Source organism: Lampris incognitus, chromosome 11, assembly GCF_029633865.1.
Source record: "Lampris incognitus isolate fLamInc1 chromosome 11, fLamInc1.hap2, whole genome shotgun sequence".
Taxonomy (NCBI): Eukaryota; Metazoa; Chordata; class Actinopteri; order Lampriformes; family Lampridae; genus Lampris; species Lampris incognitus.
Window position 1 is genome coordinate 5,487,700 of NC_079221.1, and position 217,500 is coordinate 5,705,199.

Consider the following 217,500-nt stretch of genomic DNA (forward strand, 5'->3'; position numbering starts at 1 on the left):
CAGACCCACAGACACACCATATTGCCTCTACAACGGATAGCCCTAACCTGTGTATATGTATTTGTATAGCTGTATACATCTGCATATCGTCACCTTCTTAAAATAATGGCCTCGGTCATATTTCCAAATTTTTCAAAAAACAATAAACAAACAAATATAGAATATATATTTCTTAAGCATTTCTCTCAAAAAGGTTATGACAATATATAACTATTGACAACCTGTTTGAGTGAAATGATTAAGAAACATCATATATTCTATATTTGTTTCAGTTTATTGTTTTTTGAAAAATTTGAAAATATGACTGAGGCCATTATTTTAAGAAGGTGAGGATATGGATGTATGTGTACCAATATACATCTAGTACAACAGTTCCATTTTATATATATATATATATATATATATATATATACACCCCCCCCCTCTCCAATTGTACTTGGGCCAATTATCCCACCCTTCCGAGCCGTCCCGGTCGCTGCTCCACCCCCTCTGCCGATCCAGGGAGGGCTGCAGACTACCACATGCCTCCTCCCATACATGTGGAGTCACCAGCCGCTTCTTTTCACCTGACAGTGAGGAGTTTCACCAGGGGGACGTAGCGCGTGGGAGGATCACGCTATTCCCCCCGGTTCGCCCTCCCCCCTGAACAGGCGCCTTGACCGAACAGAGGAGGCGCTAGTGCGGCGACCAGGACACACACCCACATCCGGTTTCCCACCCGCAATTGTGTCTGTAGGGACGCCCGACCAAGCCGGAGGGAACACGGGGGATTCGAACCGGCGATCCCCGTGTCGGTGTGTAACGGAATAGACCGCCACGCCACCCGGGCGCCCGAAAACCAAAGCCTTGAACGGAAAATCGGACGGTAATGGGAATATCCTGCAGATCTGACTGCTTGTGTGCGAAAGGCCGGCGCCGCGTATTAGCCATTTTGAAACAACCACTTCTTCCTGGGTTTTTTTAGGTTGCAGTTCCAGTTGCCCTCTTTCTGCAGCAGCAGCCGCCACTGTCAGCCGTGTCTTTTAACTCTCTAATCAGTGGCCGGCAGGACTGCTATCAGCATCCCCATGCAGTGGCCCACTCAATACAGACATCCCACGACACAGCCAGCCTGGTTTTGTCAAATGTTTTATTGAGTGTCGACATCTGGGCTACTGTAAAACATGCATTATCTGCAGCAGGGGGAGAGGAGCAGGTGGCATTGTCCCCGCTGTCAGCTGTGTCAGGCCTGGCACCGCTGATGGAGATTAATGAAGTATCAGGAGAGTAATACGCTTCTTCAGATGCTGCTACAATTTGGAGTGGTGGCGGTGGTGGGTGGGGGTGGGGGGGCAATCCTTGTCTTAAATAGAAAAGCTGTCAGGGTTTAGTGAACCTTTGCTTTGGCAAGGGGACGAGGTGTGGGGGAAAAGCAAACAGGAAGGACGTGGAGGTGGGCGGCGGAGGCCGAGCGGGGCCCGGAAGGCGGCCGTCTGGATTCAGAACCAGGCAAGAAGAAGAGGGTCCGTTGGTAAACAAAGCAGTCCGCCAACAGCCGCCCGCAGACCGCAGAGCGGCGTCACTTCTTCTTCGGCGCGTTGGGTGCGTTGAACTTGAAGAAGATGACGTCACCGTCCTCCACCACGTAGTTCCGCCCCTGCTGTCTGTACTTCCCTGCTGCCTGCAAGACGAGACGGCAAAACACGTCACACGGACACGAACCGGTGTGTCTTCCCGTTTCCTACACGCGTGTCGGAAAACGCACACAGGTTTGAACGTCACACCACAACAACACGACCGGATGTGCGGAAAGTAAACGGTGCAGAACGAGAAGGTAAACAACAGCAACAACAACAACAAGATCGTCCCTCTTGTCTTCCCTCCAAACGCGGAGCGAATTTTCGCCTCGCTTTACGTGCGCGAGCTCGATCGCGGGGTCGTCTGTTCTTATTCGCGCGCGCGAGTTCAGCCGCAGGATCGAGCCCGCCACGAGCAGCGCGTCCTCCGTTTGCCGACTCAACGGGGACGTCGGTGACGTCAGGAGAAGCTCGACGCTGATAGGCTTTGGCGACACGGCGTCACGCGGATTTCTCGCCCGAGCGGAATATTTTCAACTCGAGCGCCCGGGTGGCGTGGCGGTCTATTCCGTTGCCTAGCAACACGGGGATCGCCGGTTCGAATCCCCGGGTTGCCTCCGGCTTGGTCGGGCGTCCCCTACAGACACGATTGGCCGTGCCTGCGGGTGGGAAGCCGGATGTGGGTATGTGTCCTGGTCGCTGCACTAGCGCCTCCTCTGGTCGGTCTCGGGGCGCCCCCGGATCGGCAGAGAGGAGGTGGAGCAGCGAACGGGACGGCTCAAAATGAGCGGGGTAATTAGCCAGATACAAATTGGGGAGGAAAGGGGGAAGAAAAGGGGGGAGATGGGGGGGGGATTCACATCTATTTGAATCTTTGCATTGACTTCGTGTGTAATCGCATCGCGCGAAGAAACTGCTTCGCGTTTGGTGTGAACACAACACACACACACACACAGAACACACACACACACACACACACAGAACACAAACACACACACACACACACACATACACACACACACACCCACACACACACACAGAACACACACACACAACACACAGAACACACACACACAAACACACACACACACACACAAAAACACACACACAGAACACACACTCACACACGGAACACACACAGAACACACACACAAACACCCACACACACAGAACACACACACACACACACACAAACACACACACAGAACACACACTCACACACGGAACACACACAGAACACACACACAAACACCCACACACACAGAACACACACACACACACACACACACACAAACACACACACAGAACACACACTCACACACGGAACACACACAGAACACACACACAAACACCCACACACACAGAACACACACACACACACACACAAACACACACACAGAACACACACTCACACACGGAACACACACAGAACACACACACACACACAAACACACAGAACACACACACAAACACACAGAACACACACACACACACACACACACACACAGAACACACACTCACACACGGAACACACACAGAACACACACACAAACACCCACACACACAGAACACACACACACAAACACACACACAGAACACACACTCACACACGGAACACACACAGAACACACACACACACACACACACAGACACAGAACACACACACAAACACCCACACACACAGAACACACACACACACACACACACACACACACAAACACACACACAGAACACACACTCACACACGGAACACACACAGAACACACACACAAACACCCACACACACAGAACACACACACACACACACACACACACACACACAAACACACACACAGAACACACACTCACACACGGAACACACACAGAACACACACACACACACCCACACAAACACACAGAACACACACACAAACCCACACACACAACACACACACACACGACCACATACACACACAGAACACACACAGAACACACACACAAACACACAGAACACACACACAAACACACACCCACACACAAACACACACACAGAACACACACAACACACAAACACACACACACACACACACACACGAACACACACACACACAGAACACACACACAGAAGACACACACACAAACACACAGAACACACACACACACAGAACACACACAAACACACACACAGAACACACACACAAACACAGAACACACACACACACACACACACCGAACACACACACAAACACAGAACACACACACACACACACACACACACAGAACACACACAAACACACACACAGAACACACACACACACAAACAAACACACACACACACACGATGGTATTTTGTTCAGGAGGAGTCTAAATCCCCATTGAGTGAATAATCATTCTCTCTGGCCGCTTCAATTTTATATGTGAAATTTTTTGGAATAATTCTTTCATTACAGCTTCATTGCCCCCCCCCCACCTCCACCCCCCCCACCCAGAGAAAACAAAAATAAGTTCTGAGATTTCTTTTGTGTACCAGATCTGTTTGGTCTCCTTCTCGGCAAACTTGAAATAATTGACTTGAAGTGCTAATACGGACAGGTTTATGTATTCTGCTTCTCCACGGCGCGCGATTAATTAGAGGAATCAATGTCCCTGTAAAGGCTCAGGAGACCATTTAATCCCAGCTCAATGCCACCAGAAACACTGGTTGGAGAGGGACACAGGGAAGAAGAAGAAGAAGGAAAAAAATCAATGGCTATTTGTGATTCCCGAGTACGTATTAAACCAGACACGTCTAACTGGTTCATTTGCACTTGAAAGCAGCCATCTGGAGAAGCAAGCTTGGCTTAAGCAGATATGATTACTAATAACGTGATATCCCCGTACACCGGCCCCCATTCAGGCGGCCCATTCCCACAATTGGCATTAAATGGTGTGAGCCGCAATGCCGCCGTCAGAAACGCTCCTCCGTGTTCTTATGAGGTCCAGAAAAGGGATTAGGAAGAGAGCGAGCAGCAAGGACCTGACACTCTCCACCTCAGATCTGGGCCTCGGATAACAATGGTGAAAGCCCCCCCGAGACCCACGCATTTCACCCTCTGAGGGGAGGGGAGGGGAGGGGGACAATGCATTGCTGGTGAATCGTATATTAAATGCGTCTTTAAAAAATGACTGGGATGATGAACCGGGTTGAATGTTTTTTTTTTTTTTTTTAACAAAGCCTCCAGCCCACAGCCGCCTCGTCCGCGACGTATTGTCCACCTCTGTGAAGCAGCGCCGGCCAGTGAGCCGGGGGGGGAAGTCTGACGGGGGCGATAATAGGACGCTTGTATGACAGGACCGAGGGGCTCGTCGCTGCTGATCCCGCGTGTCGACCGCGTCGGCGTTCAATTCCTTCAATGGGGGAGCTAAATTTTCAGTTCTGCCAAGCAAGGCCCGGATTTTGAGTATAACAACAACAACAACAACAACAACACTCGTTAAATCCTTTGGCATTAAAAGACATCGCTCGTGCACATTCCAAATACCGATTATTAGCTCCCTTTCTTCGATTACCAAATTACCGTTTGCTGATCTGAGGCCGAATTCATGTCAGACCCGAAGCGTTACCTCTTGCGGAGCGGCGATGGTGATGGGGGGGTGGGTGGGTGGGGTGGGGGGGGGTCTGGGCCATTCGGCAATACGACCTGCTGCATTCAGTGCACAGCTATTGTCTTCACAAATTCCCCATGAAATCGGTTATTATATTTGACAGGGCTGTGCGCACGTTGAAGCCGCAGCCCAGTAAAAAAAGGTCAAAACAAACACCGGCAGCGGTATAAAGGAGCTATGCAAGTCACATTTCTGCGCCGTTCATCCATGAAACGGGGCCTGATTTGAGGAATTTCACACTTTATTTCACTTGCCTCTTTATATCACTGTCACACGCCTACGGAGGCTTATTGGGGGACTTGGCAACGGAGGGCGCTAAGCTAACGGCGCACTCTGTAGATCTCATAAACGCCTGGCGAGGTGGAGAGCTGCTACCTGTGTGAAGCCGGGCTGAGCTCGGAGCGAGACCGACCACGAGCCAGTTAAGGCACATTGTGATAAAGATATGCACAGCTGGAGCGGAGTGGCCGTGTTTAGAGCCAGAATCGGCTGGCTTGTCAGGAGCGGTTGCCGGAGTGTGTGCAGTAATTTCTCCCCCCGAGGAAAAGGTGAAGAGCGGTTTGCGGTGGGAGCTGTTTGGCGACTGTCGGCTCCACTGATCACAGGAGACTTCCCCCTCATCTCCGCCGGCACCCTGACTGCTCACCTTGACAGCGTTCTCACTGCCTTCCTCTTTAAAATCCTGGAATTTCATTACTTCCGCCATAATGAAGCCCTTCTCGAAGTCCGTATGGATCTTCCCTGCAGCCTGCGGAGCCTTCGTGCCTTTCTGTCATGGGGAGGGAGAAAGAGAGAAAGAGAGAGAGAGAGAGAGAGGACACATGAAGGCAAATGCATTGTTTTGGAGAAGATGGATTACAACCCGTGGACAGCATGGTGTTTGATAGGGGGGATAGCGATGTGAGCATCACTAGGGGGTGTGTTCGGTCGTGGGTATTCTTGCTTCAGTACTGATTTCTGGACAGCTCTCCACTCGGCTGTGCCCTGCCAGGGCAGCCTGGGGCCCGATAAGGACCCGGTGCCGCTATCAATGCCTTCTGATTCCCATCCCGTGGTGGTATTGATTTCTGTCTAAGCAATCTTGACTTATTGTGGCTCTCTGCTCTGCTCCCTGGTCATAACAGCAAAAGCCAGTGTTGCAGTGGATGCCTTATCTCACTGGATCATGCCTCGGTATTTCGAAATACCAGAAGTTTGGCAATTCTCAAATATGTACTCGGTCCCGACAAGAAAGTCCTGCGGAATGTTTATTGAATGCTAAAGAGCCCGAATCTGCTCCCCCCCCCCCTTAAACTGACTCGTAATAAAGCTGCAAATTCATTTTTCAAAGACAAGTGTCGAATTTACCCGGTGGTTTTCGGAGATTACGTACGGGAGAAGTCATTTTGGACGCCGGTTCAAACGGAGCGGCCTCATGAATTGCTCATACGTTTGCATCTAATACATTTAGCGGGCCAACGTCACAACTGGTCACAGATAAAATGTGCAATTTATATGCGCCGGAATAACGCTCGGCGGAAATGACAAATGACCCAAATAAGTGACGTGGGCGCTCTGTATCATTATGACTGCCGCCTGTCGACCTGCTCCCTCTCTCTCTCTGCTCTGCGGCGCCGTGCTCAGGAACTGTTGAGCGGTTTTAATTATGTATATAATCAGGTTGGGGTCAACATATTTCATGCCAAAAGAGTGATGCGTATTTAATGACTCCAATACATTACCATCCCCGCGCAATCTCACTGACGGAGTGCTTGTGAGTTTAACTACCATTAATCAGCATCAAGGTTTGTCTATCTGGAGAAAAATAGATTAGGGGAGGGATTTTTTTTCTCATATGGCGCACTACAAGAGATCCACATTGTCCTAGTTAAGAGCTACGCGGAGCAGGCTGATAGATAATAGTCACCTCGAGGCTGCCTAATAAAGCATGCTAAAGAACTTAGGAACACGACATTACTGAGTGCAGTTTTTACAATGCAAGATATATTGGCTTAATACAGTTAGTCAGTGATGCTTACCTGACTGAATGCCTCCCGTACACAAGCAAGGCTGGCTATAATCAGTTATGTCAAGCGGGCAAGCCGTGTTGTTCGAGGATGCCTTTGAAGTGTTCTTGCACTTCCTTGCAAAATAGCGAGGACATCGCTCAAGCCGGGGGTGAGCGTACACCTAACCACAATGATGTCACCCGAACAAAACCTGATGTGTCCTGTAAAACGAAAGAGTGATCTCATCGTCTTCTTCCAGTCCGCCTGCGCTCCTTTTAAAGGCGGAGGCCGCAACATGCCCCCCCCCACCACCACCTCCCGCAGCCCACCTGTGTGCAAACGTGCACAGATGGGTCACCGCATCCGCGGGTGATTCCGCAGTAACCAAATGTACTGCATAAATTCAATATAAGAGCGGATGCGTATCTCTTCTGCTGGGTACTTATTCCTCTTTTAAACCCTCCACGCTTCTGCTCAGAGGAGCGTGTGGTGTTTTTAGAATACGGTTTAATGCTGAAAGCATCGGGGTCGCACGTTTGATTTTGGCTTCTTTGCTTTTCGTGCTCATGAAATCTGCGCCTGCGTGCAAAACTGCGTACTGGTTAAAAGACGACACTAAATTAGCGATTCGCTCTGACTGTTTACTATCCTACGCACTGGAAAAAGAAGAATCAGTCCTTATCTCCCGTTCCTTTGTATAGCAGAGTATACATGTTGCAGCAAATGATGAATGGCAGTTTCAAAAAAGTCATTGGGGGTCAGAATTTGGTCACATTGGGGGCATCTGGGTAGTGCAGCGGTCTATTCCGTTGCCTACCAACGTGGGGATCCCGGTTCGAATCCCCGTGTTACCTCTGGCTTGGTCGGGCGTCCCTACAGACACAATTGGCCGTGTCTGCGGGTGGGAAGGGAAGCCAGATGTGGGTATGTGTCCTGGTTGCTGCACTAGCGCCTCCTCTGGTCGTTTGGGGTGCCTGTTCAGGGGTGGGGTGGGGAATAGCGTGATCCTCCCGCGCGCTACGTCCCCCTGATGAAACTCCTCACTCTCAGGTGAAAAGAAGCGGCTGGCGACTCCACATGAATGGGAGGAGGCATGTGGTAGTCTGCAGCCCTCCCCGGATCGGCAGAGGGGGTGGAGCAGCGACCGGGACGGCTCAGAAGAATGGGGTAATTAGCCAAGTACAATTGGGAAGAAAAATGGGGGAACCCCCCCCCCAAAAAAGAGAAGAATTTGGTCATATCCTTCACTATTCTCTACGTTTTGGCCCACCAGCATCACCAAACTGTTAATGACGAGGTAGCGCCACATGCTATAAAGCAGCATATCACATCTTAACCGGATGAATAGCATACACAGTTTGTTTCTTTCAGCGTGCAGCTCAGGTATGCATGCGTTCATGGTCAATGTTCAGACCCCTCACCAGTAAATAACCTCCCGTCAGCTACACAGGGTCATTTGGCTTGAGGATTTCCTGAAGAACCTGTTTCCATCAGTCGAGAGAAATTAGCCATCAGGAGGAGGTGACCCAGTATGACTTGGGTTTCGGTGGTGGGTGGTAAATGGTTTTTGGCCGGTGCAAAAGCCCAGGGCCTGGAGACTCACGTTGAGTCATTTCAAGATGCGCACATCCAGAAAACATTTTAACGCACGACAAAAAAAGCAAAAAACCAGAACAGAGGAGTAAGGTCTGCACGCAGGAACGCTCCCCAGAACTCATTCGTCTGGCAACGTTTCAATAAGTCAGCTCATCCTCGGGCATTTCAGTCACATATTTACTTCATGACTGCTAACTTCCTGTAGGGAATCCCCATGAAGGGTCGTTAAGTGAGACGTGAGTCTCCTGAAAGTTTTCGGTAGATAACACCATGCCGCCATGTTTACTTTAAAATATTTTAGCGACGCTTAAATTCAGCTGGGATTTGTCAAACTGACCACAGAACTGGTTTTTCTCGACCGTTTTCTTCTCTTTTTGCATCAGCAAACTGACGTCGGTACACTGAACCGCATTAGCTAAGTGCTAATCTGAAATACAGTTTCTTTACTTGCCAGTGAACAGCTGCTATTTCTACCATGGATTCTCATCTTCAGGTAGTGTTAGAAATCATGCAGACTGTCTGAAACATACTGCTGCGCCAAACAACCTCGTATAAACCAGAGGTTTGGAGGTTGAGGATGTTGACTGCATAAACAGTGCTGCACATCTTTTAGCCTTTTGAAGAAAATACCTGCATAACTACCGCCCCTTTTCCACTGCATGGTACCGGCTCGGCTCAACTCCACTCTACTCGCTTTGGTTTTCCGTTGGGCTCAAGTTAGGGATCGTACCTGGTACCAGGTACTTTTTTTTTGTTTTTTGGTACCACCTCCGTTGAGGTTCCAAGTGAGCTGAGCGATACTAAAAGGTGACATGAAAATACCACTATAAATAAATACATAAAATAAAATTTTATTTATTTATTTAAATATGAATAAAATCAATAAAATATTTACATTTAAATATAAAAATATAAATAAATACGAACAAAAATATAAATAACTTTTTATTTAAATATAAATAAAATTTGACCACTGATAAGTATAAATAAAATGCATATTTATTTAAACATAAATAAAATCTTTAAAAAAAAACACACCCACAAATGACCAGCGGGGCTTCGCCGTGAGGGGATACTATCTGCCGTGGAACAGTAAAGCGAGTAGAGTCGAATAGAGGAGAGTCGAGTTGAGCCGGTACCATGCAGTGGAAAAGGGGTTTTACAGAAACCTAGATGTGAACCTATGTTTTCCATACTTGGAAAAAAATATTTTCACATGTCAACGGAAAATATGCCAGCACGTAATATTGCTTTAGGAGACCAGGCAATAATGAATAGTGTTTCCATAGTCAATAGTAGTGATGTTAATACGTGTAATCAATTTGCAATAACAAATCTAAGGAGAGGATCACAAAACCTGTAAATATGCAAAAATGCATGTATAGAAATCTGACCATAGAAAAGCCTGCGGTTATTGGGACCAAAGATATTGATCTTGCACCTCAACCAACAACGTGCAAGGAAAGATGGGGTGTTTTTCTGTGTTTATTTCCCGTTAACCTGGAAAGACTGGTAAGAGTCGTGACCCGAGGAGCAAAGTCAAAACGCTTGGCTTTTGAGCGCTGTGGCTGGACTCTGTAATGGTTAAATTGCACCGTTACTTTTAAGCCATTTATGCCCCTTTTCCACTACATGGTACCGGCTCAACTCGACTCAACTCGCAGAGTCACCGTAACAGCACCCCTCAGTGTAGCTGGTCTGCATTGATTTTGGTACCCGGTCCAGTTTTTTTGGATCCTTGACAAAGGTGGTACCAGAAAAGTGGTAACAGTTACCAAAATGCCAGTACTTTCCAGTAATGGAAAACGAAAAAGTTAAGTCGAGTGGAGCCGGTAGCGTGTAGTGGAAAAGGGGCATTAGAGTGGTTTACACTGTAAAGGTCTGGTGGTGTATCCAAGGTGAAACTTCTTACAACATTTAGCAGGAAATTGACAATAAAAAAAAAAATTAAACGGTGGGAAAAAATAAAAAATTCCTGGACATACTAAAATTCTGGATATATTAAAAAAAAAATACGATAACTCAAGTCCTCCTTGGTTTCATTTTTTTCCTAAAAGTTTCAGCTGGCGCTTTCATACCCCCCCCCCCATATGATCCATTTCCATAGTATTTGGTTACAATGCAAATACATTCCCTGAGCCGCACTTGATCCTAAAGAAAATGTTTTTTTTTTCCCACAATAACACTGCACCAACACAACATCTGTATCGATGTAAATCCTGCAATACTGTTGCACAAAGCTCTCAGCGGGCCGAGCTCAGTAAACTGAGACACACGGGGAGGAGGAGCCCCTAGCAAGGCCCACAAACGGTCGAATGAAAAGCGACATCAATTTTGGCACAGACAACCCCCCGTCACACAGATTAGGCAGGCACAATGCGCCGGCTCCTTATCTCCAGCGGCAGGAGGAGGGAAGGCAGATCCGGCGCGGGATGGAAACATTCTCATGGACGTAATGGGCAAAATCAATTGTTGCCCTCCTCAATCAATGCAGCCCCCACTTTCACTGTTCAGCAGCTCACCAGTAATTGAAGTTATCCTTGGCCTGTAATGACTAGCTAAAGCACAACCATGACAAAGTTGAAAGTGTGTGATATCAGCGAGGGTGCCAGCAGGGTGGAACACCATGTGTGTGTGTGTGTGTGTGTGTGTGTGTGTGTGTATGCGTGTGTGTGTGTGCGTGTGCGCCTGTGTACATGTGCACAACCGACAACTGGCTCTTACCCGAATGGTCCAGGCACGGACCTCATCTGGTCCAGCAGTGAAGAAATACTCGAGCTGCAGGGCTGAGTAGCCCGTCTTGATGATTTTGGTCAGGACACTAGTAGAAAATAGGGGAGAGAGAGAGGGGGGGGGGGGATTTCAGTCGGTGTGGCGAGACCTAAACCGAAGCAACCACAAGGAAAACATTGTTGAAGGGTTCTTTATTGACCCTGATTCCTAGCCAAAGTTCACTTCCGAGGTGAGGCCCCATTCATTCCAATATAAGCTCATTACGCGAGTAAGATGGGTCACTTCCTTTTACATAGGACGTTCAACTCTCCAGTGACTTCCTTGATGAATCGGAAAGCTCGGAGAATCATTTAGCACTTTTAAAAATTCCACCCAACACCTCGCTCTGTACCCCGAGAGTGTGTGTGTGTGGGGGGGGGGGAGAAAAAATGTTCTGTCACAATTTCTCTTTTCTCCGTAGACGTCTTCACATGAGAACAATAAACCCAAAATGCCCAACTTATAATTATACCTGCAGATGACAGATGACAGTTAAAAACTTAATTTAGAGGAAAACCCTTTGACTGAGTTGCTCCGTAAAGAGAGGGATCCTCTGCTTTATAATGGTAATTACGCCGCCATTTATTATTCTATCAGCACATGCAATTAAAGGAGTGCGTGGAGGACACAGTTGATAATAAAGTGTGGGGAGACTGAATGCTAATTAACCTCTGTGTCTTGTGCTCCGTGCAGTACTTCTGTCTCTCTTCTTCGCTCATATCCTGCAGCTTGCTCTCCACGCCGCCGCTGAAGGGGATGACCAAGGCTCCGGGGTCATGAGCGTCCACCCACTCCTTGATTTTCGCCAACCTGGTAAAAGAGCAGCCGCAGAACCGCTCGTGAGTCTTGACTGACACGCGCGTATTCGTTATCTGCGCATGCATATTCATTAACGCAGCTGCCAAACATGCGCATGTTTACTGCTGCGTGCCTGGAGGTTGCTCTCCGGAGGCTGCGTACCGTCAGTTTCACTTCGGCTACGTGAAACTTTCCAGCCGGGAATTGATTCGTTTAAAATTTTTTTATTCATTTTATTTTATTTGTATTTTTTGGGATTTTTTTTCCCCTCCCTTTCTTCTCCCAATTGTATCCGGCCAATCACCCCACTCTTCCCGAGCCGCCCCGGTCGCTGCTCCGCCCCCTCTGCTGATCCGGGGAGGGCTGCAGACTACCACATGCCTCCTCTGATACATGTGGAGTCGCCAGCCGCTTCTTTTCACCTGACGGTGAGGAGTTTCGCCAGGGGGACGTAGCGCGTGGGAGGATCACGCTATTTCCCCCAGTCCCCCCCCCCCGAACAGGCGCCCCTGACCGACCAGAGGAGGCGCTAGTGCAGCGACCAGGACACATTCCCACATCCGGCTTCCCACCCGCAGACACGGCCGATTGCGTCTGTAGGGATGCTCGACCAAGCCGGAAGTCACACGGGGATTCAAACTGGCGATCCCCGTGTTGGTAGGCAACGGAATAGACCGCCACTCTACCCGGACGCCCAGCTAGGAATGTATCGACTGATGTGTGTTTGTGTGACAGGTGTCGTACGTCATATGTGCACTTTAGGATTTAAAATGAAATAAGATGTACTTTGTTAATCCCCTTTATTTGTTAGTGATAGTAGAGCGAGAGAGAGAGAGAGAGACAGGAGAGGCAGGGGAGAGAGAGAGAGAGGGGAGGACGTGCAGCAAAGGGCCCGGGCCGGATTCGAACCCAGGCTTCTGCGGTAAGGACTCACGTGGTACGCATTCTACCAGGCAAACCACCGGGGCGCCCCAACATGCATGTTTTTGATGGTGGGAGGAAACCGGCGCAGACACGGGGAGAACGTGCAAACTCCACACAGCAAGGACTTGCGACGACCTGGGGTTCGAACCCAGGACCTTCTTGCCGTGAGACAACAGTGCTGACCACCGGGCCACCGTGCTGCCCAAATGCACACGCCACGGACGTGTACACAGTCGTGAGGTCTTGTCCTGCGTTGAGCAAAGCGCCGCATCTTTACTCTAAATGAGCAACTTCTTTCCGCCAGTTAGTGTCTAGTCAAACCATTAGCGGGGGGGGGGCAGGAGGCGGCCGAATAAAACTACCCGCGAAGGGCAGTTTTCCCCACTTGTAAATGTCTTTGTCATTCTGCAAGCTGAGAGGTTGTTTTTTTTTCTCACCTTCCCATTCAACGGGACACCTGACATTGCAGGACAAAGATATCCTCACAGTTAATGGCAGCCCTCAGTCAGAACAATATGAGGGGGTTAGGGCAATTATGAGATTAGCCCCACATGCTTTTACGCTTTGATTGGACAGGTCTCACAGAACAGCACCACACAAATCCATTTTCACACGGCAGGCCTGACAGAGCTCCCGCCTGCATCGATTCTAAAGGGCCCCTGTCATTATCTGTAATCCAAGTTTCCTGTTTAAAGCCTGTGTGAATCAAAAACGGGGAGGGGCCCCCGAGCGCCACCACATATCACGTCTATCCCAATAACGACGTCACTGTTTTAGCACCACCGCTCCTGCCGAATGATTATCAATAACGCCGTCTCCGGCTGGGAAGGCCGCGGCGGGGGCCACGCGCCCAGGTTTTCATTTCGCGCTTTTTCCTGAAAAAAAAAAGAAAAAAAAAGAAGGAGCTTGGAACAACGCTTTTTAAAGCGTCTCATAAGCTAGCCTACCCGTCCGCTCGGTAAACATCTATGGAGAGGCATAACCTAAAACTTCCCGTTCCGCCAGCTCCGCGTATTCGGAGCTGCGGCGTGACAGCGGCTGCAATGAGGTGGTCACCGTATCGCATAAAGGACGGGGGAGGGGGGGGGATCACATTTAGTCAAAATCGAAAAACTTGAAAGTAAAGGAGATGGCGGGCTCTCCGAGAGGGGGGGAAAAAAATCCAATCTGAGATAATAACAGCTGTAGTTTGTCACTTTTGGGAGCACAGCTGTCTGACGGCGGCATGTTATTTGCATTCCTCAGGTATCGCGTTCTCTCCAGGCAGCTGAATAATGATTCACAAATCACTCTCCCCACACCAGTCAAGGGCTGTGATCCTGTGAATAGACCATTGTACCTGAGACTGTAATTGGTGAAGACTTGACAGAGCCGAGCCGAGCCGGCCCGGTAACAAAGAGGCTCTTGGTGGAGGGCTGAGGGATGATTTTAATAATGCGGGGCTGAGATGGAGAACGTGAGCGGCAAATGAGCGCGGGGGTCTCCGGGTCCTTGCACTGAGTGACATAAGACCAGACAAACACCTTGCCACAGGAACATGATACACCCCCTTCCCTCAACTCGGGGAAACAAAGCACTGTCAATTAAGAGCTTTTGATCCTCCGTCAACACGACTCCCAAAACCAATTCTGTCAACCCCCCCCCAACCCCCCCCCCCCGTCTAGTCACGCCACTGTGTGACTTGCTTTTGTACATTTTCCAATTATTTGGATGAAATCTGTGTGGAGGGGGGGTAAGCTGGACGAAGGTTCATGTAAGACATTAGAGCAGCGTTTTTTGTGTTTTGCTTTGCCTTTGTTTGGGCTTTCGGTCACGCGTGCGTTTCTAAACAACGACCTCAGAACAAGTTGTGCCACGCAAATGCTCGGGACCCGCAGAAGTTGCACCGAGAGTCGTGTCGCCGACGCCCGGCGTCTAGAAGTAAATTTGTTTTTTTTTATTGTTTTCCTTTTTTTTTATTTTTTCCACTTCCTTTGTTAAATCATCTGTAAACCGTACAGGTACAGCTGAAAAAATGAAAAGGAAAAAAAAAAAAACCCGCAGGCAAAATTGTGAATTTGGTTGTATAAGTTGTTGAAATTGAAATAAAAACTAAGTTAAAAAAAAAAAACGCCGGTCTCGTCTCACCTCACCTCATATCGTCTCATCGGCACGAGAAATAAGCTCGGTTTAATTTTTAAGGTGGATTTTATTGAACGACTTGCATTGCGCTTTGCATCTGGCGACTATTCACATTTTGGGCTGATGAGATAGCGTAAAATTATAATGTGCAGATTCTTTTTCTCCGCAATTGTACCCTGCCAATTAACCCCACTCTTCCGAGTCGTCCTGGTCACTGCTCCGCCCCCCTCTGCTGATCCTGGGAGGGCTGCAGACTACCACATGTCTCCTCCGATACATGTGGAGGTCACCAGCCGCTTCTTTTCACCTGACAGTCAGGAGTTTCACCAGGGGGGCGTAGCACGTGGGAGGATCATGCGATTCCCCCCAAGTTCCCCCTCCCCCTCGAACAGGCGCCCTGACCGACCAGAGGAGGCGCTAGTGCAGCAACCAGGACACATTCCCACATCCGGCTTCCCACCCGGAGACACTGCCAAATGTGTCTGTAGGGACGCCCGACCAAGCCGGGAAGTAGCACGGGGATTCGAACCAGCAATCCCTGTGTTGGTAGGCAATGGAATAGACCGCTATGCTACCCGGATGCCACGAGCTTGGTCTAATTTTTAAGGTAGATTTTATTGAATGACTTGCAGTCCATTTTGCATTGCATTGCATGTTCCATTTTGCATCTGGCGACTATTGATGAGGTGACGTGCCACATATAATGTGCCACATTATAATGTGCCACATTATAATGTGCCACATTATAATGTGCAGATATTTCATTTTAACAATAAAAAATAAATGCATTGTTTGCAGATGTCTCAATATATTTTTCCCAAAATGTTTGCCAAGTTCACAAAAAACCAAGAGGAAGTGTTTATTTTCATGCGTGTGCGTGCATGGGTGCACGGCATGTGTGTTTTTTGTGCACGCTCTTGTGTGTCTTGTCACTCTCCCATTAAGCAGCAGCGTTGAGTGTCATCTCTCACTGCCCGCCTAATAGAAAGATTCAGCACTTTCTAGTCTCGATATCCTTCTCTGAACAAATGACGCCTGAAATTTTTATTCTCCTTATAATGGAATTCCAATGGCCTCTGCTGCAAATCTAGTGGAAATTTTTGCATATCAAGTGGGAAAAATTAAATGTTAACCACGTTTTAATGTGATTAAGGGTGACAGGGACATTATTTCTGCTAATCATTCACCGGCCTCAAAAGGTTCAGACATATTTTCACAGGCAAATATAAGCGGCATTTTTGTGCCGCATTTCGTCCTGCTTTTCGCGACGGCTTTGCAAATGTAAAGCGCTACACATCCGCTTCGTTTTACCGATTGATTAGCTGGTTTCCTATAACACGCCGGATGTTGGGCCTATTCAAGCGCGGGGCTGCCAATCACGCCCGAATTCGTCGATTTTACCGTGAGGAAAAACACTTCTGCAGGCGACTTGTTGTAATCTTTAAATTTCACGCCTGCAGCACTTACTATATAAGTCTAATTAAAGTCACAATATGCGGTGAAATACTGAGACCCCCCCCGCATCCCACCCCTCCCCAAATAAAAAAAAAAGAGATAAATAAGTGAAAATAAAACAAAGGCGGCTCCCACAACAGACTGGGTCTGAATAGAGACGTCCCACAGGGGGGCCACCCTCTGGTGTTACTCCCATTTGTCTTTTTTGTGTGGGAATCCTGACGGGGGAATTATTCCCGTGTTTCCGCATGCCTGGGGCGACCCCCGGGCTTTGTCGGAGCTTTGATCTGCTTAAACGACTCAGGAGAGGGGGACAAAAAAATAACAATGGGGGGGGACTCCTTAACGTACAGGTGCGGCTACCTGAGCCAATGACCTGAGCCGACGTCCGACATGCATTGGTACGGACCGGCTTTATCATCGGCGCTTAGCCAGGTAAGCCTGTAAAAAGCTGGGGAGGGGAGGGGGGGGGGATAAATGACCCGCCACCCCCACCCCGAGCGCCTCCTTTCAGATGCAATTGGATGCTGACGGCCCGAGGAGTAATCCACTGCACCGCCTCGACCGCTACTGCAGCCTCGCCGCTTAAAACACGCCCACAGGTGGACGAACAGCCGAAGCAGACTCGCCCAGTCGGCGCCCGAGCCGGGTTAGCATCCGCGGTCCACCTATCTCCACCGCGCATCTGCCTGGCGTGGCACCGACCCATCGAGGAGTAAAACCTGCGGCCCCCCTTCTGTTCCCCCCCCCCCCCCACAAAGTCACCCGGCTGGAGAAGACGCCGTGGCACACAGCGTCCTAACACACTCCTCCTCCTCCTCCTCCTCCTCCCTCCCTCTCTCCCCGACGAAGGGAGACAGAAATGAGAGGTATGAGCTCATGATGGCTTTTGAGGCCGGGAAGTCGGGGGCTCTGTGGGGCTCTTTTCATCCTCCCAGTGGTGAGCTCCTGAGAGGACGTGAGTGCCGACGCTCTCCGCTCCCTGTGGCCATGGCCGGATGGAGAGGCATTACACACATCGGGCCCCGAGAAGGAGATTTCTCCCCCCCTCTCTGTTTCTCACACACACACACACACACACACACACACACCCCCCGTTTCCAATATTGCCAACTTCTTGTGACTCTTCAAAGCAATCAGGGGCTGGGTGGAAGCAGAACACAGCGCCGACACAATGAGAACGGCTTTAATTAAGAGCATCATCTCACATCCTGTCTCAAACGAACCTCAAGGGCACGGCGGTAAGAGGATTCTTGGACAACTCTGTTTTCTCGCCTTTGATAACTACATCCTAGATTTTTCCTTTTTGTCAAAGGCAAATCCTCGACTCAAAGTGAAACCGGTGTTGACTTTTACCCACGGTAGACCCACGTAAACCGGCGAAACGATCTTTCTTGCGGTTTCGTCCTTACAATTAACAGCTGCGAGGCCATTATCGTCACCGCTGCGGTCACGTGTGGGCGAAGAGAGATGCGATTAAACTGAGAAAACGACGACGACAACAGCAGCAGCAACGACGACAACAAACGGAGTGAAAACCAAAACATTACAAATGAGTTCTGCGTGACCCAGAATACTTCCCCGTGTGGGGCAGCCATGCCGTCATTCATTCCAACTGACGGGCAGCGGGAACGGAAGGGGAGCACGGGGTGGGGTGGCGGCGGCGGGAGGGTGGGTGGGTGGGTTGTGTGTGGTTGTGGGGGGGAGGGAGGGAGTGTGGGGGGGGGGTGCGCGCCATCAAGATGTGACAATTGTGACAAGAGCCGGCAAAGTGTAGTGCGGCAGAATGCCGCGCGGATTTCTCCGTCTCTCCTCTTCCCCGGGATGACAGCTTAATGTCTCCCACATGCAATATTTATTCTCCTCGTGTGTCAGAGTGTCGAGCTGTCCGAGGGAGTACAAAGAATGTCACTTATTAGAATAAAAGCAGAGGGAAGGTAATCAAGGACACATGTAACATCAGCCAATCATGCGCCCCCCCCCCCACCCCACAACCTTCCCCAACCCACCCACCCACCCACCCACCCCGATCCCGCATCCTTTCCCCTCGTTCACAACAACTCGACCATCGCCCCGATAACAAGCTTTCGCGGGGGGCCTGTATGCGGCAACTCTAAATTCATTTATTTATCTCATTAGCGCCGGCAGGCCGCTGGACACTCCACAAAGCCCCGGCCATCAGAATGTATCATTAGCCAGACTTGAAACACGCGGAGATTTCTTTTTTTCTGCCCGCGTCGTCTACGGGGTGGGGGTGGGGGGGGGGGGGGGAGACACCGTTCCTAGGGCTTCGTTTGCGCTCCGCTTATGAACGCCGTGAGAAGAACCGTACTCCTACAGAAATATGTAAATCGTCGCCCCTTAATTAAAACGATTGTCTGTAAAGTACGCCGAACTGGACAAACCACGTTGCAGGGATGACGAAGGGATCTCGCAGGACGCCGTCTGGACACGGGCGCCGGTGGACTAGGGCCCGGTGAAAGGTCGCCGTCCGCGTCACCCCTTCGGAAATGCGTTTTTGGGGCTCAAACTGATGTCTTGCGGGGGTTATTATGTAGCGAGTAAGAGTCTGCTCTGCGAGTAAAAAAAAAAAAAAAAAAGAAAGTCTGTCACACTCTATTTAGGATCTCATTAGTTAAAGCAGCCCTGTCCCGGTGCCAGTATAGGACACCGCATAGACACGCCGCTGTAACGCGGGTAAGATGTCGACAGTGACCTTTCATTACCTGGACTAAGGGCGGTCAGTCAGGCTAAGTGATCCAACAGGACCTTATTAGCACCATCTGGTTCAGTTTTACTATACAGCCTCTCCTGTTGTTTGCGCTCATTGAAAAGCTCGCTTAAAGACCTCCATTAGAACTGGCTGCGGACAGCAGGGTACATGTCTTACGTACCATGGGAAATGGTTTTTTCAGGATCCCACAGCACACAAGGAGGGAATGGACAACAACAAATATCACAAAAACAACAACAAGAGAGAAAAGGCGAGCGTATATCTCTCGCTCGGCCTTTGAAGGGACTCCGACTCCCCAGACAGCAGTCCCTAAAAAACCCGGATGGAGCCGGTGGTTTTGCACTCAATAAAGTTTGAGTTGTGTTAATGGGAATTATGGTTTGGAGTAGCAAAACTTGGGTCTGCAGCGGCTGCTTTCATGGAACGGTTCACAGGGAATCATAATCGCCCTTTTCCTCGACTCAGAGGGTACACAGCCATGGCCGTCCGTCCGGCTGTTTGGCTCTTTATCAAAACAATCAGACGCAAAACAAAAGGCATGCATCGCTTATTGCACTTCTCCAAAAGCAATACTTCAACAAGCGGGGGAAAAAAGATTAAAAAAAAGAAAAGCTAAACGCGTTAAAAATGAATAGATACAGGTCAAAAGTCAACAGTGAGCTCAGGCAAACGAAGGACCTGGTCAACACGTGGACAACCTCAGGAAACTTGACACTATTCTGAAAACTGTGTGTGTGTGTGTGTGTGTGTGTGTGTGTGTGCACCAACCAGCCCTTCAGACAACCTGTCCACAACTGACACGCATGAGCTCCCCAGAATTACCTTGACTTTAACTGTGCAAGCTCCCCCTACAGGCCAACCGGGGTATAACACCCAGCTAAACAAACCCCTGTACACTCACTCAACCAACCAACCAACCAATCAATCAATCAATCAATCAATCAATCAATCAGTCAATCAAGTTGAATTTTTTACAGAGCGTTTCTAGCTGCAACAGCCACTCAATGTGCTTTACAATTAATTAATCACACACACACACACTATAATAATAATAATACACTACCATAATAATAATAATAATAATAATAACCCTAAGAGAAATCAACAGGATGTGGGGTATGAAGACCGAAACAACACCAGTGGTCATCGGAGCTCTAGGACTCATGAAGAAGGGAATGGAAAAGTTCACCGACCGTATCCCAGGCAACGTCAACATCCACGCAGTCCAGAAGATCGCCCTACTCGGAGCAGCCCACATATTACGACGAGTACTGTCAGTCGAGTGACATCTGCCCTACAGTGCCTCAGGTCCATAGTTTGGACCCGGCTCTACAGGATGTAAAACAGGAAACATGAGAGAAATAATGATAATGATAAAAGTTAATAGTAAGTAACATGACTGTGTTGTCAACAACAAATAGCCAATTTTTCAACTTGACATCATTTTACAGTTGTATTGATGTTAACTGAGGTCACATTTGTTAAGTTTGTGTCTCATCTAACGTGTTGTCCAGCGCCGATGTGGCAGCACAACTGACCGTCAGCTAAGGTAACTAAGGCCCTGTTCACACATGCATCATGGGTAAACCCATCACAAGTGTTAACAAACTAACTAGCTAGTTAGTCAAGCTAACTTAACTTTGAGCAACTTCACTTAACCTTGAGCAAGGCAGGTTGCGCCTCACAGATCACCTTAAACCAAGGCAGCAAAGCTCTGAGAAGGTCTGCGAGAACAACGAGGGCAGGAGACTTTTCACATTAAAGCCACCCTAGACGGGTTTAATGGGATTAATTGTGGGTAAAAACTGAACTACATGTAGCGCAAACAAAATATTTTCCCAAAAAGAAAAAGAAAAAAGGACAAGGTTAAGTGAGCAACTGTGGCACTTAATTGCTCCAAGACGCTGCGTTGTACACAGATGCGGCTCCTGTAACACATCTCAGGAGAGCAGCCGCTCCAGAGGGGAGAGGAGGAAGTAAACAATCCGAAAACTAAGTGACAAACATGCGCTTGCATGCACAGAGACACGCACAGACATGCGCAGAAGACAGACAAGAGTGACACATAGGAATGCACGCATGCACTCCTACACACACGCACACACACACACACACATGCACACAGAGTTAATAAAATCTCCGTGCAAGGAGCTATGGTGTCCTGCTGTTCCTATACTCACTTGGAGAACCCACATGCTGGAGGCACTCAGGGATGGGTCACGCTTACTGGTTTCCTTAAAGGTCAACACACCTACTTAAGAGGCTCCAATTTATTTTAACGCACATTATCAAAAGAAAGAAAAAACAACTTCCCGGCAAGTCGGGAGCAGTCTCGAGTGTGTCTTTTGCCTTTTTTTTTTACAGAACTGCAGCCGCTCTTAGTTCTCTGACAAGGAGGACGAGGACGGGATATCTGATATCACACCGAATAAAAATATTAAAAGGTTGATGAAGACAAGTGAGGACCACGGGGCTTGTAAAAAAATGATCCGTTTTGCCCCTCAACAAGTGAAAGCATGTTAACACCGGGGCAAGGCTGCAGCCACTGGCTTCATCAACGCTGCTGTAATGACCCTCTCTGGCGCACAAACTATCCGGCATAGACAAACGTCTTTCTAGGCACAGCCTACTGACGCCGGGGGAAAAAGAAGAGGAAGGCTCTTGATAGACTCTTGTAGATGCCATTCCCTATCACGCAATGCCTCTCAGTCATAAACACATGACAAATGCGGCCTTAATCATTTTTTACGAGCGGGGATGTGCAGGGGGCAGCGCATGGCTGGAGGGGAGAAGGGAGCGGTGAGCAGCAGGCGGCCCCCTCTGCACAGAGGAGAGGGCCGTGTGGTAAAGTCTCCTCTGGAACATCACTCGACCGGCGAGCCTTTGATCTCCGCACCGCAATTATGCCAGCGTCCAAATGAGCATGGAGTCGCCTCCGAAACAGACTTCAAACATGCACATGTACGCATTCTCATACACATACGCATGCAGCGTACTGTATAGGATTGGAGCCATGTGCTCCTCTCGACAGTAAATGATGTACTGTCTCCAGCAGAGAACCTGGGGATGAAAGGAGGCCCTGCTCCTCCTCTGATCCCACCGTTAATGATGGCTTTGCTAAAGCTAATACTGTTTATTCTTGTCCAAACAAGGGCAGCTCGGCATGTAGTGGTTTCTGTACTACAAGCTGGAAGATGGTGGTTCACACAATGGACTTTTCTTTTTCTTTTTCTTTTTTTTTGGAACCTCAATAAGTCTGATATGGCTGCCAGTATCTACCATGTCTGATGAGGCTACTGTGCACTATAATATGGCGCTCCAGTGTTGTTCTTCGCCGCGGCACACAGCTGAGTTTTCCTGTCGATTCATTTGCTTTTTTCCCCCAAGTTCCCGTTTACGTCTCAACTCAGATTTGCTGTGTTTGTGACAGCGTCGGCAGCGACGACCTTAATCCCCAAAGACAAAAATGTGATGCGAAAGATGTTACGAATAAATAAACGGGAAAGAAGACGTTTGGTGAGCCTACAAAACGGCTGGGGCGGGTAACCCAAGTGACATTGATGAAATTGGATTATTTCCCCCCGTTCTAAGATTCTGTTTCTTCTCCGCGCACATTAAAGCTGAGATTGCAATTTGTCTTGCTGTTTGCTTTGAATAGTCCTTAACCGTATCATCATCGCAACTGTGCTGGAGGAAAAACACGGGTGCATGGCGACAGCAAAATGGTAGTCTGGCGTCTCCGCTGCAGACTAGCTGCCATTAGGGGCTGAGAGCAGCATTTATTGTACAATTAGGGGCAGCGAGATCTACCTGTAATCATCTCCATACAGGTGTGAGCTCCTCTCTGGACAGGGGAAGTGACTCATCACTTGTCAAACGTCAGCGCTTTGATGTCGGCCTTGTTCGCGCCGGAGCCCCTGGGACACCTATTGCATTTTGCACAGTTCAGAAAAGAAAATACACACGCCACTTGGAAGAATAATAATAATAAAAAAAACCCCAAAAAAAAAACAACAACAAAAAAGAAGCAAAAAAAACCCCCAGCATCTTCCTGCAAGATGACTGATGTTCCACACGTCGTGAATCATCTGATTTATGTGTTTTCTCGCAATGTTTCTCCTCCCCCTCCGTCCGCCAGTCATACTTTCGTGTCAGGAACATTCTAAGAAACAAGTCGTAGGTAAATAACTTCCCGCTTTAATACGACGCTGCCATGTTGAGCGCTGAAAGAAGCGCTTGACACCACGGACCCCGGAGGGCAATTGGAAAAGTGCGATAACAATCCCCAAGTTGGCTGCTATTGACAAAATGGCTGCAGTGTAGATAAGTAGGCCTCTCACATGTAAAGGATGTCGCGCTCCTATCTCCCACATCTGCTCTCGCTGTGGTCGGGCCACAGCATCGGCGACAGCAAAAGGGACCTCACGGAGAAACATCTGGTACAGGGCAGACTGTCAGGTACACGGCGGAGGAGTCACGGTTCACACATGCAAAGAAATGTTCGTTTAGTCAGCGTAGATGATGAAGACGTGTCCAGATAAGGACAAAACCACACAGTCCTGTACACACGCAGTAAAGACACTGCGATCAACGGGAATTCTATGTGTAATTTCCAGTGTGCGCCTGTACAGCAAACTAATGCCCCTTTTCCACCTCATGGTACCTGCTCGACTCGACTTAACACTCCTCACCTTTTTTGGTTTTCCATTGGGGCAAAAGTTAGGGATAGTACCTGGTGCCAGGTACTTTTTTCGGTACCACCTCCGTCGAGGTCCCAAGTGAGCTGAGCCGATACTAAAAGGTGACACGAAAATACCACTATAAATAAATAAATAAAATATAAATAAATATACATCTATGTATATTTATTTATATTCATATAATATGAATAAAATCTTTAAAAAAAACCAAAACAAACTAGTCAACATGCCCACAAATGCCTGGCGGGGCTTGGCCATGAGGAGATTCTATCTGCAGTGGAAAACGAAATCCCAAAAAGTAAAGCGAGTAGAGTCGAATAGAGTAGAGTCAAGTTGAGCCGGTACCATGTGGTGGAAAAGGGGCATAATATTCCCAATCTTGAGCAACAGCATCTGAGGACAGTATGCTCTTCAGACAAAACACAACTTCATGAAAAAAAAAACAAAAAAAAAACACACAACTGTAGACATCACAACATTTAGAGTGCTAGCCTAATGATTTATTGGGCCGCCACAGATGACACTGATTACTTTTTTGGCTTCAGATATATGAATGTTTGTTTATTTATTTATTTATTTTTGTCATTTAAAGCCTCTGCCCTCTTTGATATTGTATGGAAATGAGAAATTTTTTGACGGAAAATTAGGACCATATGCTGGTAAGTGCTTAATGAAGTGCAGAGTTTGGGGGCTGGTCGGGGTTTGCAGAGTTGGATGTTGTGTTAGATCATGTGCCTTTTCTGCCAGCAGGATACAGGAGTCAGTGAACCGGTGTAGGTAATGCTGACACACACACACACACATGCATGCACGCACGCACACTCACACACACACACACACACACACACACACACAACTCACACAGCGATGCATGCATGCAAGAACACAGTCAAACACACTCCTTTGATGTTTTTTTTTTTAAGTGGATGAAATGTTAAGAAACGTTCAAAATAAGTCTGGGGCATCCGGGTGGCGTGGCGGTCTATTCCGTTGCCTACCAACACGGAGCTCGCTGGTTCGAATCCCCATGTTAACTCCGGCTTGGTCGGGCATCCCTACAGACACAACTGACTGTGTCTGCGGGAGGGAAGCCAGATGTGGGTATGTGTCCTGGTTGCAGCACTAGCACCTCCTCTGGTCAGTTTGGGTGCCTGTTCGGGGGGGGGGGACTGGGGGTAACAGTGTGATCCTCCCACGTGCTAAGTCCCCCCTGGCGAAACTTCTCACTGTCAGGTGAAAAGAAGCAGCTGGTGACTCCCCATGTATCGGAGGAGGCATGTGGTAGTCTGCAGCCCTCCCCGGATCGGCAGAGTGGGTGGAGCAGCGACCGGGACTGCTTGGAAGAGTGGAGTAATTGGGCGGATACGATTGGGGAGAAAAAAAAAAAGGGGGGGGAATTCCCCCCCCCAAAAAAAAGAAAAAGAAAAAAGAAGAAAAATAAGTCAGTAATTAAACTAACATGAAACTAACTGCACAGAGAGAAAAAAAAAACCTCAGTGGCAATTAATGTGACATGAATTAGGGGGATCTGATATGCTTCCCCCCCCCCCGCTATATTTTAATTCACTTACCACTTGTTCTTTCTCCTGATGTAATCTTTCTCCGAGAGGTTGACGAGGTAAATCATCGGTTTGGATGTCAAAAACAAGTATTTGTTCAACACTTCGATCTGCGACAGAACAGAGAGAGAAGGCGAGTACTGAGGAGTCGAAACTTTTCCCAGAGCGGCCTTTGAGGGCCATACAGAGAAAGATAAGCCGAGCCGAATCAAAATAGGGGCCTGCTTTAGGCACGGTGGGGAGCATCTATAAAGCCTGGAGATCTGGATCGGCGTGGACAGATGTCATTAGTTTGTTAAAAAAAGTCATGTCAAAACACCACCAAAGAAGACTGCATGAATAATAACTCGAATCGCTCTGAAGACCCTTTTGAAAAAAATAAAAGACAGTAGTTGGACTTTCAGAACAGATGAAAAGATTAAAAAAGATAAATCACGTTAATAAATTTGAGTGCAACATCAAAGGCTTACCTCCTTGTCATTCCAATCGTGATAGTAACGAACATGCTTCTTTTCATCCACGACCCAGCTCTTGATTTTGCACATTATGTCCTGTTTGGGATTAAAAGAGAATGAACAAGAAGCCATTAGAGGAGATGAAAAAGAATATAAACCCAGCAGGCTCTGGGGTAATTATTTCCTAAATGCAAGGCATCCTGATGCCAAATTGAACAATGACTGCGCTTGTATTCAAACAGGAGAGGCCTGGCTTTGACAAGGATGGCATGCACAAGGCCCCCTTCCCCTCCTTTATAAATCACGACAGAAATGCCTTCTGGGGAGTCTTACTTAGATTCTCACTCGGTTACTGTTATGTGTCCCGATATTCCGCGGGGAGAGTCGGCTGCAAAGGGTAGGGGGAGGACGAGATTGGAAAAGCGCGGGGAACTTAATTGCAAGTTGCTATGTGTAAATTATTAGCCCTTCCACAGCCACTCTGCAGCACGCAGCCGTGCTATGTGCAAGCGAGGCACTAATTATGCACTGTTCCTTCTGGGAAAAATATTGGGCATTTCCAGCTATGTTTGCCATATTCATTACTGAGGTAGCTGTGAGCCGAGACCACAGACAGGAATAGGTCTTGACAGGATCTGAAAGCGGAAATGGGTGGGAAAATGGGAGGGAGGCAGTTATAAAATTTGTAATAAAGAAATTGAGCCTATTATTGTTGATCCAGCCCCACAGAAATTAGCGGAACACATTCTTTTTGTTCCTGTCAACTTAACCTCCCCCTTCATATAAAAACTACCCCACCCTCTGCAACACTCCCCCTACCTCTTCTTTCCTCCCCAAACCCTTGCAGCACTTCACAATCACACTCCCTTTTAAAAGAACTGAGGGGAAAAAAAGCCTGCCAGAGCCTCAATTACACAATGGCAGAAAAAGCTCCACACACTGACCCCCAGCCAGCTGCATTCACTCTCGGCACATCTCTCTCCACAGGAATTCTAAAGGCCTTTTAGTCAGGCAGCCAGAGTGCAGCCAGCGGGAGAGAGCGCAGGAAGAGCGGCACACACTCCGCCCGCGCCGGCCCAAGTCTTCACAGAGAGATTAATCATCTGTGAAATGGAAACAGCAAACGGCCAGTGACACAGGCTGAACCCGCTCCAGGTTTCCCTCATCAGCTCGCAGCCGCCGTACAGCGCTCCTCTAACAGGCAGGTGTTAATAAAAGGCATATAGGTCCCACAGGGGTCAAACACATACGCCTGCCACCATGAAACGCCACTGGTGGGCCGGCTTCTTATTATTGTTTTGTAAGGAAAGGGGAATATGCGGATTCAAAGAGACAAAGCCAGTGAAACACTGTCCTTGTACATGCAGCACCCGCAAAATGGATTTAAATCATTAAAACAGTACTGATGGCTGTACTGCGTGTACACTGATGGGAGCTGCAAGTTAGTTGCACATAGGATGAGCCTTCACTTCAGGATTGTTCACACTGGCCTACTTGGTTGTGGATGGATGGACTCCATATGTATCTGGATCCAGGAAGCCAGTCCTTCTTTGGCTGTAATAATTACCAATAGTGAATTCTAAGGAACATCCATCCATCCATGACCCAAACCGCTTATCCTGCTGTCAGGGTCGCGGGGATGCTGAAGCCTGTCTCAGCAGTCAATGGGTGGCACGTGGGGAGACACCCTGGACAGGCCGCCAGGCCATCACAGGGACAACACACACACACACACACACACACACACACACACACACACACACACACACACACACACACACACACACACACACACACACACACACACACCTGGGACAATGTAGTACGGCCGATTCACCTGACATACATGACTTTGGGCTGTGGGAGGAAACCGGAGCACCACACAGACATTAATGCCCCTTTTCCACTGCATGGTACTGGCTCAGCTCGACTCTACTCGCTTTACTTTTTGGGATTTCGTTTTCCATTGCAGATAGTATCCCCTCACGGCGAAGCCCCGCTGGTCATTTGTGGGCGTGTTGACAAGTTTTTTTTTTTAGATTTTATTTATATTTAAATAAATAAATATACATATATTTATATTTAATTTTATTTATTCTATTTTATTTATTTATTTATTTATAGTGGCATTTTCATGTCACCTTTTAGTATCGGCTCAGCTCACTTGGAACCTCGACGAAGGTGGTACCAAAAAAGGTACCTGGTACCAGGTACTATCCCTAACTTTTTCCCCATGGAAAAACAAAAAAAAGCGAGTAGAGTTGAGTTGAGTTGAGTCGAGCCGGTACCATGCAGTGGAAAAGGGGCAAGTCACAGACTGTTCTAAGGAACACATGCATTCACAAATTATAATATTAAGAGACTGCCCAGCAACCACATTTGAATTTGAAATATGATAATTTATGAAATATTGATGTGAATCATCTCTAAAAATGACATACGAGGGACGTATGGGTTGCTTTGTCCTCAGTAATAGCAACTCACAGGTAACAGTACTTCACTGTTGTCTGGCTGGAAATATCTCTGGAAGTCTACCAGGAACAATTTGCCAGAGACGTCTTCCAGCCTCGACAGTCTGGTCGTCGTAGACTGATATAAATGTATTTATTTTTAATTACACTTGTCCCATTAAAGGCTTGAGTGAGTGATCAGATGTATATCTTAAGGCAGTGTAATCATATCGGAGAGGTGATTTCAAGATAGTGAGCTTGTTAGAAGGAAAATTAACGCTACGATGACGTGAAGAAGACGCTCGTCACACCAAGACCAGGGCCTCTAGGGTTGAATAGTGTATTATAACAGGTTATAACATATGGTTTCCAACTTTGAAGAAGATATTATGATTATATCGTGCCAGATTGGATTGAATGTGGTGCGATCATGGTCAGCGAATCAAACAATCCCCATTCCGCTGAGATAATTCCTTAAATTTTATGAGATTTTGAGAATAATTTATGGAGATTTTCTTGCCAGATTATTTCTCGCGCAGGAAAATTTCAGATGCCATCAGCAACGAATGCAGACTGAGGGGAACTGTGGGGTGTGAGGTGATGCTGCGGAAATCAGAATCTGATTCAAAGTTCTTGCTAATTAGTCAGTAAGTGCAAAATCTCGGGATGTAATTGCCATTTACATCGTTACATGGTATTTACCTTGTTATTTCACGGTAAGTTGTAGCTCTATAAAAGAAAATACAAGCCCTATTTATTTTAAATTGTAAATTTATATTGGCAAAGGCGATGCACCACGTTCTGCATATTAATGTTGGCAGTGACGTGGCTCAAAAATACGAACAGAAACAGACGTTCTCTCTCTCGCTCTCTCTCTCCTCAAATCAAACTTAGCTCAACGTGTAAAATGCTAGATTTGGCCGGTGAGACAACTGCTCAATTTGCCCCGTCTGAAGCTCAGTGCAGCCTTTGATAAGCACCATGTCTGAAGAGGTCTTCTATAGATTTCACTTGGCGACGCGTACACAACCTTTGACAAGTAATGTAGATCATTTTTATTCATTGCCTAAAATTGTCGGCAATTATGTGCGTAAGCGGCCACCTGCCTGGCCTGAATGGGCCCCGTCTGTGGGTCTGCAGAGGGGGATTACTCCGAGGGGAACCAACCAGGCGCTGGGCCTCGGCAGCAGGTGAAATGGTCCACTCGTTAGCGTAATGAGCGGTCAGAGCCGCCGCATGTCAGGGCCTGAAATTGGGCATGCCGCTCCAAGTGAAAGGCCAGATTACCTCTCTTACTGGTACACCCTGTCTCTGCCCTGAACACTGATGCTGCAGCTCACATCATCATGCTGCCTACAACCGGCCTCGCCGCAGCGATGGCGCTGCGTCGTGACACAGATACGAGGCGAGCATAGCAAACGTCGGCTCGCCGTGCCTCATTACCTTGACCACGTGAGTACGTTTGCATCCACATGCATCTGAGCCGGTACATGCAGGATCTGGATCTTCTCTAATCTTGTTGTCTGGTTCCCTCCCCCACGTGCCTCGCTACATGTAACCCGGGGAGCGCTCTGTCAAAGCACATTCCAAACATTTACAGTATTCATATCCAGATGTAGGCTTGTGGGTCACCCATTGTATGGCCTCACTGAATTTCCCAGGGCTGCCGTGGGTGTGCAAGCACGAGCAAGAGCTGAGCGGCGATTTGAGTATTAATTTAGATGAGAAGCGCCTTGTGGAAACACTTTCATTAGCCCAACACTGTGACCCGGGGTTAGCAGCTGAATAAGTAACTCTCTATTAATGATTTCTGCAGCAGAAAACCTCTGACCCCTGATCACTTTTAATCTCAGAAAAGAGAAAAGATGGAGCAGGGGGAGGGGGCGAGACCTATTGGAGGGAGATTAAAAAAAAAACATTCTTTTTTTTCCCCTCATTGGCCATGTGTGTGGGAGGGTTATCATTTGTGCTCAGCTGCGAGGGGGAGCGATGGGCATGCTGAGACATTGACTCACATATTCAGGTTTGAGTTTCTTGTCGCCACCTCTAATGGCCGTCTTCTCCAGCTTGTCAATAATAGGCCCGATCATCTCCTCGTCCTTCAGCCTGAGCTCCTCGTGGATGATCTCCATGTCCCTCACCGGGTCCACCGTCCCCTCCACATGGATGATATCCTCATCCTCAAACGCACCTAGAACAAGAGGACGCACGCACACAAAACACAAACATCAGCTGCATCAAGGCGATGCCGTCATAAGCGCACACACTCACCATGGTGAAATCGATGACATTGACTTTTTCCGAGGACACATGTGGAACATGATTAGAGGTAGCCAACAACAATTACTTTTCAGAGAGGATATTGGGGGGAAAAATGAACATTCCCATTGAAAAGCACAGCATGGCTCGCAAGAAAAAAAAATCACAAATACGAAAAATATATTCATGAATACGTTTAGCTTTTCGGTTCAATGTGCAAGCGTCAGCTCTGCACGGCGTCAGCTCACAGCATCACGGCAAATTCCTCAAACAAACACGGACATTAATTTCCTTAAATGCAAATCTTCAGGTCTTTGCCAAATGTTTTGCATGGCTCGTGGCGTATGTCCTTTTTGAACATTTTTATGACATTTTTTTGAGCCCTTTCTTAAAATTAAGTCATAAAAACATGAAATTCATGAAAAATTACGGATAAAATGAAACTATCAACATGGAAATATGAGAGGATAAGGCCAATGCTCTTCTAATCAATTGCTTCATAGCGATGGCTGTACTAGTGATTAGATAATGAGGCACTAAAGCGGACCATTTAGCCAGCAGCAGCTCTTGGCCCCCTTCTGATTCTCCAACAGGGCTTCGGGTTCGGGAGGGGGGGCGGGGGCATGCATCTGTCACATCAGAGTGACAGCCTTTAACATTACTGGCGGTGACTGCAGTGGACCACTCAAGGGTGTTTCAGCCCACTTACGACCCACAGGATTTGTCTATCATCAATCTTGTGGCAAAGGTGGCCGAACTAGAAGCAGGACTCGCATGCTAATATAAACGCTCAAAAACAGACTGATTCAAAAAAAAACAAACCCTTAAATCTCATATAGAGCATTTAATCTAGTGTGCAAGTCCTATTTCTCTGATCCACGTTTGATTTCTTATTTTGGGGGGGTTCCCCCCCCTTTTCTCCCCAATTCTATCCAGCCAATTACCCCACTCCTCCCTCTGCCGATCCGGGGAGGGCTGCAGACTACCACATGCCTCCTCCTCCTCCTCCTCACCTGACAGTGAGGAGTTTCGCCAGGGGGACGTAGCATGTGGGAGGATCATGCTATTCCCCCCAGTTCCCCGCCCTCCCCCGAACAGGCGCCCCGACTGACCAGAGGAGGCGCTAGTGCAGCGACCAGGACACATACCCACATCTGGCTTCCCAACCGCAAACACAGCCAATTGTGTCTGTAGGGACGCCCGACCAAGCCGGAGGTAACACGGGGATTCAAACCGGCGATCCCAGCCGGCGATCCCCATGTTGGTAGGCAATGGAGTAGACTGCCCCGCCACCGGGACGCCCCCCTCACGTTTGATTTCTTTGACTCTCCACCTGAAGTTTTAATTTACATGCATGTGGATGAACTGCCGTAACAACAATGACGCACAGTTTAACGTGTAGCAACACACCTTTGTCTCCTCACATGCTTTCCTGCCCTATGACTTTCATCAAACATAAACGATTCATGTAAACAGCAAACTGCCGTGGCATGTGAAGTCTCTCCTATGCTTTACAAGCTTACATAAGAACTCCATGTCATCCGCCTGGCAAGTGGATGATCGGGTAAATGACGACTCAGCCTTAAGTATTGCCGCGGTGATGGATGCTATGTTCGGTATCTGCAGGTTAGAGCTAATGTTATCAACGATCCACCTCTGCAGTGTTGGGACATCGCTCTGGAAAGGCTTGTTGACAGTTGATGCCCTGTGAGAAAATACGTCACCGCACCAGTGTAAGCCACTTATCATGGCTGTCACATCTCCATCCCTCAACAAGTTCTGACAGTGACTCATCTTGAAAATAGCGATGATTCATGGCCGTGCGGGGTTGACCTAATGTGTGTCGAAGGTACCTTAGTTTCACGGAAAAATGTTGCTAATCTGAATCCCACATGGGACTGTCAGATCACAACAAGTAAAACCACTGAATTTTGCAAAGTGAGCCAAAAAGCCAAGCCCAGCTAATTTTTTCATTATACAGTTACAATGAAAGTTGTCTTCTGCATGTAACCCATCCTGGTTGTGTAGGAGCAGTGGGCAGCTGCAGCACCCGGGGACCAACTCCAGTTTCTCTTTCCATTGCCTTGCTCAGGGGCACAGACAGGAGTATTAACCCAAACATGCATGTCTTTTTGATGGTGGGAGGAAACCGGAGCATGGGGAGGAGACCCACATATGCCCCTTTTGCTCAATTTGACTCTACTCTACTCGTTTTACTTTTTGGGATTTGGTTGCGCACTGCAGATAGGATCCCCTCACGGTGAAGTCCCGCTGGTCATTTGTGGGCGTGTTGACTAGCTTTTCCTCCCTTGTCTACCAGCGCCCCACACGAGTGTTTTATTTTCAAAAAAATCAACAAGACCAACTCTAAATGTGTGCTTCACATGAACAATATTAGTGTAACTAAGAGATTCGCTGACAACAAATAACTTTTTATGATAGATTATCAACTATAATACAAGTTTCATAAGACTGGCTTTGGCATTTCCTGTTATAAACAGAGCTGTTCCACTTCTCTCTGACCAATCAGCAGTTAGATTTTATTTATATCTAAATAAATATAATTTTTTATTTATTTATATTCTATTTATTTTTTGTTTGCATGTATTTTTTATTTTATACATTTTTTATGTTTAAATAGATATAAATAAACATTTATATTTTATTTATTTGTTTATTTCTAATGGTCTTTTCATGTCGCCTTTTAGTATCGGCTCAGCTCACTTGGAACCTCGATGGAGGTGGTACCAAAAAAAGTACCTGGTACCAGGTAGTATCCCTAACTTTTGCCCAATGAAAAACCAAAAAAAAAGCGAGTAGAGTCGAGCCGGTACCACACAGTGGAAAAGGGCAATAGACACGGGAGAACATGCAAACTCCACACAGAAAGGACCTGGGATGGCCTGGGGTTCGAGCCCAGGACCTTCTCGCTGTGAGGCGACAATGCTAACCACTGGGCCACCATGCCGCCCAAGTCACTCATCAAATCATTCATCAAATCACTGCACAGTGGCACTATATGTGTGTGTTAAGTCTACATTGTCAGAGATATTAAACAGGAAACTGAAAACAGGGGTAAAATCCTTAATTATGACCCACAGACGCTCACATAATCACATTTCACACAAGTCATTGAGAAAACAAAGAGTTTCCGGGTTTTACAACGCGCCAGCTCGCGTCACCAATTCATCACATCACAACACCAGGGCGTCGTATCAACAGCGAAATTAAAGAACGCGATACCAAAAGTCAATCGAACCGATCCGTCCTTGCACTACCGGCCTCTCGCTCATGCCAATAAAGTCAACAGAAGCCGTAGACTTTGGTGCAAGCTGTCATCCCGTTGTCCTCATGGTGAAATGAACTTATCCAATTACTCTTTGCCTAATCAGGCTGTTTTGGTTCCTCTCCTCTTCCAGAGGTACTCCACAGTATAAACAGTTCACTTACGCCACACAGAAAGGGGCTAATCAGTGGAATTATTGTTTTGCTGCTCCAATTTACCAGCTCCCCATTCAACACTGATTGGAATGAAAATTTGCTATTGTGCTAGCATGCACGGGGAGACTATAATGCAATGTAAATCATTTTGGGAGCTGCAAGAATATACATACATTACAAATGGCAGTGACGTACCGTTTTTGCATGTTCAGGTTTATCTATTTGTCAGTTCCTCCGTGCAGCTGAGCAGATATTAGATAGTACCGAGAAGGTTCTGAGCAGATTCACATCAATAACAAAAATGTTTTGGAAAGCACTTGTAAGTTGCCTAATGCCCCTTTTCCACTACATGGTACCGGCTCGACCCGCTTCTGTGTCGTTTTCCATTATCGTAACGGTAACCCCTCAGTGTACCCGCTCCAGTTTTTTTTTTTGGAACCTCAACAAAGGTGGTACCAGAAAAGTGGTAACAGTTACCAAAATGCTGGTACTTTCCAGTAATGGAAAATGAAAAAAGGGCGAGTCGAGTTGAGCCGGCACATGTAGTGGAAAAGGGGCAATAGTTAGTTGATTTCAGGCAAAATTCATGCAGATCGGATTTGAAAGGTACTAGACATGTCCAAAGACAACTGACAGGTCACACGATAAGTGCGTCACACATTTCTCACCACAATTAAGTAATCGGCATTCTACAGCTCCTACCCAACATCCTATGTAAAAAAAAAGAAAAGAAAAAAAGGCGTACAAACATAAACATCAAAAGCTCTTCCCTGTGGCTCCAGAGCTGGAGCAGCTGATCTCTGCTCCTTTAAAACATCCACCGACACTCTCCTCCACCAGCTACTATATATTCCAAAGTAATTTGCTTTAATTAATTTCGCCTAATTTAACATTCACATCTACTTCACCACGGTCCCATTCAGGCTTTAGAGCCGGGGTACAGATGCATGAGGAGAAAAAGAGGAGAAGAAGAAAAAAAAAATCGGAGGGGGGAAATCTCTGCAATTAGTCCTCTAAGGCCTTTAACGACTGGGTCTGGGTAGGCCTCTGTGAAGACAGCTCTTATGAGGCTACGGCGCCACACAAAGCCACAAGCAAGACAGTAAAAAAAAAAAAAAAAAAAGGAAAAAAGAAAAGGTTTCAGTGAGTGGGGGTGGGTCGGGTCGGTTGTGGATTCAGGAGTCAAGTCTATCTCACAATTAAAAAATTCAAATGGTGTGTGTTTTGGAGGTGGCCATTAACAGGTGTGCCTTTGTTGGCAGAACAATGGGGTTTATCTTAAGGGGCCTATAGGCTTTCTTTGGCCTCACTAGAGGTCTGGCCGGACTCTACTTCAACTGTCTGCACACATAATCACTGGGACACCAGCAAGAGGAAGAAAATCCCGACAACGAGCCTGTGGTTTCTACATTTCCCCTTTTTCTCTGACAATATAACACTGACTTGAATGCACGAGAAATGAACATAACACAACAGGATGATAATACGATATGACATCATATAATACGATATAATATCTTTATCATTTTTTTTTACATTTCGTGCAATTTGTATTCATATTTTGATTATATCACGTCCCCTTTCAGCGGTCATCATTATACTCCGTTTATGCAGAGCGAGATACATCAGCCGAGATGACACGATGAATAAAAAAGCCTCTGATGAAACGGACCGACTTTGATCGGCTGTATTGAGTCGGAGTCGATTTAACACTCGAAAACACCTGCTATTACTTTCCCGTCAGGTACAAAGATAAGCTGGAGACGTTTAACCCAACCCGAGATCAATACTGATCAAGCTGCCTTCTCCGACGCCACTACCTGGGAGGATATGTGGCCAAAATAATTTAGGCAAATTGCAGCATTCATTGGCATCCAACTTCCTGCGCATGTTTTCACATGCAAGATGGGTAAGAGCACATCTAAGGCACTTGCATTCCTTGCACTGCTTTTTAAAACGTCCATGCAAACTTAGTACCGCAATCCCCCTGGTATTCAAAGCAGTAAAAGCTATTTTATGAGTCTGTCAGGAAAAGCACATTATGGATGGCTTCCCGGCACAAAAAAAACACTGGCAATGCAGACAAGAGTATTTATGTTTATTCAGGAAATATCCCTTTTCTACACTCACCTTAAGATGCATGTGCATGAATCTGACAGTGATTTGCAGCAGGCCGGCCGCTTGTAACAGAGTTTGCAGAGTATTCAGCCTTGTTTTCCTGCATATTTCAATTACCGGGAGTACGGTCGATGCTAAGAAAGCAGTCTGACACAAGAAAATGGTGGGTTTTTTTGTCCTTTGGAGATAAACTCATGTTTTCCCACACGATGCAATCTTCCCAAATGGGTTATGGTGAAATGACAGTGTTATGAATATCAGTACCTCACAAGGTGTCTCCAATTCCCGTGTAATCTACTGTCAGCTGCAATACCCCAGTACAAACCCTGCATTAAATGTGTTTTCCACCAACGCCTTGATATCATGGACAAACTAACGCAGACGACGCCTCGCAGAGGATGATCATTCAAACTAGTCGGCTCTATATATGTATAGTTGAGAAGTGAGCATGCAGGGGAGGCTCCGGTTTTCATTAACCCCCGATCGTCAATAATGGAGTTCATTCCTTTATTGTTAAGTTACCCACTGTCGTTTCGTTTATTTTGTCAAACCAGAAGAGTGTAAGACTGCTTTGATCGAAAGGAACCATCATATGCACACCACTGTTGTCCCACATCATTCAGAGAACAAACCTTTTTAGATCCTTAACTACCATAGTGCTGCTGATTGCACAGGCACCGGCAATTTCCTAACCAACTGCCACCTGAACAATGATGTGTTCAGCTTTCAGGCCCTCCAGCCTTTCTAAAGGTGAATCATTTCACAGTTTGGAACGAGATCTCCATAGCAACTCCTCTTTGAGGGGTTTAGAATCACCATCCAATAATTCTATGAACATCAGGCCTTGCCATTTCCAATGCTTCTTTTCACAGCGGACAGGGAGAAGGGGGGTGGGTGGGAGGACTCGGGTGGGGGCGGAGGGGTTTTGCGAAGAAGGGGGGGGGGGTTTCGGGGGCAAGAGGAGGAAGCAAGAGAGATTCTCCATTCTATTTCAAGCAATTCATCTCGCAGCCCCCATTAGAATTCAAAATATTTCGACCTTCAATCACCGGGCATGTTATCCCGAGCCGCGGCGATCTCCAGTCAAGATGGGCAGACGTTTTACTCTAATCACCCACAATGAGTGGAGGCTGACAAAAACTCTTCATTCTCGCTAAATCAAAATGCTCATTGAAACACTGTCACAGCACCTTGACGCGGCCCACAAACATACGAGAGGAGGACTCAGCCTCCCACGAGCCGAGCCTCATGATTTGGATTCGTGTGGTGTCTCAAGAGAATTGCGCCGCTGGTTAAAACTGGCTCTACAGGAGCCGCTATACTGGCTGCATGTCTGATGTGACCGCATCCCTGAATTTCTGACCCCTCATCTGTCCTTCAAATACAAATCTGAGGGGGGTTCAGTTGAGCAGACAATATTTTAAGGTCTCTTAATTAAGGTCTCACTGAAGTCGGAGAAACGAAAGGGCATCGATAAACTAAACTGAATCTAATCAATGTCTTGGTGCATGCTCAAAAATCCCGGTAAGGAAATCCCAGAAAGTTGAATCAGTTCATCAGGACACAAAATGTTGCATCCAAACTACAAAATGATTACCCAACTTAAATAATTGGTTGGGTCTCGACAGACACAGTTGGCCGTGTCTGCGGGTGGGAAGCCAGATGTGAAGAGTAGGGTAATTGGCCAGGTACAATTGGAGAGAAAAGGGGGAGGGGAATCAAAAAAAATTGGTTGGGGTTACTGGAACCACAGCCCTCACACAAACAAATGGCTTTCATGTCTGGGTGGCGTGGCGGTCTATTCTGTTGCCTACCAACATGGGGATCGCCAGTTCGAATCCCCGTGTTGCCTCCAGCTTGGTCGGGCGTCCCTACAGATACAATTGGCCGTGTCTGCGGGTGGGAAGCCGGATGTATGTGTCCTGGTCACTGCACTAGCGCCCCCTCTGGTCGGTTGGGGCGCCTGTTCGGGGGGAGGGAGAACTGGGGGGAACAGCATGATCCTCCCACGCACTACGCCCCCATTGGCAAAACCCCTCACTGCCAGGTGAAAAGAAGCGACTGGTGACTCCACATGAATAGGGAGGAGGCATGTGGTAGTCTGCTGCCCTCCCCAGATCAGCAGAGGGGGTGGAGCAGAGATCGGGACGGCTCGGAATAGTTGGGTAATTGGCCAAGTACAATTGGGGGAAAAAAGGGGGGGGGGATCCAACCCCCCCCCCCCAAAAAAAACCAAACGGCTTTCACCAAAATACATTTGGACTCAGTTTACAACTACTGAGCCTCCGTGGAGCCCCAACGTAAGATCTGCAACCAGCGGCGGATCGTTTTGGTTGGTCATCGGACACACCAGAGCTCCAGCGCCATTCCCTAAGCGCCACACATATGGAAGTCACCGAGTGGGATTGAATATAGTATCTATTTATGGAAGAGTTTGAGGATTTGTAAGTTAGCGAGTGATAAGCGCCATTTCCTCAAAAAACAGACAGCACTGGTGTCACTGCCAAGCCAGGGAAGCCATAAATTATCTTCGTCTCTCCCAGCCGACGCCTTGTCCTCAGTGCCCCTGGCTATAAGCAATTCACTGGATTCATTCCATGTGACACTGTCATATCTGACTCAGCGATGAGTTAGCCAACTTATGTTCACACTAACCCATCTGGGCGGTCATAATTCATATTACTGGTATTCTCGGTAGTGAAAAGTTGATACGTTTTGAGACGCGAGTGATGAACAGTAACTTGTACTGAGGCCTGTGCAGCCTTAGAGCAGACAGAAAACCTATCCCGACTGCTTGTTTTTTTTCTTGGAACCCCCCCCCCCTTTTTTTTTCCTCCAGTTGTAGCCGGCCAATCACCCCACTCTTCCGACCAGTCCCGGTCGCTGCTCCACCCCCTCTGGCGGTCCGGGGAGGGCTGCGGACTACCACATGCCTCCTCTGATACATGTGGAGTCGCCAGCCGCTTCTTTTCACCTGACAGTGAGGAGTTTCACCAGGGGGACGTAGCGCATGGGAGGGTCACGCTATTCCCCCCAGTTCCCCCTCCCCCCCCGAACAGGTACCCCAACCGACCAGAGGAGGCGCTAGTGCAGTAACCAGGATACATACCCACATCTGGTTTCCCAACCGCAGACATGGCCAATTGTGTATGTAGGGGCGCCCATCCCAAGCCGGAGGTAACACGGGGATTCGAACCGGCGATCCCCATGTTGGTAGGCAACGGAATAGACCGCCACACCACCCGGACGCCCCCCTACTGATTTTTTTTTAATTAAGTCAGGTCCCTCTGAAGAAAGATCATTCAGGAGTTGGCCTTCCCTGTTCCAACAACATGAACCGTCTGAAGGAACGGTGCCGAGCTTGAAACTGACATAACGAATTCTGAGTCTGACGAACGAGGACCGAGATCAGACTGTTGACTTCACCACTTCGTCAACATTCTCTCAAAGTTTATTTTTTCAACTACTCATTTGTTTGTTCTTTTAAACTGAAAAATTAGCCGTTTGGAAACAAAGCATAAAATGATGATATGGTATTTTTTTCAGAATCCATTATTATAGTTTATCAGCACAGGGGGATGCTTTTGGGAAGAGTCTCTCTTAGCACACGATGTGGAACGCAGGTGCTTAGAGGCACGAAAACCTGAGAGGGAGAAGTAAGCCAAGAATAACATTTACTTTCCAGTCGACTGGCCACCGCCGCATCCAGGCCTTTTACAACCAAACGAACCATCAAACGGCATTTTAAGACTTGATTCTTGTTGTGTGTCCTACGACTGGGACTGAGTCTTCAGTGGGAAGCGAACTGGAGGTTTCCTGTGTGATGGTGGGGGGATGGGGAGGGACGAGGGGGATGGGGGATAGGGGATGAGGGGGATGGGTGGGGGGCAGTGATGGAAGACGCTCTGCGAGCATTCATACGTCTAATTGCGGGGAACCAAACATCTGGGAAGGAGGCCAGGTGGGCTGGCGGGGCTGCTGGAGAAGAACAGAGGAGCAGATGAACTAGAACATGTCGGAGCCTTGTCTCAGACACTGAGGATCCAACTGTGTTCCAGTTCCCACAGAGGCACAGGGAACGCTTCCCCTCAAACACTCTCCTCGGGAGGACACCAGGGACGCAAGAGAATCAGCCTTCAGGATGCCGTAATGCCACGTAATAGTTTTTGGAAGGTTTCACTGACAGCGAATCCGCTGTTTACACAGCTTTTCAAAGACAGGTATTTGGAAATATGCATAACACGCACGCCACAGGGGGAAATGAACAACTCAACTGCTAGACTTCAGAGAGGAAAAGCCAGTTTGACGAGGTCTGAAGCAGAAAAAGTTGAGTCTTTCTACAGTGATCAGTATCAGACACCATTGCCTACCAACATGGGGATGGCCAGTTAAAATCCCCGTGTTACCTCCGGCTTGGTCGGGCGTCCCTACAGACACAACTGGCCGTGTCTGCGGGTGGGAAGAAGCCGGATGTGGGTATGTGTCCCAGTCGCTGCACTAGCGCCTCCTCTGGTTGGTCGGGGCACCTGTCCGGGGAGGGGGGCTGGGGGGAATAGCGTGATCCTCCCACGTTGTATGGCCGCCTGGTGAAACTCCTCACGGTCAGGTGAAAAGAAGCGGCTGGTGACTCCACATATATCGGAGGAAGCGTGTGGTAGTCTGCAGCCCTCCCTGGATCGGCAGAGGGGGTGGAGCAGCAACTGGGACAGCACGAAAAATAGGGTAATTGGCCAAGTACAATTGGGGAGAAAAGTTGGGGGGGGGGGGGGGGAACTCACTTGGATGTATGTTTCTACATTTTCATGTCATTTTTGTGTTTTTGTTCTTTTCACAGGGTGACGCTGAATGAGGACAACCTGATGAACGCGGAGAACCTGGCCATTGTTTTTGGGCCCACCCTCATCCGTTCCCCAAACCTGGATGCCATGACGGCTCTCAACGACAGAGGGGGTGGAGCAGCGAACGGGAAGGCTCGCAAGAGTGGGGTAATTGGCCAAGTACAACTGAGGAGAAAAAAAAGGGGGGGTGGGGGGGGGGGAGAGTATCAGACACAACATGTGCACATATTCTATGGGTTCACAAAGGAAGTCTTTTCTTGTGCTTCAGGATTTCTAAATAAATAACTGTAATCCAGTGTCAAATAATTCAGAACGATCAGTTTTGGTACAAGAGGGGGGGAAAAAAAAGTTCAAAGCTACGTTAAAAAACGACTATACTGCAGCCAGAGCCGTGTGGCTGATTGCTGAGGTTTTACGAGCCTTTCCCACTTCATCTCATCAGGATCAGCTCGACCCCTTGTCTGCTCAGTTGGGCAAGGGTCTGGGCATCGACAGTCACACAACATGCATCTTTCCGATGCATGTTTTCCAGTCTCCCCCCCCCCCCCCGCTCAATCCCAGACACAAATACAACCACTCAAGACAAAAATGTACGATCCCCCCAACCATATAATCAAACAATATAAAAGAAGTGTCTCGAATACTGCAGCTTGTACCGCTGACACCAGATAAAACATTTCTGTAATTGCAAAACAAAACCAGCTATGTTTAATATAATCTATAATTGCAAAACAAAACCAGCTATGTTTAATGTTTCACATAGCCCACGGTCTCCGAGGAATCCGCAAGAGGCAGAACAATGGAATGTCAAAACAGATAGTCATAAACTCACAGAAGAAGCTTTCTATCATCTTATTTTCATTGGACGTGGATGTTTGTCTTCCCCGTCGCACTGGCAGACACAAAAGAGTCGGTTTTGAGCGAGGATCTGGTGTATAGACTTGGTCGATATGAAAAGAACAGAGGGTGTTTTTTAAGTACGCACATAATACCGCGAGGCAAAAAAAAAAATGTCCCAAGTTACTGTGGTCGAAGATCTGAGCAAGAACGGACTGCAGACGCAAAATATCTGCCTTATGATGACAACGATGCATCATCCCATATGAGAGCTCTATTCCTCATTCCCACGGCTCTCTAGCGCTCAGATGGTGACGCTGTACGGAGACAGTGCTGTTCTGCGTGTGCTTTTGCATGCTATGCTATCCAAGCATCTTCCTCTCTCTCTTTTTTGCATGCTTCATCGTCCCAAAGTGCAGACGTTTAGTGCTTTGGACTGTTTTATTTCTTCATATATTACCTGATACCCACTTTAACTTGTACACTCAGCATGTGTGCATGCCTTTCTGTACCGGAAGAGGGATTACTCCACTGATGCCCTTCTTGTGGTTTCTCTGTTCTTTTTTTATTAACTTTACTTTGATTCTTTTTTTTTTTTTTTTTGTTTTGTTTGTCTTCATTTGAATCGAGGGTCTGAGGACAGAGGATGTTGTCTCCTGTTGTTTACTGTATCAACCTCTTTGTCACTGAGGCAATGCAAAGTCCTCCGGGACTGAAACTTGTGATTAAGGTTTGCACTAGGGCTGCACGATTTGGTGAAAAAGTCATATAGTGATTATAGTGGACAATATTGCAATTTGCGATATAATAAACAAATTTATCACCCTATGGACCCACCACCCACGGGGATGAGCGCTGGTGCCATGCAGGCCGGGCGGCAGGCAAAGGTGGGGGTCGGGGTGTGTCGACTTCCAGCATCGCAGACTGGTCCAGGAGGACCAACTGGGAGGAGACCCCAGGGTAGACCTAGAACTCGCTGGAGGGACTACATGTCCAGTCTGGCGTGGGAAGATCTTGGGATCCCCCAGGAGCTGGAGGGCGTTACTGGGGAGAGGGACGTCTGGAGTGACCTACTTAGCTTGCTGCCACCGCGACCCGACCCCGGAGAAGCAGCTGATGATGAGACGAGATGAGATGAGATAAACAAACTTATACATATACAAATAACACAAATTTGTCGTGTTGCCATGATGCGTAGCGACTTTCATTTTGCATGTTTTACACAGTACCTCTTTCTGCTCACCATCGCTGAGCTTGAATCAGAAATATCGCCATCTAACAGAGGTCACGTTTTTTTTTTTTTGTTTTTTTTTGCCACCAGTTCATCAGTGTTAAACTAACTACGGAGCCATAGTAGGGACAGGGTGAGAAAAAAAATTAGGGGGCAGTTTTGTGTTCCCTTGCAATACTTCTATTAATAATTTTTATTATTATTTTATTATTATTTATTGTATTAAGGCTTCTGTTGTCTTACGGGTCAAAAAGGCCCATAACAGTGTTTATGAGCAGAGAAAAGACTAAATATTTTTTCAACCTGAAATTTGACGACTTTTCCTAGAGTGACCCCAATTAGAAAAAGGGAAACATTGTTTTTGTTCATATTTCCATGAAAGCTGTACACCACTAGGGTACTAAGATTTTCTTAGGGTCATGTTTGACCCTAAGACATGTGTGGGTCATGTGTGACCCTATAAAAGCGAGTGGTGTCTACTGATTAAATGCAGTCTTTCTGCCCCATGAAGAGGGAAAACCCAGATAGTCACACAGTTTGTGATGAATGACAGGTTGGCTCTTCATGCAAAATAGATTTGGGGTTTAAAATTAAATTAAGTTGCTTTAATTTAGAGGTTTAATGAAGGCGGGTCTTAAATGACCCTTAAGACAGGGGCAGTATATACAATGTGTGGACAACACAAGCGTTAACCTGCTCGTTGTCTTCGGTATCCATTTTTTCCGTCTTTCTGGTCTGCACACGGCACACCGGACAGTCATGTGACTGTAGACTGTACGCGCTTCACTGTCTAAACAGAGACTGATTGGTCATCTCTTTATGGGCGTAGACATGCAGACTAGACTGCCCACAAACAGATGTTCACACACGCACGTTTTATTATTTAACTAAATCGCAGCCTTTTGCGGCTATACAACTGCACAGGCTGACACCGCGATTGCGATTAGATGAATCGTGCAGCACGAGTTTACACAAATAAACCTGACTTGAGTTGACTCCAAATGTCACCAGTGCATGTTGTATACATAAATTAGAATCCTATCAGTGGTATTTGGTATTTGGTGCTCTGCACATGAGATAAAACCCCCGTGAAGCTGGGCAGGTCACACCAAACAGGACAGGACGTGATTCTGAGGAAGTCGTCCAATGACGTGTAAGAAAAGAAACATTTCCGTGCTTTCCTTTAAAGTCAGTGAGGCATTTCCAATCCTTTGAAACGGACGACAGACAGATAAATCTCACCTGACGTGTGTCATGCCTCCTCTGTCAATAATTACAAGCTCTGGGCGTCCGGGTAGTGTTGCGGTCTATTCCGTTGCCTACCAACGCGGGGATCGCCGGTACGAATCCCTGTTACCTCTGGCTTGGTCAGGCATCCCTACAGACACAGTTGGCCGTGTGGGAAGCCAGATGTGGGTACGTGTCCCAGTCGCTGCACTAGTGCCTCCTCTGGTCAGTTAGGGCACCTTTACAAGGGGGAGGGGGAACTGGGGGAAATAGCGTGATCCTCCCACACGCTACGTCCCCCTGGTGAAACTCCTCACTGTCAGGTGAAAAGAAGCGGCTGGTGACTCCACATGTATCGGAGGAGACGTGGTAGTCTGCAGCCCTCCCCGGATTGGCAGAGGGGGTGGAGCAGCGACCGGGATGGCTCGGAAGAGTGGGGTGATTGGACAGGTACGATCGGGAAGAAAAAGGGGGGGGGGTAAATAAATGAATAATAACTACAAGCTCTGACTTACTGTGGGTTGTCCTGCAGTTGACCACAAGCAATGTGTATCGTCCCCATGCAGTGTCACGAGCAGTCTATTGAAAGGCTATTGGAAAATGGCGTTGAAAATGGAACAGAAATGACCCACTTGCACTGTCCACCAAGTAGTCCCTAGCGGTGACGTTTTAAGAACAACGAGAAAAAACGGTCTACATTTTAACCCTGGCCATTTGGCCGCTCTTTGTCTGCCACAGCCATCTCACTAATCAGAGCTCTTTCCACTTAATGGGAAAGTCAATACCCGCATACAATCAGTAAACAAATTCTGCTATTTAAAAAAAAAAAAAAAAAAAGCTTCTGCCTCCATTTCAGTCGCTGCAATTTAAATTATTCTAGCGTGTAACATTTTAATTGTCTAAGACAAAGTCGATGTCAGAGGCACAAAAGGACTCGAGGCAGAGAGGCCATCGAGTGATGCGAGGCCTGCCACACTGAGTGAGGGGTGTTTTGCTGGGGAATCGTTTGCTGAGCTAATCACATTGGTATGTTCGATGAGTGACGGAGGGCAAAAGACAGAGAGGAAGACACACTCAGAATAATCAAAAAGAGAGTTCAATTGTCTCTCTTTTATATACACAAGCAAAAACTCGGCCCCAAAAAACAAAAAACATGACAGACTGCAAACAAAAAAAAGTAAGGAGCTCCCAAAAGAGCCCTTCTTTCTTCTGTTTTTGCAAAACAAAAAAAAACCCTGCTTACCTTTGTCATAGCCCAAACTTAACCAAATTTGGCATTTGGGATCAAATTACAGTAATGTGTGGTTTACGATGCACAACGGTCTAGTTTTATATCCGACCCTCAGAATATGCTGCTAAATGTGACCAGGCACAGACCCTTTCCTTCACTCCTTCTGTGATTTTATTTTGGGAGCCTCCCATTAGGAACGTAAGGTTTGGTCTGGCCTCATTATTCTTCTGTTATGATCTTGTCACCCTACAACACAAGAACTCCTACTAGTGAAGCTGTGGCACAACTGATGCTGAACGTGGTGCAGATGCTATAACGGATGATAAAATAGTTTTGCGTGGGGCATCTGGGTGGCGGGCGGTCTATCCCATTGCCTACCAACACAGGGATTGCCGTTCGAATTGCCGTGTTACCTCTGGCTTGGTCAGGTGTCCCTACAGACACAATTGGCCGTGTCTGTGGGTGGGAAGCTGGATGTGGGTATGTGTCCTGATCCATGCACTAGCACCTCCTCTGGTCGGTCGGGGCGCCTGTTCAGGGGGGGGGGGACTGGGGGGAATAGCGTGATCCTCACACGCGCTACATCCCTCTGGTGAAACTCCTCACTGTCAGGTGAAAAGAAGCGGCTGGTGACTCCACATGTATCGGAGGAGGCATGTGGTAGTCTGCAGCCCTCCCCTGATCGGCAGAGGGAGGGGAGCAGAGACCGGGCCAGCTCGGAAGAGTGGGGTAGTTGGCCAAGTACAACTGGGGAGAAAAAGGGGGGAAAACCCACAAAAAAAAAAAAGAAAAAAAAGAATATGCTACTAAATGTGACCAGGCCCTTTTCCTCGCTCATTCTGTGATTTTATTTTAGGGAGCCTCCCATTAGGAATGTGAGGTTTGGTCTGGCCTTGTTATTTGTCACTGTTATGTGTTATGATCTTGTCACCCTACAACACGAGAACCCCTACTAGTCAAGCTGTGGCACAACTGAGGCAACTGCTCAAGATGTGGTGCAGATGGTATAATGCACAATAAAACAGTTTTCCGCCCAATGTAACTTCTACTACGTTGTGTGGCCCAGAAATGTGCATGTTTTTGGTTTTCTGTTTACGTGTCAGCATTTCTCTCAGTCCGTGGCAGCTAGCCAGTACAGGGCGCCCCCTTCAAATATCAAGAGATGAAAATCTACTTAAACATGTTAAATATAATCTAGTTGTATAATACAAATAATTCTGAAATAAAAGTGTTTTCAATCTGGGAGCGCCTGTCAGCAGCCATTAAACATTGGTTCCAAATGGTATCTGGTTGATTTCTGGCTGAATACATAGTATACTTCCTGGGTGAGGGGCACCGGCCAAACCATACCTTATGTAAGCCCCAAAACTTTTGGCAAGCAGGTGACCTGAGGCTGCTGTCTGATTGGTTTCTTCAGATTTTCCAGGGGGCACAGTTTTGTGCGCCCCAGACACTCCCACTTTTATTGGCAGCAGATTGGTATTGTTTTAATGTGTTTTGATCTAATGTGATTGGACAATTCTTGTGGCTGTCAATCATGTTCACACCCACCATGACGCCTCGTCTCAACTGTCAATCATCCACCATCTACGAACCCTGATAAAATCTATAGGCTACATTGTCCTCCTTAATACCTCTGTGTCTGTGTAGACATTAAAGCAGCTGTCAGGTGTGCTGCGCCAAGGTACATCGTGCCCCCCCCCCAAAAAAAATTGTTAGCACCAGCTGCCCCTGCTGTCAGTGAAGGCAATCTGTGAGGATGTCAAGGGGACTCACGTGTCATATGGAAGATGCCATCACACGCGCTGATGTGGGACAGGAAGGCATTTCCTAAGCCTTGGCCAGCATGAGCACCTTTGACCAGGCCGGCAATGTCCACAACATTAAGGAAGGCTGAGATTTTGCTGAAATTGAGAAGGTAAAGAAGAGACAAAAGGTTGCATCAGATACTCTGCAGCCTATCTGGCTTTGCTAGGAGCAAAATGGATACGGGGTGCATAGACATTGAGTACATTTCTGCTGGAGCGTGTCATCTTGCTGAGTTCTTGTGATTACATTTCATAAGCTGAAATGTTAATCGCCACCGTCTATACCAACGCTTGGGGAGTGATTTATCAGCAGAGGACCCCAAACCTGAATCAAACTGCTTCCATAAAGATGTGCGATAACCACTGACAGTTCAATACTGCTTCTTTTTCCTTGCTAGAAATCACAGAGGAGAGCAGCAATTGCATGTTGCATAAAGACCTGACATCTACACATCAACAAAATGTCCTTTCACATTCCCATAGTGTGCCGTTGGAGACTGCGAATCTGAAGTGTGAATAATATGTGAACAGTGAGGCCCCATACCTGGCTGGCTTGTGGAATTGGCAGAGGAAATCATAGCGTTCATCGGGAATGGGCACTCTGCTTTCATTTGGGTCAATGGTGCAGAAGGGGAAATTTTCCGCTGCCGCTTGACTCTTTGTCAGCACATTGAAAAAGGTCGACTTCCTGAAAATAAAAACAGCAGCGAGGTCAGTCCTTCCAAACGAGCCAATGCATCCTGATGGCTGCAGGAGGAATGATGGTGGATTATTCATACCAAGATGAAATAATTAAGACCATTTAAGAAAAAAATAAATAAATGTTTTCAGCGAAAGAAAAGAATGTCAATTTCTACACAATGAACTTTTTTTTTTTAATCAAAAATACTTAAGACAAGGATTTGGACCAGTGGTCAACACTTCCCCTGTCGCTGTAGGGCCATATTGAGAGTATACGCATGAATGTGCTACCTAAGCTTCTCTATCAATTTCAGATGATACCTATTGATATTCCTAAATCTATATTTGATAAATTAGACAGGCTCATTTCAAAATCTCTATGGCAAGGAAAACGACCAAGAATTAGACTAAAAACATTACAGCTATAAAACCGCATGGAGGGCTCAAACTCCCGAATCTAAGATATTATTTTTGGGCTGCACAGTTAAAACCTTTAACAATAAGGATTCAGGATCTTACATGTACTCGTTGGCTTAACATAGAAAAAAGCTTATGTGTGAAGCCCCTACAGACCTTGCCTTTCCTAGATGTCCCCTCAAAAGAAACTCAAATGGGTGAATGGACTAGAGTTACACTAAAAATCTGGAGGAAAATAAAACTGTCATTTGGATTGCCTAAAGTAATTTCTGCACTAACTAGTATCGGATTTATAAAGGACTTTGTACCCTCCCATTTAGACGCAGGTTTTAGAAAATGGTCAGAACATGGTCTCAGTAATCTACATCAACTTCATAAGGATGGCATCCTTAAATCATTTGAACAGCTGAGAGAGGAGTTTATGCTTCCTACCACAGGTTTTTTCAGGTATTTACAATTAAGGGACTTTTTAACAAAACATAAAGAGTGGGATAGCATGTTGGTGCCCACTCCAATTGAAGAGTTCTTGATAAAATTACAAACAGGGATCGGGGATAAGAAAGTCATAAGTCATGTTTACCAAATATTTTTAGGCTTGAATATGAATAATACCCTGCAGATAAAAGGAAGATGGGAAACTGAAATGAATACAGGTATACCACAGGACATGTGGGAAGAAATACGCACTGAAGCAAATCTAGTAACCAACTCAAATACATGGTGGGAATTCAAATGGAGGGTAACTATGAGATTCTTTCACACACCAGAAATAGTGGCTAAAATGGGCCCAACACACTCAAATAAATGCTGGAGAAATTGTGGAACACAAATTGGCAACCATACCCACATATTTTGGACATGCCCTAAATTAAGAACATTTTGGGAAGAGGTGTTTGAGGCACTTAAAGAAGTATTCTACCAAAACTTCACAAAAGATCCAAAGATGGCATTACTGGGATTAATGCCGGAAGGGCTTGATGGAAGAGGTAAAAAAATACCTTTTGCAAATATTACTAACAGCAGCAATTAAATGCATCACAATTAAGTGGTTAAAATCTGACCCTCCAACATACAATTTATGGATTGAGAAAGTATGGGAAATATATCAGATGGAACAAATAACCTCCTCTTTGAGACTTCAGAAAGATATATTCATTAAAAGGTGGATCCCGGCCATGGCTATACTGAGACAATGAAGTGCTCCAGACCCTTGTACTCATTCTGTATCATACATGCGTCTCTATCTTCTCAATTCACCTTATCTGTCTATGCATATACACGCAGCCATACCACTACACACATGCGTACACAACTCCCCTCCCTGAGCCCTCCTTTCCCTGTTTTTTATTTTTTATTTATTAATGTCTTTAATTTATACCACTATTACAACTAACACTTCAAGCTGAAGTAAAGGTATTTTTTTTGGTTTTTATTTATTTATTTTTCTTTTCTTTTTTTCGGTTCCCTTTTGTTGAATTATCTGTAAACTATGTGGGTACAGCTGAAAAAATGGAAAAAAACAGCAGGAAAAATTGTGAATTTGGTTGTATAAGTTGTGAAATTGAAATAAAAACTAAGTAAAAAAAAATACTTAAGACGATAAAATACTGAGCCCAATTATCAGGTCAGATAATCACGTAATAGATCAATTGTACTTGGAATCGAGAGGCAAATTACTTTTCTGATGGACCTAAACTGTTGAGCAAGATCAGCCAAATGCAGACCCATGTTGTGCTCACAGGGAGCTTTCTTTTCTGTGGCACAAGCACCTGAAGGGTACTTCAAGAGCCACAGACAACAGAATGAGTCTAAGTGTAATAATGGCCTGGCGGTTAACTATAATCTAGGACTTTCCATCTTTATCCCCTTGCATGGTGCTCCACATTTGAATGATTGGTTGGTAAGACCTGCAGGACTGAAATTGCTTAAGATTGCTGAGGTGGATGCATTAATTCCTCACAATGTGGCATTGTTTCTCCAAGACACTTGAAGGCTTTTCCTAGGTCACCTTCGGGAAAAAAACATTTCAATTTACGTCAACACTTGCAATTGCCAATAGCTAAAATGGAAATGTGGATATTCTAAAACACCTTGGTTTACTTCTACTACAACTGATAATGATAATAAAAGTAATGATAATAATGATGACGTAACAACTAATCAACTAACATGTCGTATGCAATTCATAGTGTAATCAGTTCCCAACTAACTACCACTACTTATACAGTACCGCCGTAAGTTGTTGTGCAAGAACAAAACTGTTTTGCATGTAATGCATGAAAAACATGTGTAACTCAGGGCTGCACACTATGCAGCAGACCAGCGGTTCTTCCATTGGTAGATCCATCCAGCCATTAGCCGAACCGCTTATCCTGCTCTCAGGGTCGTGGGGATGCTGCAGCCTATCCCAGCAGTCACTGGGCAGCCGGTGGGGAGACACACTGGACAGGCCGCTGTGCATCATAAGTATCTACCCCATTGGCTATTATAATTTGAATGTTTCCCCATCTGATTGGTCGCTGTCCAACCGAAATTAGGGGCGTGATGCTGGGCAACGTAACTATGATTCTTTGTCAAAAAAAACATTAGCAGCTGATGAGTGCAAGACGCACGAAACAGGCCTGTACTGATATGCATTAAAATCTTTTTTCCTGTATCTGTGTTGATATATATATATATATATATATATATATATATATATATATATGGTCAAAATATATTATATTGTCCAAAAAAAGAAAGAAAAAAAGACAAACATAAATCATAAATCTCACCATTGGTAGATGATTAAGCAAACGTTTTCAATAAACCACCCTGACAGAGATGCAGTCATTAATAAAGAAAGAAAAAGAACATTTTGCAGGCATAGATACCAGGGTGTATGTTTACCAGTTTTGACATAAAATTGATGGCCACTGTGAGTAAGTATTCCTGTGGTGTCGTTGCAGTGAATGTCTACGTTGCCATTGAAGCCTCTACACTCCACAGCCACAGTCAGATGAAAATGAAGGCTAAGGCCCGCTGCAGCTCTTTGAATTAACATTTCCCTGCTGCTCCTTCATTATTTTTCCCGTTCTGATGCTACAAATCCATCGGCATCTGGATTTTCAGTGAGGATCGGGGGACGAGGCAAATTAAAACGTGTTTACCTAAAGGGCCACATGTGCCACAGAGTCATAGACTATGGAGTGCCTGAGGTTTTTCTTTTAATCTTCATTTTTACAAGAACATTGGATTCCTTTGGTGACACTGCCAGCCAAGATCAAAATATTGATTGGAATTCTCGGCCAAAGCTGCAATGACGAGGTTTAGTCTGGGTTCAGATGGTCAAGTTTGAGAAACACTACAGAAGGAGCGCCTCTTTATTTATTTATTTAGACCCCCCCCCAATTTTTTCCTCCCCAATTGTATCGGGCCAATTTACCCCACTCTTCCAAGCCGTCCCGGTCGCTGCTCCACCCCCTCTGCTGAGCTGGAAGGGCTGCAGACTACCACATGCCTCCTCCCATACATGTGGAGTCACCAGCCGCTTCTTTTCACCTGACAGTGAGGAGTTTCACCAGGGAGACGTAGTGCGTGGGTGAGGATCACGCTATTCCCCCCCAGTTCCCCCTCCCCCCTGAACAGGCGCCCCAACTGACCAGAGGAGACGCTAGTGCAGCGACCAGAACACATACCCACATCCGGACATGGCCAACTGTGTCTGTAGGGACGCCCGACCAAGCCATTCGAACTAGCGATCCCAGTGTTGGTAGGCAACGGAATAGACTGCCATGCCACGGGACACCCAGAAACACTTATTTAAAAGAAAAGAGAAGGACAAAGAAGAAAAAATAAGCACAACATGTTAGGTTGGTGGGACGGGACTATGTTCGGCGAGAGAAGACCTGGGAGTTCGTTTTCTGTTAATGGTGGTCTGCATGGCATGGCTGCGGCCCGCAACAGTCGAAAATAAAGCAGTGCTCGATTATAAGTCCTGTCAGTGGTGTTCTTTAATAGCGGTGAACGCTGCAATACATATACCAATGATAATCATCATCATCATCGTCAAAAACATCATATCATACTGTCATACTAATATCCATTCTCGAGTATTCATTTTTTTTATATATACTTTATTAATCCCCGTGAGGAAATTCCTCTCTGCATTTAACCCATCCTAGCTGTGTAGCTAGGAGCAGTGGGCAGCCGCCGTGCAGCACCCGGGGACCAACTCCAGTTCTTCTTGCCATGCCTCGGTCAGGGGCACAGACAGGAGTATTAACCCTAACATGCATGTCTTTTTTAATGGTGGGGGAAACCGGAGCACCCGGAGAAAACCCACGCAGACACGGGGAGTTCATGCAAACTCCACACAGAGGACGACCTGGGATGACCCCCAAGGTTGGACAACCCCGGGGTTCGAACCCAGGATCTTCTTGCTGTGAGGCGACAGCGCTAACCACCGGACCACCATGCCGCCCAAATCATATTCTGTTTATTTATCATCACCATCATTAATATCATCATAGTCAACCAGTTTCACGACTAATTCTATCCTACTCATCCTCCTCCCTCTGATTGCTCCGGGTTTGTAGCTTGCACATTTCTGTGCACTTGAGTTTGCTGGAAAGGCAGAAGCAGTCTGGAAGATTGCAGGGCCGTACACACTTGCAGGGCCATAAGTTCCAGGATGGCCATTGGTGCTGGGGGTCCCCACATCCTGTCTAATATCATCATACCTGTAAGAATAAATGGAAGATAGTTCTCCATCCATTTCAGTGAGGCACCCCAAATGTCTAGAAATTACCTATATACATATTTATACTATGTTATTATTAGAGCAAGATGGTAAATGTTTATTTACTGTATTTATTGTAAGCATACCTTTGTCATCAGTTGTCCATCCATGTCCTTTTGGCTCTGGTATGTCTGGCTGCCTCCAGACTCCTGCCTGATAACTGGCACGCTGTATATGCAGCTGTAAGCAGTCCCTGCAAGGGGGATTTAGGCTGGACTCCACCCCTTTTGGTGCAGAACAGCAGGTAACGCAGATCATTGACAACACATATGCTAGACGATGGTGCATACATCCTGCAGACAAACGATTCCATATTGCTATATAATTCGTCTGATAGGATGTTCCCTGGGATTTGAAGGACTCTTGGAATGTCCTGTTTCCTTTTCCTCATCCTGCAAAAGCACTTACGCTTTTGCAAAGCGTAAAGGCATGTACAACCTACAAGAGCATCACATAGGTTGCCACATTTCTGACATGGGGGGCAGTTTATCTTCTTACAGTATCCGAGACAAAGGATCATGACACTCGTATCCTCACTCACAGTAAAATCTTAATCAAATTAATCAAACAAAAATCTTAATTAAAGGACCAGTGTGTAAGATTTAGGGAGATCTATTGGCAGAAATGGAATATAATATTCATAAGTATGTTTTCATTAGTACAGTATGACATGTAAATAAGAATCACAGTGTTTTTGTTACCTTAGAATGAGCCCTTTATACCTACATAAAAATTATATATCCCAAAAAAATTTCAAAAAGCTACTCATTTATCATGTTTCAAAGAACTTATATGGACCCTACAAACAAACTGGTACCAACGAGATTTTTGTCACCTTAGGTGGTACCAAATTCTGGCCTGGTCCATGGATTACTCAGTCCAGACACGCTGGTCACCCAAATCAGATTTCAAACTGTCTTTACATCACTCGCAACGTGACACACGACAGCATCCATGCCCCCCATGGCGCCCAGGTAGCGTAGCGGTCTATTCCGTTGCATACCAACGCGGGATCGCCGGGTCGAATCCCCGTGTTACCTCCGGCTTGGTCGGGCATCCCTACAGACACAATTGGCCGTGTCTGCGGGTGGGAAGTCGGATGTGGGTATGTGTCCTGGTCGCTGCATTGGCGCCTCCTCTGGTCGGTCGGGGCGCCCCCGGATCGGAGGAGAGGAGGTGGAGCAGCGAACGGGACGGCTCAAGAGGAGCAGGGTAATTGGCCGGATACAAATTGGGGAGAAAATTGGAAAGGGGAAAAAAAAATCCATGCCCCCCATGACTGCAGTAGTCGTGTTTCGATAGCAACCCTAGATTTGCGAAACTCTTGCAGGATTTTTGACCGAACTTTAAAGTACCCCTCCACTGAAAATTTTGTTTTTCTTATGCTTGTGTCCCCTAAAATGTCTGGCCTTGACCATACTGACTTGTATCGATGTAAAGTTTGTCACGAGAGCAGTGTTTTTGTAACCAAGTATCTGTTTGTCCCTCTTAAAATAGAAATAAATAAAGATGAGACCAGATTTAAATTGTACTATAACAGGAAATGTATTCCAGGGTCTGGTAGTAGTATGCTACCTGAGTCCAAATAATTAACTAATGGACTGGAACGTATCCTCCCTCAAATAAATGTCAACCCTTTGTTTTAAGTAAACGCACAAAAGAAATAAAATAAAATAAATCATCTTCTGCTGTAATTTGTAAGCTATGACTTATAAATGAAAGAGAATGAATGACTTGAATGGATGACAACATAACAAACATGAATTAATGACAATATAGAGATAGTTCAGCCATTAAGAAAATTAGGGGAAAAAAAATCTGATTGTTGCTCAATATATTTTTTTCTTTCAGTCTTAATCAACTGTGAAATGTTTACTGTTGTAAACCAATGAACAGTTAAACCTCCTAGAAAGGAATGTCTTTATCCTTGATTTTATACTCCTCGATCCATGCGAAAACACTCCCAATAAACAGTTGAAATAAAACAAAAATTGAGTACCAAAACAAAATATTATAGCGCTCAATATCAAAGAAATATGTTCTCTGATACTCAAGTGACCCATGAAGTAGGTGATGGTGGCCAACTCGTCTTCAGTGTCCAAGGAGAATGATGTTATCTACTCAGCTCCCGTCCCATCCATCAGCTAGCAGGAAAACATGGCCGAGAGCGGTGACTTGACAATAAGAAAGGCTAGACGCTGGCAACACTTGGCTAAGTCTTCTCTCATTTGCTACTAATAATAAATTAAATTTAGTCAAGTGTAGTAATTTAGAACGCCATATACCATGGGTAGAGTATATTAAGCATTGAGAATGTTAGCTAGCGATTAGCAATTAGCTAGAAATTAGCAACTAGCTAGCGATTAGCAATTTGCTAGCGATTAGTGTTCTGACTTCGTTAAGGAACATTTACTCGTACACAAGAAAATAATCTCTTTTCCCAAAACAATTACAGGTACAATACCTGTGCTCACCTGGCAGGAAAACATGGCAGTGAGTGGTGATTTGAAAATAAGAAAGGCTAGACGCCGGCAACACTTGGCTAAGTCTTCTCTCTTCTTCTCTCATTTAGTCAAGTGAACCCCGCAAACTCTTGAGCTCTCCGCTCTACAGCCGGGACTCTTAAAGAGACAGTGTACCTATTAACGCCGAATCAACTGACTTGAGTACCTGCTGGGTTACATCTTCACATTCCTCTACTGGTGGAGGAGCCGTCTGTGCATTTCCCTAAAATCTGAAATTCAAAAGTACACGAGTAAAACGAGATTTTGTACGTCACAAATACAAAAGCCAATCGCTGTCTAGTATGCAAATGTACGGCGGGCAAAGAAACCTGAAACCTGAGCACAGCGGACTTGACTGTACAGAGAGCGTGTTTGCTTTAGCATAGTGAACGTTTTGACATCAAACATAAGACACGTTAGCCCCTAGCTAACAGGTCTTACCCTTTAGTCGAGCGGTTAGCGACGTCGCCTTGTGGTGCAGTACAGCTCGTATCGAATCCCGCACCGGGCAAGAAAATAACCGGTGGCAGCGGTGGGAGCCGGAAGTGTGCAGTCTCTTAACTACGTTAGCTTTTTGCTAACTGCTGCTAGTTTTCTGGTAATGTAAATCTGTCGTATCCGAGCACTTTTCTCGTCCGGTGCGGGATTCGACGACATCGCTAACCCGCTCGACTAAAGGGGGCCGAGTCGACCCCCTGGCCGATCGGCCAGTAGTCACCCTCTTCCGCCCGCACTCCGAGGAGACTTATGAGGATCTGCACGCTTCCGGATCCCACCGCTGCCACCAATGTGACGTGGCCATTTCCGCCTGCTGCGGGATTCGAACCACGATCGTACTGCACCACGAGGTGACATCGCCAGCGGCGCCCCCAGACATTGTTCATAGAGGTGGGGCCAAATGGGGCCACTGAAAATCTTGGGGTGGCACACCAAAACCAAAAGCCATGACCGAATTTCGGGAATTCTATGATGCTGTTGTAGTATACTGTATAGCCTAGTGGAAAACTGTCAATATGAGAGTTAAGAAAAATATACATTACTGATTTAAATGAACAGCACTCAATGCAAAATATCAGATAGAAGCATATTATGCATAATCAGAAGCATAATCTGCATATGCGACTCGTGGCTGGGGGGGCAGCGGGGGGGGGGGGGGCAGGGATAGAATCAGGGTGGCCACCCCCTTGGGGGCGCCACTGGACATCGCTAACCACTCGACTAAAGGGGGCCGACCCCCTGGCGATCGGCCAGCGAGTAGGTTACACTATGTATTTAGCTAAGGCTTCAAAGTTCCGCCATATAAAACGACGACGGCGGCCCGAGGTGCGTCGTTTTTTACCCGAAAAACAACGCGATTCTTGTCTGGACTTCGATCCCGACCGGGCTCACGTGGGTCCTCCCGCTCTGGCGGCGCCACTGAAGGCGTCCGTCGTCGTGCGCGCTGAGGGCTGACGGAGCTACTGCCTCACCCAGTAGCGGGAAGGGAAGTTGGCGGGAAGAACTTACGTTTGCGGCGGCCTTGCCCAGTACCGTCCATGCAGCGTCTTTGTCCACGTCTGCGTCTAACTACATGGTACCGGGCTCGACTCGACTCGCTTCTGTGTCGTTTTTCCATTACCGTAACAGTACACCTCTTTAGTGTCGCTGGATTTTCGGCTCTCCATTTTTTTTTCAATTTCAAAATGTATTTTAACGATAACTCCACTTCGACCGCTTCGGTATTTAAGAACGTCGGACGATATCTCATGCGCGCATTGATGACGCAAAATGACGCAGTTCTCCGACCAATCAGAGCTCTGCATTGATTTTGATACCCGCTTCAGTTTTTTGGAACGGCGACAAAGGTGGTACCAGGAGCGTAGTAACAGTTGCCAAAAGGCCAGTACTTTCCAGTAATGGAGAACGAAAACAGAGTGAGTCGAGTCGGGCCAGTACCACGTAGTGAAAAAGGGGCATAAGTTTGTGTCTTCATTTGATGGCTGGGAGAGCTTGATCTGCTGCACCCTGTGAGCCCAGGCACCACGGCCCTGCCCGGAAACAGGACGCGGGAGCGGGGCAGGCTAAGCTAATTGCTAGCCCACACAGACAGGGAGACAGTCATCCTGAGTTCGTTCTCTTGGTAAGTGATTTAAAAAAACTTTTTTTTAGTAGTTTGATATGTGTTCTTGTTCTTGTTGCTGAATATGGAGCTGCCAGGGAAGAGGAAGGTCAAAGAGGAGGTTTATGGATGTGGCTGGTGTGACAGAGGAAGATGCAGAGGACAGGAAGAGCTGGAAACGGATGATCTGCTGTGGAAACCCTTAACGGGAGCAGCCAAAAGTAGTAGTAGATATATGTGTTCTTGCAGCTTTTGGATATGTGTTTTTGTATTTGTGTTGCACTGCTGTGCGCTGAGAGAAATTATATTTTGTTTTGTTTCATGTATGCAAGTACATGAAATGAAATGACGAAGTGTTCCAGATTCCTGATATGTCTTTCTGCAAACTTTTATGAGACCTCTGGTATGTAATTACAGAAAGGAATGTGACAATGTGAACACTGAAACATCTTAGCAGATATTATTGTGTTTCACAACCACTGCTGTCAGCTACTGCCTGTTACAAGCTAACAAACAACATAAACAATGCTAACTACACTTACCATTCTGATACGTCTGCTAGTCATCTATTTTGGTGCACAACAGTGCCAGTCTGGGTCTGACTGAGGCTCAAGCATGTATGGCTGAAACACTCCGATGTGCACACTGCTCTTTCACCGGTCAACCAAGCAGCAGCGGTGGGCAGGGTGTGAGGCCTGTGATATTTTTATATCCATAGATCCTGAATTTCTCAATGAAGGGGAAAGAGTAGATGTGCTTCCAGACCCTTTTCAAGGTTTTTCTTTGACTTTTTACGTGGCAAAATCATGTTAAACAACATGTTTGTTAATCACATCAGAGCATTTTTAAACTTTAAAACGTGTCTAGAGAGGTACTTTAAACATGCCATTGTTCACCCATTGCTAAAGAAACCTAATTTGGATCCCCTGCCCTTAAGTAACTACAAACCAATCTGCAAATTGCCTTTTCTATCTAAGGTTCTGGAGAGAGTAATTTCATCTCACTTGATTTCTTTTATGAACACATGAACGGGTGTTTTTAATAGTTTCCAGTCTGGTTTTAGAGCACTTCATATTACTGAGATAGCTCTAGTTAAGGTTACTAATGACCTAAGTGCTGCCTTTGACACAGTCGATCACAACATCCCCTTACATCGCTTAGAGACTTGAGTTAGCATCAAGGGCTCAGCTCTTAGTATCTTATTACGCTCATACCTCACCAACATAACTTTTTCTGTTGTTCTAGGTAACTCTACTCCCTCGATGGCTCAGTTGAGTTGTGGTGTCCATCAAGGCTTAGTTCTTGGCTCCCTAACCTTAACCTAATGCTTATCTTGCTCATGTGCAAGAGTGTGTGGCCGTTTCGCAAATCTAGGGTTACCATCTAGACATGAGCACAGATCATCGCAATGTATACCAGCTTCCTCCGTCACTGAGTTTGTCTGGTGCGACAGAGGATTTCTGCACCTCGACCTGACAGCATGATTGTTTGGAGGTCGTGATGATGGATCTCCATTTCTCATGCTTCCACGTTGGTAAACCACGTCACCAGCGTACGTAGTTACTCACGTCTACGTCGTTACCACAGCAACCCATCCAGATAGGTTGGCAAAGTCTGGACACACATATCCATGCGTCCATCCTACTTTCAGGGTCACGGGGATGCAGGAGCTGATCTCAGGAGTCATTGGGCGGCAGGCGGGGAGATACCCTGGACAAGGCCGCCAGGCCATCACAGCGCTATGCATCAAAGGGCCTGAGCTACAGATCCGATCTGATCACTTGCAAATAACGGTGTGGACAGTCTGCCTTAAAGATCTGATCTGAGGGGTGTCCAGGTGGCGTGATGGTCTATTCCGTTGCCTATCAACATGGTGATCGCCCGACCAAGCCGGTTACCTCTGGCTTGGTCGGGCATCCCTACAGACACGACTGGCCATGTCTGCGGATGGGAAGCCAGATGTGGGTATGTGTCCTGGTCGCTGCGCTAGTGCCTCCTCTGGTCGCTCGGGGTGCCTGTTCAAGGAGGAGGGGGAACTGGGGGGAATAGCATGATTCTCCCATGTGCTACATCCCCCTGGCAAAGCTCCTCACTGTCAGGTTAAAAGAAGCGACTGTAGACTCCACATGTATTGGAAGAGGAATGTGGTAGTCTGCAGCCCTCCCCGGATCGGCAGAGGGGGTGGAGCAGCGACCGGGACGGCTCGGAGAATAGGGTAATTGGTCAAGCACAATTGGGGAGAAAGGGGGGGGGGGTCCAAAAAAAAAAGAATCTGATTTGAGGAAAAAAATCCGATTTGCCTGCAGTCTCAACAAGGCCTTTGTTTTAGGGTGACCTGCTCCCTAAATTTGGAGTGTCTTTTGCAGTTCACCTCCCCCAATTTTTGATCTGCGATGTTTGCCTGATTGCATTTTCTTTTATTCTGTGCTCTCAGGATGCCACAACCACACATTTGTTTCGAAGGTTTATCAAAGTTTTCATAGTTTTTCAATGTATGATTTTACAACAAACTGAGCACACAAAACATAATGAACATCAGACCGAGCGGGTGCGTTTTGTTCCTAATAGATTTCACCTATTAAATCCACCTCAGCTCACGTAAACAAATTGTGGAAAGCGTGTTAGCGATGAATTGTTCAGCTTTGAGACAGCTGAGCCTTGGATTGTGTATGCCTGCCTTTTCCGTGGGTGAGCAGACTAGACACAACCTTTTCATGCCTTTGATCAGGGAATAGCAGTGGATGCCAGACATGCTGGTTTGATTGTGACTCAAACGCTGCTGGATTTTTCACACTCAAAAGTTTCCCATGTGTACCAAGGATGGTTAACCACAACCAGTCAACAGCAGGCCAGGTTTTGAAAGCGGCTCACTCATGAAGGAAGCCAAAGGAGGTTGACATGCTGCACCTTGACACGAATGGGTATGGCAAACAGCAAATTTGCAGAATTCCACTTGATACATAATTTATTACTACAGGGTAAGAGTTGAAAATAATAAACACTGAGGAAATGGGTGTTTTAAGACAGAAGCCAAAACTACCAACACATGCTAGATACAAACAAACATGGGGAATGCTTGCAGGGCTGTATCCAGGATTTTAAAAATAAATGAGCCCTAGCCCTGCTAGGGGGGTTCGGAGCACCCCCCCCCCGAGAAAATTTTGAAGACTATAGTATAAACCTATGCATTTTTAATGCATTTTGAGAGTAAATTTGGTGGTGGCTACTCCCACCAAAAATGGTGTGTTCAATACAAGGGAAGAAAGGGGTGCTGGAAAATATTTGACTTGGAAAATTATGATTTGATTTAAACTTCTTTGCAAAAAAAAAAAGAAAAAATTGCTAATATGTTGAACGGAATAAAAAGAAGAGGTATTTGTCATTATCGATCAGTGAATTGTAGTGATAAATGAGGTATCACTGAAACATTTTGGTAATGATCACTGGACACCCAACTATGTATCTGTACATCATTTCCTATACATTTCCTGTTCGCAAAGATTCTGATACATGAAGGTGCGGCATTAGAGAGCAAAAAGAATTAGGAAATCTTGTCATTCCAAAATCTTTAGCAGCACAATAACCCACAAGAAAACGACTTCTCTCTCATACATACATTTATTTTGAACACAGGCTATATGCCCTTATGTGATCCTTCATCACCATGAACATCGCACAAGGCCCGGCAGAGGGCCAAGTTTGGAATAGGCGATAACAGACAGCGTGACTGCAGCAAGGTAGGCTGATTGTTTATTTATTTTTTATCTTTTTGGACTATTTCCCCCTTTCTCTCCCCAATTGTAGCCAATTACCCCACTCTTCTTCCAAGCTGTCTCAGTCACTGCTCCACCCCCTCTGCCGATCCCAGGAGGGCTGCAGACTACCACATGCCTCCTCTGATACATGTGGAGTCACCAGCCGCTTCTTTTCACCTGACAGTGAGGAATTTCACCAGCGGGACGTAGCGCGTGGGAGGATCACGCTATTCCCCCCAGCCCCCCCCGAACAGACCGACTAGAGGAGGTGTTAGCGCAGCAACCAGGACACATACTCACATCCGGCATCCCTCCCGCAGACACGACCAATTGTGTCTGTAGGGACACCCAACCAAGCCGGAGGTAACGCAGGGATTCGACCAGCGATCCCCATGTTGGTAGGCAACGGAATAGACCACCACGCCACCCGGACGCCCAGCTAATTGTTTAGTTAAAGCTGCTGCCATGCAGTATAACTTTATTGTAATGTATAAGCCTATTTCCCACCGTGAATATTTTTGCCAGTGAAAATGTCAGAGCAGAAAGTCCTGATTGATTCTGTGCACAGAAGTTGGGACATGTCACGTTTTGAAATCATATCATAGTTTGTGAGCTAAGATCTTGAACGCAGGTGCTGCTTCTGTTCCTGTGTAACTCGTAGGAACTTGTTTTGAATGTGTAGGTCAAGTAGAATACAGTTTATGTAAGGCTATAGCTAGGCCTAGCATTCATGGCATTGACCAATCTTGCTTTGAGGGGTAGGCTATGTAACCAGAGCGCCCCTCCTTATCATTGCCATCGTATATTGTTCTTAAATCATCTAAGAGGATTTGTGTCATCCATATTACCAGTACCATAATGGTAAGTCCAGTCATGTGTGCTTTGAAAGTACAACCTGCATTCAAACACAGTGTTGACTGATCTTGTGGTACGTGTATGTAGGTTACAGCCCCCTCACCCAATAAGTGAATGGAAAGACAGGACCATACTGTACGTGTTCAGTTCTGCTGGCGAGATGGTGCCAAACTTTGTTCACAACACATCATACGACTAAGTAGTTTAAGCAATCCGTCACTTTAATTTAACATTTTAAGAAATTTACATACTAAAGATTTAAAAAAGACTCAGAAAATATACAGAGGACATGACCTCGGTGTTCTCAATGGTAGCTACAGGCCTGAATGCTTGTTTGAATCATGGGAGCGTGGCAATGCTTCTGGTGAGCTGATGCCATGCAGTAAAGCTTTTCCCAGTTTTCAGTCTTTGATGGTTGAAAAAGTTTTCCCAAGAGTCCTAAGAAGCCCCTTAGTGGGTACTGGTGAATAACGCCTTCAGTCGGTCTCAAGTGTACTTGAAAGTGTCTTGCTCCTGTCTTGGCTCCATCAATATCTGTGACTTCAGTTTCAGTGATCACATAGTAGTACCTCGACAAGGTCCAAATGTCCTGGGCCAAAACATCATTGAGTCTAGTTTTGTGGTCTTCCAACTTTTAATGCTATTTTGACAACAGTAGATATGTTACATTTAAGATATTAAAAAAAATTACTTTTCATTGTGTATAGGCAAGGATGAGGACTTGCCCTCTGATACAAGCCTCATCCCTGAGTCATCTTGCATTTTAAAGCATGCTTCATTCCACAAGCTGGAGCCTCGTGTGAGGTCTGCCCACATATTAGCTCCATCACTGATGGTGTTGAAGTCCTTGGTAGAAGATGGCAGGTGGATTCCCTTCAAAAGGCACGATACAGAGACAGGGTCCCCTTCCCCTATCTATATGGTCGCACTATATTGTCACAATAAGTCTCCAACACTATTTACGTTTTCCACTTTGCATGAAGCATGGTATATAACAAGACCCTCATAGTAATGTCAGAGACATCTGTCTAGATGACTTTACATACTCAGCTGATGTCTGCTTCAACCCCCCCCCCCTTTTTTTTAGTCCCCAATTGTATCCGGCCATTTACCCACTCTTCCGAGCCGTCCCTGTCTCTGCTCCACCCCCTCTGCTGATCTGGGGGTGGTGCAGCCTACCACATGCCTCCTCCGATACATGTGGAGTCGCCAGTCGCTTCTTTTCACCTGACAGTGAGGAGTTTCACCAGGGGGGACGTAGTGCGTGGGAGGATCACACTATTCCCCCCAGTTCCCCCTCCCCCCTGAACAGGCAACCCGACCAACCAGAGGAGGTGCTAGTGCAGCGACCAGGACACATACCCACATCTGGCTTCCCACCCGCAGACACGGCCAATCGGGTCTGTAGGGATGCCCGACCAAGCCGGAGGTAGCACGGGGATTCGAACCGGCAATCCCCGTGTTGGTAGGTAACGGAATAGACCGCCACGCCATCCGGACATGTCTGCCTCTGTTTTACATTGGAAAAATACCCCAAAAAAAGTCATGCAGCTCAAGCAGTCACAACTGTTTGCTGTCACTGACGAGATCTCTGTCAGTCATGACGTCCTTACATAAAGAACATTCTTAAATGGATACCTCCACCTCACTCCCCTCTCCCTCAAGATTTGGTTCTTTGGGGAATAAAGTTTTATTGTTTTTACTTTGACCACTACTTGTTTGTTAGGAATATGATTTACATATATTTCCTCAAATACACCCTCAGTCCTGCGTGGTCTCTCTCTCTCTTAGGCGAGACGCAAGATTAGTCACCCAGCTTGACATTCTGTAGCCCACAAACATGAAGCACCGGCAGCATTTTGGATTCCACAGAGTGTTCCTTTTGTTTCACCGGCCTGCTAAATAGCACAAGTCAGCGATTTAAAAGGCACAGAAATGAATGTCTCGTCCAGTTCGCCACTGGTCGCCATAAAATAAGGAGGGAGATGTTACTTTTGTGCGTTGAAGGTCTTTAGTATCAAGGAGATATCACTTCCATCACCTGCAAACAATATAAATAAATGGTAACACTTGAGTATGGGGAACGTAGTCACCATTAATTAGGTGCTTATTAGCATGCAAATTAGCAACATATTGGCTCTTAATTGGTCATGATTACGTACTCATTAATGCCTTATTCTGCATGGCCTTATTGTACAACCAGTAAGCCATTAACTATGAGTTTTCCCTCTATAACCTCAGAAGTATTGCTTATTAGTAGTACCATCTCAATATGCTTTGCTTAGTATGGCCTTTATAAGGTGGTAGTACCACAAGAAGAGTTATTCTCCCTTACTAACACTTAATGAATATGGTCTGTTCTTACATAACAACACACAAAACTACAAGTGTTCATAGTGTTACATTACTCTAAATTAAGTTTTTGTTACTTAGAATATGTTCCCCATACTAAAGTGACATCTCGATCATTACTAATTCACTAGTAATTACGTTTTGTTACTTAGAATATGTTCCCCATACTAAAGTGACATCTTGATCATTACTAATTCACTAGTAATTAAGTTTTTTTTATGTTCCCCATACTAAAGTGTTACCAAATAAATAAATACATAAATAAATAAATAGGTCCAACTGAAAACTTGCTAATCAGTTACCCTTTCTGGACTTTTTGTCGAGAAATGCCAGTTTTTAAACGTGTCAAATAACTTATCTCTGGATCTCCTTTTCTCTGTCTTACAGTGAGAGCAGGCAGAAAATCAGCTTAATGGGCGTCCGGGTGGCGTGGCGGTCTATTCCGTTGCCTACAAACACGGGGATCGCTGGTTCGAATCCCCATGTTACCTCTTGTGTGGTCGGGCGTCCCTACAGACACAACTGGCCATGTCTGCGGGTGGGAAGCTGGATGTGGGTATGTGTCCTGGTCACTACACTAGCGCCTCCTCTGGTCGGTCGGGGCGCCTGTTCGGGGGGGAGGGGGAACTTGGGGGGAATAGCGGGATCCTCCCATGTGCTACGCTACGTCCCCCCGGTGAAACTCCTCACTGTCAGGTGAAAAGAAGCGGCTGGCGACCCCACATATATCGGAGGAGCAATGACTGGGGTAGCTCGGGAAAATAGGGTCATTGGCCAAGTACAATTGGGGAGAAAAAGGGGGGGGGGGAAATCCAAAAAAAAGAAAAAGAAAATCAGCTTAATGATCAACACTTGGACGTTTGTTTTCATGACTTGGCGTGTTGGAAAGCATGAAGGTTGCTCTGCTCATTAGGCAGGGAGGAGTTTCAAGCAACTGAAGGCGGGCAGCCATAGTGAACCCCCCCCTAGACTTATATCGTCATCATCATCACCATCATCATCATCACTATCACCATCATCACCTCCATCATTATCGTCATCACCATCATCACATCATCATCGCCATCATTTCATGCACGAGTCATTATTTCCAGTCGACTCACTGCAAGGCTGAAAGTTCTTTTGCTTCGAGGATCTTATTTGAACATTAACCGAACACCGCATCTCAAATGATTTCTAAAAAATCTGATCTGTATCGACAGGGTGAAAATCAGCATCAGCCTCATCATATGACGTGATTGTCTAAGAGGCGTTTTGGTAAATACGCTTTTATCCGCATTTTTTGCTCATTTTGGCAATCAGTGAGTATTTTAGAACTGCAGAGGGTGTGCCCACGGGTTAATCTGAGCTTCTTTGTCATCCTCTAGGTGTTATTCACATGCAGATGACACACAATTACATGCGGACCGTCTGTAAGACGTCGCACTAAATTAAAGCACCAGTCCTTTCACGACGTGATTTGTATGAATGCGTAATCCTTTCATATAGAGCAAAATGTGCGATAGCTATCCACAGCCTCTCTGTGGGAACACGGCCTGCAGCCCCAAACCCTACAGAGATATCACCGAAAACATGGACATGAATTCTAAATCAGTCCAAACAACTGCAATTATGAAAACATAGTGAGAATTATCAACCGTGCTGAGGTCTACATTACAAAAGCAGTGACTGCATATGTGGTAAACTCAACTTGTTTGGGTTGCTTCATCCTGATAGTGCAAAAAAAAAAAAATTTTTTTTCTTCAAGTCAGAGAATCGGCCTTGTGGAGTATTGACATACCCAGAACATTTTTAGAACAAGTACAGCTCACATAAGCTCTCTACTGTCATGCCACCATACACACACGGTGAAAATTACAGTGGAGCGCCACACCGCGTAGTGCCGGGACTGTGAGTAGTAGGACGGCATTAAGTTTCCTAGCTAGGAACCTGCAAAGCGAGCGCTAATCTGTTAACGCCGAACTAACGTTGTCAGAAACACTACAGAGGTTTTATCTTCTTTCTTAAAGCGGAGTGGACAGTCGATCGAAACTTGGGTATCTCTTCCCTTTGGTACGGAGGGCAGGGAAAGTAAAGAGGGAGACACAACAGGGAAAGCTCAGGTGGGATTTGATCCGAAGCCGGTGGGGTGACACGTGTGGCTCCAGAGGTGTGGGATATAAACCATTCGACAACCTCTAGGGGCATTTTAATACTTTAAAGAGCTGGGTTTGTGGCCTTTTGGCTCTCCCGGCAGTTTTGAGGCCTGCGTATTCACCCCCGGGTCATCCCGCTGGTTGGTGTATGGCTAACCTGTGTGCATGGCGTGAAAGCTGCTCCGGTCAAATTCCACATAGTCTCTGGAAAGTCCCCTGCATTTTTTGTAATTGCAACGTTTATACAAATGTAATTACCTCAATTTTCATGGCACACACCTTGTCTCAACTTGTCTCTTTGCTACCATAGGAGGCGGTTACAGTGCAGAGATGCAGCGAGCACCTGCTTGTGTACGAGTTACATGGCGAGGAGCACACGCTACCTTGGCAAATCCAAATCTTTTCACTTACCCAACGTTGGGTAGGCCGACGATTCCTATTTTCAACGAGGTGCCAAACCTTCCAATCAGCGGTGCAGCCTTTGGTCCGTCCTCTCCCTTTCCCTAATAAAGACAACGTGGTAATGTCTGAAGTGAGTAAGAGGACTCACCATTATGCAACCTACAACACATGCTCATCCTGGAATGGAGGTCCTCCTAATGAAACACACCTTCTTTGGAGCCATTTCTCACACTTAGTTTTACGCCGGTTAGCAAAAAAAAAAGGGGGGGGGTCACTTCCCATGCAAAAAACTGCACATTGAAAAATAAAAAGGAGTATTTTAACTAGCTCCTGGAGCGCATGTAGTCGGACCACACTCCAACTGGCTCACCCCCTTCTCTCAAAATAGCACATGCATTTGCTAGAGATGAAAGTTGACACTGCGAGCCGACGAGCCAACTTGTGGCTCCAAATTTGGCAAATGCACATTGATAATACTGATGCAGATGGATAAAGTGCCCTGACTATAATGTTAGCATTGTCATGTTAGCTAGGAAGTTGGCACTGAATGAGTAAATTTTTACTGGAGCCTTGTGTTGCTGACCGACCGGCGTCCACCCGTCCCCCTCCTGTTTACAACTGAATCTTCCTTTTTTTGATGGTCCACTCACCGAACTGCATCTGTGAAAGGGTTGTGACTCCATGAGGACAAGTCACATTAAAGAAACCATGTCCCCTTGTTTTGCACACACTGGACACCCCTATGTCCAACTTCTCATTTACAAAACCAATTTCATTTCCCTCTGCATCAGAATGTATGTACAAGTGTAAAAAAAAGACACGTGTCATGTGGAACGGATTTGATTTCACACACTGTGTTAATGTAAAAACACAATAAAGTAGCTCCCCCATAGAAGGGAGTTCATTAACCGGTGCCATGTGTCTTCCTGTACTCCCCCGAACTGTGATTTAGCAGCTTGCAAGTGGGGAAAACTTGCAGGTAGGCTCCCTACTAAAAACCAAGCAGTGCAAACTCACGTTGCAATTTATGCAGAAAAAAAGAATGATAAACCTAGAGTATATGTGTTTAAGAGCTATAACCATAAATTTCATAGCAAAAAAAACAACAAACAGGAGTTGCAAAAAATGCAGGAGACCAAAATGTGAAAAATCTTATTCAAATCTCAACTCGCATGCACACTCTTTTCTCTGCATTTACTGCATATGCTGCTCTGTAATAATCTAGTTTGCTAATGAAATAAAATTGCACACGGTAGCAAAGTATGACATCCTTACGCACAGCTTCCTCCAACTGTTTCTGACACAAACAGCTGTAAACACAACCCATGGGCATAGGAAATTACCACAATTAGTTAACTGTCCTTAAAAAAAAAAAAAAAAAACTTCCCTCGAGAGAAATACAAATTAAAGCACACGGGACACGTCCAGAACCCATTCGCCAGTCCAGCACCCTGGCCAGTTTAACATGCATAAAATGAGGCTCTAATAATCCAGACTTGAGGCAAGTAGGGGTGCCTTTGTAGCGGGAATTCAATTGAATAGGTCTGAATTAATCATTTATCTTTTGTTGCTTAACGTCTTGATGGATGCACCGTCACTTAGGCCCATCACAATAGATGCAGAGCGTTTTGTTCTACCAGATAAATCATTCCCATTGTTTAAGGTACATTGATCAATCTAATGGCTTGTAATAGGCTCCTAATTGCCACAGAAAAGTGCTCACGGATGGAGTCCCGTATTAGACGTCCAGCTCAAAAATTCCGGCTTGAATGACAAGGCAAGATCATATTCTTCCCCCTTTTTCCGCCCACGAGAAACCGCCACTGCTGCACAATTCAGAGTCCACCTTAACGGGGCATGGCCACGTATGGATTTACAAATAATCTGCACTGTAAAGGACACGCCAAGTATGAAAAGCCTGTGATTTCTGCAAAGGATTCTTATCAGTTAGTAATTATAACCTTGAAATTTCAGCCTGTGATTTACAGTAAATACATCAGTTGAGCACTGCAACACAATGCTCATGCGAGTAAATACACTGGTGACACTTTATAATAACTGCACAAATGAAGTATTAGTAACTACCGAGTCCATCGTTTGTAAAGCAGGACATGCACCCATGGTTAGTGTGTGTGTTAATAGATGTTTTATAAATACTTACTGATACTGCAATCCATGATTAATTCATGCATGTAATTAGTTAGCTAATCGTGCACTTACACTTTCTAAAGGGTGACCATTTAGACCTCTGTGAGTGTCAAGGTGCTGCTGGCCTTTCAGTCTCATGTGTAAATGTTTTGCAAGGCACAGCTAGTCCTCACTTTAGATGAGCTCATGCAAAACCCTTTCCTAACAACTGCCTGACCTAATCATGAATTGCGGCGTTAATAAGTATTTACAAACATCTATTAGCACACTATTTGCGCATGATGGCCTGCTTTACGAACGCTTTACAAACGATGGAATTCAGTGGTTACTAATGCTTAACCGGTGCTTAATTCGTGTCGTTATTATAAAGTGTTCCCAGCGCATTTGTAACACGCACCACATACAGTCGCTTGTGGAAGGCCGCCACGAGCGTATCCTCCATGGCTGTCGAAGACAAATCTGTGAAACATTGTGTCGAAAACATATTGTGACTGACATTGTTTCCAACGTTCCGCGTAAGAACCCTCGTAGGGAAAGAAAACACCGTCACACGTTGTGTTGCCTTTAATTGATCGACTGTCAAAATGACCCCCCCCCGCGCGCGCACACACACACACACACACACACACACACACACACACGCACGCACGCACTTCTTTGGCTACAATCAGCTTCGTTTATGCAGAATAGATACTTAATGTCGTTCACAGCGCTCCGCCAAATTGCAAAAAATGTATCAATTTTCTTTGTTCTTTGGCGGCGTTCAGCGTTTGACGACATTTTTTCTTTTTTTTCTTTCTTTCTTTCTTCTTCTTCTTCTTTTTTATTCGCTCTCAGGCGGAAAAGAGCCTTTGAAACAAATTGCGCTCGTGTTGACTGGCAGCATTCACGCGGCCCATAATGGCGCATTACCCCCCCCCCCCGCGCCCCCCCCGCCCGTTTTGGAATATTATACTGTTATAATGCACGAGCCTTTCTGCGGAAAATCGCTTTTTAACGTTTAGAAAGGAGGATGATGAGTCACGTCGGAGCGGGTCAATTTTACATTCTGCCATCCTCGCCGGGCTGGTTTTTTTTTTTTTTTTTTTTAACAAGCTAGCCGCTCATTATTGTTTTATTGATAAGGAAATATTTCCATGTTGAGCAAAATAAGGGGGTCCCCCCCCCACACAAATTAATACGCTATGATAAGACTGTACCTGTTCACAGCTGCAAAGGGCATCCTCGCTAAGTCAGTATTTCCCCGCGCAGCGCCTTATCCACCGGATACACTTTGGTTTTTTTACTTTACCTATTGTCGTCTCTTAAAACGTAAAAAAAACCAAAACACCCCACCCGATAGTAAGTAAAGCTGTCATTTTTAATTGACCTCTCACCTCACTTCCCCCAACAGGTAAGCGGGGGGTGGGGTCCTACTACCCCCCCGTCCCCGCCCCCCCCCCCTACGCGCTCGCGTAAATTTGGCTGAAGCGAGAAACTGGCCTACTTTGTTGTCTTGTTTGCGTAACGAATGTGGCCTATAAACCCCCCCACCCCCATCAAGGTAAAGATTTTCCCCCCCTTTTTTTCTCCCCCCAATTGTACTTGGCCCAATTACCCCACTCTTCACTCAGAAAAAAAATATTTCCCCAATAAGTTAAAGCTTGTGTATTTCAATTGCATGTAAATGTTTCCTCCAGTTTGATCACAATGTAAAATATGACTTTTCACCCCCACCACCCCCACCCTCCACCTCCACCTAAAGGTGCTATAGGTCCTCCTGGGCATGCCGTGCTTCCCATAACCTCAGAGCAGACCCGCGACGACGGCGTGGGCGCAGACGGGGCCTTGACTCGTCACCCTGCAGGTTACGCGGACACACGCGCCCTTGACAAAATGACAACGCGTGCCCGGCAACTGTTACATTTTGTGTGCACAGTTTCCGTTGTTTCCCGCGCGTTTCCCGATGAGCCGATCGGAGATCCGATTAAAGGAAACTCGTGTACTGGCACTGCGATATCCCACCTTGCGAATACCGTTCGTCGTATCGCCATCGGTGCCAGTTGCGCGACTGTAACGTTAACAAATCCGAAGGGAGGGGGGGGGGAAACTTAGGCAAATAAAACGTCATCACACTCCACCAAAAAAAGTCTTTAAATGCGGTCGGGTGCGCTTACCTGTCGGAGCGCCGGCGCAATTCTGCGACGAAAGAAGACATTGCGCCTTCGTGTGAGAGCACATAAAATGTATTAAGAAGAAAAGAGACGCCAAATCGCATCTCGGGTTGACAGTCGGAGCAGAGCTGCACGAGACATGATTGACGTGAAGGGTTTTTTTTTTTTTTTGGCGTTTCTCTCTGCGGTCGAACCTCCCATTGGCTGACTCCAGCTCCAGCCACGGACGGCGCTATTAGATTGGCTGCGCGTCCTTCCCAGCTGTACTTCAAAGAACACGCTCTCTACAACTAGGTAGTGTGGGGAGCTGCGAGCCAAGAGAGGAAATCGGGTGACCCGAGAGTTAAAACAGCCTTTTGAAACTTAATTTGGAAACGTACACCGTCGCTCCATCGCGAACGATTTTCATCTCAGCACAAGACCCTGGATATGGCTACGTCTATACTTGGGGTAAGTGGCGCGTTTAAAATGTGTGCGTAAAAAGTTTGTTTCTTCTTCTTCTTTCTCCTTTCCGAGCGTATGTTTTCCTCTCTCTCCCCCCCCCCCAGCCTTCTTTGCTCTGGGTCTTCCCCGATTGTGCGTAAACTTTACTTTTTTTGCGCTATATCACTCCATCCAGACTCGTCCCTGGTGCCGTTTCCCATTAAATCCGACCCGAGGAAACTTGGCGAGATCTTTTAACAGGGTCAAACTTTTGGAGTCAGCGTCCTCCGTCCTCCTGGCTCTGGGCAGATGGGCTGCGTTGACGTTTTGGAGACGGGAACTCGGTTTGCTCAACTCCGGCACTTGTTCTCGCGTGCGTGCTTTCGTCGGCGCGTTCGTTAAAACGCAACCCCCCCAAAAGTTATCGCCATGGAATAGACACCCCTCTTCCAGCACGCCCGTGCGTATTTCGTTCCTAGCGGAATTCATCGCGCGTCGAGACGAATACGACGCGAGGCGAATTACTCGCGTTTCTATGCACGCGAGCGCAGAATCCCTAATTGATCCTCCGGTTTGCCAGGAGGTTCTCGGCAGTATGTTGTTTATTGTTTATTGATGTATATTGTTTTTCATTATTTTCATTCCTCTCTTTCCAGGAAGAGCCGCGATTTGGAACTACCCCTTTAGCTATGCTGGCTGCGACTTGCAACAAAATTGGCAACACCAGTCCTCTTACCACGTTACCCGACTCGAGCGCTTTCTCAAAAGGTGGATTTCACCCTTGGAAAAGGTCGTCGTCCAGCTGCAACTTGGGCTCCAGCCTGCCCGGCTTCGCGGTGGCCACCAGCCGCACATCCACGGGACTAACGTCGACCAGCGGCACGGGCAGCAGCGCCTTCTGCCTAGCCTCCACCTCCCCGACCTCGTCCGCCTTTTCCACAGAGTACAGCGGGCTGTTTTCCAACTCCGCCAGCGTCACGTCCCAAGACTCTGGACAGTCGGCCTTTATCTCAAAAGTCCACACGTCGGCAGAGACTCTTTACCCGCGGGTAGGAATGGCACACCCCTACGAGTCGTGGTACAAGTCCGGTTTCCACTCCACCATCTCGGGCGACGTCGCAAACGGGGCGTCGTCGTGGTGGGACGTTCACACCAACCCCGGGTCGTGGCTCGACGTGCAGAATCCGGCCGGCACGCTGCAGACCTCCTTGCACTCCGGCACACCCCAGGCCATACACTCCCAGCTCAGCGGCTACAACCCGGACTTCTCCACGCTGACCCACTCCGCATTTAGCTCCACCGGCATAAGCCCCTCCGCGTCCCACCTGCTGTCCACCAGCCAGCACCTGTTAACGCAGGAGGGGTTCAAAACGGTCATCCCCAGCTATACGGACGCGTCCGCCGCCAACGCCATGATTTCCGGCGCCAGTTCAGGAATAAGCACGTCGTCCAGGTCATCCAGGAGGTACTCCGGCCGAGCGACGTGCGACTGTCCCAACTGCCAGGAGGCCGAGCGGCTGGGACCGGCGGGGGCCAGCCTCCGCCGCAAAGGACTTCACAGTTGCCACATCCCCGGATGCGGCAAGGTGTACGGGAAAACGTCCCACCTCAAGGCGCATCTGAGGTGGCACACCGGCGAGCGGCCTTTCGTCTGTAACTGGCTTTTCTGTGGCAAGCGGTTCACCAGATCCGACGAGCTGCAGAGACACCTGCGCACCCACACCGGGGAGAAAAGGTTCGCCTGCCCCGTGTGCAACAAGCGCTTCATGCGGAGCGACCATTTGAGCAAGCACATCAAAACGCACACGGCCGGCGGGGGCGGCAAAAAGGGGAGCGACAGCGACACCGACACCAGTAACCTGGAGACCCCGAGGTCCGAGTCCCCCGAACTTATTCTGGAGGGGGTGAATCCCAGAATCACGGTCAAAGACCCGTCTCCTCACGACGAGCCCTAATGCGGATCGTAGACGAGATTATTATAGCCGACGTGCGAAACCACGAATCCCAAAAACTGCACAGTATTGAAAAACGGGTCCGTTTGATTGAGAGACTATTGAGAGAGCGAGCGAGCGAGCGTGAGCGAGATAGAGAAGAAGAAGAAACAACAAAAAAAACAAAAATAAAACAAAAAAACAAAGATACTCCAGGAGGTGTTTGAAAAGCTAAAAAAAAATAAAATAAAATAAAACCCTATTCTTCACACGCATAAAGAATACGCTATCTGAACGGCAGACGGGTCGTTAAAGAGAAACACACCCCGAAGTTCCCAAGAACATTTTTTAAAGACGGCTTGAAATCAACGCGGGAAAATCCTCTTTTTTTTTCGCGCGGCGGGAAAAAGTCTTCTTTTTTTTTTCGCGCGTTTCGGTGCCAAAGGCGCGCGAGACCTGTTGAATTCGGTTGGACAATGTGAGTTGACATCCTGTAGCTGTATCAATGGCGGCTGGCGGCGGCCCGTATGTGTTATTTTCCATGTAAATGTTATTCTGATTGTTTTATTCGTGTTTTTTTTTTTTTTTAATTTTTTTATTTCGGCATCCTGAAAATCGGGGAGTTTACTTTCGACGCACTTTGTGGATATGTACGTATGTATACACAGCTTTTTTTTTTGGTTTTTAAGACTTTGGTTAACCCATTTTATTTCTTTCGCTAAAATATATATAAATGTTTACCTGTATAAAAGTCACACGTATAAGCCTTTCATTTTATCATAATTAAAAACGTCTTTAAAAAAAATAATAATAAATGCCCGAGGCTGTAATGGTGTGGTGCAGATTTGATTTTTATTTTGATGTTTTTCCCGCCACAAAAATTTTCAGCCAGGCCTAAATCAAAACGCGGGAAATAAGAAATGGGGAGAGAGTGCGTTTCCCTAAACTCTATCAGGTTATCGCACCTTGACTATGACGGTTCCCTCTGCGGAATAAATCAATGTTTAATGCCCCGGAAAAGACATTTCATGCCCAAATGAAAATCTTGTTAAATGGCATTAATTATGACTTGGAGCATATCGCAGCCCCATGTGTCTTGTATTTGCGATTAGGGATTCGTGTCTTATCAAATATCTAATTAATCTCCGAGACATCTTTTGTTCGGGTTTCCAAAAGGGAAGGGGGGTTTGATGACAAAAGGTCCCTGCATATTTATTCTAATTGTCCAAATTAACTGCTTTAATTTGCATACCAAACGGTGGCCCAAGAATAAGGGTTTAGATCTTTCTCCCCCGCAAGAGCAACCGCTAGATGTTACTGGGAGCAGTTTGGGAGCCGGTGAAAAGGGAAGGGGTGCACAAGGGCCACATGCAAATTGGGGAATCCGAAACGGCGCTCGCGCGGCGCAGTCAAATGGCGCCCTCGTGTTATTTGAATATCAGTGGACCCGTGTTGAAAAGGGGGTTCAAGGATGCTCCTCTGACTTCTTTGTGCTTACCCAGCGCAGCGTCCGGCCGTCAAAAGAGAAAGCCGGGGGAATAATTACATAGCGCCGAGTCGTCTGCATGGGCTTGGGAATACGTTAGGGAAAAGCGTCTCATCCAGACGCTTCCCCCCCCCTTCTTCTTCTTCTTTTTTTGGAAGAGGAAGTTAAATTGACCAGAAGGCAATAGAGGCAAATTATTTTCATTTCCTTTTTGTGCAAGCGGTTTGACGGCCAGATGATGAAAACTATCAAATTAAGAAATACATTTTGAATTTTGTCAATGTACACAAGACGCGCGAGCTCAAACAATGGTGTGATTTTAAGTGTTCAGTCGAGCAATTGAGGTAAATAATCTGTGTGCAGACTCATTTAGATTTTAGATTTTTCCAGTCTGGGATTCTGGAAATTTCTAACAGACACGTAACGTCGACATTCTAGGGCGGCCAATTAATCCTGCAAAATAATAAAAATGAAACTAAAATAAACGGGGGCTATTTTATGAATTATTATTTTATTCATTATTTTAACATTTTTCTTCGTTTTAAACTAAATACGGTGGCCTGATGTGCTTATTAAGCCAAACAGTTAAAAATTTAAAATAAATAAATTATGATGCAGCCTCGGTCAAATGCATGATGGAGGGACGTGGGCAAAGGACGTGATCATGTCTTTATTTCCCTCCTTTAATGCGGACTTGCTGGACGCAAAGCAGGAAAGGCAGCCCCGCCGGAAGCGCGTCCTGGCGCTGGCGGGCTCGGCTCGTCGTCACGCCGCGGCGTGCGCGTTTCTCCTGGAATATGACAAACACGATGGGGGGGAATAAACCGTCTCCGGAGCTAAAAGGGTTGCTTGGGATGTATCGAGCATCCTTAGGCATGGGCTTAATTTAGACTAAATTCACCAGCACAGGGTCAGGGTCATCCATTAATGGGATAAGCGAGACGCTCAGATTCACAGCGATCAAACCCCATTAACTGACGACGTCATCATTAATTCTGTCAACAACAACAACAACAAAAATGCATGCACTGAGTTTGAAGAAATTAATATTTACTTCTGGAAAATGAACTCTTTTGCTCAACAATTCATAGCAAGCCAGTATCATCGCCCAATAAAAATAACATCACTATATAGGCTATTAGAAAATAAGATAAAGTAATAAATGTAATCATCATTATTATTATTATTAACAACAAAAAGAGCTAAATACCGCAGCTGCGGAAACAACCTCAACATACAAGTGGCCGTCTGATGTTTTAAAAAATGGCTTTTATTTGTCCTCTGCTGCCCTCTACTGGAACCAAAATATACCCCGCATACAATAAGCGTCGTCACAAAAGTGGAGCACACAAGGGACAATACATTTTCTGTGGAATACCGTGAACCTGAGAGAACATGCGAAACTGCAGGTTGCAAACATACGGAAACAGGGTGGATTGGGGCAAACAAAAGCTGCGGGGCAAGTCAGCGTTTTCTCTGTTCTCTCTCTCTGCTCCTCTCCCTTCTCTCGCCGGGGCTCCTGCTCCTTCTTCTGCCCTCTCCATCTTTTCGCCTTTCCCTGCTCCTGCTCCTCCCATTATCAACCCGCTCTTTTCTTCCGTCTGAGCCTCTTCTACTCCTCTCCCCGTCCCTACTGTAATGCCCGCCATAACCCCTGTCTCCCCTGCCTCTCTCACGGCTCCTACTTCTGTCCGAGCCAGACTTGGAGCGACTGGTTCTCCGCCTATCCCGGCCTCCCTGCGGCTTGTTCTTTTTCTCTGGGCTGTGTTTTCGCCCCTCGCTCCTGCCCTCCTCCGTCCTTCTCTGTCTGCTGTCTCTGGCCTCCTCTTTAGGCTGCTTCTGTTCAGCGCGAGGACTCCTGCTCCTGCTCCTGCCAGGAGAGCTCTTGTTGTGACTCTTGACTTGTCTCTCGTTCTTAGTGCCGCCATCGCGACAAGAGTAATTTTTCTTGCTCTTCTTTCTCTTCTGGCTCTTGGACTTGCCGTGGCTGCTCGAGTCCGAGTCGTCGCGGCTGCTGCTGTCAGATGAGTCGCTCGAGCTGTCGCTGCTCTCGTGCTTTTTCTTGTGCTTCCTTTTGCTCTTCTTTTTCTGTTTTTTGCTCTTCTTCCCCTTCTGCTTTTCCAAGCGATCAAGCTTCCTGTGAAACAAACACAATTTGCTATACATTTCACACTGTGACAGCTGACGTGTGCTAAAACAAGCGCAGTATTTCACTCGTGCACATTGCCCAGGTTTCAGTGATATGGAAGGAGATGGAAAATGCAGCATCGCATAATGAAAAAGTACCACTCCAATTAAAGAGTATGCATTCAGTGCTCTTTTAGGGGTTGTGTAAATATAAATCATAGATGCATAGGAATATTTTTTTTTTTTGAAGAGATGGAAAACAATCTCTTCCAAACTTCAGACACCATCATTACTCAAAATATGCATCCTTTTTGTTCCAGTATTTAGAAAAAATACATAAAACTATCTACATGTTCATACAAGTACTTGTTTCTTCAGACCACTATAAGTTTGAGCATAGGAAATGATTTAAACCCAGGAAAGAAGCAAAATAAAAGACTGAGATTTGGCGATGTCAACATCTCGATTTCAGTTTGGCACTGGGGCCTTTACACATTTTTTACTGAAATATAGGAACTGATTTATAGCGCTATGTGTGTACCTCAGGAGCTTCTGCTTCTGTTTGGTGGTCAGAGACTTCAAGAATTCCACCTCGGGATCCTCCTCTTCATCACTGGCAACATATTCCTATGACAGCACACCCCCCAAAAAGGTGTCAATGAATGTCAAAGAGAAGGGATACCATGGCGAAAATACATCAACACATCTTCGCTGCATGGGAGTTGCATCTGCACACCATACACAAGGCCTTTCAACGGTGATAAAACTTATTTCAACAAGTCCCACTTAAGTTGCTTAGACTGAAATAGCTTTTGTTGTTTACACCACAAACAGGCCACTTGGTAACAATCACATGTAGGCAAAGGGACATATCAAGGATATTGTTGGTCTTTCTCTTTCAAGGGGAGTTATGTGTGTGCCACTGTAAAGGCTCATGTGTGTAAAAATGGGGGGAGGGGGGGGAGAGAGGGATGATTACCTGTGACGGATCACAAACAGTAGCATTTCTATCAAGGACACATTTTTTCAGGGCAAACCCACTGTTTCTCATCTCCGCCATTAACTCTGAGGGGTGCATCGACGGACCTGTTAGCACAAATCACAGCCTCAGAGTCCCATTGATGTCAGCCCCTGCCAACCACCACCTCCACAGTGGGAATTTCAGGGGCAGCTTTGTTAACAGAATGGGACATCAAATCAACTCACTCCACTTCCGGCTGAGCAAATCATACAATATCATTCTCCACCAAAGCAGCGGTTAGGAGAATAAGAATACACAATAATTGCATTTTTCTGCCGGCACAGGAGGGGCACTATTACGGCACTCCACCATGAACACCGTGCACCGGACTCTCCCCACAGTAAACACATTGCTTTACTACTCAACTCTCTGATTGCAAGAGTCAGAATCGGCTCAAAAGCCAGGGGCTCCAGCTGATACGGCAGAACAGAGATACAGTAGCCGGCGCTGCTGTAACATCATCAGCGGCCCGGGTCTGACCCACTGAATACAAATGTCCATCAGTCAGTCAAGTGTTCGCCTGTCCTTGGTTCAACCTTCTTTTTTTTAATACACTTTCCACAATTTCTGCATTCATTCTGCATTCTGTACTATATAAATAAAATTTGCCCAATCGTTCTTTGGTGTTTAACTGACTGTATGTGAAAGTGTATTCTATACGTATCCATCTACACATAGAGAGAGTACGACAGAAACAGTGGAGAGGTAACTTGATAGTAAATGGAAACAGAATTTTACCAATGTCTACAGCATCTTTGCTGCAAATTATTTGAAAGTTTAGTTTTATGGAACAAATGTAAAATTGGTACTGCTACGAAACATTTTCTTAGAACACGTTGAATTTGGTCAAAGTGTTTGCTAAAATTGTTACTTAAATCGCAAAGTAACCGTTGAGAAAAATGTCATCCTTTTATGAAATTTTATGGATGACACTCTTTTATGACAGTAATAACCTGCAAGTTACCTGCTGCTTCCTCTGTCACCACAGAGCTGGCATTGATTCCAGACAGTCCAAAGAGAGGACACTCTCTGTCCGTGTTCACATGGCCCCATTTGTGACATTTGATGCATCTCACATTGCGCACCTGGAAATTAAATGTCAGTAGACATGAATGTCTCTATTCTATTGCTCTCTATTGTATTCTATTCATCTGAAAAGGTCAATTGTGACACGTGTTACAATTTAACAGCGATGTGTCTGGTATTTAACATAAAAAGTAACTTCTATGTTTAAGTTAATAAAATGAAATGTAAATTATGTCCAGCACCTCGTGACTCCTATAATTATAAAATTGCAGCTAAAGGATGCTACTAATAACATTAAACCCCCCAAACAATTCATAAAAATTACATTTTTGATTTATTAAAACCCCTAGGGTACTTAAATATACACTTTTTCAAATGTAAAGGGTACATGACATGAAATTAATAAGGCATAGGTGAAGATGGAATAATAATATCTACAATCATAATGTGCAACAGCTAATGCCTTTGAGTGATGTACAAATAGTCACTACACTCACCTGGATCCCAAATGGCTGATCTCGTATATTCATGTCATCCTTTGCATACCTATACGAGAGAGACAAACATACCATTTACTATTAATACCATACGCCGGCATACTACCTACCAAGAATTCAATGATGAAAGGGATTGGGCAAAAACATCAAGTATTTACTTCTCTCGAGGAGCCACCTTTTGCCACTCAAACTTGTACTCTGACTCCCCCTCCTAGAAAGAATAAAAAATAAATAAACAATTAAAGAGTTCAATTTCAGTGATAGGTGCTTGGAAAACTTAAGCAAACCAAGTGCAATATGTAACACATTATCATATTGCCCAAAATAAAATATGGCATATCTAAATGAGCTCAAAACCAGACAAGATTTAAAGTGCAATATACGTGCCAGTGTATTATCTTGCATGGTAATTTAGTTTACCTCTTTTGTTTCCTCTTCAGAAGAAGGACAATAATAAGGAAGAAAAGAATGAACGGTTAAAATACATGTTTTTAAGTAAAAAAAAAAGAAAAAAATCAAAAAGATTACAAAATATTCTTTTGGAAAGGGTTAGAAGGATTTGGTTTAAGGGAAAGTAGTGATTTACCTTTGGAAGCTCCAGGAGGAGCCTCATACATAAAATTGAGACCATTTTTAACACGGTCATCCCCCATCAATAACCTAGCGAGAGCGTACGAGAAAAACAAACGTCAGTGCAGAGCAAAACATAAAACTTACTCTATATGTGAAGACAATATAACAAGGGAGGTAATCTGAAGATGCGGATGGAACGTCTTCATTGTGAAGGACCACAAGTAAAAATGGCTTTGCAGACAAAGTTACAGAAAACCTCCACAATTTATATGTAAATATCAAATAGTCAATCCTTGTGTGTGTGTGTGTGTGTGTGTGTGATATAGTGGTTTTTGGGGGTTTTTTGGGATATATATATATATATACATATATATCGCACTCATGAGCTGCTAATCTCTCTCTCTCTCTCTCTCTATATATATATATATATATATATATATCCATTATTCAAACCACTTATCCTGCTCTCAGGGTGACGGGGATGCTGGAGTCTATCCCAGCAGTCATTGGGTGGCAGGCGGGGAGACACCCTGGACCGCCATGGCCGCCCGGCCATCACAGGGCCATATATCTGAAGATTGTTGTGTTGTAGTGTTGTTATTGCATGTTAACTACACCGAGAGAGCCAGGAAACCGGAGTCAAATTCCATCTAAGTGCAAACCTACATGGCCAATAAATATGATTCTGATTCTGAAATACGTGTTTTCAAACAAGCACGTTAATCAGAAGGCAGGTGCGTCGAAAGGATACATTTTTGAGGGAGGCGAGGTTCATCGTTTATCCTAACCTGTTGTTGTAGGTCTCCTGTTCCTTCAGGTATGCCTGCATCAGATCTTCTTGCTTCTTCTTCTCGTAAGTTAACTTCTGCTCTGCGATCCATACCTGTGCGATGGAAGATGCAGAGCCATTCAGTTCATACCCCCAGCTACCTCAGACAGGCGCATGTATGCCTTCTCGCCTGACGCATGATTTGCTCGAGAAACGTATATCTGCAGAGACGTGCAATTACCCTGCTATTCCTTCGTTCATTACCTTACAAAACCACAAAGCAAGCAGCGTTAACTAATTGTGCATTATTATCTATTCATTGTGCTTGCTGCAAAATAGCTAATTACGGGCTGGGGTTGTGGTGGAAGACTTACTTGCTGCTAGTAAATTACAGGTTGGAATGCAGAATACAGACCCAAAACCAAGACAGATTTAAATCCAGTACACGTCGATGTTTCGTTAAGGTTTCTGTCGTAAAGTGATTTCGTTGACTTCTGGTCAGCTAAATCAACGTATCTGCTTAACCCAACTAGTTAAAAAAAACAAAGAAGTTACCCATGAAGCTAAACAGGCTAACTGAATTAAATGGATGCCAACGACTGACAGCTTAGCTAGGTTAGCAGGCTAGTTTAGCCTGATCGGCGGCAGCACAGCGAAAGCAGTGGCACTTACCTTTTTGATATTTGACTTGGACGCAGGGTGAAAGTCTTTCTTGCACATAAAATTTGCAAACGATTTCCCCATGGTGGAAACACCAGCAGGTTAGACCGTTGTCGCGGAACTGAAAACCCTAACTAGCTAGCTAGCTAGCTTGCTGGCTACAAGCAGCTTCCTCCGCCGTCCGCAGCGGCGGAAACGGACGAAGCCAGTTCCTTATTGGGACATCCGGTTAAAGTTCAGGGCCACTCGAAGAAGCAGCGTCGATAAAATAAAAATAAAAATAAAACAAACGTCATTTGCGTATTGAAGACGACCTTTGGCGTGGACCAATAATGTAGCGTAATTACTCAGAGGAAAACGTTTCCAACATGGACACAGATATGTTTCAGGGGTGAAAAAGCAAGGGGTGGATTTGTTGGTTTAAAAGACCTGTTTTCATTTTACTAAACATCATCATCGTCATCATTATTATAAACAACATGAATGATAATGATAATTTAATGAGAGTAATGTAACCGGCTATGTTGTTGCCCGGTGCGGGATTCGATATGAGGTGTACTGCACCACAAAGCGACGTCACTAACCGCTCGGCTAAAGAGTCGGACCCATTAGCTAGGGGCTAACGGGTCTTAGTAGTAGTTTACAGTAATTCATAATAACACTGTAAACTCTAGCACACCAAAATTAGTTATGGCTCACGCAAAATACCAAAGATGTGTAATTGGGGAAAATGACACGTTACTAAATGACAACACACAGCTTGAGGCACACACACGAGGGGCCGGTCTACATGCTGACCATTGCTGGCTAACGGGAGAACCGTCCAGCCATTAGTCGCCTTGGCTTGTAACGTGCATGGATAAGAAGACACGCTGGCAGCTGGCTTGCGAGTCTGACCCTTCAGTCGAGCGGTTAGCGATGCCTCCTGCGGTGCAGGCAATACGGGTTCGCGTCCCGGCCGCGGCAGTTCCTGCGGTTGCGTTGTCCCCCTGAATTCGCTGCAATACATTTAACAAAAAAAACAGTAGGAAATAGGGGGAGAGGGCCCGGGGTCCCCCTTTGCTTCTGAAGTACGAATGAGGAACCGTCTTCTGACGTGTGAGTTGACCGTGTGTAATAAAGTAAAAGAAATATCTTTCAACATTATTCATAGATTTTATCCAACTAATCAATATTTGCAGAGACTTAAGAAGGACATTGATGTGAGTTGTTCTCTCTGTGGTTCGTTTGATGAAACATTGGTTCATTTATTTTGGTCTTGCCCACACACTAAACAACCGTGGAGTAGGTTGTCTCGTTTGATTATTGGTCATATTTACCCTCATTTCACCCCGAGTTGGAAAAATGTGTCGTTTGGATATACTGAATTTGATAGGAACCTCGATTCTCAGTATTATTTAATCAATTTGCTAATTATCTTAACAAAATTTCATATTCACAGATCTAAATTCTCTAGCGAGAAACCTAATTTTCCCGAGCCGTCTGCGTATATCAAACAATATATTTCATCAATATCTGATGGTGAAAATAAAAAAGCTGTAAAAACGTATAAGCACTTTATTATTTACAAAGTATTGTAGCGAATTCGGGGGACAACGCAACCACAAGAACTGCCGCGGCCGGGACGCGAACCCGTATCGCAGGAGGCGTCGATGTAGCGAATTCGGGGGACAACGCAACCACAGGAACTGCCGCGGCCGGGACGCGAACCCGTATCGCCCGGACCGCAGGAGGCATCGTTAATCGTTCGACTAAAGGATCAGACCCGCGAGCCAGCAGCCAGCGTGTGTTCTTATCCATGCACGTTACAGTATTTAGTTAAGTATGTAATTTATTTGTTCTACTTTATACAATCCCCCTGGCGTATTTATGTTACTGTTTATGATAACATATGTGTTAATGTTGTATACATTTAATAATGTGACTATTGTTGATTGACATTGTTGTGTACTATTTTTGTTCACTTTTGTTAATAAAGTTCTTTAAAAAAATGTTGTTTGGATATACTGAATTTGATAGGAACCTCGATTCTCAGTATTATTTAATCAATTTGCTAATTATCTTAACAAAATTTCATATTCACAGATCTAAATTCTCTAGCGAGAAACCTAATTTTCCCGAGCCGTCTGCGTATATCAAACAATATATTTCATCAATATCTGATAGTGAACACGTTACAGTATTTAGTTAAGAATGTAATTTATTTGTTCTACTTTATACAATCCCCCTGGCGTATCTATGTTAATGTTTATGATAACATATGTGTTAATGTTGTATACATTTAATAATGTGACTATTGTCGATGGATATTGTTGTATACTATTTTTGTTCACTTTTGTTAATAAAGTTATTTAAAAAAAGAAAAAAGAAAAACGAGTTGACCGTGTGTTTTGTTTCCGGGTCACGGAAACTGCGACCGTGACCTTTGTATTGGACTAGACGGTGCAACATCTGTTTCCGCTCAGGCGAAAGCTGAAACGAAACCGAGTGACGGACGCGTCTTATCAGCGCCAGTAAGAGCGCCTTTCGCCACGTTTACTGCGTTTCGCTTCGGCGCCCTCGCAGATCTGGGGGATTTATGAGCGGTTTGTGCGCAAATCTGAATACCCCGTCACGTCTGATCGCGTTTCATTATTAAGATGCGCCCGTGTTCCTGCGACACGTTTGTGGCTCTGCCGCCGTCCTCCGAGGGCCAGCGCGTCGTCTTCGGGAAGAACTCCGACAGGCCACGCGATGAAGTCCAAGAGGTGGTGTACTTTCCTGCCAGAGACTATGACGCGGGCGCAAAGGTGGAGGTAGGCGCAGACCCACGTCCACAGAGCTTCCTTTATGTCCCCAGCCATTGCTCTTTGCAGGTTGTGTTGTTCCACCCATCGGGTGACGGAGTTGCTCTCATTGTGTTGGTCCTTTGCCAAGTGCACATACATAGAGATCGAGCAGGCTGCCCGCACCTTCGCGGTTGTATTGAGCAGACCAGCCTGGCTGTGGGGAGCGGAGATGGGGGCGAATGAGCACCAGGTGTGCATTGGAAATGAAGCCGTGTGGGGGAGAGAGAGTGCTGATGGGGACGAGGCGCTTCTAGGCATGGATCTTGTCAGGTAGACCCCCCCCCGCCCCCCCCCCACACACACACACATCGCCACTGGAATTAGATGTAGTTTTGAATATTACATCTTTGTATCTTTGTTACTTGACAAAATGTATCACATTGTTGAAAATAACATCACTTTGATTATACTTGTTAATATATAGTAAGTAATATAGAGTAAGTAATATGTAGTAAGTAATATATAGTAAGTAAGTAATATAGAGTAAGTAAGTAATATAGAGTAAGTAATATATAGTAAGTAATGTATAGTAAGTAAGTAATATAGAGTAAGTAATATATAGTAAGTAATATAGAGTAAGTAAGTAATATAGAGTAAGTAATATATAGTAAGTAATATAGAGTAAGTAAGTAATATAGAGTAAGTAATATATAGTAAGTAATATAGAGTAAGTAAGTAATATAGAGTAAGTAAGTAATATAGAGTAAGTAATATATAGTAAGTAATATAGAGTAAGTAAGTAATATAGAGTAAGTAATATATAGTAAGTAATATATAGTTACTACTACTACTACTTTCGGCTGCTCCCGTAAGGGGTCGCCACAGCGGATCATCCGTAATTTATGATCCGCATATTTGATTTGGCAAAGATTTTATGCCGGATGCCCTTCCTGACGCAACCCTCCCCATTTGTCTGAGCTTGGGACCGGCACTAAGGATGCACTGGCTTGTGCATCCTCAGTGGCTGGGTTAGTAAGTAATATATAGTAAGTAAGTAATATAGAGCAAGTAATATATAGTAAGGCCCTGTGATGGCCTGGCAGCCTGTCCAGGGTGTCTCCCCGCCTGCCGCCCAGTGACTGCTGGGATAGGCTCCAGCATCCCCGCGACCCTGAGAGCAGGATAAGCGGTTTGGATAATGGATGGATGGGTGGATGGATATATAGTAAGGTCATATTTACACCAATAGGAGGAGAGAGTATCTAGATCTTACAGTACCAGTCAGGCACTCATTTCAAATGTAAATTTAGAATATTTTTTACCGTCTGGCTTAAAGAAAATGAAGGAACATTTGCAATAATATCACACATATCAGCAAATAAGGCTTAAGAATTGAGAAACGTTAAGTCACTGTTAATAGCGAGGAAAGTTCACAAAAAAGGCAAAACATGTACCAGATGATACTCTTGTTTTACAGACTTGGACTTGAGAGAGCCGACACGGCGGAGAAAGCAGTGGATGTTATTACAGCGCTGCTGGAAAAATATGGTCAGGGAGGATCTTGCATGGAGGATGAATGTAACTTTACCTACCACAACAGTTTCCTTATCTCAGACAGAAAGGAGGCATGGCTGCTGGAAACATCAGGAAAGTACTGGGCAGCAGAAAGAGTGGAAGGTAACCAGACATGTGGTATCCAAGATGGAAATTAGCCATTAGACTTAAAGCAAAAGGAAATAGGTTCAACAAGTTGTCATTAGTAAATCTGTGGTGTATCTCTTCAGGCCGACTACAAAACATGAGACCCTTAAGTCACAGGACATTCTGTATTAAACCAACCACCATTCTGAAATGACATATTGATATCAGTATGGCATTAACATTCACTGTATGGCTTATTTTAGATGCTAAGCACTTCATGCACCTGGCTTGTAACTCACTCACAGACCCACTCGCTCACATTTAGCGGGCAGAAGATTCTCCACAGGGGAGAGCTGACCACAGGCATGGCACCAAACTGTCTATGTAAGAGTGGTACTTTGCATCAACAACACTGTGTCTCCTTGATATCTTCATGTTTCATCTTGTTTAGAGGGATATCGTAACATCTCGAATCAGTATGGGATAACAACCAAGATAGACAAGGAACATCCTGGCATGAGGGGATATGCCCAGAGCAAAGGATGGTGGGATGGAAAAACACAGTTCAACTTTGCCGAAGTGTATTCCCTCTTGACTACCGCCAGAATCGAGGCCTCAGGCAGCCGGTATTGCGAAGGCAAGAAGTTGTTGGAAAAAAGCACTGGTAGGTCAACAGGCACTTCAGTAGAAAAATCTACTACTACTACTTTCGGCTGTTCCCATTAGGGGTCTCCACAGCGGATCATCCATTTCCATCTCTTCCTGTCCTCTGCATCTTCCTCTGTCACACCAGCCACCTGCATGTCCTCCCTCACCACATCCATAAACCTCCTCTTTTCCTCTTCCCTGGCAGCTCCATATTCAGCATCCTTCTCCCAGTATACCCAGCATCTCTCCTCCACACATGTCCAAACCATCTCAATCTTGCCTCCCTTGCTTTTTCTTCGCTTCAGTAGAAAAATAACGCTCGTTTTTGATTGGAGTAAGATGGTCACATAGGTTATGTGTATGCCTGAAGGTCACATTACTGCAGAGACGATGATGGATATTCTCAGGGATAAGGAAAGTGGCATCAACATGGAGGGAGCATTTATGACAACGGGAAGTATGGTGTCTGTGATACCCAAGGATCCTGCTCTGCCAGGGGTCCATTACTTCACTGGAACTCCCGACCCCAAGAGGTAAAGGACTTGTCATTGTGTATAATCTGCAAATGAATCCTCTCAATTCAGTTTGACTGCAAAGGCGTTAATGTCCTAATTGATCCTTTTGTGCAACAGGTCCGTTTTCAAACCCTTCATCTTTGTGAGTTACATTAAACAGTGTAAGCAGACTTGCTCGCCCAGCTATGGCCTCGATGACCCTGTCAAGAAGAAACCCCGCTTCCAGAACAAGCCCAATCGTAAACACCCGTTGTTTCTTAAGCACGAGTGTGTAGCTGCCATTCTAGAAACCGCCAGGGTAAGACAACCGTTACCTCAAGCCAGCAGGAGAACTAGTGACAATGGACAGAGTGCATTTCAGTTTAGGACTTCAGTTTGTTGTTAAACCCTTTCATTTTGTGTGGCCACTGTCTTATTAAGGTTTTCCCCATTTTTTAATAATTATGTTTTCCCCCCACAGGAAAGAGGAAAGAAGATTGCACAAAAAATGGAGCAGCTTGAAAAAGACAAGATGGCTGAGATGGAGACATTTCTTTCAGAAGGTGTCGAGGACCTCACGCTGGTAGTAAATCTGTTCTCAAACTCTGTCGAGGAGGAGATGAGTGTGTACGGCAAAAGTTGAGGACACGCCTGAAGTCCAAACTAGTCGTACATTGTGGCAGTAGAACCGCTGAATACACCCATACAGTTCTTCCAAAGTGTCTTGACTGGTTTGTATGTTACCTTTTGGTTGTGGTGCAGAGGATTATAAATGCGCTTATATTTATGTATGAACCAATATATCACATTATTTTTGGAAAAGAGCACTTGTCTTAATGCAAATAAAAAATGAGCTGCTCAAATTAAATGGGTTATCAAAAGCTTAGTGGTGGACCACACCATAAATAATAGAAATAAAAAGTTAAAAAAAAAAGCAGTTTCCTTCTTCATTTTTGTGTTGAATACAGGTAAATATGTTATTTATTTATTTTGGATCCCCCCCCCCTTTTTCTCCCCAATTGTTTCCGGCCAATTACCCCACTCTTCCGAGCCGTCCCGGTCTCTGCTCCACCCTCTCTGCCGATCCGGGGAGGGCTGCAGACTACCACATGCCTCCCCCCATACATGGAGTCACCAGCCGCTTCTTTTCACCTGACAGTGAGGAGTTTCACCAGGGGGACGTAGCGCGTGGGAGGATCACACTATTCCCCCCAGTTCCCCCTCCCCCCTGAACAGGCGCCCCGACCGACCAGAGGAGGCGCTAGTGCAGCGACCAGGACACATACCCACATTCGGCTTGCCACCCGCAGACACGGCCAGTTGTGTCTGTAGGTTAAGCCCAACCAAGGCGGAGGTAACACGGGGGTTCGAACCGGCGATCCCTGTGTTGGTAGGCAACAGAATAGACCGCTACTCTACCCGGATGCCCCTAAACATTTTATTTATTAGAAGAAGAAAAAAAAAACTCTAATCAAGACACAAGCGATAGAAGAGAGGCCAGCAATGAATTTTATTTTTCCGACAGGTTCACAGTTATGCAGCCCTTTAGCATGAAGTGTGCTTTAGACATTCGCCTTCTGTATCTATTGCAAGACAAAACGATAAACATTCACTCGTTAAACTGGGTGTTTATACATTTCAGTTCCATAAATATTCCCAACGCTAATCACACCGCCTCGGTAATCGTAACGGAACGCTGATAACACCCACGCACAAAAATAAAATTATTCAGGCAGTTAATTCCCTATTTTTTATCCCCATGTAACCTGAGATTCATTACAGCAATCAGATTATTTACAGGAGACCAGTTGGTACTTTCAACATTCAGCACAGTAGATTCCACATGAAATAAAGACAATAAGTAATAAGACCCTTTTTTAAGTTATGTAAAATAGATGTGTTACGGTTTAACTGCAGGAGAATTGAGATAAGATTACATTCCCTGAGTGGTGACCGATCAGTTCTGTCGGTCACATCACCAAATTACTGCAATATGGTCAACACTGGCAATAATAAAAAAAAAAAAATCACAATGTTAATTTACCTGTTCTATCATAAAAGCAAATAGCAAAAATACATCACGTAAAATAAAACCAGCAGGGGCTCAGTGCTTGTTTCAACGGCACAGCAGTGAATGCAAAAACCTCTATAAAAAGCAGCTACTTATAAGCAGCAGTCATTTCTGCAGCTTGGCAATGCCTCCCTAGCTAAAATCAGTTTGTGTTCATGCTGTCGTCCTGCAGGGGTCAACGTTGATCATAACGTTGCTACGGTAGCTTTCTCGACAAAAATGATGAGTCTTATCTGCACTCAGCCTTGGGACAAACTGTCGTAATTCTTTAAATGTGCAGCATGTCTCGGGTATAAAAATGTTATATGATGACTGCAAAGGAATTTGCACCTTGGAGGTTATGTGGTGAAGCAGTAATAAAGGTTGCTGTCTTGGAAGCCGTGTTCATCCCTTATGTGGTAGAGCACGCCGCCCTGCTGTAACCGGCAACCGTAGAGAACCGCCTCGCCGCGGTCCTGTGCCAACCCCACCCGCTGGAGCCACTCCACGAGCTCACTGCCGAGGAAAGTGTGCACTGTAGTGTTCTCCCCACACCTGTGTGAGTCAGAGGAAGTTATTTACCCAAGGGCCAACTAAAATCCCTTCCTCGCTGCCCGAGGAAAAGCAACAGAGGGGAAGACGAAACTGTGCAGAAGCAAGAGAGGCACGCCCAGCACTAGTAATAGCACATAAATCCATCCCAGAATTCAGTTTTGCAGGTTTTACAAGTACTTATAATGATACCTTTCACCATCTTGCTGGGATTGACAGACCACAAGAAACACAATGGCAACACCCGGGACTTCGTCATGCCATTCTTGATAATTCATTTTTAAAAGAAATGTATTGAATTTGAATCATCATGTCATGTCATCTAAATTAAAGCATGCAGTCTTCTGCAAACTTGCTGCCGAGGAAATCTAATCTCTGATCAGTGCATTAGCTGGCGTTGTCAGGCGAGCGAGACCGAGCACTCACCTTCTCTTTTGGACAATGTCCTGAAAACACTGGGCCTTGTGATACTTGGTGAACTGGAGGCAGGTCATCCGGACATCTTCGGACAGCTCGGTCTGTGGCTGCTGTTCTTGCCTCTTTCTGCACCACAGACCCGATAACCTAAACACCATTCAGATAAATATGCCTCAAATCTCTGAGCGTGCTAGAGTGTACTTTCGTTTGTTCAACATTTCATAGCGAAGGTTCTTTACCTCTTCTTAAAAGGAAGTATAATGAAATGCTTATCCAGCCCAAACAGCCCAAAGGAGAGCAAGCCCTGGAGACAGAATCACACAACTGTCACCTCACGGCAGTGCTGAGTGCATGCGAATAAAGGCAGAATTCTCAGTACTTTAAAGAGGACATACCTGTCCGTAGTTGGCCACAGCACAGAAAAACTGCAGCTCTAAATAGAGTCTGCCGGGAACGTCATTAAAGAGTAACCATAGGCAGCTGGAGAAATTCTGCATATCACAATAGAAACAAACAGTGAACATCAGATCTGGGTCGGACAGTTTGGCAGCAGAACGATTCAGGGAGTGCCAGCCCCAGATAATATTCCAAACTGACAAACTCTCAGTTGTTCTCTACTTTCTAGCTTTTCAAGCATATTAAATCAAAGGCCCAGAATTAAACATTAGCCTGTTCCCAGACTATTCAGACTATCTGATTACATAAATACTGCATAAGTTACTTCTTAACACACACACACACAAAATAAATCAGAATATTCTAATGGTTGACTTAATTACAAAGCCCCCCCACCTTTTCTCCCTAATTGTACTTGGCCAGTTACCCTATTTTTCTGAGCCGTCCCGATCGCTGCTCCATCCCCTCTGCCGCTCCGGGGAGGGCTGCAGACTACCACATGTCTCCTCCCATACACGTGGAGTCGCCAGCCGCTTCTTTTTATCTGACAGTGAGGAGTTTCGCCAGGGGGACGTAGCGTGTGGGAGGATCACACTGTTCCGCCCAGTCCCCTCCCCCTCCAAACAGGCGCCTCAACCGAGCAGAGGAGGCGCTAGTGCGACGAACAGGACAGATACCCACATCTGGCCTCCCACCCGCAGACATGGCCAATTGTGTCTGTAGGGATGCCCGATCAAGCCGGCGGTAACACAGGGATTTGAACGCGCAATCCCCGTGTTGGTAGGCAGTGGAATAGACCACTACACTACCTGGACACCCTACTTAATTACAAAGTTAATTAGCCAAACTCCCTTTGTTGGGGATTTATACGGATGTAGGAACTACGGCTAATTTAACACCATCGGCGATGAGAATGGCAGTGGTTTGCTCACAGCAAGCAAGCTGACAGTCAAAAGCAAGCACAGGAGCACGTGTCGGGCCAGCTGTCTATCTGCAGCCCGCTGCAGCTCTTCCACTTCGCCGAGCAGACAGTCCGTCGAGTCACATCCGTTCCCAGAGTGATCTGAGGGGGCAGCGCAATACAGGAGTTACGTAAAGGCCATGAACTGCAAGTCAGCTAAACTGTGGTGCAAAATTTGAAAGTCTTAAGTTGAACAATGAAAGTAATATCGCGGTACAGTAGAATATCTTGTCAATTTTGATTTCTGCCAACAGCAAAACACATAAAAGTTGGATTTTGTAATATTTTGCCAGTGCAAATATATTTCTGCCACTGTGCATTGAACAAATATGTAGGTCATTTGCTTAACAGTATTTTACCTGTGTGCGTGGTTGGTGTGTTATTCATGTTGGTGCTGATAATCATATCAGGCATAGGCTGGGGTGGAGCACAGTCACATATGAGGCACTCTGATAACATAAAGACAAGCGATAAAGTCATTCGCTGACAACATACTACTATACTATGGACACGTGGCCTCAATTCAAACAATGAGAACACACAAAAAAAAAAAAATCAACACAGCTTCAGACTTTAAACTTGACCAGAAAGTGTAAAATATCTTCTACCCCTTTAAAAAATATAATGGAAGTTATAGAAATCTAAAATTATATAGATATATCTAGAGAAAGAAGCACAAAAATGTGCAATCTGGAACTTTTTATCATGACAAAACTGCAGAGGTTAATGAATATTGTGGCGTTTATATTTATTGTATTGGCTGTCTCTTATGTCTTCGGTTTTAGCAATGCTTTTACTTTGACCTGTTGGTAGTGTTATGCTGGAATTGTTTTTATGCTGAAATTGTCTAACTTCAACATATGACATTTGGATAGAGTTCATACATTGGGTTTTATCACTGAATACGCTGGACATGACCTCTTTACATGTCTGATGAACTGCGCTTTGCACATTTGGCATTTTGGAACAACATGGATCGGTTCAGATAATGGGAGGATGGGTGGATGGATCCATCCGTTTTACTATTTTTGTACTGTCCTGCCTCTTGCTGGGGGTACTTTATTTTTACCCTCTTGTTTAAATGAGGATCTAAAACCGTGCTTCCTGAAAGGCACGAGTTGGGTTTTTTTTTAACTTTTGATTCCACGGTATTTACTTCATATTTCGGCCTTATGCAATTTTCCCAGCCCACTTCTACTTCAGTATTTGGAGCTTTTCCTCTTCCCATATACTTGTCGGGCTGTCATTTTGAGAGACGGCGTGATCGACTCCCGACTTCTCATCTGGCTTGTAAGACCCGTCAATTTGTGTGGTAGTTATAGCGGTCTTGTTTTGTTGACGGCTTTACAGTAATTTGTGGCGTCTGTGAATTGGCTTATTGATTCTGTTGCCCCATCGTCTCCGACTGCGGATGTGACTGAAACGAGCTACTTTGGACATCACTAACACCCCTGTCTTCTTGACACAGGAGACGCTCCTGCCGCTGCTTGTACTGCGACAATGTCCTGAAATTTTATTCCCAATTCCACTAAGTAGTACACACACACACACACACACACACACATTCACACAAACCCATACTCCAAACAACTCCCATCACCAGGTCAGGGTCGGCAGGACAGGAGGAGTGTGAGTGGATTGGGCCTGATGAGCCGAGACAACTCATCCCCCCACACCCTACCATTTAAACTCTATACACCACCGACTGCATAATAAGCCCTGGGACTACTGGGATGGGCTGGCTGTTGGCGGGTCGGTATGGGTGGGTGGGTGGTCAGCCGGGGGACGGCTCAGTCCTTTCTCCCCCCTTTTTTCTGTCTTCTCCTTTATCGCTATAACTGCTATCCTAACCTGACAGATAAGATTGATTTAATTGTGTTATCAAACACGTCAGTGTTTTATAAAAAAAAAAAAAGTAATCTGTAACACAATCTGATCTTTGTGATCCACCAATCATCTCCAATTTTATTTTATTTATTTATTTTTGGCATTTTCCGCCTTTATTTTGATAGTGATAGTTAAGAGACGGGAAAGGCAGGAGAGAGAGAGAGAGAGGGAATGACATGCCGCAAAGGGCCTGGGCTGGATTCGAACCCAGGCCGCTGCGGTAAGGACTCAGCCTTACGTGGTACACGCTCTACCAGGTGAGTCGCCGGGGCGCCGCTCATCTCCTATTTTGATGTAAAGGTAAATCTGCAAAAAATAATTGACTATGCTGAGCGCTTGACAATACTGGAGTGTTTTCACCATCGTCACAATGCCATTTGCCAGTCCCCCCCCCCCCCCATTTTCTCTGAATTCTACTTGGCCAATCACCCCACTCTTCCAAGCTGTCCTGGTTGCTGCTCCACCCCTTCTGCCAATCCGGGGAGGGCTGCAGACTACCACATGCCTCCTCCCATACATGTGGAGTCGCCTGCCGCTTCTTTTCACCTGACTGATTAGTTTCACCAGTGGGACGTAGCATGTGGGAGGATCACGCTACCCCCCCCCCTGAACAGGCGCCCCGACCGACCAGAGAAGGCGCTAGTGCAGTGACCAGGACACATACCCACATCTGGCTTCCCACCCGCACACACGGCCAATTGTGTCTGTAGGGACGCCCGACCAAGCCGGAGGTAACACGGGGATTCGAACCGGCGATTCCCGTGTTGGTAGGCAACGGAATAGACTGCCATGCCACCCGGACGCCCTCAATGCCAGTTTCAAACAAAACTTTGAGTCATTTATTTCGACCAATTTCAGAACATCCAGTACCTCCGTTGATGCTTCCAGGTGAGATGGCGGGGTCACAGTGTGCCTGGCTCCCTGGTTCCCCTTCAGACCTCAAGATCTCCGTTGTGTCAGACGTCAAGTCTCCTTCGAGGACTTGGCCGCTCGGGTCCCAGCTCCCTCTACTGAGGCATATGAGAGAGCCCCCTCCGAGCAGTATGCTGAGGGCGAGTACAACCATGCTGCAGATAATCTGACAATAAACAAACGGATAAAATGAAAACGGAAATGTAAATGGTTAGGTAACTTCAACTGTGGGTACAATGTCTTTTCCATCATGGCTGTTGGGAATACTGTAACTGTACCATGTGAGCCAGACTTACCTGAGGTCTGCCATAAAACAATTCAGGGTCAATGAAGTCAAATGTCTTTTCCCCAGAAATCAACAGTATTGCAGTCAGAGAGGCTGGAATGCTGTTGAAATAGCATATAGGAAACAGCACTTACAATACAATAAGTATAAGTATCGGAAATAATCATAATTATCAGTCCGGATAATTGTGAACAAATGTACTTTTTGCAGGATATTAGCCATTTTCAATCACAGCAGGCGCTTCACAACTTGTTTTTTAAAAAGCTGCTACTTCACTATGATTAATGATGGAGACTCAAATTCAGATTAATAATTATATTCAATTATTTGTGCAGCCCTACTGGGAGAATGTGTATCAATCACTGCATATGAATCACATTACACTGTGTGTGAATCACACTGTTCATATTATTAAAGACCGTTCAGTCGGGTTGACCTTAACGTCTGTAAATCTCCAAACCAACGGATGAGATTTCAAGACAAAACATTTGGAGCTGCCATGAAATTGGAGACTGAATTTGTGGGATTTGACATGCAAGTGAGGTTAACTTCTTGACAGAACCAGCAGTTATGAACAAGAGAACGTGTCCAAATCCCTGTAAAATCAACCTCAGCATGTTGCCGTGTCCATTAAGTTGTTCTCTGAATGAATGGTCATTTGAAGAAGCTTTGGGGTTTGAATTTCAAAGATGACCTCAGAGATCCGCTGGACTCGACTCTATCTTAAGGAGGTACTTAGTTGTTTGCAAGTCCAAAGTGAGCTGTCCGAGACAACAGGAATACCGTGTAAATAAGAGTACAAATTCCTTTTTAGGTTGGGTACTGTGGTGAAGTCAAGCCCTATTTATGGCCCTGACAAATCTCATTTCCTTGTCTAGTCCTTGGTACATTGACTCACCCCCAGCCTACCATCACCAGGAGGCCTGTTGGGACCTTCAGCTCATCATCCCTCTTCATCAGCACAAGAGAGAGTGCTATTAATCCTTAAAAACAAAAATGTATATAGTCATTGGTCTACAACAAATATAATATATAATATATATAATAAATATATATAATATATAAAAATAAATAAAAAAAATATATTAATATATTTGTGTACAGGCCATACATTATAAAGAAATATATACTATATATAGTAATTTTCTATAACATTTGAGGCTGATTAGGACCATTGTGGCCAGTAAAATATATGGCACAAATATACTGTATGAGTTTGGTGGGTCGAACTGTGCAGACAGGGGCTTACCTGGCCATATGTAAGTACTGTAGAGTGAGGTGTATAATAGTGTGAAAGCCAAAATCTGGCCGATCAAGTTGTCTTTCCTCACCACAAAATTCCAGAGGATCATTCCAATACAAGTTAGCAACTGAAGTGGGCAGAGGAGTAAATTATGACTAGAAAGCACCAACCTATGTAGATGTTATTGCAGCCTGCATTCAATATAATTTGCACTCAGATTATAATCCGAGTGTGGAAATTGTGATAAGTGCACTTACCTGAGCCAAGAAAAGATTGACTGTAAACAAGTGAGGTAGCCTCTTAAACTTCTTACTAAGAAACATCACGGCTATCGTCCAAACCTATACCACAAACACAGTGTTATTAACACCCATCCATTATCTGAATCACACAGTGGTGCAGTGGTTAGCACAGTCGCCTCATAGCAAGACGGTCCTGGGTTCGAGCCCCGGGGTAGTCCAACCTTGGGGGTTGTCCCGGGTCGTCCTCTGTGTGGAGTTTGCATGTTCTCCCCGTGTCTGCGTGGGTTTCCTCCAGGTGCTCCGGTTTCTTCCCACAGTCCAAAGACGTGTAGGTCAGGTGAACCGGCCGTACTAAATTGTCCCTAGGTGTGAATGTGTGTGTGTGTGTGGGGGGGGGGTGGACATCCGAACCGCTTATCCTGCTCTCAAGGTCGTGGGGATGCTGGAGCCCACCCATCACACAGGGCCCACACACACACATATTCATACCTAGGGACAGTTTAGTATGGCTGATTCACCTGACCTACATGTCTTTGGACTGTGGGAAGAAACCGGAGCACCTGGAGGAAACCCACGCCGACACGGGGAGAACATGCAAACTCCACACAAAGGACGACCCAGGACAACCCCTAAGGTTGGGCTGGGTTCGAGCCCCCCGGGGCTCAAACCCAGGACCTTCTTGCTGTGAAGCGACCATGCTAACCACTGTGCCACCGTGCCGCCCAGTGTTATAGATACAAATATCATAAATAATAAAACCATAGATGAGGGGTTATGTCAAAGCAAACAGTCGTCACGTTCTTGAGAAAGGGAGCTCACATCTGAGAAATGACACAGGGCCAAACAACTCAGAAAATGGGCCTAAATTTAGAGGTTTCCCGAAAGCGCAAGTCTTTTATCATGAGCGTCGTTATGTTTTTGGTTCCTGAAAAGATGTGATGAAAGTGGTAACAAAAGTGGAAGTACGTCTAAAACATCTGTGCCTCTACGTCCCGCTTCTACATTTTAAGTAACCAACCGTAAACGGTAGCTCATCCCCACTGCCATTTTTCCACTTACATAAAGAATAACTTCTCTGTTATTACCCTCGAGCAAACCTGTTTGCTGGAGACGCGTCTCGCTGTCCCTAGACAATCACCCAACACTTATCTCGTGTTCGCCACACTACAGTTTAATGGCTAATAACTGTCCCAAATTACGCAGCTTTAAAACTTGGTGAGAAATGAACTCTTGCGGCATCATTAGTAAACCGTACTGCTAGTAAGTAACATTTCCCCAGAATTTAAAGTACGGCAATTAAACGGAGTAAACATCAGGGATGGCAAATACAAAGCCACATGTGCAAGAGTGATCTGAGTGAATGGCGGTCTTTGTTTTACAATACCAGCCGGCGTGTCACTCACCAGGGCGACTAAGCTCACAATGCTTATGTTAAAACTGACGTTCTGCAGCGAATTCATCAGAAGTTCAGGATCCATGCAGGGGATCGTCAGTAACCAGGCAGAAACATACATGATCGGAGCTGACAGAATAGTAGTGATGACCATCCCAGAAGTGACCTGTCGGGAGACAAAAACAATCAAAACCTCAAAAGCAGTCATGGACGGGGCCTGAATATGTATCTGTCAGGCACAAGTGTTTTTGTCGAGCAAATACGTGAGCCACTCACAACTTCTAGCTCCATGTTATAATGAGCAGCATAGATGGCCACACTCGGCGCCGTGGGGAAGACTCCATAAAGAAAGGCGTAGTTGGAGAGACTTGAGTGGTTAAGAGAACTGCTATTGCTGTTGTCCAACAGCTCCACCATGTCTTTACAAATTAGGGGCATCACCAACCTAAAAAGAGGAAAGCAGCACCATAATAATGAAATCTCAATAAAACAGCTCTTATCAAATAAGCATTATTTTCATGGTCAGTTATCTGACTGAATAAGTACTGCTAATAGCCTTAAGGGAAATTATTACATGGTGAAATTGTTCTATCACACTGACACATGTCCAACATATTACATGCCACTCATGTTCTTAAAATGAGTTATGGTCTATAAATGACTGAAATATTCAGTACCTCAAGCAAAATGTGCTACTACTGGCCCCAAAGGTCCCTTCCTGCATAACTTAGGGTGTACTCACACTAGGGGATCCGTACCATGCCTGAGCACGTTTGACCCCCAAAGTCCAGTTCGTTTGACTAGTGTGATCGCACGATATCATGCTCAGGCAAGGTTCAGCGTACTGTGCTCTGGCCCGCTTGAAGAGCTGGGCTCAGGCATGGTTCGGTTGGACTCAGGCACGGTACGCATCTAACCGTGCTGGAGCATGGAACTTGAATGCTATGATGTCAATTATGTGATTGTTCCATTTAAGAAAACATTCTTATGCGTGCAGAACAATTTACTGAAAATCGCTGTGTTGCATAACTGATAAATCGACAGGGCGTGTGACAGGGTTGTCTGTCACCGTGTCCAAATAAGTCACAAGGTAAATAAAATCATGAACCCCATTGTGCTATGTAAGACTGCTTCTCTTCAACACAAAAAGTCGACGCATGATGACATAAGCGTGTTCAGGCCGGGAACGTTAAGCGCAATGTGAGCACAGGCCAGCGGGGGAATGGGGAGGGAGGACAATCCTGCTCGGCCATGGTACAAGGCAACCGTGCCTAGTGTGAGTACGACCTTAAATGTAGCACCAAGGGCAGATCTAATCATGTACTTCTGCATGAGATCATTTCATACCACAATGGGAATATGAGAGCTTAGCATGTGCTTAAACATGCAACAACAAACCAAACAGTTCTCAGTACAAGCATTCATCCTCACACATGTTTTCCACAACAATTCACTCACAGTTTTGCTGTACTAAGCAGAATCAGTGCCACAACCATGGACTGGGTTAATTTCCTCAGTTGCCCAACCATGGACAGACCCAAGTAGAACAGAGCAGCTCCCCCAAACGAGCTTGCCAGGCCATCAACAAACTCAATCATGAAGGCGGGAATTTTCTGGCCCAGAAGGAAGTGGGCGATGATGCCAATGAAAACCATGAAAACAATAGGGTTCTTCAGCACCTGCCAAATTACAATGCCCAGGATCTGAAGTTTGCTCTGCTGCTGGCTTCTCTGGTTTTTCCACTTCTGGATCTCGCAGAAGGCAAAGCCAATGGGATTCAGAAGTATAAGTGACACGGGTGCTACCAAGTAGATGTACTGGAGGTACTCTGGGTACGTATTCCCGTACAGGGCCTCCACTGTGGGGAAGACAGAGAGTGAGAAATCCAAAGACAGTAGAAAACCTTAAAGCCTACTTGTCAGGCCTGATCTGTTTGAATGCAATCCGATCGCATGGATCAAACAGCATTTGACCTAATAAGATATGACTTAAAATGGTAATGGAAACAAGCAAAGAATTATACTTTTCATTGGATCTGTTGCCCCGAGACATATGAATATCCACTTACAAAATTGCACTGGCATGGCACAGTTATAGGTAAGGTGTGCATTTAAACATACGGTAGGAGGTGGGCACTTTACTCACCGATGGGATATCCCAGTGCAAAATCATTGCTTTGAGTTGCAAATATTGAGAAGAGTCCAGCCTTACTAAAGCGACTGTCGGGACTGGATACCATCAGTGTGAGGATGCAGACAGTGACAAACACAGACACTTTGGCAATGAGAATGCTCCACAGAAACGGCCAGATGACATTGCCAAAGTCCAGCAGCACCATGTTTTTGAACAGCAGTGCTGGGAGGGCAAATTTGGACACAAAATTCCCCAGTCCTTTGGCTTGAGTGGACGTGATGACGTTTGTTCTCCCTGCAATGTAGCCGCACAATATTATACCGAAACACTCCAACAGAGCCGGGAAGAGCTTGTCGATGGACATCGTCGAAGGGGACGCAGAGGAGTCCGGGTCCTCCCCCAAAAAGCCGTTACTTCTGGTGGGGTCGCCCATCGTCCTTTCAGTAGTCCGTTTTCATAACCTGGTTCGGCGGCTACCGACGTTGTCGTCGCCTGCCCGTGGCTGCCAGGCAACAGATGGGACAACGGGTTCAAGAACGGGTTGTCTTCTAGAACATCTTCCAAAGGGTGGCGCAGGGGGCGGGGTGGCAACGTTACCAAACCGCTTTGCGGAACGACATGCTCGTTTTATCGATGCAAATTAAGATTACACGCAGGGGATTACGGCCGTCCTGCAGGATTCGACTGCGAGGGCCACAGAGTTCATCAGATTTATCATCACGAACCGACGCTGGATAAACACTGGGAGCTGGACCGACACCATGCAACAATAACAACAACGCGTTAACACGACCGCAGGTGGGCGCCTCCCCACTAATGGTGATCGTCACGTCGGGTGGGCGCAGTAAGTGACGCGACAGCCGCCGCTAGCCTGGTGGCTAACCCGTACACACGTCTGACGGGAGCCGCTGTTGCGCTCCAAATAAACGTCCCATCACGAACGATCGCAAAACGTCCACTTAACGGCTGTGCGAATTCCGTGTCAGGTAGGTCACATGTCGAAGGTGGTTGCTTCGGCATAAACAAGCTTGAATCAACCTTAGTTCCGGTTTTGCGAGTGAGCGCTCCGCCAATCAGATTTAGAGTACGGGTCAAGGGGGCGGAGCTTTGATATTCCCGCATCGCGCAGGGTCACGCCTTGTTTTTTGTTTTTTTCCGACCCGCATTCCGGGAGCTCTGCCTCTGATTGGCTAGTATTCGTTTCGGGTGGGCGCAGTAAGTGACGCGACAGCCGCCGCTAGCCTGGTGGCTAACCCATACACACGTCTGACGGGAGCCGCTGTTGCGCTCCAAAATAAACGTCCCATCACGAAGGATCGCCAAACGTCCACTTAACGGCTGTGCGAATTCCGCGTCAGGTAGGTCACATGTCGAAGGTGGTTGTTTCGGCATAAACAAGCTTGAATCAACCAACCTTAGTTCCGGTTTTGCGAGTGAGCGCTCCGCCAATCAGATTTAGAGGACGGGTCAAGGGGCGGAGCTTTGATATTCCCGCAGCGCGCAGGGTCACGCCTTGTTGCTTTTTTTCCGACCCGCATTCCGGGAACTCTGCCTCTGAAACAATGGTTCATTTATTTTGGACTTGCCCACACACTAAACAACTGGAGTACGTTGTCTCGTTTGATTATTGATCATATTTACCCTCATTTCACCCCGAGTTGGAAAAATGTGTTGTTTGGATATACTGAATTTGATAGGAACCTCGATTCTCAGTATTATTTAATCAATCTGCTAATTATCTTAACAAAATTTTATATTCATAGATCTAAATTCTCTAGCAAGAAACCTAATTTTCCTGAGCCGTCTGCGTATATCAAACAATATATTTCATCAATATCTGACAGTGAAAATAAAAAAGCTGTAAAAACATATAAGCACTTTATGATTTACAAAATATTTAGTTAAGTATGTAATTTATTTGTTTTGCTTTATACAATCCCCCTGGCGTATTTATGTTAATGTTTATGATAATATATATGTAAATGTATACATTTAATAATGTGACTATTGATTGACATTGTTGTATACTATTTTTGTTCACTTTTGTTAATAAAGTTCTTTAAAAAAAAAACAAGCTTGAATCAACCTTAGTTCCGGTTTTGCGAGTGAGCGCTCCGCCAATCAGATTTAGAGGACGGGTCAAGGGGCGGAGCTTTGATATTCCCGCAGCGCGCAGGGTCACGCCTTGTTTTTTTTCCCGACCCGCATTCCGGGAACTCTGCCTCTGATTGGCTAGTACTCGTTTCGGGTGGGCGCAGTAAGTGACGCGACAGCCGCCGCTAGCCTGGTGGCTAACCCCATACACACGTCTGACGGGAGCCGCTGTTGCGCTCCAAATAAACGTCCCATCACGAACGATCGCAAAACGTCCACTTAACGGCTGTGCGAATTCCGTGTCAGGTAGGTCACATGTCGAAGGTGGTTGCTTCGGCATAAACAAGCTTGAATCAACCTTAGTTCCGGTTTTGCGAGTGAGCGCTCCGCCAATCAGATTTAGAGTACGGGTCAAGGGGCGGAGCTTTGATATTCCCGCAGCGCGCAGGGTCACGCCTTGTTTTTTTCCGACCCGCATTCCGGGAGCTCTGCCTCTGATTGGCTTAGTACTCGTTGCCTCCGTTGATTCGGTTGGTTATGGTTAGGGTTAGCCAATCAGAGATAGAGTAGGGGCGGGTCTTTCCGGAATCCAGGTGGGAAAGATAATAACGTGCGCGGGCAGTTCTACTTCCGTGTTCATTCTGGAACAGAGACTTTATTCTACATTCATTCTTCAATTGTCCTTATTCCTCTAAGCTATGGACAAACTCTGCGTTACTCATTTTTAATACTTTTAAGACCAATATGCGCTTATTTTACATTGATCTGATGTTCTTTTCCGAGTCCCTTACCAAAATAACTTGTAGCAAAAAGGTTATTAATGAAAACATCTCTCATCTTGGAAAACACATTGAACACATTAGATAAACGAACTGCTTAATTTCACGTTGTTTCCCCCCCCTGACAGACTCCTGACATAGTGGCTCATATTATCATCATCCGATCATCGACCTCATAAGTTTATTTTTGGTGTTAACCTTTCCTTGTTTAGCTATTTTATTTTATTCTCTTTTTTGCCTTGTATTATATTTAGACTGTAATTATTACTTTTTTATGTTTTGACCCTCCCCTGTACTCAAACTCTGACATTGTATTGTTGCAATGTCAAAAACACATGTACATGATAAAAAAAATGGAGAAAATAAAGTTTTGCTTTCACTGAACATGCGATGTCACTGTGACGTGCGACTTCCGGGCGAGAAGTTGAGATTCCCAACCCATCAAAAAGGTAATTACCGAACATTGTATGAGTAGTTAAATAACTCAGTAAATCCATCAGTTAACAATTCAAATGTGAAATTATAATATATTGTACGATATAATATTATTAAATATATATATATATATATAACTTTGTTAAAAGAAACACTCAATGGAAGGGAAAGTGCTCAACAAATAAGGAGCAAAATAATCCAGTGAGTCTTGCACTGTCTCATAAAGAATTTACTTGAATCACTGGATTATATATATATATATATATATATATATGTGTGTGTGCGTGTGTGTGTGTGTGTGTAAAACTTCATGAAAAGAAACACTTCATGCTAGGAAAAGTGCTCAACAATAAGGAGCAAAATAATCCAGTGAGTCTTGCACTGTCTCATAAAGAATTTACTTAAATCACTGGATTATATATATATATATATATATATATATATATATATATATATATATATATATATATATGTGTGTGTGTGTGTGTGTGTGTGTGTGTGTGTGTGTGTGTGTGTAAAACTTCATGAAAAGAAACACTTCACGGTAGGAAAAGTGCTCAACAAATAAGGAGCTATATATATATATGTATATATATATATACACTACCGTTCAAAAGTTTGGGATCACCCAAACAATTTTGTGTTTTCCATGAAAAGTCACACTTATTCACCACCATATGTTGTGAAATGAATAGAAAATAGAGTCAAGACATTGACAAGGTTAGAAATAATGATTTGTATTTGAAATAAGATTTTTTTTACATCAAACTTTGCTTTCGTCAAAGAATCCTCCATTTGCAGCAATTACAGCATTGCAGACCTTTGGCATTCTAGCTGTTAATTTGTTGAGGTAATCTGGAGAAATTGCACCCCACGCTTCCAGAAGCAGCTCCCACAAGTTGGATTGGTTGGATGGGCACTTCTTTGAGCAGATTGAGTTTCTGGAGCATCACATTTGTGGGGTCAATTAAACGCTCAAAATGGCCAGAAAAAGAGAACTTTCATCTGAAACTCGACAGTCTATTCTTGTTCTTAGAAATGAAGGCTATTCCATGCGAGAAATTGCTAAGAAATTGAAGATTTCCTACACCGGTGTGTACTACTCCCTTCAGAGGACAGCACAAACAGGCTCTAACCAGAGTAGAAAAAGAAGTGGGAGGCCGCGTTGCACAACTGAGCAAGAAGATAAGTACATTAGAGTCTCTAGTTTGAGAAACAGACGCCTCACAGGTCCCCAACTGGCATCTTCATTAAATAGTACCTGTTAGAGCCTGTTTGTGCTGTCCTCTGAAGGGAGTAGTACACACCGGGGTAGGAAATCTTCAATTTCTTAGCAATTTCTCGCATGGAATAGCCTTCATTTCTAAGAACAAGAATAGACTGTTGAGTTTCAGATGAAAGTTCTCTTTTTCTGGCCATTTTGAGCGTTTAATTGACCCCACAAATGTGATGCTCCAGAAACTCAATCTGCTCAAAGAAGTGCCCATCCAACCAATCCAACTTGTGGGAGCTGCTTCTGGAAGCGTGGGGTGCAATTTCTCCAGATTACCTCAACAAATTAACAGCTAGAATGCCAAAGGTCTGCAATGCTGTAATTGCTGCAAATGGAGGATTCTTTAACGAAAGCAAAGTTTGATGTAAAAAAAATCTTATTTCAAATAAAAATCATTATTTCTAACCTTGTCAATGTCTTGACTCTATTTTCTATTCATTTCACAACATATGGTGGTGAATAAGTGTGACTTTTCATGGAAAACACGAAATTGTTTGGGTGATCCCAAACTTTTGAACGGTAGTGTATATATATATATATATATATATATATATATATATATATATATATATAATTCGATATCATTCAATCAATCATTCTGAAACTGTAACACAACAAATGTGGAGGATGACTAGTTTTCACAATTCCCCGATATTGCTATTTCTACGTTACATGACATAGGTAGGATAGGAACTTGGCGTAAACAGCATTACTAACCTTGAAACCTATTTTCGCTATACTATGATGGCGCACCAGGTGGAAGGACACCAGGATGTGTCAAAGAACAGGATGACTGTTAAGCTGACAAATCTGCTATGTTCGAATCCACGCCGTAATAACCTGGGCTGCTCTAACTGCCAATCAAGTAAACGTGGCCTTCAGTACGCTGAATTGAATATTAGGCCAACAGAAGAACATTTACTCAAAATACATCAGATTTCTTCAGGGAATAGCATAGTAGGATAAACAGCATGGGTATATATTATCATTTTACGCTACTTGATTTGATCTACTCCTGGACACTCTGCTCTCTTTTCCTCCCTCCTTGTCCACACAGACATGACACATAACTTTAGATTCAGGGTGACTTCACACTTTCCAGGAGTACAATTATGTCCTATGCAAATCTACTACTTTGTGTTTCTCCTGTTAGGGGGCGCCACAGCGGATCATCCGTTTCCATCTCTTCCTGTCCTCCGTCACACCAGCCACCTGCATGTCCTCCCTCACCACATCCATAAACCTCCTCTCTGGCCTTCCTCTTCTCCTCTTCCCTGGCAGCTCCATATTCAGCATCCTTCTCCCAGTATACCCAGCATCTCTCCTCCACACATGTCCAAACCATCTCCATCTTGCCTCTCTTGCTTTGTCTCCAAACCGTCCAACCTGAGCTGTCCCTCTAATATAATCGTTCCTAATCCTGTCCTTCTTCATCACCCCCAGTGAAAATCTTATCATCTTCAACTCTGCCACCTCCAGCTCCGCCTCCTGTCTTTTCATCAGTGCCACTGTCTCCAAACCATATAACATAGCTGGTCTCACTACCATCTTGTAAACCTTCCCTTTAACTCTTGCTGGTACCCTTCTCTCACACATCACTCCTGACACTCTTCTCCACCCACTCCACCCTGCCTGCACTCTCTTCTTCACCTCTCTCCCACACTCCCCGTTACTTTGGACAGCTGACCCCAAGTATTTAAACTCATACGCCTTCGTCACCTCTACTTCTTGCATCCTCACCATTCCACTGTCCTCCCTCTCATTCACGCATATATAACTCATCTCGCTCCTACTGACTTTCATTCCTCTTCTCTCCAGTGCATACCTCCACCTCTCCAGGCTGCACCCTACTCTCGCTACAGATCACAATGTCATCCGCGAAGATCATAGTCCACGGAGACTCCTGCCTGATCTCATCCAACCTATCACCATTGCAAACAAGAAAGGGGTCAGAGCTGATCCTTGATGTAATCACACCTCCACCTTGAACCCATCTGTCCTTCTAACCGTTCACCTCATCACTGTCACACCTCCCTCATACGTATCCTGCACCACCCCTACATACTTCTCTGCAACTCCTGACTTCCTCATACAATACCACACCTCCTCTCTCAGCACCCTGTCATATGCTTTCTCTAAATCCACAAAGACACAATGTAACTCTTTCTGGCCTTCTCTATACTTCTCCATCAACATTCTCAAGCAAACATCACATCTGTGGTGCTCTTTCATGGCACGAAACCATACTGCTGCTGCTGATCATCACCTCTCCTCCTCTTAACCTAGCTTCTATTACTCTTTCCCATATCTTCATGCTGTGGCTGATCAACCAATTCGGTCAGCTTGTTTTTTTTCCAAAATATAAACAAATCTACTACTACTTTCGGCTGCTCCCGTTAGGGGTCGCCACAGCCGATCATCCGTTTCCATTTCTTCCTGTCTTCTGCGTCTTCCTCTGTCACACCAGCCACCTGCATGTCTTCCCTCACCACATCCATAAACCTCCTCTTTGGCCTTCCTCTTCTCCTCTTCCCTGGCAGCTCCATATTCAGCATCCTTCTCCCAATATACTCAGCATCTCTCCTCCACACATGTCCAAGCCATCTCAATCTTGCCTCTCTTGCTTTGTCTCCAAACCGTCCAACCTGAGCGGTCCAAAATATAAACAAATATAGGCTGAAAAAAATGGGGCTCATGTGGTAGCCTTGTGGGTTAATCTATGGCAACATGTTTCCTGTTTCTTGGAAAAGTTCCCTTTATATCTGAAACGATGACTTTTGTGACTCGAAATGATGACTCGTCTTTACCAAGCCAGGTGGGCTAAAAAGCAAGCTGAGGGAATCGGTGAGGGGCTGCGTGCATATTTGTCTGCATGTGGAGCTTTAGAGAGATTAAACCAAATTTATTAACTTCCTTTTACTCTAGAGCGGCATGGTGGTGCAGTGGTTAGCGCGGTTTCCTCACGGTAAGAAGGTTCTGGGTTCGAGCCCCGGGGTAGTCCAACCTTGGGGTTGGTCCTTTGTGTGGAGTTTGCATGTTCTCCCCGTGTCTGTGTGGGTTTCCTCCGGCTGCTCCGGTTTCCTCCCACAGTCCAAAGACATGTAGGTCAGGTGAATCAGTCATACCAAATTGTCCCCAGATATGAAAGTGTGTTTTTGTGTGTGTGTGTGTGTGTGTGTGTGTGTGTGTGTGTGATGGCCTGGCGGCCTGTCCAGGGTGTCTCCCCGCCTGCCGCCCAGTGACTGCTGGGATAGGCTGCAGCATCCCTAAGAGCAGGATAAGCGGTTTGGATAATGGATGGATGGATCCATTTGGAGCATGACAATATGAGGGCCAACCTATAGATGGCGCTGTTTCCCCAGTAATGGAACTTCTGCGCCACTGATGTGCTGGTCCAGCCAGAGACCGAGTGAAGGTGACACTAAGTGGAAGTTATTTTAAAAGCCTAGAAGTTTCGGGGCTTTTGAGAAACCATCCGGGGCTGGAGCCCAAGAAGCCCCCCCCCCCCGCAGCCTCTGATGACGTCATGGTACAAACACGGTACGCTCTGACAACGAACCAACTAAACTGTCAAACTTAAATACACGGAAACTTGATTGAATCAACAACAGCTTGGTAAATGGGTAACAGGGGAAAACCGGACAGGATCCCGGACTGGGAGGGTGTTGTCTGAGCAGGACAAGACGTGAGACGTAGAAACCAGGGCCGGAATCTCTGGAACCGGGAACGACCATGACATAAACGAGATGTTAAGAACCTAGTTTAACTGAAACCCTCTGTGCCCTCTAATGAAACAGCAGACCTCGGAGGCCCTGGCGTTAATAAATCATTTCCATGTTATTTTATCTACTCATATATTTTTATACTTACGATCCTAATTCTTTTTGGAGGTGGTAGGTATTGTCTCAGAGAGTAAGGGGAAAAGTACCAGAAAATTAAAATTATGCATAATTATGCATAAATATGCAAAATATGCATTTTTCTAAAAATGGCTAAAAAACACTTTTCTCGGCATTTCAGGTGATTCTGAGCATCTTTGATTTTTTTCACCTATATATAAAAAATTTTCTGGGACTTCGAAATGTTTTGGCATTATGCAAAAGATATGCATTTTTGCAAAAATGCACTTATGATCCTAATTTTTTTTTGAAGGTGGTAGGTATTCCAGAGAGGACCAGAAAAATTAAAATATAATTATGCATAATTATGCAAAATATGCATTTTTCCAAAAAATGGCTAAAAAACACTTTTCTCGGCATTTCAGATGATTCTGAGCATTTTGGGGGAGGGAGTTGGAGTGGGGGGGGGGTTTAGGGGCAGGGGGAAGGCGGTTAGCTGGCAGGATGAAGAGGAGGGAGATTTAGACGGGTGGAGAACCAAACCGCTACATTGTAGCGGGGTTCTTCTAGTTATTATTATACACATTCAAAACCAGCCACCCGCCACCAGCCACCCGCCACACTGATAAAGCACGGAGACGTGCTTTATCAGTCTGTGGTCCAGTCTGTGGTCCAAGTGCACTATAAACATTGGAATCCCGGTGTGGGATTCACAAGAGGCCAGAGCCGCATTCGTGCTTATTAGAAACAACCTATTCTTTCAAAATGCTGGGCCTTTAATGTCAGTTGTGAATGACATGGTCAGCTGTTGAGGTCGTTAACGACACTTATTTTGTGTTCTTGTCATCCGAGCTGTACCCGAGACTGTTTGGTGGGTTTGCTGTGAGGGATAGATACCCTCTGAGGCATCCATCCATCCATTATCCCAACCGCTTATCCTGCTCTCAGGGTCGCGGGGATGCTGGGGCCTATCCCAGCAGTCATTGGGTGGCAAGTGGGGAGACACCCTGGACAGGCCGCCAGACCATCACACAGGGTCAACACACACACACACACACACACACACACACACACACACATTCACACCTAGGGACAACTTAGTACGGCCTAGTCACCTGACCTACATGTCTTTGGACTGTGGGAGGAAACCGGAGCCCCCGGAGGAAAACCACGCAGACACGGGGAGAACACGCAAACTCCACACAGAGGACGACCCGGGACGACCCCCAAGGTTGGACTACCCCGGGGCTCGAACCCAGGACCTACCCTCTGATGCATTGTTCGCAGATATCCTCCGTACGGTACCATTGTCTCAGTGGGGACATCGAACATTGCACAGATCACCAGGAGTAGAAGAATAATTTGCTCAAAAACAATCATGGGGCAATACAATGCAAACAGCACTCGCTGAAACCTGGAACAATTAAACCTTATTTTCCATGTCCATGGTCCTACACACTCTCTATAGTAGCTGTCCCTGTCTAAAATGTTTCCCATCTTTTGAATCGTTTTAAACTTTTTTTTAATTTATTTTTACAAGCAACAAGAAGCACACAGAGTACATTTCGGGTCTTTAAAATAACAAGTATCACTCTTGGTTAAGTATCTCAGCAAACAAACAAGAAATAGTTGCTCCGGCTTTGGGGTCATATGGGGTCGTAACGCTGCAGGCAAAACACAATAGCTTAACAACAAAGACTCCTGTTTGCATAGGGCACCGCACAACATACTAATAATAAGCACAGAGGTCAAACCGTGGAGCTGCAAAGACATCATGGGGACCCCTAGAGCCTGCTCAGCTCAATCAGACGACCTGCAAACACTGCTAATGTGCCAATGAGACACACTGCCATGAACACGCACAGCAGGATGTGATCCAACACCATGGCAACAAACTTCCACTCTTCCGCAGCCTGCAAGAGAGGAGTCAGAAAGTGTTACTCACCATTTCAGGGGGCAATAAAACACCACCCTGCTCCCGCTCTGGATAATGAAACACCTTACATTATTGGATTCCTCATCTGATCTCATGGTTTCTGCAATGTACTTGACCCCTTCGATGGCACTGCGCACGTCAGGATTCTTGGTAATGGGCGACTGGTAGGTCATGGTAGCAGGGGTGGGCTTGCCAGAGATGTCGGAGACGTCATAGTCGGCGTTGTAGTGGCTTTTGCTCTGCTTTTCCTTGCTTGGCCGCTTCATTGTTGAAAAGAACATGATGTTCGGGATGGTTTGGATGAAAATCTGAGAAGAGGGTGAACAAACAAGGTCAGGCAGTGCACAGAAGTGGGTTAGGCAGTATGACAGTTTCCTCCCCCCCAGCACAAGATGGCACTACAGTGCAAAGGATGAGACTGACACGATGCTCTTCACATGCGGCCAAACTCTGGCAGCAGCTTTCGAACCCGCAATGCAATAATAAAACATCTGGGCCATCTAGCACCCCTGCCCACCTTGCGGACCCAGTCAGGCATGGTGTGAGTGCTGGGCGACCGGTGGTGGGTGTTGATGACAATGACGGTAATGATGATGGAGGCAATGACGAAGACCATGGTGAAGAGCATGTACTTTCCGATGAGCGGTACAGCACTGGAGGTGGAAGGGATCAGCTCCACGATGACCAGCAGGAAGACAGTCAGGGATAGCAAAACGGAGATGCTGAGAGTCATCTTCTCACCTCGGGACAAGAGGGCACAGCGGAAACCTTCGTTATCTGCCATCTGTAAGAGTTAGTCACTGAGTGCAACTGTTTAAGGTTCCATCATTCCAATTTCGTGTGAATTTGTTCAGGTGAATACAGGTAAGTTGTGAGACCATGTAACTTCTGATTTGTAAGCAGTAAATCAGAGGACGCGGTACAGAGAACAGGATGGCCTTTAGATAATTCATGTTGTACATTCAGATGAGTTGGGAAGTGACAGTGTCCTTGTCGGCTATATATATATATATATATATATATATATATATGGTAACACTTTAGTATGGGGAACATATACACCATTAATTAGGTGCGTATTAGCATGCAAATTAGCAACATATTGGCTCTTCATTGGTCTTTATTAAGCACTTATTAATGCCGTATTCTGCATGGCCTTATTATACAACCAGTAAGCCATTAACTATGAGTTTTCCCTCTATGGCCTCAGAAGTATTGTATGGCCTTTATAAGGTGGTAGTACCACAAGAAGAGTTATTCTCCCTTACTAACACTTAATGAATATGGTCTGTTCTTACATAACAACACACAAAACTACAAGTGTTCATACTGTTAAATTACTCTTAAGTTTTTGTTACTTAGAATATGTTCCCCATACTACAGTGACATCTTGATCGTTACTAATTCACTAGTAATTAAGTTTTTTGACTTAGAATATGTTCCCCATACTAAAGTGTTACCATATATATATATATAATCCAGTACAAGTACTTGACTCACTGGATTATATATATATATATATATATATATATATATATATATATATATATATATATATATATATATATGTGTGAGTGGATATTTGGGTTGTACGTAGCATTGGGATCTGTTAATTCTTGGTACATGACATTGGGATGTGTTTTTTCCCCCCTTTTTCTCTCATTGTTCACAGTAGTTGGGTTAGTATTGTGCAGCACAATTTGCATTGAATTTGAACTATACAGTACAGTGGGAATAGAGCTTGAAATGTGCGTAGTAGCTGAATTAACCTAAGGGTAGGTGAGAAGGGGTAGAAGAGAATAAGTGTATAACTTCCTCCCTCCGCTTTTCCAACATGTGACAAATAATCTGACGCGTATGGAGATCTGTTCGCTGAGTCTGACGTGTGGATTTGTCGATCACTTCAGATTATTGGCGATGGATTATGTGTAAATTATACCCTGTTTATCTACATGTTCGAAATAAATCATCATTCGTTCCTATATCGAGATATGTCATCAACTAACACTATAATTCTCAATGAATGTTTTATTTGTGGCATTTGTGTTATCTGAACACATCCTTGGAGGAGTTTAGGATAAACACCTCGCCGCGCCAGGGTGGGGGGTGGGGTGAGGTTGGGGGGGGGGGCTCATTATATAGACCGACTCACTCAACAATGTCAACGTGGCCACAAGGGAAAGCCGTTTCTTTCATCCTTGTCCAATGTTTGACTTGTTTCTAAGCCATCAAATCAGAAGCCCCCCCCTCCAAGCCCCCCCCCCCCGTACTTTTGAAACAAGGCCAAGTCTATGAGATTATCAGAACGGGGTCTGTCTGACACCCAGATCACAGAAAATTAAAGTTAAGAGGTAGAACGAGCAGGATTTTCCTAAAAATCGATGTGGAGACTCATGCAAAAATAATCCCTCCCGCTCGTCGCTTGTGACCCCCGAGACGCGTGACTGCCAGTGGCGCCCCCGGAAATGGTTCATAGGGGGGGGGGGCAAATTGGGCCACTGAAAATCTTCGGGTGGCACACCAAAACCAAAAGCCATGACTGAATTTCGGGAATTCTGTGCTGCTGTTGTAGTGTACTGTATAGGCTAGTGGAAAACTGTCAATATGAGAGTTAAGAAAAATATACATTACTGATTTAAATGAACAGCACCTAATGTAAGATATCAGATAGAAGCTTATTATGCATAATCAGAAGCATATTCTGCATATGCGACTCGTGGCTGGGGGGGCCAGCGGGGGGGGGCCAGGGATAGTATCAGGGTGGCCGTGGCCACCCCTGGCCACCCCTTGGGGGCGCCACTGGTGGGGCGGTGGGTGCTTCTGCAGCAGGGACCCTGTCCTCTGCCGGGTCTGCTGTGTACGGGACGTTTCTGGGCGTTAACCTTCGGGCGGCGGGACTCGTAGCAGCGACCGGGTGCCAGATCCACATCGTAGGCACGCATCCAAGAGGACGCTACGACAATGGCGGACACGGCGCGGGAAAACACAGCGAGGCGAACCGCCAGGCGGACAAGTCTCGCTCCAGAACAGGAGCGAATCTGGGGCTGGTTTTCAGCCGCTGGCGAGCCCTGAAGGGGAGGATGGAGATGAAGAGCGACGCGGAGTCGGCCTGCACACCGGGGTGCGTTCTGGCAACCGCTGTCAGGGGGCGTGTTCTTCCGGTGTCGTTGAACTGGGGGGCGTGTCCTTCCGGCGTCGTTGCGTCGCGCCCGGGGGCCTGTTCTTCCCGGTGGTGTTGAGCTGAGGGGGCGTGTCCTTCCGGTGTTATTGCGTTGGGGGGCGTGTTCTGCCGGTGTCGTTGCGCTGGGGGGCGGGGCCTAACTTTCACCGCTGCGTTTACAAACCACAACCGACAAATCCTACCCGTTCTATCGTTAAGATCTGAGCGTTGTGACCTTTTTTATTATTGTAAACTATCAATAAGACAAGTTAGTCCGGGTCTGACCCTTTAGCCGAGCGGTTAGTGACGTCGCCTTGTGGTGCGGTACACCCCGTATCGAATCCCGCACCGGGCAAGAAAATAACCGGTTACATTGGTGGCAGCGGTGGGATCCGGAAGTGTGCAGATCCTCAGAAGTCTCTTCGGAGCGCGGGAATAACAAAGCTTCCGGGGAGGGTGAGGACTGTAAACTACTAATAAGACACGTTAGCCCCTAGCTAACGGGGCTGACCCTTTAGCCGAGCGGTTAGTGACGTCGCCTTGTGCGGTACACTCAGTATCGAATCCCGCACCGGGCAAGAAAATAACCGGTTGCATTGTTATTCTAAAACCACCGTTTTCATGCGATGTACGGTGCGATTTTGGGGAGGAAAAAAAACATGCTGTTTTTGTTGCCCAATAAAAACAGTTCATCCGGGGAGGACCCCCTTTGGCGCTCTCCACAGCGCCGTGTCAGCAGGCGTATCAGAAGCAGGCGTCGAGTGATGTATTATACATTAAAGCGCAAGCCTGCTTGCAGACACGACAGCACAGAGGGACCCTGGGTAATGAGGCAGACCTCCACACCGGGAACGCAGCCAGATGTGAGCAGGATCACGGTGGGATTCTGCCCCGGCCAGTGCAGGGACACCTCTCTGACAGTCAGGACAGGGGACAAGCGCTTCACAAACAGTTGACTCAAACCGGGGATTCAGGTGAAAATGCCGAATTCACTTCCAGCATCCATGGATGACCGGAGTTAGCTTTTCTGCATATCCTTCGAAGATACACATACACACACACAGTGCCCCTCTATATGCATCTCTTCACAGAGGTGTGAGTGCAGTACAGTATGAAACCCCTAGAGTACTTTGGGAATTCAGTGCTCTGCTAAAGGGCACTTAAAAAAAAAGACATGCATGTTAGGGTTAATACTCCTGCCAGTGCCCCTGACCAAGGCAATGGAAAGAAGAACTGGAGTTGGTCCCCGGGCGCTGCAGCTGCCCACTGCTCCTATACAATAGGATGGGTTAAATAAAGAGAACACATTTCATTGTAACCTACAATGACAAAATAAAGTGGCTTTCTTTTTCTTCTTAAACAGTAGCAGTTCGTCCCTACAGACACAACTGGCCGTGTCTGCGGGTGGGAAGCCGGATGTGGGTATGTGTCCTGGTCGCTGCACTAGCGCCTCCTCTGGTCGGCCGGGGTGCCTGTTCAGGGGGAGGGGGAACTGGGGGGGGGTAGCGTGATCCTCCCATGCGCTATGTCCCCCTGGCGAAACTCCCAGCCGTCAGGTGAAAAGAAGCGGCTGGTGACGCCACATGTATCGGAGGAGATATGTGGTAGTCTGCAGCCCTCCCTGGATCGGCGGGGCGTTGGGGGGTGGAGCAATGAACGGGAGGGCTCGGAGGAGTGGGGTAACTGGGAGCAAAAGGCGGGGGGGGTATTAATAGTTGGCATTATATATGCAAGTGCGCCCAGAGAGGTTAACAGCTGGAACATACTCACTAATACAAAGGATCAAACAACTGAACATCTAGTTTGTAGCTGTCCTCTGTACCTGCTGCCACTTTGTTTTTGCTGGATGTTGTTATGACACGGATTTGTTGCTTACGCACAAACCCAGAAAGTGAAACGACGCGGCAGAAGGTGTTAGCATACCAGAATCCGTAGGAAGATAGAAGACCAGGCCAGTTAGGAAGGAGAAAAGCATGCAGGGGATGATAACATTGACGATGAAGTAGAGGGGCAGGCGCAGCATCAGGAAGTGGTAGGTGATGTCCAGGTACGGGGTATCTGGGCAGCAGGAATAGTACACCCAGTGCTTCCAGCCGCGATAATCCTTCATCACCCACTCTCCGCTCTCCATGAAGTTACTGAGGTCAGGGCGGTCGGTGTCCTAGAGAAGAGAGAGGAAATGTAAGAGGTGTAGCAACAGTCAACTGAGGTCATGCATGTTTCTTTTGATTACATTTGATAGCCTGTCAAAATATTAAGCAGTGTGTGTTAGCAACAGATTTGGCATTTGGAGTGTTTGCATGACCAGTCAAAGCTCAAGGGGTGTGGTTGATGGGGAAAAAGTGGCTGATTATTTTCCAATTACCGGATTGACGACGACCAAGTTGCCATCGTAAGTCCAGGTACCCAGCTTCATCGTGCAGTTCTGGAGATCAAATGGGAAATGCAGCACAATGATCTCACAGTAGCTCTTAAAGATGGCAGGGGGATTCCACGTGATCATGCCAGTGTGCTCCAGCAGCACTTTTGTCTCGTGAACGATAGCAAAGTCACCGTCAGCACTGAGGGCACAGATATACACGGCAAGCATCAATGCAGGAGTTAATGTTAACAGAGGGAGACATCAGTGCCCGGGGCTGAGTACGGCCCTGCCACCACAGCAGTCACACAGCCCAGCCAACCACAGCGCAGCCTGGCACAGGTTGTGGCAGTGGCCGAGCTGGTTGTCAGGGGAAAAAAAAACAGCAGTGTGTCAGCCACAGCATATGGTATGGGGCACACATGCAATGCAGAGGCCAGATTTAGCCTGATGCAATCTGAGCTTTCACACTATGTGCAGAACAGGAAATGCTTCCAAACATGATTACCGTGTCTTTGAGTCTGTAAGGAGAATCACTGCGCCCAGCCTTTGCTTTGTATGGTGTGTCAAAACCAGTAAAAATATATATATATGGAAAATTCCACTTGGAAAAAAAAACGATTTTCCATTCAAAAAGCAGATTTCCCCCTGTTGGGTTTTGTTGATTTTTATTTTCATTTTCTTAAGATAAATGCAGAAAAAAACCATGCACAAACGTGTCAGGTTTTGCCTAGTGTGCAGGCTCACGCCTTTCTCACTACGTGCTTCGAAGTGGGGAGCTTTGGGAAATGCTTCAAAACATGTCAGTCGTGTTTTGAGCCTCCCAGGTGGCTTGAATTTACTCACAATACAGCAAGTGAAGTAGGTCATAGTGAGTGATAAAGGATTTCAAAATGGGATGTTTGCATCAAATATGGCCGAAAAGCTTACTTATTGTAAAGAACCAGATCAGGCCGCCAAATGTCAGTAGACGGGACTCTGATCTTTGTGATGCCACCATATTCCTCTGGGTCCCACTGCAAGTTCACATCCTTCCATTGCTGGACAAATAAGAGATAATGTGAGGTGCACAAAACAACATAAAATCACAATATTCCTGACCTGCGGTTGGTAAAATATATAGAGTAACATATATCGATTAGATTATATATAAAATATTTAGAATAATCACCTTCAATTTGTCTTTGGTACACTGTAATGAACAATACCTTAACCAAACCTTAACTTACAATCATTCATTTTGTGTTATATTCAGTTATAAAATCTTAATTCATGATTTTTTTTCTTGTTTCAGGAAAACAGAGCATTTCACTAAGTTGATTAAAAAAATGTTTCAATTAACTCCCCTGCTTGTGTGAGAGCTTTTAAGTTTGAAGAATAAAAAGACTCGATGACTTATTGCAGCGTATTTAGCCAACGCAGGCAAAAGGTTAACGTCAAGATCACATTTTGAAATTACATTTTCCAAAACGTGTTTCAGAAGCAAGAGGAACTCGAGTAATTACGTAACGGGATTTGAAGTGTATGAGATTATTCATCGTGAAAAAGATAAATGATAACTGAAAGACTTGTTAGGCCTCAGATCAGATCAGGGGATCCGGTAAAAAGCCTTGCTGAGGATTTCATACTAAGATATGTCGTAAGACAGACGCGTCAAAACGGTTCCTGCAGACAGTAACTTTCTCTTTAGTGTGTGCATGTTTTTCCGATTTTCACCTTTACTATAAGAATGTTATTTTTGGTTTTCATAATTTTAATCACAAAGATGGTGATGCACTTTTTTTTTTATAAATATGCTTTTATTTTTAGCCAAGTTTCATATACATAAATGTAAATTCTCCAACAGAAAGCCTGAACTCTTTGCACTTAAAAAAGAAGTTGAACAATATAAAAGGACAATCTCTACTTCAAAAAAACACAAAGGCTTTACAAACTATCAACATCTGCAAATCTCTGAATCTGTTTACATAAAATATGATCTCGCCTTTATTTATTTTCTGTTATTTTTATAATTTGCTTTTCTCTTTTGTGTCTTTATTGGGGTTTTTTTATCTTCAATCTATTGTTTTTATGGTGTCTCGTGTGTCTCTATTTTGCTCTGTTTGAATGTATTTGAAGTATCAATAAAGTAAGAAAAAAAATAAATAGTGTGTGCATGTTACAATGCATCGCTTTTGTATTGGTTTGTTTGCATTACCAAACTTGCTCGCTTGCTAAACTCCGTGTTATCACACCATTGCAGTTATCCATACCTCTTTCCTAGGGCTGTCAAGTTTCATCCGTCTGTTTTTATACAAACGAATGGAAACGATTCTAACAATTACGCAAAACGATCGAGGTCAGGTCAAATGTGCCATTAAGCCGTTGCGCAAGGGGCGCAATAAGATGACGTCAATAAAAGAGCGCCGGTCAAACGGTGGGAAACGACGCGGAAATTCTGATGGAAATATGATTCCTGTTAGTTTCATCCGTCTGTTTTTATACAAACGAATGGAAACGATTCTAACAATTACGCAAAACGATCGAGGTCAGGTCAAATGTGCCATTAAGCCGTCGCGCAAGGGGCGCAACAAGATGACGTCATTAAAAGAGCGCCAGTCAAACGGTGGGAAACGACGCGGAAATTCTGATGGAAATAGGATTCCTGTTCGTTGCATCCGTCTGTTTTTATACAAACGAATGGAAACGATTCTAACAATTACGCAAAACGATCGAGGTCAGGTCAAATGTGCCATTAAGCCGTTGCGCAAGGGGCGCGATAAGATGACGTCATTAAAAGAGCGCCAGTCAAACGGTGGGAAACGACGCGGAAATTCTGATGGAAATAGGATTTCTGTTTGTTGCATCCGTCTGTTTTTATACAAACGAATGGAAACGATTCTAACAATTACGCAAAACGATCGAGGTCAGGTCAAATGTGCCATTAAGCCGTCGCGCAAGGGGCGCAACAAGATGACGTCATTAAAAGAGCGCCAGTCAAACGGTGAGAAACGACGCGGAAATTCTGATAGAAATATGGCGTTTCTGTTAGTTTCATCCGTCTGTTTTTATACAAACGAATGGAAACGATTCTAACAATTATGCAAAACGATCGAGGTCAGGTCAAATGTGCCATTAAGCCGTCGCGCAAGGGGCGCAACAAGATGACGTCATTAAAAGAGCGCCAGTCAAACGGTGAGAAACGACGCGGAAATTCTGATAGAAATATGGCGTTTCTGTTAGTTTCATCCGTCTGTTTTTATGCAAACGAATGGAAACGATTCTAACCATTATGCAAAACGATCGAGGTCAGGTCAAATGTGCCATTAAGCCGTCGCGCAAGGGGCGCAACAAGATGACATTAAAAGAGCGCCAGTCAAACAAACGGAAACGGTGATGGAAATATGGCGTTTCTGTTAGTTTCATCCAGCTGTTTTTATACAAACGAATGGAAACGATTCTAACGATTATGCAAAACGGTCTCGGTCAGGTCAAATAATCGCGACCGGGCGATTGTGTAATAATCGAGACAGCCCTACTTTTGAGCCGCCATCAGGTATAGTAAGCTAGCATGCTGTTTGTATTGTTAGTCAGTGTTGGACCATGTGCGGTCAAAGGCCGACATCACAGGAAGAATTTATATTTTTCAGCTAGGTATATAATATATTGTTGCCCATGTCATATTACATTTACATACTTAAGAATAGTTTGAACTTTGTTTACGCTATTTCTCGGTGCCTCGCCTTCGAGGCAATACCAGAAATCTGCTAGAAATAACGCAAACCTGTTTCAGTCTCACGTTGCTGCTGACGATCTGGTTGACCTCGTCCTGCAGGTGGGGACAAATTTGGTTCAGATTGGTGTCGACAGAGAACCACAACAGACATGTGGCGATGCAGACTGAAGCGACGCCTCACCACGCTGATGAGCTGAATGAGCTGAAGGCCAACCGTAACGACCACCGGGTCCCTGAAGTGATTGACGGGACGAACGACCTTGTTGTAGCCCGTGAAGAGGGTCTTAACCAGGCGGGTTTCATCACTGGAGGCCCAAGCAGCGCCTACGACAAACACTTAAACGGTAGGCTACATGCGGGGGGTACAGGCTCATGGCATCTAACAACAGATATTACTGAACCCGGGACGGAGAAATGTGGACTCGCACCAACATTTCAGATTTAAATCCCATTCGTGTGTCATTTTTCTCTTTGATTAATGTACATATTAGCAGCGACCACTGTTTCGGTTTGCGGTAGCAACTTGGATTTTTCCAGGAGTAGTATTGTAATAAACCATGTCTGGACTTAAAAATTAGATTTTCGAAAATATACTGTACACTCATTTAAGAGAAGATCTGCCGTCAAAATAAGAAACAGCTGGGACGTCCGGGTGGCGTGGTGGTCTATTCCGTTGCCTACCAACACAGGGATCGCCGGTTCAAATCCCTGTGTTACCTCTGATTTGGTCAGGCGTCCCTACAGACACATTTGGCTGTGTCTGTGGGTGGGAAGCCGGATGTGGGTGTGTGTCCTGGTCGCTGCACTAGCGCCTCCTCTGATCAGTCGGGGCGCTTGTTCGGGGGGGACTGGGGAGAATAGCGTGATCCTCCCATGTGCTACGTCCCCCTGGCGAAACTCCTCACTGTCAGGTGAAAAGAAGCGGCTGTTGACTCCACTTGTATGGGAGGAGGCATGTGGTAGTTTGCAGCCCTCCCCGGATCGGCAGAGGGGGTGGAGCAGCGACCAGAACGGATCGGAAGAGTGGAGTAATGGGCCGGAAATAATTTGGGGGGGAAAAAGTTGGGGGGGATACCTTTGCTGACTACACAGTTGTCAATGAAGCTGTAAAGAGAGCCCGAGGTGAATGTGTTGGAATAATTATAAAGTTGTAGACGTGCAGCTGATACCGGATGGTACCAGATTTATTATCAACTGAAAATAGGCTTACCCCATGTCATAGCAAACCTTTAGTATGTCCAACAAGCATCTTCAGCCTCGTTGATAACTAGTTAAATAAATCAGAGGACCCGGTGATCTACAGTGAGATGCTGGCAGTGAGAGATATGAAATAATAGAGATAGTGTTTCATGTCCGCTTCAGCAGATACCAAACACCATTTCCGCTTCCGTATTGTGACATAAGCCGGCACGGTGTCCCCTCTCATCTTCTACCTGACCTTGAAATGAGGGTTATTTTACAGAGACGTTTTCCTGGAATGGTGGAAGGAGCCTTGAGATGTTTAACTCAGTGAATCTGGAAATCGCTCGTGCATCAGGTAATTTCATGATAAAAGGGAGTATGTGGTCGCAGAAAAGCCGCAGGTTGGGGAAAAAAACAAGGCACATATGTCCTTGTCAATCAAAGAGCATGCTTGCTAGACATGAAAAATTCCCCACTGCTGTCTGTGCACGTATAATTCAATGACTTTATGATGAACACAGCGGCCTATCAACTGTTATGATGTATATAACAAGAAATTATATAAAAAAAACAATGACATGAGCTTTAATAATTATTGATTTAAAAAAAAAAAAAACTTAAGACAAGTATCTTGGAGATAAAACAACTAAAAAGACATTAATATCCCTGTGGATAACCAGCATGCACCCACTTTACTTGACATCATTCCTTACCTGCCAGGATCATTAGATAAAAAATGAAAAATGCAACATTCATTTTGCCAATAATTTCTTGTAATTCCCAGGTATCCGATAACTAAATCTAATTTCTAAAAAAAAAAAGAAAAAAGGTTCTACCTAGTAACACTACTCCCAGTACTGGCACTCGTTGACTTACAACTTCCAAGTTCTTGAGCGGCAGAGGTATTGTTTTTCTCCGACACCATCTGTGACCGACTGCCAGCAGTTGTCATTTGAGAGGGCCACGTATTTCGTCACGTCTTGTAAGCCCCGCATGCCAGAGTAATCTATGACTGAAATATCCCGTCATAAAAAGGGCCATAAACAACACTGAGATACAGCTGTGGCCCCCTAGCTGCTTCTTAAACGAGTGGCGTCTGGTGAGGGGTCCCACTTATGATGCCGCTGATGTCCTCGTGTCAGCCTAAACAGCTAGTGCCTTTTTTTTTCCAGAGATATGAGGTCATGTCCTTGGGTGATGTTTAATTTAGTTCAGTCAAGAATACGCATTTGCAACCTTTCAGAATTCATGCAATCCTTTCTTTGAAGATTCTTTTGCATGTGAATTATTTTGACAGGCTAATGTGAATGTGAAACTGGGTATTATTCATAATATACTGCGATACTGGTATACTGTGACCAGTATTGGTCACAAAGCTGTCACAATACTGGTGTTTTCCAGTTACATGTGGTAAATATAACAATCATATGACATTAGATAATGATTTGATGGATACAAATACTGAAAAAAAATTAATAAAAAATAAAATTCAGATTTTCTAATCTCCCAAATATTGTGACAGCCATGTGTTTCCAGATGGGCAGGCATTATACCCCCATACGCCCTCTTTACTTTACACCTGCCCTGCCCTGCCGAGCTTGTGATGGGTCAGGCAACTCAATTTCCTCCCAGGCCCAATCTGTTCAATCAGCCAGTCACTCATCCACCGGCCTCATTCATCTCACTTAAGGACAAATGACCATTTTGGCAATGCCTGAATTAAGAGAGATTTGTCTCAACCCCCCATTCCCGGTCTCCTCGGCCAGCCACTCTCCAGTCACTCAGTCCACATGAGTACACCATCCACCGCTGTGCCGTGTCCAAATTGTGTCATGTGACGTGGGATTGGTCATCAATGAATCTGCTCACTCGACCTTGTCCCGGGGAAGACGCTTTGCCGCAGTTCTCTGTTATTAATTACGACACATTTCACTCCATCGACTGTGGTTTCGCTCCTCAGAGGAAGAGGAGGAGGAGGGTAACCGGTCCTCTCAGCTCTGCTCAGCGTGTGATAAAGACGGTCGGGTCGTTGAGTCCAAATGGTTTGCACCCGTGCAACATCTGCAGAGGGTGGATAAACATTGGGCAACATGTTTGATGTTTTTTTGCTTCTGTTTGAAGATTATGAGGATTAGGGTTTCCGTGGGACATGGATTATTATGGATTATTATTTGTGTTACAGTTATATTCTTTATATAATGTTCATCTCGAACAACAACATCTCACACCCGGCCGTGCCGCTGCAGTACTAGGGAGAATATCGTGCATTTTCTTTAGGCCGACTCTGTAAATTCTGAAGTTTATTTCAGCCGGCTTACAAATCGATCCGAACGCTTGACATTTTTAAAAATATTGCTGACATTGGATATTTAGTTGATACTGATTCCTCAATACTGAAAGTACTGAAAGGTCCTATGTTGGGGTTATGTGTACTATATGAACTATATATTTTTTTTTTTTTTGCATAATGCTGGTGCATTTCCTGAATGAAATATAAAAGAGCTATATTGTCAAACCGTGGCGTACGATTGGTAATGCTAAATGGCATTTCCACTTCACACCGTGAACTGAATATTTGCGTAAATTCCACGTTTAAGAATTTAGGTCAGCTCTGCTAGGGGAAATCAGTGCCATCAAATCAACAAAGGAAGTTTATCTCACGGATCACGGACACGTCCACATTTTTTCCACTCATTGGTGCGAATAAGGCGCAAGTATCTCACAATGCATCTCAGCCGTCGTTATTTGGCGTGTGGATGAGGGGACCTCTGTCGTGGCGTTGTGACAGCAGCTGTCTGAGCCGTAGATAGCTTTCTGGGTATGGTCCGCTGCTTTCTTCACAGCCAACGCTTAACCCAGATGAATATATTATTACACATTTGAAAAATGGTTGATTATGGTGGTGGGGGGATGCTTAATGGTCGGAAGAAATTCCAATTTCCCTTCGCAATCAACAAAGACGGGTTTGAATTCTGCTCACATTAATTCACAGTGGTGCCGCCACAAAAGCCAAGTGATTAAATGCGAAACAATGGCCGCTTTAGAATTGCAGTTGAAGGCCAAGCCCAGGTACAAGATATGGAGCAAAAAAAAAAAAAATACAGAAAAGCAATGGCTGAACATGAGGTCAGAGCAGATTGAATTTAATGGCTTTGAATAGCAATTCAGCCTGAAAGCTCACATGTCCACAGTCACCACTGATAACAATCATCTAATAGGATTTTACGTCAAATTAGGAGAGAGAGCGTGCCCCTCATTCGGAGCAGCTGCTTCCTGCCAGTACACAAATGCGAACAGAGACCGTTGCAACCAAAGAAAAGTAAGCCGGCATCTTCTGAGTTCAGCACAGACACAAAATCCGTACAGAGGCAGTCTTTACGCTCTCAGGCGAAACGGGGGATCACTTTGATCTTATAATTAGCGACCCATGAGCGCACAAAGGCATGACTGCTTCTTGGAAATTGCATGGAAAGACATTGCTTGTGGGTAATTAATCCTAAAATGCATGAATCCCAAGTGAGATTGCTTGCATATATACATCCAGCAATTAAAAATCTCCTGCATGTGTTGCGCGACGATGCCTAAGGTGTAGTCAGGTTTTGTGTTAATCTCACCACGAATCAGTGTGATTGATGTGTTGTTGGAGGGTTTTTAGTACGACTGCATGCAGCATCTAGGCAATGACTGTCATTCTGAATATGCAGATTGAAAGACGAAAGCCCCCACTGGCCAGAGTTGTCTTATGAGCACAAACAAATACCCCCCCAACTGTATCTGGCCAGGCAGCACAGTGGCGAAGTGGTTAGCGCAGTTGCCTCACAGCAAGAAGGTTCTGGATTCGAGCCCCAGGGTAGTCCAACTTTTCGGATCGTTCCAGGTCGTCCTCTGTGTGGAGTTTGCATGTTGTCCCCGTGTCTGCGTGGGTTTCCTCCGGGTGCTCTGGTTTCCTCCCACAGTCCAAAGACACGTAGGTCAAGTGAATCGGCCGTACTAAATTGCCCTTAGGTATGAATATGTGTGTGTGTCTGTGTGTGTGTCAGTCCTGTGATGGCCTGGCGGCCTGTCCAAGGCGTCTCCCCGCCTGCTGCCCAGTGACTGTTGGGACAGGCTCCAGCATCCCCGCAATCTGAGAGCAGGATAAGCGGTTCGGATAATGGATGGTTGGATGTATCCGGCCAATTACCCCACTCTTCCGAGCCGTCCCGTTCACTGCTCCACCCCCTCTGCCGATCCGGGGAGGGCTGCAGACTACCACATGCCTCCTCCGACACATGTGGAGTCGCCAGCCGCTTCTTTTCACCTGACAGTGAGGAGTTTCGCCAGGGGGACGTAGCGCGTGGGAGGATCACGCTATTCCCCCCAGTTCCCCCTCCCCCCGAACAGGTGCCCTGACCGACCAGAGGAGGCGCTAGTGCAGCGACCAGGACACATACCCACATCCGGCTCCCCACCCGCAGACACGGCCAATTGTGTCTGTAGGGACGCCTGACTAAGCCGGAGGTAACACGGGGTTTCGAACCGGCGATCCCCATGTTGGTAGGCAAACGGAGTAGACCGCCACGCCACCCAGACGCCCCTACAAACAAATACTCTTGTTTGCAATTACTAACCAAACAACCATTGCCGCCAACATAGATTCCGGTCACGGGGATGCTGGAGCCTATCCCAGCAGTCATTGGGCAGCAGGTGGGGAGACACCCTGGACAGGCCGCCAGGCCATCACAGGAAGTGTACAGCACCTGGTATTCCCAGGCGGTCTCCCATCCAAGTACTAACCAGGCTCGACCCTACTTAGCGTCAGATCAGGTGTTATCGGGGTGATACGGTTGTAAGCCACCGACATACGAGTCCCTGCCCACAGTTGTGACCCCAGAGTGCTTAATGCAGCACACATCTGATGTAGCTGGCACGTAAATAACTCATGTTAGACTGTGTAGCCCGGAGAGAGAGAAGTTTAATAAATTAAGCCTTCATGCACAAATTATGTTCAAAAAACATTACAGCGAGTTATAAGCTGCACAAATAATGCTGCTGAAACACAACAAAACATTTAACGTCGACCAAATGTAACAGAGCACAGAAACGAGTCCGTCTGTTCGAGTTCTGAGAGTGAAAGTGTTTTAGTAAGAACTGTAACATAGAAAGAGTTGAGGACGTAAAAGTACAGGATCAAAGAAGCCCCCCCCCCAACACACACACACACACATGCAAAAACACATGCACACATGCATGCACACACACGCGCACACACACACAGACAACAAAAGAAAATAAAAAATGAGCAGCTTCATATCCAGTTACACAGTGCTTCACGTGAAAAGCTGCACCACAGGCTGCAACAGCAGGGACCCGGACTATAAGTACTACAGGACAGACAAAAAAAAAAAAAAAAAAAGTCCACAATGCATCACAGCCTAACAACATGCTGGGTTACTACTACAAAGCAATAGAAAACAAAGACCCCGCACCGAGCGTGCTGGTCCGTCGCTTTCTGAAAATCCCCGACAAAAGTGGGGAGACTTATGTACAAGTGAGTTTAGTGCATCATTTGCACCCAGTAGAGGCGAGGAAAAAATGTTAGGTTCATCACTGGTCCGTACACAGGGCATAGAAAAAAAAACCGATGTATTAAATTCAGTAATACAAAGATTCGTTAAGGTCTTTACACGAAAAGAACAAAAGAGAAACAGTCTGTCCGTGTTCGGGATCTTTAGCGTTCAGAAGAGCACGTCTTCGTTTTTGATGAGCACCTCCACCACCTGTCTTTGGTAGCGGATGTCGTTGAGAGCCGTCATGGCGTCCAGGTTTGGGGAACGCATGAGGGTGGGCCCAAAAACAATGGCCAGGTTCTCCGCGTTCATCAGGTTGTCGTTCTCATTCAGCGTCACCCTGCGAAAAGAACAAAAACACAAAAATAACTTGAAAATGTAGAAAACATGCATGCAGGGAGTCCCCCCCCCCCCTAATTTTTCTCCCCAATTGTACTTGGCTAATTACCCCCCTCTTCCGAGCCGTCCCGGTCTCTGCTCCACCCCCTCTGCCGACCCAGGGAGGGCTGCAGACTACCACATGCCTCCTCCCATACATGTGGAGTCGCCAGCCGCTTCTTTTCACCTGACAGTGAGGAGTTTCACCTGTGGGACTTAGCGTGTGGGGGGATCATGCTACTCCCCCCAGTTCCTCCTCCCCCCCGAACAGGCGCCCGAACGATCAGAGGAGGCGCTAGTGCAGTGACCAGGACAGATAACCCACATCCGGCTCCCCACCCGTAGACACGGCTAATTGTGTCTGTAGGGACGCCCGACCAAGCCGGAGGTAACAGGGGGATTCGAGCCAGCGATCCCTGTGTTGGTAGGCAACAGAATAGACCACCACGCCACCCAGATGCTCCCACATGCTAGTGAGTTTTCATGTAGATTGGATCGGAATGGATCACTCACTTTTTTAGGTGCGCCATGAGGTACTTCAGAGTTTCAATGTGCGTTGGGGGCAACAGTGCCAGGGCTTCACGAAAGGCTTCAAGTTTCTTTTCCTGGTCTGAGAGCTCTGAGAAGAAAAGAAGAAAGGAACACGTAGTTAGGACAGCTGTCTTGTACTAGAGATACACTCTCTCTGTTCTCAGGAGGAAAGGGATCACAGAACCACCACAGACACTGACAGACACTGTTATCACATCATTGTTATCACTGTTATCATAATAGATATGGCCAAATCCAGATGTTATCAGATGTGTCCAGACTGAATCAGATGTGCAATCAAAACAAATCAGTCAGCTTTGAACTCACTTGCAGCCTCGATTAACCTGGGGTAAGCATCGTATGATATGACAGGAACCGGCAAATCCCTTAAGTACAGTTTGAGAGCGCCAGTGATGATATTGATGTCTTCATAAGCATTCACTGAGACGTCTGTCTTCTCGCCGTCTGTGAAGAGATGTGATGAAAGGAGCAAGAGAAGAGAAAGTTTGAACTTTGCCCAGAAAAAAAGAAAAAAAAGAAAGGAAAACAATTCCACATTGGCAGATTATGGTCACGGCGCAGGTTGAATTAAGGAATAAAGGGGATTGTGCAGAAATCCAGACTCGCTCCGCATTTTGCATTCAAGAGTGGCTGCTATCGCTCGCCAGGCCTGCTTTATTCTGACTTTCAGATGGATATGCACCGATATATATGCACGCTATCCACAGCAGGCCGTGGCCTACTTGTGCGAGCGGACTGAACATCACAGTGCTGTGAGCTGGAATGACACTCTGTCATGGGTGATCTCCCACATGCGGCTTTGGCTAAGACTTTAGCCCATCGCTCCAGGGTTTTTCCTACAGTCAAAAGCCACACTGCAGTGGGCAAGAGACGAGCTCATCCTCACCGCCTCTTCCGCTGCAGAATCATAAATCATGATGCTTTTTTTCCCCCTAACAGCACCTTACAATAAATAGTGTTTGATGCAGAATAACTGGAGCTGTACGATGGTTGTCCTGTCCCCCTGAACTGACCATTGTAAAAAGCCCGCGTGAATTGGCCGAGATTGCACAATAAGGCCCGCTCTCCCAGATGGCCCCTAATCCTTCACAAATGTGTCACTTTCTGCTTAATCTGAGAGGTTCTGTACGCAACACAATTCTTGCGTGGAGGCTTAGCCATCATGTCGGATGCTGACAGACATCTAGGGGATGACACCCATACTATCCATGAGGAACCCGGAGGCAGAGTCCATAGAGAAACGAAACATCCAAAGATGCCATACCTCTGTCAAATGCCGTCTTGACGTCTTCGACTGAATCACTAAATCCGGATATTCTGTAGAGCCCCTCAGATTTAAGACCTTGTGGCAGAAAAAAACATGACAAATGCGGTGATTTATTGTCGCGTGACACACATTCAACGTGGGGAGGGAATAATGTCAATAAATTCACCGTTTATGTGTGCTCTCGGACGACACAGGAAAAGCAATTAATCAGCCGTTATATATGCATGGGGAAATTAGGGGTAAAATATCTGCAGTATCAGATAAGGCAGAGCAGGGGCAGATTGCAAATAGTTTTCTGCATCACCGGACAAAATAATAAAGACATAAATCAAACTTAGCATTTGTTACAGACGTATAGTAGAGGGCAGAAAACGAAGGAGTGATGACTTTTCTTCATAGCGGATCGCCTTAACTGAGATTCAATCAGCTGTGGCGACAGGAAACAGAGTAATCTATTACTCATTACATGTGTACAAATTACCAGCGCTCTCGATCAGTCTTCCCAATCATTTTACCATGACTGACCAACACCTCGGTCATCAGCGAGGACCTTCTGTCCTCCACCATCTCACCCAATGTCTACATTTGGCATGCTATATTGTGATTGTGTTACATAAACGTAAAGAAAAAGGAAACTTTACTTTTGTATTACAATTTGACTTGCGATTTGTGTCAAAATAGCTGTCTGTCTACAAAACTATCCGTTTACCCATCAGTCCACATTAGCTTTCAACCCATCTATGGAACTTGCAGTCTATCTATCTATCTATCTATCTATCTATCTATCTATCTATCTATCTATCTATCTATCTATCTATCTATCTATCTATCTATCCGTCCATCCATCCATCCAGCCATCCTTCTCTTTAGTCTCGGTTGCCCCGGTTCCCTCTTCTACTACGTGCACTAACCTCTTGATTCGATCTCTCGGATGCACATGTCCACCACCATGGGGCGTGCTGTGTTATGGGCCTTCACCAAGGTCGTGAGGTCACAGCTGTAGACCTTACGGACATGTTTCAGGTCTGGTTTACAGTCATTGGGTACCATGGTGGAGCACTGCTTGTGGACATTCAGCCCGCAGTCTGGAGAGAGAGAGAGGGAGTGAGAGAGAGAGAGAGAGAAAGATATTCAGTGTCTGCCATTGAAACAGAAAGCCGTGGCAGGAAGCTAATGTATTGTTCTGGCAAAGTAAAGTGATTTTCTTAAACAAAAATATCTCGCCATCATGGATAGGTCAACAGTATTAAGCTCCGAAGCGAGGGCGATTAAACGAATCTCCGACTTCCATCCTGTTAATTCTCCATCACTTGACTGGTTTAATTTGGTTTTTTGCTTGCTAAGGTCTAATCCGATCATCAATATTTGCTCTCCGAATGTCACCAGACCACCGGAGGAAAACTCTCCAGCAGCTGATGACATCACTCCGGTCAGTCTCCGGGCTTGTTATTGGAGTCACCTTGGCCAATGGAGTATAGCACACATCCAGACAATCGCCTCTACCGGGCCATTTATCCATCAAAAAATAATTAAGAAAAAAAAAAGTTAATGGAAATGATATTAACCGAGGATGTTGCCTTTTTTTAATTAGTTTGTAGGTGCAACTCGCTGCTTGGTAATAAAAAAGATAGACAAATGGCGTTTAATGACTTTTAAATGTCTTCATGAGGAAATTGAAGCATTTCATTCACTGTTTAAAATGTGTGGCGCGGCGTGCATCTCAATAGGTTCTCTAATAGAGTCTCGGCCATGATGGGTCATCACATTACCGCGGGTATCCCCCACTGCTGTGTTTTTGTTGTGTGTCTTTGGTGGCGATGGACGACGGGGCTTGAGGCGCAGCTGTTCCCGGGCAGGTTTCACCTCGCGGGGAGCACAGCAGCCCACAGAGAGCAGATGCAGAGAAAGACTCCTGCGTTGCTTCCCAACAGAAGCTCTTAGAGGGAATTAGAGGCCGGCTGAAAACAATGTGGCCTGGAGGAGGGACAGTCATTCCCCGCTGCATGCTCCATTCTCTTCCAAATCCGGGCTCTCTCGCACACAAAGGCTGTGGAAGCAGCAATCCATGCGCCCAGGGCTACACTAGACCTAGTTTCCCAGACTAAAATGGGTCAGCTCTTCAAGCTCTCGCCGTTCTCTTGAGCTTCCTACAACTTCAGAGAGGGCGTTTGTTTTCTTCTTTTGGAGAAATCGCTTTTTGGTTTTGAGTCAACGCGAAATTCAAAAATGTAAAATTTTACCTTATCATTTATGCAATATTTTCCTTTTTTTCCCAATCATGCAGTGAATACTTAGAAATAATACTTTTGCTATTTCAAGGCTATTCGGTGTTTTAACGACGTATGAGCTATAGCTACCAAAAGCACAGGCTGTTCTGTGGATACGACTTCACGTATTTCGATTAAACTGGGCTCCCCGGAGAAATGTATGCGGCCCTCCCTTTGTATGCATTGATGCAGAAATGTAATTACCTTAAGAGATGATTCTCTTAAGGATATGAGACAGGCAGTGAAACGGGGAGGACCTGTCATCATCACAAGTCCGCGGCGCTAGTGTTGTCCTCGTTGATAACCCCTGGGTCCCAGGTGGGTGAGGGTGGGGAGGCGGTGGCACGAGCCCCGCGGGGACACCAGGCGCCTGGAGAGGGAGGTGGCTGTTTTACTGCACTGTCAGCCATGTCTCCCGTTTCCATGGCGAGGGGGGTTCAGACGAGGATGGTTTCAGCCCCCGTTCAGGCTAAAAGGATCTGACGCTGATGAGAAGTGGTCCGAGAGTGGCCGTTTGCTCGTGGCTAATCAGCAAATTATCGCCGTGTCCAACCTCTGCCGTGCTCGGGACCCTCGCTGCCCCGCTGCAGACAGCAGGGGTCGATCGATTCAGTGCAAAATCACAAACATTAAGGCATGAGGATTTTGATATCGCAGCATTTCCCCTGAATCGCAACACTGCAGCACATCAAACGAGGCTGTGAGAGACACGAGGTGATGGGAACGATTTCTACATTTTGCAGAAGTTGAGTTGTTTAAATGTTTGCTCAGGGGAAGCATGCTCGTGTCTTTTGAGTTTTGTAACACACGGGGAGGTTGGAATAAATGGATTTCGCCGTACATATTTTTGGATTATTGCAGTTTTCACATTTTGCTGTAGATAAGAGGTGACAGAGAGTTAAACACTTGTGATATCGAATCATGATATGCGTAATATCGCGGTATTTGAAAAATCGTATCCATTGAACCGGCACAAAAATTATGGGATACCGAATTAAGAGGTACATGCCAATTCCCAGCCCTAGCAGGGTGCCATACCAAGCTGCATACTTGGCATGTCCTTTGTTAGTTATGATTGACACACATCTATATATATATATATATATATATACATATATATATATATATATATACACACACACATATATATTTATTTTCTTACATCTGTCTCGTTGAGGGCCTCCGCTCCTCATTTGAGCACTTTTATCAACACCACTGACGGTTTCCGAATCCCCCCCCCCTTTTCTCCGAATTGTACTTGGCCAATTACCCCACTCTTTCGAGGGCTGCAGACTACCACATGCCTCCTCCCATACACGTGGAGTCACCAGCCGGTTCTTTTCACCTGACAGTGATGAGTTTCACCAGGGGGACAGAGCACGTGGGAGGATCACGCTATTCCCCCCAGCCCCCCCTCCCCGAACAGGCGCCCCGGCCAACCAAAGGGGGCGCTAGTGCAGTGACCAGGACACATACCCACATCCAGCTTCCCACCCGCAGACACGGCCAATTGTGTCTGTAGGGACGCCCGACCAAGCCGGAGGTAACACGGGGATTCGAATCGGAGATCCCCGTGTTGGTAGGCAGCGGAACAGACCGCCACGCCGCCCGGACGCCCTATGATTTACATATTGATATTTATTCTGTAATTGAACTACTGGATGTTGCGATTCTTGTACTTATTCATAAATGGTTGAGAGGATTTGCGCCTGCCTCCTGCAGAAACCTGTCTGCAGTCGAGCCCTCGCATGGAAAGACACTCTTCTCCCGACTATTCCAAGACAAACTCAGATTCACAGTGAGGCAGGGTTGTGTGCGTGTAGTCCTCAACTGTGGCATCATCTGATCTGATCTGAGAGCAGCTGCTCAAATGGCAACTTTGAAGCTTCTGCAGAAAACAATTTTAATTTCATGCAACCTGGTTGACTGATTGATATTGTCTTTACTCTGTTTCACTCAGTGTAACCTTCACTGCGTTGCATTTTAATGTACAAAACGGGCTATATATGTGAAGTCTGACTGATTGGTTGACTGATGGATTGATGTTGTGTACCAGTCCTCACCTCACCTAATGCTTTTTTTTTTTAATTTTTGGATGGTTTGGTTTCCACCAGGCAAATGGAGTTGTGTAGCGACTGAGCTGCGTGACCTAGCTCTTTGGTTGAAGCTGTTGAATATTAATGCGTGTGGAAAAGGAGCTCTTTCCCCACGCTCTGAGCCCTGCTCCTCATTAAAGAGACATGCCAGCTTTGTTTTCCTTCACGGGCATGATGGGATGAGGCTGGGGGCTGTACTCTGATGGGGGGAATGTGGCACAACAAGCCGCGGAAGAGGCTGGCTCCCTGGCACCGGGCCAAAAGCAGTTCACACATACAAAAAGAAAAAGGGGGCGGAAGCACTTCTTTTTTTTTTCGCCATGCAAATTCGAGCATCTTTCGAGACTCCGTTGCCCTAGATTCCAGTCGCCGCTTTTGAGTCTGAAGGAATGGCAGCATGAGAGTCTGCAGAGCCGGTCTCCAAACATATGTGGCCGCCTCTATCCGATCGCTGTCTGCTTTCTAAAACAATGCATCAATAATTAATGTCAGAGAGCTCCCGCAGATATGTGTGGCTCTCTTTGTTGCATAAATAAAACATCAAATACACACATCAGTCCGCGTTATTGCCCTGTTTGGGATGAAACCCATTTCCAACAACATCCACCCTGAAAGGAAAACCTCATCAGAGTGACTGAAACACGGGGAGCCAAATTCTCAGCGACATCCTTTTGAGCAGAGTGATGCTAAAAGAACGACCAAAAGAATTTGCATAATGGTATTTCCCTTGAGTGGCTGATATTGCAGGAATAAGACCTGCAGAGCCATTAAACTACAAGGCTGTAGCTTATGACAGCGGGTGGGTGAAAAATGTGTTGAAATATGGCAGCTGCTGGGGAAGCACGTGAACGGTGCGGGTTAGCTACCGCGGCTCGGTAGCTAACCCACCAGGCTGCGCCGGCGCTGATGTTCACTTTACCGCCAACCGGAGACCGCACGAGCGGTTGTGCGTTCTGCACATCTCTGGGATATCGACGGCGAGGCAAGATTGGAAACGCACACACGCGTCCTCGTTACCAGGAGCCCAGCCTTATGCTTAACACAACTCGGGACCTTTATTGGATAAAATTGAGAGCTAAATTGAGATTTTCAGTCATAACAGTGCAGTAGTGCTGACGGGGGAAAAAAAGAAGCTTAATCTCATATGATCTCCGCTGGTTCTCTTACGCACCGCTGCGATGAAAAGCAATCAGTCAAACATCACGGCTGAACATCAGGGTTAAGTTCCTATTACGTCACATTAAATCGCTCAATAGCGTCCTCATTTCACTCTGTTATACAACCCCGTCTAATCCAGTGAGGAGACCACTTAAACCCTGGATTTAAAAACAGTAACCTATGTAGAAATGAGCATTATGAGCACTGTTGTTGCATAAAAAAAAAGCAGACGGTTCCAGAAGAGCCCAGTGATTCATAAAGCCTTGTTATGATGCAGCTATTTCATGCCCGTCTCACCGTATGACCAAAAGTACCTGTGCATTTGACTCCTTGGGCCATCAGTCCCCACATGAAGTTGGCACAATGTTCACACCAGTGAGGTCCCCGGAAGGTGTGGACCTAAGATGGGGGGGGGAGAGAGACAACGGTGACCATTAGGGACCAAAAGCAAAGGACGAGATCGAGAGAACGGTGGGGAAAATCCACGACACTTTTAAATCCGCGTACATCCCCGCCTTCTCCAGGCTTCCGGAAGACCCCTGGATGCCGGTGTCTTAAATGAGGCAGTTTAAAGGGGAGGATTATCTCTGCGTTGAAGAGGGTTGCTGTTTAAACAGCCACTCGGGGCGATAATGATGAGACTGGGGGCAGTGGGTACCCAGAGCACGCCGGGCTTTGCTGTGATGGTACAGTAGGATTAAATGCTTGAACCGCTGGAAAGGATCAAGTTGTCATGGAAATATGCCATGGAAACTGTGGAAAGCTACCTCGCTCACGTAACACAGGGAGCCCCCCCCCCCCCCGCACACCACCAGATGACAACAGCCCGGCCAATCAGGAGGGCCCAAACCAAACATAGACATCTGGGAACAAAGGTACATCCCTCCATGGTGTTTGTCTACATGGTAATCATGATAGCAGCGCTGGGCAATACTGAAACTGTTATTGCCCCCCCCCCCTTTTTTTTTCTCCCCAATTGTACTTGGCCAATTACCCTATTTTCCGAGCTGTCGCGGTTGCTGCTCCGCCCCCTCTGCCGATCCCGGGGGGGGGGGGCTGTAGACTACGGCATGCCTCCTCCCATATATGTGGAGTCGCCAGCCGCTTCTTTTCACCTGACAGTGAGGAGGTTCACCGGGGGGACGTAGCACGTGGGATGATCACGCTATTCCCCCCCCCCCCCGAGCGACCAGGACACACACCCACATCCAGCTTCCCACCCGCAGATACAGCCAATTGCGTCTGTAGGAACGCCCGACCAGGCCGGGGGTAACACGGGGATTCGAACCGGCGATCCCCGTGTTGGTAGGCAACGGAATAGACCGCCACGCCACCCAGACACCCGAAACTGTTACTATCTTGATAATCATGGGGAATTTCCCATAATATCGATATACATCATGATACCTGCTTGCATAAGCAAAATACCATATTTGAGGTTCACCACATTGAGAGGTTTGGTCATGTAAAGTAAAATATCAAGCCGAAATCAGCCCCACAAATATTTCAGGACATGTTTTGTGAGAAATTTTAGGTGATAGTGTATCATGATAGGACAGTATCCCGGTCTCCAGCACAACGCCACTGGAGGATGATGAGTGATGATGTTGAGTTATTGGCCAGCCCTACGTGGTGGTTACAGCACGTGAGCTCTTTCAGGCTGAATCTAGAGGCCATATGATACATTCATGCGGACGTTGTAGTTTTGGGCATGCACATCTCTTAAGTGTTGCAGTAAAAAAATATATGCACTCTTGGCCCAATAGTAGAATATGTTATGAGTTTGTGTACAGCCGGCTGCCATAGCTGGTGGCAGCATTTACCCGTAACTCTTTTCTTTTGGATTCTGAGGATTGTTTGCTGAAGATTTTGTTTATGTCCTCAGCTCTCTGTTGTCTTGGTAGATAAATGAGGCTATGTGTAGGTGATTACCAATACAGACATTCAGGAGGCAATCCCAGGATGCAATTAGTGAGCACAAGTTCCCGGAGCAGTTCAGTTTGGAGGTTGATTATTCAGAGTCACGTCATGGAGACGGTGCTTCATTTGTTTGCCAAAGCTTTTGCCTTTCGAAACAAAACCAAAGAATTGGATTCGAGAGCAGCCACTATGGGGTCCGCCAGGGTTGAGGATGACGTCAGCATCGCGGTCCATTAGATCTGATACCTCGCAAACAACAGCAGGAGATAGAGTAAGAACTGTTAGGAAGACGGGGAATAGAGACACGAGGAAACGCTGACCTCATCAAGGTGTCTATTGATTGTGGCAATCAATTTTGATTTTTAATTATTTTCTTTTAAATCTAAGAGCTATACTGGTTGTATGAGGGTTTTTTTTTTCCCCAAGTGAAACGTTAAACATACTACATATATCTACATATTTCAAATGTTATGCCAAATAGTACACATTTCATCACACGCGGTGGTCACAGGAGGTCGCGATGCAAGAGCGTCTGTAAACACGTAACGAATCCGCGAAACGAAACGGTGGATGAAATTGAAACGGCGTGTTCAGCAGGTCCGCAGAACGGGAGCGGGAGGAGACTGGTGAGCGTCAGCACTTTGAAAGCCCTTCGAGAGAGCGCTCCTCTTCCTGCTCTCCGTTGCGCCGGCCGACAACGAAAATGGGAGACCTGGGACGAGTTCGCTGACGCTCCTTGCGCTGCTCCCCGCGTCCCCTGGCCTAATCTGCCCATCTGGTGCTCAGTCCAGCAGCAGCAGTCCACAGACCACCCGACAGATTTCCTTTTGATAAAAAGGATCAGCGAACAGACCAAAACAGTTTTGGTTTTTTTTTTTATCCCTTCTCCCCCCTCCGCTAAGACCTCCTCCACCCCCTCCCCTCCCCTCTCCGCCCTCCTCCCCATCCCATCAAAGCGACATCCAGAAAATGAGAGCGGGAGCGTTCCTCTGGTTACGGCGTGGAGAAAACGAGATATGCCATAGCCGTTGTGACAGTATACAACATCTGACAGGATGATACATTTTGGGGACAGGTCAAGTCTCACCTTGAAGTTGTGGACTTTCTCGGACTTGGGAGTCCGGTCGCTCTCCTTTAGCGTGGCTCTGCGGACCAGCGAGGTGAGCTGAGAATAGGCGAACAGTTTGAGTGGCTGCCAAATAGTGGCGGGGGGCTTCTGTGGCCCCATCCTCATCCCCAGGGCCGCTGCCAAGATATCCTCCTGGTTGGCCTCTCGCTTGGCCTTGTGTACCAGCGACTTCTCGTCCTTTTTAACCTCGCACGACTCTCTGGACGGCATTATTTTCTACAAAAATAACTCAAGATCGAGATGGAAAGGACCAAACTCTATGCAACGGTCCGGAAAGTTGGTGGTTCCCTGCTGTGAAATAAAAAAATCTCCCCAGTGATCAGAGCAAATCTACATCGAGAGATGATACTTGCATTGTTACGTTAAGACGGAAGATCTCAAACTAGAGAGAGAAAAGGAAGTATTAACTGTGAAACGAGTTAAAAAAAAACAGTCCAAACGGAGAAAAGGGTGTCCGCTGTAAAGTCCTCTTTCACAAGTGACAGTGGGTCGTGGTGCCGGTCCGGTGATGAGCGCGTCAAGTCTTGTGACGGCTCGATACAAAAGAGGTGCAGCTCTGGGTGCTCATGTGGTTCCCTGGGAATGTGTATGCAGATGAGATGAGTAGTTGCGCTAATCCTCTCCTCCCTGTGCAGAGCTGATATTCTCTCTGGAACAGAGACAGCACACTGTGTCTGGATGCTGCTGGGGCTCTCGGAGTGAGGGGGAGGAGTACGGGGGGGGGAGGCGGGTCCTATAGTAGTCACCAGTGGATTAAATGAACCACACTGGCCAATCACAGCGCTGCCATACATGCACACACACACACAACACACACTTTATGGTTGCCACCACCCCGCCCCCACACAGCAGCCACCTCGATCAGATATCCAGGCGGGAGAGTCTTGGTGGGATGAAATAAGAGGTGGGTTGATAATGAGCAATGAATGAGTCATGCATCAGGAGTGGGCTGCTGTCCGCCGGGCGTGCGACAGCAGTGTGCCGTTGGGGAGAGAGGCAATTTTCAAAATCATGTTCCCACAGAAACTGGTTACGCCAGGAACTACAAAGACCTGCCTCAAAAGCACCATGAATAATGGATCAGGTCCACCGCCATTAAAATGTATATACTTCTAATCCAGTGGCTTTTTCCGAGGAAGTGAAAACCTAATGATGCTCCAAACCTCAGTTTTTAATTCGAAAAACAAGCAAGCAAAAAAAAAAAAAAAAAAAAATCTCCCAAGATCTTTTTAACGAGGGCATGCTGTTTATATTTTATGTGAGGCGTCTAACCATTTGGGGATAAAAAAAAAAAAGGCTGTGTTGTGACAGTTGTGGTATTACTATAATAGAAAGTGTGTGGTGAAATGTGTTTTGTTTTTATCTCAGGGATTCAGATGCATAAGCAGATTAAAATTCCAGTGTTCGCAAATACAACACTGACCCAATTCCACTGACAATGTAGATATTAAACGTCACCCCAAATATATATATATATGTGTGTGTGTGTGTATGTATGTATGTATGTACGTATATATACATATATGTATGTTTAAATATATATACGTATGTGTATGTATGTATGTACTATATGTGTGTATGAAAGTATAGAACACATCATTAAATATCAAATAGGTGCACAATGCACAGTTTGCAAATTGTCAAGCATATATTATATCATATTGTACACACTGGTTCATGTTTTGATGGATATAATGTGGACGATGGGGCGCTGAAATTGTCATCATTCTTTGCCATCGGTCTTTGTCTGAACGTTCGATTCCTTGAGGCTTTTACTGACGCAAGTGTTGTGAGCATGTAAATCAGGCATCAAATATAGCATCATGAGAGCACTGTGGGAGGACGGATCTGCAGCCCGCCTCAATCCACATTGCAAGTCAAATGTGATTATCCTCCCACATCGCAGAGCCTGATTCAGTCTTCCTCCTCGCACCTCTGTGGAAAACAAAGTAGGTGGAACCAGTGGAGAGCAAAATGACTGTACAGACTGATCGCTCCCCCTTCAGAAATCAATAAGGAGTGTTTTGCTATTGACGTTCGCTGTCTCCCCCCTCCCCCCCTCCCCCCCTGCCGACAGGGTGATGGTGTAAATGAGAGCGGCAGAAAGGAACAAACGGATGGCTTTGAAGATCAATGTAGGTGCACGCAACGGCACCCCCCAAACCGGGACGTCTGTAACTGACAGGGACCGGAGCTGCACATGAAAGACATGAAACAGCAGGCTTCCAATGGAATCTCCCTCTCTCCCGTGCTCGGTGGAAGTCTCTGCTCAGGAGGAGTACCTTAGGTAGGCAGATAAAAGGCCAGCCAAGTTTCTTTTATATGCACCCGTTCGGCCCTCTCAGACCGCGAGCACTTTTGGAAGGCTCTGCAGCGTAATTGCACTGCCTGCTGCTAAGTGTGGCGCGAGCATCTGACTCCCAGGATGTGGCTCACTTTGAACACCCGCTCTAATTGACACTGATTGATTGGCTTATTTCCACAACATGTCCCAAGTCGGGACTGCGGGGAAAAAGGATGCGGGGCCGGGATGTGTTGATTTAATACCTTTTACCCCTCCGTCTAGAAATGTCCATCTGTGAACCGGTCTGCACACCTGAGCTCTTGGGAACCTTTTGTGACCTGACGTGCTTTTGTTGAGTTCTGAAAAACAACCCCATTTTTGTTAATATAAACAATTATATCTTCCTTTCTGTCCGCCCTGTCTGAACATAGTCCTTTATTTTCAGGCCAGAGAGCTAGGGGCGTAAGAAAATATCGATACACCCGAGTACGGCGATGTTATCTTTTGTGATACTGTATCGATCCTCAAAACCACTGTATCGATTTTTAATTGTTTACATGTAAAGGTTCGTGACAAACATGTTGTGTTGTGTGTAACCCCACCACCGCTAGATAAGTGTTGTAATCGATCTTCAGCCATTTGACTCTTCCACTCCGACCCAGCAACATAAACTGAGACAGGAAGTAGCATAAGCACAAAAAACACAGGCCTATGAAATCCCGTAAATCACCTTTCTTACAGCATCGCAACATGTTGAGTCGTAGCCCTGTATCGTGATACGGATCGTATCGCCAGATTCTCACCAATACACAACCCTACAAAGAGCCCAAATTTAATCATACCAGGCGGGGTCATTTTCCGCCAGAATGCCTGAAATCTCCTCCAGGCATGACCTCAAAAAACTCAAGGCATTACTTTATGAACTTGCATATCTATTTTTGCACAATATCAAAACAGTTAAAAGTTTAGTCCGGTAATATGTTTCTGTTGCCTACAGGAAGTGGCTGAGCCATCTCAGCTGCAGTAAAAGTACATTAACTCTGCAACAGAGTGGTCATTGCATAAGCTAATGTTCTTTTAATGCCTTGCTGACCTGGCACTGACACAAAGGCCCGTGGATAGCAGCAGCCATCCTCGCGATCTGAGCAAAAAACTCTTTAAGTTGGGGCCAGGGTCTCTTAAAAAAACACTTTAGGATGACATAAAAGTCTTTATTTTATAAACCACAAACGCCAGTTAAGCTAATCATCATCTATAACCTGTCGTTCTTAAGTCGTTCATCTTGAGTCATCACGTGGCTGCAAATTACACAATGTGGTGTGTTTGGGAAAACTGTGCAGATCCTGTGAAAGCCTTCATGCATTTTCCAAAATACAGATTTTGTGAGCGGAAAAAAAAAGAAAGAGTGAAAGGTGGACGTGAGGCTGAGAGGACGCTGATCCGATGGCTCAGCCTTGAGCAGAGCCAAGGATCAGAATATTATATAAAGTTGCGTAACCGAGGATACATAACCGGAGCGGTATCAAATGAGCGGAAACGAGGACATAAAGATGAAGACGGGGAGGAGAGAACATTGGTCCCAGGGCGCTCTCAGATACCAAGGATGACTGAAAAAAGATGACAAGAGCGAAATGGTGTTCTACGGTGTGAAGTAACCATCGTGTATTCTAATATTATCATGCACGGTCTTCAAGGCCCTCGTAACACTGTGACAGTAATGGCTTTAGTTTTACACCGAGTGCCTGTCCAGTAATATATTTAGAAAAAAAAATGTGCGTGTGTGTGAATATGATATTGTTTTTCCCATTAGATTGGGATTAAGGGGGGGAACTCGGAGGAATTCGGTTGGATTACAGATACGACGCACCTCTAGTGCAGGTATGGTTAGGGCGCCACCGCTGAGCATTTTCTGCTGAACCCAAAATGCCACGAAATTTGCTGGTTTTTCTGCCGGCCTTGCAAGAAAGCTGAAACGAATTATACCATATTTTACCAGGACAAATAGATTATCTGGCTGTGGCTGCAACTGTCTGTGCTGTGACAGTGATGTATGGTGCGCCGCTATCGCGCATTGCTACCCAAACGGCAAGGTCAAAACACAGGACACATTCTTTGCAATGCATAGACACATTATTTGGCGTGGCAATAGCTTTGTCTGCATCTTAACCTTTTATGTGGGTTTACTCTATTATCTTTTTTTTTCTCGTTCTTGCAGCAGAGCAACACAAAGACAACACAGAGACCAAAAAAGAAAAATATACAGCTTGCTGCATTTTGTCCACCCTGGATACGAACATATGTGCTTATCCGGCAAGTCGTACCAGAAACAGAGTTATTAACATATTTATATACTACTAATATAACACAGAATACAGGTATGGCATCAGAGTCAGAATACTTAATTCATCCCTGAAGGGACATGGCATATACCTGCACACATTTCTAGCTATACAGGGGTACAGAACATGATCTTGGTTCAAGGGGGAAATAGCTGATCTGGTCATGAATTGGCAAAGCAACAAAAAGCAACCACCCAACAGAAATCATGAACCTAGAGAAACATCACTGGTCCTGACTGAAGCCATTCCTGATCCATTAATATTTGTTTCCTCTGCATTTGATCAGCTGTGAGGAAATTATCAACTATCAGAACTTTGAGATGATTATGTTCCAAATAATTATATCACGAGAGAACTTGGTGTACTTTTTTGGGGGGGGGGGGGGGGCTTTTTTCACCTCTTTTCTCCCCAATTGTTCTTGGTCAATTACCCCACTTTTCCGAGCTGTTCTGGTCGCTGCTCCACCCCCTCTGCCGATCCAGGGAGGGCTGCAGACTACCACATGCCTCCTCCCATACATGTGGAGTCGCCAGCCGCTTCTTTTCACCTGACAGTGAGGAGTTTCGCCAGGGGGACGTAGTGCGTGGGACGATCACACTATTCCCCCCAGTTCCCCCTCCCCCCGAACAGGCGCCCCAACCGAGGAGGCGGTAGTGCAGCGACCAGGACACATACCCACAGCCAGCTTCCCACCCACAGACACGGCCAACTGTGCCTTTAGCGATGCCCCATCAAGCCGGAGGTAACAAGGGGATTCGAACCAGCGATCCGCGTGTTGGTAGGCAATGGAATAGACCGCTACACTACCGTACTGGTGTAGTTTTGAAGAGTTGTTTGAAGAGATCTAGAGGCAAATTCTGTTTTGAAGAACTGTTTATTTACCAGCATGACAAAGGATTGGCTTCATAGAACCACTAAGTGGTTTATGGATGAAAGTGGTCATAACGGACCACTAAAGGGATTTCCGCTTCTCGGTATAGTCATAAAAGTATAGTCATGTTTTTACAGACAACAAACGTCTGACTAAGGCAGAGTCCACACCACAACTATAACGACAAGACAGTGGTGATCGATATCGGTGGGCTCACTTTCAGAGCGATTTGATGATCGATACAAACACTGACGGCCAATCAAAACCCAACCCGAGTTTACAGGACGTCACGGAGGGGTTAAAATAAATGCAGCCATTTGATAAAACAAATGGTGTATGGACATACTGCCAAACGGTCTTTGGCGCTGATGACGTCTCTAAAGTTCTGTTTGGTCCTTACCTGGTATAAATGGGCTAACAGGGCTAAGCCCCCCCCCCCCCCATCTTTTACAATAAAGATGAGAAAATTATTGTTAAAAACCGTAGAACTGATTGTTTTAAATTTTTGTGGAACGTAGAGCATCAACTGCACCAAACAGTCACAAGAAAACACAGGATGTATCTAAATGGTCTTGTTTTTACAGCCCAAACACAGTAGCATCAGCTTCATAGTAAGTGAGTGACAGGTGTCGTGGCACGCCCCCTTGATTTGCCGACCATTTGGGCTAAATTCATTCAGCCCTCACAGAGCAATGTAGTGAGGCGCTACTTTAGCGAGAGCGGGCGTTAGCATGAATAGCTGGGTAATTTACTATCATCCATTTTCTTCGATGTCTTTGGCAGAAAATTTGGAAGTGAAGAGACCGGGGACACGTCGTCCAAACGATGTTCAAATAACACCAAAGGACAAACGACAAAATCGTAAGTTTGTGCTACTCGGTTTCAGTGAAATGACTGGCTAACAACGGCAAGTGTAGCAAGAATTCACTCTTCTGTTTGCCATGCTAGCTTTCTGGAGGAGACACGGCTTGGACCGTCCAAGCCGTGTCTCCTCCTCGTTGGGTCCAACTGAAGAAGAAAAAAAAAAGATATTGAACAAGAATTTTACTTCTTCAAATTTTATTTATAGCTAAACTATCTCTATATTGTCGTTCATTCTCTTCAATTTATAAGTCATAACAGCAGAGGATAATTTATTTTATTTCTTTTGTGCGTTTACATAAAACAAAGGGTTGACATTTATTTGAGGGAGGGTATGTTCCAGTCCATTAGTTAATTATTTGGACTTAGGCAGCATACTACTAGCAGACCTTGGAATACATTTCCTGTTACAGTACAACTTAAATCTGGTCTCATCTTGATTTATTTCCATTTAAAGAGGCACAAACAGATACTTGGTTACATACTGAATAAGGAAAAAATTGGACCCAACAAGGAATTTTGGATTGGAAACGTTTATCCGACAAAATTAGGAATGTGTGTGTGTGAGTTTGTGTGTGTGTGTGTGTGTGTGTGTGTGTGTGTGTGTGTGTGTGTGTGTGTGTGTGTGTGTGTGTGTGTGTGTGAGTGAGTGTGAGAAAGACAGACAGATACATGAGGCCATTCTTGTGGGAACTGCTCAGTAGTGTTGTTGTAGAGCCCTTGTTGTATAACAACGTGTGTAGTGTCGTTGCTGTAACTTGGTATCTCGGATGTGATGCTGCTCTTGCTGCAGCGTGAACTGTTGGTGGGTGTAATGCATTTGTTAGTCCACCCACCCAATGTCACCACCAGCCGTCACTGGTGCTTACTGCTGGCCTCTTTGACGATCGCCAGGATACCATCAAATTGATGTTGACTCATATGAAAGTATTTGTCCTCAAAAGACGACAACTCTCGTAACAGAGTTGGATTCTCCTAACTCCTCCCGTCTTTGAAGCATTTTGTGAACCCATACCCTCTGGTTTTCTTCTTCTTTCTCTGTGCAACATACAGCAGTAACAGGTCATCAATATCCTTTTTATACACCCCCCCCCCTTTCTCCCCAATTGTACTTGGCCAGTTACCCCACTCTTCCGAGCCGTCCCGGTCTCTGCTCCACCCCCTCTGCTGATCCGGGGAGGGCTGCAGACTACCACATGCCTCCTCCCATACATGTGGAGTCACCAGCCGCTTCTTTTCACCTGACAGTGAGGAGTTTCACCAGGGGAACGTAGCACGTGGGAGAATCACGCTGTTCCCTCCAGTTCCCCCTCCCCCCAATCAGACACCTCGATCGACCAGAGGAGGTGATAGTACAGCGAGCAGGACACATACCCACATCCGTCTTCCCATCCGAAGACACGGTCAATTGTGTCTGTAGGGACGCCCAACCAAGCCGGGGGTAACACAAGGATTTGAACAGCTGATCCCCATGTTGGTAGGCAGTGGAATGGACCGCCACGCTACCCGGACACCCCCACCAATATCCATTTTAACCATCAATATCCATTTTAACCATCGATATCCATTTTAACCATCAACATCCATTTTAACCACCGATATCCATTTTAACCACCGATATCCATTTTAACCACCGATATCCATTTTAACCACCGATATCCATTTTAACCACCGATATCCATTTTAACCACCGACATCCATTTTAACCACCGATATCCATTTTAACAACCGATATCCATTTTAACCACCGATATCCATTTTAACCACCGACATCCATTTTAACCATCGATATCCATTTTAACCATCGACATCCATTTTAACCATCGACATCCATTTTAACCATCGATATCCATTTTAACCATCGATATCCATTTTCCTACACTGCAAACATAGCTGGAGTGTGCGGCGCGTGCTTGGTGCCACTGTTTACAGAACATTTATCGTTCATCAGTGTGGATGCTCACATCATTATCGTTAGCCTATAGTTATCATTATAGATATCGTTATTGTTATAGTTATCGTTATCAATATAGTTATCATTCTTGTGTGGGCGGCATTTAATGGTGTTTTTAGTCTGTGACGAATGAATATAGAGCAGCAGTAGTGATAGTGATTTAATTGTTGCTCAAACAATAGTCTTGAAATCAATACTAGATTATCTAGCTGTTTATTAGCTGCTAATATAATGAATTACTTTTCACTTTATAGTCAGCTGAATTGGAAATGAAATGGCAATGTAACGGAGGGCGAATCAGAAATGAAAACACTGAAGATGTGCTGTGGGACCAAAGAAAATCATATTTGTTGAATTGCAACCCCCCCCCCCAAAAAAAACCCCCCCAAAAGCTTAGAAATTAGAATCAACAAGCAAATAAACAAAGTCAATTCGACACTGAATGAAAGATATTAGCCAGACAGACCAAGGCGTGCGGGGTGGGGGTGGGGGTGGGATGGAGAAACTGGAAGGCTAAATGAGGTTGATTATTTGGTGTGAGCAGATGATTGGAAAATCACCTCGGCGTTTTCGTCTTAGTATTTTGCACCCTTATTGAAAATTAGTCTCTGATAGTAAGACGTTTGGAAAGCTGAAGACTTACACACTGTGAAACAAGTCTGATATGGAACGACGTGGCTTTATGAGAGACACAGCGCTCCCAGCCGGCCCCAGTTTCCTCATATTACTTCTCAAAACCACACGGTCTTCCAAAGCATCAGATAAAAAAGGTATCAAAGCCTGTCCTCAAAAGTAACGTGTTGAAGAAGTCTTTGTATGGGCACACGGTGTAGAAAAACGTCAATGTAGGCCATTATGTGCTGCTGTGGTAACGACGCCGACGCTGGCGAGGGCGGCTCTGTGCATCGGGCCCTTCGGTGGGCCCTTATGCAACTGTACTGCACTCCACTCGCTTGCATCACAAGGAAAACTGAGGCCAGAGGTCTCTGAAGCCTCCTCCGAGGCAGAGGCCTTTCATAACTGATAGATGATAGCATTCTGACCTTATATAAACATGAACACACACACACACACACACACACACTATACAGGCCTCCCACATGAGTCAGATGAGTGATGTCTCAGTTGAAGGGATTAATTCCTGATTCTAGCTGTAACCGAGTGTACATGTAACTTAATGAATGGGTGATTCTTTAATTAAGGGAGTTTTTCTGTCCCCAGGGGTAGATTTTCAAGAAAAGAAAAAACATTTATATTTTCTGAAAAAACAATTATTGTATTTGTTAGCTAGATTGTGTTTTAAGTTTTACTAACTGAGTATTTTAGTTCAGAAATAAGAAATTTCACTTTATTCACGTATATTTATTGTACATTGTATGCACAATGTGCAATGAAGCTAAGTTAGCGTAGCAAGTGTAAGACTTAACCAACTTTTTCTCCAAAAAGTGAAAACTGTCAAGACCGTCACGTGTCATTACATCACATTTTGCTGTTATAACTTTGAAAAAAGCATCATAACATCAAACTGATTTGGTAGGACGATCAAAGCTATGCTAAGATATTTGTTCCAGGCCACTTAATAGAGCTTTTGGAGGAAAAAAAAACTGATTTTAAAGAAATTTATTTTTTATTTTCTCAAAATGTCAAAAGCCAAAAGTGCCCCAAATTGAAGAATCACCCGAATACGTATAAAATTGCCCATAACCAGAATGATATGAGCCATGCTCAGGTGCCTCATCAAACACAGGCTCGAGGTCTCTGGTCCTGTTTATCTTTATTCACAGGAATCATGAGACTGGGAGAATAAGCACGGCGTTTCAAACCAGCACAACTTTCAGCACAAGCCCTCATCAGCTGTTTGGCCTTGTCCGTTACATAAGACATATGGATTATATATAGATGGAGCCAGAGGGCCCCAGGCGGCAGGATGTTCCAGTTTAAACCGTGATTGTATAATCGATGTATGACGCCGAAAGGGAACGGACCGAGTGCCGCTGTCAAAAGAGACTCGAGACCTTCAGAACTTTCATTTCAGCCCGAGCAAATCTCGGTTGGTTAAGCACCGTGTAATGATCGCTGCCTAGGCGTCCATTTTGGTGACGTAATACTTCCGCTGCGGGGGGGGGGGGGGGTGTTCCGGTTCTTTAGTGGTAATGGGTAGACGCTCGCGTGAACCGTCGTCACCAAGTCTTGTAATAATCCCCTTGTCGGTGCTGAAACCGTGACTGTAGCACAGCAACGACTGTCCTCAATGAAACTAACAGCTGCGGCGTGAAGGTTTCTGTCTGGTGTTCCAACGCCCCACTCTGTTGACTCCGCGGAGATCACCCCAATCTCTACAACCGCCATGACTTGACAAAACGTCCTGCCACCAGTCTTGACGTGATCTGTGCATGATCCATTGCTTCCTAGGAAGTTAAAGATGTAATCTGTAATATTTTTTGAATTGCAAATGCCATATATAATGCATTTTCCCATTGGCATTTCCATAGCAACAGCCGTTCTATACATTAGCGTTCTGTAATTGCTCCTCTGTATGCTATTTTTCATTGGTGCCAGTGGAGTCCGCCGTTCCCGCCAAGTATTGAATTTAATGGCGCACATACAGGAAATGCATCAAGTCTGCCACAAAAGTAAAATAACGTGCTGAGCAGCAAGTGATCGGCGCAAAAATACAGAGATAATCCAACTTCTAACTGGGTTTGAATAAATATTGGATATGGCTTGATATGTGGCTCAATATTGCGGTGTCGGACGACATTGTTGATCGGGCTTCTTTCCACAAAATATGCACGCTAATGCTGGATTATCTTGTCGGTGTTGCACCAAAATCTGCAACCACTGAAAATTGTTACCCTGCACGTGAACGCTGTCCTGCGCATTCGGGGTCGCGTCGTTTTGAACGGAACTGGGATTTGCAGCGTGAAAATGAACTATTGTGACCACCAGGTGACACCAAATCCACTAACACTGAAGAAAGTAATGATAACCACTTTAAAAGAAATAACGTGAATTTTGGTTTTACAGAAGAGAGGACTGTGTGAGATGAGGAAAGGCGTCCAAGAGTTGGTCTTTTACTTTTTTTTTTTCTTTTGGATTTTCCCCCCTCAATTGTACTTGGCCAATTACCCCACTCTTCCGAGCTGTCCCGGTCTCTGCTCCACCCCCTCTGCTGATCCGGGGAGGGCTGCAGTCTACCACATCCCTCCTCCCATTCGTGTGGAGTTGCCAGCTGCTTCTTTTCACCTGACAGTGAGGAGTTTCACCAGGGGGACGTAGCGCGTGGGAGGATCACGCTATTCCCCCCCAGGTCCCCCCCCCCCACCGAACAGGCGCCCCAACTGACCAGAGGAGGTGCTAGTGCAGCGACCAGGACACATACCCACATCCGGCTTCCCACCCGCAGACACAGCCAATTGTGTCTGTAGGGACGCCCGACCAATCTGGGGGTAACACGGGGATTTGAACCGGCGATCCCCGTGTTGGCAGGCAACGGAATAGACCGCCACGCCACCCGGACGCCCTCTTACCTGGATTACTGAGCATGCATAAAGACACATATTACATCCTGGTGTTGCTTGTGTAGTTTTCTGGTTTGCAGCAGCTAACAAACATAAACATGTCAGTATAACAGTCTCTGCAGGGCAGGAGCTCAGTATAAAGTCTCTATAGGATAGGAGCTCAGTATAACAGTCTCTGCAGGGCAGGAGCTCAGTATAACAGTCTCACATACCCACATCCGGCTTCCCACCCGCAGACACAGCCAATTGTGTCTGTAGGGACGCCCGACCAATCTGGGGGTAACACGGGGATTTGAACCGGCGACCCCCGTGTTGGCAGGCAACGGAATAGACCGCCACGCTTACCGGACGCCCCGAGAGTCGGTCTTTTAACACGGGCTCCTACGTCCGAAGCAGAGCCAGACATAAGTGTTTGCATGCACTCTGTTTGCTGACTAAGGCTGCAGAGGACACGGCCAAAACCTGGGTGTGTATCGGCCACCTTGCAAGCCATCGTGTCGGGTTGGCTGTACTGAAGCCAGCAACTTTTGTCACGCGCCTGGATCCCACGAGAACAGCCGGCGTTTCCGAGCCGGTGTGCTTTCTCACACTGCTGGTTATCTTGCTTGCTGCAATAAGCTGACTGGTCTCATGAGGAGCTGACTCTAATTGACGTTTTAGAGGTACAGATGTATGGCTAATTTGATCAGTGCATATTCATGTGTTCTACGCCAACACAGATCCCGAGTAACAGATCCACTCGAGTGCCTTAGAACAAAAGAAAAATTCTCTCAAGCTTGTACAGCTTGTAGTATTGAAGGTGAGGCTGGGCAAAAATCACAATTAAGAAACGAAAACGAGACCTAACACTGCTACACAGTATTGGAAGGGCTGTGACAGTACATGGCTCCCTAAAAATGTGGCCACAAGAAAAAAGCATGTGCTGCCGAGTGGCCCCAGATCATTGCTGAAAGTATCAGGAGCTTAACTCACGACAAAAGGCTGATAATTAGACAGCGTTGGCTAGACTGCTCCAATGCTGGCACAGAGGATAATAAAGAGAATGGAAAATGGTCTTTGCTGAAAAGGGCAAAGATGTCTTGGAAATATATAACAACTGATGTATGTTAAGGGAATTCGGCCCCATAATGCAGGCGCTGAGACACGTCTGGCTCCCGGCTTTAAGGGTGTTTAAACAGAAATGGCACATTTCTGCCATCATGTGCGTTTCCTGACGTACTGTATGCAGCCATTGTCACCTCCGGGACAACTTCAATTCACAGAACGGAGGGCCGTGTTATTGCACAGCCTGCAGAGAGGAGAGTTCAATCTTTACTGCCACTACTTTTGGCTGCTCCCGTTAGGGGGCGCCACAGCGGATCATCCGTTTCCATCTCTTCCTGTCCTCTGCATCTTCCTCTGTCACACCAGCCACCTGCATGTCCTCCCTCACCACATCCATAAACCTCCTCTTTGGCCTTCCTCTTCTCCTCTTCTCTGGCAGCTCCATATTCAGCATCCTTCTCCCAGTATACCCAGCATCTCTCCTCCACACTTGTCCAAACCATCTCCATCTTGTCTCTCTTGTCTCCAAACCGTCCAACCTGAGCTGTCCCTCTAATATAATCGTTCCTAATCCTGTCCTTCTTCATCACTCCCAATGAAAATCTTAGCATCCTCATCTCTGCCACCTCCAGCTCCACCTCCTGTCTTTTCATCAGTACCACTGTCTCCAGACCATACAACATAGCTGGTCTCACAACCATCCTGTAAACCTTCCCTTTAACTCTTGCTGGTGCCCTTCTGTCATGAATCCCTCCTGACACTCTTCTCCACCCACTCCACCCTGCCTGCCCTCTCTTCTACACCTCTCTCCTGCACTCCCCGTTACTTTGGACAGTTGACCCCAAGTATTTAAACTCGTACACCTTCGTGTCTTTAATAGCCATAATATCTGATTCACGCCATCATCAGCGACGCGAAACTCGACAATCCGATAATTTGGGAGCAAAGGTTTGAACAGCCTGCGGGTCAGATCGATGAGCTCCCGATCGTTTTCAAAGGAGCAAATGCAGATTTTCCATTTGGAAATGATAAGCATGTTTTTTGGGTCTCTCCTGCCTGCTGTTCTTTTTTCTTTTGTTTTGTTTTTGTGCCTTTGCATTATTCTAATATTGATGGGATGTCTCGCTCCAACAACAAACAGACTGGTGTAGTGATGCTTGGGCTTAGTTCTCCATTCTCTTTTTCACTTCAGTCAACCGTTTCTTCTTTCAATAAATCGACTCGTTTTTAATGCGAGTCATTATTTTTAATCTTGTCTTCTGAGACCGGCGTTAACTTATGAGCCAAATGAATCTTTCATCTCACTTCAAGTTCCGATAGACGCAAAACGGCTCTCGTGCGTTAATACACAGCCAACTTTTATTTTGTCCGTCACCAACTTGTCAACGCTATTGGGAATATCCTGAGAGTCGGTTGTCTTTTTATTCTATTTGACACACCTTGTGAAAGTATGGTCACTGTAAAGTTTAGAAAATCCTTCGATTAAATCCATTATCCAAACCGCTTATCCTGCCCTCAGGGTGGGCGGGGATGCTGCAGCCTATATCCCAGCAGTCACTGGGCGGCAGGCCCCGGGGAGACACCCCGGACAGGCCGCCAGGCCAGCACACAGGGCAATTTCAAGTAAAGCATTTCCTAAAAAAATGTCAACAAAAGAACTGCCTTCGCCCTTCATGAACCCGTTGAAATCCCTGCTGCACCCAGAGGTTAACCTGGATCAACCTGGGATTTGTTTACTTGGTGACCATTTATGCAAAATGCCCCGTGGTGAAGAACATTTTTTTCCCCCTCTGTGAATGTATTAAATACAGAAGTGCCTTGCTATATCAGTGTTTTATAATCTCTACTGACCCCTCCTGGGCCGGTAACTGTAGAAAATGCCTTTAGCTTCGAGTCTCTGTTGGACGGGGTCTGCATCAGTTTAGCACAGCTGGATTGTGGGAAGTTTTCCTGTTCTCTCTCACAGATTTGCTAAAGGTCAGCGAGGTTGGACGAGGCGTGTGCATGAAAGCCTTCCCCCAAATTGATTCCACAAATTTCGCCCGCACACTCTCACTCTTAAGGCGCCGCAGTAATGACCCGGTTTTATGCTAAGGCTTATTTTCCCGTTGAAACAGAAATTGTCAACCCCCCCCCCCCCCCCCAAGTGTGAAGTCGTTGGTTCTCCTCAAAAACATGCCTCTATTAGCTTTATTCATTTCCCCTCTCTCCTCACAAGGGTCGGTGTTAGATGGGTCATGAGCTGCACCCAATTTCCTCTAAAACGTAGCAATTTGCATATTATTAGACCACGTTGTCTTTTGCCTCACGCTTTCGGATTCTTGTGCGAGCCTGTCTGAAAACTACAGCAACGCCGTCAGCTGCGTTTTTTTTTTCTTCTTAGGAGTTACTTCCTTTGGGTCGCTCTGCCATGGCGCATCATCTCTCTGGGGGAGATCTGCCATCACAGCCAAGGACCTCTGCAGTGATGATGGCGCTGTCCTTCGGCTCCTCAGCACTTCGCTGCTCCAAGTCCTTTGTCCCCATTATTCACAACTTGGTGAAACCACAAACTCTTGCAAAAAGTTTTGATAGTTGCATATTTTTTGCCCGGGTGCTGATGATGGCCCCCTACTGGGCCTTTGTTAACACCCCCAGATTAATATTCTTCCCCAGATCTGGGTCTTCTCAGAGTTCGGGCTCGGAGTTGTAATGTTCTGGCTTCGTGGTAGTCTCTCCGCCTCGACAAACATTGTCTTCTGCGGGGCTCCATATTGACATATGGGTGTCGTTCTGAGCCGTGTCCGCTGAATTGATTTAAGTGAGTAGCGAGTCCATATGAAGGACCCCAGAGAGTCACTGGTGGGAAGAATTTAATATAGAGTAACCATGGAAAAATGTTCCCATGCATGAAGATTTAGGATGAAGTAGATTTCACTCCGCACCAAATCAAGAAGTAAAACATGATTTCAGAGAAATGCGTGAAATGACCACGACCCCTTAACACTCGCATTATGTGGCGGCGGCGGCGGCGCGTAATGTGGTAAAATTACGTGCTGCCATCACGGAAACGATGCCACTGGAAAGTCAATTAGGATCCTAACAAGATTTTATTTTATTGTTATTTTTATTGTCATTACACTGAATTTATTGTAGTGCCTAAGTTACCATTTTTCGTTCTCTACAAACACTGAATTGTGTGCGAGACAACTCGTGTTGATGTAATGAGGCTAGGGGCTTTTACAGAACAAAAAATCGTAACCGAGGCACTATGATGGATTCGGTCAAATGACAATAAAAATAACAATAAAATGTTAACTAGAGAATATTAAACACCGCTCACTGCGTGATGCTGTTGAATCAGGGAGTTTGTGTGCGCAGCACGACACAGGATCCTAATTGCCTTTCCATCGGCGTCGTTTCCGTGGCGCCGCGTGATGCGGGTGTTAAGAGGCCGTGGGCATCTCACGTGTTTCTGTGAGGTCACACTCGAATAGGAAGAGTTGTGCAGTACTGACAAGGAAACGCACAAGGTTTGGTCGGTGCGACCACCGGTGTTGCGTCACCTATAACCGGGAGACACGCAGTAGATGCTGGAAGATGGGCGTTCGCAGGTGTGACGATTAAATGAGCATCAAAATGCAAATGGGGTCGCCGTCTGCGGAGGCCTGAAGGACCGATGCCTACTCGGCTATACGGCAGCTAAACGCGTCTCATCACAATAAGCTTGAATAGGAGGGTGCCCGTGCATACGAAAGTGCTGTGAATATATCGGTTTTACAAAACAGACATGATTCGACTGATAGCATCCCTCTCAGCACATCTCCTATTGCAGCGTGAACGTGCCACCTAGCGAAGGCAGCGGTGATTGACGTTCATTACTGTATAAGTGATGCGCAACGCCGCTCCTCCGCCGCCACAGTGTGCCTTGCTATCGCTGGATTTAGGAATGCATACATGTCTGTCCAATCTGGGACAGCTGTTTGGGTTATTTGGCTCGAGGCAGCGCTCAAATCAGCAGGCACCAGCCCATGAATATCAAATCGCCGAGATTTACAAATAACGGAGCGGCTGGCGGACATCTGGTCAACCGGTGTCTGCGGCTGGCGCTCTCCCCGTGTTGCCCGCTGGTTAGCATATCAAAGGCGGAAGCGCATCTATCACAGATGGGAAGGAGAGAACCTGACGGATAGCGTCGGAGGGAACGTTGGAAAAATGGAGAGTAAAGACTCCGTAACGGAGCCGGGGCGTGATTATTCCTGCTTTGCTTCCCCCGTCAAACCCTCCCCGACCCCGGCTGTGTGGAATGTGTATATCCCGGGCGGCGAACGATTAAATTCATTCGGCCCGCCTTTTCGGATTCTCTCTAGGCCGAGCCTGTTGGTTTATTGCTTTGGTCCACGCGAGGCTGAAACAGTCTCTCATTGTGTCCCCCCCCCCTCCCCGCCCCCACCGCCCCCCCCTGAAACCTTGTTTATGAGATCTCTGCACGCCGGGGCCACGTAAACCCACGCCGGAGAGGAGAGGATCGTTTTCTGAAGAGGTAAGCCATCTGTAAGAGATGTCCTGATATTACTCCTCTCCCAAATCAAAGCAGCGCAATTGCCAACAGCCCCCTGCACCATTTAGCGGGCACGACCTCTCCGCTTGTGGGAGGCGCTGCACCCCTTTGCCCCCCCCCCCCGCCCCCCAGCTGCAAGACAATTTTCAAATGTTTGTCTATTCCCCCAGCCTCGTCTCTCGTCCACCAGACTGTGTACGTCTGGGGGACAGATAAACAATTTGCTCTCGCGCTCGGCCCGGGAATGGTTTGAAAATGCCCCCCGGAGCCTGATTCAGCGACGGTAATGCAATAACCCGGGTGCGCGTGCTATTGTGGAAAACGAAACACTTCTTCGTGGATTTATGTGACCTCTCAGACGAGGCCGTGTAAGGTAGCTGGTACGAGTTCGCTTGCTGCAAATCAAGCGGACGCTGAAATGTCCCCGACGCAAAGCCGAGCAGGGCTGAATAACGAGTCTAAGTGGGATGTTAAATGCCGGTGTCGTTTTTTTTTTTTTTTTACATTACATCACGACTAACTCGTGAACCTGCTAACTGAATACATTAATGAGGGCTCCTCTGATACTTGAAAAAAAAAAGGAAGATAATTCTTTAAGATACATATGTGCAACCCAACAGGGAGAAAATCATGAATTTCTATTTTTTATTTTTTTTATTGCGTGCGGTAAAATACCACGGCCCCTCGCTCACATGAGAAGCTGTCTCGACGTGGGGCACAGCTTGCAATCAGCAATGAGGGAAGCATGTGTCATTTTGATCGCAGCCCCCCATCTCTCTTTAAAATTGTCATGTCACTCCCCCCCACCCCCCACCCGATGAACACAATGGCGTCCAACCGCCGCTGTCTGCATTCAAATCACTTATCAAGCTCAAGCCTCGGGTGGATTATCGCCGGGGTCAAATGAGAAACGCAGAAATGCCAAGGGTCAGATTTCTCTCTGAGAAAAAGCCAAATATAGCAACGACTGCAGCTGTTCTGGACTCGTGACAACAAAAGAGGCACAAATTATTCACTCATACCACATTTGCAGGGGTTCATTTTTTTTTTCCACGGCGTTTTAACGGATCCTTCTCTCCCCTCTTGTGAGGACTTGCCCAGACGGTGATTCCCCATGTAAAGGAAAGATCTGCGATGCTGTGACCACAATATGTCCAGCCATCCATCCATTACTCGAACCGCTTATCCTGCTCTCGGGGTCGCGGGGATGCTGGAGCCTATCCCAGCAGTCATTGGGCGGCAGGTGGGGAGACACCCTGGACAGACTGCCAGGCCATCACAGGGTCCACAGCACACACACACATTCACACCTAGGGGTAATTTAGTACGGCTGAGTCACCTGACCTACATGTCTTTGGACTGTGGGAGGAAACCGGAGCCCCCGGAGGAAACCCACACAGACACGGGGAGAACATGCAAACTCCACACAGAGGACGGCCCGGGACGACCCCCAAGGTTGAACTACCCCGGGGCTCGAACCCAGGACCTTCTTGCTGTGAGGCGACCACGCTAACCACTGTGCCACCGTGCCGCCCTACCACAATATATATAATATACTATATAATATAGGCTTGGCTGACTTGTCAGACACCTCAGGCTAGCTGAGAAGCATTTTGGTCCACCATGTAAGGTGGGGATTGTGAGTACAGATTAAGGCGGCTTAATCCTCCATTATTGCCTCTGACCAGGGGGATAGCGGAGAATTTACTCGCGACGCAAAGGTGCTAGCTTTGTTTGAACAAGGACATGTATGTAATAAAAGTAGCACCACGGGTTTGGACAAATCAATAGATTCACCAAATACTGGGCCCTTCACCGTCACACGAGGGCATGTCCTTGTCTCTGATGACAAGTGAGATTACTGTAGCGGTTTGTGTTGGGACTGAAACTCAATTAACTAGTTGTGGATGCCAAGCCATCGGTGAAAATGTATAGCTTTGCAGGATTCAGTGACACAATGACGCAAATTATTTTGCAGCTATTTCAGAATGTTGAATGATGTCAATCTACTGCAAATGACACAAAAAAGCATGAAAGTGCTAGTGCAGCGACCAGCACACACACCCACATCCGGCTTCCCACCCGCAGACACGGCCAATTGTGTCTGTAGGGACGCCCGAGCAAGTCGGAGGTAACACGGGGATTCGAACCGGGATCCCTGTATTGGTAGGCAACGGAATAGACCACTACGCCACCCGAACGCCCTTCAAGATGCAGAATTTGCAAATCCTGTGTCTTGTAATCTGGTGAGGAACGGGATGAGGAAATGACACGCTCACAGATTCTCCCCCTCATCTCAGTGCACAAAAAGTAGAAACTCAAAATATGCAAATTCTTACATTAACCATTAATCAAACGTCCTCTGGTAAAGAGATCCATTGAATAAATTAGATGATATCAAACCAGTTCCCAAATTCTAGGAAGTTGGGGGGGGGTGGGTTCAAATCACAAACCACAATTGAGCATCACTTTGTTTAATGGAGAAATGTCAACACAGTGATTAGCTTGTCTTTGTTGCCTTGATTAATTCGTTTGCTGGCGTGAAAGCCAGCAGCTGCACGGCAACAATCAACACAACACTGCAATCTCCAACACTGTCCAAAGTCTGCCATCTCCAACACTGTCCAAAGTCTGCCATCTCCAACACTGTCCAAAGTCTGCAATCTCCAAAGCTGTCCAAAGTCTGCAATCTCCAACACTGTCCAAAGTCTGCCATCTCCAACACTGTCCAAAGTCTGCCATCTCCAACACTGTCCAAAGTCTGCCATCTCCAACACTGTCCAAAGTCTGCCATCTCCAACACTGTTCAAAGTCTGCCATCTCCAACACTGTCCAAAGTCTGCCATCTCCAACACTGTCCAAAGTCTGCAATCTCCAACACTGTCCAAAGTCTGCCATCTCCAACACTGTCCAAAGTCTGCAGTCTCCAACACTGTCCAAAGTCTGCAGTCTCCAACACTGTCCAAAGTCTGCCATCTCCAACACTGTCCAAAGTCTGCAGTCTCCAACACTGTCCAAAGTCTGCCATCTCCAACACTGTCCAAAGTCTGCAATCGCCAACACTGTCCAAAGTCTGCAATCGCCAACACTGTCCAAAGTTTGCAGTCTCCAACACTGTCCAAAGTCTGCAGTCTCAAACACTGTCCAAAGTCTGCCATCTCCAACACTGTCCAAAGTCTGCCATCTCCAACACTGTCCAAAGTCTGCCATCTCCAACACTGTCCAAAGTCTGCAGTCTCAAACACTGTCCAAAGTCTGCAGTCTCCAACACTGTCCAAAGTCTGCCATCTCCAACACTGTCCAAAGTCTGCCATCTCCAACACTGTCCAAAGTCTGCCATCTCCAACACTGTCCAAAGTCTGCAGTCTCAAACACTGTCCAAAGTCTGCAGTCTCCAACACTGTCCAAAGTCTGCAATCTCAAACACTGTCCAAAGTCTGCCATCTCCAACACTGTCCAAAGTCTGCAGTCTCCAACACTGTCCAAAGTCTGCCATCTCCAACACTGTCCAAAGTGACACAGAAAACGTGGCGAGTGCAAAGGCACTGGTCATTATTTCAGGACAGGACGGGACAAAAGACAGGTCTTGAAACCCGACCAGTCTCAGAATTACTTAAAAAAACAAAGTCTGTCTATGCATATAATGGTTACCGTGTCCTGAAGACATACGATTATATAATCACTCATTTAAATGGCATCTATTTGCCATGAATCATGCTGCCTTGGTAGGTAGGTTGAATATATGGGTAGAAACGGCTGCAGAGACACAACATTTCCACATAAGAAGAAGTACGCAGAGCTAAGAGACAAATGTACCACTGTCACATCAAACTCTGGGTATTTTCCCCAGGTTTTAGATTCAGGGATTGTTGATAAAGATACCCTTCGCACCTTCGAGTCAAATCCAGCTTTTTCCTGGAAAATCCCCCTTTCGCACACCCGGCAAATCCTGGCATTGTGGTTCAGACCCCGTCCTGTCCGGTGCTCACCGCCGTAATCCCTTTGTTCCGTGGGATCTGGGGAAAGGTGGAGTAGATTATCCCAGCATGTTGCTGTTCTTCGTGTATTGTTTGTGTTTGCAAAACCCGCTGCTAGCTGCTGCAGTCTGGAGCCACGGGGAGAAGGATGAAAAGCTCTTCTCTGCGTAAGCTTTTCTGGAACAGGGACATGCAGCATTTTCATCCCTTATGGGTTTAATGCCACGTGTCAAACGCAACACATTGCAATGCGGTGAGCGTGCACATGCGATGGCAGGAAGATGCCATGCCGATGCTTTTTGGAAGATTGCTTACCAAGGACTGATTTCCTTGGACTTCTGGGCCATGGATCCTTTCACACCAATGTTGACCCAGTAAAAATCCAAGATTTTACTTGGGTGTAGAAAGGGGTAACAGATGATTCATGAACTGTCTGCAGGGCTCTCTTGGCTGGTGCTGTTCATGGAGGAACCCCGTCTCCAAGAGCGAAGAATGAAGTCATTTGATTCACCGCAGGGTTTAGACTAAAGGTTTGTTTATGGTGGTTTAAGGAGATGACATCCCATTGCATCACTGAAATCAAGAGGCCCTTTCAGCTCACGGGTTATCAGAGGGGGGAATCTGCCAGAGGCCTCACGTCTAACCACACAGCGGCTGTAAATCTGCACCTCCCCGGACCGTTTGATTTGTTTCCGCCTTGTTCATTCGACACACGTTCAGCAAAAAAGAACATGAATCTCTGCTTGCCAGCAAAGCTGCACCTGTCAACAGCCTCCACCAAGGGAGGCTCATTTCATCCATTATCCCAACCGCTTATCCTGCTCTCAGGGTCGCGGGGATGCTGGAGCCTATCCCAGCAGTCATCGGGCGGCAGGCGGGGAGACACCCTGGACAGGCCACCAGGCCATCACAGGGCCGACACACACACACACACACACTCACACCTAAGGACAAAGCAGTACAGCCGAGTCACCTGACCTACATGTCTTTGGACTGTGGGAGGAAACCGGAGCCCCCGGAGGAAACCCACACAGACACGGGGAGAACATGCAAACTCCACACAGAGGACGACCCGGGACGTCCCCCAAGGTTGGACTATCCCCAGGGCTCGAACCCAGGACCTTCTTGCTGTGAGGCGACCGCGCTAACCACTGCCCCGCCATGCCGCCCTGACCCTGCTAACCACTGCCCCACCATGCCACCCTGACCCTGCTAACCTGTGCCCCACCATGCCACCCTGACCCTGCTAACCACTGCCCCACCATGCCACCCTGACCCTGCTAACCTGTGCCCCACCATGCCACCCTGACCCTGCTAACCACTGCCCCACCATGCCACCCTGACCCTGCTAACCACTGCCCCACCATGCCACCCTGACCCTGCTAACCACTGCCCCACCATGCCACCCTGACCCTGCTAACCACTGCCCCACCATGCCGCCCTGACCCTGCTAACCACTGCGCCTACATGCCGCCCTGACCCTGCTAACCACTGCCCCACCATGCCACCCTGACCCTGCTAACCACTGCCCCACCATGCCACCCTGACCCTGCTAACCACTGCCCCACCATGCCACCCTAACCCTGCTAACCACTGCCCCACCATGCCACCCTGACCCTGCTAACCACTGCCCCACCATGCCACCCTGACCCAGCTAACCACTGCCCCACCATGCCACCCTGATCCTGCTAACCTGTGCCCCACCATGCCACCCTGACCCTGCTAACCACTGCCCCACCATGCCACCCTGACCCTGCTAACCTGTGCCCCACCATGCCACCCTGACCCAGCTAACCACTGCCCCACCATGCCACCCTGACCCTGCTAACCTGTGCCCCACCATGCCACCCTGACCCTGCTAACCACTGCCCCACCATGCCACCCTGACCCTGCTAACCACTGCCCCACCATGCCACCCTGACCCTGCTAACCACTGCCCCACCATGCCACCCTGACCCTGCTAACCACTGCCCCACCATGCCGCCCTGACCCTGCTAACCACTGCCCCACCGTGCCACCCTGACCCTGCTAACCACTGCCCCACCGTGCCGCCCTGACCCTGCTAACCACTGCCCCACCGTGCCGCCCTGACCCTGCTAACCACTGCCCCACCATGCCGCCCTGACCCTGCTAACCACTGCCCCACCATGCCGCCCTGACCCTGCTAACCACTGCCCCACCGTGCCACCCTGACCCTGCTAACCACTGCCCCACCGTGCCACCCTGACCCTGCTAACCACTGCCCCACCGTGCCACCCTGACCCTGCTAACCACTGCCCCACCATGCCACCCTGACCCTGCTAACCACTGCCCCACCATGCCACCCTGACCCTGCTAACCACTGCCCCACCATGCCACCCTGACCCTGCTAACCACTGCGCCACCGTGCCGCCTGCAAGGTCATCCATTATGCCCAAATCAAAAAACCTTTTGTATTAGGTTACATTAAACGTGGACACAAAAGGTGAGGAAATCGATTTGAGTGACTGGGATTTCAGATGCAATATTCATCCGAACTCGGGGCATCGGGGTAGCGTAGCGGTCTACTCCATTGCCTACCAACACGGGGATCGCTGGTTCGAATCCCCGTGTCACCTCCGGCTTGGTCGGGCGTCCCTACAGACAACAATTGGCCGTGTCTGCGGGTGTGTGTGTCCTGGTCGCTGCGCTAGCGCCTCCTCCGGTTGGACGGGGCGCCTGTTCAGGGGGGAGGGGGAACTGGGGGGGAATAGCGTGATCCTCCCATGCGCTACGTCCCCCTGGCGAAACTCCTCACTGTCAGGGGAAAAGAAGTGGCTGGCGACTCCACATGTATGGGAGGAGGCGCGTGGCAGTCTGCAGCCCTCCCCGGATCGGCAGAGGGGGGGTGGAGCAGCGACGGGGACGGCTTGGAGAGTGGGGTAATTGGCCGGGTAGGGTGGGGGGGGGGGGGGAGCAAAAAAAATGTAACCGAACTCAAAATGCAAGGCCCATCGCGCATCAGTGTCTGAAAAGAAGACGTAATCTCATCGTTTACCGCTTCGCCCTCGATGGAAATGCCCGCAACGCGGCGTCCATCTTAAATCCAATAAGTCACCTCAGTAGGGGCACTCGTATTGCACCAGACTCGCCTCCCACCGCTGCATCTCTTTACCGATATAATACGGCACGCTCGTACCGTGTGATTTGCTCGGTGATTGTGATGAACAGTTGGAGCAGGGCTCTCAAGCTGCAGAGCGTCTCCCCCCGAAAGCCGTGGCTCCCCCTCACGCGGCTCCTTTCGGGGCCCTCGCGGCCATGTAAACAACCACAGCCGAGTGCTTTATGTGTCCTGCACGCCGGCCTGTCAGACAGGCTTTATGCGTCCCCGTTTGACCTCAATAATGCAGTTTATGAGTATGAGACGCATAAAACAGACTTTAATGCAGGCCATAAAAACCAGTGGCCTCGCGGTCCCCGGTGTCTTCTTAATGAACACAGAAGTCACGCTCTCCTTCATGTGTGATGAGAGGAGCCCTCGTTAACTCGGCGCTGCTCTTAAACGTCGGATGGTTAAATCGCGGGTTAGCGGCCTTGTCTTTAATCCCATTAACTTCACCAAACTCGAGCCCCGCTTAATTCCTGCAGAAATTGGGACCGGGCCCAGGAGCTCGCTGAGACAAAACAGTCCTAATAATGGGTAACATCTTGAACAAATCTCCGAGCCGAGAAGCGTCTGGCATCTTGAACACATTTTCAGAGATCCACGTCGGGATTTATGAAACCCACATCAGGGCGAGGCTGTTATTTAATCCACTTATTAGATTTGTAGAAATCCAATTAAAGGGTGACCCACTTCATTTTCTGCTGGAGGAAGTGGAGGACGTCGCGCTTTTTAGCTGGGGTGAACGCGCTCTTTTGAAAGGTCATAATGCAAAAGCCCCGTGATGGAGTTGGGGCGTAGAAGCTGTCACTCAACTGGCCGATCACATGATTCGCTTTGTGCACAGTGACTGAAAATGATCCATAGACGTCACAACGTAACTCGTTCCCAAAAATAAGGTTATGACGAGTAGTTTGAAAGGCCACAATTTTTCACTTGGCGACATTTGAGCTGCAAACCCCCCCCCCCCTGCGTCATACAGAGAAATTGCTTATTTGGGGGCGTCCGGGTGGCGTGGCGGTCTATTCCGTTGCCTACCAACACGGGGATCGCTGGTTCGAATCCCCGCGTTACCTCCGGCTTGGTCGGGCGTCCCTGCACACACAAGTGGCCGTATCTGCGGGTGGGAAGCCGGATGTGGGTATGTGTCCTGGTCGCTGCACTAGCGCCTCCTCTGGTCGGTCGGGGCACCTGCTCGGGGGGGGGGGGACTAGGGGGAATCAATCAATCAAGCTGCGTGATCCTCCCACGCGCTACGTCCCCCTGGTGAAACTCCTCACTGTCAGGTGAAAAGAAGCGGCTGGTGACTCCACGTGTATGGGAGGAGGCACGTGGTAGTCTGCAGCCCTCCCCGGATCAGCAGAGGGGGTGGAGCAGAGACCGGGACGGCTAGAGAGCGCGGTGATTGGCCAGGTACAATTGGGGAGAAAAGGGGGGGGTCCATAAAAAAATACATTTTTAAAAAATTGCTTATTTGGCCACCTTGCACATTCATATCAACGGGTAAAAAAAGAAGAAAGAAACAAAAAGGGGCGTGGTTTAATCTTGCCGCGCGCGTCACAAGCCGCCGGTTTTGACGTCGAGTCGGCGCGCAACGCGTCGCCGCTGGTGAGGAGGGCGGATGGAGAGGATGGTTTACGCGCAGGGGCGGTCATCTGCATATTGAGAGCCGCTTACGTTGCACGTCACATTAGCCCCCCTCCCCCCCCCCCCGTCCATACCGCGCCCGACCGTAAACGACTAGCCGAGTGAATATTGAGCGGGATTTGTAGAAACAAATGAATGGTGGGTTGGATGGCGGGGGGGCAGGGGGGGTAGGAGGGGGCAGGGACAAAACCTTTATTGAATAGAAAAAATATCTATATATTGTTTGCGTTGACCCCGCTTTTTAAACCCACGTGCACGGTAGAGGACTCGATTCATACCTGCATCAGGCAGTTCAGTGTTTGGTTTCTTGACAGCAGTGCACCCCCCCAACCCCCCCCCCCCCAAAAAAACAAAACCGTCTTCTATTGTTCGAATATCAGGTTGTTCACATTCACCCCACTCGTTAAATACACAAGGGCCCATCGAGACACGGGGCGCTGATTTCGGAAACGCCCCTGTGGGTCGTATTAGAGGGTCCACGTGGTCGTATGGGTGGGTTGGGTTGGAGGACCCGTAGGCTGTTAAGACACGACGAGAACCGGACTCAGCCTTCTCCGAGTGCTGCTGCTGCCCGACAACAACGGGAATAAAAACCTGTGCGTCGCAGATGACAGTATATAGGGAATCTTCTGCATAGCCACTGGCCCCCAAACCTGGTCCCGGAGCCAGCTCGATAAAACCCGGTGCACAATGTGGCACACTGCGAAATGATCGACGGGGTAATGAAGAAGCTAATGAGGGGAATCAAGACCGCTGCAGAGCCAATAAATCAACACAACTGTGCCCACAATGATATAGGAGCAATCAGTTACAATGGTCAGAGAAGAGGGGGAGGAGGAGGTGGGGGTGGGTGGTGGTTGAGGGGGATGGGTTGGGTGGGGTGGGGGGGGGGGTCCGACGCTGTAATGCGAGTCAATGTCAAGAGCACATCATGGTGCTTTATGGCTGTTCGCAGAGGGAGGCCAAAGCCTCGTTTTGTGGTTGTACGTGTGCACGTGTGCGTGCACGCGTGGGGGAGGGGAGGGTAGGGGAGGGGTAGGGGGGCAGATCCAGGGGTATTTAATAAAAATGAGAGTAAAATAACCGTGATAAAGAGCTCGTACCGAATGCATATGACCACGGGAGTTATATGTAAATTCTAACGGTCCACTCCAGATGAAGATCAATCCTCGCACCCCCGCCGAGGTGTCTGAAAATCAATATGGCTCCACGCCGGTCCGCACTCCAGTGAAGATCCCCTCTTGTCGGCATGCCAAAGCAAGGTCAATCAACACCTCAGCCGAGAGAGAGAGGGGGGGGGCACCTCCACCCATGTCGCTTCACGACAGCCCTCGCGCTGATTGAAGCTGCTCATCCAAATGCCACTACAGCCGCGCGACTGATATATCTGTGGTTCGCGTGCACCGAAACGGCCGTGAACGCGCCGGAGTTATTTCTTTATCTGGTCTCAGTCGGCCCGTCAAGCACCTGACTAACCTCAAGCACCCGACTAACCTCAAGCACCCGACTAACCTCAAGCACCTGACTAACTTCAAGCACCCGACTAACTTCAAGCACCCGACTAACCTCAAGCACCCGACTAACCTCAAGCACCCGACTAACCTCAAGCACCTGACTAACCTCAAGCACCTAACTTCAAGCACCTGACTAACCTCAAGCACCTGACTAACTTCAAGCACCTGACTAACCTCAAGCACCCGACTAACTTCAAGCACCTGACTAACTTCAAGCACCTGACTAACCTCAAGCACCTGACTACCCTCAAGCACCCGACTAACTTCAAGCACCTGACTAACTTCAAGCACCTGACTACCCTCAAGCACCCGACTAACTTCAAGTACCCGACTAACCTCAAGCCCCCGACTAACTTCAAGCACCCGACTAACCTCAAGCACCTGACTAACTTCAAGCACCCGACTAACTTCAAGCACCCGACTAACTTCAAGCACCCGACTAACTTCAAGCACCTGACTACCCTCAAGCAACTGACTAACTTCAAGCACCGGACTAACTTCAAGCACCGGACTAACTTCAAGCACCCGACTAACTTCAAGCACCCGACTAACTTCAAGCACCCGACTAACCTCAAGCACCCGACTAACTTCAAGCACCTGACTAACCTCAAGCACCCGACTAACTTCAAGCACCCGACTAACCTCAAGCACCCGACTAACTTCAAGCACCTGACTAACCTCAAGCACCCGACTAACCTCAAGCACCTGACTAACTTCAAGGACCTGACTAACCTCAAGCACCCGACTAACTTCAAGCACCTGACTAACTTCAAGCACCTGACTAACCTCAAGCACCCGACTAACCTCAAGCACCCGACTAACTTCAAGCACCCGACTAACCTCAAGCACCCGACTAACTTCAAGTACCCGACTAACCTCAAGCACCCGACTAACCTCAAGCCCCCGACTAACTTCAAGCACCCGACTAACCTCAAGCCCCCGACTAACTTCAAGCACCCGACTAACCTCAAGCCCTCGACTAACTTCAAGCACCCGACTAACCTCAAGCCCCCGACTAACTTCAAGCACCCGACTAACCTCAAGCCCTCGACTAACTTCAAGCACCCGACTAACTTCAAGCACCTGACAAACTTCAAGCACCTGACTAACTTCCAAGGGAGAAAAACAGAAATCAGCAGCTCGTGTTGTTGGTTTTGATCCCGAATCCTGAATCTTGATGCAGTAATAGTGAAACCTACAAGAAGTCTCGCTGGCCGATGGCCAGGGGGTCGGCCTCGATCGCCAGGGGTCGGTCCCCTTTAGTCGAGCGGTTAGCGATGTCGCCCTGTGGTGCCGTACTACCCCGGATCGAATCCCGCAGCGGGCGGAAATATGCTCGGCTACACTGGTGGCAGCGGTGGGATCCGGAACTCTCCGGAAGCGAGCGGACAGTCTTCGGAGCGCGGGAATAACAAAGAGGGGTGACTACTGTAACCTACAAAAAGACTCACTGGCCAATCGCCAGGGGGTCGGCCCCCTTTAGTCGAGCGGTTAGCGATGTCACCTCGTGGGGCAGTACAACCCCGGATCGAATCCCGCAGCGGGCGGAAACATGCTCGAGTTAAGGGTCTAGATAGACTCCAGAGCGGACGCGTAGTACCTAGGTTTGTACTACTTACTGGAGTCTGCTTGGAGTACGCGTTTCGCACATGCGCAGTAGATCGGCGTTATGCATTTCCTGGCACATTAACTTACCTCTGCTGGAAAGTTGGAGTCCGTGTCCCGGTGGTAAATGAACTTGGAAAGCCAGCTCAAAGGGGAAACAATGGTGGGAACACAAACATTCCCGCCTGGTGCACCGCTTCTTCCCTTCAGCTTCTTTCCTGCCTTCACGGATCTCTCTCAAATACTTCCATTTCTGTCGGCACACCCCCCCCCCTTCTCCCCCCAGGGTTTGGCAGTTTCCGTCCTTGAATTTGTGCACGTCTGGTTATCTTTGTAGTGTTTTAATGGCGAATTATAACGATGAGGGTAACGAAGGACCTCGTCACGCAGCCTCTCTTCAAAGTCGGCATCCATTTTTGTTTACCAGCGCATGCGCAGTTGCGCCCTTGTGCGGACCAACACATTTTAGGTACGCGGATGTCCACGTGCACCCTAGGCGTACACCCTCTGATGACGAAATTTACGTCACGCGGACCCTCGCGTACTCGCGGACGCGGAAAGTATAACTTGCGTTTAAGGGGCGTACGGGTGGCATGGCGTTCTATTCCGTTGCCTACCAACACGGGGGTCGCTGGTTCGAATCCCCATGTTACCTCCGGCTTAGTCGGGCGCCCTTGCAGACACAATTGGCCGTGTCTGCCGGTGGGAAGCCGGATATGGGTATGTGTCCTGTTCGCTGCGCTAGCGCCTCCTCTGGTCGATCGGGGCGCCAGTTCGGGGGGGAGGGGGGTAGCGTGATCCTCCCACGCGCTACGTCCCCCTGGTGAAACTCCTCACTGTCAGGTGAAAAGAAGCGGCTGGCGACTCCACATGTATCGGAGGAGGCATGTGGTAGTCTGCAGCTCTCCCCAGATCAGCAGAGGGGGTGGAGCAGCTCGGAAAATAGGGTAGTTGGCCAAGTACAATTGGGGCGACAAGGGGGGGGGGGGACTGAGTCACAGTAGGACCACTACTCTGCTATTAGCAGGGTCAGATGCCTGATAATGGGTAGCAAACACTACTCCCAATGTCTCCAGACATGTGGGGGAAAGATGGCAGCCTTGTGGGGGTGGGGGAATGTTGGCAGGGTTGAGTTCAATCCGTGCACGTGCATATAGCCGGTGGGGCTTGCCTCCACCCTGGGTAATGCTATTATATGGAGGCACATCCCTGGCGACAGAGCCAGACGCCATGCCCAACTACCCTCCAGTCAAGACCACAAAGCAAACAGATCCAGTGCCACGTGTGCTGACTCGCCAAGCAGGAAAGACACGTGGTGTGACCACGCACACAAGAAACACTCTACCCCCTCAAATTTGAATGACAATAGAGCCCATCACCCTCATCATCATCATCTTCATCATCACCGTGGCACGGTGCTGCGGGCAGGGCGCATTTCGTCCTGCGCAGAAGGCTCGGCCTGGGACATGACCGGCGTATTTACATAATCTGAATTAAATGTAAATCGAACCGTTTCATCTTGGGGTCTCCCCGGATTAAGAGGGGGTTAAAGCCCGCGTTTGAAAAGAGCACGGCTCTCCGGGGAAAATGAGGGCTCCATCTTCTATTTTAAAAGAAAGAAAGAAGAGAAGACAAGCTTAAGGCAGACTAGATGTTTGCAGGATTCACTCCCGACGCCCCCCCCCCCCCTCCTGCAACGGTGCATCCCGCCGGCTTGTGCTTATCATACAATTCACGTAAAGGAGGCTGTTTGGCCCTTAATCCTCGCCTAATTAAGTGAGCGGCCAATCTGCTGAGGCACGCTGCGGAGAGCCGAGGCCCGGTACCTGCCGAATTAGGGCAACAGCGGGCGCGCCCGCCCCGTCAGCAGACCAGCCCCCCCATTATTACCCAGCACGGCGAGACGGGGAAGGAAAGAGGGCTCCCCGCGAGCACTTACACCTCTTCATTTCTGTGGCCGTTCCTCCCCCAAGCTGCATGTGATGGTCCTGCGCCCCCCCGTGCACATGCAGCATTCTGCAAAACGTGCAGAATACTGCATGTGCAGTATCGGGGGGGGGCAGTTGTGCGTCCGCCGTTGTGGTTTTCTTACCGGGAGGAGGTGTGGTAGGCTAAGCCTCCTCCCCGCAGCCCCATCCCGTCTCTCTCCATCTTCATTACGGAGGACTTGGAGGCCCACACTCCTCACCGATCTCAACAATTACACAAGTTCCCCCGAATGCCTGTTATATTCCTGCATCGACTGGAGCCAAATTAGAATTAGATCATTACTCAATGAATAATGCAACACCCCGGGATCTATAATTAATCAAACAATCAAAATTAAGACTATAGTTGGCTTGGAAATAGGCAGCGCCATGCTTCAGTGCTTTGTGTGCGTGTGTGTTGTTGTGTGTGTTGTGTGTGTTTTCTCCCTTTGATTTATTCTAACTGCTTAGATGTAGCGCGGCCCTGTGGTATTCAATTTATGCTTTTTGAATAATCAGCGTTCGAGCCGAGAGAATTCCCATTCACAAGCGATGTGTGACCTACATATTAACATCCACAACCCCACCCTCCGCCACCACACCTTTAGTCAAGCCTGGCCTATTTGGGAACCGTTAGAGAATGTGGCTGCACCTCTTCTTTTCATGGGAAGAACAGCGTCACCATCCATCCATCCATCCATCCGTCCATCCATTATCCAACCCGCTTATCCCAATTGGGGTCGCGGGATGCTGCAGCCTATCCCAGCAGTCGCTGGGCGGCAGGCGGGGAGACTCCCTGGACAGGCCGCTAGGCCATCACAGGGCCACATCATCAGCATCAGCGTTCAGAGAGAGTTGCAGCATGCTGGTATTACACCGAGTCTATTTTTCCTGGTCTTTTTAACCCCACAGCAGGCTGCGATATGAACATAGTCTCCCAGTGATGACTGATGTTGAAGTCAGACAAGCAGCGTCAGTTCTGAACGCGGTCTACGCAAGGCTGTCGTCTTTATTGTCGTGTAGACATTTTTAAATTGCTCATCGCCTTACCGCCACAGGCAACGGACTCGACAAAATGGCTAAAAAATGCTGCCGTGCGTGATACGAGGCCTCTTCTTCACGTCATCTCCCCAACCGTCTGTTACGGAGGGCGAAGGTCTTCTTCTTCTTCTCCCCCCCCCCCTTTTTGTGCTGCGTGAGGCGGTGCTCACACGTCATCCGAACGAGACGCCGTACAAACAGCTCTAACAAAGACGGTTAGCGTACCGTTGCCATGGAGGACGCCGGTTCCGGTTCAGCGGCAGGGCGCGCCGGAAGTGGCGCCCATAATTCACGCAAGGTATCGTGGGAGCTAGGAATGAGATGGATGCATAAATATAGCTTTGGTAAAAGAAACACTCAACGGTAGGAAAAGTGTTCCAACAAATAAGGAGCAAAATAATCCAGTGATTCCAGTAAATTCTTTAATAAATAACATAGATATATAAATAAATAATATATATATATGCATGCATCTAGGAGTTGGAATAAAGTCCTATTGCATGATGATTTCCTGACAGTAATTTTGAACCCCATTGCCTTGAGTACAAAGCTGGCGCTGACCTTTGTGGCTCCAGTATGGATGTGTCGCCACTTAGTGGACGTTTAGAGCTGGTGCGCGGATCACAGAAAGGCCGGTCACAATCAGTCAACGGCAGGTGGTCTGCATGTTTCGCGTTAAACACGACAACCGTTGTGCATAATTATTGCGCATCTGCATATGCAAATAAGCGCGGGCCTACAAAATGTAAGCCCCGCCTATATGCAGATTTGCACCTTGAGCAGAAAACGGCACAACCTCTGACTTTGTGATGGAAAATGGACTGCGCTTTCAATAGTACCGTCTGAGATTAGCTCGGTCGTCTACCCCGGATGTAGAGAGAAGAAACGTGCTTATGAGACGACATTTGGATGGCGCTTTTAAGGCTACTGTAAGGAAAGTCTGAAGAGAATAAAGCAAAAGAAATCAGTAGAAAAATACGTGTCACTCACAATAAAGATCAGCCGGTTGCTTTGTGTGCTGTGGCTTCATAAAGTACTCAGTCCCTCTGCTTTTCTGTGTTGCAAAGTTAAATTATAATTGTTGAAGGGGATTTATATTCTACTTCTATCCATGCATACGTACATACACACTACATACATACTGTAACGTGCACAGATAAATAGACTCATTGGCCCTTGACTAAAGGGTCCGAGCCATTAGCCAAGGGCTAGTGAGTCTATTCATCCGTGGTCGTTACACATACATACATACATACATCCTCTCCGCCCATCCCTCTGCTTCTCTGCTGCTGAAACTTTGATCCGTGCCTTCATCGCATCCGGAATGGACTGCTGCAACGGCACTCTCTATGGCCCATCATCCAAAGTCCAAAACAAACTCCATAACATCCCGAACTGTGCTGCTCGCCTGCTCAGCCACTCCTGCTCCCTTGACCACATCAACCCCTGTCCTCCAGAACCTCCACTGGCTCCCTGTCCCACAATGGATCCAATTCAAAGTCCTTCTTCTCACTCACAAAGCCCTCCATAACCAGGCCTCATCCTACCTCACCGACCTGCTCCACTACCATACTTTTTCCCCCAGCCTTCGCTCCTCCAATGCCAACCTCCTGCCTCCACCACACAGGACCAAGCATCGGACCTCCTGTCTACACCACACAGGACCAAGGACCGGACCTCCTGCCTCCACCACACAGGACCAAGCACCGGACCTCCTGTCTACACCACACAGGACCAAGGACCAGACCTCCTGCCTCCACCACACAGGACCAAGCACCGGACCTCCTGTCTCCACCACACAGGACCAAGCACCGGACCTCCTGTCTCCACCACACAGGACCAAGCACCGGACCTCCTGTCTCCACCACACAAGACCAAGCACCGGACCTCCTGTCTCCACCACACAGGATCAAGGACCGGACCTCCTGTCTCCACCACACAGGACCAAACAACAGACCTCCTGTCTCCACCACACAGGACCAAGCACCGGACCTCCTGTCTCCACCACACAAGACTAAGCACCGGACCTCCTGTCTCCACCACACAGGATCAAGGACTGGACCTCCTGTCTCCACCACACAGGACCAAATAACAGACGACCTGTCTCCACCACACAAGACCAAGCACCGGACCTCCTGTCTCCACCACACAGGATCAAGGACCGGACCTCCTGTCTCCACCACACAGGACCAAACAACAGACCTCCTGTCTCCACCACACAGGACCAAGCACCAGATCTCCTGTCTCCACCACACAGGACCAAACAACAGACCTCCTGTCCATCACACAGGACAAAGCACCAGACCTCCTGTCTCCACCACACAGAGCCAAGCACCAGACCTCCTGTCTCCACCACACAGAGCCAAGCACCAGACCTCCTGTCTCCACCCCCACAGGGCCAAGCACCAGACCTCCTGTCTCCACCCCCACAGGGCCAAGCACCAGACCTCCTGTCTCCACCACACAAGACCAAGTACCAAACCTGGGATGACCAAGCCTTCTGGACAGCTGCCCCCTCCCTCTGGAGCCCCCTCCCCAAACATATCAGAGACCATACCGATCTGTCCACGTTCACATCCTTAATCAAAACCAATGAAAAGCAAAACCTCTTCAGAATTGCTTTTAATGTATGAATTTAATTTAGTTAATTAATTTAATGTATTAGTTCAGGGAGAGGAAAAAATATTTCGATGCATTGAAATGTGGAGGTGTAACAGAAACACGGTGTGAGAAAGGTCACGGGGGTCAGAGCTTCCGGAAGGCACCGTCCATTCTTCTGATATAGTCTTCCCGGGGATATTGACAGGTTCATCTCGATAGTTAATGGCTTTGCTTTGACACCTATAATACACCCGCAGAGTTTTATACCGAGGGTTAACAGCTGCTGACCGAGAGGACTGCAGACGCTGCTGCCGGGGTCGTATTTCAGTTTGAATGGAGAACCGTGGGACTAACTGAGCTCCTGCCCTACAGAGACTGTTATACTGAGCTCCAGTCCTGCAGAGACTGTTATACTGAGCTCCAGTCCTATAGAGACTGTTCTACTGAGCTCCAGTCCTGCAGAGACTGTTATACTGAGCTCCTCTCCTGCAGAGGCTGTTATACTGAGCTCCAGTCCTGCAGAGACTGTTATACTGAGCTGCTGTCTTACAGAGACTGTTATACTGAGCTCCTGTCCTACAGAGACTGTTATACTGAGCTCCTGTCCTACAGAGACTGTTATACTGAGCTCCTGTCCTACAGAGACTTTATACTGAGCTCCTCTCCTACAGAGACTGTTATACTGAGCTCCTGCCCTACAGAGACTGTTATACTGAGCTCCTGTCCTACAGAGACTGTTATACTGAGCTCCAGTCCTGCAGAGACCGTTATACTGAGCTGCTGTCTTACAGAGACTGTTATACTGAGCTCCTGTCCTACAGAGACTTTATACTGAGCTCCTGTCCTACAGACACTGTTATACTGAGCTCCTGCCCTACAGAGACTGTTATACTGAGCTCCTCTCCTACAGAGACTTTATACTGAGCTCCTGTCCTACAGACACTGTTATACTGAGCTCCTGCCCTACAGAGACTGTTATACTGAGCTCCTGTCCTACAGACACTGTTATACTGAGCTCCTGTCCTACAGAGACTTTATACTGAGCTCCTCTCCTACAGAGACTGTTATACTGAGCTCCTGCCCTACAGAGACTGTTATACTGAGCTCCTGTCCTACAGAGACTGTTATACTGAGCTCCTGTCCTACAGAGACTGTTATACTGAGCTCCTATCCTGCACAGACTTTATACTGAGCTCCTATCCTATAGAGACTGTTATACTGAGCTCCAGTCCTGCAGAGACTGTTATACTGAGCTCCAGTCCTGCAGAGACTGTTATACTGAGCTCCTGTCCTGCAGAGACTGTTATACTGAGCTCCTCTCCTGCAGAGACTGTTATACTGAGCTCCTGTCCTATAGAGACTGTTATACTGAGCTCCTCTCCTGCAGAGACTGTTATACTGAGCTCCTGTCCTGCAGAGACTGTTATACTGAGCTCCTCTCCTACAGAGACTGTTATACTGAGCTCCTGTCCTGCAGAGACTTTATACTGAGCTCCTGTCCTATAGAGACTTTATACTGAGCTCCTGTCCTGCAGAGACTGTTATACTGAGCTCCTGCCCTACAGAGACTGTTATACTGAGCTCCTGCCCTGCAGAGACTTTATACTGAGCTCCTGTCCTATAGAGACTTTATACTGAGCTCCTGTCCTGCAGAGACTGTTATACTGAGCTCCTCTCCTACAGAGACTGTTATACTGAGCTCCTGCCCTACAGACACTGTTATACTGAGCTCCTGTCCTACAGAGACTTTATACTGAGCTCCTGTCCTACAGACACTGTTATACTGAGCTCCTGCCCTACAGAGACTGTTATACTGAGCTCCTCTCCTACAGAGACTTTATATTGAGCTCCTGCCCTACAGAGACTTTATACTGAGCTCCTGTCCTACAGACACTGTTATACTGAGCTCCTGTCCTACAGAGACTTTATACTGAGCTCCTCTCCTACAGAGACTGTTATACTGAGCTCCTGTCCTACAGAGACTGTTATACTGAGCTCCTGTCCTACAGAGACTGTTATACTGAGCTCCTGTCCTGCAGAGACTGTTATACTGAGCTCCTGCCCTACAGAGACTGTTATACTGAGCTCCTGTCCTATAGACTTTATACTGAGCTCCTGTCCTACAGAGACTTTATACTGAGCTCCTGTCCTACAGAGACTGTTATACTGAGCTCCTGCCTATAGAGACTTTATACTGAGCTTCTGTCCTACAGAGACTTTATACTGAGCTCCTGTCCTACAGAGACTGTTATACTGAGCTCCTGTCCTACAGAGACTTTATACTGAGCTCCTGTCCTACAGAGACTGTTATACTGAGCTCCTGTCCTACAGAGACTGTTATACTGACATGTTTATGTTTGTTAGCTGCTGCAAACCAGAAAACTACACAGGCAACACCAGGATGTAATATGTGTCTTTATGCATGCTCAGTAATCCAGGTAAGAGGGCGTCCGGGTGGCGTAGCGGTCTATTCTGTTGTCTACCAACACGGGGATCGCCGGTTCGAATCCCCATGTTACCTCTGGCTTGGTCAGGCGTCCCTACAGACACAATTGGCCATGTCTGCGGGTGGGAAGCAGGATGTGGGCATGTTTCCTGGTCGCTGCACTAGCGCCTTTTCTGGTCTGTCGGGGCACCAGTTCAGGGGGGAGGGGGAACTGGGGGGAATAGCATGATCCTCCCACGCGCTACGTCCCCCTGGTGAAACTCCTCACTGTCAGGTGAAAGAAGTGGCTGGTGACTCCACATGTATGAGAGGAGGCATGTGGTAGTCTGCAGCCCTCCCCGGATCAGCAGAGGGGGTGGAGCAGCGACCGGGACGGCTCGGAAGAGTGGGGTAACTGGCCGGATACAATTGGGGAGAAAAAGGGGAAAAAAAGAAAGAAAAAGAAATGGTAACACACTATAATAAGTACACAAATGCAGCATTAGTTCAGTATCAGTAATTACTGAATTCATCATTTGTAAAGTGAGACATGCACCAGTGGTTAATGAGTATTAATAGATGTTTATAAAGACTTATTAATACTGCAATTCATGATTAAGTCAGGTAGTTACTAGTTGTTAGGTAAGTATTTTGTATGAGCTCATCTAAAGTGAGGACTATCTGTGCCTTACAAAGCATTTACAGGTGAGACTGAAAGGCCAGCAGCACCTTCAGACTCACAACAGTCTAAAGATCCTTTAGAAAGTGTAAGTACACAATTAACACACTATTTACATGTACATCTGTGCATGAATTAATCATGAATTGCAGTATTAAGTATTTATAAAACATCTATTAACACTCACTAACCATTGGTGCACGTCTTGCTTTACTAACGATGACTTCAGTAGTTACTGATACTGAACTAAAGCTTCATTTGTGTAGTTGTTATAAAGTGTTACCAAAGAAAATAATCCAGGTACGGTAAATCACAGAAGGCTGAATCAGGTCATCTGGACACAACGTTTATTGAGATAAACGTTTCATCATCAGATGAAGAGTGGCCTCTTCAGTCTCACCTGACTGCAGGTGTCCCCACCCTTCCAAACAATACAGTGGCCTAACGATATGCAAATTACCGTGACCATTAAGTGGAGTTACAGTGGCCATGTGTACTGTCCACAGAGGGTTGGGGAATAGTTGCAATCACAGCATTGTAAGATGGTGACAGATGTACCCCCCCCCCCGGGTTCAGGGGTGGTCGCGCCCTCTCCACATAGATGACCTCTGACCTCCTGTTCAAACCAGCCTTCCTCGGGATGTGGTAGTGGTGTAGTAAGTGTTGCGTTGCTGGGAACAGAATACACTTTAGTGGTGGTGTTGGCACCCTGTGAGACGTCATGCAGCACATTTTCATTGTAATGTGATATACTGCATGTTATGGTGAAGTAATGGCACAACAAACAAAAAACAGTCCTGTTTATGTGCTTCTTTTTATCTTAATTTGAGCTTTTCAGTTACATTTCTACTCAATACAGTTGCTCTTGACTGTTGGTGATTGTGTGTCAGTGACTCTTTAGGTAGGTTTTTTCATTAAAGTTACACACACACATATATATAGCCTTTAAAGTCTTTAATTGTCACTTATTGGTAACACATTCTAAGTAAAAAAAACTTAATTACTAGTGAATTAGTAATGATCAAGATGTCACTTTAGTATGGGGAACATATTCTAAGTAACAAAAACGTAATTTAGAGTAATGTAACACTATGAACACTTGTAGTTTTGTGTTGTTATGTAAGAACAGACCATATTCATTAAGTGTTAGTAAGGGAGAATAACTCTTCTTGTGGTACTACCACCTTATAAAGGCCATACTAAGCAAAGCATATTGAGATGGTACTACTAATAAGCAATACTTCTGAGGTTATAGAGGGAAAACTCATAGTTAATGGCTTACTGGTTGTATAATAAGGCCATGCAGAATAAGGCATTAATGAGTACGTAATAATGACCAATTAAGAGCCAATATGTAGCTAATTTGCATGCCAATAAGCACCTAATTAATGGTGACTATGTTCCCCATACTAAAGTGTTACCCACTTATTCCTAGTTATTTAGTAGCTAGCTGCTAACAGCAGTGCATCGTCACGCTGTTGTAGTCTTGTTTCTGCACAGTTCTTTCTCTCCCATAATGTAGGTTCACCTTTTCTTATATCTATATTTTCTGTGCCCTCTGCAGGGCGTTTGGCTGCAAATAGCACTGCAAACTGTACGGCACGACACACCTGGGTGAGTCTTTCAAACACACCGTCTGTTTGTCTTTGGATTGTCATGTTGGTTAATATACAAACGACGACGTCATCCACCTTTAGACACACACGTCTCATTGTCTAAAGACAGGATGTTGTGTTGCTGTAAAGCCCCTTGAGGCAAATTTGTAATTTGTGATGCTGGGCTATACAAACAAAATTGACTCGACTCAAGCCATGAAAACATCTTCCTCATTTATTCCACAAGGGGGCAGAAGAGACCACAAAATAACTGAAGGCTCGCTTACTGTAGAGCACAGCAGTACAAGTAGGCTCAACACGTCGGCAGAGGGCTCGTTGTCAGCTGCGGAAGTTGTTCAGTTTCGTGTTATTGTAGAAGCTGAAGCTCCTGTAGTGTATATTCATATAGTCACATTTGAGGATTTCCCTCTACATATGAGTAGTGTGTCATGTGATTCCAATGCTGTCTAACTGGATAAACAAAAAGAAAGCAGCGAGGCATTTAAAGAGATATTAAAAGGTTTATTACAACATCTTATCAATTTTAATATTTTTTATACAGAACTTTCACAAGTTACAAGTTCACTTCCAACACAGTATCACGCCCCTTTGTAAGCAGCTAGGCTGAGGTAAAACGAAACGAAACCTTCCAAAAATCCGAAAGGGGGAAAAAATAAAATCACAACTCAAGTTAAAGCAACTTGTTCAATGTTGTCACGGGAGAAACGGTTCGATTCCTGCAGAGAACTGTTATCTCATGCAGAAAGCACATAACAGTAATTGGTAAGGGGTGGGGTGGGGTGGGGGGGTCAGCGATGACATTTTAAGAACGTGTTAGCGTTTCATAGAACTACACAGTAGTAAGCCAGTACAGTCTAAGACAAGGCGGTATGATCTGAGCCGCTTCCTGCGATGACCGAACGTTCACAATGCTTACGAGCGGCGGCGGCGGTGCTCTAATATACTACATCCGTTTAGTGGGCGGAGGGGTGGAAAGAGAGCAGCACCTGACCGCAGTTCACTCCTGACTCCGCTTAACGGATGCTGACGGGATCCGTCTTTCACAACTGAACGAGTCTAAACTTCAACCTTAACTCGGCAAAAGAATGAACGTAAGGGCTCGGCTACTCGATCCAAACTAGTCTATATGGAAAAACAGTACAGAACACCTAGAAAGATCACAAACCGTGTTTCATTAATGATGTCATTTACAATGTCTTCTAAAACCGCGGTCGGAGGGAAACCGGCGCCGTGTCCTTCAGCGTGCTGGGTCTGACGCCAGAGCGGCGAACCGCCGCCTCAGAAGATGTGAAGCCAGAGGACACTTCCTGTATCCGGCAGTTCTGCACACCAGACCCGTCACGCGAGAGAACGGCACTCGAGCTGGTTTACACTGGAAACGTCAGGACGGCACACGAATAAGTAAACAATAAATACCGGCCCACAGTTCAGTTCCGCCGGCACGGTCGAGTCCTGAAAATGTTCTGCAATCCTACAATCACTGTTCCGGGAACAATCCCGACTACAGATGGAACGTCGAGGGAATAACACGCGGTTCTACTAAACCCACCTCCTCCAGTCTATTTTACAAGCAGAGGCAACCTCCGACATTCAAACCCCACAGTCCAGCTACACCACCGACTCACCCAGTTTTCAGCTGGTCTACAATCCCACGTAGCCATCTAACTTCCTGTGACAGGAATCATAACTACGCCTACAAAAGCTGCAGCTACACAACTTGTGAATGTCAAACTGTTAAAAAAGAAAGAAAAACCCGTCATCTTTTAAAATGTGCAAAATGAAAAGGTAAATGATGAAGGTGACTGCTCCTCGTGGAGTTTTACCATAAAGACGGTGCTTTTAGAGTCGTGGAGGAAAAGCAAAGTCCACATGAGCAGCAACACACCGATTAACTCTTGTCATGGGAGTCAAAATGAAAAACAAATATATAAATACAATCAATAAATAAGTGACACCAAGACAAAATATACAAAAAGAACATTTAGAAGAATGTGAATACATCATCACCTTTACACTTAAAGTGCCTTTTCTTTCTCTTCAATTCCAGGGAAAACTTTGCCTTTTCAAGAACGTCGCCTTCCGGGACACAAACCGGAGCAAACAGAAACCTACCAAACAAAGGAAACTTGCCCAAACTGAAGCTGAGTGGGAGTCCCGCGTCCCCTCCTCTGAGCTACCACAGACACGCAAGAGCTTTCCAGCATGGCCACGGTGAGCTGGATCAGCTTCCTGTGGGCTGGGACTGGGCGGCGGCGCCCCCCTGTGGCTGTCTCTCTTCTGTGCTCTGGTCTGATGAGGCAGAGATGGCTGGGGTCATGGGGGAGGGGCTGACCCCGTTGGAGGTACTGATGGAACTGTGCTGGATGGCCTCGTTTTGGGGGCTGCTGGGGACTGACATCTCCTCACAGCTCTCCTTCTCTGCAACTACACACACACACCAACAGGAGCAAGTCATATCACTATCATGATTTGATTTACCAGTCCTGATACAGTAGTGGTGACTGCTCTTGACGACCCGGTGAGTATTTATCCGGTATCCAGGGAGGCTGAGGGTGGTTCTCTCAACTACGCCTAACTGGATGTAAAACAGCAATTTGCATGTGGTGAATGAAAACTGTTTCATTAATCCCCATAATGCTACACCGAACCCCTTCCCTTAAAGCTGGGGTATGTAGTTTTTTTTATGGCGTCACTGGGCAAAAAAAACCAAAACCGTAACAACCTTTCAGCGTGTTGCAATTCATGTGGTCCGAGAGAAAACTAGACTTCCTGGCTTTAAACAAATCCAGCCTGGGATGGAAGATTCCAGCCAATCACAGGTAGTTTCAGAGAAGGGGCGTTACTACTGGCTGTTCTACAAATGCAGATGCACGATCAATTTGTGTCTGCCCTGCCTCGCCAGTCACTTTGTGGTTATAACCCTAACCTTAAAAATCACCAAGACGACACAAAATGGCTGCTTCACATGAACAATATTAGACATTTGCGGAAAAAAGTGAATTTTTTACAGGATTATCAACTACAAGTTTCACGAGTCTCGCTTCTACATTTCCTGGCTGTACACGAGTGTAAGGGGCTGAAGAGCAATGCGGAGGTCATTTGGTGGGCGGGGCTTAGCAAGGCAGCAGAGCGAGGCGGAGGGATTTGCATTGGAATGTTGAGTGTTGTCTACTGCAGCTTTAATTAAAGTTCCAGTGTCAATTTAAACCCACATCATAAGGGTGCATTACATTCTGGGGCATGTGGCAGAGTTTCCCATCCCTAACTGCGTTCTCATTTGTTTTTTGTTACCTTGCCAACTACTGCAGCGACAGATGATTACAGCACCTGATTTTAACGACGCCCACACTGGAGAGTAGGGAAGACTTGGAGTCAAAATGCCACCAGCTGTTAAGCAGTTACACTGAATTAATTGGATCCTAATGGAAAAAAAAGACTCTACTCTCATGCTCTGTCTCGTAAAGGAGTAAGGAGCACTATGATAATTAATATTGCTAATGATATGAAGTCAGCTGAAATGGCGCTTGGTAATTAATGACTGGATTTGGTATATGAGCACGTGAAATGCAGATTCCACAGCAAGGTCTGTGATAAAACCTGCATTTAAAATGACAACACACCAAGCGGCGTCTGCTGTCGCCTTGTTGGCTGGACTTGGACTGGGTGATTTAGTGCAAGTGAATGTCAAAGTGCTATAAACTGTCTTTCCATTTCTCCCTCCAGAAGGTTGGACAGAGTAAATCAGTTCAGGGTTTGGTTCCATGTTGAAATGTATATTATTACTCCTAATGGCATTAAGGGGGTGGCTGGCTGATATCTGAGCATACCAAGCGTTTCGAGTTCCCTCTTTGCCCAAAGCTCCTTTCTGCTCTCTTTCTGGGGGCTTTTCGCTGTAAGCAGATGGACAGCTCACTCTGCCAAGTGAAAGCATGTCCTGGCTTGTTTGTGGGGCAGGCTGGATAATTTCCCCCCACCTGCCATTGCTGCTCCTGGGCAGGATGATGAAGGGTATTTACTGGGCAGAACTGGACACAACACCAAGCTAGCTGAGGGCTTGAGGAGGGCCTTTACATGAAAAAGGCCACAGTGCAGTCATTATAACATAATCAAACTCACTAATGGATTCTACTCTCCACCATGCCTACTGTCATACATTACCCGTAAGCTGGCTTTCCACCTGATACTGACTAAAATTTACTTCACTTGTCAACAGTGTGCCAAAACTATAGGGTACATTTTCACCAGCAGGGAAAATATAGCTTTAGCTCCTTCAGGGTGAAAAGGAGAGGGAGAATAGAAACCCTTAGCAAATGCATGAGAAGGATGACCCAATTCATCTGTGAAGCCTGCTTAAAAGCCGTCCAGACAAGACCAAATGAGGCCTGGCTGTGACAGCCCACGCCAGCTTGGATGCCATCAGTCTCATGGTATCATGGTATACATGACGTGTGTCAGTGGGATGGTTAGCAATAGAGGACGCATAATGAACAGCCTCGCTTGAGGGCCACCTGGCAGAGGAAATGCTATCCAGTCTTGTCAAGCTTGCAGCTTTAACAGACTCATATTGGCGGCAATCATTGTCAATACAAGTCAGTAGTGGCATCTCTGGAGCACCGGAGTGATGAGCCTTTGACTGTACTTGTTCTGTATACCAGCCAGCCAGATAGGGATAGTGAGTTATGACCACAAAAACAAGCTGAGAGACCACTAGCTTGAGAACAGAGAAGCATAGGTGGGAGGGACCGGCTCTGGAATGGTGGCAATTAAAATGTATGGCTTGTTCTAACAGTGGCGCTCACAGGATGACAAAGAAATCCAGTAGCCATTGACTTTACACTAATAAGAGAGGAATAAGCATTTGCAGGGTGATGTCACCATCAGTTTAGTTTCGCAAACTGAAAAAAAGTAAATTTAAATGCAGAGGCTTCATAAGGCAGGTTAAACTCAGATTTCAAACATTTTCTACAGTGATGATTACACCGAGTTACTGAGGTGAGACAATAGCAGGTATTGTATATGTGCCACTACAAAAGGGGAGACTGTAATTTTCCATCCCGGTTGGGCTCCTGTCTTTTGGGAGCAGACGGCACATTTCCATATATTCTATCAAACACTGATGTGAAAAATCAGGTGAGAACTGTTACTTGTTCAGGGATTGCACCTGTGGCCTCTTGAATGGATTGAAACATCTTTACACACAGAAATGAGAATCTGTCTTCAACAAAGCTTGCTATAAATATCTCAGCTTCGGCAAAGTTTTTCAAACAGAGAGTGGCCTAATGTGTCCATAGCTCTCCCAGGCTGGCCTTAAGCAAGACGTGTCCGGGTGGTTAGCCGGGGCTCATTTTACAAGTATTTCCCTGGCAGCCCAAGGCTGGGAATAATGGAGCATTACTCACTGTGATAGCCAGACTTCTTCTGCATGGCGGTTACGGGGCAGTCTTTATGAGCCAGAAGAAGCTGCTTCAGTTGAGCCACTTCGTTTCTCAGCAGGGTGACTTCATTCTTTCAGAGAGAGCAGACGAAAACAGCGTTCATAAGACGGTAACTCCAGAAAATCTGTCGGATCGTAACGTAAACAGAGGAAGAGCGTGTGCACACAGTACAAATGTGCCGCAAATTTCTTTACCCCCCAAAATAACATTGTAGTGAAAGGGAGATTTCACTCCCTCGTGTATATTTGGTTAGATGTGGCTGAAAGGCAGCTTTAATACTCATTCTCCAATTGAACTAAAATCATTTCAACTGAATGTTCCACACAATATTTTTCATATCTGGTCCAATGTATATGAATTACATGTGGCCTGTTTTACATCAAGCATAAAAATCCCCAAGTATTTGGACTATTCAAGAATTTGTCAGGCCAGGGCCTCGAGCAATATGTTAACTGAGGCGCAAACTGCAGCGAAAGACAGACTGGAATCCCGAAGTTTAATCATTAAACACAATTTAATGTATTTAAAGTACAGTTTTAATTCTTCTTCGGGGGATTTACATTTGCGTGAACATGGCTTGGACTCTGTCACACACAGATGCATGTTTCATCAATGCTGGGATTTTAATGGCAAGTACAAATGAGGTCATAAGGTTAAATTCTTTGTACCTCCTCCATACAAGAAGCCTACACGTCCATTACCTTATTTCAGAGAGGTTCATATTTCCTCCCCTGAGATGCGGCCAACGGGAGGAGAGGTAACACTATAATGAACAAATGCAGAATGAGGAATGATGCACTTTTTTAAAATTATGTTGTTCCTGAGCAATGATTATGGGCATTTACTGGCGACCCACCAGCACATTCGTCAGAGGTGAGCCGTTCCAATTGTCAGCACAACTTTGGGGATGCAACAAAGATTTACAGTCCCATGTCATTACAACTCCCACAGGAGCCAGGGATTTCTGCATGTCGTAAAGAGAGCCACATTACGCTGAAGGTGACTTTAACTGGATTTAGAGCGGCTAGGGGCTCAAGGAACACCCTGTGGCAGATTTAAGCTCTTTCTCTCCTCTCCTTTAAAAAAGGACTATAGGCAGTTTAATCTATTAGTCCAAATGCAGCCAATTTATCTGATTCCATCTGTTTGGCCTTTGCTGGAGTTGGCAGGGGAAAGCTGCTGAGAGACAGATTTAGAAGGCAGCTGGAAAGACCGCATGTATCACATGTATTTGTCTCCATGTTCCACGCCTTCCGCCATGCTTGCTACCGGCGCCGCCGTGTACTCTGCCAATATGAACACAGGGCTTCCATTCAACTCCCTTGGGCCCATTCAGAACATCAGCTCATAGGCTGGGGATGGACAAGGTCCCCCACAAAAAGGATACTTCATCAATTAGAAAGACTGAGCACGTAATGACCTCCAGGGGGAAGATATAGTTTTTGTACTATCTTAAAATACAGAAAGAAAAAAAGTCAGCTTGGATTTGACATTTTCCACTCAAATTACTTGAAATATATGTTGCAAAAATACTGGGAGATTCGTGTCAGAAGGCAAATCCATGAGAGTGCCACAATCATCACTGCTCTGTCTAAGGAGCGTCACCTGTCTGTCTGTGGTAAAAACATTGCATCATGTTAATGAGTTTATTCACAGACTGTTGGGAGTCACACTTGTTTTTTAAGTTAGTGAATTAACAGAAATTGAGCGAATGGGCCTTGGGTGATGCTGGGAGCCATTTGAGCTGCCTGCTCTGACACCTCATTAAAAAGCTAGTTAAGGATGATGTTAAAGTAATTGTGCATCATTAGAGCCGGCTACGCTGATCGGCTTGGGCCATGTCAGCATGGGACTTCTTACAAAACCTGCAGCACTGATTAATGTCTTCACACAAAGAAGACTTTCATTCTCAGATGATCAGTCCTTTCCCCCTCCAATAAGTCGAGCCCTTCTTCATAGTCAACAAGGGGTGCTCTCTCACTGTACATCCACGCCCGCCATCCTGTTTCATCTACCTACGTTTATTTACACTATAGCTGGTTCACAAGGGGTGGTAACTCATGTTTGAACAATATTAACGATGTCAACCCATTTCCTTCCGCTGCCCTCCCTCTCGTCTTCTCCCCAACCCTTCCCCCTCTATCCCGTCTCACTCTGCTTTAGATAAATAAGACAGCGAGGAAATAAACACCACATCTCATTTAATTGTCTGGAACACCGATGTGCCGCACCCCAGCTCACACTTATCAACAGAGACAGCAGTTACATGAACTGTTTCGAACTTGTCAGCATCAGATCCTAATTGCTTCCTGCGAAATGAAGGTTCAAAAAGACACCTTTCCCTGAGAGATTTTCGAGGCCATTCAGTAAACTGCTGAGACAGAAGCGAAGACACGCTTGTGTGCGGCTGACATCTGGAGGATACATCTTTATTGACAGGGACGTATCGATGTAAAGGGCTCGCAAACCACCGCTGTCACAGGCGGCTCTACTTAATCGGCTTTAATGACTTCATCACTACAGACAGGGAAAGGCGTGTGTGCTTGTATCCATGCACATGTAATGACAATCCTGAACTTAAACAAATAAACAAATGTGTATGCTCACATGCAAACCGATACACTTGGAAAAACATGCACGTGTGAAAACATTAAGAGGAGGTACATGGGCGATGGTATTCTGCACAACGCTGAGGGCAAGGAGGTGAAAAGACTACCTGGAGTTGTCCATTCATGGAGCTCAGGTCCTCAGCCTTCTTCTCCAGGGACTGGACCCACACCTTCCTCTTCTGCCTGCAGCGTGAGGCCGCGGCCCGGTTGCGTTCCAAGAACTTGCGCCGCTTTTCATCTGGGTCTTCGCTTGTGGTTCTGCGCCGCCGACCTCCTGTGCTTGGGGTGTGTTGGGCAGGGGGAGCTGGAGAGGCCTGTGCACCACACAGGAAAACAGCTAGCAGGGCTAACCCACCACAGCCGAGATTGACCACTGTCATAACTATGCAGCATAGGAAAAATGGTACAGTACCCTTGTGGGGGATCAAATCATAGTTTAATTTCAACAATGGCTAACTCAGTAGCTAAGCTATGTTTACATGGTCACAATCCTTTCATTTCTGTGAACAACCGAAATAAGGCCAAAGCTGGGTGAGAGAATTTTCATGATTTCAAGTGACTGGATTTCCTTGTTCAATCCGGTTGACATAGATTCGTTTAAAATTTTGGCTGGCATATACAGAAAGGAACGGAATAAAATCCAGCCAGCAGTCATTTCCATGTGTGTTAACAAGCAGATAGAAAAAATGATTTAAAACGTATTGTAGGTCTGTTTATCACAGTCAGGCCTTTAAATGACATCTGCAATAGTGGAACCATTGTTTTCCAGGTTTGAATGGATTATTAGTGTGCCTATAAATAAAGCCACTGACTGAATAAATAAATGAATGGAAGTTTATTCTATGTCAAGTGGTGAAACCAACTGGGCAGAGGTGCATGCGTTGTATTAAGGTCTTAATACTTACAGGTGTCTCTGTTGTGGAGGTGGCGGGCTGCTGAAGGGACTGGGGACAGGTTTCCTCGGGTGGGGCCAGGTGAGGGACAGGGGCTGGAGCTTGGACCTGGGCCGGCACTGCAGCCGGGGCCGGAGGGGAGGGAGAATTTGGAGCAGCAGTGTGAGCTACAGAACTGCTCTGGACATCACCAGCATCTCCGTTGGTTACATGGGGGAGCTGCTGGCTTAATGTTGCTTTAAGTTTCTGGGAAGAAAATGTGAGACAAGAAAAACAAAACTGATACAAGCAGCAACCAATACATTCATTAACACAGAGAAACAGTGAGTGAAGTGGCTCAGGGTTACATTGTTCAGCTGTTACCGTATTTAATTCTATATAATTTAGGGCAAATTAAAAGGGTACTTTAAAAGCTAGGCTCTCAGCTGCCGAACCAAGAACCCAGGCAAACCAGGCAACTATGATGGACAAAACAAGTTGTCCTTTGAAGACTAATTTTACCTAAATATTTGTTAAGCTCCTTAATGATAAAAATGTATCAAAACTTGATCACTATTTTCACAGCAGGTCATACATGTTGGGAGAATTTTAGGCAAAAGACCCATAACGCAAAACAATATGTTCATAGGCCAACCAGTGCTTGAACTTTTAAAACATACAATGCATGCAAAAATTACCCGCGGTGTATATTTCTACAGACAGTGGTCCATAATTCATGGACCAGATATTCAAGCATCAAATAGTGAGTAAACAAGCTGAAAGTGAATGAGCCTTCCCCACCAATAACAAAGTGTGAGGGAATACATTTACATGGGAAAACAGAGGAGCACATTATTCTAACAACTACCTATGCCAGACCAATCTATCTACCAAATTAGTTTATCGTGTAATACCCTTCCAGAAGCTCTTCTGGCAGAAACAAGATATTATTCTCCTGGAACGGCCCAAAGAAGGAGGGAAAAGCCAGTCAGATTCATATTTCATCTCTGCCATGGAAACCTCATCAGTGTAATAACCCTCCATCTCATGGGTGTTATTCAACCATCTGCTACTATATTACTTATCTTTATTTTGCAACTAATTAACAGCATAATCTTCTAAATTCAGCAAGTTAATTATCATTATTGTGGTCTTTGCAGCATCATCAGTCCTTGTAAAGTGCTGTCTCCGCGGCCCCTTGAGAGTTGGGTAGGGGCTGGGGTGGGGGCAGGTTTAGCGGGGGTCTGTTTTCTTGACGTGGGCTCATTAGGTGTTTGCTGATGAGCCGAGTATTGTGGGAGGCACCAGGAGTGTTGGGGGGTGGAGATGGGGTGAGTATAGAGGGTGGGGGGTGTACAGGTCAGGTAGGATTCTGCTGAACAAAAGGTTCCATGCAGGGTGAAGCTGACTTAATGTGCCTCACTGAGCATGTGCCAGGATGCCCCCAGCTGGCTTCTGGTGGAAGCCACCCGCACCTCCCCCTCCAGTTGGCCCTAGTGACAGCGTGCTGAGCATAACGATGTCTACACATTTGTCAGCTTGGCACCCCTCGATCCCGACCCCCCCCCCCCCAGTCAGAATCATCAACTCACTCACACATGCACACAAACACATGCACACAAATAGCCCCCACCTCTTTATCGCGTACCTGTTAATTTCCAGAGGGGTAACATGCTGTGAACACTTACAGGTTTTGTGATCCATGCTTCATCACATTGCCACTCATCCACCTAATAACACTTCATATCCCAGCCCTTCAAGTATTGCTGCTCACTCTGGAAAGCTTGGACACAAGGCATTTCTGCCTGTACAACCACATAGTACCACAAAGAGGAAGGTAGAGTTCTCTAAATTCTTATGACATGGACAGCAAATCCAGTGCTGGCTTCTTTGAAAAAAATGTGTCTGAACAGTTAACAGAAACAAAGCATAGTGTAAGAAATATGCACAGAATTTTTAAATGACTGGATCCGTAATACAATTCAACCAACTCTTACCAGCTCCCTCATCTGGTCAAATGGAGCAACTGCTTACTTCTGGTCATATTTGCTGGTTGCTCAGTCATAATACCATACTAAACCAAATACTGAGTTTCAAATTGAAGTTTTAATCCATATAAAATCTCAAGAATAAATATATAAATATGCAAATTACCAGCTTGGCTTCTGATTGGACAGGCTGTGGCGAGGGAGGTCCTGGGATCCCAGGGACGTTAGGCACTACAGTGACAGGTCTGACAAGCTGACAGCAGAGACACAGGCAAAGACCAGCACAGAGAAAATTAGTCTTCTCCTGTGAAATGGCAGGCTCTACTCCCCCAACACACACACACACCACAAGCTCTCAGAGTTTCCCCATATCTCAGTCTCATTAGGTCGGATGGCCTGTTATTTGTGGAGGAAGTGCCACATGGAGATGCAGTGTGCACACTAACGAACCTCTGCCTGCCTGTGTGAGGGCATATCGACAGAGATGCTGACGAAAGGATGGAGAGGCACACGTTGGAAGGCCAGAGCCAGGACAAAGGGAAATGAGACCCATTGGTGGGTACTTATTTCATCTCATTTTCCCCTCTTTTCCCTAGTCCCCACAGACTAGGGCGATAGTTTTTTTTCCACCAGCTGCACAGTCATCAGGGGATAATCATTTGCTGTTCAGTGTTCAACACAGACTAGGAGAACTAGGCTGAACAAGACAAGCTCACATATAGGGAGTGGGAAAAAAAGAAGACCTTCACTTACAGTGCCTTATATTTATTACAATGCCAAAACATTATCAGTGGCAGCAGTAATAATTGGATTGCAAAAAACATTAGGCCTCGTTTCCCTGACTGCCAGAAATCAGTGTTGATTTAAACTGAACAAGGACAAATAGCAGTGAAGTGTCCTGGCCTGGAGCCTGCTATCCTTTGGCCAACTCTCGTGCCTTTCCCAGAGTGCCACACAACTGTGCTTTTCTAAAGTCCATTAGCTTACTCAACCTTCTCTGTGTTCCAACGAAATGCCAAAATCTTTGCTGCCAATGTTATAAATATCCCGTCTGTCCAAGATGAGCAATACAGATAATTGGCATTAATACATCACTAGAATGTGAGCTTAGTATAAATTGTGCTGGACTGCTCCATGTGGAATTGACTCCAGTTTTACTGAGTGGATCTCGATTCAATAACTATGGACTGTTCCACGTCTTTCTTATGAGGTCAAGTTAAGTTTTCTGATCATTCTGATTAAACAACCATCAAATCAATTTCTGTCAATGCATCAAAACTCTAATTTTAACATACCTTATAAATACATTTGTAAATTAAGAATTCAGATGGTAAATATACAACATACTAACACCCGACACACGCATGCACACACACAATAAACAATGATAACCGAATACAGAACACTTACAGGGATTGTAGCTGGAATTTGTACACTTGAGCTTGTAATAGATGCAGGGATAGCAATGGGCATGGTCTGGCCATTAGGGAGCTGTAAGAGCACGGGGAAAGTGCCAGACACTGGACTGTAGAAGGAAAGAAAGTAACCACTGGTAAAAAAGATCCAGGTCAAACCATTTTGTGATATAGCTACTAGAAAAACTAACACACTGATTGATGACAAGGATGGTAAAGAGCATTCTTTCTTCATGGCGTAACAAAGCAACAGCCAACTCGAGGACACAACTTGAACTCAAGCACCATCCAACAATCCCATTACACATAATCCTTGCGCTGTTTATCTGATTACTTCATGACAAAGTCACTACAGACAAAGAGCCAGGTGTTGCTGTAACATGCTCATGCAATGTGATAAGGACAACTGCTTTACACTGTCACAACAGCCAAAAACAAAGAAGTTGATTAACACAAATGGAAATAACGGCTTAGTGCAAATGAACCAAAAACAAAACAGTGGTGTGACTTCCTAAATATGGACTCAACAAAACAAAACTGCACAAAAATAATCTTAAAAAAGAAACCAAAATAGATGAGTTGATAAAAATCTATGAATTTAAAAAAGTAACATTTTGAGTTACTTACACTATAGGTCTATTAGTGGATGCGACTTGGGTAATAACAGAGCTAGATGTTGGCGATGGGAGTGCTGGCTGTATTACAACATTAGCCTCTGAGGTTGCTAGAAGTACATTGGGAACTTGGAGGGACGCAGGACGGACTATAGTGGATGTTGGCAGTGAGGTTGGCTGCAGGGATAAGTCCTGAAAACACCATATGAGACCTTAGGTGCATGAAGTGTGGAATTAAAATCATTATTTTAAGTTGAATTTCTTTTAGTGGCGAAATGATGTCCATATTTCATCTAGCTTGTTTCACTTGTTTGATAGAGAAAAAGGTTGATTGAATCAAACTAAACTAGTCAGTCATCTATTTAATGGACTAAGTAAGTGTGTATGATTTCTTTTTTATAATAATTTTGTGCAGTACTGTTAGTATTTTTCGTTTACCCTCTTTAAGTCAAAGAGGTTAAATCAAACTACAGCTATGTTTTAAAGGTGAATATTCCTAGCCTTATTGCAACAGGTGTGTAAGGTCAGTGGTAAACTGCCAATCTAAGTAGTGGGCCACAGTATGACTTCCCTGCAACTTCTCTGTGACTTTCAAAAATACAGGGAGTAGCCCCTTTACGGCCATTACCTTGTCATCATTTGTAGTAGATTCTGGATGGGGGAGCGGACTATCTCGATGTGCATCCATAGCCGAGTGTTCCTCCATTTTGTTTCGCATTACAGGTGTTGCCAGAGGTGACAAATCCAACGGTAACTACACAACAGTGAAAGTAATTCATCTTAATACGTCACGTTAGAGAGCTTAACCCTGGGAAACAAATGTAATGCGATCAGTTGACAATGGACAAGAGAAGTGTGGTGGCGAGAACAACCTTTTTGATGTCATCTTCCGTAACTTTTTTGAAGTCATGCTCAAATGGACTTGCGAGCTCGTTGAAGAGTCCAACTTCCTCACAGTTCTTCAAGAACCGAGTGGGTGTGGGTGTTTGGTCTGAGGGGGAGGAATCTCAGGTGAATACATTGTATGATGCCATGAAAAAAAAAAACGCCATTGGCTTCAGTGGCACTCACCAGCAACAATGACACTGTCGTTCCTTGCTGGACCAAACTTCAACGTCATCTCATGTTTGTGTTTATGAACGGCCAAGTGGTCTTCATTCGTAAATCGCTGAAGCAGGAAAAGGAGGTCTTTACACAAACCCCGTCTTTCGACAAGGAAACTTTGTTAACTTAATCAACATGTATAGTTATCCGGAAGTTGATTACCTGACCACACCCAGGAGCGGTACACAGGAAGGGTTTATCATCACTCATATTCAGGGGTTCCTGTAAACGGATGCGGGCAGATCAGCTGTGATTGTGATGAGCATTGCTCACGATACAATTGTTGCATTACAAATCATGACGCAATGTGATGAAGTCCTAATATCTGTCATCTCAGTGACCATCAGAGCACTAAACTAACGTTAAAACAGAAACCTAGGACGGCGATGAACAGGGTGAAAAGGGGGGGGGGCAAGATGGAAAGGACCGCTGACACGTTTTCAACACGGCACAGAAATGGACGGCGGGTTGGGTTGTTCGCGCTTCGCGCCTGAACAAAGCCGCACTCCAGGCGCTCGTTGGCTTTGAGCAGGTTCGACTAAACCCCCCGTTAGGCCCCGCAGGGCAGCGCAGCTGACAGGCGCCGCCGCTGAAGGCTGCGGAAGCAGTTCGCGGGCAGGCGCGGAGAAGCGTTCGGGTTCGCCAGGCGGTTCCAGGACGTAGTCAGAGCCCTTAGCAATGGTAAGCTAGCGCCGTCGCCATATTACGCGCTCCAACTACAGTTTCGAAAAAAAACAGGGCACGTCGACGTTGCGAGGCTGATACATCGCCATGATACGAGTCCCCCCAGCCAGCCCGCAAAAAAAACACGATTTTTCACCGTAACTTTGCGCTCTGCCGCCGCCAGTTTACGCGGACACTTACCCGCCGCCACCACCACCGATATCGAAATCCCGCGGCCGTGCCAAGATATCGCGAGAACAGCGCGGGGCTTTTCCGCAAACGTCACGCAGACGGCCCCGTGAACGAATGGCGACGAGCCACTGGGATTGGGTGTATTTACGACGGTTTTCACCTTCTACGCTTAGCTGCACCCTGGGGTGTCTTTTGCGTATTGTTGAAAGCCTCGCGAAGGCGCCTCTTTTCCTAGAAGGTGCATTTGCTTTGTGGCCTCAAAAAAGAATAATAAAAAAGGGCGTACTGGTAGGCAGACATTGGGAGTGGTTGGTACGAGAGAAAAAGCCCCGTGGCAAGGAAGCGAACGCTCCGCATGCTGCAGAGCGGCCCTCAAGCTGAACTGGCCAGGCCGGAAGTGTCTCTCCTGCAGGCAAAAGAGAAGAAGCCCGAGGACCTGCTTGTTGTTCCTGATGGGGCCGTTCAAGTGTTGCAGCTCAACTTAATTACCATTTGAAACCGTCGTTTTTAACACCGGTAACTGGTTACAATCTCATTAGTTATCGTATCCCTTCCTGTCCCAGGAGACGCAGAGGCTCCAACGACGATTCCAAGCGCTGTAGCTGTCACAAGCACACAGACACCAATTAAATTCATTATTCAAATTACAATAAAATTGAAACCATTTTTTTTAGCACCATCAGATTGTTCTCTATGTTTATTTAATGCCATTTACAAAAGCAAGCACCTCCTTGCCGTCTTTCTTACAGAACTGCTGAAGACCTGCCGTTGAACCAAGTGCATTAATATGGACCCTAAATAGCCAGCATGTGATGCATTGAGAAAATGGTAAACGCAAGAAGCCGATTCACAGCAAGTGTAAACAGCGGCTTTGCAGAAAAGATGACATACATGACAGCTCAAATGTATTGGCATGATATTCCAGACATACAAAATGTACTGCCATTTGTCCAATAGTCAAATACATGCATTTTAATTATGTAATTTCTTACATTTTTACAATACATGTTTTGTTTTATTCGACAGTGTCTAACTGACTTGAAAATGTACATTTCCATGAGACCAACACGGAACAATTTTGGTAGCCACAATAAAATATGTAGTCACATCTGTAATTAAAGTGTTCTATGACAGAGGAGTTTTACATAGCAAACAGGATAAGGAAAGCAACCATCAAACAGAAGAGACCCATGGCTTCAGACAGAGCAAATCCCAGGATGGCATAGGAGAACAGCTGCTGCTTCAAAGAGGGGTTCCTAAAAACAAAGAAATATTGTCAGGTAAATTCAACAAATTGCAACCAGGAAATATTTAGGTTCTTATGAATGAGGTGATAAAATGATCCGTATAACTGGAACAAGTCAATAAGCAGTTTAAGGTAATGTGAAGGGACAGAAACAGACCTGGCATAGCCAATGATGAGGCTGCCGAACACTGTTCCGATTCCAGCACCAGATCCAGCCACTCCGACTGTGGCAGCTCCAGCACCGATAAACTTGGCAGCAGTGTCAATATCTCTGCTCACAGCGCTGGTCTGGAAGCCTCTCAATGCAACCTGGGTGAGAGGGCTTTGTGGCATCAGGGCAACATTACTCTGAACAGGGAGAGAAGGAAGGAAAACATGAGACAATTATCAGGCTACAAACCGGAATCATCAAACTGGCTGCATACACATACTCCTTAGATATGGCTAAAACACAAATGCAAAGATTACACTTCTTACCTCTGTTTTGGCCTCGGGCCTGGACATCACAGAGGCAGAGAGGGGTCTGTAAAGAGCCCGGGAACCGGCACGGACCTGTACCAGAAACGGGAAGGGCAGGGAAGAGGAATACGTTGACCACACAGTTGACAGAAGTCGTTCAATACAAAAGAAGACAAAGCACAGTGGGCTGTCTTTGTTAATGGCTGCAGTGCAGACATGTGAGAGCAGGTGGAGGGAGGCACCTTGACATGTCATGTGTCATTGAACTAGATAAATGTCATTCATGTTACTTTATACGTCAACTAATCACCTCTTCAACGCTGACAATCCCATTAGTCTTTAGTGAACGAAACGCTTATTAACTCAAAGATCTTGCAAAGTACGATGCAGTCGACTTGACCATTGCTAGGTTTAAGCAGAGACGACCTTGGGAGAGAGAACCAAAACTAACCCTGATAAGAGACTCGACATTTCCTTACTCAAACGCCTGATGCACCAACCGATTCCATGAGTGGGCTTCACTTTGCCCTACCGGCTAGCAACAGAGCAGAGGGTTCGAGGTGACCTTATGGCGAGGATTTGGCAAATTAATACAAACTATAGCTATGCACTAGCACGCATTCTTGCAGATCTCCGTGTTAACGGCAAGCCTCCACCTTATCCACGGAGAGCAGCATGTAAAGCATGACGATCCCTGCCTCGGCATGAACTCAGCTGCCCGGGTAGCGTAGCTAGCCGGCTGGCCTAGTCTGCAGATACCCTTGCCAACCGACTACACTCAAGTTCAACCGGAGGCCCACACCAACACAGACCGGGACGCGGAGCGGCGGATCACCGCACGGAAGACTCGGCTAAAACCGGGGGTGGGGAGGGTGGGGGACACTCACCAGTGCCGGCGTGGAGACGAACTTTGCACAGGCGTACATCTTTGCGAATTTGGGGTCGTTTGAACCAGTCGGCGAAGTCTGATCGAAGCCCGGGACTCTCTAAAAATGGAAGAGCAGAGCAAAGTAAGGTCAAACGGGTGTAAAATCGCCCCACCGAGAAAATGAAGCCACTCGGACGAGCGTCGTTATCCCCTCGGTACGCTGTCCTTACTTGTACGGACCGATGTTCAAGTTTAGAAGAGGATGAACAAGGATTTACACGGATCGCCGTTATGCACTTACCGACTGCAGAGGTCGAACCACAGTGGACGAGTGCGCAGGCGCCAACTGACGTGTGCAGGCGCCCGGATGATTACGGAGGAAGGTTATTTCAACTCAACTTTATTGACATGTCGTTGGGACAACAGTCGTTTATATCGTCGAACTTTTGTCAGGTTCGTCAGATTTATTTTTTTTCTAACACCACCGGTAATGTGTGTTTTTGACTGAATATAATTACTGTGAAGAATGTTTACAAATTTGTTATAATTTTAGTTTGATTGGGCTATAATGTTGCCATGACATGGGTATAGAGATACTCTGTTGATCCAGAGTATCTCTATACCAATCTCATGTATATCAGTAGAGTATGAGATTGGTATAGAGACCGGAGCAATAGCGTATCAATAGAGTATCTCTATACCCATCTCATGTATATCAGTAGAATATGAGATTGGTATAGAGACCTGATCAATAGCGTATCAATAGAGTATCTCTATACCCATCTCATGTATATCAGTAGAGTATGAGATTGGTATAGAGACCGGATCAATAGAGTATCAATAGAGTATCTCTATACCAATCTCATGTATATCAGTAGAGTATGAGATTGGTATAGAGACCGGATCAATAGAGTATCAATAGAGTATCTCTATACCAATCTCATGTATATCAGTAGAATATGAGATTGGTATAGAGACCTGATCAATAGCGTATCAATAGAGTATCTCTATACCCATCTCATGTATATCAGTAGAGTATGAGATTGGTATAGAGACCGGATCTATAGAGTATCTCTATACCAATCTCATGTATATCAGTAGAGTATGAGATTGGTATAGAGACCGGATCAATAGAGTATCAATAGAGTATCTCTATACCAATCTCATGTATATCAGTAGAGTATGAGATTGGTATAGAGACCGGATCTATAGAGTATCTCTATACCAATCTCATGTATATCAGTAGAGTATGAGATTGGTATAGAGACCGGATCAATAGAGTATCAATAGAGTATCTCTATACCAATCTCATGTATATCAGTAGAGTATGAGATTGGTATAGAGACTGGATCAATAGAGTATCTCTATACCAATCTCATATATATCAGTAGAGTATGAGATTGGTATAGAGACTGGATCAATAGCGTATCAATAGAGTATCTCTATACCAATCTCATGTATATCAGTAAGTATGAGATTGGTATAGAGACCGGATCAATAGCGTATCAATAGAGTATCTCTATACCAATCTCATGTATATCAGTAAGTATGAGATTGGTATAGAGACCGGATCAATAGAGTATCAATAGAGTATCTCTATACCAATCTCATGTATATCAGTAGAGTATGAGATTGGTATAGAGACCGGATCAATAGAGTATCTCTATACCAATCTCATGTATATCAGTAAGTATGAGATTGGTATAGAGACCGGATCAATAGAGTATCAATAGAGTATCTCTATACCAATCTCATGTATATCAGTAGAGTATGAGATTGGTATCTCTCGGTCATTGTTCTTGCTGGATTCTTGCTCTTTAAACACAAGTGTGAGTCATAACTCAATACACCGGAATTTCACAAACAAAATCTACTGAAAACGAACATGGGCTTTTCTTGAAAAAAAAACAAAACTGGTTGAGTACTAACTGTTGATTATGTGGGTTGAGTGGTGAGCACAGAGCCCCACAAGTGAAGCAACACCAAATATAAAGGCTCTTTGCAGAAAGACAAATTAAGAAATGCAGTGTTGACTAGCACGTTCTTCAGAATGTGAGAGCAGACGAGAAAGGTTTATGGAGATTTCAGCCCAGATGCATCATTGGCAATCTTCATTATCCACATTTTTAACTTTCTCAATTGAACTAACAAATAGAATAAATAAATAACCAGATGATCAGAATAGTTTTTCACTGAAAGCTATAAAAGCCCTAATCATCGTGTTACTAACCATGTAGAACGAACGAACAAACAAACAAACAAACACAACATACTTCCCTGAGAGGGCTGGCTTGTTTATCAGAAAGGAAATTAAATCAAGTTAAATCTTGGTATTTTGGCAGAGATTGTGTTCATCCCTGCAGTTCTCCCACCCGTGGATCCAATTTTCCCACAAGGATGATGAGATTCACCTAACTCCGACCTCCTAATTTCGAAACGTCGGCTGGTCCATGGTTGTTTATGATATGGTACTCAGTGGGACATTCATCCTCCACATAGCATGAACTGAAAGACAAAATCAAACTTATGAACTTCCAGGTTAAATGAATCGGTGCAGGACTGTTTACTATGGAAGAGGTCCGAGAAAAGAGAGAAAATGTTTGCACACACTTTTCAAAGTCAACCCATCAGTTGCAAAAGGCATCTTTTTCTTTACATCGGGTAATATTTAGGGTTGTTTAAGGGGTTTCAAACATCAGAGTCAGAATCAAGTTGATTGGCCATGTGGGTTTGCACATATATGGAATTTGACTCTGGTTTCGTGGCTCTCTCAGTGTACTCAACACAGAATAACAACGCTACAACACAACAACCTTCAGATATATGAACAAAGACTGACTTCTACAGGTGAAATAAGAGGTGATAAGGTGCAGTGGTGCAGAGAATATATCAGAGATGCTGAAAAAGATGTTAGCAGGTTACTTACATACATGACTGAGGTAGATGGACGTGACAGAGTGTACCAGTATATGTACAATGTACAGTACAGTATATACAACATGTACAGTACAGTCTATACAACATGTACAGTACAGTCTATACAACATGTACAATACAGTATATACAACATGTACAGTACAGTATATACAACATGTACAGTACAGTCTATACAACATGTACAGTACAGTATATACAACATGTACAGTACAGTCTATACAACATGTACAGTACAGTCTATACAACATGTACAGTACAGTATATACAACATGTACAGTACAGTCTATACAACATGTACAGTACAGTCTATACAACATGTACAATACAGTATATACAACATGTACAGTACAGTCTATACAACATGTACAGTACAGTATATACAACATGTAAAGTACAGTCTATACAACATGTACAGTACAGTCTATACAACATGTAAAGTACAGTCTATACAACATGTACAGTACAGTCTATACATGTACAGTACAGTATATACAACATGTACAGTACAGTCTATACAACATGTACAGTACAGTATATACGAAAGAGCTGGATTTATTTGACAGTGTTAAGCGTTCATTGGAATGAAAGCTCAGTCTAGTTTTAAATACTCTGTGCATGAACACGTCGCCCAGATAGCAAAATTGCGGTGGCCCGGACCCGTCCCACACCCGACACCTCATCCGGCCCATATACCGCGTGGAATGATGGCACTTGGGCGGTCCACTCCGGTTTGCCAGATCTGGGCCAAAACCAAGCTATAGTAATGCCACATTTGCCAAAGGTGGTCCATATTTGTTTTGTGATATTTGGGCCATATTCACCATTTACCCCACGGGCCACTTCAGGGTCACGTCCAGATCACATGTTGCCCAGAGCACCGCGTCTTTGCCAAAAAAAGCCCACATTTGATTTGGCATATTTGGGCCATATTTGCTATTATACATGTGGGCCACTTCAGGCTCCCATCCATTTTGTCAGGGCCAGAGGAGGCCATCAGTGCCGCATCATTGCCTGAAGTGGCCCACATCCGGATGCTGTCTGGGCGGGGTGTCAGCGGCTGCCCCTGCCTGCAAAGTCTTCAAAATGCTCTAATGCACAAGACTTTAAAGACCTAGTGAGTCTTTAAACAACTGCTCCTCCAGATAGACTTTTAATACAGAAATATCAAATGCAGTAAAGCGTAGGCCGCGTGTCATTTAACGCTTTCATAACTAAACATCCAGCTGGGACAAATTGTTGGAAAGCTCGGTGGTAAAATATCAGGAATCCGGAACATTCATTTGTCATCTCGTTTAATTTCATGTACGCAAGTGCATGAAATGAAACGAAAGATTGTTTCCCCAGCCCACAGCAGTGCAACACAAAGACAAAAGCACACCCAAAAACTACATGAAGACATATACCCAACATATCAACAACAAAATACAAAAGATTTACTGTCCAAGAGAGCGAACACCAGCCAGGATGACTGTCGGAACCGCCGGTCTGCATGGGCTAGCAGTTAGCTTAGCCTGCCCCGCTTCCGCATGCTGTCAGATCGCCCTCGGCGTTTCCTCTTCGGGCATAGCTCCGGGCAGGGCCGTGGTCCCTTGGCCCACAGGACGCAGCAGACCAGGCTCTCCCAGCCATCAAACGAAGACAACTTAGACGCAGACGTGGGCAAAGACGCCGCATGGACGGTACTGGGTGAGGCCGCCGCAAACGTGAGTCCATGCAGCCATCTTCCCACACCGGAAGCGGGAAAGATATCCTTGAATCGACTCTGTGCACAACTGTAGTCCACCGACTTCCGGTTTCCACTGCAGCGGTCACACCAGTTTCCTGTTTGTTGGCGCGTGCTACTGACAATGGCATATTTTTCGCGATGCCTGCAAGACTTGCCAAGGATGAATGTCCACGACAGGCACACAACTGTCGACAAACTTCCACCTGCACCTACCGGCAGACGGGTGAGAAGTTTCCAGGTGTACATATCCTAAGAACTGGCGGCCTGTCCAGGGTGTCTCCCCGCCTGCCGCCCAATGACTGCTGGGATAGGCTCCCCGCCACCCTGTGTAAGGATAAGCGGTTTGGATAATGGATGGATGGTTATGATATTCACCATAGTTTGACATTTCGAATCTGACGGTAAACATTTCTGTCTCAGCGAGAGTTTTGACAGGGAAAAGCGGAGACTATCTGTGAAGTTGCTCTGCTTACCTTTCAAACAACATGACACGTCTTAAATGTTGATAAATGGCAATAGTGGGGAATGAAAACATCTTCAGAAGGACCAAGTGTCCCAGTCCTGATGGCTGAATGACGATGAACAGAAAGGCCGCAGTGATGCCCCTCCCACAGACGCTGCATGCAAATGGCGGCGTGTGAAAGCCACTTTATTTGTCATTGTATTCTTACAGTGAACGTGTTCTCTGCATTTAACCCGTCTTATTGTATAGGAGCAGTGGGCAGCTGCAGCGCCCGGGGACCAACTCCAGTTCTTCTTTCCATTGCCTTGCTCAGGGGCACTGGCAGGAGTATTAACCCTATCATGCATGTCTTTTTGACGGTGGGGGGAAACCGGAGCACCCGGAGGAAACCCACACAGACACGGGGAGAACATGCAAACTCCACACAGAAAGGAGCTGGGACGGCCTCGGGTTCGAACCCAGGACCCTCTTGCTGTGGGCCACCGTGCCGCCCCTAAGTGGCTTGGATAATGGATGGATGGATCTCTTCGCCATAGCAGCCAACTATGGAAGAATGAGGCCAGTGGTAGCAAGTCTGAAGAAGCGGTGATCTATAAATGCATCAGACTAAGCTGCTTGAAAACCCTTTTCCAATCGATATTCCAACATCAACAGCATTCTGGTTCAACCGCAGTTTTTGTTCGGCATTACGGGGAAGGTGCTGACACAATGACGGTGGTGTATGTTGAAAGGCTCTCTGGGGTTTGAATGGTTAAACACCAAACACACAATGATCTTTAGGATTGTAGCTTTAACTAAGTTTAATAGGCGAAATACTTGTTTACAGCGGCACAGTGGTTAGCACAGTCGTGTCCCAGCCAGAAGATTCTGGGTTCGAGCCCTGGGGTAGTCCAACCTTGGGGGTCGTCCCGGGTCGTCCTCTGTGTGGAATTTGCATGTTCTCCCCGTGTCTGCGTGGGTTTCCTCCGGGTGCTCCGGTTTCCTCCCACAGTCCAAAGACCTGTAGGTCAGGTGAATCGGCCGTACTAAATTGCCCCTAGGTATGAGAGTGTGTGTGTGTGCCCTGTGATGTCTCCCCACCTGCCGCCCAATGACTGCTGGGATAGGGTCCAGCATCCCTGCGACCCTGACAGCAGGATAAGCAGTTCAGATAATGGATGGATGGATGAATACTTGTTTACTTTAAGCATTCTGCAGCTGTTTACTCATGAATTATTCACGATTCAGCAGGGATTCAAAAAAGACTAATATATGTTCGTGCCTCTTTTCCTTTTTTTACTTTATTGATTTCCATCCACTTATTACAGCACCCATTGAAATGGTACTTATTTATTATGTATGCCTGGCGAAGAGTTAATTGAACAGCTACACCTGTAAGACAATTGGTAAAATGTGCCGTTCACACCGCGGTTGCCGGTGTGCATTGTGTAGGCTCTTGCACATTAATCAACACGTCCGTTGACCATGACTGAAGGATACTTAAGATCCAGCTAATACTCGAACATGTGGTTAGTAAACGCTTAATCACTAGCTAATTAAGCATTAGTACGTGACCCATCATTTGAAGTGTTATCAGTTTCTCAGCACACATTCGCCTGTCATTTTCATTCGCCTCTCCTCCCCAAATGACCCCTCGCGGTGTGGAATTTAACGTGTTATCCGGAGGGAGGGGCGGCTCTGGGACCTGCTCCTGCATCTCCGAGGCCGAGGGTGGAGCTGTAAACTACATACACCGGGCGGATTTGTAATCTTGATGAATGACTCTGCAGCAGCTGGCCTGTGATGGAAAGGTAATGAGCACGGGGAGTCTTTCTTATGCCGCATGCTGGCTTTAACCGAGCAATCTCCCACTGGCTCCTGCGGTATGATCTTTGCAGTTTCGTGGGGGAAGACGAACTCATAAGACACTTAATCTCATGAGCACAGAACCAGTCAGCAGCTCATAAAGGTCCCAGGAACGATGAAAGACACAACAGGGCAGATAGTAAACCTAACTCTCTTCTATTTTCATCTGCTCCTTCCTGTTCACAGCCCTTTTTTGTTGTTGCTGTTTGGGCACGTTTGCTAAAATTGGAGCTGTGAGCTTTTCAATTCAAACACCTATTTAGTGTGATTGCAAGTGATCCAAAAAGATATATTAAACATGTAAAGAAACAAAAAAAAACACTTATCTCACAACCTAAAACCTTGGCATAATTAGGTAAAATTGTGCTCCGTACCATCATGCAACTCATAAAATATTTCATTAGTGTATAAATGTATATTTCTGGTATGATTAGCCTTTCTTTTTTTTAAAAATTCTGAATACATGCATACTGTAGTTACAGGCTACTTAAAAGCCTCAATATGAAAGATACTGATTCTTTCAGCACTCCAGCAGAGGGCGCAATAAGGTCTAATGTCTCCAAGGCTTTCCTTCCACAGAGGGGTCTGAAAGCAACGCCTGAGCACTACAGTGCAACAACAATTAAATTCCTTCATAATGGCACGACTAGCAGAGAAATAAAATGTCTTTTTCCCCCTGACTGAAGACACACAAAAAAAGGACCTCTTACTTCATTTATGGGACACCTCATGCCGGCCCAAGTTTTGCTCTCTAATTTGCAAAAACAAAGCTCGGGGAACAAAAGAATGACGAGAGACGACCCGCTTTAATTGAGCGTTGTTGAAATTGCATTTCTGTTTAACGCACGTCCAGAGGATGGACTCGGCCTAGCTGTAAGATAACCTTATATAGGTCATAGCTGTCTGTATTGTAAAACACGAGCATTAACAAAACATTAATTGGTAGACAGCCCATATCAAAACGGTCGTTAACTACCTGAGGTCACTGTCACATTGTCTAATTAACAGGGCAGCGGTTCCTTGGTCCTACATGGCTGTGGAAGGTGGAGAGAGCGGTACAGCCCCCCACCCCCGCCCCCCACCCTTTACCACCCGCCCCCCACCTCCTCCCACCCGGAGGCACGCACGCACTCGCTGTCTGAGTTCTTGCACAGAACACTCTGAAACATTCCATTTGCATGCCTGCCCCATCAAGCTGGATGCACTCAGACTCGTAATAAAAGGCATTGACCCCCTTAACCTTTATGAATTACAATTTGTGCCTGCAGCACGTCCTGTCAGAGGCCTCAGAAATGCAGGCACCTCAGCCGGGGTGTGTGCGTGTTGTTTTGCAGTTGTTAAGGAGAGGGGAAAAGGTTTTTACAGCTCCTCGTCGGAGCTCCTGACAAGCCGGGAGGAGGCGGTCTGACAGCAGAAGCAGGGCAGGGGAGGACTGCAGTGCTGCTGATGGCTCCATGCTAATCTCCAGGCCCCGGAGGTGGCACAAAACCGAAGAGACTCGCATCCTCGGTTACGCCAGGGATACATTGGCTATTGCACTGAAATTCATCTGTAGTCTATGATCGGCCTTTAGGCTGCCTTCCTCTTTGTCTGAAAGGACTCAGATGCTAACCTGTGATTGTTCGCTCTTCTGCAGATCATGTAAAGCAGGTTGATACCCATAAAAATGCTAATTGGAGCAATTAAAAGATGGAACTAGATTGTGGCTTTCCCTACAGAACAATTCTCTATGGGCAATTCTCTGTCACAGCAAATAGTCTACACCACAGACACAAGCTACCCGAACCTCGTTCAGTCTGAAACAACTGTGGATGAACTGTCGAACCTAACTTGACTTAGACGTGTTTGTTGTTATGAGCTATCGAAAGCCGATAAACGGTAGATCAGCGTGATCAACATGATCACCCAGACAAATCTGATTCAAACAAAATCTACCAAACCAGCATCTCTGCTGGCCAGTAATTTAAGCAAGCAAGCGAGTAAATTCAGTGGGTGATAAATTTTGGAGCTGAAGTGGTTTCAGGGAAACTCTAATAATACCAACCAATCCTGGCGTAATATATATTACATGCTGATCCAAGAAAGTTATAGCTATTGGCCAAGTGATAATTCTTGAGCTTATGGATCTGATGAAGGTTTAATAGTTTAATTCCGAGTCCCAACCCCATTAAGTATAACACTGGTGTCAGACACAGCTGACGCGGCCAGCCAGGAGGGACTAAAACCCATGTGGATTTTAATCAAGAGAAGCATTAACATATGTTCCTTTGTTTAACGGCGGAATTGTGATGACCTTTCAGAATCTAGCTAATTGTTCCTGTCAGAGAAACTGTCCGATTGATGATGCGCCAACGCTCGGAAAATGTCCAATATACCCAGAATTGCCCCATTTCAAACGATAAAACAGGTAGAAATAGTGGCCATGAGTTGCTTTTCCCTCTTGGATCAAGAAATTATTCTCCCACTGAAAACTATGATACATTATTCCTGAGGGTGATGGACTTTGAAAGAAAACTGTTTTCTTTCCCTTTGCTCGTATATATCAAATGGCATAATGAAAAGCTAATGTACTACCTTTTACTTTCTGTATCCATCAAATCAAAATTATTTTGTGACCCATGGGTGGAACAATTGTCTGCAAAGAAAGAGTTATACCAAGAGCCTTGCAGGAAAATGAGCTTGAGCTGAGATGACAATTACAAGACAGTGATCCGTAGTGGTACTTAGGCTGCTATTCATGTTGCATGACAATTTTTCAAGAATAAAAGATGGGAAAAAACCCCCATTAAATTTGGTGATCAAGTGCAGTTTAATTGTTCTAAGAGCTGCATTCAGTAACACTATAATAGCTACACAAATGAAGCATTAGTTAAGTATTAGTAACTATTGAATTCATCGTTTGTAAAGCAAGGCATGCACCAGTGGTTAGTGAGTGTGTTAATAGATGTTTTATAAATACTAATACTGCATTTCATGATTAATTCAGGTAGTTACTAGATGCGAGGTAAGTATTTTGCATGAGCTCATGTAAAGTGAGGACTATCTAGTATGCCCTACAAAGCATTTACACATGAGCCTGAAAGGCCAGCAGCACCTTGAGACTCACAATAGTCTAAAGGATCCTTTAGGTCAGTGGTTCTCAACCTTTTTGGGGTCCTGGACCCCCTGCGTATTTTTGATCTACCCTGAGGACCCCTCCACCTGATCTTGGGGGAGGGGGGTTGCAATTTGATAGAAACAGTAGAAACTGCATTTTAAATTGCATTATAGCATTTATTCACTCTTTGGGGCAAAAATAAGAGCTTTCAGTTGTAACTTTCAGATATAGTTAACAAAACAGAATTCTTATGCAGTAACTTTCAGATATATGTAACAAAACAGAATATGTATTCAGTAACTTTCAGATATATGTAACAAAACAGAATATGTATTCAGTAACTTTCAGATATATGTAACAAAACAGAATATGTATTCAGTAACTTTCAGATATATGTAACAAAACAGAATATGTATTCAGTAACTTTTAACAATGCAAACGGGAGCGAGATCTCTTATTAAAATACAATAAATTACACTTGTGAAACAGATGTAATTAGAGAAAAAAGTCCTGTTACCCTTTATAGTTTAGGTAGATAAAGGTCTCGGTCACATTTGAGTAAAATAATCCTATTTCTATAAATGTCATAGGATCTTTTTTTTAAAGATATTTTATTTTCACGGACCCCTTGCAATTACACCACGGACCACTAGGGGTCCGCGGACCCCCGGTTGAGAAACACTGCTTTAGAAAGTGTAAGTACATGATTAACAAACTAATTAGATGTAGATTTGTGCATGAATTAATCATGAAATGCAGTTTTAATAAGTATTTATAAAACATGTATTAACACACTCACTAACCACTGGTGCATGTCTTGCTTTACAAATGATGAATTCAGTCGTTACCAATACTTTACTAAAGCCTCATTTGTGTAGTTATAAAGTGTTACCCTGCACACCAACAAGTCCACCAGATCTAAGTTTTTGCAGGTACTTGTTGTGTTTTCACTCCTCAAACGCCTCAAATTTCCTTTGCATCTGTAGAATCGTTACTGCCACCGAACAAGCCTCTGCTTAAAGCGCCGTTGTGTACTTTGTCTATCAATTTGGTGAACAAGTCGTGATGCTTTATTTGTGCACAGGACATGCTCGCTGTTGCGTCACCCAATAAAGAAGCGATACTTACTTTATACTCTCTTTATCGTCCAGCCTCTCGCTCCAGTACATTCTCGCCCCCCCCACTTCCTGTCTCTGTTCTCGCGATATCTTCCACTACGCTACACTCGCGAAGGCTGGACAGAAATGAACGCAGGACGCTAGATTTGTTTTGTTTTGGGTTTTTTTCATCGGCAATGGACCCCACGTATTTTGCTGCAAAAAATCTACCGCACTGCTGAAGAAATAATAATAATAATCTAAAATCACGCGTAATTGGGGCAGCGTCCATGAGCGGCATTATTGGGGCAGCGTCCATGAGCTAAATTTAAGCCATTCCCGAACGGAAGCGGAAGCTTCGCAGCAAACGGAAGTCAGACATCGGATGCACTAGATTACATTTGACGTAAGCAGTTTGTTGTAATTTTCTTCGCGTAATTTTTTTGTTGCCGTTTCCACCTATGGCAGCATATACGTGAGTTGGTGTTGTAAACACAGCCATGCTGTGCTGTCTAACGTGCTCCGCATGTCTGACTTCCTGTGACGCGTCCATAGCGACAGCGATGCTGTGAATCACTCGGACGCTACGGACGCCTGACCAAGCCGGAGGTAACACGGGGATTCGAACCGGCGATCCCCATGTTGGTAGGCAATGAAATACACCGCTACGCTACCCGGACGCCCCTAAAATCACGCGTTCATTTTCAGCGTATCTCGTAGCTTGCGTCATTTCGTGCGCGTGGATAAAGGATCACGTCTTCTTCGTTGGTATTGCGACAATGCTGCCATTGATTGTCGCACCAGACTATATAAGGAGATAGCAGTGAAATGAAGTTGTGTATTGAGCCTCTGAAGGTCTCAAATTGTTGTTTAAACACTCCAGATCTTCGTAAGTTGGTAAGAAAATTACACGTTGTCGCTTTAAATCAACGAGCTTCCAACCTCAGTCGGTCCCAACCGGAACCCCAAGGGTCCACCAAGAACCCTTTTTTTACTTAGAGTGCAGATGGCCTTCAAGAGGCTGGTCCAATAATCCACAATAGGAGTGGCCAGACAGTTCCCTAATACAGCTGGAAATCATCCTGCAATAATGCACCAAGCATTCTTTATCTCTGAAGGATTTAAAGGACATTAGTATTCATAAAATTGATTTTCCCACAAATCCATAATAACGCTGATCTTCGTGCTGCTGGCGAGCAAAGTGGTTGGGTGTGGGGTAAGACGTGCTGAGGCTTGCAGTATCCTTTTTGTTTAATCCTGTGTTTTAATGTCAGACTGTAACACATCTGAATTCAAACATCGTATGTCGCGTGTCACGTACAGATAGTGTATAGTAATAAAGTTCTTCATAGGGATAATGGTACTTTGTACTTTGTTGAGGACAATGGGAACATCATTACATTTTTAACCTTGCATATCTGAATGCACTGCTAAGCAACATAAACTTAATGTATGGCGCAGGTTTTAATTACAGTTGACCTATGAGGAAGTAAAACCAACCCAGACAGCATCCGGATGTGGGCCACCTCAGGCAATGATGTGGCACTGACGGCCTTCTTCTGGCGCTGACAAAATGGATGTGAGCCTGAAGTGGCCCACATGTATAATAGCAAATATGGCCCAAATATGCCAAATCAAATGTGAGCCTTCTTTGGCAAAGAGGCGGTGTTCTCGGCAACATGTAGTCTGGAAGTGGCCCTGAAGTGGCCCGTGTGGTAAATGGTGAATATGGCCCAGATATCACAAAACAAATATGGGCCACCTTTGGCAAATATGTGGCACATGCGGCATTGCTATGGCTTGGTTCTGGCCCAGATCTGGCAAACAGGAGCGGACCACCCAAGTGCCATCATTCCACGCGGTATGTGGGCCGGATGAAAGTGTCGGGTGTGGGACGGGTCTGGCCCACAGCAATTTTGCTATCTGGGAATGCTGAATGAACAACCACTGAAGTAAAGGAGAAACATAAAGGGTTTCACAAACCCTGGCACGATCTATCCTCTTGAAATCTCTTTTCCTCTCTCCTCTGTTCACCAACAGGACGGCTAACCACCGACTGTGTGAGCGGGAGCATGGCTGACAGGAGCAACCGTGCGATGATTGGTTTACAGACGAGTGCTTCCTCTAGCGACTTCAAGGTCACCCAAGATTTACAATCAAGCGACTTAGGACTCTTTAATAAAAGCCACCCAAAGCTGCTAAGAAAAAAAAAAAAGAAAAGAGAAAATTAGTTGGCCACCATAATGGAACACGCTTGACCTTTTTAGTCCGTCAAGCGCTGTTCTCCCTTTGCTTAATTACATCTAACAAAGACGTGCCAGTGAAGTTTTATAAACAGACAGAAGGTTGTTAAAAATGGCATATGGAGAAGAGACTTGATAGACAGACAGTATGTGGCACACTCGCTAATAGATTATGAGATTGGTGGATTTAAAGTTCTAGCAGTCAAACTAGATAGCCCTGCAGACAAAAGAGCAATTAAACAAGATTTAAAGGCTAAATTCGTTAAATCTGCCCTCATGCCTCCTGCTGAAATACGTTCACCTGACTGCTTTGTTTGCATTGTGATAACATGTACTCGAGCATGCACTTCAATCTGAAATTCAATGCCTGGAATCCAAGTCGAGGGGTGTGAAAGTGATGCGGGTGTTTGATTCCGAGTCTGCAAGATGTTAGCTACACAGTTAAAAGCCCCAGCAATGAAATAACCAGCCCCTCTAATATCAACAATGGGTTATTTGTGTTCAGTGATGATTTTCTCTTATCCATAAATAAAACACCCTCAGGAACATATGACCAAAAAAAAGAAGAAGAAGGTCTTGTATATTAAAACTGGAATTAACTTAATTTCACTTTTAGCCATCTCTTGTACATTAATACCACTCCTCTTCAGCTTCATATTCGTGTACAACTCATACAATCCAGGATCCACTGTCAAGGCGATGTCGGGCTTGTTACACGTAAACTGATAATAATCAAGACATGTTTACTTAATACGCATTAGCGCTCATATGGAACGCTGTTGAGTTTTTATGGGACGCATATGGTCCCATTTTATTGTGCTCAATTAAATTGCTCTAAGCAAGGATTAACTTTTAAAGGCGGCAATCCATTATTGAACGTTTCCCTTGCAAAAGGGCGGGCCACAGGTTGCTGCAAATGTCCCCCGCGCAAGGCTCGCCGATCGGGGTGTCAAATATTAGGCTGTCACAACAATATTTACTGAAAGAGCCCTTCCTGCTTTTAATGGCCTGACCTACATCCCAGTTCAGAGAGCTAATAAAGGCAGTCTGGTGTGGGTCTTGGAGCTGCACAATGTCAGACGCAGATGCCCAACTCAGCAAGTTCCGGAATGCTCAATTAGTTGCTTTTATAGGGCTCATTAATATGCATTAACTTTCATTCCAATATACAAGCACAGGCAAACAGTCGACGCCAGCGGCAAGCAGCGAGATGCGTTATTGTTTTCGCTGAGGTCGGGCAGGGATGCATGTTACATTTTTGGTATTGTAGGAATTTTAAGAAAAGGATATAAAAAGGTAAAATAAATGTCAACATTAAGGCCTAAAAATTGTTGTGCAAGTAGGTCCAATTACTGACCAGAACAACAACAACAACACACACACACACACACACACACACTTACTTGTGGGGCCCCCTTATTGACTACATTAATTCCCTAGCCCTTAACCCTAACCTTAACCATCATAACTGCATGCCTAACCTGAACCCTTACCCTAACCTTACCCTAATCCTAATTCTAACCTTAACCCTAAAACCTAGGTCCTAACCCTAAAATAGACCCTTTTCCTTATGGGGACCCATAAAATGTCCCCACAAGGTAGGTGGTTTCTGGTTTTTCTATCTTAGTGGGGACATTTGGTCCCCATTGGGATAGAAAAAAACAAACACACACCACACACAGAGCTTTGTCTTCCTATATTTGTGAGTTCCCTCATCGACGACGTTCATTCCCTAGCCCCTAACCTTTACCAGCAGCACCACATGCCTAACCATCTAAAAAAAAACCTCAACCCTTACCCTAATCCTAATTCTAAATTTAACCCTTAACCCGAGTCCGAACCCTAAAATAGCCCCTTGAAGTAAGTTGTGGTGACCAGCAAAATGTCCCCACTTTTTCAGCACAAAGGTCCTCACTTTCCTATAGCGGAACTAGTTTTTGAATAAGGATCAGTACAATTACTTATAGTATTCTAGCCTGCCCCCACACCTCCCTCGAATCAAGAGAAGAGCTGGCCTACAACAGAAACGTACACAATCTGGTACCAGTCCTCCCACGCGATAAAGCAATCTGGCACCGAGCAAGCCGAATCAATCATGGAGCTTTATTATCCTGTCACTAGTCTGCTTCCTGCAAGTGTGTTTACCCCGTCCATGGCCCTTCAATTGCTGCTGTTCAGTGTACATTAAGACAGACATAATTGAGATTGTGGGCGGCTGAAAGTGCAGGGCTCAACCTGTTGTCGTTAATCTGTCATATTGTCACGAGTCACGACAGCGGTGACCCATAGGAGGCACCACCTTGAAGGCATGGCTGATGGCCCTTTGTTGTGTGTGGCGGAGGGCCTCACCTGTTTCAGCGTTATTGGTCGGCCACCATGGGAGAACCCACAGAATGTGTGATCTGTTTATTACCCTTTCTCAGTCCGCTGGGTTCAATTCCCTCGCTGTGGCCCAAATCCCTGTTAGGAACTTTATTATTAAGAGCTACTCTACTAAAACTCATCACCTCTGAATTATATATATATATATAATCCAGTGATTCAAGTAAATTCTTAAATATGTGTGTGTGTGTGTATGTATATATATACACACACACACACACACACATGTATGTATATATAATATATATTTATATATAAATATATATAATCCAGTGATTCAAATAAATTTAAATAAATAAATGAATATATATATACTGATATTTGGGATTTTGACTGATTAACCATTATAGTAACATTTCTTATTTGAAAGTATCATCATCAACAATTAGTTGAATAAGTACTAAAAACTAACTGCCATGCCCTGCATAATCAAAAGTTAGGACTGCTCTTTGTAATATGCAGAATTATACAAGCAATGAATTTGAACTAATTGGTAATCCTTCATATAGCAGCAATCTTTCTTCAAATTGGATAACTGATGTCTGGGCTGAAAATTCCCCTTCACTTTGTACAAATTAAAGCTCTGGAAAAGCATTTACAAAATAACAAGATATAAATGAATGCAATCGGACTGTTGGAAAAGGTGCTTTTTACAATCACACAACATATTAGAAATAATAGCTAAATCTTGCCTCTGCGGCTGGTTATTAATTGCATGGCAAATAGGACCTGTCTGTTCTCATATAGAGTTATTGTGGCGGCAAGAGATCACCAAAGAAAATTAAACCGCAATCAAAGTACATTTCTATCATCATAATTCTGATTGTCAGGATCACCTTCCCCGAGGTAGCACGTAGCGCTGCAACAAATCTTAGTTTATATTAAGTGCCCCAGTTTGTTGCCATTCATATTTCATATTTACGTTGCATTGCAACATTCCGGTGCATGCAACCCACCTTGCTATTTCTAAAATGCAGCGTGATTTATTAGACGGGGAAAGACGAGAATTCAGCCATGAGACTGAATTTAGTTGATAGCAGAAGAAAAAAAGTAGCTAGCTGCTCAACAAGAGTAACCTGCAGCATCCTCTTTGCTCTGCAGCGCCGCATGTTTACATCACGCCAACTTAGAAGAAGGGTCTCCTGGCAGGTTTTACCGCGCCATTTTATGCCCCTTTTACCCGGATTTGATTTTGCACAGGAAAATTCACAAAGCAATCTCTTAAATCCGGACATAAATGTAAGGGATCTGGCTCTGTGTCTTTAGAACGTGGCTTTCTTTTATAGCTAAGGGTTGTGCTGGCCGGGAGACTCGTAAGTTATGAAACGTCAGGATTCTATGCATTCTAATTGAGTGTGGAGCAGTTAATGGGTGTGGAAATTCAGCCGCTTGACGTCTTATTCCCCTGTGTGCTGTTCCGCAGACCAGCCCATGAGCCTCAATTAAATGGCAAAATGGGCCCCATTCTTGAAAATAACAACAATAAAAACACCAGCCTACATGGCAATAATATCAGGTCTCACCTTGAATCAACAACGATAACGGCTTGCAAGTAGCTAAACTGAGACGCTGCAACAAATGCAATGACAGGCAGACCTCCGCGGGTAGCACTGCTGCATACATAAACCATACACGTATATAGAATAACTGCACAGTTATACGCTTTGGCATGAGTGAGAAATCGACCTACAGCAGGTAGAAGTTGGTCAGTCGACTAAAGGCATCCACAGGGCCAACAGACACCCCTGTAAAAAGTCAGAGAGTATTTTTGTGAGCCTGACTCGGGCCTAGTTTTTCATCGAGTTACATCACGTCCCGAAGTGCAACGTCTAAAAAAATTGAAATTTGGCTGTGCGCTCCAGAGTGAAACTTTTAAAATCAATGAGCAATAATGACTTTAGCATTTTCCATTTTCAGCAGCGATGCTGCAGGGTGGCGGCCGGAGATTTGCGAAATGCCTGCAATCTATAAATACACATGGAGCATGTCCTATTAAATCCCGTGATACGGTGAGAGGCTAAATATTGAACCAATCCTGATTGGGGTAGTTTTTTTTTCACATCCTTTCTTATTTTTTTTTATGACTGCATGGCTTTAACCCCTTTACTGCTTCACTGAGTTTATGCAACAAACAATAGCTTTTCAATAATTCAATTTATAGCTGGGCATAAATAGATTTCAAAGGGCAACGCTGCTGCCAATGAGCGAGGACAATGCTTTTGGCCAAGGTAACACAATATGGATGGTTGCCAGAGGAAAAAGAGAATATTCATTTTATGGTTTCTTCACATTCCCATTAAAACGAGGAAGCTGAGGTTCCAGGTAGGTGGCGGAAATTTGAAGAGTATAAAGTCAGAGTTGGTTGAGGTCGACGGTAAAGTGAAACTCCTGCGTCCTAATATTGTGCCATGGATTACCAACTGTGAGGCCGCTGAGGAAATCCTGATGCATTTGTAGATCCATGGAGGGCAAATAATGTGTTGGTACATTTCGTGCACATGTTCGGGGAGAGTGATCGATGGTCATGATGATGAAAAAAAGAAAAGGAGATTTGAACGGAGACGTCAGAAACGACCACAGACACAAAAAGAGGGGTCTCATGAATTTACCTCACCCTCTCTTGTCAGTCACAGTAATAATCAGAACTAACTGGTCCAAATTTAGAGAAGATGAAGGATGTTTTCCTCCCGGTTTTTCAATTTGGAAGTGGCAACTATGGCCATGATGAATGTCTGAATAGTCCATCTCCTCCCTATCATTCCTCCTAACCTTTCCTGACAGCTTAGAATATTGCCTACCTGGTAATTTGCTCTACAATAATTGTTACTGTGAGATTTCCCCCAGCTTTTAACAAGGATTCTCAACACCCTCTGTAGGTGACAAAATGCAATTACAAACATGAAGTGCCCCGCCGTGACTGGTCATCAGCAGCTGCCACCAGCATCCCCCAACTTCAACTGGTTCCATTAATGGGGGGGGGGGGCTCAGACAGACTCGCCAAACATTTGCAGGGAATAAAACTTTAATTAAGAGATATGAAGCTGTTTTATTGATTAACAGCATCGGTGATTAAAGTGTACGGCTAACATTTTTTTTCTTCCTAGCATCCCATTTTGTTGCCCCTCAGAGATGGTTTATTGTTGCGCAGCCCTGTTTATTGATAAGTATGTTTGATGAATGCAGATGTGCTTGTTTGGAGAGCGGGCCTGCTGATGGAGCGATCATGTTGTGCAGAAACACCAGGCTAAGGCGGTAACAGCTGTTGCGGCTCCATCCACTGGGACGCCATGTTGCACAGCCACCCCGCGGGCCTCCTACGCAGGCGCACTGCAGTAAACCCCGCGCCAGCATATTCACAGCGTCCTAACAACTCTTTGAGTTTTATGACACGTCACGAGAGCTCTCTGATCTCTGTCCAGCACTAAAACCTTAATTATTGGGCTAATTGCTACGGCTATATTCATTTCCCCGGTAATCCTTTGGTGATTATACCTATTGTTCAATAGCAGGCTTATCCTTTAATTAAAAGGATTATTAACCTTTAAGATGGAGCCATGTGGGATTACACTCTCAAATGTTAGTGTCAAAAATGTATTTTGGATAAAAAAAAAAACACAAGCTGAGATCGAGGTAAAAAAAAAAAGGCATTAATTCAATCATAATCAGGAGGCTCAGAGGTGGTCAGATGGTGCGTAGCCTCACTACAACACTGCACTTGTTGAGGAACCGACAAAGCAACCGCCGTATACCATCACACAAATACCTCCTCCCAATTAAAGCGCACAAAATGCTGACATGTTATGCTCCGCGGGTTAACGATCAAAGTAAGGAGATGGATCATGATGCACATCTGACCAGAGGAGCTTTAAACATGGTGAGAACAGGGCCGGCAAGGTGCACGGGGTCCTGTGTCAATGGTGAAGAAGCAATTATAAACACAGACAGTGAAATTCTTCGCCGCCACCAGAACCTCAAGGCCTTTCGCCTTCTCTTGAGCGTGGGTTCAAAGTCAGCCAAAGTGCAGCATGATTGAAAATCATTGGGGATCTCGAACAATAAGGAAGTGTAAGGACAAAGAAACGGCGGGCCGGATGACACCTCATTGTTCTGTGTGCCGCTCAGACATGCACACCTGTGCAGGATATGTAGAGAGGAGTTACGGTCTTCTTGAGGTGATGTATTCATATCAAGCTTGTTATGGATGGTGTTGATGCCGTAGGTGCAGCTGGTGTGTTAATCCAAAACATCACTGGTTAAACATGGCAGCAGCCATGACGCCATTACCATTCCTGATGACTACAGGGTTAAAGGTAACGATCAGAACTTTCAAAAATATCTTTATGTATATGGTGTATGGATAACGCTCCATTAACAGCCACAGCACTGACCTGTCTTCTGTGTGTCTCTGAAACGCTGCCGAGATTGTGCGGAGGGAAGTATCTCCCATTGACGTCACTGGCAGGCGATCCGTGAATGAGAAAATGCACTTCCTGGAAACAAAATGCAAATATCAACACTGCATACAGCTGTATAAGAAAATGTGAATAACAACGCTCCATTATACAGCTAGCTCTATGTAGCATTGTAGTCTGGGTTTTCCTACACAATGCTGCCCAGTGCCAAACCAGGAACATTTCTGATTCCATTGATTTGATTTTTTTTTCAAACATGAAAAAAAAAACCAGATTAAAAAAAAACAAGAATAATAAAATTAAATAAACAATAAATCTATACCCAAAACTCAGTAAACAAATTCTCATAAACAACACAAATTAAATATTACGTTTGAAAAGTAGTAGGAGGAAGTATACACTTATTTATTCCTACCCCTTCCCCACTACTCATAATCTTCATCTTGTATACAATTTATAAACAATTATCCCAATTCTATACACAACCCAAATATCAATAATATAAAACTTCAACAGTTACAACCCTTCCTCATCCATACAATTCTTAAGAATATTTTGTTGTACATCTTCACGAGCTGAATAATGTTTGTACTTTGCTTGAGTTCCACATCCAAACTATTCCCCAAATTCACCCCACAGATTGAAATACACGTACGGACCGTTTCTTTACATTAAACTTTCCTTTCAAATTGTAAACCCCCCCCCCGTCGAAGAGCATGTTTTGTATGTTACCCATTAGTAAATTATTTATTGCTTTGTACATTATTTGTGCTGTGCTGAGATCCATGAACTTCAAGGCACTGTTAATTACCCTTATGGCTCTTTTTTGCAGTATGCATAATGGATGCAGGGTGCTTTTGTAAGGTGTTACCCCGTGCCTCCACACAGTAATTCAGATATGGCAATACAATATAGTGTGTACCGTACTTTATGATCCAGAATGTGCCTCGTTTTTCCCAGGGCTGCAATGCTCTTCGCCAGCTCTGCTCGCACATATTTTACATGAGGTTTTCAGCAGATTTTGTGGTCTCTTATCACACCTAGAATTTTATAGTCATATACGCTGACATTGTCTATCATCACTTGTACTTGAGTGTTTATTTTGCAATTTCCAAAGAACATAATCTTTGTTTTGTCAAATTTAATGATCATTTGTTTGTCAAACCACCATTTTAATTTTCTCATTTCTGTTGTTATCACCTCCAAAAAAACGCCGCAAATTCTCCCCAGAACAGAAAATATTGATGTGGTCTGCAAAAAAAAAAGATAAATTTCAGTACTTTTGATACTCATTTATGTACAGAATAAACAATTTTGGACCTAATACTGACCCCTGAGGGACTCCACAATTAATATCCATGCATGCTGATTTATCCTCACCTATCTTCAAAAATTGTCACCTGTTTCTTAAATAGCTTCTCAACCAACTCAGCACAACTCCTCTGATAGCACACCTTTCCAATTTATCAAGTAATATATTGTGATCAATGGTATCAAAAGCGTTTTTTTAGATCTATGAATATTCATACTGCATACTTTTTTTGTCTATGCAATTAGTAAGTTCTATTAATTCAATTAATGGTAGAGATGTTGATCTATTTGTTCTGAATCTATACTGGCTGTCAGTCAGCAATTTTTGCTTCTCAATGAATTTGTCCAATCTGTCAATAAAGAGTTTGTGCAATATCTTGGAGAATTGGAAAAGTAAATTAACAGGCCAGTAATTTGTGAAGCGCTGTCTATCCCCAGTTTTATATAATGGTATAACTTTTGCAATTTTCATTTTGCTTGGAAATTCACCAGTTTGAAATGACCAGCTACAGATGTGAGTTAGTAGTTTTGCAATTCAATCAATGACTTTCTTGACTATCGTCATATCAGTTTCATTCCGGTCAGTCGAAGGTCTGTTCTTACATTTGCTTACAATATCCATGATTTCCTGTTCTTCGACTGCTCTAAGAAAAATTGAACTCGGATTTCTATCTCCATAGTCATCATCAGCCCCCTCTTGGTTGTTTCTGGGTCATTGATTTCTTTCCACCAATTTTGGCCCTACACTTACAAAGAAATTATTAAAACCACTAACCAGATCATCCATATTATTTATGGTCTTATCGTTATCGATAAAATACTGAGGGTACCTTGAGTCTTTAGATCCATTTCTAATAATGCTATTTAATACACTCCATATACTTTTAATGTGGTTTTTATTATTCTCTAATATTTTATTATAGTATTTCTTCTTACATATCCTCATAATATTAGTTAACTTTTGTTTTTTTCTGCCTATTTAGCTCTATACTTCATGAATTCTCTATGTAGTGTATTTTTCTTTTTGCAGGCATTTTGTTTTCCTGTTGCAGGCATCCTGTTAGTAACTCATTTCTAAATGCATTCATGGATTCTTCTGTCCTCATTCGTTTGTATTTCAAGTTACTGGCATCCTTATCCTTCTTGTAGTTACTGTTGTAGACTGCAAAAACTGGTAAATGGTCACCGATGTCATTTATTAATTGTCCGCTCACAACACTGTCTTCCATAGCATCTGTGAATATATTACCTATTAGCATGGCGCAGTGTGACGTAATATAAGCTCATAC

General features: G+C 45.9%; 9 protein-coding genes across 13 annotated transcripts; 2 read left to right on the forward strand and 7 right to left on the reverse strand.

Moving 5' to 3' along the window:
- Positions 1-1,444: 1,444 nt before the first annotated feature.
- LOC130121101 (obg-like ATPase 1) lies at positions 1,445-67,924 on the reverse strand. 3 transcript variants are annotated; one of them, XM_056289948.1, is made up of 11 exons: positions 67,910-67,924; positions 67,711-67,796; positions 48,267-48,410; positions 47,691-47,818; positions 30,748-30,923; positions 26,298-26,378; positions 25,840-25,937; positions 12,206-12,346; positions 11,489-11,585; positions 5,827-5,949; positions 1,445-1,660 (listed from the first exon to the last, which is right to left on the reverse strand). In XM_056289948.1, the coding sequence occupies exons 1-11, from the start codon at positions 67,922-67,924 to the stop codon at positions 1,559-1,561; spliced, it is 1,191 nt and encodes a 396-aa protein (XP_056145923.1). In that variant the 3' UTR covers positions 1,445-1,558. The 3 variants fall into 3 exon arrangements, with proteins under 3 accessions (XP_056145923.1, XP_056145922.1, XP_056145924.1); XM_056289947.1 differs by having other exon boundaries at positions 67,711-67,802; XM_056289949.1 differs by lacking the exon at positions 48,267-48,410.
- Positions 67,925-72,431: 4,507 nt separating this feature from the next.
- sp9 (sp9 transcription factor) lies at positions 72,432-74,380 on the forward strand. The gene is made up of 2 exons (XM_056289941.1): positions 72,432-72,452; positions 73,082-74,380. Exons 1-2 carry the CDS (start codon positions 72,432-72,434, stop codon positions 74,378-74,380), a joined length of 1,320 nt encoding a protein of 439 aa, XP_056145916.1.
- Positions 74,381-76,880: 2,500 nt separating this feature from the next.
- On the reverse strand, positions 76,881-82,693 carry cir1 (corepressor interacting with RBPJ, CIR1). The gene is made up of 10 exons (XM_056289940.1): positions 82,528-82,693; positions 81,875-81,969; positions 81,100-81,173; positions 80,934-80,947; positions 80,672-80,724; positions 80,514-80,562; positions 79,955-80,075; positions 78,949-79,055; positions 78,511-78,596; positions 76,881-77,979 (listed from the first exon to the last, which is right to left on the reverse strand). The coding sequence occupies exons 1-10, from the start codon at positions 82,597-82,599 to the stop codon at positions 77,307-77,309; spliced, it is 1,344 nt and encodes a 447-aa protein (XP_056145915.1). The 5' UTR covers positions 82,600-82,693; the 3' UTR covers positions 76,881-77,306.
- A 2,279-nt stretch (positions 82,694-84,972) lies between these two features.
- scrn3 (secernin 3) lies at positions 84,973-88,989 on the forward strand. The gene is made up of 7 exons (XM_056289942.1): positions 84,973-85,310; positions 85,432-85,613; positions 86,761-86,960; positions 87,376-87,588; positions 87,943-88,105; positions 88,205-88,385; positions 88,548-88,989. The coding sequence occupies exons 1-7, from the start codon at positions 85,155-85,157 to the stop codon at positions 88,707-88,709; spliced, it is 1,257 nt and encodes a 418-aa protein (XP_056145917.1). The 5' UTR covers positions 84,973-85,154; the 3' UTR covers positions 88,710-88,989.
- Positions 88,990-89,561: 572 nt separating this feature from the next.
- On the reverse strand, positions 89,562-101,540 carry gpr155a (G protein-coupled receptor 155a). Of its 2 annotated transcripts, none has more exons than XM_056289938.1 (15): positions 100,551-101,540; positions 99,864-100,263; positions 98,682-98,850; positions 98,416-98,571; positions 97,028-97,111; positions 96,777-96,897; positions 96,426-96,501; positions 95,538-95,628; positions 95,200-95,407; positions 92,802-92,891; positions 92,414-92,544; positions 91,481-91,576; positions 91,325-91,389; positions 91,095-91,232; positions 89,562-90,671 (listed from the first exon to the last, which is right to left on the reverse strand). In XM_056289938.1, the coding sequence occupies exons 1-15, from the start codon at positions 100,969-100,971 to the stop codon at positions 90,476-90,478; spliced, it is 2,442 nt and encodes an 813-aa protein (XP_056145913.1). In that variant the 5' UTR covers positions 100,972-101,540; the 3' UTR covers positions 89,562-90,475. The 2 variants fall into 2 exon arrangements, with proteins under 2 accessions (XP_056145913.1, XP_056145912.1); XM_056289937.1 differs by having other exon boundaries at positions 96,426-96,510.
- A 9,202-nt stretch (positions 101,541-110,742) lies between these two features.
- On the reverse strand, positions 110,743-121,343 carry LOC130120987 (acetylcholine receptor subunit alpha). Its single transcript, XM_056289813.1, has 10 exons — positions 121,339-121,343; positions 121,204-121,232; positions 120,310-120,464; positions 120,177-120,221; positions 117,344-117,453; positions 116,420-116,615; positions 115,978-116,215; positions 111,412-111,635; positions 110,963-111,202; positions 110,743-110,871 (listed from the first exon to the last, which is right to left on the reverse strand). The coding sequence occupies exons 1-10, from the start codon at positions 121,341-121,343 to the stop codon at positions 110,743-110,745; spliced, it is 1,371 nt and encodes a 456-aa protein (XP_056145788.1).
- Positions 121,344-127,027: 5,684 nt separating this feature from the next.
- On the reverse strand, positions 127,028-137,836 carry chn1 (chimerin 1). The gene is made up of 7 exons (XM_056289953.1): positions 137,585-137,836; positions 134,892-134,976; positions 129,968-130,141; positions 129,054-129,131; positions 128,096-128,233; positions 127,751-127,856; positions 127,028-127,199 (listed from the first exon to the last, which is right to left on the reverse strand). Exons 1-7 carry the CDS (start codon positions 137,834-137,836, stop codon positions 127,028-127,030), a joined length of 1,005 nt encoding a protein of 334 aa, XP_056145928.1.
- A 44,788-nt stretch (positions 137,837-182,624) lies between these two features.
- atf2 (activating transcription factor 2) lies at positions 182,625-192,145 on the reverse strand. The gene is made up of 10 exons (XM_056289959.1): positions 191,433-192,145; positions 191,238-191,334; positions 191,039-191,157; positions 190,795-190,920; positions 190,180-190,358; positions 189,548-189,662; positions 188,304-188,390; positions 186,183-186,416; positions 185,385-185,591; positions 182,625-182,738 (listed from the first exon to the last, which is right to left on the reverse strand). The coding sequence occupies exons 1-10, from the start codon at positions 191,478-191,480 to the stop codon at positions 182,625-182,627; spliced, it is 1,326 nt and encodes a 441-aa protein (XP_056145934.1). The 5' UTR covers positions 191,481-192,145.
- A 937-nt stretch (positions 192,146-193,082) lies between these two features.
- Positions 193,083-195,048, reverse strand: atp5mc3a (ATP synthase membrane subunit c locus 3a). Of its 2 annotated transcripts, none has more exons than XM_056289956.1 (5): positions 195,000-195,048; positions 194,718-194,816; positions 193,849-193,923; positions 193,529-193,719; positions 193,083-193,381 (listed from the first exon to the last, which is right to left on the reverse strand). In XM_056289956.1, exons 2-5 carry the CDS (start codon positions 194,754-194,756, stop codon positions 193,267-193,269), a joined length of 420 nt encoding a protein of 139 aa, XP_056145931.1. In that variant the 5' UTR covers positions 194,757-194,816; positions 195,000-195,048; the 3' UTR covers positions 193,083-193,266. The 2 variants fall into 2 exon arrangements, with proteins under 2 accessions (XP_056145931.1, XP_056145932.1); XM_056289957.1 differs by having other exon boundaries at positions 194,929-195,006.
- Positions 195,049-217,500: the final 22,452 nt, after the last annotated feature.

Coding starts and splice junctions, on each gene's coding strand:
- LOC130121101 (XM_056289947.1), bottom strand. Junction 47,819..48,266: donor CAATTCCACAAGCCAGCCAG/GTATGGGGCCTC, acceptor TCTCAATTTCAG/CAAAATCTCAGCCTTCCTTA. Junction 12,347..25,839: donor ATCAGGAGAAAGAACAAGTG/GTAAGTGAATTA, acceptor CTCTTTTACCAG/GTTGGCGAAAATCAAGGAGT.
- sp9 (XM_056289941.1), top strand. CDS start 72,432: ATGGCTACGTCTATACTTGGG. Junction 72,453..73,081: donor TGGCTACGTCTATACTTGGG/GTAAGTGGCGCG, acceptor CTCTCTTTCCAG/GAAGAGCCGCGATTTGGAAC.
- cir1 (XM_056289940.1), bottom strand. CDS start 82,599: ATGGGGAAATCGTTTGCAAATTTTATGTGCAAGAAAGACTTTCACCCT. Junction 81,970..82,527: donor CCAAGTCAAATATCAAAAAG/GTAAGTGCCACT, acceptor TCCATCGCACAG/GTATGGATCGCAGAGCAGAA. Junction 81,174..81,874: donor CAGGAGACCTACAACAACAG/GTTAGGATAAAC, acceptor CGCTCTCGCTAG/GTTATTGATGGGGGATGACC.
- scrn3 (XM_056289942.1), top strand. CDS start 85,155: ATGCGCCCGTGTTCCTGCGACACGTTTGTGGCTCTGCCGCCGTCCTCC. Junction 87,589..87,942: donor GTTGTTGGAAAAAAGCACTG/GTAGGTCAACAG, acceptor GTATGCCTGAAG/GTCACATTACTGCAGAGACG. Junction 88,106..88,204: donor GGAACTCCCGACCCCAAGAG/GTAAAGGACTTG, acceptor TTTGTGCAACAG/GTCCGTTTTCAAACCCTTCA.
- gpr155a (XM_056289937.1), bottom strand. CDS start 100,971: ATGGGCGACCCCACCAGAAGTAACGGCTTTTTGGGGGAGGACCCGGAC. Junction 97,112..98,415: donor TTGTGAGCTTAGTCGCCCTG/GTGAGTGACACG, acceptor TTTGTGGTATAG/GTTTGGACGATAGCCGTGAT. Junction 96,898..97,027: donor TCAATCTTTTCTTGGCTCAG/GTAAGTGCACTT, acceptor TGCCCACTTCAG/TTGCTAACTTGTATTGGAAT.
- LOC130120987 (XM_056289813.1), bottom strand. Junction 116,216..116,419: donor ACTTGGTCGTCGTCAATCCG/GTAATTGGAAAA, acceptor TCTCTTCTCTAG/GACACCGACCGCCCTGACCT. Junction 110,872..110,962: donor CAGATGAGGAATCCAATAAT/GTAAGGTGTTTC, acceptor CCTCTCTTGCAG/GCTGCGGAAGAGTGGAAGTT.
- chn1 (XM_056289953.1), bottom strand. CDS start 137,836: ATGCCGTCCAGAGAGTCGTGCGAGGTTAAAAAGGACGAGAAGTCGCTG. Junction 134,977..137,584: donor AGAAAGTCCACAACTTCAAG/GTGAGACTTGAC, acceptor CCCCCATCTTAG/GTCCACACCTTCCGGGGACC. Junction 130,142..134,891: donor CCAAGGAGTCAAATGCACAG/GTACTTTTGGTC, acceptor CTCTCTCTCCAG/ACTGCGGGCTGAATGTCCAC.
- atf2 (XM_056289959.1), bottom strand. CDS start 191,480: ATGAGTGATGATAAACCCTTCCTGTGTACCGCTCCTGGGTGTGGTCAG. Junction 185,592..186,182: donor CCTCCACAACAGAGACACCT/GTAAGTATTAAG, acceptor TGTGGTGCACAG/GCCTCTCCAGCTCCCCCTGC. Junction 182,739..185,384: donor CCATGAATGGACAACTCCAG/GTAGTCTTTTCA, acceptor TCTCTCTGAAAG/AATGAAGTCACCCTGCTGAG.
- atp5mc3a (XM_056289956.1), bottom strand. CDS start 194,756: ATGTACGCCTGTGCAAAGTTCGTCTCCACGCCGGCACTG. Junction 193,924..194,717: donor TCGTCTCCACGCCGGCACTG/GTGAGTGTCCCC, acceptor TTTCTGGTACAG/GTCCGTGCCGGTTCCCGGGC. Junction 193,382..193,528: donor CTCATCATTGGCTATGCCAG/GTCTGTTTCTGT, acceptor CTTTGTTTTTAG/GAACCCCTCTTTGAAGCAGC.